Source organism: Somniosus microcephalus, chromosome 3, assembly GCF_052327205.1.
Source record: "Somniosus microcephalus isolate GS21.2 chromosome 3, FLI_Smic_1.0, whole genome shotgun sequence".
Taxonomy (NCBI): Eukaryota; Metazoa; Chordata; class Chondrichthyes; order Squaliformes; family Somniosidae; genus Somniosus; species Somniosus microcephalus.
Genome location: NC_140989.1, coordinates 121,860,000 through 122,139,656, shown reverse-complemented (window position 1 = coordinate 122,139,656; position 279,657 = coordinate 121,860,000). Strand labels below are relative to the sequence as shown.

Genomic DNA, 279,657 nt, shown 5'->3' with positions numbered 1-279,657 from the left:
AGAGAGACTAATCTCATGAATTTTCCTACCTTTCCCCGTCTTTCCAGGTAGGCCTAGAAGCCTTGGCGTCTCCTCCGCACCCACGCCCGAGCTAGGCACCTCCCGGCCCCACTCGAAGGCTGGAGGGCCGAGCCTCAGCCCAGCGCCGCTAGGGTGCGCGCGCAGCAGGAGCCGAGACGCGGCGTCTCTCTCTGGCTCGGCCGGGGGGCGGGGCTTGCTGAGCGTCCAGCGTTACCCTGGCAACCGGGCCCACCGGCCGTCTCGCACAGCCGCAATCGGCGGTCTTCACCTCGGGGTGGGGGGGGGGCGCGACCCTCGGGAGGGGCCGCGACCCTCGGCGGTGGGGGGGCCGCGCGTGCAGCAGGAGCAGCTGAGACACGGCGTCTCTCTCTCTGGCTCGGCCGGGGGGCGGGGCTTGGTCAGCGCCACGGTTACCCTGGCAACCGGGCCCGCCGGCCGAGCCAGAGAGAGACGCCACGTCTCAGCTCCTGCTGCGCGCGCAATCGCCGGTCTTCACCTCGGGGGGCGGGGGGGCCGCGACCCTCGGGGGGGGGGGCCCGCCCTCCCTTCCCCCCCGCCCTCTTTTCCCTCCCTTCCCGCCCTCCCTTCCCCCCCGCCCTTCCCCCCCTTCCCCTCCCCCGCCCGCCCTCCCTTCCCCCCCCGCCCTCCCTTCCCCCCCCGCCCTCCCTTCCCCCCCCCCCGCCCTCCCTTCCCCCCCCCCGCCCTCCCTTCCCCCCCCCCCGCCCTCCCTTCCCCCCCCCCGCCCTCCCTTCCCCCCCCCCGCCCTCCCTTCCCCCCCCGCCCTCCCTTCCCCCCCTCCCTTTTCCCCCCCCTTCCCCCCCCAGCTTCCTTTCCCCCCCCTCCCTTTCCCCCCCTCCCTTTCCCCCCCTCCCTTTCCCCCCCTCCCTTTCCCCCCCTCCCTTTCCCCCCTCCCTTTCCCCCCCTCCCTTTCCCCCCCTCCCTTTCCCCCCCCTCCCTTTCCCCCCTCCCTTTCCCCCCTCCCTTTCCCCCCTCCCTTTCCCCCCCTCCCTTTCCCCCCGCCTCCCTTTCCCCCCCGCCTCCCTTTCCCCCCCGCCTCCCTTTCCCCCCCGCCTCCCTTTCCCCCCCGCCTCCCTTTTCCCCCCCTCCCTTTTCCCCCCCCTCCCTTTTCCCCCCCCTCCTTTCCCCCCCTCCCTTTCCCCCCCTCCCTCCCTTTCCCCCCCTCCCTCCCTTTCCCCCCCTCCCTCCCTTTCCCCCCTCCCTCCCTTTCCCCCCCCCTCCCTTTCCCCCCCCCTCCCTTTCCCCCCCTCCCTTTCCCCCCCTCCCTTTCCCCCCCCTCCCTTTCCCCCCTCCCTTTCCCCCCCCTCCCTTTCCCCCCCTCCCTTTCCCCCCCTCCCTTTCCCCTCCCTCCCTTTCGCCCCCCTCCCTTCCCCCCCTCCCTTCCCCCCCCTCCCTTCCCCCCCTCCCTTCCCCCCCTCCCTTTCCCCCCCCTCCCTTTCCCCCCCCTCCCTTTCCCCCCCCTCCCTTTCCCCCCCCTCCCTTTCCCCCCCCTCCCTTTCCCCCCCCTCCCTTTCCCCCCCCTCCCTTTCCCCCCCCTCCCTTTCCCCCCCCTCCCTTTCCCCCCCCTCCCTTTCCCCCCCTCCCTTTCCCCCCCTCCCTTTCCCCCCCTCCCTTTCCCCCCCTCCCTTTCCCCCCCCTCCCTTTCCCCCCCCTCCCTTTCCCCCCCCTCCCTTTCCCCCCCCTCCCTTTCCCCCCCTCCCTTTCCCCCCCTCCCTTTCCCCCCCTCCCTTTCCCCCCCTTCCCTTCCCCCCCCTCCCTTTCCCCCCCCTCCCTTTCCCCCCCTCCCTTTCCCCCCCCTCCCTTTCCCCCCCCTCCCTTTCCCCCCCTCCCTTTCCCCCCCTCCCTTTCCCCCCCCTCCCTTTCCCCCCCTCCCTTTCCCCCCCCCTCCCTTTCCCCCCCCTCCCTTTCCCCCCCCTCCCTTTCCCCCCCCTCCCTTTCCCCCCTCCCTTTCCCCCCCTCCCTTTCCCCCCCCTCCCTTTCCCCCCCTCCCTTCCCCCCCTCCCTTTCCCCCCCTCCCTTTCCCCCCCTCCCTTCCCCCCTCCCTTCCTTCCTCCTTTCCACCCCCTTCCTTCCCCCCCTCCCTTCCCCCCCCCTCCCTTCCCCCCCCTCCCTTTCCCCCCCCTCCCTTTCCCCCCCTCCCTTCCCCCCCTCCCTTCCCCCCCCTCCCTTTCTCCCCCCCCTCCCTTTCTCCCCCCCTCCCTTTCTCCCCCCCTCCCTTTCTCCCCCCCTCCCTTTCTCCCCCCCTCCCTTTCTCACCCCCCTCCCTTTCTCACCCCCCTCCCTTTCTCACCCCCTCCCTTTCTCACCCCCTCCCTTTCTCACCCCCTCCCTTTCTCACCCCCTTCCCTTTCCCCCCCTCCCTTTCTCCCCCCCCCTCCCTTTCTCCCCCCCTCCCTTTCTCCCCCCCCTCCCTTTCTCCCCCCCTCCCTTTCTCCCCCCCCCTCCCTTTCTCCCCCCCCTCCCTTTCTCCCCCCCCCTCCCTTTCTCCCCCCCCTCCCTTTCTCCCCCCCTCCCTTTCTCCCCCCCCCCTTTCTCCCCCCCCCTCCCTTTCTCCCCCCCCCTCCCTTTCTCCCCCCCTCCCTTTCTCCCCCCCTCCCTTTCTCCCCCCCCTCCCTTTCTCCCCCCCCTCCCTTTCTCCCCCCCTCCCTTTCTCCCCCCCCTCCCTTTCTCCCCCCCTCCCTTTCTCCCCCCCCTCCCTTTCTCCCCCCCCACTTTCTCCCCCCCCCTCCCTTTCTCCCCCCCTCCCTTTCTCCCCCCCCTCCCTTTCTCCCCCCCCACTTTCTCCCCCCCCCTCCCTTTCCCCCCTCCCTTTCTCCCCCCTCCCTCCCTTTCTCCCCGCTCCCTCCCTTTCTCCCCCCCTTCCCCCTCCCCTTCCCTCTCCCCCTCCCTTTCCACCCTTCCCCCCCACCCCCCTTCCCCACACACCCCCTTCCACACACCCCCTCCCACCTCCCCCTTCTCTCCCCACACCCCATTCTCCCACCCCACCCACCCCACCCTTCTCCGCACCCACCCACCCCACCCTTCTCCCCCACCCACCCCACCATTTTTCCCCACCCACCCCTTGCTCCCCCACCCCTTGCTCCCCTTCCCCCTGGCGCTCTCTCCTTCCCCCTGGCGCTCTCTCCTTCCCCCTGGCGCTCTCTCCTTCCCCCTGGCGCTCTCTCCTTCCCCCTGGCGCTCTCTCCTTCCCCCTGGCGCTCTCTCCTTCCCCCTGGCGCTCTCTCCTTCCCCCTGGCGCTCTCTCCTTCCCCCTGGCGCGCTCTCCTTCCCCCTGGCGCTCTCTCCTTCCCCCTGGCGCTCTCTCCTTCCCCCTGGCGCTCTCTCCTTCCCCCTGGCGCTCTCTCCTTCCCCCTGGCGCTCTCTCCTTCCCCCTGGCGCTCTCTCCTTCCCCCTGGCGCTCTCTCCTTCCCCCTGGCGCTCTCTCCTTCCCCCTGGCGCGCTCTCCTTCCCCCTGGCGCGCTCTCCTTCCCCCTGGCGCGCTCTCCTTCCCCCTGGCGCGCTCTCCTTCCCCCTGGCGCGCTCTCCTTCCCCCTGGCGCGCTCTCCTTCCCCCTGGCGCGCTCTCCTTCCCCCTGGCGCGCTCTCCTTCCCCCTGGCGCGCTCTCCTTCCCCCTGGCGCGCTCTCCTTCCCCCTGGCGCGCTCTCCTTCCCCCTGGCGCGCTCTCCTTCCCCCTGGCGCTCTCTCCTTCCCCCTGGCGCTCTCTCCTTCCCCCTGGCGCTCTCTCCTTCCCCCTGGCGCTCTCTCCTTCCCCCTGGCGCTCTCTCCTTCCCCCTGGCGCTCTCTCCTTCCCCCTGGCGCTCTCTCCTTCCCCCTGGCGCTCTCTCCTTCCCCCTGGCGCTCTCTCCTTCCCCCTGGCGCTCTCTCCTTCCCCCTGGCGCTCTCTCCTTCCCCCTGGCGCTCTCTCCTTCCCCCTGGCGCTCTCTCCTTCCCCCTGGCGCTCTCTCCTTCCCCCTGGCGCTCTCTCCTTCCCCCTGGCGCGCTCTCCTTCCCCCTGGCGCGCTCTCCTTCCCCCTGGCGCGCTCTCCTTCCCCCTGGCGCGCTCTCCTTCCCCCTGGCGCGCTCTCCTTCCCCCTGGCGCGCTCTCCTTCCCCCTGGCGCGCTCTCCTTCCCCCTGGCGCGCTCTCCTTCCCCCTGGCGCGCTCTCCTTCCCCCTGGCGCGCTCTCCTTCCCCCTGGCGCGCTCTCCTTCCCCCTGGCGCGCTCTCCTTCCCCCTGGCGCGCTCTCCTTCCCCCTGGCGCGCTCTCCTTCCCCCTGGCGCGCTCTCCTTCCCCCTGGCGCGCTCTCCTTCCCCCTGGCGCGCTCTCCTTCCCCCTGGCGCGCTCTCCTTCCCCCTGGCGCGCTCTCCTTCCCCCTGGCGCGCTCTCCTTCCCCCTGGCGCGCTCTCCTTCCCCCTGGCGCGCTCTCCTTCCCCCCCCCTGGCGCGCTCTCCTTCCCCCCCCTGGCGCGCTCTCCTTCCCCCCCCCTGGCGCGCTCTCCTTCCCCCTGGCGCGCTCTCCTTCCCCCTGGCGCGCTCTCCTTCCCCCTGGCGCGCTCTCCTTCCCCCTGGCGCGCTCTCCTTCCCCCTGGCGCGCTCTCCTTCCCCCTGGCGCGCTCTCCTTCCCCCTGGCGCGCTCTCCTTCCCCCTGGCGCGCTCTCCTTCCCCCTGGCGCGCTCTCCTTCCCCCTGGCGCGCTCTCCTTCCCCCTGGCGCGCTCTCCTTCCCCCTGGCGCGCTCTCCTTCCCCCTGGCGCGCTCTCCTTACCCCTCGCTCTCTCCTTCCCCCTGGCGCACTCTCTCTTCTCCCCCCGTCTCTCTGTTCCCCCGCCCCCCGTCGCGCTCTCTCTTTCCCCCCCCCCCCCCCCCCCTGTCGCTCGCTCGCCCCCTTCCCCCCCCCGGTCGCTCGCCCTCTTCCAACAACAACATGCCCTCAAAAAACCCTCGGCACCGCCGGGCACTTCAGCTCGTACACAATAAATGGTAGGATACTGAGAAGTGTAGAGCAACAGAGGGACCTTGGAGTGCATGTCCACAGATCCCTGAAGGTAGCAGGACAGGTAGATAAGGTGGTTAAGGTGGCATACGGGATACTTTCCTTTATTAGCCGAGGGATAGAATATAAGAGCAGGGAGGTTATGCTTGAACTGTATAAAGCACTAATTAGGCTTCAGCTAGAGTGCTGCGTGCAGTTCTGGTCACCACACTACAGGAAAGATGTGATTGCACTGGAGAAGGTACAGAGGAGATTTACGAGGATGTTGCCAGGACTGGAGAATTTTAGCTATGAGGAAAGATTGGATTAGCTAGGGTCGTTTTCTTTGTAACAGAGGAGGCTGAAGGGAGACTTAATTAAGGTGTGTAAGATCATGAGGGATCTAGATAGTGGATAGGAAGGACCAGTTTCCCTTCGCAGAGAGGTCAATAACCAGGGGGCTTAGATTTAAAGTAATTAGTAGAAGGATTAGAGGGGAGTTGAGGAGAGCTTTGTTCACCCAGTGTGGTGGGGGTCTGGAACGCACTGCCTGAAAGTGTGGAAGAGGCAGAAACGCTCATCACATTTAAAAAGTACTTGCTTTGCACTTGAAGTGCCGGAACCTATAGGGCTATGGACCAAGAGCTTGCAAGTGGGATTAGGCGGGGTAGCTCTTTTTCGGCCGGCACAGACACAATGAACCGAATGGCCTCCTCCTGTGCCATAAGTTTCTATGTAGGTTGTGGAATGCCGTTTCACCTGTAGGTTGAGCAATGCCATTTCACCTGCAGGTTGGGGAATGCCGTTTCACCTGTAGGTTGGGGAATGCCGTTTCACCTGTAGGTTGGGGAATGCCGTTTCACCTGTAGGTTGGGGAATGCCGTTTCACCTGTAGGTTGGGGAATGCCGTTTCACCTGTAGGTTGGGGAATGCCGTTTCACCTGTCGGTTGGGGAATGCCGTTTCACCTGTCGGTTGGGGAATGCCGTTTCACCTGTCGGTTGGGGAATGCCGTTTCACCTGTAGGTTGGGGAATGCCGTTTCACCTGTAGGTTGGGGAATGCCGTTTCACCTGTAGGTTGGGGAATGCCGTTTCACCTGTAGGTTGGGGAATGCCGTTTCACCTGTAGGTTGGGGAATGCCGTTTCACCTGTCGGTTGGGGAATGCCGTTTCACCTGTCGGTTGGGGAATGCCGTTTCACCTGTCGGTTGGGGAATGCCGTTTCACCTGCAGGTTGGGGAATGCCGTTTCACCTGTAGGTTGGGGAATGCCGCTTCACTTGTAGGTTGGGGAATGCCGTTTCACCTGTAGGTTGGGGAATGCCGTTTCACCTGTCGGTTGGGGAATGCCGCTTCACTTGTAGGTTGGGGAATGCCGTTTCACCTGTCGGTTGGGGAATGCCGCTTCACTTGTAGGTTGGGGAATGCCGTTTCACTTGTAGGTTGGGGAATGCCGTTTCACCTGTAGGTTGGGGAATGCCGCTTCACTTGTAGGTTGGGGAATGCCGCTTCACCTGTCGGTTGGGGAATGCCGTTTCACCTGTCGGTTGGGGAATGCCGTTTCACCTGTAGGTTGGGGAATGCCATTTCACCTGTAGGTTGGGGAATGCCGCTTCACTTGTTGGTTGGGGAATGCCGTTTCACCTGTAGGTTGGGGAATGCCGTTTCACCTGTAGGTTGGGGAATGCCGTTTCACCTATAGGTTGGGGAATGCCGTTTCACCTATAGGTTGGGGAATGCCGTTTCACCTGTAGGTTGGGGAATGCCGTTTCACCTGTAGGTTGGGGAATGCCGTTTCACCTGTAGGTTGGGGAATGCCGCTTCACTTGTAGGTTGGGGAATGCCGTTTCACCTGTAGGTTGGGGAATGCCGTTTCACCTGTAGGTTGGGGAATGCCGTTTCACCTGTAGGTTGGGGAATGCCGTTTCACTTGTAGGTTGGGGAATGCCGCTTCACTTGTAGGTTGGGGAATGCCGTTTCACCTGTTGGTTGGGGAATGCCGTTTCACCTGTAGGTTGGGGAATGCCGTTTCACCTGTCGGTTGGGGAATGCCGCTTCACTTGTAGGTTGGGGAATGCCGTTTCACCTGTAGGTTGGGGAATGCCGTTTCACCTGTAGGTTGGGGAATGCCGTTTCACCTGTAGGTTGGGGAATGCCGCTTCACTTGTAGGTTGGGGAATGCCGTTTCACCTGTTGGTTGGGGAATGCCGTTTCACCTGTAGGTTGGGGAATGCCGTTTCACCTGTCGGTTGGGGAATGCCGCTTCACTTGTAGGTTGGGGAATGCCGTTTCACCTGTCGGTTGGGGAATGCCGCTTCACTTGTAGGTTGGGGAATGCCGTTTCACCTGTCGGTTGGGGAATGCCGTTTCACCTGTAGGTTGGGGAATGCCATTTCACCTGTAGGTTGGGGAATGCCGCTTCCCTTGTTGGTTGGGGAATGCCGTTTCACCTGTAGGTTGAGGAATGCCGTTTCACCTGTAGGTTGGGGAATGCCGTTTCACCTGTAGGTTGGGGAATGCCGTTTCACCTGTAGGTTGGGGAATGCCGTTTCACCTGTAGGTTGGGGAATGCCGTTTCACCTGTTGGTTGGGGAATGCCGTTTCACCTGTAGGTTGGGGAATGCCGTTTCACCTGTTGGTTGGGGAATGCCGTTTCACCTGTAGGTTGGGGAATGCCGTTTCACCTGCAGGTTGGGGAATGCCGCTTCACTTGTAGGTTGGGGAATGCCGTTTCACCTGTAGGTTGGGGAATGCCGTTTCACCTATAGGTTGGGGAATGCCGTTTCACCTGTCGGTTGGGGAATGCCGTTTCACCTGCAGGTTGGGGAATGCCGTTTCACCTGCAGGTTGGGGAATGCCGTTTCACCTGTAAGTTGGGGAATGCCGCTTCACCTGTAGGTTGGGGAATGCCGTTTCACCTGTCGGTTGGGGAATGCCGTTTCACCTGTAGGTTGGGGAATGCCGTTTCACCTGTAGGTTGGGGAATGCCGTTTCACCTGTAGGTTGGGGAATGCCGTTTCACCTGTCGGTTGGGGAATGCCGTTTCACCTGTCGGTTGGGGAATGCCGTTTCACCTGTAGGTTGGGGAATGCCGTTTCACCTGTAGGTTGGGGAATGCCGTTTCACCTGTAGGTTGGGGAATGCCGTTTCACCTGTAGGTTGGGGAATGCCGTTTCACCTGTCGGTTGGGGAATGCCGTTTCACCTGCAGGTTGGGGAATGCCGTTTCACCTGCAGGTTGGGGAATGCCGTTTCACCTGCAGGTTGGGGAATGCCGTTTCACCTGTAGGTTGGGGAATGCCGTTTCACCTGTAGGTTGGGGAATGCCGTTTCACCTGTCGGTTGGGGAATGCCGTTTCACCTGTCGGTTGGGGAATGCCGTTTCACCTGTCGGTTGGGGAATGCCGTTTCACCTGTAGGTTGGGGAATGCCGTTTCACCTGTAGGTTGGGGAATGCCGTTTCACCTGTAGGTTGGGGAATGCCGTTTCACCTGTAGGTTGGGGAATGCCGTTTCACCTGTAGGTTGGGGAATGCCGTTTCATCTGTTGGTTGGGGAATGCCGCTTCACCTGTAGGTTGGGGAATGCCGTTTCACCTGTCGGTTGGGGAATGCCGTTTCACCTGTCGGTTGGGGAATGCCGTTTCACCTGTAGGTTGGGGAATGCCGTTTCACCTGTAGTTTGGGGAATGCCGTTTCACCTGTCGGTTGGGGAATGCCGTTTCACCTGTCGGTTGGGGAATGCCGTTTCACCTGTAGGTTGGGGAATGCCGTTTCACCTGTAGGTTGGGGAATGCCGTTTCACCTGTAGGTTGGGGAATGCCGTTTCACCTGTAGGTTGGGGAATGCCGTTTCACCTGTCGGTTGGGGAATGCCGTTTCACCTGTCGGTTGGGGAATGCCGTTTCACCTGTCGGTTGGGGAATGCCGTTTCACCTGTCGGTTGGGGAATGCCGTTTCACCTGTCGGTTGGGGAATGCCGTTTCACCTGTAGGTTGGGGAATGCCGTTTCACCTGTAGGTTGGGGAATGCCGTTTCACCTGTAGGTTGGGGAATGCCGTTTCACCTGTAGGTTGGGGAATGCCGTTTCACCTGTAGGTTGGGGAATGCCGTTTCACCTGTAGGTTGGGGAATGCCGTTTCACCTGTAGGTTGGGGAATGCCGCTTCACCTGTAGGTTGGGGAATGCCATTTCACTTGTAGGTTGGGGAATGCCGTTTCACCTGTAGGTTGGGGAATGCCGTTTCGAGTTGCACATACAGGACAATGGGCCTGCAAGAAGAAAGATTTAAAGTGAGCAACCGCCACTGTTAAATTGATAAGAATATTTCGATTTGGTGATCCAAAATGTGCTGAAAGTCTCTTTCGCACATCATTTAAAATGAGCTTAGAATCAAACACTTCAGGAAAATCTGACATTTTTCACTGTCCATTTACTTTAGTTGTAGAAACTACAATGAAAATAAATTGGTGTTGAGTAGGAGATACAAAAATTCTAAAAGCCATTGTACAGTTTGGTTACCTGGTGCTTTAACTTAATGCTAAAAATGTTAATATTCGAGGATACTCAAAGATCACATATTTAGAGATTAAATGTTCTTGACCTTAATATAGCTTTCATTCCGAGGAATTTTCTATTTAATTTGACCAAATACCAGAAAAGTGAGCCATTTCATGCTGACATTCATCTGAAGCAAGTTGGAAACATTTAATGATCTTAAATATAGGAGATAAGGCAGAGAGATAGCAGTTCTGTTTAGTCAGATCAATGTTGATCTTCCTATATTCCACACCAATTAATAGCATTCTAATTTATAGATTGGATAAATGCTGAACCTTTTAGCAGAAACTAATGATTTTTCTGTAGGTTCTGTTTGATGCTGCCTTTGGAAGGAGAGATTGGGGGTGTGGGGGTATAATTGCCTTATCTGAAAAATGTTAGCTGTTCTATTTATTAGTGCTCTTTGCACTGTAGCTGCTAGCTTCCTTGGGTTGCAAATCTGCCGTTCCTGTATTGTAAAAGTGCTAATGGAACTGGATTTCAAATATTAACCCACAGGTTTGTTCACAGAAACAGCCATCTTTTGGGTGAGCAGATTTTGCCACATCTCAAATTGGACGGTGCAGGTGTCTGGGTCTGTGCCTCGTTAGGGAGGTGGGGTGGCGGTTCTCTCTCCTCAGATACTCTCCCCCTCTCCTTCAGATCTGCAGTCATCACCCCTCCCCTCAAAAAAAAAAAAAAAAAAAAAAAAAAAAACAACCCTTGACCCCCTCCGCTCTTGCAAGCTACCGGCCCATCTCCAACCTCCCTTTCCTCTCGAGTCCTTGAACGTGTTGTCGCCTCCCAAGTCCATGCCCATCTTTTCCGGAACTCCATGTTTGAATCCCTTCAGTCAGGGTTCCGCCCCTGCTACAGTACTGAAACGACTCTCATCAAAGTCACAAAATACATCATTTGTGACTGTGACAAAAGTAAACTATCCCTCTTCGTCCTTCTCGACCTGTCTGCAGCCTTTGACACAGTTGACCACCCCATCCTCCTCCACCATCGTCCAGCTGGGTGGGACTGCACTCGCCTGGTTCCATTCTTACCTATCTAATCATAGTAGTCAGGGAATCACTTACAATGGCCTCTCTTCCCGCTCCCACATCGTTACCTCTGGGGTTCCCCAAGGATCTATCCTTGGCGCCCTCCTATTTCTCATCTACATGCTCACTCTCGGTGACATCATCCAAAAACACAGTGCCAGTTTCCACATGTACGCTGACGACACCCAGCTCTACCTCAACACCACTTCTCTCAACCCCTCCACGGTCTCTAAATTGTCAGGCTGCTTGTCTGACATCCAGTACTGAATGAGCAGAAATTTTCTCTAATTAAATACTGGGAAGACCGAAACCATTGTCTTCAGTCCCCGCCACGAACTCCGTTCCCTAGCCACCAACTCCATTACACTCCCTAGCATCTGTCTGAGTTTGAACCAGACTGTTCGCAACCTTGGTGTCATATTTGACCCTGAAATGAGCTTCCGACCACATATCCGTGCCATAACTAAGACTGCCTATATCCACCTCCGTAACATTGCCCGTCTCCACTCCTGCCTCAGCTCATCTGCTGCTGAAACCCTCATCCATGCCTTTGTTACCTCTAGACTTGACTATTCCAACACACTCCTGGCTGGCCTCCCACGTTCTACACTCCGTAAAATTGAGGTGATCCAAAACTCTGCTGCCCGTGTCCTGACTCACACCAAGTCCCGTTCACCCATCATCCCTGTGCTCGCTGACCTACATTGGCTCCTGGTTAACCAACGCCTTTTAAAACTCATGCTTGTTTTCAAATCCCTCCATGGCCTCGCCCCTCCCTATCTCTGTAATCTCCTCCAGCCCGCACCCCCCCCCCCCCCGAGATATCTGCGCTCTCCTAATTCTGCCCTCTTGAGCATCCCTGATTTTAATCGCACAACCACTGGTGGCCGTGCCTTCAGCTGCCTAGGCCCTAAGCTCTGGAATTCCCTCTCTAAACCTCTCTTTCCTCCTTTAAGACGTTCCTTAAAACCTACTTCTGTGACAGAGCTTTTGGTCACCTGCCCTAATTTCTCCTTATGTGGCTCGGTGTCAAATTTTTTTGTCTTCTAACACTCCTGTGAAGCGACTTGGGAAGTTTTACTACGTTAAAGGTGCTATATAAATACAAGTTGTGGTGGTGGGGGGGGAGGGCTTGAATTGCTGCATGCAGTTGTCTTATTGATTTTGTAAAGGGAAGTGGCAGATTTCAGCTGAGCATTAACACTGAGCTCCACATCATTTGTAATGGTTTTAATTGGTTGCACAAAAATGAGATTGAAGTTAGTAATTCTGTTTTTGAAGCTTTGTGAATATTAATGTTACAAATACTGACAGCATAATGAATTTTTTTGCATATAAATCATTTACATATACCTTTTAATAATTAGCAACTTTAAGCAGTTATGGTACAACCATTTAGATATAGTCTGAGTGAGAAGGGTGTAGGCTGAAGCCGCACTCCAGGACTTGAGCGCATCTTAGACTGGGTATTATGAAATGAGAAAGGATTCATTAGCAATCTTGTTGTGCGAGGCCCCTTGGGGCGGAGCGATCATAATATGATAGAATTCTTCATTAAGATGGAGAGTGAAGTAGTTGATTCAGAGACTAGGGTCCTGAATTTAAATAAAGGAAACTACGATGGTATGAGGCGCGAGTTGGGTAGGATTGATTGGGGAATGTTACTTAAAGAGTTGATGGTGCATAGGCAATGGCAAACATTTAAAGATCGCATGGATGAACTACAGAATTTGTTCATCCCTGTTTGGCATAAAAAATAAAACAAAAAAGGTGACTCAACCATGGCTAACAAGGGAAATTAGGGATAGCATAAGATCCAAGGAGAGGACATATAAATTGGCCAGAAAAAGCAGTAAACCTGAGGATTGAGAGCAGTTTAGGATTCAGCAAAGGAGGACAAAGGGATTAATTAAGAGGGGGGAAATAGAGTATGAGAGTAAGCTTGCAGGGAACATAAAAACTGACTGTAAAAGCTTCTATAGATATGTGAAGAGAAAAAGATTGGTGAAGTCAAGCGTAGGTCTCTTGCGGTCAGAATCAGGGGAATTTATAATGGGGAACAAAGAAATGGCAGACCAATTAAATACATACTTTGGTTCTGTCTTCACAAAGGAGGACATAAATAACCTCCCAGAGATGTCGGGGAACATAGGGTCTAATGAGAGGGAGGAACTGAATGAAATCAGTATTTGTAGGGAAATGGTGTTAGGGAAATTGACGGGATTGAAGGCCGATAAATCCCCAGGGCCTGATAATCTACATCCTAGGGTACTTAAGGAAGTGGCCCTAGAAATAGTAGACGCATTGCTGGTCATCTTCCAAAATTCTATACATTCTGGAACAGTTCCCATGGATTGGAGGGTAGCTAATGTTACCCCACTATTCAAAAAAGGTGGTAGAGAGAAAACGGGGAATTATAGACCGGTAAGCCTGACATCGGTAGTGGGGAAAACTCTAGAGTGCATTATAAAAGATGTAATAGCAGAGCACTTGGAAAACAGTGACAGGATCGGACAAAGTCAACATGGATTTACAAAAGGTAAATCGTGCTTGACTAATCTACTGGAATTTTTTGAGGATGTAACTGGTAGAATAGATAAGGGAGAACTAGTGGATGTGGTGCATTTGGACTTTCAGAAGGTTTTCGATAAGTTCCCGCTAAGAGATTAGCGTGTAAAGTTAAGGCACATGGGATTGGGGGCAAGGTACTGACATGGATAGAGAACTGGTTGGCAGACAGGAAGCAAAGAGTTGGAATAAACTGGTCTTTTTCCGAGTGGCGGGCAGTGACTAGTGGGGTACCGCAGGGATCGGTTCTCGGACCCCAGCTATTCACAATATATATTAATGATCTAGACAAGGGAGCTAGATGTAATATCTCCAAGTTTGCAGATGACACAAAGCTGGGTGGGCGTGTGTGCTGTGAGGAGGATGCCAAGAAACTCCAGTAGGATTTGGACAGGTTGGGTGATTGGGCAGATGCAGTATAATGTAGATAAATGCGAGGTTATCCACTGTGGTGGCAAAAACAGGAAGACAGACTATTATCTGAATGGCAATAGATTGGGAGAAGGGGAAGTGCAACGAGACCTGGGTGTCCTTGTGCTCCAGTCGCTGAAGTTAAGCATGCAAGTGCAGCAGGCGGTTAAGAAGGCAAATGGTATGTTGGCCTTCGCAGCGAGAGGGTTCGAGTACAGGAACAAGGATGTCTTGCTGCAGTTGTACAGGGCCTTGGTGAGACCACACCTTGAGTATTGTGTGCAGTTTTGGTCGCCTTATCTGAGGAAAGATGTTCTTGCCATGGAGGGAGTGCAGCGAAGATTCACCAGACTGATACCTGGGATGGCAGGAATGATGTATGAGGAGAGATTGGGTCGATTGGGCTTATACTTGCTGGAGTTTAGAAGAATGAGAGGGGATCTCATTGAAACTTATAAAATTCTAACAGGACTAGACAGACTAGATGCAGGAAGGATGTTACCGATGGCCGGGGAGTCCAGAACCAGGAGTCACAGTCTAAGGATAAGGGGTAAGCCATTTAGGACAGAGATGAGGAGGAATTTCTTCACCCAGAGAGTGGTGAACCTGTGGAATTCTCTACCACAGAAGGCAGTTGAGGCCAATTCATTAAATAAATTCAAGAAGGAGTTAGATATATTTCTTGAGGCTAAAGGGATCAAGGGATATGGGGAGAAGGCAGGGACAGGGTACTGAGTTTGGATGATCAGCCATGATCTCATTGAATGGCGGAGAAGGCTCAAGGGGCCGAATGGCCTACTCCTCCTATTTTCTATGTTTCTATAATCTAGGCTGACACATCAGTGCGGCACTGAGGGAGTGCTGCACTGTCTGAGTTGGCGTCTTTGGGCTTAGATGTTAAACCAAAGCCCCTTCTACCTGCTCAGGTGGATTGCATGGCCAAGATTCGCCCCTCAACCACATCACTAAAAGCAGAATATCATTCATCTCATCTGTTTGTGGAACCTTGCTTGGTATAAATTGATAGCTGTGTTTAACCTACAAAACATCAGTGACTACACTTCAAAAGTAATTGATTAGCTATGGGCGCTTTGAGACCCACTCAGGACATAAAAGGAACTATATAAGTGCAAGTAAAACAAAAAGGATAGGCTGTAAATACAGTTTATTTTTCCTTACTGCTCCTGATTTAATTTACATGGACCTCGTGTTTCTTTTCACCGTCCCCTATTTGCACCTGTTTTTGTTCTTTCTACATGTCTGCATTGCCTTACTGATCTTTTATATCACCCAGTTGTTTGCTATGAAACAGATGGCAGGTAATTTAACTCGCCCTCCTCTGTGGTGCATGTGGTTTCTTCTACCGTCCTCTCTTTTGATTTGTTTTTTAACCTTACTAAAAGGCCAGTTCATCTTTCAGTCTTCATAGAGTTATACAGCACAGAAAGAGGCCTTTCGGCCCATCGTGTCCACGCTGGCCATCAAGCCGTATCTATTCTAATCCCATTTTCCAGCACTTGGTCGGTAGCCTTGTATGCTATGGTGTTTCAAGTGCTCATCTAAATGCTTCTTGAATGTTGTGAGGATTCCTGCTTCTACCACCCTTTCAGGCAGTGAGTTCCAGATTCCAACCACCCTCTGGATGAAAAAGTTTTTCCTCAAATCCCCTCAAACTTCCTGCCCCTTACCTTGAAACTATGCCCCCTGTTTATTGACCCCTCTACTAAGGGGAAAAGTTCCTTTCTGTCTACACCCCTCATAATTTTGTACACCTCAATCAGGTCTCCCCGCAGCCTTCTCTGCTCTAAGGAAAACAACACCAGCCTGTCCAGTCTTCATAGCTGAAGCGCTCCAGCCCAGGTAACATCCTGGTGAATCTCCTCTGCACCCTCTCCAATGCAATCACATCCTTCCTATAGTGTGGTGACCAGAACTGCACACATTATTCCAGCTGTGGCCTAACTAGCGTTTTGTACAGCTCCATCATAACCTCCCTGCTCTTATATTCTGTGGTGTGGAGATGCCGGAGTTGGACTGGGGTGGACAAATGTAAGAAATCACACAACACCAGGTTATAGTCCAACAGTTTTATTTGAAATCACAAGCTTTCGGAGCGCTGCTCCTTCGTCAGGTGAAGTGGAGAGATGCATAAAGACACAGCTTATATAGTCAGAGAATAATGCCAGATGATTACAGGTAATCTTTCTAACTGCCATTTGTCGCACCTCGGCAGAGAGATAATCACAGCAATCAAAGGTGTGAATGGTGTCCAAACAGGTTAGTCAGGAAAACATTACATCAAAGAACAATGAGGTGGGGTCACGAGGGGTCAAATGTTGCAGATGCTGGGGTCTGTATGAAAAACAAAAAACAGACCGAAAAACATTTTTTTTGCTGGAAATCACAGCAGGTCCAGCCGCATCTGTGTAGAGAGAACAAGCCAACGACGACTCGAGTCTGGGTGACCCTATGTCAGGTGGGGCTACATGTAGCGTGACATGAACCCAAGATCGCGGTTGAGGCCGTCCTCATGAATGTGGAACTTGGCTATCAGTTTCTGCTCGACGATTTTGCGTTGTCGTGTGTCTTGAAGGCCGCCTTGGAGAATGCTTACCCGAAGATCGGAGGCTGAATGTCCTTGACTGCTGAAGTGTTCCCTGACTGGGAGGGAACACTCCTGCCTGGCAATTGTTGCGCGGTGTCCGTTCATCCGTTGTCGCAGTGTCTGCATGGTCTCGCCGATGTACCATGCTCCGGGACATCCTTTCCTGCAACGTATGAGGTAGACAACGTTGGCCGAGTCACATGAGTATGTACCATGTACCTGGTGGGTGGTGTCCTCGCGTGTGATGATGGTATCTGTGTTGATGATCTGGCAGTTGAACCAGGAACACTCCTCGCCACGATGGACGTCTCGGCACTCTACACCAGTATCCCCCACGATGACGGCATCGCTGCGACAGCCTCAGTATTCAACACCAACAACAGCCAATCTCCAGACGCCATCCTACAACTCATCCGCTTCATCCTTGACCACAATGTCTTCACCTTCGACAACCAGTTCTTTACCCAAACACACGGAACAGCCATGGGGACCAAATTCGCACCCCAATACGCCAACATCTTCATGCACAAGTTCGAGCAAGACTTCTTCGCTGCACAGGACCTCCAACCAACGCTATACACCAGATACATCGACGACATTTTCTTCCTATGGACCCACGGCGAAGAATCACTGAAAAGACTACACGATAACATCAACAAGTTCCATCCCACCATCAAACTCTCCATGGACTACTCCTCAGAATCGGTTTCATTCTTGGACACACGAATCTCCATCAAAGATGGACACCTCAGCACTTCACTCTACCGCAAGCCCACGGACAACCTCAGGATGCTCCACTTCTCCAGCTTCCACCCTAATCACGTTAAAGAAGCCATCCCCTATGGACAAGCCCTGCAAATACACAGGATCTGCTCAGACGAGGAGGAACGCGATGGACACCTACAGACGCTGAAAGACGCCCTCGTAAGAACGGGATATGACGCGCGACTCGTCGATCGACAGTTCCGACGGGCCACAGCAAAAAATCGCATAGACCTCCTCAGAAGACAAACACAGGACACAACCAACAGAGTACCCTTCGTCGTCCAGTACTTCCCCGGAGCAGAGAAACTACGCCATGTTCTTCGCAGCCTTCAACATGTCATCAATGACGACGAACACCTCGCTAAGGCCATCCCCACGCCTCCACTACTCGCCTTCAAACAGCCGCCTAACCTCAAATAGACCATCGTTCGCAGCAAATTACCCAGCTTTCAGGAGAACAGCGACCACGACACCACACAACCCTGCCACGGCAACCTCTGCAAGACATGCCAGATCATCAACACAGATACCATCATCACACGTGAGGACAGCACCCACCAGGTACATGGTACATACTCATGTGACTCGGCCAACGTTGTCTACCTCATACGTTGCAGGTAAGGATGCCCCGGAGCATGGTACATCGGCGAGTCCATGCAGACACTGCGACAACGGATGAACGGACACCGCGCAACAATCACCAGGCAGGAGTGTTCCCTCCCAGTCGGGGAACACTTCAGCAGTCAAGGACATTCAGCCTCCGATCTTCGGGTAAGCATTCTCCAAGGCGGCCTTCGAGAGACACGACAACGCAAAATCGTCGAGCAGAAACTGATAGCCAAGTTCCGCACTCATGAGGACGGCCTCAACCGCGATCTTGGGTTCATGTCACGCTACATGTAACCCCACCTGACGTAGGGTCACCCAGACTCGAGTCGTCATTGGCTTGTTCTCTCTACACAGATGCGGCCAGACCTGCTGTGATTTCCAGCAAAAAAAATGTTTTTCGGTCTGTTTTTTGTTTTTCATACAGACCCCAGCATCTGCAACATTTGACCCCTTGTGACCCCACCTCATTGTTCTTTGATGTAATATTTTCCTGACTAACCTGTTTGGACACCATTCACACCTTTGATCGCTGTGATTATCTCTCTGCCGAGGTGCGACAAATGGCAGTTAGAGAGATTACCTGTAAACATCTGACATTATTCTCTGACTATATAAGCTGTGTCTTTATGCATCTCTCCACTTCACCTGACGAAGGAGCAGCGCTCCGAAAGCTTGTGATTTCAAATAAAACTGTTGGACTATAACCTGGTGTTGTGTGACTTCTTATACTTATATTCTATGCCTCGGCTCATGAAGGCAAGTATCCCATATGCCTTCTTAACTACCTTATCTACCTGTCCTGCTGCCTTCAGGGATCTATGTACATGCACACCAAGGTCCCTGTGATCCTCTGTCCTTCCTCGAGTCCTTCCATTCATTGCGTATTCCCTTGCCTTGTTAGTCCTCCCAAAATGCATCACCTCACACTATTCAGGGTTAAATTCCATTTGACACTGTTCTGCCCATCTGACAAACCCGTCTATATCGTCCTGTAGGCTGAGGCTCCCCTCCTCGCTCTTTACCACGCCATCAATTTTCGTGTCATCTGCGAACTTACTGATCATACCTCCTACATTCATAGCTAAATCATTTAATGTACACTGCAAACAGCAAGGGACTCCGCACCGATCCCTGCGGTACACCACTGAACACAGGCTTCCAGTCACAAAAACAACCTTCGACCATCACCCTCTGCCTCCTGCCTTACTTTGCAAACTGGCTGCCATGTTGGCCTATGTAATAGTGACAGCTTCAGAAGTAATTCATTAGTTTTGAAATGATTTTGGCAAGTCATGCCAGTAAGGTACTGTATAAATGCAAGTTCTTTTTCTGTTTCCTTCCTTCCTTTGCTTGGGCCATGGAAGATTGCTTCTCATCGATGTGGAATCTTCATCTCTTGCTTTGGTTATTGCAGTTTTACTAACTGCGATTTGGGAATATTTTGTGGTGTATTATGGGGCCTTTTTTATAGGTGCTCATCTTCGCACTAAAGGAAAAGCCAAAGATTGTGCAGTCTGTTGTATGGCCGTACTTTTACATAGAAACATAGAAGATAGGAGCAGGAGTAGGCCATTCGGCCCCTCAAGCCTGTTCCGCCATTTAATGAGATCATGGCTGATCATCCAAATTCAGTACCCTGTCCCTGCTTTCTCCCCATATCCATTGATCCCTTTAGCCTTAAGAAATATATCTAACTCCTTCTTGAATATATTTAATGAATTGGCCTCAACTGCATTGTGTGGTAGAGAATTCCACAGGTTCACCACTCTCTGGGTGAAGAAATTCCTCCTCATCTCAGTCCTAATTTGCTCACCCCTTATCCTTAGACTGTGACTCCTGGTTCTGGACTCCCCGCCATCGGGAACATCCTTCCTGCATCTAGTCTGTGTAGTCCTGTTAGAATTTTATAAGTTTCAATGAGATCCCCTCTCATTCTTCTAAACTCTAGCGAAAACAAGCCCAATCAACCCAATCTCTCTTCATATATCATTCCTGCCATCCCAGGTACCAGTCTGGTGAATCTTCGCTGCACTCCCTCCATGGCAAGAACATCCTTCCTCAGATAAGGCGACCAAAACTGCACACAATACTCAAGGTGTGGTCTCACCAAGGCCCTGTACAACTGCAGCAAGACATCCTTGCTCTTGTACTCGAATCCTCTCTCTATGAAGGCCAACATACCATTTGCCTTCTTAGCCGCTTGCTGCACCTGCATGCTTACCTTCAGCCACTGGTGCACAAGGACACCCAGATCTCATTGCACTTCCCCTTTTCCCAATCTGTTGCCGTTCAGATAATAATCTGCCTTCATGTTTTTGCCACCAAAGTGGATAACCTCGCATTTATCCAAATTGGGCAGATGCGTGGCAGATACAGTATAATCACCCAACCTGTCCAAATCACACTGGCGTTTCTCTGCATCCTCCTCACAGCACACACGCCCACCCAGCTTTGTGTCGTCTGCAAACTTGGAGATATTACATCTAGTTCCCTTGTCTAGATCATTAATATATATTGTGAATAGCTGGGGTCCGAGCACCGATCCCTGCGGTACCCCACTAGTCACTGCCTGCTACTCGGAAAAAGACCCATTTATTCCAACTCTTTGCTTCCTGTCTGCCAACCAGTTCTCTGTCCAAGTCAGTACCTTACCCCCAATCCCATGTGCTTTAACTTTGCACGCTAATCTCTTATGCGAGACCTTATCGAAAGCCTTCTGAAAGTTCAAATGCACCACATCCACTGGTCCTCCCTTATCTATTCTACCAGTTACATCCTCAAAAAATTCCAGCAGATTAGTCAAGCACGATTTACCTTTTGTAAATCCATGTTGACTTTGTCCGATCCTGTCACTGTTTTCCAAGTGCTCTGCTTTACATCTTTTAAAATGGACTCCAGCATCTTCCTCACTACCGATGTCAGGCTTACTGGTCCATAATGCCTCGTTTTCTCTCTACCACCTTTTTAAAATAGTGGGGTTACATTAGCTACCCTCCAATCCATGGGGACTGTTCCAGAGTCTATCGAATTTTGGAAGATGACCAGCAATGCATCTACTATTTCTAGGGCCACTTCCTTAAGTACACTAGGATGTAGATTATCAGGCCCTAGGGATTTATCGGCCATCAATCTTGTCAATTTCCCTAACACCATTTCCCTACAAATACTGATTTCATTCAGTTCCTCCCTCTCATTCGACCCTATGTTCCCCGACATCTCTGGGAGGTTATTTGTGTCCTCTTTTGTGAAGACAAACCAAAGTATGTATTTAATTGGTCTGCCATTTCTTTGTTCCCCATTATAAATTCTCCTGATTCTGACTGCAAGAGACCTACGCTTGACTTCACCAATCTTTTCCCCTTCACATATCTATAGAAGCTTTTTACAGTCAATATTCATGTTCCCTGCAAGCTTACTCTCATATTCTATTTTCCCCCTCTTAATTAATCCCTTTGTCCTCCTTTGCTGAATCCTAAACTGCTCCCAATCCTCAGATTTGCTGCATTTTCTGGCCAATTTATATGTCCTCTCCTTGGATCTTATGCTATCCCCAATTTCCCTTGTTAGCCATGGTTGAGTCACCTTTTTTGTTTTATTTTTATGCCAAACAGGGATGAACAAATTCTGTAGTACATCCATGCAATCTTTAAATGTTTGCCATTGCCTATCCACCGTCAACCCTTTAAGTACCGTTCCCCAATCCATGCTAGCCAACTCGCGCCTCATACCATTCCTTTATTTAAATTCAGGACCCTAGTCTCTGAGTCAACTACTTCACTCTCCATCTTAATGAAGAATTCTATCATATTATGATTGCTCCTCCCCAAGGGGCCTCGCACAACAAGATTGCTAATTAATCCTTTCTCATTACATAATACCCAGTCTAAGATGGCCTGATTTCTAGTTGGTTCCTCGACATATTGGTCCAGGAAACCATCCCATATACACTCTCGGAATTCCTCCTCCACAGTATTGTTACTAATTTGGTTAGCCCAATCTATATGTAGATTAAAGTCACCCATGATAACTGCTGTGCCCTTCTTGCATGCGTCTCTAATTTCCCATTTAATGCCATCCCCAACCTCAGCATTACTGTTTGGGGATCTGTATACAACTCCCACTAACGTTTTCTGCCCCTTGGTATTTCTCAGCCCTACCCATACAGATTCCACATCATCAGAGCTAATATCCTTCCTTTCTATTGTGTTAATCTTCTCTTTAACCAGCCATGCTACCCCACCTCCTTTTCCTTTTTGCCTGTCTTTCCTGAATATTGAATACCCTTGGATGTTGAATTCCCACCCTGGAGCCATGTCTCCGTAATCCCAATTATATGATATGCGTTCACATCTATTTGCGCAGCTAATTCATCCCCCTTATTACGAATGTTCCTCGCATTAAGACAGAAAGCTTTCAAGCTTGATTTTTTAACACTTAGACCTTTTAGATTTACACCATGTTTGATTTACACCCTTGATTTCTCTGACTGCCACTTTTGCTTTTCTCCTTCCTGCCTTTTGCTTCTATCCTTGCTTCCCTTTCCTCTGTCTCCCTGTACAGGTTCCCAACCCCCTGCCATTTTAGTTTAAACTCTCCCCAACAGCACTAGCAAACACTCCCCCTAGGACATCGGTCCCGGTCCCGCCCAGGTGCAAACCGTCCAGTTTGTACCTGTCCCACCTCCCCCAGAACCGGTTCCAATGTCCCAGGAATTTGAATCCCTCCCCCTTGCACCATTCCTCTAGCCACGTCTTCATCTGAAATATCCTTCTATTTGTACTCTGACTAGCACGTGGCACTGGTAGCAATCCTGAGATTACTACCTTTTTGAGGTCCTATTTTTTAATTTACCTCCTAACTCCGTATGTTCCGTTTTTAGGATCTCATCGCGGTTTTTACCTATATCGTTGGTACCTGTATGCACCACAACAACTGGATGTTCACCTTCCCCCTCCAGAATGCCCTGCAGCCGCACCAAGACATCCTTGACCCTTGCACCAGGGAGGCAACATACCATCCTGGAGTCTCGTTTGCGGCCGCAGAAACGCCTATCTATTCCCCTTACAATAGAATCCCCTATCACTATTCCTCTCCCGCTCTTTTTCCTCCTGTCCTGTGCAGCAGAACCACCCATGGTGCCAGGAAGTTGGCGGCTGCTGCTGCCTTCCCTCGATAAGCTATCTCCCCCAACAATATCCAAAGCGGTATATCTGTTTGAGAGGGGGATGGTCACAGGGGACCCCTGCACTACCTGCCTGCGCCTACTACTTGCCTGGCGGTCACCCATTCCCTTCCTGCCTGTGCAGCCTTTACCTGCGGTGTGATCAACTGATTAAACGTGATAGCCATGACGTCCTCAGCCTCGCGAATGCTCCAGTATGTATCCATTCGCAGCTCCAGTGCCGCAATGCGGATACACTTCCTGCACACATGGTCCCTGATTTCCCACATAGTGCAGGAGGAGCATGCCACGAGGCGGAGCTATGCTGCCATGACTTACCCTTTAATTAATTTAAATTAAAGTAATCAAATCAATGCCACTAACTACACTACAATTAAATGATATACTCAAAGGCCCTTGTTTACTAGCACTCCCCGCTACACAACAGAGACCTTAGAAAGTATAACCACAAAAATTAAGACCTTCTAAACTTAATAAACTATTCACCTTAACTGTCCAACTATAGCGCAGTATAAAAACTTACCTGGCCGTACTCACCCAATTAGCTGCTTCCTGTTGCCCGCGTCACTTTGAATCGTGACGTGGCTCTGGAACACTGCTGCCGGTCTGCAAGATTGGTAAGTTTCCAACTTGCAGCACTCTGTTGTAACCGCACTTACGGCCGCTCCGCCTTCTCTCAGGTCCCGTTGCCGCTCCCACACAGGTCCGCCTCCTCCGGTATCGGGCCTCGTCTGCCACTCCGCCTTCTCTCAGGTCCCGCTGCCGCTCCCACACAGGTCCGCCTCCTCCGGATTTGAAACTGATTCGGACCTGGAATCTACCGTGTGGTGCAGATCACTTTCAGATTTGGCACTGAGTTTAACTGAGTTAAAGAATTTTCACTAGGATGAGGAATACTAGGCAGACTGCATGGAAAGTATTAGAAGGGATGACTTTTCATTAGCAGTGTAATAAAGCAATGCATTTTTCTTATTAACCTCTCAAACACATTTACAGCAGTACTATTGGTTTAGAAAGGCAGTGTAAGATTTAATTGGTCATCTGAAGCTCTCGTGCCCTCTAATATTGAGTTTTCCACAAAGCCATTTGTACCATAATGATGTCTATTCTGTGGGCATTTAGTAATTTAACAATACATAAGGCTGTTACTTCATATCAGTGACGAGTTATATATAGCTCAGTCTTATTCCTACACTTAGCATAATGCATTTTAAAGTCATTATTTTCTGAATGAAGCCTGAGGCTGGTCATTTTATGTTGGTACTCTTTTTTTCAGAATTTGTTAATGAACGTTGGTAGTTGATGCCGAGCAGGAGTATTCAACCTGTGGTCCCCTGAACCCTAACAATCTGCCCCTCGAAGCCCAGACAGCTAGCTCATTCCTATCTCCACTTTCATTTCTTACTTGTTAGTTTCTTCTGGTTGAATTTCATGGGTCTGGAGATTTTGAAAGGACGGTATCCAGCGCTGTTATCTCATTGGTGTCAGCCTTGGCTCAGTGGGTAGCGCACTCAACTCTGTCAGAAGTTTCAAGCCCCACACCAGAGACTTGAGCACATAATCTATGCTGACACTTCAGTGCAGTGCTGCGGTGCCGACTAACGAATGAGACATTAAACTGAGGGCCCGTCTACTCTCTCAGATGGACATGAAAGATCCCATGGCACAAATTGAAGAAGAGCAGGGGAGTTCTCCCTGGTGTCCTGGCCAATATTTATCCCTCAACCAACCTCACTAAATCAGATTATTTGGTTATTATTCTCATTGCTATTTGTGGGACCTTGCTGTGCACAAATTGGCTGCTACATTACAACAGTGACTAAAGTTCCAAAAAAATGTACTTAATTGGCTGTAAAGCACTTTGGAATATCCTGAGTTCATGAAAGGCACTTTAGAAGTGCAAGTCCTTTCCTTTATTGATGGATAAATTGCAACACCAAGGTCTGTTAGTATCAGCAACTTGAGATATAAAGTTAATGGGAAACCCCCCCCCCCCCCCCCCCCCCGAGGCTCCGTGGTATTCGCCAATACTGCCCACAAAGACTAAAGCTTGGGCATTTCTGCTATAGTGTACCGTTTCTAGGGTAGGGTCTGTGCTACACTTGCATGTTACCTTAAAGTATAAGTTCTTCCCCCTCCTCCGCCCCCATTTGCTGCACCATCACATTTTGATCTTATTGCTTCTGATTCTTTTTCCCACCGTTAATTATGTGTACTTTAGACTTCTCTCTATTATGTCAAAATAACGGCAAATCCTTTATGTACAGCCCACCTGGAGTTTTCACTTGTCAGAAATAAAAGGAAGGTATGTGTTAATAAGGGCATTTTTCACAGTTGCTTTCACAGATTGCAAGCTGTTTAAATTAGTTTGGGTTCTCTGTGGCTGTTAAATTGACAATCTCTCTGACAACTTCAGAACCCAAATAGACAGTAATGTATTTGAATAGCTCCCAAAATAAAGCATTTGCAAACACTTCAGACATAACCGCTGTCCCACAGCAGAGATTAAAAAAAGTGAGTGCTGCAAATCTAAAAGTGTAAGTGGCGTTTAGCGGCTTTTCTGTGCAGGCCAAATCAGTTTTCCTTTTCTTTCCATCCCCAGTTCTGCTGAACCTGCTCTACATCATTTAAACAAATAAAACCAGACATGTGGGAAATCAAAAAGTGCTTCACAGCAATGAAAAGCAAGTGCCGGAGGGGCTTTGAATTGGTGATTTGAGTTTCGGAAATGTTTGGGAGCGGTTGGGATGTTTCTGCAATAATATGCAATAAGCAGTGGTGGGCCATCATGAAGCAATTGTACAACTGGTGACTTGATAGGCCACTTCAGTTTTAATTATCAGTTTTAGTGGCACGCAACCAGGGCGATTGTCCGGGACACCAGGCCATGGGGGCCCCTCCAGGCTAAAGTAGCAGCGGAAGTCATCCAACATGCAGGTGGGAGAAGGGAGGGGAGGGGCTCATGCCGTAGCTTATCCCTGGGGTGCCCACGAGTCTAATGCCGGCGCCAAAGGGAATTAAATCAACCATGTTGTGTGGGACTGAGTAGCTCTGTTAAAAATAAGATCAATATTAATAGTTTTTATGCCAGCCGTAGCTTAATAGTAGCACTCTGGCCTCTGAGCCAGAAAGTTGTAGGTTCAGGCCCCCGCTCCAGGACATAATCTCAGCTGACGTTTCAGTGCAGTACTGAGGGAGCGCAGCACTGTCAAAGGTGCTGTCTTTTGGATGAGACATTAAACTGAAGCCCCATCTGCCCTCTTGGGTGGATGTAAAAGATCCCTCGGCACTATTTGAAGAGGAGCAGGGGAGTTCATCCAGTGTGCTGGCCAACATTTATCCCTCAACCAACATCACTAAATCAATTTAATTGGTTATTTGTCTTATTGCTGTTTACTGGAGCTTGCTGTGCTCAAATTGGCTGCCGTGTTTCCCTACATTACAGCAGTGATTACACTTCAAAAGTAATTCATTGACTGTGAAGCACTTTGTACCTTCCAGGAATCTCAGTGATATCCTTAATTTTGTGTGGGGCTGCTCTTGGTTACTGCTTTTGAGGAGCAGGGAAGAGTGTTCTGAGCAAGACCCTGTGGGCTTATCCCCAGTAGCTGTGCTACGGTAAATGCAGGAGTTGGAATTTAAATATATTTGTATTATTATTGCAGGTATTAACCGGTCGACTGATAGTCAGGCAGGGTTACTGCACATTTCCTGACGAAGATGGTCTTACAGCGCTCTTACATTTGGTGGTTTTCTTGTGTGTTTTACATTAGTAAGGAATTACCAATTGAAAGGATTTCTTTGAGTGGTTTGTCATAAGCTGATTCATTGTATTTACTCTTGATGTTAGGTGGCTTCTCCTCATTTCCAAATTCAGCAGTGTCTAATTAACTAGCTCTTGGGCCCTGAATATAAGCAATTTTGACTTGCCTATCTCCAAATGATAGACTTAGTTGGACGTGATCTAGCGAATAGGATGACTTGCCCAGCCCCCCTGTAACCCAGTCCAACTCGGGCTCCACATCCCAAGCTCTGACCTAAAGATCACATGTTCAGTAGAACAGAGACATGAATATGTTGGTGGCTTCCAGGCTCTGGCTATTCTCTGCTCTCCCATTCCCTCCCATGGCTGTGTTCCTGGTCTTGGCTCCAGCTATTCTCTGCTCTCCCATTCCCTCCCATGGCTGTGTTCCTGGTCTTGGCTCCAGCTATTCTCTGCTCTCCCATTCCCTCCCATGGCTGTGTTCCTGGTCTTGGCTCCAGCTATTCTCTGCTCTCCCATTCCCTCCCATGGCTGTGTTCCTGGTCTTGGCTCCAGCCATTCTCTGCTCTCCTACTTACTCACTTAAAGTTCCCAATGGCTTTCTGATGATTGATGCAGCTCTCGAAAGAGAACTGCAAGACATCAGTGGGAAACCAAGCACGATAAGAATTCAATACAGGTGACACATACAGAGCAGCACACTCCGCACCCCACCCCATGCCACCTGTAGCAGCTGCCACGTCAGATCTGTCAGTCTGTGATACAACTTGGTTGCCAAGTTGTGAATTTTGCAAGCATCCTGCATTTGTATGAAACGTGGACCATTTATTAATGGGAAGATATTTGTGAAAGTGATTTTTGTGTTATAATTTAGGCAAAGTACAGCAACTTGTTGCAGCCACACTGAGACTGTTGTAAAATTATCTGCATAAATGTACAGGACTGGAAACATCTTGAATATCTTCCAAATTCCACATGCATAATTGGGATATCTGTGTGTTTATTAACACTTTACTCAGAAGACTATTCAGCGATTGTCAGAATCTAGTTGTCTCTGTTGCTTTATTGGTATTTTGATATTGATCAATATCTTGACTGATTCCTCTTGATGTCTTGTAACAGCTTTGCCTAGAGTTTCTTTAGATTCAAAATATATAACCTCATTATTTTAATAGTGATAATTTAGTAATTATTAGTACTGCAATCAGTTGTAAGGTTGAGAAAATAATCTGAATTTAGCTCAAAGCAAGTTTCCATGGTTTCTCTGAGTTAATAAAGCTGTGTGGCCGCGTGATGTGGTTGCCTGGCATTACAGACTTTCCCCGACTTGGCTTTAGCAAGAAGACATTAATAAACTTGCAGAATGGGCATATAATTGGCAAATTAATTTCAACAGAAGTGTGAGGTGTTACATTTTGGTAAGAAAAATAAGGAGGTCACATATTATTTGGAAAATAAGAATCTAAATGCGGTAGAGGAGCAAAGTGATCTAGGAGTACAAATACACAAATCACAAAGTTGCGACGCAAGTTGATAAGGCCGTAACAAAAGCAAACCAAGCACTAGGGTATGTTTCTAGAGGGATAGTATTGAAAACTGGTGAAGTTGTGCTAAACTTGTATTGATCCTTGGTTAGACCAAACTCGGAGTGTTATGTACAGTTCTGATCGCTATATTATAAAAAGGATATAGAGGCACTGCAAAAAAGATTTACAAGGATGGTACCAGAAATGCGAGGTTATACCCATCAGGAAATGATGAACAAACAGGCTGGGTCTCTTTTCTCTTGAAAAGAGAAGGCTGAGGGGTGACCTAATAGAGGTCTTTAAAATTATGAAAGGTTTTGACAGAGTGGACACACAGAGAGTGTTTCCACTTGTGGGGAAGAGCAAAACTAGAAGCCATCAATATAAGATAGTCACCAAGAAATCAAATAGGGAATTCAGAATAAACTTGTTTACTCAGAGGTGAGAATGTGGAACTTGCTACCACAGGGAGTGGTTGAGGCATCTATATATATAAAACGATATGGCTCTCTGTCTTTCTGTCTCTCTGTCCGGCTATACAATCAAAAGTTATAGAGCGTACCTACACGTGTGTTACATCAAAAGAAAGCTTACGATTCCAGAATGGTCGTAAGTGTATTTATGTTTCGGTGAGACAAAAATTGTGCCCGCGGTATCCAAAAAACGTTCAAAATTCCGCTCATTATCTGCTCGTTAGCATTGAGTGACGTCGAGGTCGACCAATCGTACGGTCGAGCGACCCGGCGGTCAACCAATCGCTGCGTGGCGGGGGCGGGCGGGCCCTCCTAGAGTCGAGTGACGGGACGATTGACCAATCCTACGCTTCGGTGACCTGCCGGTCAACCAATCGGTGCGTGTGTGGGCGGGCCTTATCGTTCTGAACCGAGGTGAGTCGCCGCCATCTTGATTCCAAGCTTTTCATTTCTTTTTCCCGCTTTCTGCGTCTTTTTAAAAAAAAAAAAAAGTTGCTTTTAAAACACACATTGTTTTTAAAAAAGTTAATTACTTTCTAAATCTTTTATCTAATCTCAGTAATTTTCCTACCTTTCCCCGTTTTTGCAGGTAGGCCTCGAAGCCTGGGCGCCTGTTGCCAGCCATGCTGGACCCTAGGCAATTGTTTTGTGGCAAGCTCCTCCCACCCCCCCCCCCCGCTGGGCCCGATTCCGAACCAGCGGCCAGCCATCTTGGTAAAGGCTGGCTGGGCTCACTTCAAGCTCCTTGCGCTGCACGGCGCACGCGCACCTCCACACACAGCGCGGCCAGAGGGAAGCGAGCAGGTTAGTGGGGGGGGGGGGTGCTCGGGAGCGGAGAGGGTTACCCCGGCAACCGGGCTCGCCAGCCTCAAGCCGCTCAGGCCCGGTCCCGGAGATCGGGAGGCGGAGAGGGGAGGAGGGTTACCAAGGCAACCGGGCCCGGCCAGCCGCAATCGCCTGTCTCCAGCCGCCTCAGGCCCGGCCTCGGGAGGGCGGGGCTCGGGCTGACCGGGGCGCTGCGCTCGGCATGTCAGTGTGTGGGGCGGCACGGAGCTCAGCGGCGCCATCGCCGGCAGAGCGGAGAGGGTCTGCTGGCTCCCCCCTCCCTTTCTCCCCCCCTCCTTCCCCACCCCTTCCTCCCCCTCCCCTTCCCTCCCCCCCTCCCCTTCCCTCCCCCCCTCCCCTTCCCTCCCCCTCCCCCCTTCCCTTCTCCCCCTCCCCCCTCCCCTCCCTCCCCCTCCCCTTTCTCCCCCCTTCCCCCCCTTCCCCCCAGTCGCACTCTCTCTCCCCCCCCCCAGTCGCTCTCTCTCTTTCTCCCCCCCCAGTCGCTCTCTCTCTTCCCCCCCCCCCCCAGTCGCTCGCTCTCTTCCCCCCCGCCAGTCGCGCGCTCTCTTCCCCCCCAGTCGCTCTCTCTCTTCCAACAACAACATGCCCTCAAAAATCCCTCGGCACCGCCGGGCACTTCAGCTAGTATAGTATAGATGCATTTAAGTGGAAGCTAGATAAACATATGAGGGAGAAATGAATGGAGGGTTATGCTGATAGTTAGTTGAGGAAGAATGGGAGGAGGCGCGAGTGGAGCATAAACGCCAGCATGGACTGGTTGGGCCGAAGAGCCTGTTTCTGTGCTGTATATTCTATGTAGTTTTGAGTGCGCAGGTTGGGAATACTGCAACTACCTACTGTACACTTAAAACTGAATTCCTGATTTGATATGAAGAGAACAGTGAAGCGGTTTGATTTGCAAATAGATAGTGGTTACTAAGCTGTTAATTTTTGCCCCTGTCCCCACTCCTGGCATATAACAAGAAATCACATATAAAGTCATTTAAAAAGAAAAATTGTATTTATCATTCCCTCATGACTTTCTAAAACACTTCAGAGCCAATTAATTATTTTTTCAAGTGTAGTCACTGTTATGCAGGCAAATGCCACAGCTAATTTGTGCACATCAAGATCCCACAAACAAAACATGAGATGAATTAATTAATTTGTTTCTGGTGGTGTTGACAGAGAAGGACCTTGGCCAGGAAGAGCTTGCAGCTTCTCTCTCAAACATGCCATGGTATCTTGCTTGCATCCATCCGAACTACCTAAACAGGCTGATGGGTTTTAGCTTAACGTCTCATTCAAAAGACAGCAGCACTCCCGCGGTGCGCCACTCTCCCATTGTTGGCTGGCATTTATTGCCCATCCCTAGTTGCCCTCAACTGAGTGGCTTTCTAGGCAACTTCACAGGGCAGTTAAGAGTTAACTACGTTGGTGTAGGACTCGAATCACACATCGGCCAGATCAGATAAGGACAACAGGTTTCCTTCTTTAAAGAAGATTAGTGAACCAGTTGGATTTTTACAATAATCTGACAGCTATATGGTCACTTTTACTGATATCAACTTTTTAAAACTGAATTCAAATTCTCAAACTAGCACGGTGGGATTTGTACTCGCATTCTCTGGCTTATTAGTCCAGGCATCTGGACTACTAATTCAGTAACATTACTACTACACTACTGTATGCAGTGTAGTGGTTATGACAGATGAAGCCAGAAGGGCACAATGGCCTTTATTTTGCCTGTGTTTTACTTTTTTATGTTGGTTGTAATTGAGTCACTAATTATATTATCCTTCAGATTGATTACAGTCCCCTTACTAGATCTGTGTCCCAGCTGCTCTCTTTTATGTACTGTAGCAGGTTTCTGGAAGTTACTACATTTGGTTTGCAGGCACTGAATTAAAATTTTAAAAATTGGTTGGCTAAGGGGAGAGCAGTAAGGCTAAAGAGCAAACTGTGATTTACAACTTAGAAACTTGAGTGTAAAATTTATAAATGTGCCAGGAAGCTAAATCAGGAAATTAACGTCAGTGCATGGGGAGCTCATCCATGATTTCCCGCTTACTACCTGCCCCGATCCCACATCTGAGATGGGAACTCACTCGCACAAATCTGCCTGTTACCGCACAGTGCTACTCTTGAGATTCACTGTTTACGGTCAGCTTAACCACTGTGCTTGAGAGACTCTCTAGAGCTGCACTGTGCGGTTAGTGGCCAGATTTGTGTGAACAAGTTCCGATCTCGGATGTGTATCGGGGGAGAGGAGGCAAGATGCTTTTCATGGGGTTATTTGAGCTGAGCTCGGAGAATGAGGAGATGGTAACTGAGCAACATTGTCAGAGGTCTGGGACCCTAGAGGGGGGAGGGAGACATGAAGCTAAAAGATGAATAATTTTTCATAAATAATAAGTGAGTTGAAGCTTAGAAAGTTTTTAATTCAATATGAATACAAAGACTTTGCTGCAGCCTTGAACTCCCTTCTAAGTGTATGCCACTTTGCAGTAGCAAATTGTGTAGCAATTGGAATATTTTTGGTTAAAGCTTTCCAAATCAGTGGCTTTCTATTCTTGGAGTTGTGCGAGTTTGCTGTCAGTTAGTGTGCATTCTGTGCCAGTCGGGTTATAAACCTTTGTGATGTTGTGGCGACACGCCACTACTGGACATAATCCGCTCACGGCGGCACGGACAGTTTAAGCAGACACCCCCAGCCGGGGGCCCTTTCCTCCAGCAACTTGTTTCCCGCAGGGACAGGCTGCCGGGAGCACTTCCTGTCTGGGGAGTATTTAAGTGGTTGCGCGGGCTTTTCCAGTTTCTCTTTGCCATGAGGTTGATTAAAGCAGTTGTGTTTCACTAACTCTGGTCTCGACTCCCACGTTTGCCGCGGTATCTCAACACTGGTGACCCCGACGCTCAGGATGAATCCTAAGCTAGCATGGCGGATACAAACGCAGTCACGGTTAAACTACCGGACTTTTGGGAGAACCTGGCCGAAGCCTGGTTTGTTCAAGCCGAGTCCAGATTCCGGCTGAAACACATTACAGTCGACACCACGAAGTACGACTACCTCGTTGCCTCTCCCACCTACGCCACAGTCCCCAAGGTTTGGGCAGCGCTGTAGGAGCCACCAGCGGAAGGCAAGTACGAACATCTGAAGGCTGCGCTCCTTAAAAAATTTCAAACATCCTCCTACCAGCGCAACTGCCAGCTCCTCGACCTCCCCCGGCCTTGGTGACGCTTCACCGTCAGATCTGCTTTCCCACATGCTGTGTCCCTCTTGGACGACAAAAACACCGGCGCCCTCTTTCGCACGCTTTTCATTCGGCAGCTCCCCGCCAGCATCCGCCCACTCATTGTGGAATCTGGCTCTACGGACCTGAATGAGATAGCCGAAAAGGCCGACCGGCTGCTCTCTGCGCAGTCCGCCCGCGACGTCGCGCCCGACCTCACAGCAACGACCACGCGGTCTTCCCGGCCCACCAGGCCCGACCGCCCTACCACTCCGGGTCACTGCTACTACCACACCCGTTTTGGCACTAGGGCCCAACGCTGCACGCCACCGTGCACTTTCAAACCCCACCCCCCCCCCCCCCCCCCCCCCGGCACCGGCCCCCACGATGGCCGCGGGGCAAAAGGGGCCTCTACTGTACGTCACCGACGACAACACCAACCGCCGATTTCTGTGCGACACGGGCCCAGCACAGCATCACCCCCGCCTCCGCCCTCGAAATCCAACGCGGCGCACGGGGTACCACGCTGGCCGCAGCCAATGGCTCTGACATCCGCACATATGGCACCCGCATGGTCACGCTCGACCTCGCAGGCCGCCGCTACCGCTGGGAGTTCCTCACAGCCAGGGTCCTCTGCCCACTCATCGGTGCCGACTTCCTACGCGCCCACGGCCTCCTTGTCGACATTCCGAGGCACCGCCTCGTCGACATCAACACTATGGCCCCCATCCCTGGCGCATTTACCCCGGCCCGTTCGGCCGGCCTGACGACCTACTGCCTCGCCAGAGCCACGGACGACTACTCGGCACTTCTAGCCGAGTTTCCCGCCCTCACTAACCCGACCTTTTCGGCCAAAGCCGCCAAACACGGTGTGGAGCACTATATCCCCACCACCGGCCCCCCGGTTTCTGCCCACGCCCGCAGACTCAACCCGGCCAAGCTGGAAATCGCGCGGGCCGAGTTTACCACCATGGAACAACTCGGCATCATCCGCCGCTCCAGCAGCCCTTGGGCCTCGCCCCTCCACATCGCCCCCAAGCCCGGCGGAGGCTGGCGCCCTTGCGGGGACTACCGCCGCCTCAACGACACCACCACCCCCGACCGATACCCGGTGCCGCACATCCAGGACTTCTCGGCCCGACTGGCCGGACGAACCGTCTTTTCCAAGGTCGACCTGGTGCGCGGTTACCACCAAGTCCCCGTACACCCCGCGGACATCCCCAAAACGGCCGTCATCACCCCATTCGGCCTGTTCGAGTTCCTGAGGATGCCCTTCGGCCTCAAGAATGCAGCCCAGGCTTTCCAGCGCCTTATGGACTCAGTCCTCCGGGACCTGAACTTCCTATTCGTCTATCTAGACGACATTCTCGTGGCCAGCTCCTCCCAACAGGAACACCTCGAACACATTCGCATCCTGTTCGGGCGCCTAGCCCAACACGGGCTCATCCTCAGCCCGGCGAAGTGCCAATTTGGCCTAACCGAGATCGATTTTCTCGGTCACCACATCACCCCTGCTGGGGCCGTCCCCCTGCCCAACAAGGTGCAGGCCGTCCAGCAATTCCCCCGCCCCAAAACCATCAAGGGCCTCCAAGAGTTCCTCGGGATGGTGAACTTCTACAACAGGTTCATCCCCAGCGCTGCAGCCCTCATGAAGCCCCTATACGACTCCCTCCGGGGTAAATCCGGCAAGATGGCCGTAGCCTGGACCACTGACATGTCAGCCGCCTTCGACGCCACCAAAAACGCGCTCGCCGACGCCACCCTGCTCGCGCACCCGAGGGCCGATGCCCGGGTCGCGCTCACCGCCGACGCCTCCGACCACGCGGTCGGAGCCGTGTTCGAGCAGTGAGTCAATGGCACGTGGCAGCCACTGGCCTTCTACAGCCGCCAACTGCGCCCCCCGGAGGTCAAATACTCTACTTTCGACCGCGAGCTTCTCGCGCTCCACCTGTCGGTCCGCCATTTCAGGTTCCTCCTGGAGGGCCGCCCCTTCACCGCGTACGTGGACCACAAGCCGCTCACATACGCGATGGCCAAGCACACCGAACCCTGGTCCGCTAGGCAGCAACGCCAGCTCGCGGCCGTGCCCGAGTTTACTACGGACATCCAGCACGTCTCCGGTAGAGACAACGTTGTCGCCGACTGCCTTTCCCGTCCCGCCATCTGTGCGAATCACCTCGCGGCCGACTACGCGCAACTAGCAGCGGCCCAGCTCACGGACCCAGACCTCCTCTCGGCGGCCACCAGCCTGCCAGGGCTACGCCTAGCCAAGGTCGCGCACGGGCCCGAAGCCACGGCAGTCACTTGCGACGTCTCACTCGGCCAACCCAGGCCGGTCGTCCCTGCAACCTGGCGCCGCCGCATCTTCGACGCGCTACACACGCTCTCCCATCCGGGTGCCCGCGCATCCGTCAAACTCCTCTCCCAGCGTTTCGTCTGGCGCGGCCTCAGCAAAGATGTTCGGACTTGGGCCACCTCCTGCCTCGCCTGCCAACGGGCTAAGGTACAGCTACACACCAAAGCACCCCTGGGAAACTTCGAGGTACCCAGCCGCCGCTTCGACCACGTACACGTCGACATCGTCGGTCCTCTGCCGCCATCGCAAGGCCAAACTTATCTCCTCACGATGGTTGACCGCTACACACACTGGCCTGAGGCAGTGCCGCTGCCCTCCACCACCACAGCCGACATCGCCAGGGCGTTCGTTAACACCTGGGTCGCAAGGTTCGGCGTACCAGCCGACATAACCTCCGACAGAGGTGCCCAGTTCACCTCCGAACTCTGGACAGCCACAGCACGCAACCTCGGGGTGACGCTCCACCGAACCACGGCGTACCACCCGCAGGCCAATGGGCTGTGTGAACGCTTCCACAGGTCACTCAAGGCCTCACTCTGCGCCGGCCTGCAGGACAGTACCTGGACTGACCGCCTACCGTGGGTGCTACTAGGCTTACGCACCGCGGTCAAGGAAGACCTCCAGTCCTCGGCAGCGGAGTTAGTCTACGGACAACCGCTGCGCGTCCCAGGCGAATTCCTTCCGGAGGCTACCACGCCTTGTTCGGCCGAACAGCAGCGGCTCAACTCTTTCTCTTCCGCTCAACAGTTCGCCCCACTTCCGGTCAACCGACACGGCAAACTCGTACCTCACGTCCCGCCAAACTTACAGCAGGCACGCTTCGTCTTCGTGCGACACGACGCGCACCACAGACCCCTGCGACCCCCGTACGAGGTACTACAAACCGGGGACAAGGTCTTCAAGCGGCGACAGGGTCGACACAGTCTCCATCGACCAGCTCAAACCAGCACACACAGAACCAGGGGAACAGGTCCCCGTGGCCCGACCTCCAACTAGAGGGCGTCCCGCCAGCAAGCCAGCACAGCCGGCGGCGAACCGCCCGGCCCCACCAACTAGACCGGCGACCACTCCGAGCCGCTCCGGCAGAACCATTTGACCACCGTCACGACTCGTCCACTCCTCTTAAGCGGATTCTGGGGGGAGCTCTGTGGCGACACGCCACTACTGGACATAATCCGCTCACGGCGGCACGGACAGCTTAAGCAGATGCCCCCAGCCGGGGGCCCTTTCCTCCAGCAACTTGTTTCCCGCAGGGACAGGCTGCCGGGAGCACTTCCTGTCTGGGGAGTATTTAAGTGGTTGCGCGGGCTTTTCCAGTTTCTCTTTGCCATGAGGTTGATTAAAGCAGTTGTGTTTCACTAACTCTGGTCTCGACTCCCACGTTTGCCGCGGTATCTCAACAATGTAAACAAAAGCAGTGTTGCATTGCATCATATCTGTGTTGTTTTGCCAGGAATGATCAAGTTGCCTTGCATTTAATACTTAAAGTGTGAGGAATATCTAGTTTCCCAAGGCTCTTGTGTCGGGGAGATTTGAGCGTTGATGAATTCCGATGTGTTGCTCTTGTAGCAATTTTGAAAACAACACACGACTTGCTGGAATATTATCGTAGAAACGGGACATTATAAGAACAGGGGAGACAAGAATCAGTAATAGTAAAAGCAGCTACATGGCATGAGCGTGAATTACCTCGCATTGCATTGTGACGTATTTGCTGAAGTGCCATACAGCTCCTCGGGCGATTAAACATATCAATTCACCATTATTCCCTGCTGCATATGAATTTATATCTAACCTTAATTCACAACACGTGCTGCTAGTCGATGACAATTTCAGTAAATTTAGGGACTCCTTAAAATCCTTTCTCTTTAGACTGGCCTCGACCTTTATTTCTTCAGAGGTTTAAAGTTCACTGACTTCAATTAAATGCCAGAGCTACTTTTGCGCAGCATGGAATTCTCTAATTTCGTCTGCATCTTAATTCCATAGGTTGAAATATATCCTCAGCTGCAATAAATGTAGTTACGAGCCCTGAGTGCCAATAAATGAATGTACATAGAAGAATATATCTCTGAAGGGACAAACTGCAAGAAAGTAGCTAGCAGAGTGGACTCATCATAAATAATTTATTATAAGAACAACTTCTCAACTCTGTTCCACCACAAAACATCATTGATGTATTGACTGAAAAATTAAGTAAACAAGACCTTTGATTACCTGAAAATTTATCTCTGCTTTTCATTTAAGCAGAGAGGGTTTGAGACTATAAGTCAGCAGCAGGGGTGTTTTGCAGTGTGCTTTTTGTGTGTGTTTTCTCATTATTAAATCAGGGTTTGGCCCTTTGCACATTTCTCTAGGACTGAAGTCCTGCCAAAAATGAGGCCTCAGGAAGTGGGAGTGTATCTGGCTCCAGCAAACGGGGAGGGTGCAGGATGCTGATTAAAATAATAAACAGCAGCTGGAAATAGAAGATAACTACAGACTGTTGGGGCAGTGGTTGAATAAAAGCCGAGGGTCCTGTACTAGAGTCAACAGTGAAGTGATCTGTAGTGAGAGGTTGGGCAAGCTGAGCGGGACTAATGGGCACAGTTCTCTGAACCCTCAGCCTCCCTCTTGCTAGCGAAGAAAAGAATAAATCTAAGGACCCTGGGAAAACCAAGCTGTTGATACATCAACATGCGCCTACTTGCAGATCAGTGGCTCTGGTCCAATATCTTGCTGTTGCCCTCCCCACCCTGTGGACTGAAGTCCCATTCGATGTAATCTCCTGGCTATATGTTTATGATGGACTCAGGACTGCTGTTGCCTTTGCACAGAAAGTCCTTTAGAAAATTCCCCGTGTGATTACTAGTAAATTATTTTTGACTCTCAAGCTGTCAACAGTTGAGATCAACTGTTTGATGGAGACTCGGCCCAGGAGCAAATGCTTTAAAGGAACAGCATCTGGGCTGTCACAAAATCTTAGACTAAACTTTAGGGTGAAAACTACCTGAGAGGATGAAAGCGCTATGGAAGCTGGCTAAAAACTGCAGAAGATTACTCAGCATCCTGGATCTAGGTATCTTTGGGCGAGTTCTTTTGAATTGATGGATGTGTGAAGCTGCTAATATGTAAACCACAATCTGATGGATTTAGTGTGTAAGAGAAGATTTAGGACAGGCTAAAGCAGGAGGTGAACCTTCTGTTTGCAGATGTAAAACTGCAGCACAAACAGCAGTAATGGGACAACCTTTTGCAGAAAGATGTAGGCTGTGTCAAGGTGAGACATAACGATGATTGGCCTGAACTTCAGCTTGCAGGAGTTGCTAAGAAAAATTGAACAGGTATAGTAAGAAAAAATGATTTTATCTTATGGCCTGATATTTAGTTCATAATTTCTTTTAAATGGTACTTGTCGAGTTTAATTTCTGTTAGTGCACTGGTCAATTCCATTGCATGAATTCCCTTTGTGCGCTGCTTAATGAGTTGTTGACCCCTTTATTTTTAAGTGGGTTAACGTCGCACACAGAGGAACTTTATGACGATGTCATGAGGAAAAAAGTCAAAGTGGTTTGTTAAGTTTGTAGAGAAGCACCAATTGTGTTATAATGTTGGAAAAGATTAAGAATGTTTTTATGGGAGTGGTTTATTAGCATTTTAATTCATTACCAGGGATGTCTGCCACCATTATAGAACACATGCCCCTGAAGTGGAGAGCTCTATGCTTCGTTCTTTATTTAAGCTGGGAAACTCTTAGCTTTTAATGGTTCTGCAGTGAATACCTGAAAGTGAATTTAAGTGGCACAAGTCATTCTTAAATCGACTCTGTGTTAAACCCCACAAACTTGTACAACTTTTATTGGCGGGGGGAGGCAGAGTTATTCACTAATCGTAAATGTACTAATTGAATACTTGTGTGGTATTTAATATAATTTCTTTACATTTGTCACTAACTAAGTGTTATAATTAAAAAAGGATGGAATTTGCCACTGAGAGGGTGGAGAACTGTAAGAGCAACACAGAGGAAACCTGTTCTGGTTATAACTGTTGATTGCCAGCTGGTAGCAGCAGGGGCCACCATTTATACGGGTTCTGTCAATATTCTGGGACTTATTAGCATTTCACCATTCACTGCATGAATTATTCACAGTGCCTGGATTTTACCCCTGAGAGCTTGTAATTACTTTTACTGACCTGCTACTGTGGTTTAATTGCCTCTGTCAATTTACTAAAAAAAAATCCAAAGAGTTTCGGTTAGCAAGAGTACCTTACTCGCAGCATGCTGTGATTGGACCAGAGAGTGGGTGGTGCTGAGGGGAGCATTCATTTCCTGTATCGTACCTGGAGTGATTAAGCTGACATTTTATTTCCTGAACTCATGACTCCCTCTCCATGAAAACAATTAAGGAATTACTGTACCTGAATAACCTCTTGTTATCTGGCTAAAAATGGGTATTGTTAAAGAGGGTGACGTAATAAAGACTCACTACGTACTTGGTTGTACATAAAGCAAGGCTTTAATCGACTTGTAACAAAACATGGAGGTCTAGTTAGTAGCCACTAGCTTCCTGTTTCCAGACTGTCTCTGGCCAAGCTGGGCCCACGCCCTAGTATTTATACTCCTCGGGTGGCGCCCTCAGCTGGCCGTTCAGTAGTACTTCCTGAGTTACTTCTTGTAGAAGTTGCAATTTATGACCGAGGGTTTATTTGATGGCTTTTATAACAGTTTCAGGATAGGAGAGATGGGTGTTGAATTAAACCTTTAGTAGAATCAATATTCTAAAGCAGAATGATGTTGAAGTGCATATCATTGCATTGACGTGGAATTGTATCTGAATGCAAGAACCAAGTACAGGTATGTTGTTTTTATATGTGACTGATAAATAGATGCTTCAACACCAGGCAACAGTAAACTCTTACACATTATGAACATCAGCTGACAGAACCAGAGTTCTTGTCCAGGGCTTGTTTTCCTAATGTACAAGTTGCAGGCTGTGGTAGGGAAGGGTTTTGATTACTTGAGGCAATGGCTACAGAGTTCAGCACGGTTGTGTAAAGCAGCTTGTGTTGCAGTTGCATTATGTTCCCTACAGTACAAACGCGCTGTGCCCCAATCGCGGCAAACGCGCTGTGCCCGATACTCGCAGAGCAAAGTAGTACAGGTATATCACATCTTCGTCTTAGGCAGTCCCTCGGGAACCGAGGATGATTTGCTTCCACATTAAAAATGAGTTCGCAGGTGACTGATGAGTCCAATGCGGGACCCACAGTCTCTGTCACAGGTGGGGCAGATGGTGGTTGAAGGGGCGGGTGGGTGGGGTGCTTGGGTTGAAGTGCGCTTCTTCCGCTGTTTGCGCTTGGCTTCCGCTTGCTCCCAGCGAAGAGACTCGAGGTGTTCGGCACCTTCCCGGATGCTTCTCCTCCACTTTGTGCGGTCTTGGGTCAGGGATTCCCAGGTGTCGGTGGGAATGTTACACTTTTTCAAGGAGGCTTTGAGGGTGTCCTTGAAGCGCTTCCTCTGCCCACCTGGGGCTCTCTTGCCGTGTCGGGGCTCTCTTGCCGTGTCGGAGCTCCAAGTAGAGCGCTTGTTTTGGGAGTCTCGTATCGGACATGCGGACGATGTGATCCGTCCATCGGAGCTGATCGAGCGTGGTCAAAGCTTCGATGCTGGGGATGTTGGCCTGAGCAACAACACCGACGTTGGTGCACCTATCCTGCCAATGGATTTGCAGGATCTTGCAGGGGCAGCGTCGGTGGTACCTCTCCAGTGCTTTGAGGTACCTGCTGTACATGGTCCATGTCTCTGAGGCATAAAACAGGGCGGGTATCACTGCTGCTCTGTAGACCATGAGCTTAGTGCCGGGTTTGAGGTCCTGGTCTTCAAACACACTCTTCCTCAGGCGATCACATCACATCACATGCATGACCGAGCACACTAATCCAGTCAGAGTCCAGTCCACTGCTGCATAATAGCAAACAGTGACGGGGCTAATTATATAAAGATTATTACATAGGATATACGGCACAAACAGGCCATTCGGCACAACCAGTCCATGCCAGCATTTATGCTCCACTTGAGCCTCCTCACATCTTTCCTCATCTAACTCCATCAGCATAACTCTCTATTCCCTTCTCCCTCATGCTTATCTAACCGCCCCTTAAATGCATCTATACTATTCGCTTCAGCCATTCCCTGTGGTAGCGATTTCCACATTCTCACCACTCTCTGGATAAAGAAGTTTCTTCTGAATTTCCTATTTGATTTCTTGGTGACTATCTTATATTGATGGCCTCTAGTTTTGCTCTTCCCCACAAGTGGAAACGCACTCTCTATTGATACCTAAAACTGATACAGCAGCTTTGTAACCCAGCAATGTTTTAGGCAGGAGCAGACCATTTCTTTAGCTAGCCAACCCTTCCAAACCTCCCATCAGTTTCCTTTCTCTGATCCTGGAACTAATAGCTTGCACCCCCTTCAACTCATGGGAATTTCTCCAGTCCAATTTTAATCCTTGCCATGGTTTTCTAGTCCAACATTCCCACTGATGATCTGTTTAACAATTCGATCACTCTTATTTTTTTTTAAATACCTCAATTTCCTTTTTTGACACCATTAAGTTTAAACTGTTAAAATGTTTAACTGCCTGACGGAAGAACTTTCCTGAATTCATATCTTCTATACCTGTGATGATCTTAAATACCTCCACCTAGGACCCCTCATCTTCCCCTTTCCCCAGAGAGTTAAGCCCCACAGTGAGAAATTGTTCCACCAAATCAACCCTGTAATTACAAGAATCAGCCTCCATTTCCTCCTTTGGGCTCCCTCCATTAATTCTACATCTTTCCTGTAAAACAGAGACCAAAACTGAATATGTTAATCCAGATACACTGGTGTTCCCCAGGGGTTGGTGTTGTGACCACTGCTCTTTTTGATGTATATTAATGACCTGGACTTGGGTATACAGGGCATAGAAATTTGCAGATGACATGAAACTTGGAAATGTAGTAAGCAGGGAGGCGGATAGTAACAGACTTCAGGAGGACATAGACAGACTGGTGAAATGGGCAGACACATGGCAGATGAAATTTAATGCACAGAAGTGTGAAGTGACGCATTTTGGAAGCAATATAAACTAAATGGTACAATTTTAAAGGCAGTGCAGGAACAGAGACACTTGGGGGTTCACATACAAAAATCTTTGAAGGTGGCAGGACAATTTGATAAAGCTGTTTTTTTAAAAAGCATACGGGATCCTTGGCTTTATAAATAGAGGCAGAGAGTACAAAAGTAAGGAAGTTATGCTAAATCTTTATAAATCACTGGTTAGACCTCAGCTGGAGTATTATCTCCAATTCTGGGCACCACACTTAAGAAAGGATGTCAAGGCCTTGGAGAGCATGCAGAGGAGATTTTTTTTTACTCAGTAAATTATGATGATCTGGAATGCGCTGACTGAAAGGGTGGTGGAAGCAGATTCAGTGGTAACACTCATAAGAGAATTAGATCTTTACTTTAAAATGAAAAAAAATTGCAGGGCTATGGGGAAAGGGCAGGGGAGTGGGACTAATTGGAGAGCTCTTTCAGAGAGCCGGCACAGGCACGATGGGCTGAATGGCCTCCTGTGCTGTAAGATTCTACGATACAGCCTCCAGATACCACTTCAGCATCACTTCCTTAGACGTATACGTCACATACTTATCTCTACATCTCAACATTTTATTTGCTTTCTTCACCTGCAAATATTGAACCAGTGTTTTTAATGATCTATCCACCAAAACCCCAGATCTATCTTCTGCCCTGTTACCTCAAACCCATGTCATTCATATTGTCGCTTCTTCCACCCAATCGCGTGATTTTACCATTATCCATGTTGAACTCCATCTACTGCCCTTTGGCCATTCACCTTGCCTGTCCAAGTCCCTTTGGATTATTGCATATTGCACAAACGTCTTAAAAAATTATTTAATAATTCTTCCACTTTCCTGTCCTCAGACACCTCTTTCCCAGCACCACTGGTAAACCGTCTAACATCCCTCTGTGCCCTTCTCTTGCTCCTGATATATATTTGAAGAAAGCTAGAAAGCTTTATATTGACTCTTATATTTTCCGACATATGCGTCTCGTGTTCCTTCTTTGCATCTGCTTGATTTTATAGTTCTGCCAATGGCAGTCTTTTCCTGTACCTTTCAGAGTTTATATGCATTTTCTTTCTCATGCTTCTGTTAGTTACCTTTTCATTCCTCTCTATTTTACTCTCTTGTTTGCTTGAACGCCGACGATACCCAGTTTTACCTCACCATCACCTCTCTCGACCCCTCCACTGCCTCTGATTTGTCATGCTGCTTGTCTGACATCCAGTAATGGTTGAGCAGAAATTTCCTCCAGCTAAGTAATGGAAAGACCAAAGCCATTGTCTTCAAACTCCATTCCCTAGCCACTGATTCCATCTCTATTCCTGGCCACTTACTGATGCTGAACCAGATGTGTCCTATTTGACCCTGAGCTGAGCTTCCGACCCCATATCCTCTCCATCACCAAGAATGCCTACTTCCACCTTTGAAACATCACCTGTCTCCACCCCTGCCTCAGCCCATCTGCTGCTGAAACCCTCATCCATGCCTTTTTTACCTCTAGACTTGACTATTCCAACTCACTCCTGGCTGGCCTCCCACCTTCCATAAACTTGAGCTCGTCAAAATCTGTACACTTTGAAACTTTACTCAGGAGTGTTGCCCGAGAGTCCGCCTAGTATGGATTAAATTACCACTCTTAAACCTTGCTAAATTCAGACAGGAACAGAAACTCTGCTTTCCATCTGTGGGCTTATGTCACTGTAACTTCAGAGCTGATGCTGTGTAAGACAGCTACTGTACACAAATATCGTGAATAATAAAGTATTGCCTTCCCATCCTGGAATCTTCATTGTTCAGCTTCTCAAAGGTCAAAAATTCCAAATATGATTCAATTAACAAAATGATGTGCCTATTCAAGATAGTTAATAGTTCTCCCTGAAAATGTTCCATTGTACTGCTAGGACATTGCCTAAAGACTAATCAGCTGGATTCCAGTGTGCGAGAGGCTAAGGGTAAGGAGACCTTGGCATATATTTTGATGATTTATTGTATTAAACTTTTTTTCCCCCAGGCCTCCAGCAGCATTTCCTTCTTTAGCTGAGTGCTCTTAATAAACCTCAAGGCTGCTGCTCCTTTATTAGGGAGGCTTTGCTGAGATTTTGTGGTCGTATGTAATGGTACTCTATATACTGCCGGAATTTGAAAATCTGGAGGTTGCTGTCCGAGATGCGCCGCTCCTCCGTAAACTGTGCGAAAATGTCATAGAAACATAGAAGATAGGAGCAGGAGTAGGCTATTCGGCCCTTCGAGCCTGCTCCGCCATTCAATGAGATCATGGCTGATCATCCAAATTTAGTACCCTGTCCCTGCCTTCTCCCCATATCCCTTGATCCCTTTTGCCTTAAGAAATATATCCAACTCTTTCTTGAATATATTTAATGAACTGACTCCACCGCCCTCTGTGGCAGAGAATTCCACAGGTTCACCACTCTCTGGGTGAAGAAATTCCTCCTCATTTCAGTCCTAAATGGCTTACCCCTTATCCTTAAACTATGACCCCTGGTTCTGGACTCCCCGGCCATCAGAAACATCCCCCCTGCATCTAGTCTGTCCAGGCCTGACAGAATTTTATAGGTTTCGATGAGATCCCCCCTCAATCTTCTAAACTCCAGTGAGTATAAGCCCAATCGAAACAATCTCTCCTCATACGTCATTCCTGCCATCCCAGGTATCAGCCTGGTGAATCTTCGCTGCACTCCTTCCATGGCAAGAACGTCCTTCCTCAGGTAAGGCGACCAAAACTGCACACAATACTCAAGGTGCGGTCTCACCAAGGCCCTGCACAACTGTAGCAAGACATCCTTGTTCCTGTACTCGAACCCTCTTGCTACGAAGGCCAACATACCATTTGCCTTCTTAACCACCTGCTGCACCTGCATGCTTACCTTCAGCGACTGGTGCACAAGAACACCCAGGTCTCTTTGCACTTCCCCTTCTCCCAATCTATTGCCATTCCAATAATCTGCCTTCCTGTTTTTGCCACCAAAGTGGATAACCTCACATTTATCCACATTATAGTGCATTTGCCATGTTCCTGCCCAATCACCCAACTTGTCCAAATCGTACTGGAGTTTCACGACATCCTCCTCACCGCATACCCTCCCACCCAGCTTTGTGTCATCTGCAAATTTGGAGATATTGCATCCAATTTCCTCATCCAGATCATTAATATATATTGTGAACAGCTGGGGTCCTAGGACCGATCCCTGCGGTACCCCACTAGTCACTGCCTGCCACTCGGAAAATGACCCGTTTATTCCAACTCTTTGCTTTCTGTCCGCCAACCAGTTCTCTATCCAAGTCAATACCTTGCCCCCAATCCCATGTGCCTTAATTTTGCACGCTAATCTCGCCATCTGACTCCCCATTCAATTGTGTTGAACAATATGAAGTTCCTGTACTTGCATGGTAGATATGGATTGAATTCGCTACAGAAAGTTAGGGCTTGTCCATTTCAGTCTTAAGTATCCTTTTTAATTACCTCTCTAGCACTGAAAATTAAGTTTAACAAGTCTGGAGTCTCAGTCCTTCAGATTTTAATTGTTGGAGATTTGGTAGAAAATAAACTTTTTCTGTCTTTTTTTCTCTCAATTCAATCTTTCTTTCCCCCTCTCTTGCTTTCTGTAACTGATTTGACATTGAATTCGCTATTCGAACTTGCACTTCCTGGTTAATGAATCAACAGTGCAAAAAGTCATAGAAATTAAATGGGCTAGGGCAAGTCTAATGAATGGCGGCTACAGTAAATTCTGGCCCATTATTTTTATTAATCCAAATTCTGGATACTGAGTAGAAATGTATATTTATTTGTTCTCGATGTGGGTGACAGTGGCAAGAATGGCATTTATTGCCCATCTGTACTTACCCTATGAGGGTAGTGGTGGGCAGCCTTCTTGAACCACTGTCGTCCTTGTGGTGATGGTGCTCCCACAATGCTGTTCGGTATGGAATTCCAGAACATTGATCCAGCGATGATAGGGGAACGACGAGTCAGGATGGTGTGTGACTTGGAGGCAATGGTGTTCCCATGATATTGCTGCTTTTATCCTTCTCTGAGTGGTAGCGTTCACAAGGGAGGGAGGTGCTATTAAAGTAACCTTGCTGAGTTGCAGTGTATCCTGTAGATTGTACATACTACAGCTACTGCGCACTGGTGGTGGAAGGAGTGGACATTGAGTCCAGTGGCAGAGGAATCAAATCAAGCGGACTGCGCTGTCCTGACTTTCTTCATTAATCTTGTCCTTGGCCTGTGTAAAATGACGCACACTCTGCCTGGTAACCACACACTGGCAATATTCTTATTTCAGAGCTTCTAATGAGTCGCTCTCTCCACTTATAGTCTTGCAAGTTACTCACTTAACCCAGCCGCTTCTAATATATCGTGGTATTTTGGGAGACGTTGTTGAAACTCATCATTTGATCATTCACAAGGTCTTCATTTATGTGCCGGGAAATTGCTTTTGCATAGTGATGCCCAAGAGGAGTGTAGGAATTGCTAGAGAATAAAAGACCAAGGTCCATCTAGTTTACCTTCCACCATCCTGGTAGTCGCTTTATAGAATGATGATGGAGTTGTTGACTAATCATAGCAATGAATCTCTATCAATTAGTCTACAACAGACCCACAAATGAGGCGAGAAAGCACCAGTGGTGAAGAGCTTTGGGAATCGTAGGTCCAAAGTCACCTGCTCCTCCCGAGCGTACCAAACTCACTACACATCATGTCTCAAATTATTCATATACCGTATCCCAAATGTTATTTTCTGAAATAAGTCTATCTGATTTGCAGTTGAATGAAACAATACTCACTGCTTCCACCATCTCCCTCGGGAGCCCGTTCCATAGATTGACCACTTGCTCACTGAAATATTGTTTCCGCAGATTCGTTTTGAATTTTCCCCACTTCAAGCGCAGGCCGCGTCCTCTGGTTCTACTGTTCTGGACAAGGTGAAACAGCCTGTCATGATTGACATTGTCTAGTCCATTTAGAATCCTAAAATCAGCAATCATATCACCTCTCAACCTGCTCTTTTCCATTGAGAACATGCCCAATTTATAGAATCGCTCCTCATAATCCAGTGATTTATAAAGTGACAGGACTACCTTGCGCTTTCGGCTCAATATTGACCTTTCAATACATCATAACATCTGATTTGCTTTACTCACTGCCACCATGCATTCCCTTTCATTTAAGAACTGATGCTCTGGAGAAGGACTATTTGTTAGAGCAGAGGCTATCTTTCATTCAATATTTATAAATCGAGAGGAGCTTTGGGACCAGGGGAGAAGATTACCACCTGGCCCAATTTTCAGGACCGATTTAGCTGGTGAAACAAATATGCATTTGGTGAGTTACTCACCTGTCAGGGGCTACTTTCCTAAACTGAAGTATATTTCACAGATTTTCAAGTATTTCATTTGTTATAATAAAGTACAGTCGCCGCCTGATAATTTAAAGTTGGCTTTTTGTGCTTGAATTATCCAATAATTGAAATAAGCAATGTAAATAACAACGCAAAGTAGAAATTTAGTGTTTAAAAAATCTGATTTATCACATTTTAATTAAGCAACTTTGATTAAAGAGGAAATGACTTGCATTTATTTAGCGCCTTTCACGACCACCGGATGTCTCGAAGCGCTTTACAGCCAATGTACAGGAAACTTTGTGCTATCCGGCACCGACGGGACCGAGCTGTTGCCGCTCCCTCAAAACTGCCGGACAAACCAGCGTTAATGTTGAAGCATACGGAGCTTTTCAGCGCCGTATCTGGCAACAAACACTGTTGCTTAGCAACAGCTTCTAAACAGTACCTTGGAAGCATCTCTGTCACTTAGCAACAGCTTCAGAGAGACTTTGCAGAGCCTGACTGTTGAAAAAGAAGCCACGAGAAGAAAAAAATAAACAAAACGGCTCCTGATTTTTGCCGGTGGCTCGAGCTTGCCGGACATTTAGCCTCCGGATAACACAAAGTTTCCTGTACTGTTGTAATGTGGGAAATGCGGCAGCCAATTTGCGCACAGCAAGGTCCCACAAACAGCAATGTGATAATGACCAGATAATCTGTTTTTGTTGTGTTGGTTGAAGGATAAATATTGGCCAGGACACTGGAGATAACTCCCATGCTGCTCTTTGAAATAGTGCCATGGGATCTTTTATGTCCACCTGAGAGAGCAGACGGGGCCTTGATTTAATGTCTCATCCGAAAGACGGCACCCCTGACAGTGCAGCACTCCCTCAGCACTGCACTGGAGTGTCAGCCTAGCTTTTTTATGTGCTCAAGTCCCTGGAGTGGGACTTGAACCCACAACCTTCTGATTCAGAGGCGAGTGTGCTACCAACTGAACCACAGCTGCTACAGGAGTAGGTGGTCTTGCTGGTGATTATTGCACTGTGAAATGAGAGATTTTAGTAGACTTTAGTTATTTCAGGTAAAGGCTTTTAAGTGGCGTAACATCTATTTTCCAATTGTTTGTTGTCGTTTTCTTACCTGATGTGAAAAAGAGACTACTTGGCTGTTGTGGATTTTACATAGAGCAGTGCGGGTGTGTGAATGTACCCTAACAGTTAAAGTACCAAGATATATGAGAGCTATAATAATGTATAAAGGGCAGTCGATATAGTGGGAGTTAGCAATATAGAACTTGCACATATTGAATAAGCCCATAATGTTCTAATTGCCGTACTTGCCTGCTGAGATACACACAGTTCCTTTAAATTCAAGGATTCTATTATGTAGAGAATCCTAATCACAAATGATTACAAGTGAAAAGTCTTGCTGTGGGGTTCAGAAGACAGGCAGTTAACATCCCCCTTAATGCTGACATCAGATCCGTTTCTTGTCATCACTTGGCACCCACATTTTTTGTAAAAGCAGTTTTTGCCAGAAACATTGGCCTAGAAATTCAGTGGGCTTCGCCACCCGTTAGCGCCTTAAGAGGGCGCTAAGTGGGTCGGAAGCCACTGGCCACGCCTCCCGCTAAATTCAGCGGGACGCTAATGGCGGCATTAGCGCTGCGCCGCCACCGATGACGTCATCGGTGTGCACAGCGCCCCGCTGACGCCCCGATCGCGATATTTAGATGTGCCCCCTGCTTTAACGCCGGGCGCTATGTGTGACCGGTTCAGGGGGGCCTACCTGCGGCGGTAGAGGCGCTAATTAAAGGAGAGGTGCGGGGCGGCCATTTTTGTTGCTGGCCGCCTGCCAGCACCCCTCTGCGCTGCCGTCCCCGGCCTCCTGAGCCCTCCCGCGGAGTGCCGACTGCATTCCAAGAGCCCGGCACTTCTCCTCGGTGCCGGGCTCTTTTGCCGGCACTCGCGATCCTCGGGGGCCCAGCTGGGCCCCAGATCGCGCTGCACAAGGCCCCTCCCCTTTAAGAAGGGGAGGAAGGCCTGCAGTACCGCAGCGTGACGTGCTGCAGCGTGTGATGCTGCGGCACGTTGCGCAGCGATATTCAGTTGCAGTGCCCCAAGAGGGATGCGGGGCGCCTCCAGTAGCGCCGCGCTTCCCTCTGGGGCGCGCCAACTGAATTTCCGGCAGGCGGCCACGACTGCTTCCGGGGCGCTACTTTTAGCGCCCTGGCGAGGCTGGCGCCCCAAACGGGGCTACAGTGAATTTCTAGGCCATTAAGTCTGACCCTGTTGCATGGAAAACAGTTTTGTGATGGGAGCCATGCCCAGAATTGGCCCTGAAAATCCATTGCAGGACACATACATTTGTATCAGCAATGAATAGATTACATTTATGAGGAGTAACTCCAAGGTAGATTAATCTGCAGTGGCCTTCCAATTTGTTAATTTCTCTAAAATTATACAGTATTAAAACAATCAGCCAGAGTAACACTGCTGCTGTAAGTGAGCTGGATGGGCTGAATAGATTGCAGCTGGTAGTTGCAGCCTCCTGCAGTTTGATGCTATTTCTGTGCAATAAGCTCATTCACTTGTTACTCCAGGTGACTGCGATGCAGGATAGAACTAGTCAGAGCCAGCTGGTTATGGGGTTCAGTTCCCAAACGTTGATTGATTCCCTAAACATGTCAAAACAAACACAATTTAAAAACAGCTTCACAAGGGCACATTAGATTAAAATATGCAAAAACTTGTGACCCCCATCACTTGCCTTTTTTTTAACCATGCAGTTAAATTCCACGCCAATGGCTTATTTGACTTTAATCACAGATCTTCACTGATTAGCTGCGTAGCCAGTTTGTTGAGGCTGCATTTAGAAACAAACTTTTTCCCATTGCTTGGGTGGTATCTTTGTTTACCTTAAATTCGTGCAACCCGACAACATCAACCTATTCTTACATCGGACCCAATGCTGTGGGTGAGCTCTCCAAAGTTTGGGGGCTGGGGAATTGCAGCTATGGCTCTTGCTAAGGATGCCAGCCTCCTGACAGTGTCCTGCTAATATATCAAACTTATTTGAAAGAAATTTCCTTCCCCAGAATAATTTTTTCTAACCAAGATGACTCAAGCCATTGCTGAGGAATTGAGCAGTTATTTATCATGGCCAGATCAGTCATGATCTAATTCAATGGCAGAACAGGCTCAAGGGGTTTACTGGCCTCCTCCTGTTCTTCTTATAGAAATGCTGTGTTGGCATAAGGCACTCCCAGGTCAGTACAACACAGTCAGGAACAGATCAAAACTCCTCTGTCCCAAAAATGAACCTTCAATCGCAGTCTTAAAATAACATCCACACTGTAAAAGTGTGATTTTCTTCTCCTGTATTTCTTATAACACGTGGCAGCCAATTTGCACACAGCAAGCTCCCACAAACAGCAATGTGATAATGACCAGATAATCTGTTTTTAGTAATGTTGATTGAGGGATAAATATTGGCCAGGACACTGAGGATAACTTCCCTGCTCCTCTTCGAAATAGTGCCATAGGATCTTTTATGTCCACCTGAGAGAGAACACGGGGCCTTGGTTTAACGTCTCATCCGAAAGATGGCACCTCCGATAGTGCAGCACTCCCTCAGTACGGCACTGGAGTGTCAGCCTAGATTTTGTGCTCAAGTCTCTGGAGTGGGACCTGAACTCACAAAAAGCCCAAATCTCCCATGTGTTTGCTCAGAACTCAGTCTCTTTAACACCAGCAACAATCTTGTGGCGCTTCTCTGAACTGCCCAGAGGGCTTGAGTGTCTTCCTTGTGCCTGGACGTAGTGTACCTGACGTGTGACCTGACCATATTGTTGTACAGATTGAGCTCCACTTCTCCTCTCTCACTTTTTGCCTTTTGTTACTTAAAGTATAATCAGAAAATTTGAAAAATATCATTTTGTTTCACATGAACAGATTTTTAAATTTCAACCTGATTTCATCCTCTACACTGCAAGGATGCAAAACATCACCTGCACTGGGAACCATGCAGGTCACGTCTGTCTGGGAGGTTGTGCCATCTCCCACACAGTGACCTCCTAGGACAAGTAATCTAACAATATATTTACTGCCATTCACTAAGTTTAGTGAAAAAATTGGTGCTTTATACTTGTGCAGATATCTCTGTGCTGATATTAGTGAACAGAGGATAATATACCTTTTTAGTATCGTGGATCACGTACCACCAGCTTTTGATTGATATTCCGGTTTCTCCCCATTTGTGGCTCCAGAACTTTGCCCATAGTATACAGAGGGTCGAAGAATATTAAAAAGAAAAGGGCTAAACTAACTTTAGTAAGTTATCATTTTGCTGTGTAGTTATTGTGGTGACATTGGTAAATTACCCCATTGCTATATTCTGCCATGGAGATAGTATTGTTGACATTTTGTGGAACAGAATGTGGTTTTGTAATTTGGAGAAATGCATGAAGCTATCTTTCATACAACAGTCATTTCATTGTGTTTTAAAATTATTTTTTAGAAATGCTGGATACAAATAGTAATTGGAAATTATTTTCAGACAAATTATCATGCATTATTGAGAGAATTGTACAGTACGCAATGTCTTTGAAAGATCTGGCTCAATAATAAAGTATTTTGTGTTCTTTGGTCACAAATCTTTTTACGACATGATGTCAACTTTTCTTTTCCAATAATCAAGCAGTGTGGTTTTGTTTACTTCAGTTATTTAAAATTTGTATAAAGGAACCTGAAGGATAATATATGGATAAAAAGAAACTGCAAATGCTGGAAATCCAAAATAAAAACTAAGGGTTGGGAATACACAGTCAGTCCTTTAGGCATTCGTAAAGAGCAGGTTAACATCATCAGTACAGCACATGGGTTTTTAAGATAACTTTGTTAAAAACTGACCACAATTTATTACTTTCAGTTTTTTTGCACATTAAATGCTCTATTAAGCCTCTAGAAAGGTGGCTTATAGTTCAACATTTGAACTATAAGCCACCTTTGCACGCTATCTGTCCCTACTCGGTGAATTTTGCGAAAATCCACCCGCTTCTTCCAACAGTTTAATATTTCTTTTAGCATTTCAGAATGTCCCATCTCTGGCTCTAAGCACAGTCGATCTCCTGTCCTTCATATATCAAAGTGTGAAAAGACTTGATTTTGTTTACATCTTTACAGACTACTTCAGAAACAAAAATCTCTCCCTTCAGGTACAGGTGATACCTGTCCTTTCACCTCGGACCTGGGTTGAAGTCCAACCCAGTGTGATGAGATGAAAGTCTCTTCTCTATCAGTTGTGAGGGTTGGTCTTGTGTGAAATGAGTTTGGCATGCACACTGCAGTTTTGACTGAACATGTGCCCTTAACATAGCTGCCCTTAATTTGGGCCTGTCTTAGCAGTCTTTGATAAGCCACTAAGTTAGGTGATGTAGGAAAGGGAAGTACGTTGATTGAATTTTTTGAGGACGTAATGATGAGGGTCGCTGACGGTAGCGCGTTTGATGTAGTCAACATGGATTCTAACAAGGCTTTTGACAAGGTCCCACATGGCAGACTGATCAGATAAGTAAAAGCCCAAGGGAAAGTGGCAAGTTGGATCCAAAATTGGCTGAGTGGCAGGAAGGGTAATGGTCGACAGGTGTTTTGCGACTGGAAGGCTGTTTCCAGTGGGGTTCCACAGGACTCAGTACTAGGTCCCTTGCTTTTTGTGGTATATATCAATGATTTTGACTTCAATGTAGGGGGCATGATTAAGAAGTTTGCAGATGATACAAAAATTGGCCATGTGGTTGGTAGTGACGAAGATAGCCGTAGACTGCAGGAAGATATCAATGGACAGGTCAGGTGGGCAGAAAAGTAGCAAATGGAATTCAATCCGGAGAAGTGTGAGGTAATGCATTTGGGGAGGGCTAACAAGGCAAGGGAATAGACAATAAATGGTAGGATACTGAAAAGTGTAGAGGAACAGAGGGACCTTGGAGTGCATGTATTTACGAGGATGTTGCCAGGACTGGAGAATTTTAGCTATGAGGAAAGATTGGATATGCTGGGGTTGTTTTCTTTGGAACAGAGGAGGCTGAGGGGGCACTTATTTGAAGTGTATAGAATTATGAGGAGCTTAGATAGAGTGGATAGGAAGCACCTATTTCCCTTAGAGAGATCAACAGAGGGGTTAAGTAATTTGTAGAAGGATCAGAGGGGAGTTGAGAACTTTTTTCAACCAGAGGGTGGTTGGGGTCTGGAACTCGCTACCGTAAAGGGTGGCAGAGGCAGAAACCCTCATTGCATTTAAAAAGTACTTGGATAGGCACAGTAACCTACAGGGCTACAAACCAAGAGCTGGAAAGTGGGATTAGGCTGGATAGCTCTCTTTCGGCTGAAACAGGCACGATGGGCCCAATGGCCGCCTTCTGTGCCATAAATTTCTACAAGAACATCAGTTCTGCATCTGGTTGTGCTGGCATGACTTGGGAATGCATAATCTCAACATTGCGCTCCATTTGGCATTGCAGCACTAAGAAGAATATAACCAGGTGTTCTGTCAAAAGTATAATCTAAGCATTGATGGATGGTGCTAAGGGTATAATATCTTTTGTAACACTTAAAATGGGGCCCACAGTCTTCTGTAAGGCTTCCATTGTATGCTGAACCACATGTATGGATCTTAAACAGATTGTTCAGGTGATGAGATGTGCAGCTAACAGGTCTAAAGAGGAGGTATCCCTGGGAAATCTGGATCTTGACTATTGACTTTGCTTTCCTCAGGATATCCAGGCTGAGATTGATGCTCACAATGACATCTTTAAGAGTATTGATGGCAACAGACACAAGATGGTGAAGGTTTTGGGAAATTCTGAGGAGGCTGCCTTGCTCCAACATCGACTTGATGATATGAACCAGCGATGGAGTGATCTGAAGTCAAAATCTGTCAATATCAGGTCAGTCGAGTACAGCAGGGTGTTTTAATGATTACTTTTCACTGAGAAACCTAGACAAAGGGCCTAGGTCCACAGTGCAGAACACCAATGTGGAAAATAATAAACAAGACAAAATGAAACAGGAAGTCATGATTAGGTGACGGCAACCTTCAACTTTAAAAGTCGGAAAATTTTGGGAGGAAGGCAAAATGTGGAGATTGGGGGAAGTTAAGGTATTCCAGTTTTGAGGTCTTTGGAAGGAATGAGTTGTAGCTAACAATACATAACTTCTACAGACATATCACTGGCAAATCGGTATATGCAATGAAGTCCTGATTTTTAAAAATTCATTCCTGAGATGTGAGTGTCACTGGCAAGGCCAGCATTTATTGCTCATCCCTAATTGCCCTCGAGAAGATGGTGGTGAGCCGCTGCCTTGAACCGTTGCAAACTGTGAGGTGAAGGTACTCCCACAGTGCTGTTAGAGGATTCCAGGATTTTGACCCAGCAACGATGAAGAAACGGCGATATACTTCCAAGTGTGTGATTTGGAGGGGAACTTGGAGGTGGTGGTGTTCCCATGCGCCTGCTGCCCTTATCCTTCTAGGTGGTCGAGGTCACGGGTTTGTGAGGTGCTGTCGAAGAAACCTTGGCGAGTTGCTGCAGTGCATCTTGTAGATGGTACACACTGCAGCCATGGTATACCGATGATGGAGGGAGTGAATGTTTAAGGTGGTGGATGGGATGCTAATCAAGCGGGCTGCTTTATCCTGGATGGTGTTGAGCTTCTTGAGTTTTGTTGGAGCTGCACTCATTCAGGCAAGTGGAGAGTATTCCATCACACTCCTGACTTGTGCCTTGTTAGATGATGGGCTTTGGGGAGTCATGAGTTGTGTCAGTCGCCACAGTATACCCAGCCTCTAACCTGCTTTTGTAGCCACAGTATTTATGTGGCTGGTCCAATTAAGTTTCTGATCAATGGTGACCCCCAGAATGTTGATGGTGGGATATTCAGCGATGGTAATGCCATTGAATGTTAAGGGGAGGTAGCTAGACTCTCTCTTGTTGAAGATGGCCCTTACCTGGCACTTGAGTGGCGCAAATGTTACTTGCCACTCATCAGCCCAAGCCTGAATGTCGTCCAGGTCTTGCTGCATGCGGGCACAAAGTGCTTCATTATCTGAGGAGTTGGGAAAGGAATTGAACACTGTGTAATCATCAGATAACATCCCCACTTGTGACCTTATGATGGAGGGAGGGTCATTGATGAATCAGCTAAAAATGGTTAGGCCTAGGACACTACCCTGAGGATGTGATTTTAACACAGAGGATTTCGGGAGGAGGAAAAACATGTAGGGCAGCATACTTGTAACTTCAAAGGAATAAGAAAGGAAAGTTGACTAGTAGGATCGATAAATAAAGATGAGGAAGGTTGACAAGGTAGGAGGAGGGTGAAGAGGATGGAGGCTAGAGCTGAGAGATCACGTGTCAGATGATTTTCTTGTAATTTGGTCAAGAGTGAGCGTTGCTTGTAGAGCTTTGCTTGATGTGGGAGTAGGAATATGTCATGGCTGGCAGAAATGTGAGGTCCATTTATAAGTTCCTACTGAACAAATGGGGTAAAGTTTCCACAAGCTAGGTGGATACACATTGCAGATTGTTCTCATTAGAATACAGACCCAATGCAACCCCTCCCGTTCAACGTCTCCCCCCGCCCCCCCCCCCCAAATAATTTTGTGTACGCATATAAAGCACATTTTTTCATTGCAGACGAGAAGATAACATTCTGTGCCCAAAATCATTGATGATATTATGTTGCATCAATAATGCACAGGCACCTGTTGATTCTAATAAAACATTTGATACAGGGTATTTGATGTATTATTAACATTAAGCTTTAAGTACAGTAAATTTATGAATTCATGAAATCAAATTAAATAGTAATTTGTGTATCCTAGTATCTCTGCATATTGAGTGTGTACGTGATTAAGTGCAAAATTTAAGAGTTGGATGCATGTAAAAATAGGTTTCAAGAGGCAAAAATAGGTTTTACAGGCAAAAGGCATTAGCGATGTAGGTAGCGGTTTAATGGGAGAAAAATGCAAAATGCTTAGAATGGGACTTTTGCCGGGTACTTGCTCATTCAAGCCTCTATTCCACAAGGTGTATGTTTTAGTGCAGTCATTTATTTTTAAAACATCAGAAATGGATCACAGGTTTTTTTTTAACAAAAGCATTGGTAACTGGTGGACAAAGGAGCTTGGAGAATGGGCTCCACTTCTACCGTATGAAATAAAGACTGGATTCCTTTTTTTGATGGTATTTACTTGATTGGCTGAATTGAGAAAGAACTTTTCATTGATTACATTGAGCACTGTTGGCAACATTCTTTCCCTGGTTTGTTGAAGGGTTCATTTGGAGGCCAATGCGGAACGATGGAACAGGTTATTGGCATCATTGGAAGAACTAAGCAAGTGGTTAAATCTCAAAGATGAGGCACTGACAGAACAGATGCCCATTGGAGGTGATGTTCAGACTCTACTGCAGCAACGTGACCACTGTCGGGTATGTCTACAAATTGGTTGATGGTAAGGTTTTTCTTCCCCTGCCTCTCCCCGCAGTTCTGTCCTCCTTTATCCATTCCTATCTTGAAGGTGCTGATTCATGGGGTACAAATCAGGCAAAAGGTAGTGTTTCCACTGCCTGATCGCCCTTACTGAAATCCCTTCTTCCTACTGCTGTGATTGTCTTTTATCAATATTGCAAGAACACTTAGCTGCCTGGTACGCACGGAGCTCGCAAGGACGGCAGCCATCTTCATCGGCGCCATCACAAAAAAACACATACCGACATATACACGCATACATACTTTAATGAATTAAATATAAATAAAGCAGACATAAAATAAATAAAAGACATAAAAAAAGAGCACATAAAATGAACAAGCAATAATGTAAAAAAAAGTAATTTCTACAGTAATTACATTGATATTTCTACCCAGGCTTCTAGAATAATCTCTGGCTACAGGGTGGCCGCCCTGGGAGAGCATCGTGAAGAACTCACAACTTATAATTAAATAAATTTAATTAATTAATTAAATTAAATAAATAAAGTGCTCCCTCAGTCTGTCTCGATGTTTCCTCTCTCTCGATGTTTCCTCTCAGTCTGTCTCGATGTTTCCTCTCAGTCTTTCTCGATGTTTCCTCTCAGTCTTTCTCGATGTTTCCCCTCGGTCTCCTCCACACACCTGGCCTGCACATTACCCCTGGCTGTCCCACTTGGCGTCCTGGTAACCGGGTTCCTCTCCAGCTCTCGCTCCTTCAAACTTTCCTCTCTCCAGCTCTCGCTCCTTCAAACTTTCCTCTCTCCGGCTCTCGCTCCTTCAAACTGTCCGCTCCAGCTCTCGCTCCTTCAAACTGCTCTCTCCAGCTCTCGCTCCTTCAAACTTTCCTCTCTCCAGCTCTCGCTCCTTCAAACTTTCCTCTCTCCGGCTCTCGCTCCTTCAAACTGTCCGCTCCAGCTCTCGCTCCTTCAAACTGCTCTCTCCAGCTCTCGCTCCTTCAAACTGTCCGCTCCAGCTCTCGCTCCTTCAAACTGTTCTCTCCAGCTCTCGCTCCTTCAAACTGCTCTCTCCAGCTCTCGCTCCTTCAAACTGCTCTCTCCAGCTCTCGCTCCTTCAAACTGCTCTCTCCAGCTCTCGCTCCTTCAAACTGTCCTCTCCAGCTCTCGCTCCTTCAAACTTTCCTCTCTCCGGCTCTCGCTCCTTCAAACTGTCCGCTCCAGCTCTCGCTCCTTCAAACTGCTCTCTCCAGCTCTCGCTCCTTCAAATTGCTCTCTCCAGCTCTCGCTCCTTCAAACTGCTCTCTCCAGCTCTCGCTCCTTCAAACTGTCCGCTCCAGCTCTCGCTCCTTCAAACTGTTCTCTCCAGCTCTCGCTCCTTCAAACTGTCCTCTCCAGCTCTCGCTCCTTCAAACTGCTCTCTCCAGCTCTCGCTCCTTCAAACTGCTCTCTCCAGCTCGCGCTCCTTCAAACTGTCCGCTCCAGCTCTCGCTCCTTCAAACTGCTCTCTCCAGCTCTCGCTCCTTCAAACTGCTCTCTCCAGCTCGCGCTCCTTCAAACTGTCCGCTCCAGCTCTCGCTCCTTCAAACTGTCCGCTCCAGCTCACGCTCCTTCAAACTGCTCTCTCCAGCTCTCGCTCCTTCAAACTGTCCGCTCCAGCTCTCGCTCCTTCAAACTGCTCTCTCCAGCTCTCGCTCCTTCAAACTGCCCTCTCTCCAGTTCTCGCTCCTTCAAACTGCTCTCTCCAGCTTTCGCTCCTTCAAACTGTCCGCTCCAGCTCTCGCTCCTTCAAACTGTCCGCTCCAGCTCTCGCTCCTTCAAACTGCTCTCTCCAGCTCTCGCTCCTTCAAACTGCTCTCTCCAGCTCTCGCTCCTTCAAACTGTCCGCTCCAGCTCTCGCTCCTTCAAACTGTCCGCTCCAGCTCTCGCTCCTTCAAACTGTCCGCTCCAGCTCTCGCTCCTTCAAACTTTCCTCTCTCCAGCTCTCGCTCCTTCAAACTGTCCGCTCCAGCTCTCGCTCCTTCAAACACGCCTGGAGACCACACTGCTGTAAGTGACTGGGATTGATTATACGTAAATGACTGAAGAAGGTAGCTCACTTACCTGCTATCCCTTCTAAGTAGCGGTGACATTGTACGCAAATATCTGGTCTATGATTCGCTGCGTATCACTGTATCCTAATTAGCAAATCCCAGTGTTAAGGAAAAATCCCAGCATTCATCTAATACACACAACAAGGGGTCTCGCTGCAGCTCTTGGATCACTGCATGACCGGATATTGGGCGAAAAGGTAAACCCTTGCTTACAGGGGATGCTTGCGGGAGTAGCTAGGCTGGTGAAACTGACCCCAAGAGAACATCTGGTGTGGACCTGAAATTTTTAATGAGGCCAATCATGTTTTGAAGAGTTACACAGCCAGAATTTTTTAAGTGATTTTTTTTTTTTAGAAAAGATCATCTCGAAGCCATCAGTACAATCTTATTCTGCACCATAGTGTTAGAAACAACTCTCAATAATACTGTCAGTTGTGGCTCAATTCATTGCACTCTTGCCTCTGAGTCAGAAGGTTGAGAGTTCAAGTCCCACTCCAGGGACTTGAGCACAAAATATAGGTTGATCCTGCAGATGAGACATTAAAACCAAGGCCCCATTTGCCCTGTCGGGTGAATATAAAAGATCCCATGCCATAATTTCGAAGAAGAGCAGTGGAGTTCTTCCTGGTGTCCTGGCCAATTTTTAATTCCTCGTCCAACACCTAAAAGCAGATTATCTGGTAATTATCACATTGCTGTTTGTGGGAGGTTGTTGTGTGCAAATTAGCTTCTGCGTCTCCTACATTACAATAGTGACTACACTTCAAAAGTACTTCATTGGTTGTAGAGCGCTTTGGGACCACCTGAGGTTGTGAATGGCGCTACGTAAATGCAAGTCTTCCTTTCTTAATGTGACCAAATTGGCTGTAAATCTCTGTGATTTTTTCACTCAATTTTTCTGTCACCATCATCTGACTTTAATCCAAATGTCTGCCTCTCTGTCTATAGCCATGAGCAGGTTTCCTCTTGAATTATTCAGCATCATCTCCATTTGTTGTGATTGTAGTTAGTTTATTCCCTAAATCACATCTTTAAGTCCAAAGTAATTTTAATCTGCTTATCTTTATGGTGTGCTGCAGGGATCAACTTTGGTTCATTGCTGTGATCATTTTTATAAATAATGCAAATTGGGGTCAGTGCTTGGCACCGAAGTAGGAGCAGTGAGAAATGAGAATTTGTGTCCACAAATACAAAAAGATTTAAAGATGCGGTGTTTATGGGCAGAAAAGTGGCAGTTACAGTTTATTGTAGGTAAATGTACAGCAGTGAGAAACAGAGTTAACGTTTCAGGTCGATGACCTGAAACGTTAACTCTGTTTCTCTCTTCACAGATGCTGCCTGACCTGCTGAGTATCTCCAGCATTTTCTGTTTTTATTTCAGATTTCCATCATCTGCAGTATTTTCTTTTTGTACAGTAGAGTACGAAGATGGTGGCGCAGGCAGAGATAGTCAGCCCACTATTCCTGTGCTGCAGAGAAAGCAAACAAAATGTTGGGCTACATAGAAAGAACATAACCTGGATCAAAAGTGGTTATTTGAAAATTGTATGTGGCCTTGGTGAGGAGCAGTTTCATGTTATTGGAGCAGGTTATTCAGGAATAAGTTTCAAGATTAATGCCAGGATTTAGAGGACTGAGTCACAATGATTGTGTACCCAAACTTTTTGTTTTATTCGTTCGTGAGATGTGGGCATTGCTGGCAAGGCCAGCATTTATTGCCCATCCCTAATTGCCCATGAGAAGGTGGTGGTGAGCCGCCTTCTTGAATCGCTGCAGTCCGTGTGGTGAAAGTACTCCCACAGTGCTGTTAGGTATGAATTTCCAGGATTTTGATCCAGCGACGATGAAGGATCGGCGATATACTTCCAAGTCAGGATGGTGTGTGACTTGGAGGTGGTGGTGTTCCCATGCGCCTGCTGCCTTGCCCTTCTAGGTGGAAGAGGTCGCGGGTTTGGGAGGTGCTGCTGAAGAAGCCTTGGTGAGTTGTTGCAGTACATCTTGTAGATGGTACTCATTGCAGCCACAGTGAGGTGGAGGGAGAGAATGTTTAAGTTGGTAGATGGGGTGCCAATCAAGCAGGCTGCTTTGACCTGGATGGTGTCGAGCTTCTTGAGTGTTGTTGGAGTTACACTCATCCAAGCAAGTGGAGAGTATTCCATTAAGGGGCAGTGGTTAGACTCTCGCTTGTTGGAGATAGTCATTGCTGGCACTTCTGTGGCGCGAATGTTACCTGCCACTTATCAGCCGAAGCCTCAACGTTGTCCAGGTCTTGTTGCATGCGGGCATGGACTGCTTCATTATCTGAGGAGTTGTGAATGGCACTGAACACTATGCAGTCATCAGCGAATATCCCCATTTCTGACCTTATGTTGGAGGGAAGGTCATTGATGAAGCAGCTGAAGATGGTTGGGCCTAGGACACTGCCCTGAGGTACTCCTGCAGCGATGTCCTGGAGCTGTGATGATTTACTTCCAACCACCACAACCATCTTCCTTTGTGCTAGGTATGACACCAACCAGTGGAGAGTTCCCCCCCCCCCCCCCCCCCCCCCCGATTCCCATTGACTTCAGTTTTACTAGGGCTCCTTGATGCCACACTCTGTTAAATGCTGCCTTGATGTCAAGGGCAGTCACTCTCACCACACCTCTGGAATTCAGCTCCTTTGTCCATGTCTGGGCCAAGGCTGTAATGAGGTCGGGAGCAGAGTGGTCTTGGCGGAACCCAAACTGGGCATCAGTGAGCAGGTTATTGGTGAGTAAGTGCTACTTGATATCACTGTTGATGACACCTTCCATCACTTTGCTGATGATTGAGAGTAGATTGGCCAGATTGGATTTGTCCTGCTTTTTGTGGACAGGGCATACCTAGGCAGTTTTCCACATTGTCGGGTAGATGCCAGTGTTGTCGCTGTACTGGAACAGCTTGGCTAGAGGCGCGGCTAGCTCTGCAGCACAAGTCTTCAGCACGATAGCCGGGATGTTGTCAGGGTCCATAGCCTTTGCTGTATCCAGTGTGCTCAGCCGTTTCTTTATATCTCGTGGAGTGAATCAAATTGGTTGAAGACTGGCTTCTGTGATGGTGGGGACCTCAGGAGGAGGCCAATATAGATCGTCCACTCGGCATTTCTGGCTGAAGATGGTTGCAAACGCTTCAGCCTTGTATTTTGCACTCGTGCTGGGCTCCACCATCATTGAGGATGGGGTTAATTATGGAGCCTCCTGCTTCCATTAGTTGTTTAATGGTTAATTTCTCTAAAGAGCAGATGATTAAGGGGAGACCTGATGGAATATTTCAAGTTTACATATTTGCTCCATCAACTGGAAGTATGCAGGTTTTTTTTGCCATACACAGAATTCTTTTAATGCAATTCTTCAGCAAAATGGTGATTAACATATGGAATAAACTTTAAATCCAGTTGGGGAAACAGGAAACTTTGAAAGGATTTCAAAACAAAACAGGCAAGCTCCTGCAGCTGAAAGGATTTATAATTATATTTTACAAATGATGATACAGAGATACCTTGCAGAAAGTAAAGATAATTGAATGGAAAGGCTAGATGGACCACTGTTTCCTCCTAAAACGCATAGCTACTTTCTGGTTTATTAACCTTATATATATATATAATTCTGTGCGCTAGCTGTTTTAGTCCTGTTGGCTCGCAGACAAATTTGATTTAAACCTTTTTCTGTTTCTTCAGAAATGTAAACCCTTGAATCCTGTCTCCATTCAAACTATTCTACTGAGAATAGGCTGAACTCTGACCCTCTCCTCATAGCTGGAAAATTGAAGCTTGCACTCCATTACATTCCCTGGTATTGAATACCATTTACCATTTGTTCCTATTTAGTTTCTCAAAATTATTTTGATGGATGCTGAACTCTGCAAGACATACTGCCTTCCCTTGTAATCTAGAATTTTCCAAAGATTTTGGAATTGCCCTTTATATTTCCCTCACGCACCATTGTGAGTGACTGCTGTGTGGGACTCCATTTACCCCTGCTCTCCCAACTTGAACAAATTTAATTTATAGTCACTTCCCCCCCCCCCCCCCCGTAATTTCTGTCTCTCTTTCCATCTGACTTCTGCCTATAGGACTTTGGTAAGAACCTGGTCAGATCCTTTGTCCAAGACAAAACATGTTATCTTCTGAATTTTCTTACTGCTAACTTGATGACCTCAGAATTTCAGTCACGAAGAGAACCAATAAGGCCACCAGCAACTTTTATAACAGACTCCTGCAGTCCTCCCCCATCCTTAAACATGCACACTCCCTCGCACAAATACACTCGCACCGACTGCACGCTCACTCGCACAAACACGCGCACTGACCTCATGTGCTCTGCCTCCCTCACTCCCCATTTGATAGAAGAGGCTTAGCTTCTGTTATAAATCAACAGCCCCCTTTTTAAAGTGATCCCTTTCTGTGCACTTTAATTCAGTACTTAAAGTCACCCATGTTCCTTGGCGCCTCCTTAATCTGCTCATATAATTCCATATTGATTTAATTACTTTGTTTGAGGTCTCCAGCAGCTCCCAGCTATTAGTTTTTTACCTTTAACTGTCACAATTTTCCATCTGAATTATCTTCTGGCAATTATTCCTCAGAGGGCGTGCCTGTCCTATTGTTAACTATCCAATCCTCTCTGACTCATGATGCTGTCCTCCATACTTTGCTCTATTGTTTCCATATGTTATAAAATTGCTGTATGAAATTTGTGTCTGGCCTCAGAATTTGAAGTTTCTCTGTTTTGTGTTCAAGCTTTCACCCCTGTATTACTTAACGTATACCATGGTTTTTTAAGCTTCTTCCTGTCATATTCCTCATGCATCATAGTTTTTCAAGCATTCATACATCTTATTTGCTACTCAACTTGATTTTTCAAGCTCTCATGCCTGTCTTATTCTTCATATACCTTGATTTTGTTTTGTGAAAACTCATGTCTTAAATGTTCTAATAACCATTCTTTTCAATTTCTCCTTTTGATTTAACCCATACTTCTATTTGGTTTTGATGATAACAGCTCCCCCACTGTGGTTATATTGTGGTCCTACTTAATCACTTCTGCCTCTTGCGCATCCCTGATCTTAATTGCTCCACCATTGGTGGTCGTGCCTTCAGCTGTTTAGGCCCTAAGCTCTGGAATTCCCTCCCTAAACCTCTACCTCTCCTCCTTTAAGACGCTCCTTAAAATCTACCTCTTTGACCAAGCTTTTGGTCATCTGTTCTAATATCTCCTTATGTAGCTTGGTGTCAAAATTTGTTTGATAAAATACTCCTGTGAAGTGCCTTGGAATGTTTTACTACGTTATAGGCGCTATATAAATACAAGCTGTTGTTGAAACCTCCTGCTGCAGACACTGTTAATACCATCCTCCCTATCTTATCTCTCAAATTATCCAGCAGCTTGAAAGCTCTGACCGCCTTGTAGCCAGTATGATTTTCAACATCACTATTCCACTTGTTGATAGGTTCTCTAGTCTGGAGTACTGCTTATTGAGTTTAATGAATCATCTGTACTTGCCTTCAACATCTCAATCTTTTGTGAGATACTATGTGCTTCTAAAGATTTTTGAATTCTTCAAAGACTCTTTCTTCCCATCTAACCAACAGTTATCAGCTCTTAGTTTTGGCACCATCCTCAGTTCTTTGTCATATTAATATTCTTGGGCTCATCTCTCCTCTGACCTGAAGTGTAACATCCACATCTCTTGCATTGCTAAGACTGTCCCCTCCCTATATCCTCATTGCTGAAATTGAAAGTCATCAGTCTCCTCCTCTAATTTTTTGGTCTTCCACCAGTGCTGTGTTTATGGCTGTCTAGTTTCCTCTCAAATAGTGCTCTTATCAGTGCTGTGGTAAATGGCTCTTTCATTAACTGAGGTGTTTCCCATAGATTTGGCCTCTATCCCACTCTCTTCTTCCTACCAGTGAGCCCTCCCACTCATCATCCAACCCTATCCGTTCATTTGCTAACAATTCCAAGTTGATTAATTTCCTTCAGCTCGCAAACCTTCAGACCTCACAGTTTCCAGTCCTTTCGCAGTGAAGTGACTGAATTACTGCATCATGATTTCCATCTTTATAAAGGGCAGTTAAAATTTTGTTTCTTTGACTTATTCGAAGATACAGCTTCTTCATGTCTCCTGCAAGGCTAACCAACAAAATCATCTTTGGTGGCTACACCCCTAGTCCTTCCTTAAATAGAGTCTCCTTTGTTGCTAAAGCTGCCTTCAGGAAGCTTGGTTTATTCTTTCATACCAAACCCTTTATTTGGATACGGTGAACATAGTTGGGTTTTACCACCTTTGTGTTCCTGTCAGCAACTCCTAAATCTCTACAAAGCTCAAATCTGTCCAAGACTTAGAAACTATTCCTGTATTTGTGGAGCCTGTTACAGGCACCACTCCTGTACTAGGAGGAAGATGAAGCTTGTTTAATTGGTAATTCTTCTCTCACCTCTAGCCCCATACATATGCGTGTGTGTATCAATCCTACTATGATCAATGTTCCACTAACTTTCCTGTCTTCCTTCTAAGCTCCAAAGATGCAATGCTACGCACTTCACTTCTCTCTACATCCTCCCTGTGTTGATTGTATAGTCCCCTACTCCCAGTACCTCAAAACTGGAACACATTACCTTCCTCAATCACTCTTCCAACAATTATAAGGCTTTTAAAACCCAATCTAATCACTACATCTGATTTAACTCTCCTCTTTTCACTTTTGGTGGTGTCCTGCACAAGTTAGTACCAGTTCTGCAGCTCAACATATCTTCATCACACCAAGTCCCATTTACCCATCACACCCCTGTGCTCGCTGACCTGCATTGGCTCCCGGTTAAGCAACGTCTCTCTTAAAATTCTCATCCTTGTTTTCAAATCCCTCCATGGCCCCGCCCCTCCCTATCTCTGATCTCCTCCAGCCCTATAACCCTCCGAGATATCTGCGCTCCTCCAATTCTGGCCTCTTGAACATCCCCAAATGAAGAATTACATTTATTAAGCTGTATCTGTCCAGTATTTTGTAAAACATTATTTACCTATTTGTTGAGTACAAGTTGTGCTGTATATTTTCAGCAAAATCCCCCCTCCCAAAAAGTTGGTTGGAATATGGTCATCTAGACAGGAAGACTTTGGTTTCCCTTGAATATTTCTCTTTCCTCCCACCCCTGCCCTCACTCGTTTTTAGGAATAATAAATTTCAATAACGTGGTCACAAAAGCAATCCTTGCCCAAGTTTTTCTGAACCCTATGGTGATGTAATTATGTACCATGGTCTGTTTTTCTCTGTATAGTGCACACAGCGTAGGATGACACCATTGTGGTCACTGCGTGCTCTGCAGCTCCTCAAACTTATTACTCACTGGCAAACATTCTAACATTTGGTGGGTACACGTTTTGTGGATGTATGCAGCATCTGAGTGCATGATTCAGAATCTTTACCAGAGTTTTGTTCATGATTAACTTGCATTGAGAAGGAGGCCATATGGCCTATCATTGTCTATGCCAGTGCTAGCTCTTCAACTGGAATAACTGTTGTAATCCCATTTCCCTGCCCATCCCCCTTTTTCTTCTTTGTTCTTATTTTGCAAATTCTTCACCGAATTCCCTTTTAAATAATGTTGTTTCTGTCTCAATGGCCATTTGTATTAAAGCATTCCCTATTCTATTAACCAGTTATGTCAAAATATTTCCTCTAACTTTCCCCATCATTCTTGAAGTAATATTCCCAGCCGATGCCCCAAGAAACCAATTAGCTAATTGTGGCCTCTTAAAAATGATTTTTTTCAGTTGACTATCTCAAGGAAAACAAAGGTAGAAAATCCCTCTTTTCAGAAGTTGAGGAAATAATACCATAAGCTGCAAGTTCTTCAGTATGGTAAAGTGGCAGTGTCTGGAGTTATTGCCTCAGGAACCAGGTGTGGAGGCTGACCCTCACTTGGTAAACAAAGCTAATTGCTGTTGATCAGAAGTGATAAAACTTTATTTGTGTGATGCATTTAATTGAGTAAATTCCTGGTCAGTACTAAAGCCAGTGCCAGTTACTAAGATCTGCTACTTAACCATGCTTTACTGAAGATGCTAATGAGGTGTTTCAGCTTGAGATTAACACTAAGAAATGAGATGGGATCATGGGGAGAATTAGTTTTCCTCTGCTCTGTTTTACCAAAGTTGTTGTTTCATTCCACTCTGTGCAGAAGTTCTTTTATATGTTCTCTGCCTGTCCTTCCATTACTGCCCAGGTCATCTTGGGACAAATCAATTACAGTACAGTTTGGAAATCCAAAATGTTTCTGCCTCAAATCTAACTTGGCTCCTGAATGATGGGCTGTCAAAAAGATAATTTTGGAGATTTGAGTTCAATAATGAAAGCTTGTCAAGTAAATCTACTGTTTTAAGGTTAACCAAACAAGGCAAATCTAATGGAAAGAATTGCTTCGTGATACACTTGTTTAGTGGTGCATTTTTAAAATTTGCAGCAAAGATAATCCTAAATGGGAATATAAAGGGAGTCCTAAACCAGGGGCTATAAATATAAGATAGTCACTTGCTGCCTGGTACTTGACTTATAACACGTAATGCCATGTTTTTTAATAAGGAAAAGTCTACTTTGTAATCAACCTGATATAGTCTATTTGCATAATGTTACTCTATTAGAGAAAAACATTTCTCCCCTCCAATTTACACTTTTTTTTATTATTGACCTAATTTGCACATGCAATCATATCCAATTACCCTAATTTGTTACCCATTTTAGCATAATAAATATACACTAATGATGGGACTTTTAATTACAGCCCCGTGCTGCAAGGAAGGTAGTTAAACATGCTGCGCTGTGACTTGCATTTCCCTTAGCTCAGGTACCCAGTGCAGGGAATCTCAGTTAATGGTGTTTCCTAGAGAGAGGTCAGATCTGATGGTGTGTCAGCCCTTTCAGTCCCTTTTGGTGATTGGTTGAAGAATCACCTTATTCTGTGCTGTGTCGCTGCTTAGAGCTCTGTATACTGGTGCTGTGGGGGTTATTCACTTGCTTTTTGTCAAGGGCCACAATCATCAGCAATGATTTGCTTGAGGCTGCACTTACCAAAAAGTAACTCTGAATTCAGGCTCATAGCAGGTCTGAGGGCTGTTACTCTTTTTTTTGTTGTTGAGCCAGGCAGGTAACTGACAGAAATCCACCACCATGTTTCCAAACCAAACTACTGAAAATCCACCCAGAGTTTTTGTTTTTCCGATATTGAGGGCACACACTCTCCTCGTAGGAACATAACTCACTTACCTAAGTCCAGAGATCTTAGGCAGCTTGGCAAGAACCAAGTTATAATATCTCAGTAAACTTTTCGAGCTATAACCCTCAGACAAATCTGCATTCCTCCAATTCTGGCCTCTTATCCTTCCCCACTCCCTTTGTTCCACAATTGGTAGCCAATTGGGCCTTGTGCTTTGGAATTTCCTCCTTAAACCTCTCCATTTCCCTCTCCTCCTTTAAGACCCTCCTTAAAAACCACCTCTTTGACCAAGCTTTTAGTCACCCGTCCTAATATCTTCTTTGGCTTGGTTGATTTTTGACTGATTACACTTCTATGAAGCGCTGTGGGACAATTTTCTGTGTTAAAAGTGCTATCTAAATGCAAGTTTTTGACCCTGCACAGGGGTATAGCTAAAACTGCTCAGCTCACCTTCGTAGTGTATTAGTAAACTTCTCACTACTTGTCCACCCGACCCGTTCAGCTTTGGCTTGCAGGGTTATCTGGAGTCAAGCGGGAAGAATCCTGGGCTCTTGTGACAGATCTACCCCTCCAAGACCCATTAATAAGCCAATTTGATTGGTCATTAATCGTGCCCTGGAGTACTGAGAAAGGACAATAGACTTTAACCAAAGCAGACATTATTTAAGATTATATTTCTGTCTTTGCACGCACTTGCCAGTGAATGTAATTCACTGCTGCAGCTTCATCCCCCTGGTGACGCTCTGGACTTCACAACACACTTCATCTATTTTTACAGTAGCTCTCTCTTACTCTGAAGAGGCTTCAAATACTACTTTAAGAAGCCCCCTGCTGTTACTCATCAGTTCTACTTCGCTTTGTAGTTACCTTAATAGGTGGATGAACAGCTAGCAGTATATAGCTTCAATTTGTGTCTTCAGCAAGAAAGTTATGAAAATTATTGGCTATATCATCCACTGTTGTGTCTGTCCCATCGGTAGTCACAGTCTGAGCCCCAGCCTCAGCAGTCCATGTCCTTGGGGCTGAGCAGCTTGCCTGATCTCTGATCACAGCGACATTAGCCACTCAGTCACCCTTTGTCATAAGGCCAGCATCTTAGCAATAAAAATAAGAGCTGCTTCAAAGGGCAGAATATACTGACACATCTTTGCAAAAAGGGAATGTAATGAAACAAGATAGATTAATTATTAAAACAACTCAGTTTCTCTGCTGCAGATATTCATTAAATGTGCTGTTGTAAAATGTAATAACTCTGCAGGGTGACCTTTGTGAGATGAGGCTCCCAACATGAGACTTGCTGGGCAGGAGCACAAGTCACAGAATCAGTCCTGTAGTGTTGCAGCCTTATTTCCTATCCGTGCTCCCATTTAGTGAGTCTTCATGCTGGGAGAGGCCCATTATGTTACATGGCCATTTGATTAATCGAAGAGCATTTGCTGTCATTCAAAGGGACTTGAACAGTGAAGTGGATGTACAAAAGGAGTGATAATTTTGACAATCTGGCCTGGATTTTCCAATTGCCATTATTGTAACCTATTTAAGATAAACTTGGAGTTTAAAAGGAAGAACAAATATTCATTTACTGTATATAGCTCCCTAGCATCCTCAAAATGTACCAAAGAGCTTCACAAGGAGTGAATTAGTTTTGAAGTGTAGCCTCTGTTGTCAGGTTCTCTGCTGCAGATGGGTTAAAATAATGCTGATCAGAAAATATAAGCTTTTATCCTCTAAAGTATATTGATGCATTGGGGAAGATGCAGATAAGTTCAACAATGATGATTGAGTATTAGGACCCCAAATTATAAGGAGATTTTCACAGAATTGCAGTTATACACTGAGTTTTGGGTAAGGTGTGGGACAAGTGTTCAAAACTGAGGAGGGTGGATAACCTGGTTGCAAGATAGTTAAATTTGTCAACTCTTTTTCATATTGACAAACCAAGATGAAGGACAAAGCTCTATAGTCAGGACACCATGAAGGTTGGAAAGAGGAGGCAGTAAATTGAGGAATTAAAAAAAAAAAAAATTCAGTCACGGGTATGGGCGTTGCTGGCAAGGCCGGTATTTATTGTCCATTCCTAATTGCCCTTGAGGAAGTGGTGGTGAGCCGCCGCCTTGAACCACTGCAGCCCGTGTGGTGAAATGTGACTCTGTCGTAGCGGTTTGGCACAACTGAGTGGCTTGCTAGGCCATTTCAGAGGGCAAGAGTCAACCACATTGCTGTGGGTCTGGAGTCACATGTAGGTCAGACCAGGTAAGGATGGCAGATTCGTGAACCAGATGGGTTTTTACGACAATCTGATAGTTTCATTGTCACCATTACTGATGCTAGCTTTTATATTCCAAATTTATTTAATTAACTGAATTTAAATTCCCCAGCTGCCGAGGTGGGATTTGAACTCATGTCTCCAGATCATTAGTCCAGGCCTCTGGATTACTAGTCTCATAACATAACCTCTATGCTACCATTCCTGGTAAAGGAACACTAAGCTAGGTCTTAAAAGTATATAGATCAGAAGAGAAGATTGAGGGAGCTAAGATATGTAAGGTTACATAGAAACATAGAAGATAGGAGCAGGAGTAGGCCATTCGGCCCCTCCAGCCTGCTCCGCCATTCAATGAGATCATGGCTGATCGTCCAAATTCAGTATCCTGTTCCTGCCTTCTCTCCATATCCCTTGATCCCCCTAGCCTTAAGAAATATATCCAACTCCTTCTTGAATATATTTAATGAATTGGCCTCCACTGCCTTCTGTGGTAGAGAATTCCACAGGTTCACCACTCTCTGGGTGAAGAAATTCCTCCTCATCTCTGTCCTAAATGGCTTACCCTTTATCCTTAGACTGTGACCCCTGGTTCTGGACTCCCCGACCATCGGGAACATCCTTCCAGCATCTAGTCTGTCTAGTCCTGTTAGAATTTTATAAGTTTCGTTGAGATTCCCCTCTCAATCTTCTAAACTCCAGCGAGTATAAGCCCAATCGACCCAATCTCTCCTCATACGTCATTCCTGCCGTCCCAGGTATCAGCCTGGTGAATCTTCGCTGCACTCCTTCCATGGCAAGAACATCCTTCCTCAGATAAGGCGACCAAAACTGCACACAATACTCCAGATGTGGTCTCACCAAGGTCCTGTACAACTGCAGCAAGACATCCTTGTTCCTGCACTCAAACCCTCTCGCTACGAAGGCCAACATACCATTTGCCGCCTTAACCGCCTGCTGCACCTGCATGCTTACTTTCAGCGACTGGTGCACAAGGACGCCCAGGTCTCGTTGCACTTCCCCTTCTCCCAATCAATTGCCATTCAGATAATAATCTGCCGCCTTGTTTTTGACACCAAAGTGGATAACCTCGCATTTATCCACGTTATATTGCATCTGCCATGCTTCTGCCCAATCACCCAACCTGTCCAGATCATACTGGAGTTTATCGGTATCCTCCTCACAACACACACACCCACCCAGCTTTGTGTCATCTGCAAACTTGGAGATATTACATCTAGTTCCCTCATCCAGATCATTAATATATATTGTGAATAGCTGAGGTCCAAGGACCGATCCCTGCGGTACCCCGCGAGTCACTGCCTGCCACTCGGAAAAAGAGCTGTTTATTCCAACTCTTTGCTTTCTGTCTGCCAACCAGTTCTCTATCCAAGTCAATACCTTGCCCCCAATCCCATGTGCCTTAATTTTACATGCTAATCTATTATGCGGGACCTTATCGAAAGCCTTTTGAAAATCCAAATACACCACATCCACTGGTTCTCCCTTATCTATTTTACCAGTTACATCCTCAAAAAATTCCAGTAGATTAGTCAAGCACGATTTACCTTTTGTAAATCCATGTTGAATTTGTCCGATCCGGTCACTTTTTTCCAAGTGCTCCTTACATCCTTTATAATGGACTCTAGCATTTTCCCCACTACCAATGTCAGGCTTACCGGTCTGTAATTCCCCGTTTTCTCTCTACCACCCTTTTTGAACAGTGGGGTAACATTAGCTACCCGCCAATCCATGGGTACTGTTCCAGAGTCTATCGAATTTTGGAATATGACCCGCAATGCATCTACTATTTCTAGGGCCACTTCCTTAAGTACCCTAGGATGTAGATTATCAGGCCCTGGGGATTTGTCGGCCCTCAATCCCATCAATTTCCCTAACACCATTTCCCTACAAATACTGATTTCTATCAGTTCCTCCCTGTCATTAGATCCTATGTTCCCCGACATCTTTGGGAGGTTATTTATGTCCTCCTTTGTGAAGACAGAACCAAAGTATGTATTTAATTGGTCTGCCATTTCTTTGTTACCCATTATAAATTCCCCTGATTCTGACTGCAAGGGACCTACGCTTGACTTCACCAATCTTTTTCTCTTCACATATCTATAAAAGCTTTTAGAGTCAGTTTTTATGTTCCCTGGAAGCTTACTCTCATATTCTATTTTCCCTTTCTTAATTAATCCCTTTGTCCTCTTTTGCTGCATCCAAAACTGCTCCCAATCCTCAGGTTTACTGCTTTTTCTGGCCAATTTATATGTCCTCTCCTTGGATCTTATGCTATCCCTAATTTCCCTTGTTAGCCACGGCTGAGTCACCTTTTTTGTTTTATTTTTATGCCAAATTGGGATGAACAAATTCTGTAGTTCATCCATGCGATCTTTGAAAGTTTGCCATTGCCCATCTACCATCAACCCTTTGAGTGTCATTCCCCAATCAATCCTACCCAACTCGCACCTCATACTATCGTAGTCCCCTTTATTTAAATTCAGGACCCTAGTCTCAGTCAACTATTTCACTCTCCATCTTAATGAAGAATTCTATCATATGATCGCTCTGACCCAAGGGGCCTCGCACAACAAGATTGTTAATTAACCTTTCTCATTACATAATACCCAGTCTAAGATGGCCTGATCTCTAGTTGGTTCCTCGACATATTGGTCCAGGAAACCATCCCGTATACACTCCAGGAATTCCTCCTCCACAGTATTGTTACTAATTTGGTTAGCCCAATCTATATGTAGATTAAAGTCACCCATGATAACTGCTGTGCCCTTATTGCACGCTTCTCTAATTTCCCATTTAATGCCAACCCCGACCTCCGCATTACTGTTTGGAGGTCTATATACCACTCCCACTAACGTTTTCTGCCCCTTGGTATTTCTCAGCCCTACCCATACAGATTCCCCATCATCAGAGCTAATATCCTTCCTTTCAATTGTGTTAATCCCCTCTTTAACCAGCAATACTACCCCACCTCCTTTTCCTTTTTGCCTATCTTTCCTGAATATTGAATACCCCGGGATATTGAGTTCCCAGCCTTGGCCACCCTGGAGCCATGTTTCTGTAATCCCAATCATATCATATTCGTTTACCTCTATTTGCGCAGCTAATTCATCCACCTTATTACGAATGCTCCTTGCATTAAGACACAAAGCCTTCAGGCTTGTTTTTTTAACTCTCTTACAATTATTATTTACTGTGGCCATGTATGATTTAAACCCTTGTTTTCTCTGTCTGCCACTTTTGTTTTTCTCCTTCCTGTCTTTTGCTTTTATCCTCGTTTCCCTTTCCTCTGTCTCTCCGCTCAGGTTCCCAACCCCCTGCCATTTTAGTTTAAACCCTCCTCCAGAGCATTAGCAAACACTCCCCCTAGGACATCGGTCCCGGCCCGGCCCAGGTGCAAACCGTCTGTTTTGTACTGGTCCCACCTCCCCCAGAACCGGTTCCAATGTCCCAGAAATTTGAATCCCTCCCCCTTGCACCATTCCTCTAGCCACGTATTCATCTGAAATATCTTTCTATTTCTACTCTGACTAGCACAGGGCACTGGTAGCAATCCTGAGATTACTACCTTTGACGTCCTATTTTTTAATTTACCTCCTAACTCCCTATATTCAGCTTTTAGGAACTCATCCCGGTTTTTACCTATATCGTTGGTACTTATATGCACCACGACAACTGGCTGTTCACCCTCCCCTTCCAAAAGGTTAGGTCGGTGTTTCACTTTGTTCTGCCATTTTGGGTTGGATAGAGTTCCAAATAGAATTAATTGGACATGGTATATGAAAGGATTGGGTTTCTTTGGCTGAATAATCATACTATGTTCTTGTAATCCTATCTTTCACATTTGACTTGTCTTCCTATTGTTTCTCTCCTGAGTGGGCGTTCTGTTGCAATTCCAGTACCCTTGACTCTCTCTGCCACTGTGCATTGTTCTGGAGGTGCATCAATAATCACCAGGACAGAAATTGAGAGTTGATTATGTTCAGAATTGTAATTACTTTCTTAGGATTTGCCATTTGCGTGTACCTCAGAAAAAACATCTAATTCTGAACCTCTGGAAGCGTATAGAAGCAATTAGTTTTTCATAATCACAGCAATGTAAGAGATACAAAAGTTTATTTATTGTAGACATCCTAATCATATTCCATTGGTGCTCTAAAACTGCTGGTGAAAGAACATTGGCTGAAAGTTTAAGGTAGGTTTTTTTCTGTTTTGGGTTCATGGTCCCCTTTTTTCTGGCTCATGGTCAGGAACCATCTCTTTTATATGTAATTTTAATTGGCTACCTTCTATTGTGTTTCCAAGTGTATTTTCAGGAGGCTGAAGGTTAATCTAAAGAAATACTTGCCTCTTCTAAGGCTTGACTCAAGCCTAGAACAAGCCAGTAGTTAAGGAAGTATTCTAAAACACTGCTTCCCAATAATTCAGTGATAATTATTACTGTTTCGTTCATCTGAACAAGAGGAGGACTGACTGAGCAGTTTTACGGAAGTGCTGAAAAATTCTTGTCCCTTGCTGTGGGCCTTCAAGCTGCTGGTGACATTTTACCGTATTAACTCATTATCCTTAAATCCAAAGTTCAGTCTGTGTGTACAGTACCATTGTTACCCACATATCGCATTACTTTGACTGACATTTTTACTATTCTCTCGAGCCTAATTGTATGATTACAAGTAGTAAAACTGCTGGCTTGTAACCATTCACTCCTTCCAGAACATTTCAGCCAAATCATAAGTTACTTGTCAATTCTCCTCGCTAATGCTACCTGTCCAGATTTAGCACAAACCCTTCTTTGCACCACAACTACCTGGCCAAAACTCAACAGAGGTCCTCCCTCTGCAATAAAAAGAGAAACTGCTGGAAACACTCAGCAGGTCAGGCAGCATCTGTGGAGAGAGAGAAACAGAGTGAACGTTTCAGGTCGCTGACCTTTCCTCTGCAATATTGACTGTTACACTGGACTGACCGTCCTCGCCATCACTGTTACACTGGACTGACCGTCCTCGCCATCACTGTTGCACTGGACTGACCGTCCTCGCCATCACTGTTGCACTGGACTGACCGTCCTCGCCATCACTGTTGCACTGGACTGACCGTCCTCGCCATCACTGTTGCACTGGACTGACCGTCCTCGCCATCACTGTTACACTGGACTGACTGTCCTCGCCATCACTGTTACACTGGACTGACCGTCCTCGCCATCACTGTTGCACTGGACTGACCGTCCTCGCCATCACTGTTACACTGGACTGACTGTCCTCGCCATCACTGTTACACTGGACTGACTGTCCTCGCCATCACTGTTACACTGGACTGACCGTCCTCGCCATCACTGTTACACTGGACTGACCGTCCTCGCCATCACTGTTGCACTGGACTGACCGTCCTCGCCATCACTGTTGCACTGGACTGACCGTCCTCGCCATCACTGTTACACTGGACTGACCGTCCTCGCCATCACTGTTACACTGGACTGACTGTCCTAGCCATCGCTGTTACACTGGACTGACTGTCCTCGCCATCACTGTTGCACTGGACTGACCGTCCTCGCCATCACTGTTGCACTGGACTGACCATCCTCGCCATCACTGTTGCACTGGACTGACCGTCCTCGCCATCACTGTTGCACTGGACTGACTGTCCTCGCCATCACTGTTGCACTGGACTGACCGTCCTCGCCATCACAGTTGCACTGGACTGACCGTCCTCGCCATCACTGTTGCACTGGACTGACCGTCCTCGCCATCACTGTTGCACTGGACTGACCGTCCTCGCCATCACTGTTGCACTGGACTGACCGTCCTCGCCATCACTGTTGCACTGGACTGACTGTCCTCGCCATCACTGTTGCACTGGACTGACTGTCCTCGCCATCACTGTTGCACTGGACTGACTGTCCTCGCCATCACTGTTGCACTGGACTGACCGTCCTCGCCATCACTGTTGCACTGGACTGACCGTCCTCGCCATCACAGTTGCACTGGACTGACCGTCCTCGCCATCACTGTTACACTGGACTGACCTTCCTCTTTATTGCCACTAACTAGCCCATCCTAATATCTCCTCCTTTGGCATGGCATCCATTGTTGTTTGATTGCGCCTCTGAAGCACCTTGGGATGTTTCTCTGCATTAAAGGTGCTGTATAAATGCAAATTGTAATTCAATAAATACATACCCATTGAATCCTTTATTTGGATCATCTATTGTGTTTTGCCTCTCCTAAACTGTTAGATAATTTGTGTTTCTGGGACTAATCGTTCAGTGATGGCTATCAACAAGTGAAGTGTGAAGCTGCTTTTATGATGGTGTCAGTGGAGTGTTGGTGTTGCTGGTTCCTAAAGCACTGGCCTCATACAGCCGCAACAACCCCAATGTACCCCTGGCAGATCCCAATACTGGTGCCCATTTTATTTTTACTGGGTCTCTGGGCACCAGTTTAGCAAACCTGGCTCTGGAACAAATAATGCAAATGTCCACCAACACCAGCATAAAAGCAGCTTGTGCAAAGAACTATCCTGTACTCTCCGACTTCAGTCTTTGGGGGAATCAATGAGTTTGTTGGAAACTGTGGTGCAAAGATGCTCAGTATTGTTGTTTCCGGGTAGCGAACAAATGGAGTAAACATTTAAAAGGCCAACTACCAGGCCAAGAAAAAGTTGGCTGCCAACACCACGATCAAAATAATGAACATAACCCATCTGATTTCTCTTTCTTTCCCCCCGCCCCCCCTCCCCCCCCCCCCACCCACACCCTGCCAAACTCCAAATCCACCAGCTCTACAAAACACTTCTTCCAGTTATAATCCCAGAGAAAGAACGGGGAATTCAGTCACATGAAGTTGTGCTGTGTCTGTCTTTCCCTTTCTCCACCAGTTCCAGAAGCACAGGTCTCACAGCTGCCTGCAAGCTAAATCTAAAACCCCTGGTATTTGCTCAGACCAGTGACTGAAAATGGGTTTTACCAGTAGCTGCTTTTAGTGAGTCCCAGTGGATTTGCAATAAGCTTGCAGCCTGCCACACAAAACCCTCACGTCAGGAACTGGCAGCATTAGTTCAGGTCTTGCACAATGTAAACCCAGCTACTATCTGACAATGCCACAGCCTTCCTGCATTCTATGACCCAATCATTTCAAGAATTGCTTCCATATCTACAACAATTAGAAGTGCTATTTGGCTGGGCTGTGTAACAGGGTCAAGTTTATTCCCTGATGGCCATGACTACTGATCAATCTGTGGGAACTGGAAATCAAATTGTTTAGCCAAGAGATGTCTTTTACAATAGCTATTCTCTTCAGTTTGAAGCAAAGCACACTATTTTTAAACCTGTACTTTCTTTTATTGGATGGTACTAATGCTATAACATTTGCAGCATTTTGGTCAATAGTCATTTGTTGGATGGTACTAATGCTGTAACATTTGCAGCATTTTGGTCAATTGTCATTTGCTGCTCAGTACTGCAAAAGATGAATGTGGATAAAAATGGGTGGCGCTTCATTTGTTGTTGATTAGAGTTATTTGTCTTGAGTAATGATAACACTGTCCACACTGGCACAGGGCACGGAATCAAACCAGCGCAGACTGTTTGACACGTAACCCTGCAGGGTTATTTTATGGAGGAAAATAGTTACAGGACTGTCTAACCTTCCAGCCAAACACATTTTCAAAGCCCACCGTGTGTTTGTTCCCTGCAATATTTATCCTGTGAAATTCGTAAATGGGTGCCTACAACAGGCTGGAGATGCATCTGATCTGGCGTCCTGTGGCTGTTGCACCATTTTCGAGGGGTTATCATTGGTGCAGTAACCAAGCGGTGATGCATTGTACAGATTAGTCAATTCTTTTGAGGTAAAGCCTCAGGACCATAGACATAAATTATGCTTTTTAAGGATTAAAATAAAACACTATTTACAGTCTTTTCAATCAACGTTTTTAACACCGGAGGAGCACAGATACTATTCTCTGTTTCAGTTTAACTTGCCATGTTCAGACCTGTAAAAGATGTATTCAAACTCACGATCAAGTAAGCATTAAAAAATTATATCAAAAGACCACTGTTTTACTGAATGGGTTTATACATTGTAACTAAAATAAAATATAACATGGTAATATATGTGGAAAACAAGTGGCAGTCCTTATTTTCTTGAGTGAGGGATTGTTTTATTCACACGGAAAGTTTGACCAGGTATCTTTTTTAAATACAATACCACCACAAAAAATTGGGATAGGTACAGAATGGGTGCTTTAAGGCCAGTGATTGGCAAGACAGCTTGTTGTCACTGCCACTCTGCGCTCTGTGTCTCAGTAGGAGATCTGTTGCAAAACAACACCAAATGTTATCTGGAGAGAGAAACTGAGTTAATATTTCAGGTCGATGATCTTTCGTCCGTGTTCTGACGAAATGTCATCGACCTGAAATGTTAACTCTGTTCCCTGCTCCATAGATTCTGCCTGACCTGCTGAGTATTTCCAGCATTTTTTGTTTTTATTCCAGATTTCCAGCATCCGCAGTATTTTGCTTTTGAACCCAAGTGTATCTGTTCCCCTCAACAAGAGGTCCTGCACTAATGAGATGGGCAGAGCCACCAGCTGTGCCGAATCTTGTAGCCTCTGGTGGCGTTCGTTTCTGGCCCATGTGTCAGTGTGCAGATGAAAACTTCCTTTGAAGTGAACCGCTTTGGCCAGAGATCTGAAGCCCATGTCATGTTACTTATTAACCATCACCGTTGAGGAGCATTCCTTGACATCTGGGTGTTCACACTGGGGAAAAGCTTTCAAAGTAAGGTTTATTCACATGATGCTGAAGGTGGGACCCTAACATGAGTGTGGAACTTGTTTGTTACTGATTTTCTTTTGCCTTGACTTCATTCTGGCAATATTTTTTTTAACCCAAGGGTTTTCTGGCAAATCCTTACCTTAGTAAAATACTAAAGCGTGAAACTGAATACTAACTACTGGTTTCATCCTTAAAGCATCCCTTCACAAGAGGGCTGTTTGGTGCAATCTGCTCAATATCCCAGAAACAATCTGAAACCTGGAATATCTCGAGGCAGCAGCCAGATTTTATCTGTTCTGTATTTATAGAAACAAGTAACAATTTAGGTGAACACATGAGGGAGAAAGGAATAGAAGGTTATGCTGATAGGCTTATATGAAGAGGGGTGGGAGGAGGTTCGTGTAGAGCATAAACACCAGCATAAACACCAGCATGAACCAGTTGGGCCGAATGGCCTGTTTTTGTGCTGTGAATTCTACCTAAGTGTAAAAGAAATAAATAATTTGCATTTATATAGCGCCTTTCACGACTGTAGGATGTCTCAAAGCGCTTCACAACCAATTAATTACTTTTGAAGTGTAGTCAATTTTTATAATGTAGGGAATGTGGCAGCCACAGCAAGCTCTTACAAAATAGTAATTACTTAAATGACCAATTAAACTGTGATTTTGGTTGGGGTATAAATATTGGCCAGGACACTGGATAACTCCCCTGCTCCTCTTCGAATAGTGCCATGGGATCTTTTACATCCATGTGTGCTTTTAAAATGTAATAATTTTTAAATGAAACTCTCTTTTGCAGGCTCTCAGGCGTGAGCTAATGGATAAGGAAGAGACGATCATAACTGCACTGGATTCGGCTCGATTATTCCTTGCAGATCAGCCTATAGAGGGCCCTGAGGAACCTCGGCGCCATCTCCATGTTAAAACAGGTCAGTGGATTCATACTTCTGTTGCGGAATGAACCACTTTGTTGAAAAGCACTTGGCCCTTCATTCTGTTATATTGACTGAAAATAAACAAATGCCAAGTTGTAGAGTGAAGAGTAATGCAGGGGCTCAGATCCACTGAGCATTGTTTAAAAACTCCTGTTGCAGTGGGTGACCCAACTGCTGAATGGAAGATTCTGTTGCATTAATGAGTTAGAATCGTCACATTCAGTGTCATGGAAAATTGTTCCGCTTACCCAGTCACCCCAGTAACTTTAGATTCCCCAGTAATCCATATAAGAGAATCTTGAAATCTGCTTTTGCATTTTGCCTTCGCACACAGCTTTACCTTCTGTAATGTGGTGGTCTTAATTTCCACATTTGGAGACTGATAAAGACACGCATTTATATAGTGTCCTACACTAAACATCCATGAGACAAAGGTCCTCTACCAACCTGCCCCCACCACACAGTACTGCCCCCGATTATCAAAATACATGACAAGGTCTTGGACAACGTGGACCACTTTCCATACCTCGGGAGCCTACTGTCAACAAGGGCAGAAGTCGATGATGAAGTCCAACACCGCCTTCAGCGTGCCAGTGCAGCCTTCGGTCGCCTGAGGAAGAGAGTGTTTGAAGACCAGGACCTCAAACCCAGCACCAAGCTCATGGTCTACAGAGCAGTAGTAATACCCGCCCTATTGTATGCCTCAGAGACATGGGCCATGTACAACAGGCACCTCAAAGCAGTGGAGAGGTACCACCAACGCTGCCTCCGCAAGATCCTGCAAATCCATTGGCAGGATAGGCACACCAACGTCAGTGTTCTCGCTCAGGCCAACATCCCCAGCATCGAAGCTTTGACCACACTCGATCAGCTCGGATGGATGGGTCACATCGTCCGCATGCCCGAAACGAGACTCCCAAAACAAGCGCTCTAATCAGAGCTCCGACGCAGCAAGAGAGCCCCAGGTGAGCAGAGGAAACGCTTCAAGGACACCCTCAAAGCCTCCTTGGAAAAAGTGCTACATCCCCACCGACATCTGGGAATCCCTGGCCCAAGACTGCACAAAGTGGAGGAGAAGCATCTGGGAAGGCGCCGAATACCTCGAGTCTCTTCGCCGAGAGCAAGCGCAAGGAGCACACATCAACCCAAACACCCCACCCACCCACCCCTTCAACCACCATCTGACCCGCATTGGACTCATCAGTCACCTGAGAACTCATTTTTAATGTGGAAGCAAGTCATCCTTGGTTCCGAGGGACTGCCTAAGAAGATCATCACATTTTTAAGATGTATTCATGCATTTTATTTGCAGGGGACAGTTTCTTGGGTACCACCAGATGTCCCTAAGCCCTCCCAAAGTGCCCACTTGATGTGAGTCTGGATAGTGAGTCTAGGCAGATTAACTGACTGTGGAGGGAGGGGGAGAGTCGCAACCGAATCCAATTCTGTCCTGATTTGACAGCGATACAGCACCATCCAGCAGCAGTCCCTGGATTAGGACTGGCAACCTCAATTGATATAGTTTGCCTGCCCCCCCCTATCCTAAACTAGAGTGCTGAGCTCCCATATTGCTGCCCTGGGTGAAATCAAAAAACTTAGTACAAAACATGGAATGTTTCTAAAGCAATCCCTTTCACTGGATAATTTTTCTGATCTTTGGGCCATCCTGGTTACCATTTGAATTTTATGTGAACATGTATTTTTAAAAAATAATCCTTTGCTCCTATATTGAGTGTTGGCTTGGCTCAGTTGGTAGCACTCTCCCATCTGAGTCAGAAGGTCACTGGTTCAAGCCCCATTTGATAGGCTGACACTTCAGTATTGAGAGAGTACTACATTGTTAGAGGTGCCATCTTTCAGGTGAGATGTTAAACTGAGGCCCTGTTGGTTCAGGTAGACATTGAAGATCCCATGGCACTATTTGAAGAAGAGCAGAGGAGTTCTTCCAATATCCTGTCAAATGATTCCTCAACCAATATCACTAAAAACGGATTAATTTGTCATTCATCTTCTTGTTTGTGGGACCTTGTGTGCAAATTGGTTGCTGTATTTGCATTCATAACGGTGACTACACTTTCAAAATATAATTGGTTAAATGTAAAACGTTTGGGACATCTTGTTGACATGATGGTGCTTTATAAATGCAGGTTCATCATCTTCTCTAGCAGTCTGATGTTTCTCAAGTGGAACTGTTCCATAAGAAACAGTACATGGTACATTTATTACAAGCTGTGCAGCAGGTGCGCAGTCATATTTCTTACAGACTAATTGATGGTTGCATTTTCACTTTAATGAGTCTCAATGTCAGTAGCTAAGACCTAGTTCAGGCTGTAGTTCCAGCACCAGCTTGAGCTCTGCACTGTAAAGAACTTTGTCATCTCTGTATGTTCATTTACCTATACTTGTCCTGGGTGGATGAGTTTACCGATCCAGGCATGATCTACAGTATGTTCCTGAAGTGTTTACTTGAACATCTGCAGGCCTTTCTGTTCTGTTGAGTTTTTACACATCACTGATGAATGTGCTCATACCAATTAAGTGACCACTTCAATCTTTGGTGCTTTGGCTATTAATTTCTCTGGGCAAAATAGTCCTTTGAGTTGGTTTTCAGCCATAGACTTTTTTTGGAAGTTGTTCCCTCGTTCAAAGTGGACAGTGGGAGCAAGAGGCAAGAGTTTAAAGTTTTAAAAAATTGTAGCTACAAAGACTAGTTAGAAAAAAAAGTCAAAGGGGAAAATAGGACCAAGGAAATGGAAAAGAGAGACAGAATGAGCAAAAGTGTGCAAATTTATTTGTATAATCTATTCAGTCTTTTATATGCACCCTACCTGACTGTCTCATGCTTTTCTGCCACAATTAAACTTAACTAGAAGCAAAGAACTTGCATTTATATACTCCTTTCACATCCTCAAGTCAGCCCAAAGTGCTTGACAGCCAATTAAGTGCTTGTGAAGTGTAGTCAGTATTGTAAGTTGGCAAACCAATTTGCACACAGCAATGAGATAATTATCAGGTAATCTGTTTGATTGAGACATAAATGTTGGTAGGACAGTGGGAGGATTTCCTGCTGTTCTTCGATCAGTGTCTTGGGATCTTTTCCATCCACCTGAGCAGGCAGAAAGGGCCTGTTTAACGTCTCATCCCAAAGGTACCAGCTCTGCCATTGCACTATCATCATCTTCTGCTTCTTTAGCTTTACAAAGATAAAATTAACCTTATAGTTTAACTAACTTTCAGTAGTAATCAAGGGCACTGATTTATAGTTTCCACACAAATATGCACGTAATTACAACATTCAAGCCTGATAATATCACTAAATTCCTAAAATAAATTGCAGTTTGACTCATTCAATTGTTGTACATCAATTACCTTGATAATCTATTGTAAGTTACAAAGCATAGAACAATGTATTCTTCAACTCACTGTTTTGTTCTAGTGCAAATCCATCATACAGATGCAAAACAATAGCAAGTCATTTAATGCAAGGTCATAGAGTCATAGAGTAATACAGCACGGATAGAGGCCCTTCGGCCCATCGTGTCTGCGCCGGCCATCAAGCCCTGTCTAATCTAATCCCATATTCCAGCATTTGGTCCGTAGCCTTGTATGCTATGGCATTTCAAGTGCTCATCCAAATGCTTCTTAAATGTTGTGAGGGTTCCTGCCTCCACAACCCTTTCAGGCAGTGAGTTCCAGACTCCAACCACCCTCTGGGTGAAAAAGTTCTTTCTCAAATCCCCTCTAAACCTCCCGCCCTTTACCTTGAATCTATGCCCCCTAGTTATTGACCCCTCTACTAAGGGAAAAAGCTCCTCAGCATCCATCCTATCTATGCCCCTCATAATTTTGTACACCTCAATCATGTCCCCCCTCAGCCTCCTCTGCTCCAAGGAAAACAAACCCAATCTGCCCAGTCTCTCTTCATAGCTGAAGCGCTCCAGCCCTGGTAACATCCTGGTGAACCTCCTCTGCACCCTCTCTAATGCGATCACATCCTTCCTGTAGTGTGGCGACCAGAACTGCACACAGTATTCCAGCTGTGGCCTAACCAGTGTTTTATACAGCTCCATCATAACCTCCTTGCTCTTATATTCAATGCCTCGGCTAATGAAGGCAAGTATCCCATATGCCTTTTTTACCACCTTATCCACCTGTTCCGCCGCCTTCAGGGATCTGTGTACTTGCATACCCAGATCCCTCTGACCCTCCGTCTTGCCTAGGGTCTTTCCATTCATTGTGTATTCCCTTGCCTTGTTAGTCCCCCCAAAGTGCATCACCTCGCACTTTTCCGGGTTAAATTCCATTTGCCACTGTTCCGCCCATCTGACCAACCCATCTATATCGTCCTGCAGACTGAGGCTACCCTCCTCGCTATTTACCACCCTACCAATTTTTGTATCATCCGCGAACTTACTGATCATACCTTTTACATTCATATCCAAGTCATTAATGTAGACCACAAACAGCAAGGGACCCAGCACCGATCCCTGTGGTACCCCACTGGCCACAGGCTTCCAGTCACAAAAACAACCTTCGACCATCACCCTCTGCCTTCTGCCACTAAGCCAGTTTTGTATCCAATGTGCCAAGGCACCCTGGATTCCATGGGCTCTTACCTTCTTGACCAGTCTCCTGTGCGGGACTTTATCGAAGGCCTTACTGAAATCCATGTATACCACATCCACTGCGTTACCCTCATCCACACACCTAGTCACCCCCTCAAAAAATTCAATCAAATTAGTCAGACATGATCTTCCCTTGACAAAGCCATGTTGACTATCCCCGATTAATCCTTGCCTCTCCAAGTGGAGACAAATTTTGTCCCCCAGAATTTTTTCCAATAATTTTCCTACCACTGATGTTAGGCTCACTGGCCTGTAGTTCCCCGGTTTTTCCCTACTACCCTTCTTGAATAATGGTACTACATTAGCGGTTCTCCAGTCCTCTGGCACATCCCCTGTGGCCAGAGAGGTCCTGAATATATGTGTTAGAGCCCCCGCAATCTCTTCCTTTGCCTCACACAGCCTGGGATACATTTCATCCGGGCCTGGGGATTTATCCATTTTTAGGCCAGCTAAAACCGCCAATACCTCCTCCCTCTCGATGTTAATATGTTCGAGCATATCACAGTCCCCCCGCCCTATTTCTATGTCTACATCGTCCTTCTCCATAGTGAAAACAGATGCAAAAAATTCATTTAGAACCCCTCCTACATCTTCCGGCTCCACACACAGATTGCCACTTTTGTCCCTAATGGGCCCTATTTTTTCCCTAGTTATCCTCTTACCCTTAATATACTTATAAAACCTCTTAGGATTTTCCTTTATTTTGCTCGCCAGTGTTATTTCATGGCCCCTCCTTGATCTCCTAATTTCTTTTTTAAGTATCCCCCTGCACTTTTTATACTCCTCTAGGGCTTCCTCCGTCTTTAGCCTTTTGTATCTACCAAAAGCCCTCCTTTTTTTCCTAATCCATTCTCGTATATCCCCTGACATCCAAGGTTCCCTGTGGTTTTTGGAACCACCCTTGACCTTTACGGGAACATGTTGCCGTTGTATGATCTCAATCTCCCTTCTGAAAGCCTCCCATTGCTCCGATGCGGATTTTCCTACAAGTAGCTGATCCTAGTCCATTTTGACCAGATCCTGCCTTATCCTATTAAAATCAGCCTTCCCCCAATTTAGAACCTTTATTTCCGGTCCTTCTGAAATTGAGCCAGAAATTTACATGCATCTACTGGTAATCTCAGTACGTGACCTTAAATTTAGAAGTAGCAAATGTTGCCTGCGTTTGCCTATTTAGACCACTTTTTCGACAGGGAATACTTTACCAGTAGCCTTAAATGACAGGGACCAGTCTAAAAACATAGCTCACTATTGTTCATGAACACAGACGACCTGTGAGCAATGTCACAGAAGCTCTACTAATATTTAGTTAAAATTGTATTTTGTTTGTTTTTAGTTTGTAGTGAGTTAATATTCCAGTAATACAGTGTTTCCTGATATTTGAACAGCTGTGACTTTGTAATTGACTTCTTTCCATGAACTGAAGTTACAAAACCAACTGGCTGCGAGAGACTGATTTTCCTGGACTTGCTGGCAGAAAACGGGGCCTTTTGTGCTCCAAGCTGAAGGTTGACCCCCGGGCAGTAGTTTTTCAAATTTAGCCGCAGGTCCATCTGTAAACTGGAGGCAAGCAACATTCCAAGAAATGTGCAGATGATGTATTGGCCACTGCGCGTGCTCCATGTTATTGCTTCATGCTTTCATTATGTAATAGGTGTGGGTGAGGCGGTGACCTGCTTAAAATTCACAAGGAGTGAACTGGCACCAATGCAACACTTTTACTGGCCACTGTTCGACGTGGCAGGTGTTCAGACTGAGGAAAAGACAGATTTTACTAGGCCACTAATCCAACAAAAAAGAGCAGTTTTACCTTCATCTGCCCACTGGCTGAGAGAAACCTGGGCTACAGGGGCCTCAAAAGTTTATAGCACAGAAATAAGCCATTCACCCTATTCTGTCAGTGCTACCTCTGCTAGAGCAATCCAAAGTGAATCCCTCTGCCCCGTTCTCTCCCATGGTCCCATATTGAACCATAAAAGTTTACAGTGCAGACGAAGACAACCCGGCCCATCTGAGTGGAGAACCGAAGGATAATGCAAGAGCAAACCCATGGGTTAAAATGCTTTTAGTTCCAAGGACTTCAGAACTGATGATGGGATTGTCGTTACAAGAGGTTTTTGATTGTAGATTTGATAAAATATTCATTAAATGTTGGAAATACTTTATAATTTTTGGGGTAACAGTTATTAAAATGAAAATATTAGAGATACCTGTAATATATGAATGCATAAAAAGAAAACCATTCGCTGGAAGTAATTTGGAATTGTCGTAGTTGATTGTAACCATTTTAGTATTCCAGCTGTCACCTATTATTTTTATTTTACTTTTATATAGCAGGCATTGCCCTGCTCCTTTGTTACGGTGCCAATTGTGCCAGGTATTGTATTTATTGGCATTACTGAAGGAATGGCCCCTTTCAGTTAATGAATCTCCAGTGCAATTTTCAAATCCTGAGCCCAATTCTGTAATTTCATCTTTCGTATTCAGTTCTATAGGAACACATAATCAACATACAGCATAAATGGCTTTTATTTTACATTTATTTAAGTCAAACAGTGCAGATTTTCCCTGTTTGCAAACCAGCATTCTGGAGGTGAGTGGTTCTATTTCTGACTGCAGCTTACTCAAGCACCCTTACAGTGCCATTGTTGGGTATTTGACTATGTTTCTGCACACAGTCCTCAGCCAGTCCCTTGGGTTCTAGGCTTGGCAGATGTCTCAGCATTGCCATGACAACCAGCCTAAAGAATGCAACTCCTGGTAGTGTCATAGACAAGTAATTAACCCAAACTGCTCTAGAATGTTAATGCCTCCGCTGAAGTCAGACAAAACACTCAGGTACTTCATGTTGATTTTTTTCTCTCGCAGTTTTCTCTTTCACTTTTCATAATTAGCAGAGGCAATTGGAGTATTTCAGGCACCACTTGGGAAATACCAATTGTGCTAACCATAGCATTCTTCCCCGAATTGTTTGTATAATGAAGTACAAAAAAAAGCTATAAATCCGAAATAAATAAAACAGGAAATATTGGAAAGACGGCAGCAGGTCAATTAGCATCTGACAGCTGAACCTTCGGATTCTGGTGAAAGATTCCATCTTTGTCTTCCAGATGCTCATTGACTTGTTTTCACTGCATATGTCATTATGTTTCTATGGAAACTGCCATAAATTATTATTGATTCTTTCCAAGAGTTTCCAATTTAAGACAACTTGAGGAGAACTTGGTGCGAGAATGTGTCAATACAATTGGCACTCACTTTATAATGATCTCCGATATGTGATCTCTCCTGTATTGACTATGCCTCCTCTAATAGAGAAGTCATATAATGTCTTTTTGGACGATGTGCTTCACACAAATGTCCCGTTGAGCAAATTATAGTTTTTTTTTACATAATGTTTGAAATTTATTGCTGTTTGTGACCCTTTAAGGTCGTAATATGTTTAGCAGCAGCAGAGGTTTGAATTTGACACATTTCACTATTCCTACATAGATAAGTTGTTTGAAATGTTAACGGTGCCATTTGCTCCCCTTATTGGTATTTGAATCATTACTGGAGCATTGAACATGGACATGCTAAATATAATTGGGTAAACACTATAAAACCAATCAGTCTCCTGGAACACTATCTCTGTGCAAACAACATTGTAAGATTAATTGACAATGAAGGATTATATACAATACGTTATTCAAATGAATAGATTTGAAACATAGATTTCATAAATTGTCTGAAACTGTCTGCCCCCTCAGCTTAATTCGGTGAGCAGCCTAGGGAAATCTTTACGGGGAAAATTAGGAGGATTTAATAACCTCATTTAATAATTTCACTTGCAACTCCTAAAAGATAAAAGTTGGTGTGTGCTGCATATTTGCTCTATAATCCTTGTGAAAAGAAGTTCTGAAAGGCTTTTTCAAATATTTATGTTATACCCCTTTATTCACTTTTTTAAACTTCCCTTCAGTAGCCAAAAATTGCAAATACCCAATGAATTTTGTTATCCTCTGTACTGATCCTCTCTGCCTCTCCAAATTTAGGAAAAACTGACACTGCCCGTCACACCACCTGCTGGCTAATCGGGGTTTGTCATTGATGTGTCTGTAACCAAACCTTCAGTCCCATACTGCCCTACCTTCATTCCAAGAGAGGATGGCAAGTGACCTTTGAAGGAGAGGGGTTTAGGAAGAAAATGGAGGTTTTAAAGAATCTGTGTGCAGTGGAAGGTTGATCAGTAATTGAGTCTGTACAATTCTAGAGCCTACCCCAGAAGAGAGAGCCCAGAAAATCGCCAAAGCCGTGCGCAAACAGTCGACAGAAGTGAAGGAAAATTGGGAGCAGCTGAACAACCACGCAAGCAGCTGGCAGAAACAGGTGGAAAAGGCCCTGGAGAAATTTAAAGAACTACAAACAGCTATGGATGACCTTGAGGCCCATTTGATAACAGCTGAGAGTGTCCGTACCGACTGGCAGCCTGTAGGTGACCTGCTTATTGACTCCTTGCAGGATCACATTGACAAAACCACAGTAAGTGCAATCACATTACTCTTCATTTATGAGCAGATCTAAACAGAAATCTGTCTCTGAACAGGAAACAGCATGAACACTGAAACATTGACATCATTTGTATGGTTGTTGACATATTTTGTAAAGTAAAACTACTTAATTGAGCATTACATCTGATTATAGCACTACATTAATATTAGTGTCACAGGGTTCCATTACTCAGTGACATTAGATGATTTATCTGCTGGTTGCATTATTTTTAGGATTAATACCATCTGAATAGAGTTTAGAATTGGGGTGAAACTTGCGCAATTGTATTGATTTTTTAATGAATGTTTCTCGCTGGGGCTGCCTCAATGGCTGACTTGTTAAAGCATTAACCAGCTCAACCACTCAAAGTCACAGGATCAATCCCTGGTCTCTGCTGAGGTAGTTGATGCCAGTTGGCACAACATTAGGAGTCCAATAATTGGCCTCAGCCCCCACTGGGTTAGTGAGAGTGAGATTATACCCGAACATGTCAATACCTTCAGGAGAAGATAAGGGAATCAAGGGATATAGGGATAGGGCGAGAAAGTGGAGTTGAGGTAGAAGATCAGCCATGATCTTATTGAATGTGGAGCAGGCTGTATGGCCTACTCCTGCTCCTAATTCTTATGTTCTTATGGAAAGGAGGGAAAACTGTCAGAAAAACTAAACTAAAATATTCAAGCCCATACATACATCATTCCACAACCTCATACAATCCAAACAAATCTCATTCAGTACATTCTTTATATTGGTACCTATCAATCCTGGCCTACCACCTCAGTAGTTCCAGTCTGCCTCGAGGGGATCTGATTTGTATATTTTCGAAGGGTCGTCTAACCTACGATAACTAGCTATCCCTAGTCTTACGATCATTGTCATTTTCATAGAAACATAGAATCATACAGCCATTGCGGCTCTTTGAAAGAGCTATTCAATTAGTCCCACTCTCCCTGCTCTTTTGCCATAGCCCTGCGATTTTCTTCCTAGTTTAACGGGTATTACTAGCTAGAAACAGAAACATGGGTCATTTCTTCCCTTTTCTTGTCGATATGTTGTGATTTTTCCACCATATTCTCCATGTATTATCGAAACACATGCAGGTGCTCTTTGACAGCTGCAGTTTTCTTTCAGTGCGGGATACTAATTGAGCCATTGAACCCTTCAGTAGAAGTGCTAAACTTGAAGAATTTCAGATTAAATTTGTTTTATTCAAAATCTAAGAGAAGGGGTAAGACCAAAGTGGATGGCAATACCTAAGGCTGAAAGGAATTGGAGGAACACCAGGTAAATCTAAGTAGTAGTGATTAGGTGATATTAAACTGGATGTTCTTGGGCAGGGTGGAGAGCAAGGGTCAACCTTTCCTTCATTCGAAGATTAATTGGGTGGGGGTAAGAGTCCACAATGGAGCAGATTTTGCATGGTCTAAGCAAAGTATTGTTTCATTCTATGCTTTCTACTGTAACTATAGTTTTAATCTGTTCTCTTATGTATGCTCAGGGTTAGAAATACTTAATTTAGTGTTCTGGTTTTGTAAATTTTAGACAAAAGACTACATTTGGCCTATTAAGTCATTTTAGGAATCTGTACCTCATTCCATAAATGTTTAGATCCAAGTCAGTCAAACAAGCATATGTCGAGCATTTGACTTGGGAAGAAAATTGAGGTTTAAGAGGTGATAGTGGGTGTGTCCTCTGTAGCCATATCACACCTGTTAACAGTCCTGATGTGTACTAACCTAATTTAACAAAATACTTAGATAAAACTTAAGAAAAGTTAGGGATGATGAAAGGCTTTTATACAGTCTATCGAAGCTAATCCCTCTGGTGCATTAACACACTCATCATGCAATTCAATGTAGTTTGGATAACTCTATTGTATGGCTTGGTAGTTTGTTCGAAGCATTTATCACTCTGACTAAAGAAGTTTTTCCTGGTATCTGTTTTACTTTTTATTAATTCCTCTCCTTTCTTGGCTTACTTATATTTACTAATTACCCAAGTTTGCCTTATTTATATCTTTTCATATACTTTGAAATCCCCGTCCCCCTCTTAACTGCCACCTTTTAGACTGTTTAGCTTAAGTTCCTATACTCTTTCCATGCAGCTCATCCCTTTCAGATCAGTATTGTTGCTCTTCTCTGTGCCCTTTCTATTGCAAGTATATATTTTTATGGAAATAACAACAGAAAATGCTGGAAAAACTCAGCAGGCCAGGCAACATCCGTGGAGAGAAATTAGAGTCGACTTTTCGGGTGAACCTTTTTCAAAACTGGAAAGGAAATGAAATAGATCGAAGGCAGGGCTGCGATAGAACAAAAGAAGTAAAGAGACATTAAGAGGTATTCAAAACCAGACGAGATGGTAATAGGACAGTGGAGACAAAAGACGGCTCAGATTAGGTGTGAAGCTGAGAGACAGCTGCCATGTGGGAGAGAGAAAAAAAAGGAAAGGGGGGGGGGGAAGGTAAAACCCAAAACAAAGGGGTGGAAAAAAATATATAAGTAAAAATGTAATGGGGCCGAGGTTATGATCTGAAATTGCTGAACTCGATATTGAGTCCAGAAGGCTGCAAAGTGCCTAATTGGAAGATGACGATTGTACCAAAGCTGTGTACACTATTCTAATTGTAGTCTGACCACAGCATTATAAAGACTTAACATAACTTTACAGGTTTATATTTTACTTCTGATTAACCTTGTCTTTTACTGTTTTCAGCATTGGTGGTGTCCTGCTCTGAGAGTTTTGGTCCCTCACCTTGGTTTCTCAATTTAAAAAGATTGATGCTAATTAGTCTTGTTCAATTAGTCCTCATTTTAATTGCTGCGTACCTTGTTTGGATATTGAAAGTGATGAGTATACTGTTACTTCAAAGTTCTCTTCTAATTCCCTATGCTAATGCAATTTATTTCATTATATACTTCTATCCCACATTGTTTAGCCTACATGTAATACTTTACATTCATCCGCGCTAAATTTAATTTGCCATGTCTCTCCCCAACTGTATAACTCGCTTCATTCCTTCTGTTAATATTTTGCAGCATCTTTGTGTCTCTGCTTCTCTGATTTTGTCATTAACAAATTTGACCAACTTATAGTTGGTTTTGGTACCTGTCATTTATATAGATTAGAAACAGTAGAGGCCCAAACACTGGCTTTTGTTGATCTTTACTCAAACCCCTCTCATGAGTACTCTTTCTAAACAGTTTCTTATTCAGTGCCATATGTAATCCACAAATCCTGTGGCTTTTAGTTTAATTGGATGTTTTTCATGTGGAACTTTGGCCAAAGCTTTCTTAGTCTAAATAAACCAGATCTTAGGGAGTGCTATTATCTACTTTATCTGTATCACTTTTTTCCAAAAGTCAGAGAAGTTTGTCAGGCCAGATTGCCGGTTGAAGGAAAGGGAATAAAGACCCTCCCCCACCTCACACTCACATGGCTTAAAGATTCTTTCCACTGGTTCATAAGACATGAACGAGATTTAATTTCAGATCAAATTTAAAATGATGATCACAGAGTTAAAGAGGAGGTTAGAAAAAAATGTCTTTACATAGTGAGTGGTTATAATGTGGAAGTCTCTTGCCACTGATTGTTGTTGAAGCAGGGCCTGTAAATTCTGTTAGGAATAGATGCTTGAAAATGAGTGATAAAGGGTGTGGAGTGCAATCAGGAGAGTGGGATTAGACATGACAGTCTTATGTTTCTGTCTCTGAATTTCGACTCTACGCTAGGAATACTGCAAGATTAGAGAGATGAGAGAAGAGTAATGAATGGACTATTTCTAAATCTCCTATAGGCTAATGTCCACTCCCAGTAGCCCTGTACAGCAAGCTGTGGTCAACTCTATTTGAATAGTTCATTTCTAAACATTTCCCCAGACCATATTGCCAATGTTCCTGGTCTCTGTGCTTTGATTAATCAGTATATTTGCAGAAAGCAAAAAAAAAACTGCAGATGTTTGAAATTTGAAATTAAAACACAAGATACTTGAAACACTCAATAGGTCAAAGTGCCTTGAAATCCTGTCATCACTCTAAAGAAATAGTAGGAGTCAACCTGGTGCTTAAAAGTGCCATCAGTAACACAGGATTTCTCCATTACACTAGTTATCATAACCTGCTGCATCTCACCGTCATACTGACAAGATGTCCACTATAACTTAGCAAAGTTAAGAGGTGTTATAGAAGTTTACAGCACAGAAGGAGGCCATTCGATCCATCATGTCTACCAGCTCTTTCCTAAAGCAATCCAAAACTAATCTCACTGCCTTGCTCGTTCCACATAGCCCTGTTTCAAAGTAGAACAAAATAAAACCCCACTCTCTGTAAGACATACCTTCCAGCTCTCGGTGACCAAGTGAAGTGCTAGAAATGCTCCCTTGTTCTTAAAATCTCTCTAATCTTGCAGCGCAGAAGGAGGCCATTCGACCCATCAGTAATAAGACGAATTCCGTGCAAACATGCTAAAAACAGGTTTATGGAAGGTGCAGGTGGTGCTCGTTACAATATAATGAGAGGGACCTGTTTAAACCGAACTCTACAGCTTTTTGTGTCAGGTTCTGGGGGAGTGGTGTCGGTGGGCTACCTCACTGAATTTACACTGCTAAGCCTGCCTCCATTTTCCCAGCAGCAGAATTGTAAACTCACAAATAAATGGGTGTCAGTCCTACACATTTGTTGTCTGCAGGTCTCTGTGTAAAGTTCGAGCATAGCTCGCTCACAGGCGACATGTTAATCTGCTTTTGCACTGAAAATGTTCTTCGTGCCAGTGATAAGTTCTTCATATCAATAACTTGTAAACATGTTGGGTGTTTTCCCGCTATAAGGTCCCATCTCCACAATCTGACATTGGTTGTCAAAAGACAACAACCTTTGTTTTGAACATTTGTTGAGCTGTGATTTTGGTTAAAAGTTGACTGAGTATTGCTGAAGCATTTGACAGCTGCCTGATCTGACAGAGGCAAGCTCTTTGGTTCCTTCAGGTAGCGTGACACTGCACTCTGCAACTTCACAGTTCTATTATTTAATGTTGGCCATTTTGAGGGCAGATGTGATAAATTATTTTTTTAAATGCTAAGAGTAATTTGTGTGTGGATTAAATTCAAATTCTACTCTGTTTTAAATGACTGTGGGGCTGCATTTTGGACAATTTCTACAACTTAAAAAAAAAAAGAAAATCAATGTTGCTTGTTTTCCCTGTTGCTACAAAAGATGATGTAAAGGTGAAGCACAATTTGCTGTTGTGATAATGAAACTGTGTCATTAAGTTTGATCTTCATGTTGCAGAAAATTTCTAAAATATTCTAAACGTATTTCTCTTTGCTGTATTTAGGCAGTTCTTCTGGTGCAAGTCTGTTTTACATTAGGATTAGACTGCTTACAGATATACTCCCCTTATGAGATTTAATCGTGACAAAATGAAGAGGATTTGTCTTTAAATATTTATTTATTTGTGCCTCAGTAATGTGCTGGAAAATGCTGGTATTAGGTCTGTCATGTGATGCTATTATTTATGCCAGCCTTTCTCAATAGCTGCTACATTGTATACCTGCACCATATTCACACCATGCTTATGTGATGGGCTAAGTTACCACACTTAAAAGAAGTGATTTTAAAGGTCAGAATATTTAAGTATCATTCAAAGTACTGATACCCCAGGGTGTCTGCAAATTATTTGTTCCAAATGGCAGAAATGTCAAAACAGATCTCTGTTTATGTCAGGAATGGGAGAATTGCAAAAGCAGCTCTTCAGTATTCTGTATAAATCCAAAACATCTGTGTGGCACATCAAGTATCAAGTGGAGAATGTTATCACATTCTCTGTGGGCTAAATCATTGCCCAGAACTGTTCTTCTGTTGTAGAAGTTCAAATGCAGAGTTAAGCATCACTTACATAGAATTACTTAGAGTTTACATGCTCCACATGAGCCTCCGCCCACCCTACTTTATCTCGCCCTATCAACATATCCTTCTATTCCTTTCTCTTTCATGTACTTATCTAGCTTCCCCTTAAATGCATCTATGCTATTCACCTTAACCACTCCTTGTGGTAGCGAGTTCCACATTCTCACCTCTCTGGCCCAGGGCCAGGATGCTGTTGGGAGGCATGGAGTTAACCTCCTTTATCCTGAAGGAGAGTTGCAGGAAATGTTGGGCCAGAGGTGGGCTTGTCTGCTATGACCTAGCACAGATTCTTTTGAGCTTTTCAAGCTCTTGGTAGCTACAGGGATCAATTTTGAGAACCTCAGTCCCTTGGGCAGTTGCTTCTGGCTGCCGATGTAACACTTCATACACAACATAGAGCTTTAAAGAAATACACAACATAGAGCTTTAAAGAAATACAACACTGGCTGCCCTTTACAGACAGGCACCACTGCCACTACTCAGTAAGAAACTTCAGAGTATTAATGCACATTGTACCAAGTAGGAAATACCAGTGAATTTCACCTCTGTGTTCAAGCAACTTTCACAAAGCAAGCGTTAGTGCTCATAGAGTCATAGAGTTTTACAGCGCAGAAAGAGGCCCTTCGGCCCATCGTGTCTGCGCCGTCCATCAATCCCTGTCCAGTCTAATCCCATTTTCCAGCATTTGGTCCATAGCCTTGTATGCAATGGCATTTCAAGTGCCCATCCAAATGCTTCTTGAATGTTGTGAGGGTTCCTGCCTCTACCACCCTTTCAGGCAGTGAGTTCCAGCTTCCAACCACCCTCTGGGTGAAAAAGTTCCTCCTCAAATCCCCTCTAAATCTCCTGCCCCTTACCCTGAATCTATGTCCCCTTGTTATTGACCCCCCTACTAAGGGGAAAAGTTCCTCTTTATCTACCCTATCTATGCCCCTCATCATTTTGTACACCTCAATCAGGTCCCCCCTCAGCCTCCTTTGCTCCAAGGAAAACAACCCCAGCCTGTTTAGTCTTTCTTCATAGCTGAGGCGCTCCATCCCAGGTAACATCCTGGTGAATCTTCTCTGCACCCTCTCCAAAGCAATCACATCCTTCCTATAGTGAGGCGACCAGAACTGCACACAGTACTCCAGCTGTGGCCTCACCCGCGTTTTGTACAGCTCCATCATAACCTCCCTGCTCTTATATTCTATGCCTCTGCTAATGAAGGCAAGTATCCCATATGCCTTTTTAACCACCTTATCTACCTGTTCCGCTGCCTTCAGGGACCTATGTACATGTACACCAAGGTCCCTCTGACCCTCTGTACTTCCTAGGGTCCTACCACTCATTGTGTATTCCCTTGCCTTATTTGTCCGTCCAAAATGCATCACCTCGCACTTTTCAGGGTTAAATTCCATTTGCCACTTTTCCGCCCATCTGACCAACCCGTTAATATCGTCCTGTAGCCTGAGGCTTTCCTCCTCGCAATTTACCACCCCACCAATTTTCGTGTCATCCGCGAACTTACTGATCATACCTTTTACATTCTCATCCAAATCATTAATGTAGATCACAAACAGCAAGGGACCCAGCACCGATCCCTGAGGTACCCCACTGGACACAGGCTTCCAGTCACAAAAGCAACCTTCGACCATCACCCTCTGCCTCCTGCCACTCAGCCAGTTTAGGATCCAACGCGCCAAGGCCCCCTGGATCCCATGGGCTCTTACCTTCTTGACCAGTCTCCTATGCGGGACTTTGTCAAAAGCTTTACTGAAGTCCATGTAAACCACATCCACAGCATTTCCCTCATCCACACACCTAGTCACCCCCTCGAAAAATTCAATCAGATTGGTCAGACATGATTTACCCTTGACAAAGCCATGCTGACTATCCCCGATTAATCCTTGCCTCTCCAAGTGGAGACTAATTTTGTCCCTCAGAATTTTTTCCAATAATTTCCCTACCACAGATGCTAGGCTCACTGGACTGTAATTCCCTGGTTTATCCCTGCTACCCTTCTTGAATAATGGTACTACGTTAGCTGTTCTCCAGTCCTCTGGTACATCCCCTGTGGCCAGAGAGGTTCTGAAAATTTGTGTCAGAGCCCCTGCAATCTCCTCCTTTGCCTCACACAACAGCCTGGGATACATCTCGTCCGGGCCTGGGGATTTATCCACTTTTTGGCCTGCTAAAACCGCTAGTACCTCCTCCCTCTCGATGCTAATATGTTCAAGTATGTCACAGTCCCCTTGCCCGACTTCTATGTCTACATCGTCTTTTTCCATAGTGAACACAGAGGCAAAAAATTCATTTAAAACCCCACCTACTTCATCTGGCTCTACACACAGCTTGCCACTTTGGTCCCTAATGGGCCCTACCCTTTCCCTGGTTATCCTCTTGCCCTTAATATACTTATAAAACATCTTAGGATTTTCCTTTATTTTGCTCGCCAGTGTTATTTCATGGCCCCTCCTCGCCCTCCTAATTTCCTTTTTAAGTATGCCCCTGCACCTTTTATACTCCTCTAGGGCTTCCTCCGTCTTTTGTAACTGCCAAAAGCCCCCCTTTTTTTCCTAATGCATTTTTGTATATTCCTTGTCATCCAAGGTTCCCTTTGCTTGTTGGTCCCACCCTTGACCTTTACAGGAACATGTTGGTGTTGTACTCTCTCTATTTCCCTTCTGAAAGCCTCCCACTGTTTTGATGTGGATTTTCCTATAAGTAGCTGCTCCCAGTCCACTTTGGCCAGATCCTGCCTTATCTTATTAAAATCGGCCTTCCCCCAATTTAGAACCCTTATTTCCGCGCCGTCTTTGTCTTTTTCCATGACCACCTTAAATCTCACCGAATTATGGTCACTATCGCCAAAATGCTCTCCTACAGACACTTCCACCACCTGCCCGGCTACATTCCCAAGAATTAGGTCCAGTACCGCCCCCTCTCTTGTAGGACTTTCTACATGTTGGCTCAAAAAGCTCTCCTGGATGCACTTTAAGAATTTTGCACCCTCTAAGCCTTTCACACTCTGACTATCCCAATTTATATTGGGGAAGTTGAAATCCCCCACTATTATTACCCTATTATTTTCACACTTTTCTGAGATTTGCCTACATATCTGTTCCTCTATCTCCCCCTGACTGTTTGGAGGCCTATAGTACACTCCCAGCAAAGTGCTTGCCCCCTTTTTGTTTTTAAGTTCTACCCATATGGCCTCATTAGAGGAACCCGCAAATATATCATCCCTCCTTACAGCAGTAATTGACTCCTTAATTAATATTGCAACACCCCCTCCCCTTTTACACCCCCCTCTATCTCGCCTGAAGATTCTATACCCCGGAATATTGAGCTGCCAGTCCTGACCCTCCCTCAACCATGTCTCCGTGATAGCAACAATATCGTACTCCCATGTGTTCAACAACAACTTCAGTTCATCCACCTTATTTGCAAGACTCCTTGCATTAAAATAAATGCCTTCCAGCCCTGCCATATTCCCTTTTGCCTTCACATATTTGCTCTGCCTTCCCTGCTGACTTGTTTTTTCCTCCGTATTTGGCTGTACATCACCCCCTACTATAGCTCCACTCTGCATCCCATCCCCCTGCCGAGTTAGTTTAAACCCCCCCCAGCAGTGCTAGCAAACCTCCCCGCAAGGATATTGGTTCCCCTCTGGTTCAGGCGTAAACCGTCCGACTTGTACAAGTCCCACCTTTCCCAGAAGCAGACCCAGTGATCCAGGAAACTAAAGCCCTCCCTCCTGCACCATCCCTTTAGCCACGCATTCATCTGTTCTATCCTCCTATTCCTATACTCACTAGCACGTGGCACCGGGAGTAATCCAGAGATTACAACCTTTGAGGTCCTGCTCCTTAATCTTGCCCCTAGCTCCCTAAATTCTTGCTGCAGGACCTCATCCCTCTTTTTACCTATGTCGTTGGTACCAATGTGGACCACGACCTCTGGCTGTTCACCCTCCCCCTCCAGAATGCCCTGCAGCCGCTCAGTGACATCCTTGACCCTGGCACCAGGGAGGCAACAAACCATCCTGGATTCACGTCTACGGCCACAGAAACGCCTATCTGTTCCCCTGACTATAGAATCCCCTACCACTATTGCTCTCCCACTCTTTTTCCTCCCTTCCTGGGCAGCAGGAGCACCCCCAGTGCCAGGAAGCTGGCTGCTGCTGCTGCCTTCCCCTGGTGAGTCATCCCCCTCAACAGTATCCAAATCGGTATACCTGTTTGAGAGGGGAATGGTCACAGGGGTTTTCTGCACTACCTGCCTACTTCTATTGCTCCGCCTGATGGTCACCCCTTTCCTTTCTTCCTGTGCAACCCTTCCCTGCGGTGTGACCAACTCACTAAACGTGCTATCCACGAACTTCTCAGCATCGTGAATGCTCCACAACCCATCCACCCGCATCTCCAGCACCTCAATGCGGTCTGCTAGTAGCTGCAGATGGCTGCATTTCCTGCACACGTCATCAGGGGCAGTGTCCCTGAATTCCCACATGGAGCAAGAGGAGCACATCACGGGGCTGGGCTCTCCTGGCATGACTTACCCTTTAATTAATTTAAATTAATTTACTATCACCAATTTAAGATATCTCTAAGGCGCTTGTATAGTCTACCACAGTCCCTGCTACACCAGAAAAGACCCTAGTAACTATAAACTACAGAGTTAAATGTCGGGCATCATTTAGAGCCTTCAGTGTGATTACTGGCTTTCAGAAACCTGATAGATTTGGGGAATTAAAATGGAAGTAAATATTAAATCTGCTTGTGACATGTGGTGAGAGGAAAGCAACAGTGCATCAAATCTCTATTTTTGTCATACATTCAACAGTCCATCTTGTTTGGACCACTTCTATGTTATCCAGCTGAATTATAAACTGTGCGGCAACCATTGAACACACAGTAAAATTGAATGCTTTCCTTATGTAGCCAGTTCATATGCACTTGTGTATGTGTAAGAAACACACAGCAAGTATAGCTGTACATAAGTATATCCCTTGGTTCAATGAGACTTATTCTGGCTAGACATCACCAGCTACATCTGAGCTGAGCTGTTTTCCTGAGTCCATTGTTTTCTTTATGTTCACTGATGTGCACACTGGCTTGTTTGTAGCTTCTCTCAATCCCCTCTTCAATTTGTTTGCAGATGTCTTAGTCGTCTCTATTGTTGCCAGGATTTATCTGTAGAAAAGTTGGGATTTGCCATATTTCTGAAGTGTCACACGCCACCACTCATCGATATCCCTCACTACACTTCTATTAATTCTTCACAGCTTATTGCATTTAAAACTTTTATAGCCATAAAAACAAATTGCTTGGCTCAGAGAAGGCCTTTCTCCGACACTTTTTATGTCTTGAGAAGTGCGAGTCAAATGTGGTCACATGGTTACCTAGTTATCAGACCCCAGTGATAACTTTGTACTTTTTTCAGATGACTTACCTCAATTTGGCTCATTCAGCTTTGTGAAATATTTAGAAATTAAGCTTTTCAGTACCTTGCTATCCAGGTGGATTTTAAGACCAGTCTGCCTTCAGGTACAGATTAACGCACAGACCTATGTGGCCCATACCCAGGGCCCAGAACGTATGGGGCTTTGGTAAAACTCATCATAATGCAGAAAAACTGAATACAGCCGCTTGATCAGTTTCATTAAGCGTAGTATGTTGTGATATGATTTGCTTTATTATTAATGCAGCGTGTAAACATTCTACAGACCTTCATGCATTTTACTATGTGTTTATGTTTTAATGGATTGGGTGTGTGGGGGGGTCCAAAGCCCAAGAATTCTGAATCCGGCTCTTGTCTGCTGTTATTGAAGAAAATCATCTTTAGCGCTCATTTTATTATTGGCTATGCCTATTAAAATATTGAATAAGGTGTCGAAATGAGTCCTGAGTGTTCTGGGCAATGGGACAGGTTGAACAGTTGGTATCGCTGCAAGCAGCTTGTGATGCAACAGATACCTGTGCTCATGTTGTGATATTTATTCCGCTTCCTCCTCTGCTTCAAAGGCTTTGGAAAATGTTACTACTTTTCCATTATTAACTCTTTTAAGGCTAGACTTCTCTTTGGCCCCTACTTTAATCAGTGCATTCATATCTAAAAGAGAAACAGTACTTCATTATTTTACGTGAAATAAAATCCTGAAATTCAGTTCCAGGGATCTACAGAGAAATGCACCAGCACCCATTTTACGAACAAACGAAAAAGGTCAGACAGGAAAAGACTTACTACTCCATCTAGCCTGTCCCATAGAGCTGTGATGTCCAGTGCTTCTCAATAAATACACTCCCCACACCACCGGGAGTCTTGTAATCTCCTGGGAGAGGCTAGTGGAAGGGGCCAGCCTTGCAAGTATTATTCTTATATCTGGCCACAAGAAAGAAGATGCTTCATTCCTCCTTCAAAACCAGTGGTCACCGTCCCTTTGGTGATACCTTAACTTAGACAATCCACAAACAGCTATGCTAGTTTGAACTTCAACATTATTGAAGTAATTAAGCTAGAAAGACTTGTAACGTCATTTACTGCTCAATGGCTGAAACTTGACCTCAAAGAGACACTTAACCTTCCTTTCTCATTTTTCTTCTCTTCCCCCAACGCCCGCCCTGGGGATAGTCACTATTTGGCCATTAGCTAATGAGCGTGTGTTTTAGCCCTCACTAGATGGGCGGTAGGTAGCGGAAGAACTCCCCATGGAATGTGAGTGTATTTCCACCATCCTCCTGACCAAAACATGGACACACACCACCATTCCACCAATTAGACATACAGAACTTCAGAAGTAACTGCTTTGCACTCTGTAATCCAATGAAGGTACCCAAGCACTAGAAGTACAATCATGTTTTCATCCATAACACTTTCCCAAACCTCAGTTTCTTCATTAGCTAATTTCTGATCCTCATGCAAGAGGTTTCGGGATAGAGATTTGCCCACAGCGGAGCTGATATCCCTAAGGTGTTAAGCAACAGACCAGTATAAACGGCACGCACTCTCCCTCCAATCATTTGCCTTTTTTGCCACCTACCCATCTCACAGCTAGATTTGAAGGAAGATCTTGCATTACATTGTCTAGGAACTCTGAACCATGAAGAATTGTCTGGATAGCTCTTGTATGCCACAAGTTTAACCTCCATCAGGACTTGGCTGTCACTGGAGAAAAACAATGCGCTGTATTTGGGAGGCACCCACAACCAAATCCTATTGCTGAGCCCATTGCTCTAGATGGTCAGTGGGGAGCTCACTAGATCCCCACCAATAACAGAAAAGAAACTCCCAGTTCTTTTGGAAATTCCTGGAACGGATGTACTGAGACAATCCCTTATGGTGCCATCTAACACATGGTTGACAAAGACCTTGAATAGGATGAGTGAGTGTGGACAATCTTGCATTGCTCACCTTTTGACAGATGTAGACTTAGTAAATCTTCCATCTACCCGTGCACAAATCTTAGAGCTGATATCCCAGGTAAAATCCATGAATCAACTGTGCTCTGCTCCATATATATTTAATGAGGACAGCATGTGGCATCTGGTCGATAGCCTTATGAAAACTGATGAAAGCAATATTGGTGGGCTTTCCCTGACCATATGATGCAATGACTTTCATTTTGCTGCTGAAAGAGCATGAGATTTGCTCACTACACATTAGCACCCAGTGAACTAGAGGAGTAGGATCATTTCAGATGAGCTTTTTAAAATATTGTCAACTGAAGCGAACAGACTATTTTTGCTGGAAAGTGGCATGACAGAGGCCCAATAGCCCTGTGTAAATAGCCATGTGCATGCGCGTATATATTGACAGTGCCTTTTGTGTTTTGAGGGCTCTGATCTGTGTGGCCTACACAGACCTGTTAGTGAGTACCCTGGAGGGGCAATCTGCTCTTTGGCAAAGCTCCTCACATAATAACCCGAATGAAACAGTTTATACTGGATTTAGCAGCATGTTTTACATGTCTATAACACAGTATGTAGATCATTCCACCAAGCTGAAAGCTGATGTCTGTTGTCAAGCTGATGAGGAAGCTCTGAAACCTGCAGGAAGCCCTTTTTTCATAGCAATTTGATACATCTGAGCGGTTTGCTAGGCTATTTCAGAGGGCAGGTAAGAGTCAACAATATTGCTGTGGGTCTGGAGTCATATATAGGCAAGGGTAAGGATGGCAGATTTCCTTCTCTAAAGGGCATTAGTGAACCAGACAAATCTGGTAGTTTCATGGTCATCATTACTGATACTAGCTTTTTATTTTATTAAATTTTAATTCCCCAGCTGCCATGCTGAGATTTGAACTCATGTCTCCAGATCATTAGTCCAGTAACATAACCACTATGCTACTGTGCCCTTACCTGGAGGCAAACTAGGAAAATGTGTCTCCATGTATTCAGAGCCGGGTGCCTACCATGGTTGGGCTGCAGAGATGCAAGCAGCTACTGCTGAAGCTTTGCACCACGGTTCAGTGGAGATTGGTGTGTATCAAAGCTGTGGTCCAGAACATGGTGGAAATGCACACTCACGTTTTATGGCGAGTTGTGCTGCTCACTAACCTGCTCCTGTGGGTTTCTGATACCTTGTGCCCAGCTAATGAGGGCTCAAACCCAAACTTGTTAGTTATTTGACAACCAACTGTTAGTCATCCTCCTTTGGGTGAGAGAGAGAGGTAAACTTGGCTGAGGTGTCTCCACAATGACACACCTGGTCATGGAAGAACCAAGTTAACCCACTGCAGCAGACTCGACACCTGGGGCAGGTAATTCACAGTACTACAAAGCACTGTTGATGATTGACCACCATACTGATGCATTAATGCACCTGAAGGGATAAAGCTGTCACTTATGAGGGATGGGATTCTTTCTTCTGATCTCCAGTTAATGCTGCAAACCAATGCCATATCAGGTAGTGTGGTCCTAGCTGGATTAGCATCAGGAAGCTTACCAATACTCTGCTCTGATAAGCAGTGAAATTTCACTGGTTCAACTCCAGCATTATCCCTGCATGCTCCTGGGAGTCCCTAACCCTTTGTAAACTGCACATAACTTGTCTGCTGTTGGCTAAGTAGGATGTGTCCCTAGGGGAGAGTATGTGCTGTATCAGCCAAACAGAGCCTACAGATGGATGTTGATTTTCCAGTAGCTTGAATTGGAGAGTGTTAAACATGGTGATGGGTTTCAGTATGTGTCAGGCTGCCATTGTATGGTTAGGTTATGTTGGGGAGTGATGTTTATCGGGCAGGGCTATACACATTTTCTTAAGCAAATCTGATACAAATGCAGTATTAAGAGAAAGTGAATGGTGACGCGAATTAAAAATTGCACAGCCCAAAGCCCTTTTGAGACTATTTGTTCCATTTTATTTCCCATTTCCTACATTTATTTACTTCACTGATCTGTACCTACTGCAGTTGTAATAATTTAGTGCTATGAAACAAATAAATTAAAATAACTTGGGGTTGGCACTTGCTCAATAAGACATCAGTTTTATAATGCTCCATATTACTCTCAACACTCGTTAGATTTTTGTATTCTGTATTTCATACCGAGATGTAGATTTTAAGTTAACTGAGTATTTTTTTAACTTTTAAGAACTAAGTTAATTTTGAGATACTTCTCAGACTTTTTTTTTGCATGCTCTCCGTTAGGCTTTTAAAGAGGAAATTGCCCCAGTGAAGCAAGAAGTCAAAATAGTAAATGACCTGGCTAATCAATTGTCTCCACTTGATGTCTCTTTATCTCCAAAGACCTCTCATCAGCTTGATGACCTAAATATGCGGTGGAAGCTTATACAGGTAAGAATGGAAAACGAGGATCATTTTCAGAGCCAACCAGCCGGCTCGTGAGAATATGTACAAGGAAATGAAAGCTGCACTGCCCTACAGTTATTGGAAAATCATTTGTTTCCAAATCTAGATACAAGCTAAAGAAATCTGCCTTTTTTAAAACAAGTAATTTATATTTTGCTACCATGCATTATGAAGGTATTCAGATTTTTGTAATAGCCCTTTTTTAGAAATACAGTTTATTTGCTCTACTATGCTGGCCTGTATTCTGCACCTCAGAGTTTAATCCAATCGCAGAGCCAGAGATAGATAAATGTCAGAGGTGAGTACATAAGAACATAAGAAATAGGAGCAGGAGTAGGCCAATCGGCCCCTCGAGCCTGCTCCGCCATTCAATAAGATCATGGCTGATCTGATCCTAACTGCCAATCTACTATCACAGAACCATCTCCTGAATCTAACAGAATTAGACACACGAAATAGGAGCAGGATCAGGCTACACGGCCCCTGGGCCCACTCCGCTACCCACAGGGCCATGACCGATCCGAACCTAGACTCATGTCCACATTCCTGCCCGCTCCCCATAACCCTTTATTCCCTTTACTTCCAGGAAACTGTCTATTTCTGTTTTAAATTTATGTAATGATGTAGCTTCTACAGCTTTTTGGGGCAGCATATTGCATGGACCTACCACCCTCTGAGTGAAGTAGTTCCTCCTCATCTCAGTTTTGAAAGAGCAGCCCCTTATTCTAAGACTATGCCCCCTAGTTCTAGTTTCACCCATCATCGGAAACATCCTCCCCGCATCCACCCGATCCAACCCCTTCACAATCTTATATGTTTCAATAAGATCGCCTCTCATTCTTCTGAACTCCAATGAGTAGAGTCGCAATCTACTCAACCTCTCCTCATATGTCCATCCCCTCATCCCCGGGATTAACCGAGTGAGCCTTCTTTGTACTGACTCGAGAGCAAGTATGTCTTTTCTTAAATACGGACACCAAAACTGTATGCAGTATTCCAGGTGCGGTCTCACCAATACCTTGTACAACTGAAGCAATACCTCCCTATTTTTATATTCTATCCCCCTAGCAATGAAAGCCAACATTCCATTGGCCTTCTTAATCACTTGCTGCACCTGCATACTAACCTTTTGCGTTTCGTGCACCAGGACCCCCAGATCCCTTTGTACTTCAGTACTTTCCAGTTTCTTGCCATTAAGATAATAACTTGCTCTATGATTTTTCCTGCCAAAGTGCATAACCTCACACTTTCCAGTATTGTATTCCATCTGCCAAATCTCTGCCCACTTACTTAGCCTGTCTATATCCCCTTGCAGGGGTACACAAACCATATTGCTGAAATTTTATATCTACTGGAAAAATTCAGGATGAAGCTAGAAGGAGCAGGCATTTTAATGGGCAGACTTCTTTTAGCGCCTATCTATAATGATTTGGAGGCGGACCATTGTGATAACTGCTGGGCGCTTCAGTGTTAAAGTCGTGTCTCATAGTTTTAAGTCCTTGACAAAGACATGCTTCAAAGAATTACCAAAAAAGTCTACTTGAATTTTAAAGAATGTTGTAAAATTGTACCAATTGCATGAATTTCTTTTGATTGGACAGGTTTTATTTAAACTCAACAGTGCAGCATTTGGAATTTTTCTTAATCCCAAAAACTTCATGAAAAGTTGTATTAGAAAAATAATTTCGGTCCTGGTCTGCGCGGGTAGTTGACTCGCCCAGTCTGGCATCTGCCGCTACAAGTCTCCTCGTTATTCCTGGACCATGGGTGGGTAAAATCAGTCAATAGTTTGCTTCCTGATCTCTCTCCAGAACTCCCTGCTGGAAAGGATGCATGTATGGGTGTTGGGCAAGGACAAGATTGGACTCCGCTGTGAAATAGCCTGCCAGTGGCCACCTGAAAAAAAGATTAGGAGGCTGCACTCACCCATCAAACTGTAGCCCAGCATGAATTGCCATCTTTGGAAGATCAGGGGGAGAAAGGAAATTTACAACATTTGTAATCTATATATAAACTAAATATTTTATTATTTTAAAAGACATTCAAAATCTGCCTTTTATATCATCTAGTTACTGGCTGGTTTATTTAGTTTCATAGCCAAAATCAATGGATCAGACAAGACTGCTTTTGTAACAGCAGATCAGTGTGTTCAGGAAGTCCTGCAGGCTTTCTGATTAATGCTGTCACTTTGTACAGTGATTATTTTACATGTAGATGCTCAGTTCTGCCACTCACTAATCCTATGTCAGCCATGCGAGCTCATACGCTAATGTCCCTTCAACCAGAGCTGGTGGTGTTGGTACTTTATAGCATAATGGACAGTGTAGGTGCTGAGGGATCAGCAGCAGACACGCCGATCATATATTAGCTATGTGTCAATGAAAGATTATTGTATCGGGCTATCAGCAAGCAGTTACTAATAGAAATGTGAGCTCAACAAAGTATTACAGGTAGACTATCCTTTATCCGAACTTCCGAAAACCTCTAAAAACCGAAAGTTTTTTCGTTCAGCGTAAGTCGTGCGCACGACATGACCAGAGTGGCGCATGACTTACGCTGAGCAGGGCAGAGGGTCACAGAGTTCCCTCCTGGGTAGGAGATTGCAGGCCGAGCCGGGCAGTGTGAAGGAGGTACCGGGAGTGTGAACCCAACAATACAGCGGCCTGTCCGATATTCTTTTCTCCCCACCGACCCGACCCGAACCGCGGCCCGTCCAATATTCTTTTCTCCCCCCCCCCCCCAATCCGACCTGACCCCCGACCCGAACCGCGGCCCGTCCGATATTCTTTTCTCCCCCCCCCCCCCCCCCCGACCTGAACCGCGGCCCGACCGATATTCTTTTCTCCCCCCCCACCCGACCCGAACCGCGGCCCGTCCGATATTCTTTTCTCCCCCCCCCCCCCCCACCCGACCCGATCCCTGACCTGATTTGCGGGCCAGCTTAGTAGGAGTCAGCCGATATCCGGCTTTCCAGAGAAGCAGGAAGGGGAATGAGACACGGAACAGTCGCAAGTGGTAGCCTGAACTTTTAAAATTTATATTAAATACAAATTTCCCAGTCTTATAATAATACCTTCTGAAATCCAAAAAATTCCGAAAACCGAAACTCAGCTGGTCCCAAGGCTTTCGGATAAGGGATAGTGTACCTGTACTGCCTTATATTACCCAACGTTGGCTCCACAAACTGTTACGGCTATGCAGGTGAATTACAATCTGCATGAAACAACTGGACAAGTCAAGTAAAAATACAGTCCTTCACTGTTCACGTTCATCTGTGCTGAAACCTTATTTATGATTTAGTTTTCAGATGCTGAAGGTACTTAGGTAGGGAATTCCAGGATATTAACATAACACTATTGTGCAGATCAAGGAGAAGGCAACTAGGGATGGACAATAACTGCAGCCTTGACAGCATCACCCACATTCTGAGAACAAATTAAAAAAACAACTAAGCTCTTTAATGCAATTTTAATCAAATGGACATGAAATTGTACTGGGATTTAAATCTGCGTTTCCCTGTGTGGGTTGTCATTGGAAAGTAAGATCTAAGCAATTACTCCACACGTTTGCAGTCAGTTTTACAGTAAATAGGTGAGAAAATGGTAGGAAAGTAATAAATGGAGCCACTAAAGTGAAAAGTGCTAAAAATACAACTGCGTTTTAATTGTTAGTGAAACACTTAAATCAGACTACGTGATATAATTCACCATTTAATGTATTGAGGGTAGTTCTTATTGGAGATTACTGTTTATTACAGAGCTTTAAGTAAGGCCAGGGTATAGTTTATGATGATTCATAATAACTATCAGCTTTCACAGGCCTTCGCCTGAAGGTTCAGACTTGTTTCGCGGGGACTTGAGGCATGAACCCACATCCCATCATTTTTTTGCTCCATTGGAATGTTTGCTCAGTCCTGCACTTATCTCCTTAAGGATTTATATCAACACACATCAGGTTATTCTTCCAATATCTTTTCATGACATTTTACTGCTCTTCACCTCCTACTCCATGCCATGTCTATTCATTTCTGTTTCTCCCATTATTTGTTTGTTGTATTTGTGTAAACTTTGTAATGTATTTTATTGTTTTCTACATAATTGGTGTGGAAAACGCTTTGGGTGCAGATTAAACTGGCAATTGGTGGGCACTTTGACAAGTTTGACTCGCTGGTCCCGAGAAGGTGTATGTTGAGTACTTGCTTCAAAATTGGTCACTGACCGGAACCAAGGTTTCCCAAATTATCTAAACATCTCTTGATGTGTCTCGATATATGCCTGCATTATGTGGTGCAAAGTTACATTCATTCATTAATGCTTTCCAGAGTGAGGCCAGAAAAAAGCAAACTTGGAGCTTTGGCAGACTTTCGACCCTCGTGGCAAACTTGAGCCGATGGATTCTTTAGTGTTCTCCATGTTGCCCAAAGATTGCACAAAATGAATGCCCAAAAAAGTACTCAATAAAGTGCAATAGAGGATATGGTACGAGTTCCTACGTGGGTTATAGATGTGGATGTTTGATGATACTGTAACTAGTTAATCTGATCTTTGTTGTTCACATCACCATGGTACTAAATGTGATCACGGAGGTGAGAGAGACTTGAGGATGAATGTCTCTCTATTTTCCAGGAGCCTGCCAGACAGGAATCCAATTCGGTTCCCAGTGCACTGGATCTTGGAAAGGAAATGGCATCCAAACTGCTAACTCATGCATCCAGGAGACTAACTGTGCAGGGTTGTCCAAAAAGATTGGAGGTGCTTTCTCCCTTCCTTGTTACTTTGCTGATGAGGGTGTTCCACACAGGTGGCTAAGGCACTTGCTGGCAGGCAAAATCCAAAATGGACTCCATACACACAAAATCTATAACAATTTTTATACACTATCCCTCTCTCTCCCTGTGAAAGACATATCACAAAGTATCCAATCCATAAGGAATTTCTCAAATCTCGTGCTTCAACTCTCTACCAGTGCTGTGAAACCATGGACATCTGTTTGAGTCACATCAACAGTTGTAATATGCTTTATTTGTGTTACTTCAGCTACCTGCCCTAATCCATGATGCCTATCTTAGGCTTTTGGACCCTGCAATGGATTAAAAAAAAAGATGTTTTTGGCACCAAGGTCAAAGTAGTTCAGCAAGCAAAGCAAGAGCCCTGTAAAGTGCTCAACCCCTCTTATTTAACTATCTCCCTTTCACTGAAGTCCTTAAATATGTTGTTCCTCAGCCCTCCCCCTCAAGTGCCTCTAATCTAGGTTCAACTCTGTCCAAAGCACAATCTTGGTATCTTGCTCGACCGTGACCCATGCTTCTTACACTTTCTTCAACCTCAGTAACATTGCCTGTTTACACCCTACCTCTCCTTCACTGCAGCGAAAACCCGAATTCACACATTGCTGGGCTCCCTGCTTCTACAAACTTTGCTAATTTGTAACTTAATGACTCTCACCTTCTCTCACATAAAGTCCCACACAAGCATTACCCCTGTCCTTGCTAAGCTGCACTGATTCCTTGTGCACAGCAAATTGACTTCAAGATTCTCATCCTTATCTTCAAAACCTTCCACAATTTTGCTGCACTCTATCTGGGCGACCTTCTGCTGTACATCGCTGAGTGCATCCTCTGCTCCTCTAACATCAAATTACTGCTCATTCACCACCAAGGGCTAATCTTTCAGTCACTACACCTTGACCTCTGGAATTCTCTTTGCTAGCTTATCTTCCTGTTTTCAAAAACCTCCTAAAGATTTTGTTCCCACACCCCCTTAAATCTTTCCCTTTTTTGCTTGCTTGGTGGCCATTTTCCCCTTAATAAGTACTCTGAAACCTTTTCTTTCATGTGAGGAGTGCTACATAAATCTACCTTGTTTAGAATGTGCAGGAGCTGCAGCCTAGCCTTTCCCAGTCAGAAGTACATGGCTGGTGGCTCCGGTGCCTAAACCGCTGGAGTGAAAGTTTCTGCTTGGCTTAGGAAGAAGTGAGTTATGCAGTAGGTTCTCACATTAAGCCTTGCAGATAGAACCTCTGTAGTTTCTGTTTCACTGTTCAAACTAGGACATTGTCATGTGCTATGCAGCTTTCAGGAATCATATGTGGAGAAAACCTTCATTTTGAGAAAAGCCGTGTCTCCACTCAAGGCAAACATCTACCTCACCAGTGGTGCAGTTAGATCGATATTGCCAGGTGGAAAGATTTTATCGAGTCCCATGTAATGACTGGTGTAGATCATAAATGACATGCCAATATTGAATATCATCAAACGGAGCCCTGGTTTAAAGGGAAAATCTACATTAACAATACTTTCTCCACTGAGAAGATCAGTGATATTTCTTCCTTTGTCACTGTAGCTCTAGAGGGATCAACACATAATCGTTGGCTCCTTTTATCATTGTAGGTTGCTGTTGAGGATCGGATCAAGCAGTTGCAAGAAGCATACCGGGATTTTGGTCCTTCATCACAACATTTCCTCTCCAGTAAGTCAGACTTACAGAAACCTACCACCTTCAATTTGTTGCATTTTAAATATATAAATTTTGCAGGTAGAGAGTATTTTACATGTGTGTATGTAGAAGGCATGCACTCTACAGTTCAAAAGTGAAGCGCTGTTATTTGTATGGCTGGATTATCAATAAATTTCACCAAAATACAAAGATTAATGTTTTAAATTTTTTTTAATGTTGTATGTAAGAGGAATGTCGTGTACTTAAGCTGCTACGATGTCCACCATAGTAACAGTCTTGTGGCCTGTGCATCTGTTTGCCATACTTTAGCTCTAATCCTTTACTTTACTTTCTGTAGCCTCCGTTCAGTTGCCTTGGCAGAGAGCTGTGTCACACAACAATAAAGTGCCATATTACATCAAGTAAGTTATTTTAAAGCTACCATACTTCATAATGTGCAATCACAATACTTTTACTTCCTCCTGAAATTAAGTTTTAAAGCACCAGAAAATTCAAACAGCTCTTCTCAAGTGCACCAGATTGACCCATTGAATGATGAGATCCCTTCAAAGCAGTGATTTGTGGCTCAACAAACAAGGGGCATTTATTGCATGCCTGAACTGGACAGACCTGCTTTCTGATGAGGTGCTAGCAATCTGTGGGGGTGCTGGAAGTCTGGGTTTGGGAGGAGAAACTGCAGGACAAAAAGTGCACTTTTTCATAATTATAAATGTAACCCGAATTTTCTTCTGTATGGAGATGAACTACAGTACTTACTTAGGTTCCAGGTTGTAGCTCTACATCATCAATAGATTTTTAAAAACTGTTTCGTGAGATAAAAGAACCTTCAATATAGTATATAAAATAAAAACAGAAAATGCTGGAAATACTCAGCAGGTCAGGCAGCATCTATGGAGAGAAACAGATTTAGCGTTTCAGGTCGATGACCTATCATCAGAACTATAAAAGTTTTCTGTTTTTATTTCAGATTTCCAGCATCTGCAGTATTGTATTTCAATATAGTATATGTTGCATAGACCTTGCTCAGTAATAGAGAAGCTTGTGCCAAAGACTGCATTATATCTAGGCCTTGATATTAACGGGGAGGCAGGCAGGGTACAGGAGTGCCTGGTAGCGGGTGAAGAATCCAGCAAAGCCACTGCCGACTTCCACCCAACAGCTGGCCCGAAACGTCGACTCTAATTTCTCTCCACGGATGTTGCCTGGCCTGCTGAGTTTTTCCAGCATTTTCTGTTGTTATTTAGGCCAGATTAACTGCCTGGCCAGCGGGCTGAAACAGAAATTAGCAGCAGATGGCCGCAGCCAGGGAACGGTCCCCAGTAGTCGATGGGGATGGGTTGAGGGGGAAGGCTGCAATCGGGAGGTTAGAGGGAGCCTGAAAGATTGGGGCTGGGGAGGCCGAGGGCTTCTTTATGAGGCCGGAGGAGCACAACTGCTCCTCCTGACCCACAAAGAGCTTAAAAACAGGAAAAGCTGTAAAACTTACCTGGGCCTCCTATGACCAGCTGGCTCCTCCTGCCCTGTTTCTGCTGCCGGACGAGAGAGAGCGTGGGGGGCCAGACAGACCGGGTTTGGGGGGGGGGGGGGGGGGGTATGCCAGACGGGCCAGACAGACCGAGCGCGGGGGTGGGCAGACAGACAAAGTGGTTACTGTTGTGGTTTTTTTCAATATATCTAATAATCTTTTCACAAAGAGAAAGTGACTGTCATAACAGACAGTTAGTTCTCTTGTAGCTATGTTTGCACACAAGATGGAGCATTCTCATTTTGGAGTATGTTAAATAAAATTTTGCTCCATAAACATTAAAAATAAGTCAGTGGAACCCACCAGCATATATTTAACTTTTGTTCATTTTAAACTATTAATATACTTGTGAATGCAAAAATAATAATGGCTGCAAAATTTCAAATGGAGCATCGGATAAAGTTTAAAACTCCAGGAAGAGCTGATACGAGGAGTTAAGTTTGATGTTTGTTGTCACAATGTGTTAAATTAACCTCTTCTCTGTTTCGTCTGCCCCTGCTTTCTCCAATATAATAATATCTTCGCATCTAACAGCAGTTTGAAAGTCAAAGTAAAAATATTATCTATCGTTACAATTTGTGTGAAAAGATTTCTTAATTCTCATATTTTACAGGAATATTATGGAACATAGAAACATAGAAGATAGGAGCAGGAGTAGGCCATTCAGCCCCTCGAGCCTGTTCCACCATTTAATGAGATCATGGATGATCATCCAAATTCAGTACCCTGTCCCTGCTTTCTCCCGATATCCCTTGATCCCTTTAGCCTTAAGAAATATATCTAACTCCTTCTTGAATATATTTAATGAATTGGCCTCAACTGCCTTCTGCGGTAGAGAATTCCACAGGTTCACCACTCTCTGGGTGGAGAAATTCCTCCTCATCTCTGTCCTAAATGGCTTACCCCTTATCCTTAGACTGTGACCCCTGGTTCTGGACTCCCCGGCCATCGGGAACATCCTTCCTGCATATAGTCTGTCTACTCCTGTTAGAATTTTATAAGTTTCAATGAGATCCCGTCTCATTCTTCTAAACTCTAGCGAATGTAAGCCTAATCGACCCAACCTCTCTTCATACGTCATTCCTGCCATCCCAGGTACCAGTCTGCTGAATCTTCACTGCACTCCCTCCATGGCAAGAACATCCTTCCTCAGATAAGGCGACCAAAACTGCACACAATACTCAAGGTGTGGTCTCACCAAGGCCCTGTACAACTGCAGCAAGACATCCTTGCTCCTGTACTCGAATCCTCTCGCTATGAAGGCCAACATACCATTTGCCTTCTTAACCGCCTGCTGCACCTGCATGCTTACCTTCAGCAACTGGTACACAAGGACACCCAGGTCTTGTTGCTCTTCCCCTTTTCCCAATCTATTGCCGTTCAGATAATAATCTGTCGTCTTTGACATGAATCTTGTCATTCATGTGGAAATGACTTATGAAATAATACTGGGCGGCCTTCTGGTGGCGCTGTCCAGGGAGAGTATAAATACTCGGGCATGGGCCCAGCTTGCTCAGGACATTCTTTTACAGGAACTAGTGAAGGACACAACTAGATCTCCATGTTGTAGAACAGTTGATTAAAGCTTTGTTTAACGCTTAGACCAAGTGCCTAGTAGTTTTCTTATGTCAGTCTTGTTTTTGCCACCGAAGTGGATAACCTCGCATTTATCCACATTATGCATCTGCCCAATCACCCAACCTGTCCAAATCATACTGGAGTTTCTCTGCATCTTCCTCACAGCACACACGCCCACCCAGCTTTGTGTCGTCTGCAAACTTGGAGATATTACATCTAGTTCCCTCGTCTAGATCATTAATATATATTGTGAATAGCTGGGGTCCTAGCACCGATCCCTGCGATACCCCACTAGTCACTGTCTGCCACTCGGAAAAAGACCCGTTTTTCCAACTCTTTGCTTCCTGTCTGCCAACCAGTTCTCTATCCAAGTCAGTACCTTACCCCCAATCCCATGTGCTTTAACTTTGCACGCTAATCTCTTATGCGGGACCTTATCGAAAGCCTTCTGAAAGTCCAAATACACCACATCCACTGGTTCTCCCTTATCTATTCTACCAGTTACATCCTCAAAAAATTCCAGTAGATTAGTCAAGCATGATTTACCTTTTGTAAATCCATGTTGACTTTGTCCGATCCTGTCACTGTTTTCCAAGTGCTCTGCTATTACATCTTTTATAATGGACTCTAGCATTTTCCCCACTACCGATGTCAGGCTTACCGGTCTATAATTCCCCATTTTCTCTCTACCACCTTTTTTAAATAGTGGGGTTACATTAGCTATCCTCCAATCCATTGGAACTGTTCCAGAGTCTATAGAATTTTGGAAGATGACCAGCAATGCATCTACTATTTCTAGGGCCACGTCCTTAAGTGCCCTAGGATGTAGATTATCAGGCCCTGGGAATTTATCGGCCTTCAATCCCGTCAATTTCCCTAACACCATTTCCCTACAAATACTGATTTCATTCAATTCCTCCCTCCCCAAGGGGCCTCGCACAACAAGATTGTTAATTAATCCTTTCTCATTACATAATACCCAGTCTAAGATGGCCTGATCTCTAGTTGGTTCAACTTCAACACAATAGGTATAAATGTTTTTTGCAAAGCAATCTAGCATGCATAATGCATGAAAAAGAAATCCGTGATTTTAGGGTATTAGTGAACTGTGGATCAGAGTACTTAGAACCTACGAAAGCATGCAAGGCATCTGCTAAAGAAAGAGGATTAGAATCTCCAAGTTGCAAATGTGCCAAAACACTTGTTCGCCCTGAAGAAAGATGCGTCTGCAAAATAAGAATGGTGTTGCATGCTCAGCTGATACTACTGTTTACCATCACTGTTCAAATATAAATTAGAAAGCTGTCATGATGATTAAAAACTTGGTTGTCTATTCTAAGCTTGCATTGCATGCCGAGACAGGAATGTCTCAAAAAGATGAGGCTGTGATTAAGGGAAGTGTCTTTTCTTGAAGTGTGTAGTTACTGATTTGATTCTGTCAGCATTTGAGTTAATGAAAGTGTCTTAAAGGATTTTCTTTTTGTTGGACTGCCATAAAATAAGCAAGAGACGGCTAAGAAGGTCTTGTGTCACCGTCACCGCCACGCAGAGTAATGGAGCAGAAAGCTTCTGCGTTAAAAAGTCATGATGTAGAGTTGTATTAGGCCCTTTGTGAGTGGCTTGAAGCAGTGATGCAGTGACCATTTGGAAGCCTGTTGTAGGTACTGTTCTGATGTTTTGTCAATTCTGACTTTTTAAAGCGGACATGTAGCTGCACCTTACCGGGTAGGTTGCAGTTTTTTTGCATATTTCTCTCTGCACTGTGCATATTTAGCACCATGTGTTTTGATCTTGCTGTAGTTGCTTTCTTAGTTTCCCAAATAGTCAGAGGGCTGTCATGGCATTTTTTAATGTCAGATATTTTGTTTTGTTTCCTTAATCTGCTGCATCAGATGTGTCCAAACTGAGCCTTTGGTCCACAGGCAGCCCTGGCATTCTGACACTTGAAGCCTGGGCATCTCGGTCCTGTTTGTGTTTGTTATTTAATAGTTTGTCCTGTTTGCATATCCTGGGACTGAAGGTTTGGAAAGGGCTGTTTTTCGGGCTGTTAACCCCATTGTTGGATAAATCCTAAATCAGAACAGAGATCTGTTGATACCAACAACTTGAGATATGAGAATTAGCAGGAGCATGAGTTAATGGGGTTCCTGAGGCTCTGTGGGACACACCACGAAGATAATAAGCTTGGGCATCCTTGTGCTACATTGTGTTTTGAGGAATGTCCTCATATATAAATATACTGGTTTTCATTGTAGGTTCATACCCCCTTGAGTACCTCATTTGGACTGCACTGTCGGAGGTGCCATCTTTTGGATGACCCGTTAAACCGAGGCCCTGTCTCACCTCTCAGGTGGATGTAAAGATCCCAAGGCACTATTCAAGGAAGAACAGGGACATTCTCTGCTGTACTGGCCAACATTTATCTCTTGAGCTACAACAACAATTTGTGTTTATATAGCGCCTTTAACATAGTAAAATGTCCCAAGATGCTTCACAGGAGTATTATAAGACGAAAAATTTGACACCGAGCCACATAAGGAGAAATGAGGGCAGGTGACCAAAAGCTTGGCCAAAGAGGTCAATTTTAAGCAACGTCTTAAAGGAGGAAAGAGAGGTGGAGAGGTTTAGGCAAGGAATTCCAGAGCTTAGGGCCGAGGCAACAGAAGGCATGGCTACCAATAGTTGAGCAATTATAATCAGGGATGCTCAAGAGGGCAGAATTAGAGGATCACAGATATCTCGGAGGTGAGGGGCGGGGGTGGCGGTGTTACAGAGATAGGGAGGGGTGAGGCCATGGAGGGATTTGAAAAGAAGGATGAGAATTTTGAAATCGAGGCGTTGCTTAACCGGAAGCCAATGTAGGTCAGCGAGCGGGAACGGGACTTGGTGCGAGTTCAGACACAGGCAGCCAAGGTACAGCAAGCAATTAGGAAAGCAAATGGGATGTTGGCCTTTATTACAAAGGGATTGGAGTATAAGAGTAAAGAAGTCTTACTGCAATTTATGTAAGGCCTTGGTGAGACCATACCTGGAATACCGTGTACAGTTTTGGCCTCCTTAAGATAGAGATCGATAGATTTTTGGATAGTAAGAGAATCGAGGGATAATGGGATAGTGTGGGAATGTGGAGTTGAGGTATAAGATCAACCATGATCTTATTGAATGGCGGAGCAGACTCAAAGGGACGAATCACCTACTCCTGCTCCTGTTTCTTATGTTTTTATGTAGAATATAAAGGGGAGGAAGTTTTGATACAGCTATACAAAGCCCTAGTTAGACCACATCTGGAGTATGACGTATGAGGAGAGATTGGGTCGATTGGGCTTACATTCGCTGGAGTTTAGAAGAATGAGAGGGGATCTCATTGAAACTTATAAAATTCTAACAGGACTAGACAGACTATATGCAGGAAGGATGTTCCCGATGGCCGGGGAGTCCAGAACCAGGGGTCACAGTCTAAGGATAAGGAGTAAGCCATTTAGGACAGAGATGAGGAATTTCTTCACCCAGAGAGTGGTGAACCTGTGGAATTCTCTACCACAGAAGGCAGTAGATGCCAATTCATTAAATATATTCAAGAAGGAGTTGGATATATTTCTTAAGGTTAAAGGGATCAAGGGATATGGAGAGAAGGCAGGGACAGGGTAATGAATTTGGATGATCAGCCATGATCTCATTGAATGGCGGAGCAGGCTCGAGGGGCCGAATGGCCTACTCCTGCTCCTATCTTCTATGTTTCTATGTACTGCATACAGTTCTGGGCATCGCACTTTAGAAAGAATATAGTCATAGTTATAGAGTCATAACGGCACAGAAGGAGGCCATTCGGCCCATCGAGTCTGTGCCAGCTCTCTGTAGAGCAATCCAGTCTACCCTTGAAAACATGGAGTGTCTCCGTTTCTACCACTTCCGTCGGCAGCGAATTCCAGGTCCTCACCACTCACTGCGTAAAAAAAGTTTTTCCTCACATCCCCCTATATCTCTTGCCCAAAACCTTAAATCTGTGTCCCCTAGTCCTTGTACCATCGACTAGTGGGAACAGCCTTTCCCCATCTAGCCTATCCAAACCCGTTATAATCTTGTACACCTCTATCAAATCACCCCGCAACCTCCTTTGCTCTAATGAAAATAAATCCAGCTTCTCCAACCTGTCCTTGTAGCTAAGATCCCCCATCCCCGGAACCCTTCTGGTAAATCTCCTCTGCACCCTCTCGAGGGCCTTCACATCCTTCCTAAAGTGTGGTGACCAGAACTGGATGCAATACTCCAGTTGTGGCCTAACCAGCGCTTTGTAAAGGTTCAGCATAACTTCTCTACTTTTATACTCAATACCTCTATTTATGCAAAGCATCCAGGACTTCCCACATGGCGCAGGATGTGCACTCCAAGGGACCGAGCTGCCCTGCCATGCTTCTAGTTATTAGATTAATTAACTAAAGTATTTAGTATAACCCTCTGCCCTTAGTTAAAGACTAAAAGGCTACAGACAAAAAAAAATAAACTTCTAAAACTTAAAAACACTCACCAGCTACTCACCAATTGGTTCCTTCTCTAGTGCCAACTTCACTTTTTTCACTCTGACATCAATCTTTTGAATTTTGCCTCTCTGGTCCCGCTGCCACTCCCACACAGGTCCACCTCCTCCAGTGTTGAGCTTCTTCTGCCGCGCTCCTTTATGACCGCTCCGGCTTCTCTCGGGTCCTGCTGCCGCTCCCACACAGGTTCGCCTCCTCTGGTGTCGGGCCTCCTCTGCCGGTGATATATTGGCATTGGAAGGAGTGCAGCGCAGATTCACTAGAATATTACCAGGGCCCCAAGGATTAAATTATGAGGCGAGATTATATAAACTAGGTGTGGAATTATAGAAGGTGAAGGGGTGATTTGATTGAGGCTTTTAGGATTTTGAAAATAATTGGTTTATAGAATCATAGAATGGTTACAGCACAGAAAGAGGCCATTTGGCCCATTGAGCCCGTGCTGGCTTTCTGCAAGAGCACTTTAGCTAGTCCCACTCCGCTGCCCTTTCCCTGCAGCCCTGCAAATTTTTTTCCTTCAGATACTTATCCAATTCGCTTTTGAAAGCCAGGATTGAATCTGCCTCCACCACCCTCTCAGGCAGTGCATTCCAGATCCTAACCACTCACTGCGTTAAAAAGGTTTTTTCTCATGTTGTCTTTGGTTATTCTGCAAATCACCTTAAATCTGTGTTGTTTGGTTCTCAACCCTTCCGCCAATGGGAATAGTTTCTCTCTCTACTTTGTCTAGACTCCATGATTTTAAACACCTCTATCAAATCTCCTCTTGACCTTCTCTGCTCTAAGGAGAACAACCCCAGCTCCTCCATTCTATCCACGTAACTGAAGTCCTTCATCCCTGAAACCATTCTTGTAAATCTTTTCTGCACCCTCTCTAAGGCCTTCACATCCTTCCTAAAGTGTGGTTCCCAGAATTGGACACAATACTCCAGTTGAAGCCGAACCAGTGTTTTATAAAGGTTCATCATAACTACCTTGCTTTTGTACTCTATGCCTCTTTTTATGAAGCCCAGGATCCCGTATGCTTTTTTAACCACTTTCTTAACCTGCCCTACCACCTTCAACAATTTGTGCACATATACCCCCAGGTCTCTCTGTTCATGCACCCCCTTTAGAATTGTACCCTTTAGTTTATATTGCCTCTCCTCGTTCTTCCTACCAAAATGTATCTTTTCTGCGTTAAATTTCATCTGCCACGTGTCCACCCATTCCACCAACCTGTCGATGTCCTCCTGAAGTTTATCACTATCCTCCTCACTGTTCATTGTACTTCCAAGTTTTGTGTCATCTGCAAATTTTGAGCTAGTGCCCTGTACACCTAAGTCCAAGTCATCATTAATATATATCAAGAAAAGCAGTGGTCCTAGTACCGACCCCTGGAGAACATCACTGTGTACCTTACTCCAGTCCGAAAAACAACTGTTCCCCACTACTCTCTGTTTCCTGTCACTTAGTCAATGTTGTATCCATGCTGCCACAGTCCCTTTTATTCCATGGGCTTCAACTTTGCTGGCAAACCTATTATGTGGCACTTTATCAAACGCCTTTTGGAAGTCCAAGCAGACGGGGCCTCAGTTTAACATCTCATCTGAAAGATGGCAGTGACAGTGCAGCTCTCCCTCAGTATTGCACTGGAGTGTCAGCCTAGATTTTTGTGCTCAAGCCTCTGGGGTGGGACTTGAACCCACACCTTCTGACTCAGGCGAGAGTGCTACCCACTGAGCCACGGCTGACATGACGTAGAGGGTAGATTGAAACTTTTTCCACTGGTGTGAAGTTTAGGACAAGGGGACGTAACCTTAAAATCAGTGCCAGGAGCGAAGTTAGGAAACACTTCTTCACGCAAAGGGTGGTATAGAAGTGTGGAACACTGCTACAAAAAGCAGTAGATGCTAGCTCAATTGATAATTTTAAATCCGAGATCGCTAGATTTTTGCTAGCCAAGGGTATGAATGGATATGGAGCTAAGGCAGGTGGATGGAATTAGGATACAGATCAGACATGATCTAATTGAATGGCGGAATAGGTTTGAGGGACTGAATGGGCAACTCCTGTTCCTATAAGAACATAAAAACATAAGAAATAGGAGCTGGAGTAGGCAATTTGAACCTTTGAGCCTGCTCTGTCATTCATCAAGATCATGGCTGATCTTCTGCCTCTACTCCACCTTCCCGCACTATCCCCATATCCCTTAATACCTTTTGTTCCCAAAAATTTATAGACCTCTGTCTTGAATATACTCAACTGAGCATCCACAGCCCTCTGGGGTAGAGAATTCCGAAGATTCACAACCCTTTGAGTGAAGAAATTTCTCCTCATCTCAGTCCTAAAAGGCCTACCCTTTATTCTGTGTCTGTGACCCAGTGTTCTAGATTCCCCAGCCATGGGAAACATATTTTCCCAGCATTAACCCTGTCAAGCCCTTTAAGAATTTTTATGTGTGTCAATTAGATCACTGCTCATTCTTCTAAACTCTAAGAAATATAGGCCTAGTCTACTCAATCTCTCCTCATAGGGCATTTCCCTTATCCCAGGAACCAGTCTAGTGAACCTTCGCTGCACTCCCTCTAAGGCAAGTATATATTTCCTTCGGTAAGGAGACCAGAACTGTACACAGTTCTCCAGGTGTGGCCTCATCAATGCCCTGTATAATTGTAGTAAAACTTCTTTACTCTTATACTCTGATCCCTTTGTAACAAAAGCTAACATGCCATTCGCTTTCCTAATTGCTTGCTGTATCTGCACGTTAACTTTCTGTGATTCATGTACAAGGACACCCAGGTCCCTCTGAGTGCAAACATTTCCCAGTGTCTCACCATTCAAAAAATAATCTGCTTTTTTGTTTTTCCTACCAAAGTGGATAACTTTACACTTCCCCACATTGTAATCCATTTACCATGTTCTTGTCCACTCAGTCAACCTGCCTATATCTCTCTGCAGCCTCTGCGTCCTCACAGCTTACTTTCCCACCTAACTTTGTATCATCAGCAAACTTTGATACGTTACACTCAGTCCCTTCATCCATGTCATTAATATAGATTGTAAATAGCTGAGGCCCAAGCACTGATCCTTGCGGTACCCTGCTAGTTACAGCCTGCCAACCTGAAAAAGTCCCGTTTATTCCTACGCTCTGTTTTCTGTCCATTAACCAATCCTCAATCCATGCTAATATATTACCCCCAATACCATGTGTCCTAATTTTGTGTAATAGCCTCTTGTGTGGCACCTTCTCGAATGCTTTTTGAAAATCCAAATACATTACATCCACTGGTTCCCCCTTATCCATCCTACTAGTTACATCTTTGACAGGGTAATCGTGTTTGACAAATCTTTCATAAAACCATGTTGACTCTATGATTTTCTAAGTGCCCTGCTACCACGTCCCTAATAATAGATTCTAGCACTTTGCCTACTACTGATGTCAGGCTAACTGGCGTATATTTCCCCGTTTTTTTCTCTTTCTCCTTTCTTAAATAGCGGGGTTATGTTTGTTACCTTCCAATTTTGGGGACTGTTCTAGAATCTAGAGAATTCTAGAAGATTAATACCAGTGCATCCACTATTTCTGCAGCTACCTCTTTTAAAACCCTAGGATGCCAGGCAATTCTTGACAGATCGCAAGTGCTGGGTTTCAGCGCATGCGCTTCACATGCCTAAACCCGGAACTTGCACAGCCCCTACGGGTGTGTGCACACCTCATACGCGCCCGTGGGGGGTCGCAAAATACGGCCCATTTTTTGCAAATTTGTTGCCATGAATATTATAATATCTCAACATCTCCATTAAAATCTATTGAGAGTTGGTCTTTTAATATGGGTTGTTAATTTTTAAGTTACTGTTGGAACCAATGTAAGAATGCAGAGGAAGTTACAGGGTGATGGCGAGAGCGTGAGGCAGTGGGATTCGTCTAGTATTGCTTTGGCAAAGAGTAGGCACAAACTCAATTCACAGCACTCGGTAAATACACAAATAAGCAGTCATGCATTTGAGATTTTTGGAATTTAAAAAATTGTAATCTTGTGTTGAAATGGAAAATTGGGCCATGATTCTCAATGGATTACATGAGTGTATCTACACTGCTCAGTGTTATTATAAAGTTAATAGACCTCTAATTTAGCAATTCTTCACAAATGATCAGCTAGCTTGTTATTGTGTAGTTACCTGCAGGAGCTGGGTTAGCGTTAGGAATCTTTATTTGTTTTGACAGAGGATAAATGTGGATTGCAGTACTTCCAGATTAGTTTGTGGAAAAGAGGAATCTTTTTTTTTTACCACATAACAATTCAGTCTTGAGCTGTTTTTCACACTGACGTGAGCATTTTTATAAACTGAGCGATGACCGATTGAAATCACACATTCTTTCACCAGTGCAGGATGTGTGTGCCAAATAGTTGTGAGCTTACAATGTAGTAAACTATCCCTCCTTGTCCTCCTTGACTTGTCTGCAGCCTTTGACATGGTTGACCACTCCACCCTTCTCCAACACCTCCATACCATTGTCCAGCTGGGTGGAACTGCACTCGCCTGGTTCCATTCTTATCTATCTAATCATAGCCAGGGAATCACCTGCAATGGCTTCTCTTCCCGCTCCCACATCATTACCTCTGGTGTCCCCCGAGGATCTATCCTTGGCACCCTCCTATTTCTCATATACTTGCTGCCCCTTGGTGATACGACGTCAGTTTTCACATGTATGCTGACGGCACCCAGCTCTACCTCACCCACCACTTCTCTCGACCCCTCCACAGTCTCTAAATTGTCAGACTGCTTGTCCGACATCCAGTTCTGGATGAGCAGAAATTTTCTCCAATAAAATATTGGGAAGACCGAAGCCATTGTTTTCGGTCACCGCTACAAACTCTGTTCCCTAGCCACTGACTCCATCCCTCTCCCTAACATCTGTCTGAGGCTGAACCGCACTGTTCGCAACCTTGGTGTCAAATTTGACCCAGAACTGAGCTTCCAACCACATATCTGCAGCATAACTGAGACTGCCTATTTCCACCTCTGTAACATCACCCGTCTCTGCCCTTGCCTCCGCTCATCCGCTGCTGAAACCCTCATCCATGCCTTTGTTACCTCTAGACTTGACTATTCCAATGCACTCCTGGCTGGCCTCCCACATTCTACCCCACGTACACTTGAGGTCATCCAAAACTCGGCTGCCCGTGTTCTAACTTGCACCAAGAACCGTTCGCCCATCACCCCTGTGCTCACTGACCTACGTTGGCTCCCGGTTAAGCAGTGCCTTGATTTCAAAATTCTCATCCTTGTTTTCAAATCCTTCCATGGCCTCGCCCCTCCCGTTGTCTGTAATCTCCTCCAGCCCCACAAACCAACACCCCCCCCCCCGAGATATCTGCACTCCTCTAATTCTGCCCTCTTGAGCATCCCTGATTATAATTGCTCAACCATTGGTGGCCATGCCTCTGTTGCCTCGGCCCTAAGCTCTGGAATTCCCTGCCTAAACCTCTCCACCTCTCTTTCCTCCTTTAAGATGCTCTTTAAAACCTACCTCTTTGACCAAGCTTTTGGTCACCTGCCCTAATTTGTCCTTATGTGGCTCGGTGTCAAATTTATTGCCTTATAAAACTCCTGTGAAGCATCTTGGGATGTTTTACTGCATTAAAGGTGCCACATAAATGCAAGTTGTTGTTGTTGGGACTGACCTTAATTTTATCTGCTGATGCTGGTAGAACCAAGCATTGGGAGAACTGAACTCAAACCAGTCAATGATTCCCACAGTGTTTATTAACATAACTATTAGACCTCAGCTAGAAATGCTTATCCTGAAAAATTGCTGTAAAAAGTCTGACTCGTCTTATTCAAAGGGTTTAAAAACTTCAATTCTGCAATACTTATTTACATCAAAGCCCATTGTTACTGTTGACCCTTGTTCTGTAACTTAGCTCAAAGCGTTATTTCTACTGTGGTCTTTCCTGAGCATCTAACATCTCAATGTTTTTGAAATGTAGAGTAAATAATGCTCTTTCCATGGTACTTTTAAAAAATAAACTTAATTAGGGAGGGAGAGAGAGATTTTAACATTGCGGCACAGTCTCTAGGGTTTGTAATCTCACTGATCTGTTCTTCTTTAAAAGTTCTTTCATTGTTGCTGTGACCTGCAGTGTAATGATACCAAGTTGTGTTGCGATTGTGGGTTGGGGACAGAGCCCATGCTGCAAGCTGAAAATTAAACTCTATTCATTTTATTAAAATGTATCTTTGTAAATGTTTTTTTTTTAAATCATGATCTTTGCTCTGCATACAGTCAGGAAATAACAATTTAGATGGTAAATGAATGGCACCATGATGTTTTTAGAAAGACTTACAGATTGCAAAATGTATTTAAATTACAAGTTAAAAGCACCTTTATTTACAGCATATTTGTTGTTGCATTGTGATGGCACTGAGCAGAGTCTAGACCTACCAAGGTTAGGGTAGTTTCAGCAAATTAATGTCTAGTTTGTATAACGAGATTAATCTTAAGAGGGTCCAATATGCAGCACATCCAAATGCCAAATTTAAAATAGGTTAGCTTGTCGATGGCACTCCTTATCTAGTCTATGGTGTGCCACCATTTTAGTAGACGGGGCCTCAGTTTAACGTCTCATCTGAAAGATGGCACCTCCCAAAATCCTACACTCCCTCAGTACTGCACTGAAGTGTCAGTCTAGATAATATGCTTTACTCTGGAGTAGGGCTTGAACCCACAGCCTTCTAACTCAGAGGCAAGAGTGCTACTAGTTTGTGACAGGACTATATTAGTCACTCTCAAAAAGGTGAAGTTTAAAGAGTACAGAGATGGGGCCTTAATCATAAATGTTTGGATTAACCTCCCTTAATGTGCATGTACAGACAGGTGTGCACCGTTCCATTTCAGTTTTCAATGAATATAACTTTAGGACATGATAAATTCACACACACACTATTTTTACATTCAGCAGCAGAGAATACTTGATATTCTAATGGAAGTGGCCCTCGTCTAGAGTTTTAAAACATATTTACCCCAGTTAGAACAGGAATCATGGCTAATCTGTGCCTCAACTCCATTTACCTGCCTTTGCTCCATATCCCTTGATACCCTCACCTGCCAAAAATCTATCAATCTCATTCTTAAAAGCTTCAATTGACCCAGCATCCACAGCCTTTTAGGGAAGAGAATTCCAGATTTCTTCTACTCTCTGTGGAAAAAGTGCTTCCTGATTTCACTCCTGAATGGACTGGCTCTAATTATGGCACACCGATAAATACTTTTAGGGTTAAGAAGAGTTTCCAAAGTTTTGTGGAGTATGCTTCTGGATTTAGTGTTGATTTTTGTGCATTCTCTATCCAGCCACCAGACTCAGAGTACCTGTTGGGACCATCCGAAAATGACCGAACTTTTTCACTCATTGAGTAAGTAAACTGGCAGCAGGACTCTGTGTAAGGGTTCTGTATCACGATTAGATTAATGTGACACAATGAGTAACAAAAATAAATTCTGGTTCATTTGCAAATATATTTAAAAGTTTAAATCTATTTAGAAATATGTACATAGGCATAAAACCAATATTTGAATAATATATAAAAGGGAAACTCGAGCGGCAGCAGCGGGGCTATAAAAGGCTCCAGAGACCAGGTAAGGCATACTAATCTCCGAACTCGGAACTCAAAGGGAAGGAGGGAGGTAAAAAGAAATCGAAATGTGACGTCACCAGAAAGCAGGTAAGTGATTGGTTGGTGAGTATTTCTCTCTTTTTAAACTTAAACTCTGTGGTTTATAGTTTCTAAGGTGTGATATTCATCATCTAGTTTGTAAACCAGAGCCCTTAAATATATCATTTAGCTGTAACGTAACTTCAATTCTGCGGTTTATATTTTCTAGGGTCTCTCTGGTGTAGCGGGGACTTCTGCCATACAAGCGCCCTAGAGTATATCTTTAATTGGTGGTATTGAATTAATTTAAATTAATTAAAGGGTAAGTCATGTCAGGACAGCCCAGCCCCGTGTTATGCTCCACCTGCGCTATGTGGGAATTCAGGGACACTGCCGGTGTCCCTGACGACCATGTGTGCCAGAAATGTATCCAGCTGCAGCTACTAGCAGACCGCATTGAGGCGCTGGAGCTGTGGATGGATGAGTTTTGGAGCATTTGCGATGCTGAGAGGGTCGTGGATAACATGTTTAGTGAGTTGGTCACACCGCAGGTAAGGGCTGCACAGGCAGAAGGGAATGGGTGACCATCAGGCGGAGCAGTAGAAGCAGGCAGGTAGTGCAGGGGACCCCTTTGGCCATCCCCCTCTCAAATAGGTATACCAATTTGGATACTGTTGAGGGGGATGACTTACCAGGGGAAGGCAGCAGCAGCCAACTTCCTGGCACCGGGGGTGCTTCTGCTGCTCAGGAAGGGAGGAAAAAGAGTGGGAGAGCAATAGTGGTAGGGGATTCTATCGTAAGGGGAACAGATAGGCGTTTCTGTGGCCGTAGACGTGACTCCAGGATGGTTTGTTGCCTCCCTGGTGCCAGGGTCAAGGATGTCACTGAACGGCTGCAGGGCATTCTGAAGGGGGAGGGTGAACAGTCAGAGGTCGTGGTTCACATTGGGACCAACGACATGGGTAGGAAGAGGGATGAGGTCCTGCAGCAAGAATTTAAGGAGCTAGGTAGCAGATTAAAGAGCAGGACCTCAAAGGTTGTAATCTCTGGATTACTCCCGGTGCCACGTGCTAGTGAGTATAGGAATAGGAGGATAGAGCAGATGAATGCGTGGCTAAAGAGTTGGTGCAGGAGGGAGGGCTTTAGTTTCCTGGATCACTGGGTCTGCTTCTGGGGAAGGTGGGACTTGTACAAGTCGGACGGGTTGCACCTGAACTAGAATGAGACAAATATCCTTGCGGGGAGGTTTGCTAGCACTGTTGGGGGGGGTTTAAACTAACTTGGCAGGGGGATGGGATACAGAGTGGAGCTATAATAGGGGGTGATGTACAGCCAAATATAGAGGAAAAAACGAGTCAGCTTGGAAGGCAGAGCAAATATGTAACGGCACAAGGGAGTAGGGCAAGGCTGGATGCCATTTATATTTTAATGCAAGGAGTCTTGCGAATAAGGTGGATGAACTGAAGGTGTTGATGAACACATGGGAGTATGATATTGTTGCTATTACGGAGACATGGTTGAGAGAGGGGCAAGACTGGCAGCTCAATATTCCGGGGTATAGAATTTTCAGGCGAGACAGAGGGGGGGGGGGGGGGGGGGGTGGTGGGTAAAAGAGGAGGGGGTGTCGCAATATTAATTAAGGAGTCAATTACTGCTGTAAGGAGGGATGATATATTAACAGGTTCATCTAATGAGGCCATATGGGTAGAACTTAAAAACAAAAAGGGGGCAAGCACTTTGCTGGGAGTGTACTATAGGCCCCCAAACAGTCAGGGGGAGATAGAGGAACAGATATGTAGGCAAATTGCAGAGAAATGTGCAAATAATAGGGTAATAATAGTGGGGGATTTTAACTTCCCCAATATTAACTGGGATAGTCAGAGTGTGAAAGGCTTAGAGGGTGCAGAATTCTTAAAGTGCATCCAGGAGAGCTTTTTGAGCCAGCATGTAGAAAGTCCTACAAGAGAGGGGGCGGTACTGGACCTAATTCTAGGGAATGTGGCGGCAAGTGGTAGAAGTGTTAGTAGGTGAGCACTTTGGTGACAGTGACCATAATTCGGTGAGATTTAAGGTAGTCATGGAAAAGGACAGAGATGGACCGGAAATAAAGGTTCTAAATTGGGGGAAGGCCGATTTTAATATTATAAGGCAGGATCTGGCCAAAGTGGACTGGGATCAGCTACTTGTAGGAAAATCCACATCGGAGCAATGGTAGTCTTTCAGAAAGGAAATTGAGAGAGTACAATGGCAACATGTTCCCGTAAAGGTCAAGGGTGGGACCAACAAGCCCAGGGAACCTTGGATGTCAAGGGATATATGAGAATGGATTAGGAAAAAAAGGGGGGCTTTTGGCAGATACAAAGGACTAAAGACAGAGGAAACCCTAGAGGAGTATAAAAAGTGCAGGGGGATAATTAAAAAAAGAAATTAGGAGAGCGAGGAGGGGCCATGAAATAACACTGGCGAGCAAAATAAAGGAAAATCCTAAAAGTATATTAAGGGCAAGAGGATAACTAGGGAAAGAGTAGGGCCCATTAGGGACCAAAGTGGCAATCTGTGTGTGGAGCCAGAAGATGTAGGTTTTAAATGAATTTTTTGCATCTGTGTTCACTATGGAGAAGGACGATGTAGACATAGAAATTGGGCAGGAGGACTGTGATATACTTGAACATATTAGCATCGAGAGGGTGGAGGTACTAGCGGTTTTAGCAGGCTTAAAAGTGGATAAATCCCCAGGCCCGGATGAGATGTATCCCAGGCTGCTGTGTGAGGCAAAGGAGGAGATTGCAGGGGCTCTGACACAAATTTTCAAAACCCCTCTGGCCACAGGGGATGTGCCAGAGGACTGGAGAACAGCTAATGTAGTACCATTATTCAAGAAGGGTAGTAGGGATAAACCAGGGAATTACAGGCCAGTGAGCCTAACATCAGTGGTAGGGAAATTATTGGAAAAAATTCTGAGGGACAGAATTAGTCTCCACTTGGAGAGGCAAGGATTAATCAGGGATAGTCAGCATGGCTTTGTCAAGGGAAGATCATGTCTGACCAATTTGATTGAATTTTTCAAGGGGGTGACTAGGTGTGTGGATGAGGGTAGTGCAGTGGATGTGGTATACATGGATTTCAGTAAGGCTTTCGATAAAGTCCCGCACAGGAGACTGGTCAAGAAGGTAAGAGCCCATGGGATCCAGGGTGCCTTGGCACATTGGATACAAAACTGGCTTAGTGGCAGAAGGCAGAGGGTGATGGTCGAAGGTTGTTTTTGTGACTGGAAGCCTGTGTCCAGTGGGGTACCGCAGGGATCGGTGCTGGGTCCCTTGCTGTTTGTGATCTACATTAATGATTTGGATGTGAAGGTAAAAGGTATGATCAGTAAGTTCGCAGATGACACGAAAATTGGTGGGGTGGTAAATAGCGAGGAGGGTAGCCTCAGTCTGCAGGACGATATAGATGGGTTGGTCAGATGGGCGGAACAGTGGCTAATGGAATTTAACCCTGAAAAGTGTGAGGCGATGCATTTTGGAGGGACTAACAAGGCAAGGGAATACACAATGAATGGTAAGACCCTAGGAAAGACAGAGGATCAGAGGGACCTTGGTGTGCATGTACATAGATCCCTGAAGGCAGCAGAACAGGTGGATAAGGTGGTTAAAAAGGCATATGGGATACTTGCCTTCATTAGCCGAGGCATAGAATATAAGAGCAGGGAGGTTATGATGGAGCTGTACAAAACGCTGGTTAGGCCACAGCTGGAATACTGTGTGCAGTTCTGGTCGCCACACTATAGGAAGGATGTGATTGCTTTGGCGAGGGTGCAGAGGAGATTCACCAGGATGTTACCTGGGCTGGAGCGCTTCAGCTATGAAGAAAGACTAGATAGGCTGGGGTTGTTTTCCTTGGAGCAGAGAAGGCTGAGGGGGGACCTGATTGAGGTGTACAAAATTATGAGGGGCATAGATAGGGTAGATAGAAAGGAACTTTTTCCCTTAGTAGAGGGGTCAATAACAAGGGGGCATAGATTCAAGGTAAGGGGCAGGAGGTTTAGAGGGGATTTGAGGAAGAACTTTTTCACCCAGAGGGTGGATGGAATCTGGAACTCACTGCCTGAAAGGGTGGTAGAGGCAGGAACCCTCACAACATTCAAGAAGCATTTGGATGAGCACTTGAAATGCCATAGCATACAAGGCTACGGACCAAATGCTGGAAAATGGGATTAGATTAGACAGGGCTTGATGGCTGGCGTGGACGCGATGGGCCGAAGGGCCTCTTTCTGTGCTGTATAACTCTGACTCTGAGTTATGGGCTACATCGCTGACATAACTGAAAACAATTGATAGTGAATTCTGGCTATATATAGCGGCAAAATAATCAATGCTGCTAATGTTTTGAAATGCAGGTTCATAATGATCCCCTACTTTGTTAAAAGTGGTGGTAGGAACACTTCGGGCTCGACTTTGCCAGGTGGGATTGGAGGCGTGTGAGATGGTAAAGTCACAAAAAATGGCGGGTGGGCCCGATTCCGCCTCCGAACAATTTTCCCAAATGCATATTTTCTGACCCCGTTTCCATCCTGCCTCCAAGAGGCGGGATAGGCCCTTAACAACCACTTAATTGCCTCTATAATCCCATTTTGAGAGGCCTTTCTGATTTTACCACTTTTCCCACATCCTGCACGTCTCCTCTGGAACATGCCAGTGAATCCTGGCGGCCTCACAAGTGGACTGCTTACTAACAGCTGCAGCTCCACCATTAAAAAGGAGTTTTCAGCAATCATCATTTGCAGGTGGCAGAACTTTATTGTCTCAGGTCTGGGGGAACTTTTAGCAGGCATACCCATTGTTGTGGAAGTTTGGAGCCTGACACCCATCTCCAGTGTGACCTCCTGGGAAACCCCTCTCGCCACCTTGATTGAGCGCTTCCTCAACTGAGGCACATACCAGAAGCATGGAAACCATTTATTTCCTTTCCTCCTGGACATCAGATTCGGACGAAGACCAGCCGTGGCAGCAGCAGAACCATGAACAACAGCAGCAGCAACAACAGGAGCACCAAGCTGCTGTTCAGCCACTTGAAGCTGCACAGGCCAGAAGGCGCCAGCGCACGACCACATTGCTGCCCGGGATGCAAGGGACGCACTCATCTTGGCCAGACTTGCTTAACCTGCACAATCAAACACTTTAGCCTCGCACCTTCTTATCAGACCATCGACAATGGCCAAGAACCTGCGGATTCCTATCACTCTGACCACCATACTGACAATTGCAAGTCGCCCTAAACCCTCAATGTGGAAGTCCCATTAATGAAATGACACACGCCACAACTGCTACAGTTTGACATCAGAATTTTTTATGACAATAAGCAACTGATGGCTTTTCAAAATTAAACACATTACACCCAAGTGACTACCCTTGTGACTACTTGTGCATTATCTTCCTCTTACGTGGTGCTTCCCCTGTGGCTTCAGCAGATGTGGAGGCCCCTTGCTCACTTTCTTGCTGCTCCTGTCTCGACACCTTTGGCGGGCGTCCTCTGGGGTTGCGAACCTGTGAGGGCCCGGCAACAGTCTGCTGCTCCTGCAGCTGTGCAGGGGTTGAGACGCCGATCTCAGTTGGGTGGAGCTCTGACCGAGGGCTCTGCAGTGGCATGGTCATGTGAGCGCTTGGAGAGGAGCCCCCACTTCCTTGTTGTATGCCACCAACATCCCTCTCATGGGTCAGCCCCACTTCAGAGCTAGCAAGTGGCTGGACAGCACCTTGCTGCACTGCAGGGGGGCCATGAGGACCTGTTTCTGCACTGGAAGTCCGACTCCAGAGGACTTGCATGAATGTCTGGTTTGTTAGCTCAATAGCTGACCATCGCTCCTCAAGAGATGTCAGTCTATTCTGAACAGTTACCGTGTTTTCCATACCCTGGTGATTAAGCTCCTCCATGGACGTAGCCATCCTCTCCTCTACTGTAGCCATCCTCTCCTCTACGGTAGCCAGCCTTACCATGGAGGTAGCCATCCTTTCCAAGGAGGTTGCCATCCTTTCCGTGGTGATACGTTCATGCGCCAACACCTCCACAAAGGCTCTGCTCATGTTAGCGATGGACTTCTCCATTCGCTCCACACTCGCAGCGACCCTGGAGACAAAACCTGCCAGACTCCTGCACCTGTTCCTGGAGTTCCAGCACCGCTGTCCTTCTGGATGGACCCGGAGGCACAGGGTCGACATGCAGTGGAGCCGAGCTGGGAGCGTCCTCTCCACTGCCACGAGGACTCTCCACTGCTGTCCCTGTCTCCACCATCTGCTGATGCTCAGTTGTGAGCTGTGATGCACCAGGTGACAACTCTACTCTATGTCCCGAAGGTCCCACCGAGGTGTGAGTGTCTGCGCTGGTGCAGGGTGCGCTTAATTCTGCTGACTGAGCGCCCTCGGAGATTGCAGCTTCCTCTGAGGAGTCTGGAAGCTCAGGCTCTTCCTCCTGGACAGTGGAGATGGGGGCTCTCGATGGTCCTGTGGGGGAGTAAAGGAAAGAGTTAGAGATGTGAGGTAAAGGTTGCATGCACATTGAATTGTGCAGATGATCATAATGATTCTGATGCTCTAACAGATTGACTTATCAGTCACTCATGCAATGTCAATGAGAGAGATGCCAAACTAATCTGTCACCAGCTTGCTGTGATGCGCCCGCCTGTCTGTCCCCCACTTGGGAATCCTCATCGATCCCGGCAATTTCCAGGGCCACCTCCTCCGAGGTGGTGAGCTGAGCTGCTGAGGGTGGCCCTCCTCCTGTCCTCGGTCTTTCCATCTTATTGTGGGCTCTCTTTTCCTGCAATGAGGGACACAAGCGGAGTTTGAGTGAGAATGAAGGAATGAGTGTAGAGAATCCATAGCATAGATGCTTAGAAGGAGACAAAGGGCCCTCCCTGTGTGTTGTAAGTTGTCATTGCATCACAGTGATAGAGAGTGTGAGGGCTGCATGGTCGAATAGTTAAGTGAATGTGACCATAGAGAGAGAGGGAATGGGTAAGGGTGCAGGGATGTAAGTGTCAAGTGGGATGTGGAGGAAGAGGTTGGCAAAGCAGAGTGCTGGTGAGGAGAGGTGGTAGAGATGAGATTGAGGGTGATGAGAAAGTCATACTCACTTTTCCTGTGCGGAGAAGGTCATGAAATCTCTTCCTGCACTGCAGCCAGGTTCTGCGGCACATAGAGATGGCATTGACCTCCTGGGCCAATTGCAGCCACACAGCTTTAGTCTGTTGTGGTGGCTTTTTTCTCCCGGAGGAAGGGAAGAGCACCTCCTTATTAGATCTTGCTCCTTGCACCATAGCTTGGAGGGAGGGCTCATCAAATCGAGGTGCACACTTTTGCTTGCTGGTGGACATGGTCAGTAAATGAAGTCCTTCATACAATGTCCAAAGCGTTTCCAGTCTCCAGAAGAAGCAAGGCTGCTTGCAGGCCTTAAACCCAGCAGCACTGATGACATCATCAGAGGCGACTTTCAGGATGGAAAGACTAATTGGGCCAGGGATTCCCACATGCTGGAAATCAAGTGCCCAATTAGGGGAAAATCACACTCTTTTTCCTACTTCACATCAGAGTTGGGGTCCTGACACGAAAACCACCTGACACGCCCCAGCCCGACCCCAATGGCAAAATCGAGCCCTTAGTGGCATAGTCTGTATAAGTTAACTTGTCACCTTGAAAATGTTTTGCTAGATTTCAAACTTTATAGATAATTTTCCGTGCTTGCAGTGAGTGCAGGTTGAAGAATTGGGGCTGCGCTGTTGTAGTCCGAGCTCTGACCTGGGCTCCCTATGAGTGCAGGATGGATAAATTGACCCCTAATTGTACAGTATTTAGAACCTGAGCTCCTTTCAGGAATAAACATACTTAAAATAGACACCTCTCTGCACATCTGTAAGAGCCAATTTGTCACTTCAATAACCTAAGTGTGTCAGGTGAGTGCTGATACTTGCTTTTCTGCGTGACAAAAATGTTAACACTCGGCTCGAGTGCAAAGCATTTAAAAATTGTAAGTTAATTCCAAAATAACACACTGCGTCAGAAAGGAGTACTAGGACATCAAATCAAATCAAATCAACTTGTCATTGTTAGTGCACAAGTGCAGTACAACGAAATGTAGGCTTGCGGCAAAAATGCCCCCTTTTATTAACCGTAACATTTAAAGAACACTGATCCACGCTATTGCTATACCACCATCATCTCTATATGCTTTAATAGAGAAACTTGGTAAAACTATAATGTGTGTGCAGCTTCCTCTATAGTTTAATAGATCACGGCCATACCTGATGGGTACTGAGCCATACAGATAAGGAAAGACTCGGGTCGATCACAAGTCTGTGAACAGATGCCTGATGTTTACTGGGAAACAGTGGTGATGGTACAGGTGTCTGTGGGCTACGGGAGGAGGACACCAGCAGGGTGGCAATCAGGAATATTTGAGCATGTTAATGTCAGGTGATGCCTGAATTAAGCTGAGCTGTGATACTGCTCCTGATTAAAGAGCCTTTTCACTGCCCAGACACACACACAGAGAATGACCATTTAAATGAAGGAACAGAGAGAAGCTTCTGCCCATGAAACTATCCCTGCATGAAACCGTGCTTTCAGGGGACGAGGGGAGGGGAAAAAATACAAAACTGGAATGGACATCATGTCTGTGTCCAAAAGATGGCTTTTTAGAGAATATACTGTGTACATCTGACTCTAAAGTTGGACTTGAGTGTGAGGTAAGGATACTGTACAGCCAGGACTTGAGTGTGAGGTAAGGATACTGTACAGCCATAATTCAAAATTAGTAAGTGCTGGGTCTCTTGTAGAGTGTTCACCATTTACATGCAAGTTAGATTATAACTCTTTACTTAGTCTGACCGAATGTGGTCCAAATTTGAGCTGATTCAAATGGCTAAAGTCCGCATTACTTTGCACAAGTAGAAAGTGTACCAAGTTAGTACATGGGCAGAGAAGAACTCTGTCTCGTTTGGGGAAACCTGGTTCTGATGCATTATGCACCAGCGACAAATCCCACCTGTAATAATATTGGGGATCAGTTATCCAAACAGAATTCAGATCCTTTGCTAAAATGTAATGCACTGAATTCTGTTTTCATTTTAAAGCACTGAGGCTGTTGAATGCTGCTAATGTGCAGTGTTTTGTTCATGATCACTGAAAAAGTTAATTTTCTTTGTTTCTCTCTGTCTCTCTCTTTTTCTCTCTCTTTTTCTCTCTCACTCTGTATGTCTGTCTCTCTCTTTCACTCTGTGTCTGGCGCACGGGCGCTGTCTCTGTATCTGGCGCGCGCGCGCTGTCTCTGTGTCTGGCGCGCGCGCGCTCTCTGTCTGGCGTGCGCGCGCTCTCTGTGTCTGGCGTGCGCGCGCTCTCTCTCTGTCTGGCGCGCGCGCGCTCTCTGTGTCTGGCGCGCGCTCTCTCTGTGTCTGGCGCGCGCGCGCTCTCTCTGTGTCTGGCGCGCGCGCGCCCTCTCTGTGTCTGACGCGCGCGCGCTTTCGGTGTCTGGCGCGCGCGCGCTCTCTCTGTCTGGCGCGCGCGCGCTCTCTGTGTCTGGCGCGCGCGCGCTCTCTCTGTGTCTGGCGCGCGCGCGCTCTCTCTGTGCCTGGCGCGCGCACGCGCGCTCTCTGTGTCTGGCGCGCGCGCTCTCTCTGTCTGGCGCGTGCGCGCGCGTTCTCTCTGTGCCTGGCGTGCGCGCGCTCTCTCTGTGCCTGGCGTGCGCGCACTCTCTCTGTCTGGCGCGCGCGCGCGCTCTCTGTGTCTGGCGCGCGCGCGCTCTCTCTGTGTCTGGCGCGCGCGCGCTCTCTCTGTGTCTGGCGCGCGCGCGCTCTCTCTGTGTCTGGCGCGCGCGCGCTCTCTCTGTGTCTGGCGCGCGCGCGCTCTCTCTGTGTCTGGCGCGCGCGCGCGCTCTCTCTGTGTCTGGCGCGCGCGCTCTCTCTGTGTCTGGCGCGCGCGCGTTCTCTCTGTGCCTGGCGCGCGCGCGCTCTCTCTGTGCCGCGCGCGCGCTCTCTGTGTGTCTGGCGCGCGCGCGCGCTCTCTCTGTGTCTGGCGCGCGCGCGCGCTCTCTCTGTGTCTGGCGCGCGCGCGCTCTCTCTGTGTCTGGCGCGCGCGCGCTCTCTCTGTGTCTGGCGCGCGCTCGCTCTGTGTCTGGCGCGCGCGCGCTCTCTCTGTCTGGCGCGCGCCCGCGCGCTCTCTTTGTCTGGCGCGCGCACTGCGCGCGCTCTCTCTGTGTCTGGCGCGCACGCGCGCTCTCTCTGTGTCTGGCGCGCGCGCGCTCTCTCTGTGTCTGGCGCGCGCTCGCTCTGTGTCTGGCGCGCGCGCGCTCTCTCTGTCTGGCGCGCGCCCGCGCGCTCTCTCTGTCTGGCGCGCACGCGCGCGCTCTCTCTGTCTGGCGCGCGCAGCGCGCGCTCTCTCTGTCTGGCGCGCGCGCACGCGCGCTCTCTCTGTCTGGCGCGCGCGCACGCGCGCTCTCTCTGTCTGGCGCGCGCACTCTCTCCCTGTGTCTGGCGCGCGCAGCGCTCTCTCTGTGTCTGGCGTGCGCGCGCTCTCTCTGTGCCGCGCGCACGCGCGCTCTCTCTGTGTCTGGCGCGTGCGCGCTCTCTCTGTGCCTGGCGCGCGCACGCGCGCTCTCTGTGTCTGGCGCGCGTGCTCTCTCTGTCTGGCGCGTGCGCGCGCGTTCTCTCTGTGCCTGGCGTGCGCGCGCTCTCTCTGTGCCTGGCGTGCGCGCACTCTCTCTGTCTGGCGCGCGCGCTCTCTGTGTCTGGCGCGCGCGCGCTCTCTCTGTGTCTGGCAGCGCGCGCGCGCTCTCTCTGTGTCTGGCGCGCGCGCGCTCTCTCTGTGTCTGGCGTGCGCGCTCTCTCTGTGTCTGGCGCGCGCGCTCTCTCTGTGTCTGGCGTGCGCGCTCTCTCTGTGTCTGGCGCGCGCGCTCTCTCTGTGTCTGGCGCGCGCGCGCTCTCTCTGTCTGGCGCGCGCAGCGCTCGCTCTGTGTCTGGCGCGCGCTCGCTCTGTGTCTGGCGCGCGCGCTCTCTGTCTGGCGCGCGCGCGCTCTCTGTCTGGCGCGCGCGCGCTCTCTCTGTCTGGCGCGCGCGCACGCGCGCTCTCTCTGTCTGGCGCGCGCGCGCTCTCTGTGTCTGGCGCGCGCGCGCTCTCTGTGTCTGGCGCGCGCGCGCTCTGTGTCTGGCGCGCGCGCGCGCTCTGTGTCTGGCGCGCGCGCTCTCTCTGTCTGGCGCGCGCTCTGTGTGGCGCGCGCGCTCTCTGTGTCTGGCGCGCGCGTGCGCTCTGTGTCTGGCGCGCGCGCGCTCTCTGTGTCTGGCGCGCGCGCTCTCTCTGTGTCTGGCGCGCGCGCGCGCGCTCTCTCTGTCTGTGGCGCGCGCGCGCGCGCGCTCTCTGTCTGGCGCGCGCGCGCTAGCTCTGTCTGGCGCGCGCGCGCTAGCTCTGTCTGGCGCGCGCGCTCTCTCTCTCTGTCTGGCGCGCGCGCTCTCTCCCTGTGTCTGGCGCGCGCGCACTCTCTCTCTGGCACGCTCTCTGTGTCTGGCGCGCGCGCGCGCTCTCTTTGTCTGGCGCGCGCGCGTGCTGTCTTTCTGGCGCGCGCGTGCTCTCTGTCTGGCGTGCGCGCGCTCTCTGTGTCGTGCGCGTGCTCTCTGTGTCTGTCGCGCACGCGCTCTCTCTGTGTCTGGCGCACGCGCGCTCTCTCTGTCTGGCGCGCGCGCTCTCTCTGTGTCTGGCGCACGCGCGCGCTCTCTCTGTCTGGCGCGCGCGCTCTCTGTCTGGCGCGCGCGCTCTCTATGGCGCGCGCGCTCTCTCTGTCTGGCGCGCGCACTCTCTCCCTGTGTCTGGCGCGCGCGCGCGCGCTCTCTCTGTGTCTGGCGTGCGCGCGCTCTCTCTGTGCCGCCGCTGAGCGCGCGCTCTCTCTGTGTCTGGCGCGCGCGCGCTCTCTCTGTCTGGCGCGCGCACTCTCTCCCTGTGTCTGGCGCGCGCGCGCTCTCTCTGTGTCTGGCGTGCGCGCGCTCCTCTCTGTGCCGCGCGCACGCGCGCTCTCTCTGTGTCTGGCGCGCGCGCGCTCTCTCTGTGTCTGGCGCGCGCGCGCCCTCTCTGTGTCTGACGCGCGCGCGCTTTCGGTGTCTGGCGCGCGCGCGCTCTCTCTGTCTGGCGCGCGCTGCGCTCTCTGTGTCTGGCGCGCGCGCGCTCTCTCTGTGCCTGGCGCGCGCACGCGCGCTCTCTGTGTCTGGCGCGCGCGCTCTCTCTGTCTGGCGCGTGCGCGCGCGTTCTCTCTGTGCCTGGCGTGCGCGCGCTCTCTCTGTGCCTGGCGTGCGCGCACTCTCTCTGTCTGGCGCGCGCGCGCGCTCTCTGTGTCTGGCGCGCGCGCGCTCTCTCTGTGTCTGGCGCGCGCGCGCTCTCTCTGTGTCTGGCGCGCGCGCGCTCTCTCTGTGTCTGGCGCGCGCGCGCTCTCTCTGTGTCTGGCGCGCGCGCGCTCTCTCTGTGTCTGGCGCGCGCGCGCTCTCTCTGTGTCTGGCGCGCGCGGCGCGCTCTCTCTGTGTCTGGCGCGCGCGCTCTCTCTGTGTCTGGCGCGCGCGCGTTCTCTCTGTGCCTGGCGCGCGCGCGCTCTCTCTGTGCCGCGCGCGCGCTCTCTGTGTGTCTGGCGCGCGCAGCGCGCTCTCTCTGTGTCTGGCGCGCGCGCGCGCTCTCTCTGTGTCTGGCGCGCGCGCGCGCTCTCTCTGTGTCTGGCGCGCGCGCGCTCTCTCTGTGTCTGGCGCGCGCTCGCTCTGTGTCTGGCGCGCGCGCGCTCTCTCTGTCTGGCGCGCGCCCGCGCGCTCTCTTTGTCTGGCGCGCGCACGCGCGCGCTCTCTCTGTGTCTGGCGCGCACGCGCGCTCTCTCTGTGTCTGGCGCGCGCGCGCTCTCTCTGTGTCTGGCGCGCGCTCGCTCTGTGTCTGGCGCGCGCGCGCTCTCTCTGTCTGGCGCGCGCCCTCGCGCGCTCTCTCTGTCTGGCGCGCACGCGCGCGCTCTCTCTGTCTGGCGCGCGCGCGCGCGCTCTCTCTGTCTGGCGCGCGCGCACGCGCGCTCTCTCTGTCTGGCGCGCGCGCACGCGCGCTCTCTCTGTCTGGCGCGCGCACTCTCTCCCTGTGTCTGGCGCGCGCGCGCTCTCTCTGTGTCTGGCGTGCGCGCGCTCTCTCTGTGCCGCGCGCACGCGCGCTCTCTCTGTGTCTGGCGCGTGCGCGCTCTCTCTGTGCCTGGCGCGCGCACGCGCGCTCTCTGTGTCTGGCGCGCGCGCTCTCTCTGTCTGGCGCGTGCGCGCGCGTTCTCTCTGTGCCTGGCGTGCGCGCGCTCTCTCTGTGCCTGGCGTGCGCGCACTCTCTCTGTCTGGCGCGCGCGCTCTCTGTGTCTGGCGCGCGCGCGCGCTCTCTCTGTGTCTGGCGCGCGCGCGCGCGCTCTCTCTGTGTCTGGCGCGGCGCCGCGCTCTCTCTGTGTCTGGCGTGCGCGCTCTCTCTGTGTCTGGCGCGCGCGCTCTCTCTGTGTCTGGCGTGCGCGCTCTCTCTGTGTCTGGCGCGCGCGCTCTCTCTGTGTCTGGCGCGCGCGCGCTCTCTCTGTCTGGCGCGCGCGCGCTCGCTCTGTGTCTGGCGCGCGCTCGCTCTGTGTCTGGCGCGCGCGCTCTCTGTCTGGCGCGCGCGCGCTCTCTGTCTGGCGCGCGCGCGCTCTCTCTGTCTGGCGCGCGCGCTCACGCGCGCTCTCTGTGTCTGGCGCGCGCGCGCTCTCTGTGTCTGGCGCGCGACGCGCTCTGTGTCTGGCGCGCGCGCGCGCTCTGTGTCTGGCGCGCGCGCTCTCTCTGTCTGGCGCGCGCTCTGTGTGGCGCGCAGCGCTCTCTGTGTCTGGCGCGCGCGCGCTCTCTCTGTCTGGCGCGCGCGCACTGCGCGCTCTCTCTGTCTGGCGCGCGCGCGCTCTCTGTGTCTGGCGCGCGCGCGCTCTCTGTGTCTGGCGCGCGCGCGCTCTGTGTCTGGCGCGCGCGCGCGCTCTGTGTCTGGCGCGCGCGCTCTCTCTGTCTGGCGCGCGCTCTGTGTGGCGCGCGCGCTCTCTGTGTCTGGCGCGCGCGTGCGCTCTGTGTCTGGCGCGCGCGCGCTCTCTGTGTCTGGCGCGCGCGCTCTCTCTGTGTCTGGCGCGCGCAGCTGCGCGCTCTCTCTGTCTGTGGCGCGCGCGCGCGCGCTCTCTGTCTGCGCGCGCTGCGCTAGCTCTGTCTGGCGCGCGCGCGCTAGCTCTGTCTGGCGCGCGCGCTCTCTCTCTCTGTCTGGCGCGCGCGGCTCTCTCCCTGTGTCTGGCGCGCGCGCACTCTCTCTCTGGCACGCTCTCTGTGTCTGGCGCGCGCGCGCGCTCTCTTTGTCTGGCGCGCGCGCGTGCTGTCTTTCTGGCGCGCGCGTGCTCTCTGTCTGGCGTGCGCGCGCTCTCTGTGTCGTGCGCGTGCTCTCTGTGTCTGTCGCGCACGCGCTCTCTCTGTGTCTGGCGCACGCGCGCTCTCTCTGTCTGGCGCGCGCGCTCTCTCTGTGTCTGCGCACGCGCGCGCTCTCTCTGTCTGGCGCGCGCGCTCTCTGTCTGGCGCGCGCGCTCTCTATGGCGCGCGCGCTCTCTGTCTGGCGCGCGCACTCTCTCCCTGTGTCTGGCGCGCGCGCGCGCGCTCTCTCTGTGTCTGGCGTGCGCGCGCTCTCTCTGTGCCGCGCGCAGCGCGCGCTCTCTCTGTGTCTGGCGCGCGCGCGCTCTCTCTGTGCCTGGCGCGCGCACGCGCGCTCTCTGTGTCTGGCGCGCGCGCTCTCTCTGTCTGGCGCGTGCGCGCGCGTTCTCTCTGTGCCTGGCGTGCGCGCGCTCTCTCTGTGCCTGGCGTGCGCGCACTCTCTCTGTCTGGCGCGCGCGCGCGCTCTCTGTGTCTGGCGCGCGCGCGCTCTCTCTGTGTCTGGCGCGCGCGCGCGCTCTCTCTGTGTCTGGCGCGCGCGCGCTCTCTCTGTGTCTGGCGTGCGCGCTCTCTCTGTGTCTGGCGCGCGCGCGCTCTCTCTGTGTCTGGCGCGCGCGCGCTCTCTCTGTGTCTGGCGCGCGCGCGCTCTCTCTGTGTCTGGCGCGCGCGCGCTCTCTCTGTGTCTGGCGCGCGCGCGCTCTCTCTGTCTGGCGCGCGCGCGCTCTCTCTGTGTCTGGCGCGCGCGCGCTCTCTCTGTGTCTGGCGCGCGCTCGCTCTGTGTCTGGCGCGCGCGCGCTCTCTCTGTCTGGCGCGCGCGCGCTCTCTCTGTCTGGCGCGCGCGCGCTCTCTCTGTCTGGCGCGCGCGCGCTCTCTCTGTCTGGCGCGCGCCCGCGCGCTCTCTCTGTCTGGCGCGCGCGCTCTCTCTCTGGCGCTCTCTCTCTGTCTGGCGCGCGCGCTCTCTCCCTGTGTCTGGCGCGCGCGCGCGCTCTCTCTGTGTCTGGCGCGCGCACGCTCTCTCTCTGTCTGGCGCGCGCGCACTCTCTCTCTGGCACGCTCTCTGTGTCTGGCGCGCGCGCGCTCTCTTTGTCTGGCGCGCGCGCGTGCTGTCTTTCTGGCGCGCGCGTGCTGTCTTTCTGGCGCGCGCGCGCTCTCTCTGTCTGGCGCGCGCGCGTGCTCTCTCTGTGTCTGGCGCGTGCGCGTGCTCTCTCTGTGTCTGTCGCGCACGCGCTCTCTCTGTGTCTGGCGCGCACGCGCTCTCTCTGTGTCTGGCGCACCGCGCGCTCTCTCTGTCTGGCGCGCGCACGCGCTCTCTCTCGCGCGCGCGCTCTCTCTGTGTCTGGCGCGCGCGCTCTCTCTGTGTCTGGCGCGCGTGCGCTCTCTCTGTCTGGCGCGCTCTCTCTGTCTGGCGCGCTCTCTGTGTCTGGTGCGCGCGCTCTCTGTGTCTGGCGCGCGCGCTCTCTCTGTCTGGCGCGCGCGCTCTCTCTGTCTGGCGCGCGCTCTCTCTGTCTGGCGCGCGCGCTCTCTGTCTGGCGCGCGCGCTCTCTCTGTCTGGTGAGCGCGCACTCTCTCTGTGTCTGGCGCGTGCGCTCTCTCTCTGTCTGGCGCGCGCGCACGCTCTCTCTGGCGCGCGTGCTCTCTGTCTGGCGCGCGCTCTCTGTGTCTGGCGCGCGCGCGTTCTCTGTGTCTGGCGCGCGCGCTCTCTGGCGCGCGCGCTCTCCCTCTGTGTCTGGCGCGCGCGCGCTCTCTGTGTCTGGCGCGCGCGCGCTCTCTGTGTCTGGCGCGCGCGCGCTCTCTGTCTGGCGCGCACGCGCTCTCTGTGTCTGGCGCGCGCGCGCTCTCTGTGTCTGGCGCGCGCGCGCTCTGTGTCTGGCGCGCGCGCTCTCTCTGTCTGGCGCGCGCGCGCGCGCTCTCTCTGTCTGGCGCGCGCTGCGCTCTGTGTGGCGCGCGCGCTCTCTGTGTCTGGCGCGCGCGTGCGCTCTGTGTCTGGCGCGCGCGCGCTCTCTGTGTCTGGCGCGCGCGCTCTCTCTGTGTCTGGCGCGCGCGCGCGCGCTCTCTCTGTCTGTGGCGCGCGCGCTCTCTGTCTGGCGCGCGCGCGCTAGCTCTGTCTGGCGCGCGCGCGCTAGCTCTGTCTGGCGCGCGCGCTCTCTCTCTCTGTCTGGCGCGCGCGCTCTCTCCCTGTGTCTGGCGCGCACGCGCGCTCTCTCTGTGTCTGGCGCGCGCGCACTCTCTCTCTGGCACGCTCTCTGTGTCTGGCGCGCGCGCGCGCTCTCTTTGTCTGGCACGCGCGCGTGCTGTCTTTCTGGCGCGCGCGTGCTCTCTGTCTGGCGTGCGCGCGCTCTCTGTGTCTGGCGCGTGCGCGTGCTCTCTGTGTCTGTCGCGCACGCGCTCTCTCTGTGTCTGGCGCACGCGCGCTCTCTCTGTCTGGCGCGCGCGCGCGCTCTCTCTGTGTCTGGCGCGCGCGCTCTCTCTGTGTCTGGCGCACGCGCGCGCTCTCTCTGTCTGGCGCGCTCTCTGTGTCTGGTGCGCGCGCTCTCTGTGTCTGGCGCGTGCGCTCTCTCTGTCTGGCGCGCGCGCTCTCTGTCTGGCGCGCGCGCTCTCTGTCTGGCGCGCGCGCTCTCTATGGCGCGCGCGCTCTCTCTGTCTGGCGCGCGCGCTCTCTGTCTGGCGCGCGCTCTCTCTCTGTCTGGCGCGCGCGCTCTCTGTCTGGCGCGCGCGCACGCTCTCTCTGGCGCGCGCGCGTGCTCTCTGTCTGGCGCACGCGCGCTCTCTCTGTCGCGCACGCGCGCTCTCTGTGTCTGGCGCGCGCGCGCTCTCTCTGTGTCTGGCGCGCGCGCGCTCTCTGTCGCACGCGCGCTCGCTCTGTGTCTGGCGCGCGCTCTGTGTCTGGCGCGCGTGCGCTCTCTCTGTCTGGCGCGCGCGCGCTCTGTGTGGCGCGCGCGCTCTCTGTGTCTGGCGCGCGCGTGCGCTCTGTGTCTGGCGCGCGCGCGCTCTCTGTGTCTGGCGTGCGCGCTCTCTCTGTGTCTGGCGCGCGCGCGCTCTCTCTGTCTGGCGCGCGCGCGCTCTCTGTGTCTGGCGCGCGCGCGCTCTCTGTGTCTGGCGCGCGCGCGCTCTCTGTGTCTGGCGCGCGCGCGCTCTCTGTGTCTGGCGCGCACGCGCTCTCTGTGTCGCGCGCGCGCTCGCTCTGTGTCTGGCGCGCGCTCTGTGTCTGGCGCGCGTGCGCTCTCTCTGTCTGGCGCGCGCGCGCTCTGTGTGGCGCGCGCGCTCTCTGTGTCTGGCGCGCGCGTGCGCTCTGTGTCTGGCGCGCGCGCGCTCTCTGTGTCTGGCGCGCGCGCTCTCTCTCTCTGTCTGGCGCGCGCGCGCTCTCTCTGTGTCTGGCGCGCGCGCGCTCTCTCTGTCTGGCGCGCGCTCTCTCTGTGTCTGGCGCGCGCGCGCTCTCTCTGTCTGGCGCGCGCGCTCGCTCTGTGTCTGGCGCGCGCGCTGTCTCTGTGTCTGGCGCTGTCTCTGTTTCTGGCGCGCGCGCTGTGTCTGTGTCTGGCGCGCGCTCTCTCTGTGTCTGGCGCTCGCGCGCGCTCTCTGTGTTTATCTCTCTCTCTCTTTCTGTTCCTTCTTCTCGGGCACAGTCCCCCTCCCCTTCAAATCTGCCATCTATAACCCCTCTCCTCAAAAAATGCACCCTGACCCCTCTGTTCTTTCAAACTACCACCACATTTCCAACCTCCCTTTCCTCTCCAAAGTCCTTGACCGTGTTGTCGCCTCCCAAATTTGTGCCCATCTTTCCCGCAATTCAGTGTTTGATTACCTCCAATCCGGTTTCCAACCCTGCCACAGTACTGAAACAGCCCTTATCAAAGTCACAAATGACATTCTATGTGACTGGTAAGCTATCCCTCCTCATCATTTTTGACCCATCACCTTCGACACGGTTGACCATACCAACCTCCTCCAACGCCTCTCCTCCGGCGTCCAGCTGAGTAGGACTGCCCTCGCCTGGTTCCATTCTTACCTAACAAATCGTAGCCAGAGCATCACCGGCAATGGCTTATCTTCCTGTACCGTTACCTCTGCAGGCCCCCAAGAATCTATCCTTGGCTCCCTACTATTTCTCATCTACATGCTGCCCCTTGACGACATCATCTGAAAACACGTCAGGCTCCACATGTACGCTGGTGACATTCAGCTCTATCTTACCTCTCTTGACCCCTGCACTGTCCCTGATTTGTCACACTGCTTGTTCGACATCCAGTATTGAGCAGAAATTTCCTCCAACTAAATATTGGGAAGACCGAGGCAATGTCTTCGGTCCCCGCCACAAATTCCATTCCGTTGCCACCAATTCCATCCCTCTCCCTGGCAACTGTCTAAAGCTGAACCAGACTGTTCGCAACCTTGGTGTCATATTTGACCCCGAGATGAGCTTCCGACCATATCCGCTCCATCACCAAGACTGCTACTTCCACCTCTGTAACACCACCTGACTCCGACACTGCCTCAGTTCATCTGCTGCTATACCCTCATCCATGCCTTTATTGCCTCTAGACTTGACTATTCCAATGCTCTCCTGGCCAGCCTCCCATCTTCCACCCTACATAAATTTGTGGTCATCCCGATCTCTGCTGCCTGTATCTGAACTTGTACCAAGTCCCATTCACCCATCACCCTTGTGCTCGCTGACTTACATTGGCTCCTGGTCTGACAACGCCTCAATAAAAAAACTCATCCTTGTTTTCAAATCCCTCCATGGCCTTGCCTGCTCTCTATCTCTGTAACCCCCTCCAGCCCCACAAGTCTCTGAGATCCTTGCACTCCTCCAATTCTGACATCTTGTGCATCCCCGATTTTAATTGCTCTATCATTAGCGGCCGTGCCTTCAGCTCTCTTAGCCCTAAGCTCTGGAATTCCCTCCCTAAACCTCTCCGCCTCTCGACCTCTCTCCTCCTTTAAGATGCTCCTTAAAACCTACCTCTTTGACGCTTTTGGTCATCTCCTTCTGCGGCTAGGTGTCAAATTTTGATTGATGATGCTCTTGTGAAGCGCCTTGAGACGTTTTACTACGTTAAAGGTGTTATATAAATGCAAGTTGTTGTTATTGTCTGTGTATCTCTCTCTCTCTGTCTGTCTATCCTCCACTTTACTCCTGTATATGCATCCCCCGCACAAAGGTACCTCTCTCTCACTCTCTTTCTCTACCCCATTCTTAAATATAAGTATATGTCTGTCTCTTTCCCCCAAATTCCATAACAGGGTCTCTGAGTCACTCCCTCTATCCCTCACCTATTTACCAACAGCCTGTTCACAGGTCTCTTATCTGTCCTTACAACAGTAGATTCATTTCAGAACTGAGGGTTTATAAAGGCTAATTTAAAAGCATTTGTGGTGAATTTCATGTTTAATCGATAAGAATTAAACTAATTACTTTTCATTTCCTTTCATTCTGCCTTGTATTCCTCAGCATCTCCTCACCTCCTATTCATTAGTTAAGTGGTTGAGAGTGTGTTCTACAGTAGTTGAAATGGTTGTACTCATCTTTGAACATTTTTCTAAATTTCTTTTTTGTATGCAGGTGATTTAAACAATGTGCGTTTTTCAGCCTACCGGACCGCTATGAAGATCCGCCGACTACAGAAAGCGCTCTGTTGTGAGTGGCTCCACATATTCTATAGTCTGTAATCTCAGCTTTATTTTATTGTGGGATTCCTTGCATGTCTGCTGTCCAGTGTAACTGATTATAATGGGCCAGATTTTGCAGTAGCAGGGCCATTAGTTAGACTTGCCCCTGCACCCTTCAGCTCAAAAAATCTTTGCCTACAAAGTTGTTGAAAGTGCAAGCTGGTAACGGTGCTGCGAGGGAAACAGGGCATCTGGAACCTGAGTGAACAGGGCAACCAAAAGGGTATCTCTTTAACCAATGAGATTTAAGGATTGGGAAATAACCACAGGAAGGACTGAAAAGGAGGGTGAATTAAAGGGCGAATAAGTCAATGTCAATTCAGGTACAGAAAGAGAAATAAAGCGAGGAAAAGAAAGATTTAATTGAGAGGGAGAAAAAAGAGAGAAAGGAAAAGTAAGAGAGGTTGATTGGCAGCCATTAACACTTACCACATCATTAAAAGGTTGCTTAGGCTTGTAATGATAAGATTTAACTTTCTGTGGGGAGTTTAATGCGCAAATACAGCAAGTTCCTAAAAGAAACCGGGGAGGCTAAAGGCGAGATGCCATTTTTGCAAAGCTAAAGGCGGAGCGGCGCAACGCAGTCAGCAACTTTTGAATATTCACATTTAATTGCACATCTGCCTCTTGCCTGAAGTTGCTGTACCATTTATGCATAATTAACAGCAAACGCCATTAGTCTCACTGTTATTTTGACAGCAAATTCTAGCCCATTATATAACCACATAGACAACTCATTACTTGCACTGTAACTCTTAGTGAGTATGAAATGAACATTGCTGTAGAGAATATGCAAATGTAAATTATTTTAGACACTGAAGGAGACTATGTTTAGCTCTTTCATAGATGCTACCCCAGTATGATGATTACATTAACCCAGATCAATCCATTTTAATTCACCGTAATCATTTTAGAATTGCGCTTGAAATTGATTTACAAATTAATTGGTCCAACACCTGCCAATTTGAGAGTTGTACCTTGGATAAAACACACTTGGATACAAGACGAAGATGATATTGTGCTGATTTGGGGGCAGAATATTGGGACGATAGCACACTGTGGAAAGCAGTGTAGGATGTGTGTTGGCACCATTTGAGTCCCCTGCTCAATGATTCCTCAAACTCAGTCATACTGTCCAGCAGGGTAAAGTTACATGTCCGGCCCTCCCTCATGGTGGAATTGCCCCATGTCCCTCACGTAACTAAATGCAGTTGGTCCCAGAGCAGCACTGGAGACCTGGGAATATATTACCCACAATCCTCTTGGCCTAGTTTGGGATACAAGAGGGGACAGGGTCATATTAAGATATCTGAAAGAAAATCCAATAGATTAGTTAGATTTTTATTTTCCATAGGAATACATCTTGTCATTTGTGATTAATATAATTTACTAGGACAGTTTTTCAAGCGGTTTATTCCTCTATGCGTCTTGATTTTCATGATAGAAATCATAGTTCAGTTACATCTGAAGACTCTTGCAACTATCTTCTATGATCTCATTGAGTCGATTGCATTTTACTGGATTTTGCTGATTTGTGCAGTCCTAGCTGATTTACACCCACAGTCATCATGTTGCCTAAGATTTCAGAAAGGTGTGCAAACTAGAAAAACTGAGCTTGGTTGTCTCCAGTGAATATGCACTATTTCAGACTTTACTTCATCTCATAGGTGGGCCTCCTTGAAACCACTTGTCAATTGATTTAAGTGACTGAAAAGTTCAAGCATGATTTTGTGGTGTGGAATTCAAATCTTGAACTGAAATTGTCCAGTTTCCATATCAAGATCTGGCAAAGGAATTAACTTTTTAAAAGAATGTTGTGATACAGCAATAGACTAATAGCTTCCGAGAAATCATGGGGGACAGGCCAGGAAGTTAAACAAGAGTGGGAAAAAAACAAGCTTGACATGAATCCTATGTTATGTGGTTAATGCATTTATCTCAAAGTTAGACTGTAGAGGTAATTTGGAGAGACCAGAACCTTGCAGAATTACTCCTTTATATATGAATTTGAAATTAAGTTGAAACTGTTGGGGGGGGTGGGGGATGAAAATGCAATTTTGATCATAAATTTGTTTCACAGCAAAATGCATTTGTGTGTGCCTACATAGCGGTTGCTGCACTTCAGTAAGAAGGAATCAACCTCGAGCTTTCTTCTGTGCAACATACCATTAATGTTCTATTTCTTGCCATTGTTACAGTCGAATTGTTGGTTACAGGGCATTTGTACAGCCATTTTATTGGAATTTGAATCTAGAGATCAATCATCCTGTTCTAGCACATTCACCCATTTCCTCTTTGAGGTCTATTAAAAGTAGCAATGCATATTTTGGGTCGTTGTGCTGGAATGTGTACCTTCTTCCCAGTTGCTTTCTTGCTGTTGCAGCAGGGGAGCTCTGGATAGACTACAAAATGAGAAATGTGCTCCCTGAAACACTGGGTGGCAACAGATACAGGATCTCATTGAATTTATTCAACCAGGTTCTCCAGAAGTCATAGATTTTGCATAGTTTTTTCTAAATTTGAACTGCCTCCGGTGTTTAACATTCATATAAGACACTTCTTGTGTGGCATTCATTTCACTGTTGGTCCTGGTGTCCATTATATCACGTGAGTGCAACTATAATGCTGAATGACTTCCCTTCTTTCCTATGCAGTGCATGACTGTTGCTTATAGAAGTCTCACTAGGTCATTCAAACTGATGCACAACTCTGGGGGCCACATTCCTTACATCGCCACAGGATTTTATTTATGGTGGAAGGCACTGTACAATGTCCTATAAATATGACAAAACAGCAACTTTTTTTTAAATTGAGAAATCTAGGTGAAGGGCCAAAGCCCAAACTGCAGAACACCTCTAAGATTAACAATAACGTAATCAATAATTAATGGTTGTGAGATCAAGCTTGGGTTAAAAGGCTGTAGATTGCCAGAAGGAAAGACTGAGGGAGATCAGGAGAACCACAGTTTGAGGCCCTGGGAAGCAACTAATTAGAGTGAGAGATAAGATAAGTGTTGGATTTGAACCTGGTGAGAATGCATGTAGGTTGAAGAATGTAGACATTTTGCTTTAAATCATTCTGAATCCTGCACCACGAATGTTAGTGGGCTCCGCGATGTACAGTGCTATCCCTCCTCCACCTTCATTCTACAGAAGTGACTAAATAGAATGACAGAACAACACCAACATACAGTATTGCTGACAGCTCCCTGGTTATATTTGACTTGGTGTATTTTAGGATGAGGCAGCCTGTTTCTGTCATTCCCAAATACTCTTCTGAATCACTATTTATTTCTAGAATAGAAATAAAAGTGTGTAAATTTTGTTTGGATAGCTCCAGCAACAACAACAACTTTTATTGAGATAGCGCCTCTAACGTAGAAAAACATCCCAAGGCACTTCATAGGAGTTTGACACCAAGCCACACAAGGAGAAATTAGGGCAGATTGCCAAAAGCTTGGTTAAAGAGGTAGGTTTTAAAGGAGGAAAGAGAGGTAGCGAGGCGGAGAGGTTTAGAGAGGGAATTCCAGAGCCTAGGGCCTAGGCAGCTGAAGGCACGGCCACCAGTGGTTGAGTGATTATAATCAGGGATGCTCACGAAGCCAGAATTAGAGGAACTCATAACTTGTGTGTTTGTGGGACTGGAGGAGATTACAGAGATATGGAGGAGCGAGGCCATGGAGGGATTTGAGAATTTAAAATCAAGGTGTTGCTTAACCAGGAGCCAGTGTAGGTCAGCGAGCACAGGTGATGGGTGAACAGGACTTGGTGCGAGTTAGGACACGGGCAGCCAAGTTTTGTATGACCTCAAGTTTACGTAGGGTAGAATGTGGGAGGCCAGCCAGGAGTGCATTGGGATAGTCAAGTCTAGAGGTAGCAAAGGCATAGATGAGAGTTTCAGTAGTGGATAAGCTGAGGCAAGGGCGGGGACGGGCCGTGTTAGAGGTGAAAATAGGCGATCTTAGTTATGCCGCAGATATGTGGTCGGAAGGTCATTTCGCGGTCAAATATGACACCAAGATTGCGAATAGTCTGGTTCAGCCTCAGACAGATGCTAGGGAGAAGGATGGAGTCAATGGCTAGGGAATGGAGTTTGTGGCAGGGACCGAAGTCAATGATGGTGGGGACCGTCGACAATGGTGGCAGGGACCAAAGACAATGGCTTTGGTCTTCCCAATATTTAATTGGAGGAAATTCCTGCTCATCCAGAATTGGGTGTCAGCAGTCTGACACTTTAGAGACAGTGCAGGGGTCAAGAGAAGTGGTGGTGGTGAGTAAGAGCTGGGTGTCGTCAGCGTGCATGTGCAAACTGATGCTGTGTTTTCTGATAAATGCTGCAGAGAGGCATCATGTAGATGAGAAATAGGAGGGGGCCAAGGATAGATCCTTGTGGGACACCAGAGGTAACCATGCGGGAGTGGGAAGAGAAACCATTGCAGGTGATTCTCTGGCTACGATTAGATAGATAAGAATGGAACCAGGTGAGTGCAGTCCCACCCAGCTGGATGACGGTGAGGAGGATGGAGTGGTCAACCGTGTCAAAGGCTGCAGACAGGACGAGGAGGGATAATGTACCTTTCTCACAGTCACATAGGATGTAATTTTTGACTTTGATTAGAGCCATTTCGGTACTGTGGCAGTAAGTTAAAGCCTTTACTGAATTCAATTTTCTTCATCCTTTGTAGTGGATCTATTGGAGCTGCACACAGCACATCGCATCTTTGAACAGCACAAGCTGATACAAAATGAGCAACTTCTAAATGTGACTGAGGTGATCAACTGTTTAACGACCATTTATGATGGCTTGGAACAAAACCACAAGGACTTGGTCAATGTGCCACTCTGTGTCGACATGTGTTTGAACTGGCTGCTGAATGTCTTTGATACGTACGTACTGCTTACACCTCAGTATGGTTTTTGTGATTTAGATTGACTTTAAGCTCATGAAATTGGTTACTTATATATTGGAAATAACAACAGAAAATGCTGGAAAAACTCAGCAGGCAACATCCGTGGAGAGAGAAATAGAGTCAACGTTTCAGGTCGAAACCCTGTGTCAGGACTGAAAAAGCACAGGAAATGAAACACATTAAAAGGCCAGTTTGGGGGCTGGGAAATGGGGATGAGAGATATATTGGATTTTGATATATGCTTAGTCAGCTAAGTAAATGTGGGGACTGTCAATCGACGGAAATTGGTGCTAATACATTTGCGTAAGATTTCACTTTGTTCTAGTTTCATTTGAGTTAACACATAAAATAGTTGAATGGTTTTGTGAGCTTTGTTTTAAACTGGAAAATTAAAATTAAAATTCTGATGTTACAGCTCTGTTTCCATGCAGTCAAAACTGTGCGGGGTTAGATCTTAGACATATAGACAGCCTTCGATTCTTGTACTCGTCAAGGTGACAGACTGTGAGCAGTTCTGGGCATCACACCTTAGGAAGGATATATTGGCCTTGGAGGGAGTCCAGCGTAGGTTTACCAGATTGATACCCGGGCTTCAAGGATTAAGTTATGAGGAGAGATTACACAAATTAGGGTTGTATTCCCTAGAATTTAGAAGGTTAAGGGGTGATATAATCGAAGTTTTCAAGATATTAAGGGGAACAGATAGGGTAGATAGAGCAAAACTATTTCTGCTGGTTGGGCAGTCTAGGACTAGGGGGCATAGTTTAAAAATTAGAGCCAGACCTTTCAGGAGTGAAATTAGGAAGCACTTCTACACACAAGTTTGGAACGCTCTTCCGCAAATGGCAATTGATGCTAGATCATTTGTTAATCTTAAATTGGAGATTGATAGCTTTCAGTTAACCAGAGGTATTAAGGGATATGGGCCAAAGGTGGGTATATAGAGTTAGGTCACAGATCAGCCATGATCTCATTGAATGGCGGAGCAGGCGTGAGGGGCTGAATGGCCTACTGCTGTTCCTATGTTCCTAGAAGTTAGTGGTGCAGAAATTCCGATCCCTACGGGTGTGTACACGCTGTGTACTCACCCGTAGGGACATCGGAAATGCCAGTTTCAGGCATGCACTGCACATGTGCTGGAAACCGGCATTTCCAATCTGTCAAGAAAACTCTCGACGGATCCTCCGGGAGAAGGGCCTCTGCGGGTGGAGAGTTCCGCTTTTTGGAGACCCTCCGCCCGCAGAAAACGCTTACAATTCTTGCGCCTGATAAAAGCAGGCGTAAGCCCTGCTTTTACCAGGATAAGAGTTGAAAAAAGTTTTTTAAAAATTTCCACTGATTTAGCATTTAAAAATACTTTAAAGAAAGGTAAGTTTATTTTAGAAAGGGTTCGACTCGAAACGTTGACTCTATTTCACTCTCCACGGATGTTGCGTGGCCTGCTGAGTTTTTCCAGCATTTTCTGTTGTTATTTAAGTTTATTTCTAGCCCCGTTAAAAACTTTAATTATTTTTTTCAAAAAATAAAATTTTTGTTTAAAATACTTAATTTATTGTAATTTAAAGTCATTTTAAAAATGTGGTGTTTTTAAAAAAAAATGATTTAAAGTTTAACTATATTTTGGGGGTGATCTCTATTCATATATTTGACAGGTCTTCCTGTCAAATGTATGAAGGGAGATTCCCTTCTCTGATTGGCTCCCCATGGCCCACGTGATCCCAGGGACGCTGCGAACCGCCTGCGCCTCTGGGATACGTGGGCCCTGCACACCGGCAGTTTGGAGAGGCCCAGCAGCGGAACTCTGCACTTCCCAGGAGCCCTCCGGTCTTGGTGCAGATCGCAGCCCTCCACCTGCGGGAGGCCTGCGATCGGAATTTCTGGGAGTGTTGCAGAATGGAACACATTTCAGGCACCCGGTGTGAACATCAACCAGTTCCATGTCCAATAAATGTACAGCCAGATATAGGATAAAGCTTCCTGTGCTCTGCCCTCAGCCCCAACCTCAGAAAAGCACCAACTGTGGCATTTTCCAGACCAGTCATCCTTAGGCTTGTCTCAGTTAGGTTGTCAAGTAGAGCTCATTTAAGGGCAGTTTTATGCATTCAACTTGTATTAAGACTGTCCAAATCACATTGGAGAATCCTTGCATACAGAGGGAATTTTATCCCATCAGTTTGGACTGGATATGATCCCAGGCTCGCAGATGAAAGTCCAGTGTCAAACTTGCCGTGCCCTAACACCACCCAGCCCGCCCCCCCCCCAATTTCCCATACGTATAATGAAATTTCTTGTGCATTTCATGTGTTTCAATATTAAATCTACACTGTGACTGTCAGTTTTCTTCTTCCTCAATAGTTTAGTGACTTCTTATTGATTACAGCTCTGGGGTAAGCCATTTGGGACAGAGATCAGGAGGAATTTCTTCACCCAGAGAGTGGTGAACCTGTGGAATTCTCTACCACAGAAGGCAGTTGAGGCCAATTCATTAAATATATTCAAGAAGGAGTTAGATATCTTAGTTAGCTTTTTATTCCAGATTTATTTAATTAACTGAATTTAAATTCCCCAGCTGCCGTGGTGGGATTTGAACTCGCGTCTCTGCATCATTAGTTTAGGCCTCTAGATTACTAGCCCAGTAACATTGCCACTATGCTACCATTCCCATCTCTGGCTGATACCCGGTAAGGTGCCTTTTGGGGTATCGTTCAGTTTCAGCCTTTGAAGTAAAAACAGAAAATGCTGGAAATACTCAGCAGGTTAGGCAGCATTTGTGGAGAGAGAAACGGAGTTAACATTTCAGGTCGATGATCTTTCGTCAGAACTGGAACAAGTTAGAGATGTATCAGCCTTTGAAGGATTGTTTGGTGTTGGTAGTCAGGCTTTCTTGCGCATGGCCAGAAATTGATTAGGAAATATGTTTTTCCTGAGCAGTGATTTCACCTTTGATTACTGCTTAAGAAACAAGTTATTTTCAGCTGCTTGGTTAGGTGATTGTTAAATAAAGCTTGCCTAGTCCAGTAATTCATTTTATATCTTGCTCATGAGCAAAGTGTGCCATAAATTGTTCTTGCAATATCCTGATTTTTACAAGTGAAAGGATTTCATTAATATTTATATGTTTTATTTCAAGAAACAGCTTTCTTTCATTTTAAGATACAGTAATATTTATGTAAATGTGAACAATCTTTTTTATTTCCAGCAGTTAATTTTTACTAATTTCTTCTACAATTATTGTAACATTGATTTTCTTCAATGGTGTATATATTCATATATTTAAAAGATGCGTTGAGTAATTTTGTTAGCTGTGTGAAACTCATTTTAGAAATTTGCACATTATTAACTTTCTACTCAATTTTAATTCATTATGAAAAAAAGTTTAGTTAACCTTTGCCATACTTACTGAAGAGCTATTGCAGTATTGTGATATTTACTGAGTCCCTACAGCAGTGTAAACGCAAAAGCTGTTTGTCCCTCACTGTCACTGTCAACTTTACATGATTGATAGGGGATAAACACAAATACTGATGCTGAAGTATACAAGCCTTGAAGATATAATACCTGTACCATTTACCAACTGCTTTACAAACCTTAAGATTGCTTTGTTCTTCCCTTCCCATAACATTTTTTTTCAGTTATTTACAACAACATAACAACTTGCATTTATATAGCACCTTTAACATAGGCAAACATCCCAATTCACTTCACAGGAGCACGATAAGGCAACATTTGACACCAAGCCGAAGAAGGAAATACTAGGACAGCTGACTTAAAATCTACCTCTTTGACTAAGTTTTAAGGTGGGTGTTAGAGGAGAGGGAGGTAGAGACTGAGAGGTTTAGGGAGAGAATTCCAGAGCTTGGGCACTAGACAGCTGAAAACCTGTCCGCCAATGGTGGGACAAAAGGAGTGGGGGATGCATAAGAGTTCAGAGTTGGAGGAACGCAGAGTTATTGAGGGTTGTAGGGCAGGAGGCAGTTACAGAGAGAGGGAGGGGTGAGACCATTGAGGAATTTGAACACGAGGATGAGAATTTTAAAATTGCAGTGATAGTGGACTGGGAGTCGATGTAGGTCAGGTAGCACAGGGGTGATTGGTGAACGGTAGTTGGTGAGAGTTAGAATATGGGCAGAACGGTTTTGGATAAGCTCAAGTTTATGGAGGGTAAAAGATGGGAGGCCGGCCAGGAGAGTGTTGGAATATAATTCACATTATACACAATATATATTTTTGCTCTAATACAAAAGCAAGATACCACAGATACTGGAAATCTGAAATAAAAGCAGAAAATGCTAGAAATACTCAGGTCAGGCACCATCTGTGGAGAGAGAAACAGAGTTAACGTTTCAGGTCTGACGAAAGGTCATCAACCTGTAAAGCTAACACACTCTCTCCACAGATGCTGCCTGACCTGAGTATTTCCCACATTTTCTGTTTTTATATTATATATTTTTGCTCTACCTCCTTCAGTGAATTTACAGTGTTTGCTTAAGATATAAATACTTTTATTTATTCTCTCTTCCCTCCTCAAAACCTTTATTCTTCATCAGTTGCGTAATTGTAACATGTTTCTTTTCTCCCAATAACTTTCCATGGTACCATTTGCTTGCTTTACTCAGAGAGGTTAGAATGTAGAATTTGCTACCACAAGGAGTAGTTGAGGCAAATATCATAGATGCATTTAAGGGGAAGCTAGATAAGTACATGAGAAAGAAAGGAATAGAAGGTTATGCTGATAGGGTGGGAGGTGGCTCATGTGGAGCATAAACACCAGCATGGGGGTAATAAACACCAGCATTGGGGGTAATATTCTGGCATGGATAGAGGATTGGCTATCTAACAGAAGGCAGAGAGTTGGGATAAATGGTTCATTCTCAGACTGGCAATCAGTAACTAGTGGTGTTCCGCAGGGGTCAGTGCTGGGTCCCCAACTCTTTACAATCTATATTAACGATTTGGAGGAGGGGACCGAGTGTAACATATCAAAGTTTGCAGATGATACTAAGATGGGAGGGAAAGTAGTGAGTGAGGAGGACATAAAAAACCTTCAAGGGGACATAGACAGGCTAAGTAAGTGGGCAGAGATTTAGCAGATGGAATACAATACTGGAAAGTGTGAGGTTATGCACTTTGGCAGGAAAAATCGTAGAGCAAGTTATTATCTTAATGGCAAGAAACTGGAAAGTACTGAAGTACAAAGGGATCTGGGGGTCCTGGTGCACGAAACTCAAAAGGTTAGTATGCAGGTGCAGCAAGTGATTAAGAAGGCCAATGGAATGTTGGCTTTCATTGCTAGGGGGATAGAATATAAAAATAGGGAGGTATTGCTTCAGTTGTACAAGGTATTGGTGAGACCGCACCTGGAATACTGCGTACAGTTTTGGTGTCCATACTTAAGAAAGGACATACTTGCTCTCGAGTCAGTACAAAGAAGGTTCACCCGGTTAATCCCGGGGATGAGGGGATGGACATATGAGGAGAGGTTGAGTAGATTGGGACTCTACTCATTGGAGTTCAGAAGAATGAGAGGCGATCTTATTAAAACATATAAGATTGTGAAGGGGTTGGATTGGGTGGATGCAGGGAAGATGTTCCCGATGATGGGTGAAACTAGAACTAGGGGGCATAGTCTTAGAATAAGGGGCTGCTCTTTCAAAACTGAGATGAGGAGGAACTACTTCACTCAGAGGGTGGTAGGTCCATGGAATATGCTGCCCCAAAAAACTGTAGAAGCTACATCATTACATAAATTTAAAACAGAAATAGACAGTTTCCTAGAAGTAAAGGGAATTAAGGGTTACGGGGAGCGGGCAGGAATTTGGACATGAGTCTAGGTTCGGATCGGTCATGGCCCTGTGGTTAGCGGAGCGGGCCCAGGGGCCGTGTAGCCTGATCCTGCTCCTATTTCGTGTGTCTAATTCTGTTAGATGCAGGAGATGGTTCTGTGATAGTGGATTAACAGTTAGGATCAGATCAGCCATGATCTTATTGAATGGCGGAGCAGGCTCGAGGGGCCGATTGGCCTACTCCTGCTCCTATTTCTTATGTTCTTATGGACCTGTTGGGCCGAATGGCCTGTTTCTGTGCTGTACATTCTATGTAATTCTATGTCATTGGTCTCAAACTGCAGCAGGGAGGTTTTTCCCACTGTGAGTATCCCATGAACTCGACCTTGACCAGGGTGGTTATTCATCTTGTTTACGTCTCACTATTGTTGTTTGTAAATCTTCTGCCCAGTTGTCATGTGAGACATCGTGCACTCTGCATATTGTAGTTCCATGGGGAGCGGTGAAAAGTTCAATCCCACAAAGTATCTCAGAAATGCACTGACTTTATCAACAAGAGCTATAATGCCCTGCGCCAGTGAAGGAATTGAGCTCTGGAAACGATACAAAACTTTCCTGGCAGTGCAAAGAGGGGAAGCCCTGTGTGAGGGAACTTCTTGGAAGTATTTCTACCATACATTAGGGATCTTTATACGTAAATTTAGTGAAATGTTTCAGAATTATGTTATTTTTAATGTATTATGGTAGATATTTTAATCTTTATAGCTACAAAATGGTGTGTGGGAATACAACATTGATTATTAGAGAAATTGGGACAATTTGATTGGTACATGATGGTTTATGAATGGAAGCTTTTGTGGTAGTTACTGATGGTTGATGGTAGATTTTCCTACCTGCCTAGTGTATAGAACAGTGCGTTTGGCTCAAGTATCCCATCAGCTGATCATGGTTAATTTAAGTAATTATTTGAGGCAGATGCAAATTTTGTCCTATAGCCTTGTGACACCTTTGATGTGTTATTAATGTTACTGATTTTTTTTTAAATTATCACACTGATGTAAATTAAGTTAGTTTGTAAATGGGTTCGTTTTTTCTTTAAAGTCAGCTTGAATATAAATTGTAGGAATATATTGAAACTACTTCAAGTGACTTATTGAAAAAGTAATGAATATAGAGTGCAGTTTCATTGGTTGGGGCAATCATTTCTACATTCTTTCCTTTAAAATAAATGTGTGGCCTGTTTACCGCTACTTTATATTGCTTTTTGCCCACTTACTCAATTTACTGATGCAGTTGCATTGCTTGTACTCCATGGTTGTTTAGAATGGTCACATGCTGCTTCTAGCTAAATGTATCTATTCCTGGTTAGAAAATGATAGAGACAACCTAAAGAGGAGTGAGGAATTAGGTTGGGATAAAAAATTGGGAATATAAAATGAATGAATAGATATCCCAGAGTGACTTAGAAGGTAATTTAATTATTTGACTCTGTCGTGGAACAAGATTAATTGGTTTCAGGTTACAGGAATTAATTAGATCTATATGAATTTGAATCCAGCTGCTGGGATTTTGAAAAATTAAAACCATGGCTGCAGTGCTGCTTAAGGGTTCATTTCTCTTAAGCTTGAGAGCTGGCAGGCAAAGCACTTCAGTCTGGGTAAAATATATATTAATTGCATTGTTACAGTCGGGAAGGAGTGGCCCTGGGAGTCCTCCGCATTGACTCCGGACCTCATGAAGTCTCATGGCTTCAGGTCAAACATGGGCAAGGAAACCTCCTGCTGATTACCACCTACCGCCCTCCCTCTTCTGATGAATCAGTACTCCTCCATGTTGAACACCACTTGGAAGAAGCACTGAGTAGCAAGGGCACAGAATGTACTCTGGGTGGGGGACTTCAATGTCCATCACCAAGAGTGGCTCGGTAGCACCACTACTGACCGAGCTGGCCAAGTCCTGAAGGATATAGCTGCCAGTCTGGACCTGCGACAGGTGGTGAGAGAACCAACACATGCTCCAGAACTAGCTGTGCCTCTCTTCCTCACCAATCTACCTGCCGCAGATGTATCTGTCCATGATCGTATTGGCAGCAGTGACCAACGCACAGTCATTGTGGAGACGAAGTCCCGTCTTCACATTGAGGACACCATCCATCATGCTAAATGGGACAGATTTAGAACAGATCTAGCAGCTCAAAACTGGGCACCCATGAGGCACTGTGGGCCATCAGCCACAGCAGAATTGTATTCCACCACAATCTGTAACCTCATGGCCCGGTATATCCCTCACTCTAACATTACCATCAAGCCAGGGGACCAACCCTGGTTGAATAAGGAGTATAGAAGAGCATGCCAGGAGCAGTACCAGGCGTACCTAAAAATGAGGTGCCAACCTGCAGAAGCTGCAACACAGGACTACATGCATGCTAAAAAACGGAAGCAGCATTCTATAGACAGGTCTAAGCGATCCCACAATCAATGGATCAGTTCAAAGCTCTGTAGTCCTGCCACATCCAGTCGTGAATGGTAGTGGACCATTAATCAACTAACGAGAGGAGGAGGCTCCATGAATATCCCCATCCTCAATGATGGTGGAGCCCAGCACGTCAGTGCAAAAGACAAGGCTGAAACGTTTGCAACCATCTTCAGCCAGAAGTGCCGAGTGGATGATCCATATCTGCCTCCTCCTAAAGTCCCCACCATTACAGAAGCCAATTGAATTCACTCCACGTGATATCAAGAAACGGCTGAGCGCGCTGGATACAGCAAAGGCTATGGACCCCGACAGCATCCTGGCTATCGTGCTGTAGACTTGTGCTCCAGAACTAGCCGTGCCTCTAGCCAAGCTGTTCCAGTACAGCTACAATGTGGAAAAATGCCCATGTATGTCCGGTCCACAAAAAGCAGGACAAATCCAACCCAGCCAATTACCACTCCATCAGTCTACTCTCAATTATCAGCAAAGTGATGGAAGGTGTCATTGAAAGTGATATCAAGCGGCACTTAATTACCACTAACCTGCTCACTGCCCAGTTTGTGTTCCGCCAGGACCACTCGGCTCCTGACCTCATTACAGCCTTGGTCCAACCATGGACAAAGGAACTGAATTCCAGAGGTGAGGTGAGAGTGACTGCCCTTGATATCAAGGCGTCATTTGACCGAGTATGGCATCAAGGAGCCCTAGTAAAACTGAAGTCAATGGAAATTGAGGGGGAAAACTCTCCACTGGCTGGAGTCATACCTAGCACAAAGGAAGATGGTTGTGGTGGTTGAACGTCAGTCATCACAGCCCCAGGACATCGCTGCAGGAGTTCCTCAGGGCAGTGTCGTAGGCCCAACCATCTTCAGCTGCTTCATCACAGCTGCTTCATCAATGACCTTCCCTCCAACATAAGGTCAGAAATGTGGGTGTTCGCTGATGACTGAATAGTGTTCAGTGTCATTCACAACTCCTCAGATAATGAAGCAGTCCATGCCCGCATGCAACAAGACCTGGATGACTTTCAGGCTTGGGCTGATAAGTGGCAAATAACATTCGCGCCACAGAAGTGCCAGGCAATGACTATCTCCAACAAACGAGAGTATAACCACCGCCCCTTGACATTCAGCAGCAACACCATCACCGAATCCTCCACCATCAACATCCTGGGGGTCACCATTGACCAGAAACTTAACTGGACCAGCCACATAAATACTGTGGCAACAAGAGCAGGTCAGAGGCTAGGTATTCTGCAGCAAGTGTCTCACTTCCTGACTCCCCAAAGCCTTTCCACCGTCTACAAGGCACAAGTAAGGAGTGTGATGGAATACTCTCCACTTGCCTGGATGAGTGCAGCTCCAACAACACTCGAGAAGCTCGACACCATCCAAGACAAAGCAGCCCGTTTGATTGGCACCCCATCCACCACCTTAAACATTCACTCCCTCCACCACCGGCGTACCGTGGCTGCAGTGTGTACCATCTACAAGATGCACTGCAGCAACTCGCCAAGGCTTCTTCAGCAGCACCTCCCAAACCCACGACCTCGTCCACCTAGAAGGACAAGGGCAGCAGACGCATGGGAACACCACCTACTCCAAGTCACACACCATCCTGACTTGGAAGTATATCGCTGATCCTTCATTATCAAAATCCTGGAACTCCCTCCCTCCCTAACAGCACTGTGGGAGTACCTTCACCACACGGACTGCAGCAATTCAAGAAGGCAGCTCACCACCACCTTCTCGAGGGCAATTAAGGATGGCCAATAAATGCTGGCCTTGCCAGCAATGCATACATCCCATGCACAAATATTTTTTTTAAATGGTCTGCTTTCAGAGTTGGAATAGCCAAATAATCAAACTACTTATCCAAATCAAGAATCTGAATCTATTTAAGTCAAACTGTGATCAAGTAAATTTACATCTGCACTTTCTTTTCTCTCTGCTCTGCCCCTGCAGGAAGCATTTTAAAATGGCAGTGTTTTTGTTTGGGATTATACCTTTTTATTTTCTACTGTACCAGTTTGGACATCAAAGAAAACAGCTATAATCAGGCTAGTTCTCTGCTGCTTAATTCAGTTTTTCTGTGTTTTTGTATCATAATGTCATTTAGGAGCTAATAGGACCTCTACAAAGTTTATCTCTCTGATCAAGTTTTTTGCCATGGACTCATATTCAGCGTGGTAACAATAGTACCAGATATTCACAGACGAGAACATTAATCGATGGTTATAATCAAATAAACAGAAACATTTACTGGAGATTGATTCCAAACACAACAATCTGGTTTAATGTTACTCCACGAAGTACAAACAAAATTTTTGATTTAAATTTGGCATTTGAAACTTTCAGCTTGCGTGTATTGTAAAAAAGTCACCTAATGTCCTGTAATGCCATCATATTGGAAGAAAGTGATTTCAGTGTCCAAGTGCTAATATGTCTCATTAGTCTCCGGCGCACTGGGGTGGTAACCAGAGTTTGTGGTTTACTATTTAATTCTAAGTTTATTGTGAGTATCTAATTAAAAGTCAATCTATCGAATTAACTATGCTGATTGATTTACACTCGGTCAGTAGGGCTAATGAGATACTTGAGTAACATAGAAACATAGAAGATAGGAGCAGAAGTAGGCCATTCGGCCCCTTGAGCCCGCTCTGCCATTTAATGAGATCATGGCTGATTATCCAAATTCAGTACCCTGTCCCTGCTTTCTCCCCATATCCCTTGATCCCTTTAGCCTCAAGAAATGTATCCAACTCCTTCTTGAATATATTTAATGAATAGGCCTCAACTGCCCTGTGTGGCAGAGAATTCCACAGGTTCACCACTCTCTGGGTGAAGAAATTCCTCCTCATCTCAGTCCTAAATGGCTTACCCCTTATCCTTAGACTGTGACCCCTGGTTCTGGACTTCCCCGCCATCGGGAACATCCTTCCTGCATCTAGTCTGTCTAGTCCTGTTAGAATTTTATACGTTTCAATGAGATCCCCTCTCATTCTTCTAAACTCTAGCGAATATAAGCCTAATTGACCCAATCTCTCCTCATACGTCATTCCTGCCATCCCAGGTATCAGTCTGGTGAATCTTCGCTGCACTCTCTCCATGGCAAGAACGTCCTTCCTCAGATAAGGCCACCAAAACTGCACACAATACTCACGGTGTGGTCTCACCAAGGCCCTGTACAACTGCAGCAAGACATCCTTGCTCCTGTACTCAAATCCTCTCGCTATGAAGGCCAGCATACCATTTGCCTTCTTAACCGCCTGCTGCACCTGCATGCTTACCTTCAGCGACTGGTGCACAAGGACACCCAGGTCTTGTTGCACTTCCCCTTTTCCCAATCTATTGCCGTAAATCAAAAAACAGTTCTATTTGCTGATACGTAGTGATAGTGAAAACGAACAGTAAAGTCGCTGACCTTTTCTCAAAGATGCCATTCAACGAACCACAAAACCAATGGATCAATTCACACACAAAAAAATCCCCCAACATTCCTTTGGTGGCCATGACCAGTTGGGCCTAATGGCCTGTTTCTGTGCTGTACATTCTATGTAATGTTGTTTTCAAGCTACTAATTATTTAAGCCTAAAAATTACATTTATAGCACAAATTGATTCTCAAATCATTAAGCCTTATTTTATGTTGGGAATCTCTATGACAATTTTCTTCCACGAAATCCTGCCCCCTGTGCGAGGTGAGACTGGCATTTTGTTCAGCTGCCAGGTTTTTGCAGTGTTTAACTGGGCTTTCCTTCTGATGTTTTTCAGGCTCAACCTCAGTTTCAACCTGTGACAAAAACCAAAAACTGCTTTTGTGCCTAGCAATTTATTTCACTCTGTGCTGCTGAAATAAATAGACAACACTGTCCTGTACCAAGCAGTGTCCCAAAAGCCAGCAAAATAAATGCCTGACTAAACTGTTGGGGATTATTTGGTGGTATTGGTTGAGGGAAACATGTTGGGCAAGACATGACTACACTCCCTGTTCATCATCAAATCGTACCGTGGTAGTTTTAGTGTAATTTGATCTGTAGTAACAGATGGGCCTTCGGTTAACGTCTCTTCTGAAGGATGGAAAGAAAGACTTGCATTTATATAGCGCCTTTCATGACCACCGGACATCTCAAGGCACTTTACAGCCAATGAAGTACTTTTGGAGTGGAGTCACTGTTGTAATGTGGGAAACGCGGCAGCCAATTTGCGCACAGCAATGTCCCACGAGCAGCAATGTGATAATGACCAGATAATCTCTTTTTTTGATAGCACCTATGACAATGCAGCATTTTTTCAGTACTGCACTGAAATATCAACCTAGATTAGAGCAGTTTTTTTGTCTGAGCAGTGCCACAGAATATTATTATAATAAAACATGTGTTGCATGATATAGCATTCCTATAATTATAAAACAGTGCATTATCGAACTCTCTATGAGCATTGCCAGAGGAGGAGCATAGTTTTCATCTGTATTCTCTCAGCGTCTGGAGTATTTTTAGTTGACGACACAAATTAATTCTGGTGCTTTGCTGACTATGTGAGATTTTCCCACCTACTGTGTTCGGTTGAAAGCAGCCAACCTTTCACTCTTTTAATTCTATTCCACTCTTATCACTCTATGATTCGATGATCCATTACTTGTGGTAATAACTTTGGCTAGGAATTTTGTCATGGGAAACATATGCCACAGGACTGTCATATAGCCATGGAATTACATTACACACTTTGCTCAGGTTACCCTGCATAATTGCAGCCAATCCTGTATTGTCAATGAAGCACACAACCAAGTACCACTCCCTCCTCGACCTCGCCCAGTGACGGCAGGAAACACAAGCCCCACTGAGGTTCTGAGGCCTGATGTGTGTCTTTGCCCAGTTGTGCTGGTTGGACATGTTAGTTGAGTCTCAAGAATAACTGGGACCACCCTCGGGGGGGGTGGGGGGGGGGGAAAGCAAATATATTAAATGTTACTTAACCACTCTAGACGGCTTTGATCAAATTATTCATCACTCAAATTGCAACACAGATCTGATCACACAAATGGAAGTGGTATAACCCCAAATGTAGACATATAAGGCCTAAAGGCATTTGGTTCAAAACTGAGTTTGTAAAGTGAAAGATGAAGTACAATCTTTACAGACCCGGTTAAGATACTGTAGAAAATTGAGGACAAAATTTCTACTTTTAATTGATCTACGGAAGTGAAATAATATTTACCTTTTAAAGCAATGCCGTTCTAACACAGGGCAATACAAAATGGACCTGCACTGTATTCAAATAAGTGTAACCAATCTATGTACTTGTGTAATGCTCTTCTCTTCCAGGGGTAGGAGTGGAAGAATCAGAGTGCTGTCTTTGAAAATTGGATTGATGTGTCTGTCCAAGGGTCTTCTGGAGGAAAAATACAAGTGTAAGTATCGCCTCGGTCACTACAGATACAAGTGTAAGTATCGCCTCGGCCACTACAGATACAAGTGTAAGTATCGCCTCGGTCACTGCAGATACATGTGTAAGTATCGCCTCCCTCACTACAGATACAAGTGTAAGTATCGCCTCCCTCACTACAGATACAAGTGTAAGTATCGCCTCCCTCACTACAGATACAAGTGTAAGTATCGCCTCCCTCACTACAGATACAAGTGTAAGTATCGCCTCCCTCACTACAGATACAAGTGTAAGTATCGCCTCCCACACTGCAGATACAAATGCAAGTATCGCCTCGGTCACTGCAGATACATGTGTAAGTATCGCCTCGGTCACTGCAGATACATGTGTAAGTATCGCCTCCCTCACTACAGATACAAGTGCAAGTATCGTCTCCCACACTGCAGATACAAATGCAAGTATCGCCTCGGTCACTGCAGATACATGTGTAAGTATCGCCTCGGTCACTGCAGATACATGTGTAAGTATCGCCTCGGTCACTGCAGATACATGTGTAAGTATCGCCTCCCTCACTACAGATACAAGTATAAGTATCGCCTCCCTCACTACAGATACAAGTGCAAGTATCGCCTCCCACACTGCAGATACAAATGCAAGTATCGCCTCGATCACTGCAGATACATGTGTAAGTATCGCCTCCCTCACTACAGATACATGTGTAAGAATCGCCTCCCTCACTACAGATACAAGTATAAGTATCGCCTCCCTCACTACAGATACAAGTGCAAGTATCGCCTCCCACACTGCAGATACAAATGCAAGTATCGCCTCGATCACTGCAGATACATGTGTAAGTATCGCCTCCCTCACTACAGATACATGTGTAAGAATCGCCTCGGTCACTGCAGATACATGTGTAAGTATCGCCTCGGTCACTGCAGATACAAGTGTAAGTATCGCCTCCCACACTACAGTTACAAGTGCAAGTATCGACTTGGTCACTGCAGATTACTTTTTGGTATTTTAAACATGTAGGATGTTGCTACTTCCCAAGGGCACTGAACATCACTGGGCCCCTTAGTAACTGGTTTTATTAGTGATAGCTTTTTATCACTTCAATCTTGAGAAGCATATTAAAAGTCTAAATATATAGCAGTATTTTAGGGAGCCTTGTCCTCACTAATTTCTGTGTGCCACTCGAGCTGCATAAAGCACTGTGTGATCTTGCAATGCAAGGAGAATTGTCAAAGCTGATGCTGCCGAGACCATCTCGGGAAATAATAACACTGTCTATCAATTATTCTTAAAGCAGAAGGGCGATGCCAACAATGCCTCAATGCAACGCAACTTAAAATTAATGTGTGTATTTTTCCCTAATTTTTATGAGGTATGTCACGCTGAGTGTAATAAAGCTCTTCCATCCCTGGCCATTCAGATATAGTCTGTGTTGATCATTCTTAATGGAACAGGGAGATGTACACACCTCCAGCAATAAATCTCTGCCCCAGCCACAGAAGAGCAGCAACTTGCATTTATGACACAGTTAACCACACTATCGTCCACCAATGACTCTTTCCTGTTGTCCCGCTGAGTCTCCTGCAATGGCTTCTCTTCCCATCCCAGCACCGTTATCTCTGGAGACCCCCCAAGGACCCTCAGCGGCATCATCTGAAGACATGATGTCAGGTTCCACATGTATGATGACGACGCCCAGCTCTACCTCATCATCACCTCTCGTAACCCCTCCACTGCTTCCGTGTTATTGGACTAATTGTCCAACATCCAGTCCTGGTTGAGCCGCAATTTTCTCCAATTAAACGTTGTCTTCAGTCCCTGCCACAAACTTTGTACCCTTGCCACCGACTCCATCCCCCTCCCCAGCCACTGTCTGAGGATGAACCAGACTTTCTCAACCTCGACGTGCTATTTGACCCTGAGTTGAGCTTCCAACCCCATATCCTCTCCACTACCATGTCCGCTGACTTCCACCTCCAACATCTCCTGTCTCCATCCCATTTCAGCTCATCTGCTGCTGAACCCCTCATCCTTGCTTTTGTTTATCCAGACTCGACTATTCCAGTGTGTTCCTGGCCAGCCTCCTACCTTCCACCCTCCCTAAACTTGAGCGCTTCTGCTGCCCGTATTCTAACCCGTGCCAAGTCCCGTTCACCCATCACCTCTGTGCTCCCTGACCTACTTTAGTTCCCAGTCCACCAACACCTTGATTTAAAAATTCTCATTCCCGTGTTTAAATTTTTACATGGTCTTGCCCCTCCGTATTTCTGTAACCTCCTGCAACCCTCTGAGATCTCTGCATTCCTCAAACACTGGTCTCTTGTTCATGACCCAGTCCGTTTGCTTCACCATTGGCGACCGTGCTTTCAGCTGCGTGGGGTCCTGGGCCCTAAGCTCTAGAATTCCCTCCCTAAACCTCGCCACCTCTCCTCCTTTATAGCCCTCCTTAAAATCTCTCTCTTTGACCAAGCTTTTAGTCACCTGTCCTCATGTCCCCTTCTTTGTCTTGGTGCCAGTTCTTGTCTGATTACATTCCTATGAAGTGTCTTGGGATGTTTTAGTATGTTAAAGGAGCTATATAAATGCAAGTTGTTCTCATTTTGGAAAGACATCTCAGAGTTCTTTACAGGGCAGAGAAGAAACAATATGAGCACAGAGTGGGCGGGACAAGCAGGCAGCTTGGAATTAGGGGAGTTGGTCAAAAGAGCAGATGAAGAGAGATGTTTTGAAAAGAGGGCGGAGGTGAGGTGTAAAGATTTGCAAAGGGCAGGGGCATAGTGGCCGACAGAGCAGCCAGAAAGGTGAGACGAGGGCAGGGAGCAGGACAGCAGCAAAGGCTACGGGCAGGGATGTGGGGGGCTGCGGGCAGGGGGGAAGCAGGGCAAGCATTTTTGAAATTGAATACCACCCGCTATTTCACCAGGGTGGCATCACCACTCCCCACATCAACCATACTTGTCACCCAACTGCATGAGATTGACAGTTTTGTGCTGAATTGTGGGAAGGTTTCTGTTATGAGGTTTCATCAGTGCTGAAGCATCTCCTGAAACACATTCGCAGGTGGAGCTATTGCCTGAACCTGCTCCTTGTATGGAGAAGTGAAGATGGAGATGGTGCTATTGGGATCAAATTGTTGAACTGCCTCTATCTTCCAGATGCCTCTACCTGTGCCCTATTATTACGACAGCTAATATGTCAATGTATTCAACAAAATAATTGCGGGCAAAGCGGAGGATTTAAAGAATGGAACACTGCACCTTAAAACTCCAATTATTCTGTGCATTGTAACAAGTTTTTATTTTAAATGAAAGCCAAGTCTAACAATAAATGTGTATATCCAAGATAATTTGCGTAACCTGTGTATCTAGCAAACTAACAGGTTTGTGTAGTTAGCAAATTAATTCATCTTGCTGTCAAGAAATTCTGCCTGTATGTTGCTGTAAATGAGGTGTCAATTTATGCGTCATTAAGTGATGAGAATTAACTTTCTCATTCAGTGCGTGAATAATTGTTATAGAAGAGACATGAAAACCCAGGAGAGTGCCATTTGTACTATTACGTTCAATCAAGGCATGTCTTTTTAAATGTTATATTCACCTTTAGTTTTAATTTAAGTACAAAGTGTGTTAAGTTATAATTCAGAGCATGTGGTCTGCTGTTGAGTAACCTTAGGAAAGTACCTATTGGTTTAAAAAATATAGTTAAGGACGTGCTTCTTAAGATTCTTCTGTAATGTTTTATATCTAATTGCTGTTTATATTCTAACACTAGTTGACAGTTCCATGATATTTGCTTGTGTAACCAGCTTTTGTGGTGTTTGTTATGGATGAATGTATTTCATAATCTGATCAATGTTTATCAATTCAGTCCAATTGGCACACTTTGTGAATATGTTTTTCTTTGTTGCTTTGCTTGTGATGGCCTGAATTCTGGGGCTAACCATGTGGGGGAATCACTGGGGGCAAGCCACCATCCAATTTTACAGCACATTAATAAGCTACTCAGCTCACTATATTTGTTATAAATTCGCTCATGGGAATAGATAGATGAGGAAGGTGAATTGAAAACAATTGTAGTATATTTGCAATCTAAATTCATGACCTAAGGTTCCATTTAGATGGCGAGCTCCTCATCATAACAGAATTTTGCACACAAGGCAACACCACAAAAAAAATCCTTGCGTTAGAAAGGGTGCACATAAGAGCAACAAATGTACAGTAATAGGGAAGAGAACAAGAAAAGATTAGAGCAGTTTAAGCTTTACAGTCAAGAAAGAAAGTGGTGAAAGGACTTCCTCAGAGAAGCATACAATATTAAATGGTATCGAAGCAAACGCACATTATTATTTCAACGTAGACCAAGAATGTAGAACCGGAGATCATAAAATAGTGAAAAGTAAATTTATGCCAGCTATCTGGTAAAGCTTCTTTACTGAGAGAGAAATGTTTGACAATTTACCAAGCAAGGTAATCAAGGGAAATACATTGGTTTTTCTGAGCTCTCACTTGCCTCCTGAAGATTAGCAAAAACATAATTTTCCTTACTGATAATTTTTGCAGATCTTTTCAAACAAGTAGCTGCACCCACTGATCTGTGTGACCAACGAAGCCTGAGCCTTTTGCTTCATGATGCAGTCCAGATCCCCCGCCAGCTGGGGGAAGTCGCTTCATTTGGAGGCAGCAACATTGAACCGAGTGTCCGCAGTTGCTTCCAACACGTAAGTGTGCTCTACTCCAGTCCCAGTTCCTAATGGACAAAGGCCTACAGCAAAAAAACTCTATAAAATCCAACACTAATTGTCAATCAGACAGGCCTAAGGATGGTTCATGGGGAAATGCCACTTCCTCTGGTTGGGGTTGAAGCATGTTATTGGAACAGAGTGGAGTAAGTTTTGTTCTGTATCTGGCTGTGCTATACCTGGCCTGGGAGTATGATGCTGACACTGACGACCTTAAATGGAACGTGTCCCATTCCCCAGAACTGACATCTGTCACTTTGATGGGTGTAAAAAATGCTTCACAAGATCTAGCAGAGACTGCGAGTAAGCTATAGACATTTACCAATTGTAAAAAGGGGTAAGAGTTCTTTAAAGAACCTATATTTTTTAAGAAGTGGAGCAGCTTATAACTTTTTGTATAACCTTTCCACATTCATCTTGTTTCCTTATTTTTCACATTTCATTTTTATTGATGGAGATGACATTCAATCAATCCACAACTCTATTCAAACATTGTTGTTCCACTAATTTTGGAGCATTTATTGAATGGAATTTTCTCATACTGCAGTTTTCAGCAACAAATGTCTGCAAGAGGTTTCTAATTGATCTGTTGTTTGCACCACATTGTTAGTCGACTCCTCTTCCTCCATCCCACCAATCGGCTGTCTTTGTGTCTCCAGCAGCCACACTGAGAATTTCCAATTCATGCCCAGCAGTGTGTTTAAGTGCAGCCTATCTCTACATTGTCATACCACTATGAGATATATTCAGCTCTACTTTTTTGGAAAAGCGTGAGTTGTAGCTGAGACTAACATTTATATAAGCACCTTATGACATCTCTGAGATACATCTTGAAGCCCATCACATAAATTACTTTTCGAAGTACAGTGACTTGAGTAGGCAAATGCAGCAGCCAATATGTGCACAGCATGATCTCACAAACAGCAATGAAATAAATGACTAATAAATCTGTTTTTTCTGGATGGTGTTGGTTGAGGGAAGAATGTTGGGCTGAACACTGGTAGATTGCTCTGTGCCATTTTTTCAGAAACTATAGGATCTTTAATGTCCACCTGAAAAGGGAGTCTGTTCTTGGTTTAAAGTCTGAGGTGGCACCTCCGACATTGCAGCATTCCTTTAGTACTGACCGTGCTGCCCTCCCTCAGTACAGACCTTCCGACAGTGCAGGACTCGCTCAGTGCTGGCCCTCCGACAGTGCAGCACTCGCTCAGTGCTGATCCTCCGACAGTGCAGCACTCGCTCAGTGCTGACCCTCCGACAGTGCAGCACTCGCTCAGTGCTGACCCTCCGACAGTGCAGCACTCGCTCAGTGCTGACCCTCCGACCGTGCAGCACTCGCTCAGTGCTGACCCTCCGACAGTGCAGCACTCGCTCAGTGCTGATCCTCCGACAGTGCAGCACTCGCTCAGTGCTGACCCTCCCACTTGCTCAGTGCTGACCCTCCGACAGTGCAGCACTCGCTCAGTGCTGCTCTAAAGTGCCAGCCTAGGTTATGTGCTCACATCTTGTTGGAGTGGTGCAATAGATTGGGAAAAGGGGAAGTGCAACAAGACCTGGTGCACCTAATCCTTGTGCACCAGTCGCTGAAGGTAAGCATGCAGGTGCAGCAAGCAGTTAAGAAGGCAAATGGTATGTTGGCCTTCATAGCAAGAGGATTCGAGTGCAGGAGCAAGGATGTCTTGCTGCAGTTGTACAGGGCCTTGGTGAGACCACACCTTGAGTATTGTGTGCATTTTTGGTTGCCTTATCTGAGGAAGGATGTTCTTGCCATGGAGGGAGAGCAGCGAAGATTCACCAGACTGATGCCTGGGATGGCAGGAATGACGTATGAAGAGAGATTGGGTCGATTAGGCTTATATTTGCTGGAGTTTAGAAGAATGAGAGGGGATCTCGTTGAAACTTATAAAATTCTAACAGGACTAGACAGACTAGATGCAGGAAGGCTGTTCCCGATGGCGGGGGGAGTCCAGAACCAGGGGTCACAGTCTAAGGATAAGGGGTAAGCCATTTAGGACTGAAATGAGGAGGAATTTCTTCACCCAGAGAGTGGTGAACCTGTGGAATTCTCTACCACAGAAGGCAGTAGAGGCCAACTTATTAAATATATTCAAGAAGGAGTTAGATATATTTCTTAAGGCTAAAGGGATCAAGGGATATGGGGAGAAAGCAGGGACAGGGTACTGAATTTGGATGATCAGCCATGATCGCATTAAATGGCAGAACAGGCTCGAGGGGCCGAATGGCCTACTCCTGCTCCTATCTTCTATGTTTCTATGAACCCACAACCTTCTGATTCGGAGGCAAGCGTGCTCCCACTAATCCAAGGCTAACATCTGCATAAAATACTTCATATTTAAGACATTTTAATTTTACTAATCCAGTAATAAAAATGGCAGAAGGCCCAATATTAATGTATTAGACAGCAAATCATTGAGGATCGCAGACAATAAACTTCAACTAAATGTTGATGCAGCTCTTATTTCACTTTCCTCTAGGGTCAGAACAAACCAGAAATTGATGCTAAACTGTTTGTAGAGTGGATGAGACTGGAGCCTCAGTCCATGGTCTGGCTTCCTGTTCTGCACCGAGTGGCAGCTGCTGAAACTGCAAAACATCAGGCAAAGTGCAACATCTGCAAAGAGTGCCCGATCGTAGGCTTTAGGTGAGTCGTGCAACATAATAGGGAATCATGTGATATTGGGAAAGAATTTTACCTTTAAACATTAGTTTGGAAACTTCCAAACTCAGCAAATAATCTAGCAGAAGTAATTCAAAATCCCAACAAATTCATGGATCTAAACAGTAATTCAATCTCCACCAATGGTGATGCATAATTTGAGTCTTTTTCATCTAAGCTGCGCATCCAGAACAACTGCTGCATAGTGCACTGGTGCGCAAGAGAATCTCCCTTTAGAGCTTCAGGACGATGGGGGATATTAGCACAAATTAAGTTTAAAGATGCTTTATCTTAATTTTAGGAGCGGTGAGTGCTGCAGGTTTTTGGTATTTTGGTCCCAGCCCCTTTTTTAAAAATTAGTTCCTGGGATCTGGGCATCGCTGGCAAGGCCAGCATTTATTGCCCATCCCTAATTGCCCTTGAGACGGTGGTGGTGAGCCGCCTTCTTGAACCGCTGCAGTCCATGCGGTGAAGGTACTCCCACAGTGCTGTTAGGGAGGAAGTTCCAGGATTTTGACCCAGTGATGATGAAGGAACGGTGATATACTTCCAAGTCCAGATGGTGTGTGACTTGGAGGGGAACTTGGAGGTGGTGGTGTTCCCAAGCGCCTGCTGCCTATGTCCTTCTAGGTGGTCGAGGTCGCAGGCTTGGGAGGTGCTGCCGAAGAAACCTTGGCGAATTGCTGCAGTGCATCTTGTAGATGTACACACTGCAGCCACGGTGCGCCGGTGGTGGAGGGAGTGAATGTTTAAGGTGGTGGATAGGGTGCCAGTCGTGGCTATTCAGTTTCCCTTCATATGGCTGTTTGTGTTTTAACTAATGACTCATTCTCCGAATCTGCTTTGACCTTCGGGGTTCCCAGGGCTCTGCCTTCTCTCCTGCTCTGTTTCTTCATATCAGTGACCTCCATTCTTTATCCAGTTCTAGCCACTTATTTGTTGATCATTCCACTCTACATTGACCATGTACCTTCAACTTGTGCACCCTCGGTTAACATAACCTCCATTCTGCAGAAAATTGGTTCAACTGTGGGTAACAAGAGAAGTTAAAGATAGTATTAGATTAAAGGAAGACGCTTATAATGTTGCCAAAAAGAGTAGTAAGCCTGAGGATTGGAAGGATTTTAGAATTCAGCAAAGGAATTGATTGAGAGAAAAGAGAATATGAAAGTAAACTAGCAAGGGACATAAAAACAGATTGTAAAAGCTTCTATAGGTATGTAAAAAGGAAGACATTAGCAAAAGTAAACATGGGTCCCTTACAGGCAGAGACGGGAGAAATTATAATGGCGAATAAAGAAATGGCGGAGGCATTAAACAAATACTTTGTATCTGTCTTCACGGAAGAAGACACAGAAAACATTCCGGAAGTACTGGGGAACCAAAGGCCTGGTGAGAATGAGGAGCTTAAAGAAATTAGTGAAGAAATAGTAATGGAGAAATTAATGGGACTAAAAGCTGACAAATCCCCTGGACCTGATGGCCCACATCCTAGGGTTTTAAAAAGGTGCCTACAGAGATAGTGGATGTATTGGTTTTGATCTTCCAGAAGATTCGAGAATGGACCCGTGGATTGGAAGGTAACAAATGTAACCCCGCTATTCAAGAAAGGAGGGAGAGAGGAAACGGGGAACTATAGACCAGTTAGCCTGACATCAGTAGTAGGGAAAATGCTAGAATCTATTCTTAGGGACGTGGTAATGGGGTACTTAGAAAATCATAATATGATTGGGCAGAGTCAACATGGATTTATGAAAGGGAAATCATGTTTGACAAATCTGTTGAGTTTTTTGAGGTTGTAACTAGCAGGGTATATAAGGGGAACTAGTTGAAGTAGTGTATTTAGAGTTTCAAAAAGCATTCGATAAGGTGCTACACAAGAGGTTATTACACAAAATTAGGGCTCATGGGATTGGGGTAATATATTAGCATGGACTGAGGATTGGTTAATGGACAGAAAACAGAGAGTAGGAATAAACGGGTCATTTTCAGGTTGGCAGATTGTAACTAGTGGGGTACCGCAAGAATCAGTGCTTGGGCTGCAGCTATTTACAATCTAGATCAATGATTTAGATGAGGGGAGTGAGTGTAATGTATCCAAGTTTGCTGCTGATACAAAGTTAGGTGGGAAAGTAAGTTTTGAGGAGAACACAAAGAGGCTGCAAAGGGATGTAGACAGTTTAAGTGAGTGGGCAAGGACGGTGCAGATGGAATATAATGTGAAGAAATGTGACGTTATCCACTTTGGTAGCAAAAATAGAAAAGCAGAATTTTTTTAAATAGTGAGAGACTGGGAAATGTTGGTATTCAGAGGGACCTGGGTGTCCTTGTACACCAATCACAGAAAGTTAACATCCAGGTACAGCAAGCAATTAGGAAACCAAATGATATGTTAGCCCTTATTACAAAAAGATTGGAGTATAAGAGTAACCAAGTCTTACTGCAATTATATAGGGCCTTGGTGAGACCCACACCTGGAGTACTGTTTACAGTTTTGGTCTCCTTCCCTAAGGAAGGATATATTTGCCTTACAGGGAGTACAACGAAGGTTCACTAAACTGATTCAAGGGATGGGAGGGATTGTTTTATGAGGAGAGAATGAGTAGACTAGGCCTATATTCCCTAGAGTTTAGAAGAATGAAAGGTGATCTCATTGAAACATATAAAACTTTTGAGGGACTTGACAGGGTAGACACTGGGAGGACATTTCCCTTGGCTGGGAAGTCCAGAACTAGGTGTCACAGTCTCAGAATAAAGGGCCGGCTGTTTAGGACTGAGATGAGGAGAAATTTCTTCACTCAAAGGGTTGTAAATCTTTGGAATTCTCTACCTTGGGGCTGTGGATGCTCAGTCGTTGAGTATATTCAAGGCAGAGATCGATAGATTTTTGGATACTAAGGGAACCAAGGGATATGAGGATAATGCAGGAAGTTGGAGTTGAGGTAGAAGATCAGCCATAATCTTAAGGAATGGTAGAGCAGGCTCCAGAGGCCAAATGGCCTACTCCTGCTCCTATTTCTTATGTTCTTTCTCTCCCCTCTTCTCTCTTTCTCTTCCTGTAGAACTTTCCCTTCTTCCTCCTCCTGAGCTGAAAATACACCATCCCGCACCTTTGTTGGCCTCTTTACAGCCTCACGTGTGTTACAATCAAGCCTCACTGCAGTCCACTACTCAAATTTAACTTTACCAGGACATCAAAACTCTGGCCCTCCTTGCATCTCTGTGTCTCCTCCCTGCAATTTTCAGTTTCTCAAAATACAAACTTGCGTAATTTAATCATTTAACTTTTTTCCCCTCAATGGAAAGAAAAATCTAAACAAACATAGGAGATGGAGGAGAAAGTTTAAAAAATCAAAAGGCTTTAGTGATCTGTTTGTGGGGAAGAATGACACTTCATACAAAACATGTTTGACATTTATTTTTCTGCTTGTTCTTCCTCCCCAGGTACCGGAGCCTCAAACACTTCAACTATGACATCTGCCAGAGCTGTTTCTTTTCAGGACGTACAGCAAAGGGACACAAGTTACACTACCCAATGGTGGAGTACTGTACTCCGGTGAGTAATATGTTCCACTTTGTAGTATTGTATGTAATTTGTGTGGATAAATCACTGCGAGACACTTGGGGGTTCAGATACAGCAAACTTTAAAAGTAAAACATATGGATAAAAGTGTTTCTATACAATGCACCGTTATGCAACTGCCACCAGGCATGTATGATACAGGGCATCTGGCAGTGCTTATTGAGTGCCAGAAGTAGGTGAAGTTGGTGTCATTCTCACCCAAGTTCACAGCACAAGATTCAGAAGCAACAGCTTTTCTTAATCCCTTCAGTTTTCTGACTCGTGCTGGTATACATTCCCAGAGGCATAGGCCAATCTCCAATATTTCACCCAAGTGCCCATTCTTCATGTCTGACCTACACAGTAGATTTCAGTTGGCTATTCAATTATGAGAGTGAGGGGCATCACAACCAAGCACTTCAGCAAGACGTAAACTAATTACTGGAATGGGCAGATAGGTGGCAGATTCAATTTAATTTGGCTAATGAAGTAATGCATTTTGGAAGGAAAAATATAGGACTATACACTCAATGTAAAGATGCTAAAAGGTGTGCATGAACAGAGAGACCTTGGGATTTAAATACACAATTCCCTGAAATGTGAGGCAGTTTGATTTTAAAAAATAAAAGGAGGCCAACAGCCTTTTGGGTTTTATAAATAGGGCACAAGTACAAGAAGTAATACATTTCTACAAAATATGGTTAGATCACAAATGAGTTTGTGCAGTTTTGGGCATCCCTTTATAGTAAGGACATTAAAGCCAGAGCACGTGCAGAATGATGCCAGGGATGAAAAACTAGATTTAAGAGGAGATACAATGTACTGGGACTATTTCCACTGGAGCAGAGATGAGTAAGAGGAGATTTAATAGAAGTTTTCAAAAGTATAAAAGGTTTTGGCAAACTAAATAGGGAAAGACTATTTCCTCTGATTGGAAAGCAGTGGCATAGGCAGGTAGATATTCAAACACCCCGCCGCCCCCTGAAATGTGTTTGATTTTTTTTTATTGGACTAGTCCTTCTTTAGAAAGGATGTGCCTTAGATCACTTTATAAAACACAAAAACAATGGACGTCCCTTCAGAGCTGGCCAGTTCGACCAGTGAAAACCAATTAATCGGGCATGTGCTACTAAATTTACAGCAGGATATTGCAGTGTATAATAGCAAAGTTAGATTAACGGCACATAACTGGCACTTGGACTTCATGCTTCAGAGTTTTTGTCCGACAAGACTTTTTTTCTATTTATTTGCTTTATTTGAATCGTTAGCTTAATGGAAGTAATAATGTTTCTGTTTGAACCTTATTGTGCAATTCCAATTTGACAAATAGATTTTTTTAAGTAGTTTTGTCTGGTCTTGCAAGTTCATCCAAACTCCCCCCCCCCCCCCCCACCGGCCCCCCCCCCCCACCCCCGAAAAGAAAACCCTGCCTACACCACTACTGGGGAGTAATGATGAGGGGTCGTCAATTTAAAGTCATCAGTAAGAGAGTGAAGAGAGAGGTTAGGGGAAATTTGTTTTAGACAAAGAGATATTGGAGCAGGGAATGCTTCACCACAGGGAGTGGTTGAGGCAGAGACCATCGCATCTTTCAAAGGAAAATTGGATAAATATTTAAAGCAGAGAAAGACACAGGGCAATGGGGAAAACAGGCCAGCTCTAGCAACTGGCCTCCTTCCGTGCTACAATCTCTGTTTCTAATCCTGTCATCATCTGACATCCACATGCATGTACCTTACAGCAGGAATGCTGACCGATTCCTCCATACGCCCTCCCCCAGCAGGAGTGCTGACCGAGTCTTCCATATGCCCTCCCCCAGCAGGTGTGCTGGCGCCAGTTATAAGAAAGGACAAACTTAGATTTGTATAGCACCGCTCACAGCATTTCACAGCCACTATTGAAGTGCAGTCACTGTTGTTAGGTAGGCAAACACAGCAGTTAAGATGCATACAGATGAGTACCATAAACAGCAAATTAGATGAATGTTTTTTGGTGGTGGTGCTTGTAGTGCCCTAGCTAAGTAAGTGCATAATGGGAATCAAACTTGGGACTTTCCTGACCCATGCTAGGCAATGGGGATGACTGAGCGTTCTATTGAAGCTGGGAGTTTTCCAAGCCTTTATCACAGATTGGAGATTACTGGCCTAGATTATAGAATCATAGAATGTTACAGCACAGAAGGAGGCCATTCGGCCCATCGTGCCTGTGCCCGATGGATAATTAGACCTGGTCTGATTGGGCAAAAATGCATTGTGGTTAAAATAATCAGCTCTTCAACCAGAAAGGCCACTGATTTGAATCCTGGAGCTGCCTTCTACTTGAAATGTTTTTTAATTTTTTTAAAAAATTCATTGATGGGATGTGGGCGTCGCTGGCTAGGCCTGCATTTAGTGCCCATCCCTAATTGCCCTTGAGAAGATGGTGGTGAGCCGCCTTCTTGAACCGCTGCAGTCCATATGGTGTAGGTACACCCACAATGCTGTTAGGAAGGGAGTTCCAGGATTTTGGCCCAGCGACAGTGAAGGAACAGCGATACAGGTCCAAGTCAGGATGGTGTGTGGCTTGGAGGGGAACTTGTAGGTGGTGATGTTCCCATGCGTCTGCTGCCCTTGTCCTTCTAAGTGGTAGAGGTCGCGGGTTTGGAAGGTGCTGTTGAAGGAGCTTTGGCGAGTTGCTGCAGTGCATCTTGTAGATGGTACACACTGCAGCCACAGTGCGCCGGTGGTGGAGGGAGTGAATGTTGAAGGTGGTGGATGGAGTGCCAATCAAGCGGGCTGCTTTATCCTGAATGGTGTCGAGCTTCTTGAGTGTTGTTAGAGCTGCACTCATCCAGGCAAGTGGAGAGTATTCCATCACACTCCTGACTTGTGCCTTGTAGATGGTGGAAAGGCTTTGGGGAGTCAGGAGGTGAGACACTCGCCGCAGAATTCCCAGCCTCTGGCCTGCTCTTGTAGCCACAGTATTTATATGGCTGGTCCAGTTAAGTTCCTGATCAATGGTAACCCCCAGGATGTTGATAGTGGGGGATTCAGCGATGGTAATGCCATTGAATGTCAAGGGGAGATGGTTAGAGTCTCGCTTGTTGGAGGTGGTCATTGCCTGGCACTTGTGTGGTGCAAATGTTACTTGCCACTTGTCAGCCCAAGTCTGAATGTTGTCCAGGTCTTGCTGCATATGGACACGGACTGCGTCAGTATCTGACGAGTCTCGAATGGTGCTGAACAGTGTGCAATCATCAGCAAACATCCCCACTTCTGACCTTATGATGGAGGGAAGGTCATTGATGAAACAGCTGAAGATGGTTGGGCCTAGGACACTGCCCTGAGGAACTCCTGCAGTGATGTCATGTGATTGAGATGAATGACCTCCAACAACCACAGCCAACTTCCTTTGTGCTAGGTATGATTCCAACCAATGGAGAGTTTTCCCCTTGATTCCCATTGACTTCAGTTTTGCTAGGGCTCCTTGATGCCACACTCGATCAAATGCTGCCTTGATGTCAAGGGCAGTCACTCTCACCTCGCCTCTTGAGTTCAGCTCTTTTGTCCATGTTTGGACCAAGGCTGTAATGAGGCCAGGAGCTGAGTGGCCCTGGCGGAACCCAAACTGGGCGTCAGTTAGCAGGTTATTGCTGAGTAAGTGCCGCTTGATAGCACTGTCGACGACACTTTCCATCACTTTGCTGATGATTGAGAGTAGACTGATGGGACGGTAATTGGCCGGGTCGGATTTGTCCTGCTTTTTGTAGACAGGACATACTTGGGCAATTTTCCACATTGCCGGGTAGATGCCAGTGTTGTAGCTGTACTGGAACAGCTTGGCTAGGGGCGCAGCTAGTTCTGGAGCACAAGTCTTCAGTACTATTGCCGGATTGTTGTCAGGGCCCATAGCCTTTGCAGTATCCAGTGTCTTCAGCCGTTTCTTGACATCACGTGGAGTGAATTGAATGGGCTGAAGACTGGCATCTGTGATGCTGGGGACCTCAGGAGGAGGCCGAGATGGATCATCCACTCGGCACTTCTGGCTGAAGATAGTTGCAAATGCTTCAGCCTTGTCTTTTGCACTCACGTGCTGGGCTCCACCATCATTGAGGATGGGGATATTTTTGGAGCCTCCTCCTCCTGTTAACTGTTTAATTGTCCACCACCACTCACGACTGGATGTGGCAGGACTGCAGAGCTTTGATTTGATCCGATGGTTGTGAGATCGCTTAGCTCTGTCTATCGCATGTTGCGTCCGTTATTTGGCATGCAAGTAGTCCTGTGTTGTAGCCTCACCAGGTTGACACCTCATTTTTCGGTATGCCTGGTGCTGTTCCCGGCATCCTCTCCTGCACTCTTCGTTAAACCAGGGTTGATCTCCCGGCTTGATGGTAATGGTAGAGTGAGGGATATGCCGGGCCATGAGGTTACAGATTGTGGTTGAATACAATTCTGCTGCTGCTGATGGCCCACAGCGCCTCATGGATGCCCAGTTTTGAGTTGCCACTTAAATGGCTGACTTCAGGGCTTGGCCATGAGATGGAGCATTCTGTGGAGGCAAAGCCTTGCATCTTAAGGGGAGCAAAGAACTAGTGTTGCTTGAAGGGGAATGCCAGAAGTTCCCAACTTCATCTTTGTGGAATGTGGTTCTTTTGGTTCTCCTGTCACTGTGGTTCCAGGAGAAAGGACAGAGACCACAGTCTGATTTTAAAAGTGCCTGATATCAATGGCGGTGATGCGTGGAAAGGTAGGGTCAAGTTCGTTTTGTGTCCTGTGAGAACCGCGTAATGGCAATCCAGCTGTTAATAAAATGTATAATACGTTGCTGCGGCTGTGGGGAAGGTTAACCATTTAATCTCTTAAAGAAGATATTCATGGGATAGTGCGTTGGTGTTACTGACGTTATTGTACGGCTAGGAGATAGGTGAAGTGTGTTCTAGCTTGGATTTTTTTCCCCCCAACACTTATGCCTTGTGGTTATAGCTAGACAATTTTCTCTAAACACGTCATCTCCTACGAGCCAAAATCTGCGTCTTTGAATGTACCATTTACGGGCTAGTGTTCCCTAGTTCAGCAATTGTTGTATGTTGCTCATGAGCGAATATATGGGATGCCCACCATATTCTCATGTCCTTGCCGATGGGCAGAATAACTACCCCAACAGATCACTGTATGGACTAAAACTGCTCAGTCAGATTTATTTACGTTCAATAATACACATAAGCAAAAAAAAAAAAGATAGAGCAACAGTGCAGTGCAGCCAGTCACTTGTTATGTAGGCAAATACATCAGCTAATATGTACACATCAACAGTACAACATTTAAAAATCAGCAAAATTGAATCAGACCACCAGACAATAATTACGCTTCTACAGATTATGTTTGGTGAATAACAGGACCTTTGAATGAAAGTCAGGTTCACCTTGAGCATACCTACAGGATGCCATGTCATATCCGGATGATGGGAAATCCAATTCACCCATGGAGTTCAGATCTTTTGACGGAATTAAAGTAACCAGAGCTGTGACTTATGCCAGAGACATTATTCATATTAACACCCACCTTTTTGAAGTGAACAAACAGAGAGTTTAATGTAATTTAATGGATCTTACACCCATGAGATGCAGTGTTAATGTCTGGATGTTGCTGTTTCCTACATACACTTTCCCATGACATGATTCCAATTAAACATATTGAATATGATGACTATGTCTAATTACATGAAGCCAGTTACATATATTGGCCCCTAATGCTAACTTTGTTACAGAACAATACAATCCCCTCACAGAACCCCCAGCCACGGCTGGCTGAAGCCATTTTTCCAAACACTGATTTACCCAAACTATCTGAAATAACAAAATAAAGCCAGACATTTCTCTCTCATCAAGTGCTCAGCTAAAGTTTCTCATCGTGAATTTCTAGTCTCAGAATTGGTCTTCAGGTGGAGAGACAAATTGCAAACAAGGTGTTGCTTTAGTGGGAAAAATCAAGTTTGGATGGTAAGCGAAGCAGCTCAGTGCAGGATGGCATTGACTGTGGCCTCAGATCAGATTGGATATCCTGTGCTGAGATGGGAAATGGTGCATGAACTGTGAAGGGAAAACCTGACAATTAATCAGTGGTATTTGTGTAAGAATCATGTTGCACACTGCTGGTTTAAAATAATTCCCAAACTTGAATAAAAACAGTATCTGTTTCTAAGCTAAAACATCTGCTCATCCCTACCTTGTACTGTTTCTGTGGTTTATTAAAACTGAATGAAAACTCCCGACTAGTAGCAGTTTAATTCTCCATAACTGATCATTCTGGCATATCTAATCCTGTGTCATACTCTTACAGGTTTTATTGAGAAGTTAGGCTTGATCCTCAGAGCTGCTCACTATCATTTCCCATCACTAAAGTCCAGGAAATGCAACTGTGCAGTTCGTATATGGTGAATGGGCGAGTTGAATGGATTGCTTCGTGACAATTCTTAATTAAGTTTTATTTCTTTTACACTTTCAGACAACATCAGGTGAAGATGTACGTGATTTCACCAAGGTGCTGAAAAATAAGTTCAGATCAAAGAAGTACTTTGCCAAACATCCTCGACTGGGTTACTTGCCAGTGCAGACAGTCCTAGAAGGCGAGAACCTCGAGATGTAAGTTTGACTATGTAAGATTTGCTAATGTATGAGTTCCCATTGATGGAATGACCAGTGTTGCTGTGTAGTTCATCTTGCAGTTTAGAGGGAGAAGGAAGTTTATCATCTGTGTTTTTTACAAATTGCACAATGTAGCAACAAGCAGGCCATTAGATGGAAGCACTGGTCCACTTTATACTCGCCTCCAAAACGACAGTCATTCAGAGAGTACATCTACTAAGGGCAGGTTAATACTGTCATTGACAGCGACATGCAACCTTGCTAGTTATTTTTATACCATAGCCTCCAGCTCTATGAGACTGACATCTATCGGTTATAACATTTTCATTTCTGCTGGTGTAGTGCTGTATGCAGCCACGAAGCAGCAAGACTAAGTGAACGGACAGTTGTGCTGATGTCCCCAGCGAGCCACCGGACTCATGTGCTGATGCTACTTGTCTGACCACTTCCATCTCTACAATCACAACAAATGGCACAATATTGCCAGAGCACTGTCCTTCACCAAGTGTAGCCCCAGTAACAAATTCTAAATCACCATCATATTTTTTTCTTAATTTAAAATTTTAAATGTTTAACTTAATATTTGGTTTCACCGATGATTGAGTTCAAGAGTGTAGCTGAGCCTTACAGAGCAGAAGTCCCAGACTTGATTCCCAGCCTCTGCTCCGTTGTCAGGGGCCCTATATCCCTGGGTTGTAGAGAGGGAACTCAACTAGCGTGAAAATTGTTTAGTGATCTCCGAAGGAAAGCACATGTAAACCGAGTGGCCAAATTCGGTTGTGATTCCCCTGTCAATGAATAGCTGGATGGCACTCATTATCCAGGTTCAAACATGAACAAATGGAAATTAGAGAAGCGTGCAATAAGGGCACAGCAGCCATCATGGGTGACTTTAATCTACATATAGATTGGGCTAACCAAATTAGTAACAATACTGTGGAGGAGGGATTCCTGGAGTGTTTACGGGATGGTTTCCTGCACTAATATGTCGAGGAACCAACTAGAGATCAGGCCATCTTAGACTGGGTATTATGTAATGAGAAAGGATTAATTAGCAATCTTGTTGTACGAGGCCCCTTGGGTCAGAGCGATCATAATATGATAGAATTCTTTATTAAGATGGAGAGTGAAGTAGTTGACTCAGAGACTAGGGTCCTGAATTTAAATAAAGGAAACTACGATGGTATGAGGCGCAAGTTGGGTAGGATTGATTGGGGAATGTCACTCAAAGGGTTGACGGTGGATAGACAATGGCAAACATTCAAAGACCGCATGGATGAACTACAGAATTTGTTCATCCCAGTTTGGCATAAAAATAAAACAAAAAAGGTGACTCAACCGTGGCTAACAAGGGAAATTAGTGATAGCATAAGATCCAAGGAGAGGACATATAAATTGGCCAGAAAAAGCAGTAAACCTGAGGATTGGGAGCAGTTTAGGATTCAACAAAGGAGGACAAAGGGATTAATTAAGAAGGGGAAAATAGAGTATGAGTGTAAGCTTTCAGGGAACATAAAAACTGACTGTAAAAGCTTTTATAGATATGTGAAGAGAAAAAGATTGGTGAAGTCAAGCGTAGGACCCTTGCAGTCAGAATCAGGGGAATTTATAATGGGGAACAAAGAAATGGCAGACCAATTAAATACATATTTTGGCTCTGTCTTCACAAAGGAGGACACAAATAACCTCCCAGAGATGTCGGGGAACATAGGGTCTGATGAAAGGGAGGAACTGAAAGAAATCAGTATTTGTAGGGAAATGGTGTTAGGGAAATTGACGGGATTGAAGGCCGATAAATCCCCAGGGCCTGATAATCTACATCCTAGGGTACTTAAGGAAGTGGCCCTAGAAATAGTAGATGCATTGCTGATCATCTTCCAACATTCGATGGAATCTGGAACAGTACCCATGGATTGGAGGGTAGTTAATGTTACCCCACTATTCAAAAAAGGTGGTAGAGAGAAAACGGGGAATTATAGACCGGTAAGCCTGACATCGGTAGTGGGGAAAATGCTAGAGTCCATTATAAAAGATGTAATAGCAGAGCACTTGGAAAACAGTGACGGGATCGGACAAAGTCAACATGGATTTACAAAAGGTAAATCGTGCTTGACTAATCTACTGGAATTTTTTGAGGATGTAACTGGTAAAATAGATAAGGGAGAACCAGTGGATGTGGTGTATTTTGACTTTCAAAAGGCTTTCGATAAGGTCCCGCATAAGAGATTAGCATGTAAAGTTAAGGTACATGGGATTGGGGGCAAGGTATTGACTTGGATAGAGAACTGGTTGGCAGACAGAAAGCAAAGAGTTGGAATAAACGGGTCTTTTTCGAGTGGCAGGCAGTGACTAGTGGGGTACCGCAGGGATCGGTCCTTGGACCCTAGCTATTCACAATATATATTAATGATCTAGACAAGGGAACTAGATGTAATATCTTCAAGTTTGCAGACGACACAAAGCTGGGTGGGCGTGTGTGCTGTGAGGAGGATGCCGAGAAACTCCAGGATGATTTGGACAGGTTGGGTGATTGGGCAGAAGCATGGCAGATGCAATATAACGTGGATAAATGCGAGGTTATCCACTTTGGTGTCAAAAACAGGAAGGCAGACTATTATCTGAATGGCAGTAGATTGGGAGAAGGGGAAGTGCAACGAGACCTGGGTGTCCTTGTGCACCAGTCGCTGAAGGTAAGCATGCAGGTACAGCAGGCAGTTAAGAAGGCAAATGGTATGTTGGCCTTCGTAGCGAGAGGGTTTGAGTACAGGAACAAGGATGTCTTGCTGCAGTTGTACAGGGCCTTGGTGAGACCACATCTGGACTATTGTGTGCAGTTTTGGTCGCCTTATCTGAAGAAGGATGTTCTTGCCATGGAGGGAGTTCAGTGAAGATTCACCAGGCTGATATCTGGGATGGCAGGAATGACGTATGAGGAGAGATTGGGTCGATTGGGCTTATACTCGCTGGAGTTTAGAAGAATGAGAGGGGATCTCATTGAAACTTATAAAATTCTGATAGGACTGGACAGACTAGATGCAGGAAGAATGTTTTCGATGGTCGGGGAGTCCAGAACCAGGGGTCACAGTCTAAGGATAAGGGGTAAGCCATTTAGGACTGAGATGAGGAGGAATTTCTTCACCCAGAGAGTGGTGAACCTGTGGAATTCTCTACCACAGAAGGCAGTAGAGGCCAATTCATTAAGTATAATCAAGAAGGAGTTGGATATATTGCTTAGGCTAATGAGATCAAGGGATATGGGGAGAAAGCAGGGACAGGGTACTGAATTTGGATGATCAGCCATGATCGCATTGAATGGCGGAGCAGGCTCGAGGGGCCGAATGGCCTACTCCTGCTCCTATCTTCTATGTTTCTTCTATGTTTCTATTGGTGAGCGAATGGAGAGCACCCATGGGAGAGCTGCCCGGCAACAAGTTAACACCTTCAGGAAAGGGAAGGTGGGGGGACGTTTGGCAAAACAAATCTGTGCTGATCAACACACACAATGTGTCAGGGTCTTGGTGTGTTGGATTTATTTGTTCATAATTTTTGTGCCTCATGTGCTACTCAGGTTTGCTCATTGGATAGGTATCCCTTCCTATCTGTATATGTACTGAAGGGATGTTTTTGACGTTGTTCCCTAATAGGTGGATAAATCCTGAATCAGAATAGCAAGGTCTGTTAGTTTCAGTGACTTGAGAGAAATGGGAAATAATGAGCACATGGAGTTAAACTTTATATCTGGACCCCAAGACTCCACAGCATGCGACCACAAAGACATAAGCTTGGACACCCCTGTGATGCAGTAACAGGCTTAGCGATATTAGTGGTTCGGGTGGGTAGTGTATGAGGTTGCGTTATCTGAAGGATAGAGTGAGCATCGATGGATCAGGTGGTGCTTTTGGATGTCCAGATGTAAAATTTAGAACTAAAAAAACAAGCTGTATTTATTGGGTGGGCAGTCGAGGTGTTACAGAGGGCTACAGACTCCAAGGTATTCAGGTTGCTGTGTGGGGCACTGAGGGAGGAACATGTTGTGTCTGTGTATAATAAGACACAGACTGCAGGAGAACGGTACAACAGGTGTTTACTCAACGTGGCTCACACTGGAACTGATCTGTACAGATTACTACTCAGTGCTATATACAGGTGTGGTTACTGCCGGTGCTGCAGTATACATGAGCTGTAAAAGATAGTTCCCCCTTAAAGGTATATACATTACAATTCCTCCCCTTTTAGATTAACAGTACCATAACACTCATTTAACAATTAAATATCAAACTAATTACAATTAACACTTTTAACATGCAACATTAGCTGAAAATAGTCTATTTATAAATTCAGTCTTTGGGGAGGCTTCCTGATCCTTTCTGGATAGCGCCTTTCCCGAGTGTCTTGCTCTTGGTGCGGTGGCGATTCTGGCCCCCTGTCGTCGGTTGGTTCATCAGCTTCCGATGCTACTGTTTCTGGGGTAGATGCGACCTGTACGTCGGGTTCATCACCAGGTACGTATGGGCGAGGCATGGGGTTGACTTGTTCCTGTGACTCTAGGATCTGGTCAGCATGGCGTCTCATGATGCTCCCTCCAACGTCCACTGTGTACATTAGTGGGCCCTGCCGTGTGCATATCGTTCCTGGCTGCCATTTTTCTGTTCGGTAGTCGCGGGCCAAGACTGGTTGCCCTACATTGAAGCTCCTTGTTGGCTTCTCATGGATGTGCTGGAATTGCTTACTCTCAACATCTCTTCGTACGTTTGGTCTGAGCAAATCCAGGCGAGATTTTAACCTTCGGTTAAAGAACATCATGGCTGGGGCCTGGTTGGTGACTGCATGTGTCGCATTCCGGTAGGCGAACAGGAAATTGTCCACCTTGTGCTGCAGCGGAATGTTGTCATTGCACATTGCCTTTATTGCCTTCTTAAAGGTTTGTACGAACCTCTCAGCCAATCCATTTGTGGCTGGATGATACGGGGCGGATGTGTAATGCCTTACCCCATTCTTTTTCAAGAACCTCCGGAATTCTTCGGACACAGACTGTGGTCCGTTGTCAGAGCAAATCTGTTCTGGCAAGCCATTCCTGGCAAAAATGGCCTGTAGGACTGCAATAGTTTTCTCCGTGGTGGTGGAGGACATTTTGATGACCTCAGGCCATTTCGAGTGCGCATCCAAGGCCATTTCGAGTGCGCATCCACGGCTATTAAAAACATTGAGTCCATGAATGGACCAGCAAAATCAATATGCACCCGTTGCCATGGAGATGAGGGCCACTCCCATGGGTGTAGAGGGGCCTGTGGTGGTGCATTTTGGACTTTCTGGCATCCTGAGCAGCTCTTGGTCAGGTCCTCGATTTGCTTATCGATTCCCGGCCACCACACATAAGCCCTGGCTAGGCTTTTCATTTTTACGCCTCCCAGATGACCCTCATGAAGCTCATTGAGCACTCTATCCCTTAACTTGGGTGGAATTACCACTCGGGATCCACACATCAAGGTCCCCCGGCACACTGACAGCTGTTCTCTCCTTGTCGAGAATGCTGGCAACAGTGAGTCGCCATGTGCTGGCCATCCCTTCACCGTCAACTCATATACCCGAGACAGTGTCGGGTCATTTCGGGTTTCCTTTTCGATACAAGCGTTAGTTACCGGTAGGTATTCAACTATAGTCGAATGGAATATTTCGACAGGATCCACTGCTGGTGCTTCCTCCGCAGTAGGCAGTGGCAGGCGTGATAGCCCATCAGCATTTCCATGCTGTTTCGTGCCCTTATATTCAATCTCATAGTGGTGCGCCCCTAGAAAAAGTGACCATCTTTGTAGTCGTTGCACAGTCATCACTGGAACGCCCTTCTTCGGATTAAAAATGGAGACAAGAGTCTGGTGATCAGTCAGCAAGGTGAATTTCTGCCCGTGTGGATAGTGATTGAACTTTTTCACTCCCCACACTAGGCTGAGGGCCTCCCTGTCAATCTGGGCGTAGTTACACTCGGCTGAGGTTAGTGATCGTGACGCAAAGGCTATTGGCCTCTCTGAGCCATCCGAGAATTTGTGCGACAGCACCACTCCAATGCCGTAGGGTGACGCATCACATGCCAACCGAATTGGTAATGCCGGGTTGTAATGGGCCAATACCTCTTTCGATGTGATTAGTGTTTTGCTCTTCTGGAAAGCTCGTCTACATTCGTCACTCCACTTCCATGGCACCCAAGTTTGCAGTAGGGTGTTCAGTGGGTGTAGTATTGTAGACAAATTTGGCAAGAACTTATGGTAGTAGTTTACCAGCCCGAGGAACGACCTCAGTTGTGACACATTTTCCGGTGCTGGAGCCTTGACTACTGCCTCAATCTTCTCTGGGGACTTATGTAACCCCTCTTTATCGATAACGTGGCCACAATACGAGATCTGTTTTCTAAAAAACTCGCATTTGGGGCGGTTAGCTCGGAGCCCATATTCCTGCAATCTAGTGAGCACCTGCTCCAGGTTGGCAAGGTGATCACTGTCATTTTCGCCCGTGACCAGGATGTCGTCCAAATAACACTGGGTCCCTGGGATCCCTTGCAGGACTTGGATCCCTTGCAGGACTTGTTCCATTGCCCTCTGCCAAATAGCCGGAGCTGATGCTACCCCGAATACCAGCTGGTTGTATTGGTAGAGACCTTTATGGGTGTTGATTGTGAGGTATTTTTTTGATGCTTCTACCTCCATTTGCAGATACGCCTGGGCCAGATCAATCTTAGTGAAGCGCTTCCCTCCAGATAGCGAGGCGAAAATATCTTCAATCCGCGGAAGTGGATATTGTACGGTGTGAAGGACCGGGTTCACTGTTACCTTAAAGTCCCCACAGATGCGAACCTTCCTTGGTTCCCCAGGCGTGCTGCTCAACGACTTTTTCATCACAGGGACGATGGGTGTAGCCCACTCGCTCCAGTCTACCTTGGACAGTACACCTGAATGTTCCAGACTCTCCAGCTCTGCTTCGACGGCTGGGCGGATCGCATAAGGCCTTAAAAAAATGTTGGGCTTGCGTTTTCTTCAATTTTAATTGTCGCTGTCATGCCTTTTAGTGTTCCGAGTCCTTGCTGGAACACTTCTTTTGCGTCAGTTAGGATCTTTGACAGTCGCCCAGGTGTGACGTCGTCATCCTTTTTGTCAGCCACAGTCAGTGCCTGTATGGAATGCCAATCCAGTTGTATTTTCCGGATCCATTCACGTCCCAGTAATGGTGGTCCTCCATCTTGCAATACATACAGGTCTAGTTTTGGTGTTTCCTTACCGTTATATATAACGGTCACCCTTATTTTTCCTTTGGGGTAGACTTTTTGCCCCGTGTACGTCTTCAAAATAATTTTTGTGTCTTTCAAGGGTATGTGTGAGAATAGCCACTCGTAGTCCCGTCGGTTTATGACTGTTGGGGCTGATCCTGTGTCCAATTCCATCTTTACCTGGACTCCTGCTATCTTGAGAGTGACCCAAATGGTTCGGTGATCCTCCTTTGTGATAACATTATGTAGTTTCAGAGAACTCAGTTTCCTGCTTTCGGAGTCGTTATCACTCTTTTGTTCGTCTGAACTATTCTCCGTCATCTTATGTACCTTCTTGTACTTTTCTTTGGTAGGTTTCTTATTGCTGGTTTTCTTTCCCGACCTGCAGACTCGTGCTATGTGTCCTACTTTTCCACACTGCCTGCACACTTTGTCTTTGAACCAGCAATCATTCTGGTCGTGTGTTGTTCTGCCGCAGCGATAGCACTTCTCTGTTCTATATGACATTTCGTTTGTGCCATATTCTTGCGGTCTCTGTTGTATCTCTGCAGTGCCCCGTGCTGCTGCTTCATATGATACCGCAATGAAGAAAGCCTTTTCCAGCGTAAGGTCCTTTTCAGATAAAAGCCGTTTCTGGGTTCCTTCACTTTGAAGCCCACACGCAAACTTGTCCCTTAAGGTATCTGCCAGTCCCGCTCCAAACTGGCAGTGTTTCGATAGTTTGCGCAGTTCTGTTAAATAATCAGCATTGTTTTCATCCTTATGCTGGTGCCGTTTGTGAAACTTGAATCTTTCTGCTATCAGCAGCGGTGTGGGGTTTAAATGTTCCTGTAGTATCGTTACTATTTCTTCAAAACTCTTTTCCATTGGCTTCGTTGGGGTTACTAGATTTCGTAATAAACCATACGTCTTTGCACCCATTAAATTTAACAATACCGACGCTTTCTTGTCATCTGACACCTCATTTGCCTTGCAGTATACCTCTGTTCATTCGAGAAATGCGGTGATACTGCCACTCTTCGGCATTTTGGGTGTGGTTTAAAATGGCATCTCCCAATGGCTTAAAATGGCGTCTCCCGCGCTTTCCTTCCTCCCCTGCTGCTGCCAACGCCGCTCCCGGCGGTTCTCGTGGCAATGGCGGCGACCTGTAGGTTTTGCGCGCTTCTCCTGCGCTGCTGTCGACGCCGCTCTCGGCAGTCCTCGTGGCAATGACGGCGCCTCGCGGGTTTCTGCGCGTCTCTCTCTCCCTCTCTTCGACGCTGCTCGGCCCCTGAACACCGGCTGCGCCCTGTGCGCTCTGCCCTCTCTCTCCCCCGTCGACGCTGCTCGGCCCTTTGCTGTGCCGCTCTGTCGGGCTCTAGCCCGCCGCTGTCCAGGAAGGGTCTGCGCACTACCTGTTGCCAGCCCGTTTCGCTGGACCACCTCGACTGGAAAGCCAAGCCCGGCTCTCGACAGCCTCCCCCGCAATTCTCGAGTCTCTGCTGTATGACTGGGCGGTTGCCCATGGTCGACGCCCGAGTCTCTGGCCTTGACCTCCAATCCACTGATCTCCAGGAACGAATCCCCGGGAGGTGATGCAGAGTTGCAGGTAGGTTCGAACTTGCCTTGTTGCCAATGTTGTGTCTGTGTATAATAAGACACAGACTGCAGGAGAACGGTACCACAGGTGTTTACTCAACGTGGCTCACACTGGAACTGATCTGTACAGATTACTACTCAGTGCTATATACAGGTGTGGGTCATTGCCGGAACTGCAGTATACATGAGCTGTAAAAGATAGTTCCCCCCTTAAAGGTATATACATTACAGAACAAGTGTCCATGTTCTGCACCATCTGGGAGAAGTGCCTGCTCACAGCCACATGTTTCATTACAGGAAGGAAATTTCCATACCTATGGCAGACAGAGACCTCACATCGAAGCTGATCAGAAAGCTCTGATGTGGTTACTCCTGCCCTGCTGTTTGAAGGAACAAGTGTGTTAATGGACCTGAGCTGGAAATGTAAGAGTATTTAATTTAGTTAGTAGCAGTTTAGAAGAGGAAGGCATGTAGAGTCTGGTTTGGTACTTGGCTGTTCAAACTAGGAAGATCTGAAGTTCAGTGCCTGGTCTGTGCTGGAGAGGAGAAAGTGAAAGGAAGAAGCACAATAAACCCAAAAATGCAGAGTCGAGGAAGAAAGATCATTAGAAGGATGATTAGTGTTATGGAAATAAATGGAAAAATAGCAGAACAGAAAGTATATCAATACTTTTCAAAATTATATTAAATTAAGATTATCAATTTTCCCAAAGGCTCAAAAAGTCAGAGTTGTCCAATAAGGCTTGGTGATTATAGATGTTGTGTCGCCATTGACAGTTATTTGTTCTGCAGCTGCTTTCTTAGTCTGGGTCCATGCTGACACACAACACATGGGCTGAGGATGTGGTCCTGCTTTATTGAGGTTAAGCCTTTTGCTATTTTTTGAGTTGCATTAACGATGTTATGTGGTTTCCTCATTTTCTCTTGCAGTCCTGTCACGCTCATCAGTATGTGGCCCGAGCAGTATGAGTGAGTATGCACATTTACTATCCTGCGTGCCAAGTAGGTGGTCTCACCCGAACAATAGTTTGTTGCTGTGTTAACCGTGCTTACCATGTAACTGCATCTAGTCGGGTTGTTCAGAACTCAGTCAGGCTGTTTGATTGTCCACAGTGGGGAACATAGGAATACCTACTTTGTTTCCTGAGACAGACAGACCTCCTAATTTGGATGTGATGTAGTTCTTCCTCGTGGGTAGAATAAACTGGAGAATTTATCATCTCCCTGTTGTGCTTTCTGTTCATACAATCAACACGATTATTTTGAGAATTATCTCATTTATATTTAATTAATGGAAAATTATCATAAAGCACAGATGGTGCTTTAATATTCCGTTTTGTATTATGTGAACTGCCTCCCTCCTTTCCCAAACCCCTATTCCCCAAAACCAAAATTGGACGCCATTTTAAACAAGAATTATTGCTACTATAAATGATGGGGATGTGGAACTCACTGCCTGAAAGAGTGGTAGAGGCAGAAACCCTCATCACATTTAAACAGTACATGGATATGTGCGTTTGATGTAAGTGTATATGGACTTTAGCAAGGCTTTTGATAAGGTTCCACATGGTAAACTGGTCACGAAGCTAAAAGCCCATGGGATCCAGGGCAAAGTGTCAAGTTGGATTCAAAACTGGCTTGGAGGCAGGAAGCAGAGGGTAATGGTTGATGGGTGTTTTTGTGACTGGAAGGCTGTTTCCAGTGGGGTTCCACAGGGCTCAGTACTAGGTCCCTTGCTTTTTGTGGCATATATCAATGATCTAGACTTGAATATAGGGGGTATGATTAAGAAGTTTGCACATGATACTAAAATTGGCTGTGTGGTTGATACTGAAGAAGGAAGCTGTAAACTGCAGGAAGATATCAATAAATTGGTCAGGTGGGCAGAAGTGGCAAATGGAATTCAATCCGTAGAAGTGTGAGGTAATGCATTTGGGGAGGGCTAACAAGGAAAGGGAGTACACATTAAATGGTAGGATACTGAGTAGTGTAGAGGAACAAAGGGACCTTGGAGTACATGTCCACAGATCCCTGAAGGTAGCAGGCCAAGTAGATAAGGTGGTTAAGAAGGCATACGGAATGCTTGCCTTTATTAGCCGTGGCATAGAATACAAGAACAGGGGGGGTTATGCTTCAATTGTATAAAACACGAGTTAGGCCTAGAGTACTGCGTGCAGTTCTGGTCACCACATTACAGGAAAGATGTGATTGCACTAGAGAGGGTACAAAAGAGATTTACAAGGATGTTGCCGGGAGTAGAGAATCTTAGCTATGAGGAAAGACTGGGTTTGTTTTCCTTGGAACAGAGGAGGCTGAGGGGGAGACCTTATTGAGGTGTATAAAATTATGAGGGGCCTCGATAAAGTGGATAGGAAGGACCTATTTCCCTTAGCAGAGGGGTCAAAAACCAGGGGGCACAGATTTAAAGTAATTGGTGGAAGGTTTAGAGGAGATTTGTGGGGAAATTTCTTCACCCAGAGGGTTGTGGGGTCTGGAACTCACTGCCTGAAAGGGTGGTAGAGGCAGAAACCCTAACCACATTTAAAAAGTACTTGGATGTGCACTTGGGATGCTGTAACCTACAAGACTACGGACCAAGAGCTGGAAAGTGGGATTAGGCTGGATAGCTCTTTTTCAGCCGGCACAGACAGCATGGGCCAAATGGCCTCCTGTGCTGTAAATTTCTATGATTCTATGAAATTTGCAGCGATATTTCAACCACTAATGTTGCATCCTTCAGAGTGCAAGATGTGATCAGCATTGTAACTTTTTTTTTATTTGTTTATGGGATCAGGGCATCGCTGGCAATGTCGGCATTTATTGCCCATCCCTAGTTGCCCTTGAGAAGGTGGTGGTGGTGAGCCGCCTTCTTGAACCACTGTAGTCCGTGTGGTGATGGTACTCCCACAGTGCTGTTAGGTAGGGAGTTCCAGGATTTTGACCCAGCAACGATGAAGGATAGGCAATATACTTCTAAGTCAGGATGGTGTGCGACTTGGAGGGGAACTTGGAGTAGGTGATGTTCCCATGCGCCTGCTGCCCTTGATCTTCTAGGTGGAAGAGGTCGCGGGTTTGGGAGTTGCTGCCAAAGATGCCTTGGTGAGTTGCTGCAGTGCATCTTGTAGATGGTACGCAGTGCATCTTGTAGATGGTACACACTGCAGCCACGGTACGCCGGTGGTGGAGGGAGTGAATGTTTAAGGTGGTGGATGGGGTGCCAATCAAGCGGGCTGATTTGTCCTGGATGGTGTCGAGCTTCTCGAGTGTTGTTGGAGCTGCCCTCATCCAGGCAAGTGGAGAGTATTTCATCACACTCCTTACTTGTGCCTTGTAGATGGTGGAAAGGCTTTGGGAAGTCAGGAGGTGAGACACTCGCCACAGAATACCTAGCCTCTGACCTGCTCTTGTTGCCACAGTATTTATGTGGCTGGTCCAGTTTAGTTTCTGGTTAATGGTGACCCCAGGATGTTGATAGTGGGGGATTCGGCGATGGTAATGCCATTGAATGTCAAGGGGAGGTGGTTAGACTCTCGCTTGTTGGAGATAGCCATTGCCTGGCACTTCTGTGGCGCGAATGTTACCTGCCGCTTATCAGCCCAAGCCTGAACGAGGTTTTATTGCATGCGGGCATGGACTGCTTCATTATCTGTGGAGTTGCAAATGGCGCTGAACACTGTGCAGTCATCAGCGAACTCCTGAATATGCTCCAAAGATTTGCCATAAACCATTATACAGAAAGAAAATGCCACTCTTTTCCACTTCAGTCCTGTACTACAAGTCATGAAAAGTATGGCACTGCTGCTTAAAACACTTGATTATAGGCAGTTTACACTGGTAATGAGATTGAGAGTTAGTTCCAGCCAAATTGTACTACAATTTGATATTTCTGGGATAACCTCACTTCTCTAATTTATCTCAACGCCACTTACATAATAAAGCATCATTGCTGTTTTGATATTTTTAATGGAAATGTTAGCTATCTTATATTTTACTATTTGTCTACAGCCCCACACAGTCTCCACAACTGTCCCAAGATGACACACATTCCAGGATAGAACATTATGCCAACAGGTAAGAAAAAATTAACAACTGCTTCATTGAAACTCTAATGTTTCTCCAGGATGTGAAGTGATGAAACTGTTTGTCATGATCCAAATGCTAATTCACTTATGTTTTCATAAATCCTAGTGTTGGCCAAAAGTGAGCTTTGGTCTCAAATCAAGTGTAAAGCAGTCAAGAAACGCATGACAGCAAACTCGCCATTACCTAGTTATTGACCTCTGTTTTAATTTGGCCTGAAATTTGATCAAATACTATCCATCATGTATTTCTAAATAGAGTATTCCATTGCCTCCAGCTTTTTGACAAAACATTACCAGAGTAATAATGTCAGAAAGGTTTTCACCTGAACAGAATATGCATTGTAGAATCATACAACAACAACTTGTATTTATATAGCGCCTTTAACGTAGTAAAACGTCCCAAGGTGCTTCGCAGGAGTATTATAAGACACAAAATTTGACACCAAGCCACATAAGGAGAAATTAGGGCAGGTGACCAAAAACTTGGTCAAAGAGGTAGGTTTTAAGGAGCGTCTTAAAGGAGGACAGAGAGGTTTAGGGAGGGAATTCCAGAGCTTAGGGCCTAGGCAACAGAAGGCACGGCCACCAATGGTTGAACGATTATAATCAGGGATGCTCAAGAGGGCAGAATTAGAGGAGCGCAAATATCTCGGGGTGGGGGGGAGGGGGTACACAGAAGGAGGCCATTCGGCCCGTCGTGCCTGTGCCAGCTCTTTGAAAGAGCTGTCCAATTTAATCCCACTCTTCTTTCCCCATAACCCTGCAAATTAGTCCTCTTCAAGTACATGCCCAATTGCCTTTTGAAAGTTCCTATGGAATCTGATGACACCACCCTTTCAGGTAGTGCGTTCCAGATCGTAACAACCCTCTGTGTGAAAACATTTCTCCTCATTTCCCCTCTAGATCTTTTGCCCATTATTTTAAATCTATATCCTCTGGTTACTGACCTACTTGCCAGAGGAAACAGTTTCTCCCTACTTGCTTTATCAAAACCCCTCATAATTTTAAATACCTCTATTAGGTCTCACCTCCTGTGCTCTAAGGAGAACAATCCCAGCTTCTCCAATCTCTCCTCATAACTGAAGTCCCTCATCCCTAGTTTCATCCTGGTAAACCTTCTCCAGGGCCTTGATATCCTTCCTAAAATGTGGTGCCCAGAATTGTACACAATACTCCAGCTGGGGCCTAACCAGTGATTTGTGAAGGTTTAGCATGACTTCCTTGTTTCTGTATTCAGTGCCCCTATTTACAAAGTCAAGTATCCCATACGCTTTCTTAACCACCTTATCAACCTACCTTGCTGACGTAATAAAACTCACTACGCACTTAGTTTGAGTATAAAGCAAGGCTTTAATCAACTTGTTTCAAAACATGGTCTAGTTATCTTTCACTAGTTCCTGTTTACAAAATGTCCCTGGGCAAGCTGTGCCCATGCCCGAGTATTTATACTCCCTGGACGGCGCCACCAGCTGGCCGTCCAGTGTTATTTCATGAGTCTTTCTTCATGGATCATAAGGTCCATAACACTTGCCACCGTCAAAGATTTGTGAATATGTACCCCCAAGTCCCTCTGCTCTTGCACCCCCCCCCCTCAAAATGGTACCATTTAGATTATACTGGCTCTCCATGTTTGTCCTCCCAAAGTGCATCAAGTACCAAGAGAAAAGACACAAGCTTTTCTCAAGATAACTGAGGCCACGACTTCTTCTGGCATCGTGTATGTAAAAGAATTAGGAACTTGTTCATACATTTTCTGGTTTGAGTCTTGCGCAAAATCCCAATATGATAGAAAATCCAACTTCACCTGAGTGCAGCAGGATAACTTGGTGGCAAACCTCTCATTGGCTGCAAGAGGATACATGAAAAGTGGTTCAGGTTACAGGGTAGCTGATGTTGGCACAAAGACTTGGTACTTGAATAGGCTACCTGGTCTTCAGTAAACAAGCACAAACTCCACCGCCAGTGATTGCAGAATGGGCACCAGAAGCAAAGCCTGTTTTTAGTGATTCCAGCCATACAAATGTTCCTATTGAAAAGAAGAGTTGATGAGTAATACTGACAGTAGGTTTTTGAGTGAAGCAGTGGCCTTGGTTGTAATGAACTGAATTAAATTAACACAATGTGCTTGCACATCTTTCAATGGTGGTGCTAAAGAATTGGATATCTGTCCCTATTAAATGTTTAAAGCTCTGATGTCTTTTGCTTTGTGCACACCCCAGTCTTGCTGCTGTCAAAAACCTGCAGTCGTCATTTTCGATTTCTTATTAGAGGCTGAATTGATGAAACTGACTTTTTTTTGGCTGGAAGCATTGTGTTTGGCCATTCATAGGGATGGTGAAAAATGAATCTTTGTGACTTAGTCTTTAGTGTGCTAGCTGTAAATGTCAACTATGTTTAAATGTTTTATATATTGCAGTAGATGTGAACTTTTTCTGTCCTCGGCAGGATTTTTAGCTAATTCATTTTAATGATTTATAGTGTGTGACATAGTTTTGATAATTTTTCATTTTAGAACTCCCAAAAGCAAAACAAAAGAAACTTTTGAACATAACAGAAAAAAATGGAAAAGCTGAATTGAAAGATTTCAAAAGGGTTAGGCATCTGGGCCTGGGTTAGAATCCAGCCCAGAGTGATGGGATTGAAATCTTTTCTATCTGTTGTCTATACAGGTCTGATGTGAAATGAGATTGGGCTGTCAGAATCCAGTTCAGAGTAAGCATGGGCCCACAACACCAAACTGACTGTCATCTGCCCACAGCCTGGAGCTCAGTTTGCAGTGTTACTCAAGGAGAAATGTCATGTTGCTACAGTGGAGGGGTGGAGATGAGGGAGAAAGTGTTCTTCTGAAGTCGGGACAGAGCAAGGAAGCTTCAATCTTTATCTAACTTGTGTTATACTTGACCCTGGGTATACTGATGCTGACACTAGTGGGGGAATTTTAACATAGGTGAGTGGGTGGGAGTGGTGCGGGTGGGGGGTTTAAATGGGGGAAAATTGGAAGTGTATCGGGAAGCTGGCTCCAACCCACCAACTTCGCGTTTTACCTGAGGCGGGACAAGGGGCGGGCAGCCAACCCGCTTCCATCTGGTCTACAGGTAAAAATTCCAGCCGTGGTGTCTAAAATGGATAGTGTTCCATTCCTCACTACTTACCCCACCTTTAATGAACATAAAGTTCATACACAAGTACCAAAAGGTTCCAGCTTAGTATTAAAGAGGAAAATTTCTCTTGAAAGGATGATTGGCAAATGTTCCTTGTGCCACCCTGACCGAAAAAGAAATGCATCAGCTGCGCAAGATGACCAAAAGCCTTGCCCCTCTTCTCCTGGGTAGGGTGGGGGGCAGTTTGCCGAATGTAAAGACTGTACCCCTTTAAGCAGATCAGGTATTCTATGACTTCAGTTGGAACTGCTCTCTAAAGCTTGAACAACAATGGAAGCTAAGTATATTTTTTATTATAATTGGTATAATTATGATTGTTTACTGGAATCTAATGATGTAATGTGACACCTTTTATTCAGATTGGCACAGATGGAGAGAACGAATGGCTCCCTGCTTACAGACAGCAGTTCAACCACAGGAAGTGTGTAAGTAATTTGAACAATTAGAAGTGGAAAAAGTGACAAAATATGATTTACAGTATATTGATTACCACTTAAAATGCTCTGCCGTTCAATCCATTGATTTTCAGGTAATAGATAAAGGAACACGACATATTACTGAATAAGGTTTATGCTTTTAAATTGTAATTGAATCAATAAGCTGAATTTATTCATAGTTTACTTTGGCAGGTAGTACAAGGACAGATGACATCTATTAACAGTTATACAGACATAAAATAAATCGTTTATGCATGACAAGAGAGCTGTAAAATAAGACTGCATAATTTGTTCCTGGTGCAGTGATGACGAGCACACACTGATCCAACACTACTGTCAGACACTGGGGAGAGAGTCACCCATAAGTCAGCCCCAGAGTCCTGTGCAGATCCTCAAGTCGGTGGAGAAAGAGGAGAGGAGCGAGCTAGAATGCATCATTGCCGATCTCGAAGAGGAGCAAAGGTGAACACACATTTTATTGTTTACTCTTGCAGTGTTTTTTAGTTTTATTGATTTTTCCTCCATCATCTGAAGGTGCTCATTCTGTGGTACAGTTCCCATGACCCTCCAAGTGACCAATATTCAGACACAAGCCTGGACCGGTGGTGTCCAAAATGTGCCCTCATCACCCTGAGCCCTACCAATCTGACCCACAAAGCCTAGGTAACTCAGCTCTGTTTGCAATTATTTGCACTTGCCCCTCTCTATCTCTGCAACTCCTCCAGCTCTACAACTCCCTCCTACTCCCCGCTCTCTGGAATTTCCTACCTTAGCCCCTCCCCTCCACCTCCCTCTCCTCCTTTAAGCCACTCTTTAAAATCCATCTGGTCAAACGAGCTATTGGTCACCGCTCTTAATATCTCCTTTTTTAGTTCAGCATTCATTTTTACTTGCGCCAGGGGATGTTGTTTCTACTTTAAAGGAATTATCTAAATGCAGGATGTTGTTATTTCTTATTCGCTGTTTTATCCTGTTTGAATTTTGTGGCCCTGAAGATTTGGAAAGGGTAATCGGAATACCAAGATCTGTTAGAATCAGCAATTTGAGATATATGCAAATTAACAGGAACATGGATTTAAATTTTATATGGGGGTCACTGAAGCTCCATGGTACACAGCAATGCAAACCATGACGACAAAATGCTTGAACGCACCTGGCCAAGACAGTGAGTGTCGCAGGCTATTTGACTCTGGAGGCATCAAGAGTCTGAGCCTGATATTGTCTTCTCCATCCCCAACAGGATAGCAATCATGAAAAGCAACGCAGGCTAATTTACTCGGCTAAGAACAGTGACCACATAATAGATTGGAGATTGATCTTAGAACGTTATGTTAGGTGTGGCTCAATTCCCCCCTAAAGAAAGAAAGGATTACATAGGATATACAGCACAGAAACACGCCATTCGGCCCAACCAGTCCATGCCAGCGTCTATGCTGCACTTGAGCCTCCTCCCGTCTTTCCTCATCTAACTCTATCAGCATAACCCTCTATTCCCTTCTCCCTCATATGCTTATCTAGCCACCCCTTATCTAGCCTCCCCTTAAATGCATCTATACTATTCGCTTCAACCACTCCCTGTGGTAGCAAGTTCCACATTTTCACCACTCTCTGGGTAAAGAAGTTCTTTCTGAATTCCATATTTGATTTCTTGGTGACTGTCATATATTGATGGCCTCTAGTTTTGCTCTTCCCCACAAGTGGAAATACTCTCTCTCTATCTACTCTATCAAAACCTTTCATAATTTTAAAGACCTCTATTAGGTAACCCTTCAAGAGAAAAGAGACCCAGCCTGTTCATCCTTTCCTTGCATTTATATAGTGCCTTTCACAACCACCAGACGTCCCAAAGTGCTTTACAACCAATGAAGTACTTATTTGAAGTGCAGTCACTGTTGTAATGTAGGAAACACGGCAGCCAATTTGCACATAGCAAGCTCCCACAAACAGCAATGTGATAATGACCAGATAATCTGTTTTAGTGATGTTGATTGAGGGATAAATATTGGCCAAGACACCGGGGACAACCCCCCTGCTCTTCTTCAAAATAATGCCATGGAATCTTTTATGTCCACCCGAGAGAGCAGATGGGGCCTCGGTTTAACGTCTCATCCGAAAGACTGCACTTCTGACCGTGCAGCACTCCCTCAGTACTGCACTGGAGTGTCAGCCTAGTTTTTTGTGCTCAAGTCTCTGGAGTGGGACTTGAACCCATATTCTTCTGACTCAGAGGCTAGATACACACTTAAGCTACTGAACCATCAGAGAAGCTTTCTAATCAATGATCTAATGTGAGATGGATCCTTGTTTGATATGAGGTATGCTGAAAATAATTCAGAGAGAAAAATGTAGCATTTCAGTAGAAACTCTTCTGCCAAGTAAAACCATCATTTTACAGTGTGCATTTTAACCAGAGGGCACTCCTACTCCCCTGCGGTGGTCACTATTTTGCAAGTAGGTCGGCTGGAACTCTGATTCCATTTCCCAAGCAGCATTTACTCATAAGAAATGAGGGTAGGTCAGTGTACCTTTTTAAAAAAAGGTTCCTTCTTGGAAAGCATTCACACTGTAACTGCAGTGTGAGTCTGAATCAGTTTCTCTTTGCGCAAATGCTACAGTTCTCCTGTAATTGTGGATTGAATCCAATGTCAGGGCTGACCTGACACTAACGCGATTGCTGGAGGAGGCAGCGTCACTTCAGAATCAGTTTGGGCCTTCACATTTGATGTACACTCCAAATTTAGCGTCTGTGCAAAGGAGCTTTGGCGCTACACTGATACAAAACCGAGGGAATGTGATTGCACCGTAAGTCTCAACTTGTGTTTAGTTGGCCCAACTACATATCAGTTTGATTTTGTCCCATCAAAGAGAATTTTTTTTGACTTGCATTAAGTTAGCTAAAGTCAATCACAAGCTGAATGCATCAAAGTTTCTCTACGTTACCCTAATTTCCTACATTACAACAGTAACTTCAAAAGTACTTCATTGGCTGTAAAGCGCTTTGGGAAGTCCTGTGGTCGTGAAAGGCACTATATAAATGCAAGACTTACTTTCTTTAATGTAACTCAATGTCTACCTTTTGTAGAGCACTCCTACTGCATCTATGTGACTTTTCCACTTTCCACAGTCCACACAGTGTGATTGCCTAATTAATGGGAGTAGCACTCCACACTCCGGATGGTGTCAAAATGCACAAACTCCCCAGGTTAAACATAGAAACATAGAAGATAGGAGCAGGAGTAGGCCATTCGGCCCTTCGAGCCTGCTCCGCCATTCAGTGAGATCATGGCTGATCATCCAAATTCAGTACCCTGTCCCTGCCTTCTCCCCAGATCCCTTTAGCCTTAAGAAATATATCCAACTCCTTCTTGAATATATTTAATGAACTGGCCTCCACTGCCCTCTGGCAGGGAATTCCACAGGTTCACCACTCTCTGGGTGAAGAAATTCCTCCTCATTTCAGTCCTAAATGGCTTACCCCTTGTCCTTAGACTATGACCCCTGGTTCTGGTCTCCCCGGCCATCATAAACATCCTTCCTGCATCTAGTCTGTCCAGGCCTGACAGAATTTTATAGGTTTCGATGAGATCCCCTCTCAATCTTCTAAACTCCAGTGAGTATAAGCCCAATCGACACAATCCCTCCTCATACGTCATTCCTGCCATCCCAGGTATCAGCCTGGTGAATCTTCGCTGCACTCCTTCCATGGCAAGAACGTCCTTCCTCAGGTAAGGCGACCAAAACTGCACACAATACTCAAGGTGTGGTTCTCACCAAGGCCCTGTACAACTGTAGCAAGACATCCTTGTTCCTGTACTCGAACCCTCTTGCTACGAAGGCCAACATACCATTTGCCGCCTTAACCGCCTGCTGCACCTGCATGCTTACCTTCAGCGACTGGTGCACAAGCACACCCAGGTCTCTTTGCACTTCCCCTTCTCCCAATCTATTGCCATTCAAATAATAATCTGCCTTCCTGTTTTTGCCACCAAAGTGGATAACCTCACATTTATCCACATCATAGTGCATTTGCCATGTTTCTGCCCAATCACCCAACCTGTCCAAATCGTACTGGAGTTTCACGACATCCTCCTCACAGCTTACCCTCCCGCCCAACTTTGTGTCGTCTGCAAATTTGGAGATATTACATCCAATTCCCTCGTCCAGATCATTAATGTATATTGTGAACAGCTGGGGTCCTAGGACCGATCCTTGCGGTACCCCACTAGTCACTGCCTGCCACTCGGAAAACGACCCGTTTATTCCAACTCTTTGCTTTCTGTCCGCCAGCCAGTTCTCTATCCAAGTCAATACCTTGCCCCCAATCCCATGTGCCTTAATTTTGCAGGCTAATCTCTTATGTGGGACCTTATCAAAAGCCTTCTGAAAGTCCAAATACACCACATCCACTGGTTCTCCCTTATCTATTTTACCAGTTACATCCTCAAAAATTTCCAGTAGATTAGTCAAGCATGATTTACCTTTTGTAAATCCATGTTGACTTTGTCCAATCCTGTCACTGCTTTCCAAGTGCTCTGCTATTACATCTTTTATAATGGACTCTAGCATTTTCCCCACTACCGATGTCAGGCTTACCGGTCTATAATTCCCCGCTTTTTCTCTACCACCTTTTATGAATAGTGGGGTAACATTAGCTACCCTCCAATCCATGGGTACTGTTCCAGAGTCTATCGAGTTCTGGAAAATGACCAGCAATGCATCTGCTATTTCTAGGGCCACTTCTTTAAGTACCCTGGGATGTAGATTATCAGGCCCTGGGGATTTATCGGCCTTCAGTCCCATCAATTTTCCTAACACCATTTCCCTACAAATACTGATTTCTTTCAGTTCCACCCTTTCATCAGACCCTATGTTCCCCGGCATCTCGGGGAGGTTATTTGTGTCCTCCTTTGTGAAGACAAAACCAAAGTATGTATTTAGTTGGTCTGCCATTTCTTTGTTTCCCATTATAAATTCCCCTGATTCTGACTGCAAGGGACCTACGCTTGACTTCACCAATCTTTTTCTCTTCACATATCTATAAAAGCTTTTACAGTCAGTTTTTATGTTCCCTGCTAGCTTACTCTCATATTCTATTTTCCCTTTCTTAATTAATCCCTTTGTCCTCCTTTGTTGAATCCTAAACTGCTCCCAATCGTCAGGATTATTGCTTTTTCTGGCCAATTTATATGTCCTCTCCTTGGATCTTATGCTATCCCTAATTTCCCTTGTTAGCCACGGTTGAGTCACCTTTTTTGTTTTATTTTTATGCCAAACTGGGATGAACAAATTCTGTAGCTCATCCATTCGGTCTTTGAATATTTGCCATTGCCTATCCACCGTCAACCCTTTGAGTGCCATTCCCCAATCAATCCTACCCAACTCGCTCCTGAGACCATCGTAGTTTCCTTTATTTAAATTGAGGACCCTAGTCTCTGAGTCAACTACTTCATTCTCCATCTTAATGAAGAATTCGATCATATTATGATCGCTCCGACCCAAGGGGGGCCTCGTACAACAAGATTGCTAATTAATCCTTTCTCGTTACATAATACCCAGTCTAAGATGGCCTGATCTCTGGTTGGTTCCTCGACATATTGGTCCAGGAAACCATCCCGTAAACACTCCAGGAATTCCTCCTCCACAGTATTGTTACTAATTTGGTTGGCCCAATCTATATGTAGATTAAAGTCACCCATGATGACTGCTGTGCCCTTATTGCACGCTTCTTTAATTTCCCTTTTAATGCCATCCCCAACCTCCGCCTTACTGTTTGGAGGTCTATATACCACTCCCACTAATGTTTTTTTCCCCTTAGTATTTCTCAATTCTACCCATACAGATTCCACATCATCAGAGCTAATATCCTTCATTACAATTGTATTAATCCCTTCTTTAACCAGTAATGCTACCCCACCTCCCTTTCCTTTTTGCGTTTCTTTCCTGAATATCGAATACCCCTGGATGTTGAGTTCCCAGTCTTGGCCATCCTTGAGCCACGTTTCCGTAATCCCAACCAAATCATATTCGTTTACCTCTATTTGCGCAGCCAATTCGTCCACCTTATTACAAATGCTCCTCGCATTAAGACACAAAGCCTCCAGGCTTTTTTTTTAATGCTCTTAGACCTATTAGAATTATTATTTACTGTGGCCACGTTTGATTTAAACCATTGATTTCTCTGACTGCCACTTTTGTTTTTCTCCTTCCTATCTTTTGCTTTTTTCCCTGTTTCCCTTTCCTCTGTCTCCCTGCTCAGGTTCCCAACCCCCTGCCATTTTAGTTTAAACCCCCCCGAACAGTGCTAGCAAACCTCCCCGCAAGGATATTTGTCCCGTTCTGGTTCAGGTGCAACCCGTCCGACTTGTACAAGTCCCACCTTCCCCAGAAGCAGGCCCAGTGATCCAGGAAACTAAAGCCCTCCCTCCTGCACCAACGCTTTAGCCACGCATTCATCTGCTCTATCCTCCTATTCCTATACTCACTAGCACGTGGCACCGGGAGTAATCCAGAGATTACAACCTTTGACGTCCTGCTCTTCAGTCTGCTACCTCGCTCCCTAAATTCTTGCTGCAGGACGTCACCCCTCTTCCTACCCATGTCATTGGTCCCAATGTGAACCACGACCTCTGACTGTTCACCCTCCCCTTTCAGAATGCCCTGCAGCCGTTCAGTGACATCCTTGACCCTGGCACCAGGGAGGCAACAAACCATCCTGGAGTCACGTCTACGGCCACAGAAACGCCTGTCGGTTCCCCTTACGATAGAATCCCCTACCACTATTGCTCTCCCACTCTTTTTCCTCCCTTCCTGAGCAACAGAAGCACCCCTGGTGCCAGGAAGTTGGCTGCTGCTGCCTTCCCCTGGTAAGTCATCCCCCTCAACAGTATCCAAATCGGTATACCTGTTTGAGAGGGGGATGGCCACAGGGGTCCCCTGCACTACCTGCCTGCCTCTACTGCTCTGCCTGATGGTCACCCATTTCCCTTCTGCCTGTGCAGCCCTTACCTGCGGTGTGACCAACTCACTAAACGTGTTATCTACGACCCTCTCGGCATCGTGAATGCTCCAAAGCCCATCCATCCGCAGCTCCAGCGCCGCAATGCGGTCTGCTAGTAGCTGCAGCTGGATGCATTTCTGGCACACATGGTCGTCAGGGACACAGGCAGCATCCCTGAATTCTCACATAGAGCAAGAGGAGCATAACACGGGGCTGGGCTGTCCTGACATGACTTACCCTTTAATTAATTAAATTAATTCACTACCACCAATTAAAGATAAACTCTAGGGCACTTGTATGGTTTACCAACAGTCCCCGCTACACCAGAAAGACGTAAGCAACTATAAACCGGAGTTAAAGTTTAAAAAATAGAGAAATACTCACCAACCAATCACTTACCTGCCCCCTGGTGACGTCACACTCTGATTACTTTTTACCTCTCTCCCCGCTGCTGAGTTAGTAAGCCTCGCCTCGCTCCTTTTATACTCGGCCCCAGTGCTCTCCTGGTCCGATCTGGTCAGGCCTCGCCTCGCTCCTTTTATCCTCGGCCCCAGTGCTCTCCTGGTCCGATCTGGTCGGGCCTCGCCTCGCTCCTTTTATACTCGGCCCCGGTGCTCTCCTGGTCCGATCTGGTCGGGCCTCGCCTCGCTCCTTTTATACTCGGCCCCAGTGCTCTCCTGGTCCGATCTGGTCGGGCCTCGCCTCGCTCCTCCTTTTATACTCGGCCCCGGTGCTCTCCTGGTCGGGCCTCACCTCGCTCCTCCTTTTATCCTCGGCCCCGGTGCTCTCCTGGTCCGATCTGGTCGGGCCTCGCCTCGCTCCTCCCTTTATACTCGGCCCCGGTGCTCACCTGGTCCGATCTGGTCGGGCCTCGCCTCGCTCCTCCTTTTATACTCGGCCCCGGTGCTCACCTGGTCCGATCTGGTCGGGCCTCGCCTCGCTCCTCCTTTTATACTCGGCCTCGGTGCTCACCTGGTCCGATCTGGTCGGGCCTCGCCTCGCTCCTCCTTTTATACTCGGCCCCGGTGCTCTCCTGGTCCGATCTGGTCGGGCCTCGCCTCGCCTCGCTCCTCCTTTTATACTCGGCCTCGGTGCTCACCTGGTCCGATCTGGTCGGGCCTCGCCTCGCTCCTCCTTTTATACTCGGCCTCGGTGCTTTCTTGGTCCGATCTGGTCGGGCCTCGCCTCGCTCCTCCTTTTATACTCGGCCCCAGTGCTCTCCTGGTCCGATCTGGTCAGGCCTCGCCTCGCTCCTCCTTTTATCCTCGGCCCCGGTGCTCTCCTGGTCCGATCTGGTCGGGCCTCGCCTCGCCTCGCTCCTCCTTTTATACTCGGCCCCGGTGCTCTCCTGGTCCGATCTGGTCGGGCCTCGCCTCGCTCCTCCTTTTATACTCGGCCCCGGTGCTCTCCTGGTCCGATGCCTCTTGCCATTACCTTGCTGTTGGTGGGTGAAAATTAGCACACTATAGTACTAAATTGAAGGGTAGTTTGTGTTCTCAGCTGGCATCCACTAAGGCCTTGTCCATGAGACAACTGAAACTCTTGTCACTTAGGACCCTTAACAAATGTGAAAGAAGACTTTCATCTTATCTGTGTGGGATGGAATGAAACCCAAGTTCCAGAAGTGATGGAAAGCTGTTTTGAAACTATTGCACCAACTCAGTCCTCCAACGTGTTTGTTTTTCATTCAAAGTAATTGGGAGGGTTAAGGGAACTTTTTGTCAAACTCATAAAAAAAAATTAATTCACCTGCACGAAGTGCAGATGAGGCTGACATTGGTTATTCAATACGTTGCTGTCAGCTGTGAAACAGCTCTATCATTAAATGTAGCACCTACAGAGAACAGGATCAGAGTCGGTTAACTGGGTTTATTACAGCAATGCAAGTCAAAATGCCCACTCAGTGTATCTGTTAACATCTTCCATATTTGTAATTGAACAAGTTTCCCTTTGTTTTTATAATGTTCTAGTCAGCACAGTTGCATGGATTTAATCCCTTCCTGGCTAAGCTGTGTGTTGATTTGTACAGACTTTTGCACCTGCATGTCAATTTTTATTTGAGTTGTTGAAAAGCAGATTGTAGTTCAGATAGAATGAACTTCAAATAATTGACGAGATAAACTTCAAAGACATCTACAATTGAGTGTTGCTGCAAAGAGCTTCCAGAATATTGCAATTCATTAGTGAAAAGGGATGAGATGAGTTTTTAAAAATGTGCAGTTTATTACGCTGCAACAGAAACTGCTGCTGATAGAATTGCGTTTTTATTTTGTAAGTATTTGGCTGTGTAAAATCAGCACCCTTAGACAATCCAAGCAGCACATTTTAAGGCTTATTTGCAATAATTAACTGGAATCAATAATAAACTAAAAATAATATAATTAAATGCTGTGTTGCAATCTGGAAACAAAAATACTTATATAATGTTTTTGAAGTGATACAAGATGTGTCACAGCAGCTGTCATGTGCGCTGCTGGCCACACTTATCCTCATTTTAATTGTGTCCAGTGTGCTGTCCTTTACAATTACACTCAATACATCGGATTCGCACTACAGTTTTAATGGGATTTTATGTCTTTACAACAGATGCTGCTTTCTCCATGGCAGCTACACCATCTATGTCGGTGCTGTTTTCATATTCGGCATGTTTCCACTTTGTCTTCAGTTAAATATTGCGCAACTATGATACTTTATTAAAGGGGACATATTCTGCACTGCATTACATACACTTTTTACAGCCTTTAACTGCTGACTGTTTCCATAGTTACTTACTCCTCTGGCCAACACACTTTATTGATGTTTTTTAAGCCAAACTGGTTGTTATGGCATGTTTTACACCCTGTCTCTTTCCCTCCCCAACTCTCCCACTCCCCAATTAAGAACACTGGTTCACTGGTGGACTTGTGTCATAGTTCCTTTATCAAGTGCACTCCCATGACATCAGCTGCATTCTAATTGTGTGATTCATTGTTGCTGGGAGCACTTCGGACCACTGACAAGTTACCATCTTCCCCAAGACAGCTGCCCTCATGTCAAGCTGGTGGTCTCAGTGCTATGAGTGATTGTACCAAGGCATTTAGCCATAGGAAGGATGTTGCTGAGCACAAAGCCTGGGACTGGGTCTTTTTTAAAATTCATTCCTGGGATGTGGGCGTTGCTGGCAAGGCCAGCTTTTATTGCCCATCCTTAATTACCCTTGAGAAGGTGGTGGTGAGCCGCCGCCTTGAACCGCTGCAGTCTGTGTGGTGAAGGAACTCCCACAGTGCTGTTAGGGAGGGAGTTCCAGGATTTTGACCCAGAATGGTGTGTAACTTGGAGGGAAACTTGCAGGTAATGGTGGTCCCATGCGCCTGCTGTCCTTGTCCTTCTAGGTGGTAGAGGTCACGGGTTTGGGATGTGCTGTTGAAGAAGCCTTGGTGAGTTGCTGCAGTGCATCTTGTAGATGGTACACGCTGCAGCCACAATGTGCTGGTGGTGGAGGGAGTGAATGCTTAAGGTGGTGGATGGGGTGCCAACCAAGTGGGCTGCTTTGTCTTGGATGGTGTTGAGATTCTTGAGTGTTGGGGCTACACTCATCCAGGCAATTTGAGTGTAATTTATCACAGTCCTGACTTGTGCCTTTTTAGAAGGTGGAAAGGCTTTGGGAAGTCAGGACGTGAGACACCCGCCACAGAATACCCAGTCTCTGACCTGTTTTTGTTGCCACAGTATTTATGTGGCTGGTCCAGTTAAGTTGCTGGCCAATGGTGACTCCCCGCCCCCCAGGATGTTGATGGTGAGGGATTCGGCGATGGTAATGCCGTTGAATGTCAAGTGGTAGTGGTTAGACTCTCGCTTGTTGGAGGTAGTCATTGCCTGGCACTTGCACGGCACGAATGTTACCTGCCACTTATCAGCCCAAGCCTGAATGGCATCCAGGTCTTGCTGCATTCAGGCATGGACTGCTTCATTATCTGAGGAGTTACGAATAGAACCGAACACTGTGCAATCATCAGCGAACATCCCCACTTCTGACCTTATGATGGAGGGAAGGTCATTGATGAAGCAGCTGAAGATGGTTGGGCCTAGGACACTGCCCTGAGGAACTCTTGCAACGATGTCCTGGGGCTGAGATGATTGACCTCCAACAACCACAACCGTCTTCTTTTGTGCTAGGTATGACCCCAGCCAGTGGAGAGTTTTCCCCCTGATTCCCATTTAATTCCATTTTACTAGGGCTCCTTGATCTGCCTTGATGTCACGGGCAGTCACTCTCACCTCACCTCTGGAATTCAGCTCTTTTGTCCATGTTTGGACCAAGCCTGTAATGAGGGTTGGAGCCGAGTGGTCCTGGCGGAACCCAAACGGAGCATCTGTGAGCAGGTTATTGATGAAACAGTGCCAGCATTCCCAACAGAAGCCACCGAGCCTAATCCCACTTCAGGATGAGCAGGGAGGTGTTGTGCGGTGAAGTATTCAACAGGCATGTTGTTGAATCTGTAGGGTTACCTTTCAGCTGAAGGGAAGATTAAAGTTTTCACAGCACCAATCACATCAGTGTTCCCTTTATCGGACAGCTCCAACAAAAATTTGTGCAAGTCCCTTTAACAGAACATTGATGAGCTTTACATTCAGAAATGCAAATGTGCAAGGAGTTTATAGTATCATTTAGATGGGGGTGGGGTCCATGATTATAATCCATTTGAAAAGGGGTTCTTCAACCAAAGAAAATTGAGTACCACTGGTTTAAAGTATCCAGGCAGCTCGCTTGTCGTAAGCATAACTGTATAGTTGCTTTGGCCCTGCTGAAAATATGTCCATCGAACAGCTGAGGAAACTGAGGCTGGGTTGACAGCTGCTGGAAGGCATTGCCTGGAGGCTGCATTTGTGACCACAAACTCAAGTCTAAGGTTGAGTGCCTAAATTGGATTGCAGAAAGGCAAACAATTGCTGTTGAAGCTCTGAATCTGAAATTGGTGAACTGCCATTCAAAGTGGTATAATGTATGTCTATGGTCTGGTCAGCAGGATGCTGGCAATGCACATCCATGTTTTATGGTGAATTATTCTGCTCACCATGCTGGAGTGGCTCCTAGTGTGTGCTTTAGCTCAAACCCATGCTTGTCAGTTCGTCAATAATCAACAGTGCCCCTCGGAGTGATGCAGACCTATTTAGAGATGGTATTGATTTACCCAGTCTGCTGCAAAGGATTGATTTAGTTCCAATCTCCCAGTTCCAGGCATGTCGTAAACTTAACTTCACATACAATCCCCCCTTCCTGCCCATGAAGGAGGATAGTTATTAGTTGGACATTAGTTCCTGTTTAATCTTGCATCACTCTCTTAGCCACTAGATTTTCTATCCATTAACTATAGTGGGAGAAAAACTAGCCCATGTCAAAACAGTCTTGAAATCAAATTAGCTTCCAGTGTTGGTACTCTTGTTTTTCAATCTTCAGTTTAAACACCACTCAATTACTATATCATTTTGGTTGGGTACTTTGGTGTCCATGTAATTTTTATGCAGTTAATGCAGTGCAATCAATACAACAAAACAAAGTTCATAGTGAACGCACAGCATTAGTAGAATCCACGATTAGAAAATGAAGTAGATACAATTAAGTAGAATCTAAAATGCATTTACACTATTGATGCTATCAAGATTAACAGAATGATCCCATTAAAAAAAACTCTAGGAATTTAATTATAACCGAGCTAAAAAATGTATGGTGTCACTATAGAAAGTCATGTAAGGGGGCTTGAAAATAAATCGTGGAACAAGAAAATGTCACTCAACCCTTCCACAGACCAGGTGCAACCTACCCCATTATTGATTATACCCGACCCATTTACTCTCGAGGGAAAATTCTGCAGAAATATTTCCTCATTCCAAAAGATAATCAGATGAAACTTGAAGATATTTAACTCTTCCCACCTCCACCCTGTCCTGCCATGGCTGATAACTCACCATGGACAGCAGTTTATGTATAACCTTATGTGTATCTGCATTAAAAGCTACCTGCCATTCTATATGCACCTATTTGTTCAGATCACTCTGCTGCTTTTCTCTCATACTTTTCAAGTTATACCATGTAGCTTGGTAATAATACAGGAAATACTCTTTTCCAAATCATTTCTGAATTTGTGTGTGAATAGTAGGGCCTGTTTGGAACCCCACTAGTTAATGCCTTCAGACAGAGATATTTTCCATTTCTCATCACCTGCTGCTTCTTATTACCAAGCTAATTTTAAATTCAGTTAACTAATTTACAGTTGACTTCATAAGCCTTAACTTTCTGTGATAAGCCTCACATGTCAAACTAATCAAATGTCTTCTGAAAATCCAAGTAAATTGTATCTGCTGGATAGCTTTCAAGTAGTTTAGTAAAAGATTCCAGTAGATTAGTAAAGCATAGCCATTTGTTTTCAAATCAATACTGACTGCTCCTTATGAATCCTTTAGATGAGAATTAATATATCCTTTATAATCTCAAACATTTTCTCACCACTGATATTAAGCTACCTGTTCCTTAATTCCAACTCCATGCCTCACATTTGTTTTGAAGATATTAGTGTAAAGTTTGCTCTCTTGCAGCTCTGTGGTACAACTCAAGTGTTGATCTAGTTCCTAAAAATATTAACCAGTGTTTTACCTATTTTTCTCACTAATTTTATTGATGATTCAGACATGTATCCCATCTCACCCAGGCACCTTGTAGGAGGCATTTACTTATTTGAGTCCCTTTTTTAATAACAAGTGCTTAGCTCTGTTGTAGATTGGCTAGATCCAATTGCTGCTGTCTGTACATTCAGTGACATTACATACAATTCGCAACATGCATGAATAAACGGAATCTCTGATCAATGGATGCAGATAATAAATACAAATTAAAGCAATACAAAGAACACAGATATTTTTGATCTGTTAAGTCTGAAAATGTACACTTTTCTGCCCCAGTGAAGAGGTAAGATTTTTTCCAACTTGCAATTATTTGGAACAAAATTATACTCAATATAATTCTCTGATTATTTAGCTGAGCAGTTCTTGTTGCTTCTGCAGTGTCACACATAACTGATTCTTGAAGTGGCTCAGAAGCATTCAGTAATTTTGTGATTGTAAGTGATGCTGAAATATAGTACCGTTTTCATAGCCTGAAATTGATAGATTTTTGATCAGCAAAGGTATTAAGGGATATGGAGCAAAGGCGGGTATATGAAGTTAAGTCACAGATCAGCCATGATCTCATTGAATGGTGGAATAAGCTTGTGGGGCTAAATGGCCTACTCCTGCTCCTATGGTTGATCAGCAACCAATGCAGGTTTTCGAAATGGAGCATGGTGAGATTTTAAGCTGTCTTTTAAAAATTATTTATTAATTTGGGTGATGTTGGCAAGGTTGCAATTATTGCCCATCTCTAGTTATTCTGGACCTTCTCCTTGAGCCACGGCAGTTGTCATTTTTAGTTAATTTGCATATCTATAAAGTTGCTGATACTTGCTGTTATAATTTGGGGATAATCCACCAATGAGCAACAGCACTAAGAACAGCCCTTTCCAAACCTCCAGGCCCACAAAATTCAAATGGAACAAACCATCAAGTAAGAAATGTAAGCACAAATGAGATTTCGATGGCTGGATTGCCAGGACATGGGGCTTTTTTTCAATCACTTTCCTCATGTGCACACCAAACCAGATTAACGGCAAGCCTAATTCTAGTGATCACAAATAAAAAGGAAAAAACCTTGCAAATGCTGGAAATACACAAGTCAGCATCTGGAGGGAGGAAACAATGTAACGTTTCAGTTTTGACATAGGTTCAACACGCAAATTGCAAATCTGTCTCTTTCTCTTTTGGGATGCTATCGGACCTGCTGTGTATCTTCAGAATTTTCTCTCTGATTCTAGTGGTCGCGTTGGTTTGTTCAGTGCTGTGCATCAGAGGTCCTTGCATGCCCCTCCCAACCCTCATTATATTCAGTCAAGGTCCACTTACCCCAGTCAACAACCTTACTGAGTCCTGGGGCAAGCTCTGCATCTTTAGTGAGCCATTACTGTTAAACACATTTCTATTTCTATGTTCCTTTCATCGGATGGGACGATAAACCAAGACCCCTACTTGTTATGGGAAAATAAAAGACCCCATGGCTCTATTGAAAGAAGAGCAAATCCTGGCCAAAATTTATCCCTAAATCAACGTCACCAAAAACGGATTAACGAGTCATTCATCTCGCATCCTGTTTGTAGGATCTTGCATTTGCCTACAAAACAACAGTGACTGCACTTTAAAAGCAACTAATTGCCTCTGAAGTAGTTTGGGACATCCTGAGGATGTGAAAGGTGCTATATGAATGCAAGTTCTTTATTTCTTCTTTAATAACTTTGTACACATAAAAATCCAGTCAAAATTACACTTGTTTCTTCCTTTCCGATTTCCAAGGAAACTAACCAAGCTTCTTTTTTCCTTCAATCCATACTGATTCAACTAACCTTGTTATCATAGAATCATAGAAATTTACGGCACAGAAGGAGGCCATTCAGCTCAACGTGTCTGTGCCGGCCGAAAAAGAGCCATCCAACCTAATCTCATGTTCCAGCTCTTGGTCCATAGCCTTGTAGGTTACAGCACTTCAAGTGCATACCCAAGTACTTATTAAATGAGGGGAGGGTTTCTGCCTCTACCACCCTTTCAGGCAGTGAGTTCCAGACCCCCACCATCCTCTGGATGAAAAAAGTTCTCCTCAACTCCCCTCTAATCCTTCTGCCAATTGCTTTCAATCTGCCCCCAGTTATTGACCTCATAGCTTAAAATTTTCCAGTTCTGGCAACTGTAAAGTCTGTGGGTTGTTTAGTTAATTAATACACAGACTACCAGAGTAACTTAAAACAGGACTTTACTATTCGAAGGTCAGGGCGAATCTGCCAAATAAATCCTGACACAGCACTTATATACCGGTGTGGTCACCGTCGGTATTACAGTATACAGAAGCCAACAAAGTAGTGCCACACCTAAAATAGTTCTCTTAAAGGTGAACGGTTACATACAATGGTTTTCTTAAAGGTAGACGGATACATACACTACAATCCTCCCTTTTTAGCTTACAACATACTTCGTCCCCCATTAAACATAACATATATTCAACTTCATGTAAAACAATTCACAGGTATAAACTATGCGGGAAACAGTTTACAGATTCAGTCTCTGCGGGAACAGTTCACAGATTCAGTCTCTGGTCTTGACTCGGTCCGAACAACATCTCTGTGGTGTAGCCGGTTCACATTGCTAGCGTGACTCATCCAATAGTCTTTCCCTTGACTTAACAGCTTGAACTTCCGTCCTGCTGAACCAGCAGTGCTGACTTTTACAAACAGCTGGACTGCCTTGGTAATTTTTCCTACTTGCCAACTGATTTGGCTCCCTTCGTAGGGCCCACGTACATGATCTGGTAGAAGTGATAATGATTTAGATGGTTATCACCTTCTGCTTCGTCTTTTTCTTTTCTGCTTCTTGGAGACTCTCGGGGCTCCCTTATCAGCTGCCAGCTGTAGCGCCACCATCTCCCTATGTTCCTTAGACTTTAAGTGCTTCATCCTGATTTCTGCACTTTGGGAGTTTTCATCACAAGCTGGGCAGACCAAGTCCTCGTAATATTCCGTGTCACTCAACAGGTCATGGTAATATTCGGTGTCGTCCTGAACTAGTCTAGCGGGAGGGCCTGCTACTTCTTCCTTACCCAACTGGACGTTAGCCGACTGTTGTTCCCTCCCTAGACATCTTTCCTGAAGAGACTTCTTCATGCGTTCATATTCATCCCGCTCTTCCTGGGTTTCCTGCAAATCCTTCACTAATGACCTCATTTGTGATTTCAACACTTCCCCTTCCATCGGGGATTGATTGATCGGGCTATTCAATCCTTCTACTGGAGCAGCTGTTTCAACATTCTGTTGTTCACATAGACGTGATTCAGCGTACTTTTGGCATCCCAGTAAAATCTGTGTTGCAACCTCAGCTATTTCCATAACTTTTGAGAGCTCCGAACTCCTTCCCTTTGAAGATTGAAGCTCGTGTTCAGATTGTTCCCATTGCAGAGTCTTGTCCCTCAGCATATGAAGGAGTTGGCTGACTGTTAACTCTTCCACGGGAACACTGTGGATCAGAGTCTTCTCCATTTCATCCACCTTTTCCTCCAATGCTTTCACCTTCTTTTCCTCTTGTACTTTGGCTTTCAGCGCTCGGAGAAGTTGCGCCTTAATGCTCTCTAGCTTATGTTCAGGGGCCATTCTTACAGTCTCTGTGTTTCTTACAGTTTCCTTTTCTTCCACTGAAAGGATTCCCAGTTGAATCTGTTCTTCAAGTTGTTGAACCTCGGTCATTGCCGCCTCATATTTGTCTTGGGTTTCCTTCAATATTTTTATGAGTTCTTGGACATCTTGTCTTTCATGTTCTGCCATGTCTTTCACCTCTAATTTCTCATCTATGGATGGAACTTCTACCGATGAGTCTGTCTTGGCCTTGAGCTCATCAAGAATTTCCTGCAGCCTTTGGACTTCTTGCTCATGTTCAACCTTTAGTTGCTCATATGCTTCTACTGAAACTAGCTTTTCGGAGGTTGCCGAGTTAATCCCCTCCAGGATTGTAGTCTGGGCCTGTTCATACTGTTCTTCAACTTCTCAAACTCTGCTTGTAAGGAGTCGTAGAGAAGAACGGGAATAAAATCCTGGCTTCCTGAAGATTCCTCTTCATTTGCTCCTTCCTGCAAATATTCTAACTCCTGAACAGCATAAGGGAGATGTGATCGGTAATTGGTCACAATGGCTCTATGGTCGCTCTCTGCTTGAGCTAGCTGCTTCTGTTGTCTTTCCAGATTCTCCCATTCGGTGTCATAGAACTTTTTCATTGTTTTCATCTCTTGTTTGAGACGGTAACTCACTTGTTCTACTTGCTGTCGTAATTTGAAATAAAGTTGAGTCCGAGCTCGGTGTTCGTCAGTCATGGATATGTCCGTAAACTGAACAGACTCAGAATTCTCTGTCAAACTATGTTGTCATTGTTCGGTGGAGTTCTGTTCTGAAACTTTGTTCTTCTCTGGAGCATAAGCCTTTATGCATGCCTTCGTTCTTCCAACCTTAGTCGGCAAGTCCATTTTAGCCTTGTCTTTCATATTTGGGTTGGTCTTATCGTCATCCGTTTCAGAATCTGAGCTGATTGTCTGCACCGAGTCCTCACTCGTTATGGCTTTTAGATAGTGCCATTCCATGTCTATTTTCTTGATCCACTCCCGTCCCAGAAGTGGTGGTCCTCCCTCAGGTAGTACGTATAAGTTCATTCTTGGGTGTTCTTTACCCCCATCTCTCACCTTGACTCTTATCTTCCCCATGGGGTATACTTTATGCCCCGTGTATGTCTGCAATACGAACTTGGTATCTCTTAAGGGTATATGTGAGAATAGCCGGTGGTAATCCCTTCGATTTATGACTGATAGAGCTGATCCAGTGTCCAACTCCATTTTCACTTGGACTCCAGCTATTTTTAGCATGACCCAGATAGTTTGTAGGTCAGCTTCCTTACTCACATTGTGAATTCTCAGACTGCCCAGCTCCTGGCCGTTTGGGTCTGAGTCCGAATTCTGTTCATCTGAACTCTTCTCAGCCACCTTGTGTACCTTGTTGTACTTTTCCTGTGATGGCTTCCTTTGGTTGTTGGTCTTCTTCCCTGACCGGCATACCTTAGCTATGTGACCCAGTTTGCCACATTTCCTACATTCCTGGTTCTTAAACCAGCATTGGTTCTGGTCGTGTGTTGTCTTCCCACAACGATAGCATTTTGTTGTACTCGCGGTAATTTGATCCACACTGAGTGCCGCTGCATTTCCGCAGCTCCCTTCGCTGCGGCTTCGTGCGATGCTGCAATAAGGACAGCCCTGTCAAGTGTAAGGTCGTTCTCTTCGAGTAGTCGCTTTTGCGTCCCTTCCTTTGACAACCCGCACACGAACTTGTCTCGCAATGCCTCTGTCAGATTCCCTCCAAACTGGCAGTGTTTTGCTAGTCTACGCAGTTCGACCAAGTATTCTGCGTTGCTTTCGTCTTTCCTTTGCGTTCTCGCATAGAATTTGAATCGTTCCGCCAACATCAACGGTGTGGGGTTCAAGTGATCCTTCAGAACAGTCACAATATCATCGAAAGTCTGATCCGCCGGTTTAGCTGGTGCTAGTAGATGCTTCAAGAGCCCGTATGTCTTCGCGCCCATCGAGTTTAGCAAGGTTATAGCTTTGTCATCTTCTATTTTATTGGCCTCACAATAGATCTCAATGCGTTCCACATACGTGGCCCAGTCTTCTACCTCGGAATTAAAATCGTTGATGTTACCACGCTTAGGCATCTTCCTCTCTTCCTGATAACACCACGAATTATTTCTTTAAATTTTCTTTTATTATTATTTTTTTTCCAAGATGGCGGTTCCCGCGAAAATGGCGGTTTCCCGCGCTTATCTTCTCTCCCCGCCCACTTCAATGGCGGTTTCCCGCTTCTGTCTTCTTCCCCGCCTAATGGCGGCTTCCCGCGTTTCTTCCCTAGCGGGAGGGGTACACTTTCCCCACGGGCGACGGCCGCTGGCTTTCAGGTTCACAGCCTGCGCGTCGGCTTCAGTGCTTTCCCTTTTCTCGGCAGGGCAACCGGCGCTGGGTACACCCCGTTGACGGCGAACAGTTTCAGCCGCTGGGCTAGCTCTCGCTCAGTTCCCCTTGCTCGGGCTCTGTCTCTCTCCCGCTCGCTCGGCTCTACCGGCGCTGGGTACACCCCGTTGACGGCGAACAGTTTCAGCCGCTGGACTGGCTCTCGCTCAGTCTCCCTTGGTCGGCTCTGCCTCTCCCGCTCGCTCGGCTCCCAATTGCGCCTCCCAGCCCTCTCGCAGTCCGGTGCTTCCCTCCCCGGCTGCGGCTGAGTTTTTATATCTTCCCGCGCCTACGCTCCCGGTCGCAGCGCTTCGTGGCTTCGGTCGCTGCCCGGCTTTTTTCGCCGGTCGCAGTCTAGCTGCCTCACGACGCCGTTGCGTCCCCAGCCTGTCTGTACCGCGGCTTCCTTGCTCCACGCTGCCCCAGTCTCAGCGCCTCTGGGCCCGACTTCTGTCCGGCTCCTTTCCCCCTCGACCGTGGTCGAGTGCACCGCCCTTATCCTCCGGTTATTCTTTTTACTTTTCCCTTACTCACAGTCACCGTGGCCGGCTTGCTTCTCGTGCTGATCGGCTCACTCCTCACCGTGGCAGAAGGGACAGTCAGTGCCTGTTGCTGATGGAAGTCTTTGTCTCTGAATTCTTCCTCCTTTCCAGCTCTGCAGACTCGAGTTTTCTCCCAGCAGAATAACGAGGGCGGTTGCCTCTTCTCGACGCTCGTTAACTGCTTCGGAAGTATTGTTGCCGCAGGGTACGATCGGACTCGTCGCCACTGTAAAGTCTGTGGGTTGTTTAGTTAATTAATACACAGACTACCAGAATAACTTAAAACAGGACTTTACTATTCGAAGGTCAGGGCGAATCTGCCAAATAAATCCTGACACAGCACTTATATACCGGTGTGGTCACCGTCGGTATTACAGTATACAGAAGCCAACAAAGTAGTGCCACACCTAAAATAGTTCTCTTAAAGGTGAACGGTTACATACAATGGTTTTCTTAAAGGTAGACGGATACATACACTACAGCAACATCATTGTAAATCTCCTCTGTACCCTCTCTAGTGCAATCACATCTTTCCTGTAATGTGGTGACCAGAATTGTACGCAATACTCAAGCTGTGACCTAACTGGTGTTTCATACAGTTCAAGCATAACCTCCCTGCTCTTATATTCTATGCCTCGGCTAATAAAGGAAAGTATCCCATATGTCTTCTTAACCACCTTATCTACCTGTCCTGCTACCTTCAGGGATCTGTGGACATGCACTCCAAGGTCCCTCTGTTGCTCTACACTTTTCAGTATCCTACCATTTATTGTGTATTCCCTTGCCTTGTTAGCCCTCCCCAAATGCATTACCTCACACTTCTCCGGATTGAATTTCATTTGCCACTTTTCTGCCTACCTGACCAGCCAATTGATATCTTCCTGCAGTCTACAGCTTTCTTCCTCACTGTCAACCACCCGGCCAACTTTTGTATCATCTGCAAACTTCTTAATCATGCCCCCTACATTGAAGTCTAAATCATTGATATATACCACAAAAAGCAAGGGATCTAGTACTGAGTTATACATTTCTCATTTATATGATGCATCAGTCTCTTGTTTGGATGTATGTGATCAGTCAGTGTTTTGCCAATTACATTGTTCATCTGATGGAGGTATTTGTAATTCCATCTTCAAGTTACACACTTCCTGCTTTTCGGAGCATAAACACCAGCACAGACCAGTTGGGCCGAATGGCCTGTTTCTGTGCTGTATATTCTATGTTCTGACGCCGAACGATCAGTCCTCAGCAAAGGTCTGAACTTCGTCCCCTTGCGTCCCCACCTCAATGAATTTCAAGCTCGGCACAACGCTGAGCTCTTTTTCCATCGCATTCATCTCCATGCCCACTTCTTTGGCCAGAAGTCTTTTCCCCCACCCCTGCACAGCAGCCCCTTTCTCCCATTTTCAGAATTCTCGTTCTATCTGGACCCCTCCCTCAGGCTGTTACTAGATCTTTTCATTGCAAACTGCCGGCCTGATGTTGGCTGTCTTAATTTCTCTGCTCCCCTCACTCACTCCAACCTACCTCCCTCTGAACATGCAGCACTCCGTTCTCTCAGACCCAACCCTAACATTGTCATTAAACCTGCTGACAAGAATGGCGCTGTTGTTGTTTGATGATCAACCACTACTTTGTGGAGGCTGAACGCCAACTCTGACACCTCCTCCTACCTCCCCCTCGACCATGACCCCACTACCGAGCATCAAACCATCGTTTCCAAGACCACATCTCCTCTGGAGATCTTCCCTCTGCAGCCGCCAACCTCATAGAGCCCCAACCCCGCACAGCCCGCTTCTACCTCCTTCCCAAGCTCCACATACAGTATTGCCCTGGTAGACCCATCGTTTCAGCCTGTTCTTACATAGGATTACATAGGATATACAGCACAGAAACGGGCCATTCAGCCCAACCAGTCTATACCGGTGTTTATGCACCACTTGAGCCTCCTTCTGTCTTTTCTCACCTAACCCTATCAGCATAACCCTCTATTCCCTTCTCCCTCATATGCTTATCTAACTGCCCCTTAAATGTATCTATACTATTCGCTTCAACTACTCCCTGTGGTAGCGAGTTCCACATTCTCACCACTCTCTGGGTAAAGAAGTTTCTTCTGAATTCCCTATTTGATTTTTTGGTAACTATCTTATATTGATGGCCTCTAGTTTTGCTCTTCCCCACAAGTGGAAACACTCTCTCTCTATCTACTCTATCAAAACCTTTCATGATTTTAAAGACCTCTATTAGGTCACCCCTCAGCCTTCTCTTTTCAAGAGAAAAGAGACCCAGCCTGTTCATCCTTTCCTGATAGTGTACTCTCGCATTTCTGGTATCATCCTTGTAAATCTTCTCTGCGTCCTCTCCAGTGCCTCTATATTCTTTTTATAATATGGCGACCAGAATTGCACACATTACTCCAAGTGTGGTTTAACCAAGGTTCGATACAAGTTTAGCGTAACTTCACTACTTTTCAATTCTATCCCTCCAGAAATAAACTCTAGTGCTTGGTTTGCTTTTATGGCCTTGTTAACCTATGTTGATACTTTTAGTGATATGTGTACAGTATTTGTATTCCTAGATCCCTTTGTTGCTCAACCCCATTTAGATTCTTATTTTCCTAGTAATATGTGACCTCCCTATTTTTTTTACCAAACTATAATACCTCACATTTATTTGTGTTGAATTTCATTTGCTAATTATATGCCCATTCTTCAAGTTTATTAATGTCATCTTGTAATTTGTTGCAGTCCACCTCAGTGTTGGCTATCCCCCCCAATTTGGTGTCGTTCACAAATTTAGAAATTGTGTTTTTGATTCCAAGGTCTAAATCGTTAATGTAAATTGTGAACAATGGTCCCAGCACTGATCCTTGTGGAACACCACTTCCCACCTTCTGCCACTCTGAATAGCTACCCTTTACCCCTACTCTCTGCTTTCTGTCTTGAAGCCAGCTAGCTATCCATTCTGCTACTTGTCCCCTGACTCTGCATTCCCATACCTTATTCATTAGTCTATTAAGTGGTACCTTATCGAAGGACTTTTGAAAATCTAGGTAAATTACATCTTCTGTATTACCCTTGTCTACTCTCTTTGTTATCTCTTCAAAAAATTCAATTAGGTTGGTCAAGCAAGACTTTCCCTTTTGAAAACCATGCTGACTATTATTATTTTTTGTTTCTAGATGTTCTATTTTCTCCTTTAGTAGGGATTCCATTATTTTTCCTACCACCGATGTTAAGCTGACTGGCCTATGGTTCCCTGGACATGTTCTGTCTCCCTTCTTAAATATAGGTATTACGTTAGCTATCCACCAGTCCTCTGGCACTACACCTTTTTCTAACGAATTATTAAATAATGTGTAGTAATGCCTTTGCTATTTCTTCCCTAGATTCTTTTAAAATACGCGGATGTAATCCGTCAGGGCCGGGGGTTTTATCCTCTTTGAGTTTATTTAGTATATCTCCTCGTTTTATTTTGAATGCAGTTAACTCATTACTATTCTCATCATCCAATGTCATCCAATGGCAGCACGGTGGCATAGTGGTTAGCACTGTTGCCTCACAGCGCCAGGGACCCGGGTTCAAATCTGGCCTCGGGTGACTGTCTGTGTGGAGTTTGCACATTCTCCCCGTGTTTGCGTGGGTTTCCTCCGGGTGCTCCGGTTTCCTCCCACAGTCCAAAGATGTGCGGGTTAGGTTGATTGGCCATGATAAAAATTGGCCCTTAGTGTTAGGGGGGATTACGGGGATAGGGCTTGGGTGGGATGGCTGTCGGTGTAGGGACCGGGTGCTAGGGTTTGGATGATCAGCCATGATCTCGTTGAATGGCGGAGCAGGCTCGAAGGGCCGAATGGCCTACTCCTGCTCCTATCTTCTATGTTTCTATCTCCATCTGTTCTATCTCCCTGGTAAATACTGAAGCAAAGTAATTATTTAATATCTCTGCCATCTCTCTATTGCTGCCTGTGGTATTATCCTCTCCATCCTGTAGTAGCACTATTCCCATCCTGACCTTTTTTTAAATTTATGTGCCTGTAAAATATTTTACTATTTTGTTTTATGTTCCTTGATAATCTAATTTCATAGTTTCTGTTTGCCACCCTAATTGTTTTTTTGACTTCTCTCCTTATCCCTTCATATTCTCCCTTATCATGCTCTCCCCTGCTGTCCATGTACTTAATGTATGCCTCTTTCCTTACCCTCAGTTGTTCCCTTATGGCTTTATTCATCCATGATGTCTCATTATTGTTTAGCTTGTTCTTGTTTATTAGCGGAATATATTTTTCCTGGACTCTTGAACACCGTTTTAAATGTTTCTACATCATTTTTTTTACCAATACTGTTGTCCATTTTATTTTCCCAAGTTCTATTCTCAGCCCCTCAAAATCAGTTTTTCTCCAATCTATTACCCTGTCATACCTATGTCCTTCTCAATTATTATCTTAAAGCGTATTATATTATGGTCACTATTGCCTAGATGTTCCCCGACTTTTCCTTCTCTTACCTGCCCTGATTCATTCCCCATTACTAGATCCAATAGCGAATCTTCCCTTGTTAGGCTTTTTACATATTGGGTTAGAAAGGAGTCCTGTACACATTGTAGGAACTCTATTCCCTTATCCCCTTTACCTACCTCTTCTGTCCAATTAATATCAGGGTAGTTGAAATCCCCCATGATTATTCTATGTTTTTTACTCATTTCCCTAATTTGTCTGCATATTTCTTCCTCCACCTTCCATCCACTATTAGGTGGTCTGTAGACTATCCCTATTAGTGTGATTAATCCTTTATTGGCCCAGAAATTCGGGTTGGGGGCTTCCCGCAGGTGCAAGCCCCCGACCTGCACTTACCTTGCGCGCTGGCAGTTGAGCTCCGGGCTCCCGTGGAATTCCGCTTCGGGGCCTGGCCCAGTTGCCGGCGCGCTGTGCTTGCGTGTCCCAGGGGCGTAGTTAGTGCGATGCGTCCCCTGGAATCACGTGAGCCATGGGCAGCCAATCGGAGGAGGGAAAAGCTCATTCATAAGGTTGACAGGAAGACCTGTCTAAACTTATGAATACTCCGGCCCCAAAATAGTAGTAAACCTTCAAATAAATTTTAAAAAATCATCACACTTTTTAAATAAACTATAAATTACATTAAATAACTATTTTAAACAATAATTTAAATTTTTGAAAAAAATAATTTTATAAAAAACGGGGCTAAAAATAAACTTACCTTGCTTTAAAGTATTTAAAAATAATAAACCTGTGGAAAAAATGTTTTAATTTTAATTAATTGACCACTTACCTTTTAAAATGCAGGCCTTACACCTGGTTTTTACATTTCTAAAATCTAAAGACTTACCCTCACGGAAAAACCTGTTTTAAAAAAAAAGTAAGTTCAAAGCGCACGCGCAGACTCCCGTGCGCACGCGTTCGACCTCTGAACCCCTTCGTTCAGAGGAACAGAAGTGCTGGTTTCCCGCACATGCGCAGTGCATCCAAGAAACCAGCACTTCCATTGGGTCCACGCGTGAGTACCCCGTGCGTAACGCGTTGGGACCCGAATTTTTGGGCCATTATCTTTTATCTCTATCCACATGGATTCTATTTCTGTCTTGCTGATCGCTGCGTTAATTTTTTCTCCTGCCATTATGTTATCCCTAATGAGTACAGCTACTCCACCTCCCCCTTTCCCCTCTCTATCTTTTCTAAATGTTATACTCTGCAGTGTTTAATTCCCAGACCTGATTTTTCTATACCCATGTCTCAGTAATCACTACTATGTCTGGTTCCTCGCAACGCTTGATTGCCTCCAGCTCCCCTGTTTTATTACAGACACTCTGTGCATTGCTGTACAGACAAATTAACTCATTTTTAAAAGCAGTTCCTCTCACTTTATTTTCAACCATCTTTTTAAACTCCTGTTCTATAACTCTATTTATTTCCTGGCCATCAATGTCCTGCCTTACTTTACTCTTTTCTGTGCTCTATTCCTGTTTTGTTTATATTTAGGCTGGTTTCATTTCTTGTAGATCCCTCCCCCGTCTTACTAGTTTAAAGCCTTTGCCACCTCCCTATTTACCCTTTCCGCTAGGACACAGGTCACATCCCAGTTCAGGTGGAGCCCGTCCCATCGGTACAGCTCCTTCCTGTTCCAGTACTGGTGCCAGTGTCCCATGAAAAGGAACCCCTCCTTCCCACACCAGCCCTTTTGTCACGTGTTAATTCTCCTGATCCGATTTTCTATGCCAATTTGCACGTGGCTCGGGCAATATCCAGAGATTATTACCCTCGAGGTCTTGCTTTTTAATTTTGCTCCTAACTCCTGATACTCCTTCAGCAGGACCTCTTCCCTGTTCCTACCTAAGTCATTTGTTCCGACATGGACCACGTCAACTGGATTTTCCCCCTCCCTTTCCAAATTCCTCTACAGCCGCCTGGAGATATCCCTTACCCTGGCACCTTCGGGTTCTTGCCACACAGAACTGATTTCTTCCTATCGCGACTCTTTTCCTTCCCTTGTCCAGTCTCTTCCCGACCTACATCCGCGATTCTTCCGATGCCCTCTGCCACTTTAACAGTTTCCAGTTTCCTGGCCCTAACCGTCTCCTTTTCACCATAGACGTCCAATCCCTGTACACCACCATCCCCCGCCAGGACAGCCTAAGGGCACTCCGCTTCTTCCTTGAACAGAGGCCCAATCAGTACCCATCCACCACTACCCTCTTCCATCTGGCTGAACTTGTTCTCACATTGAACAACAACTCCACTCACTTCCTCCAAATAAAAGGTGTTGCTATGGCAACCCACATGGGATATATGGAACATTCTTTGTTCCAGACCTACTCGGGTCCCCTCACTCACCTCTTCTTTCGGTACATTGATGGCTGTATCAGTGCCGTTTCCTCCTCTTGCCCTGAACTGGAAAATTTCATTCACTTTGCTTCCAATTTTCACCCTTCCCTCACCTTCACATGGTCCATCTCCGACTCTTCCATTCCTCGACTTCTCTGTCCCCATTTCTGGGGATAGGCTATCAACCAACATCCACTATAAGCCCACACCTACCTGGACTACATTTCCTCTCACCCTGCTTCCTGTAAGGGTACTATTCAATTCCCCCATTTTCTCCAACTCCATCACATCTGTTCTGACGATGCCACCTTCCATATTAGTGAAACCAGTATGTCTTCCTTTTTCCTCAACCGAGGATTCCCCTCTACTGTGGTTGACGGGGCCCACTTCTGCTCTCCCCCCCGCCCCCCCCCCCCCACCCCCGAACCACGATAGGGTTCCCCTTGTCCTCACCTTTCACCCCACCAGCCTCCACATTCAATGGATCATACTCTGTAATTTTGCCACCTCCAACGTGATCCTACCACCAAACGCATCTTCCCCTCCCTTCCCCTTTCAGCATTCCAAAGGGACCGTTCCCTCTGCAACACCCTGGTCCACTCCTCAATCACACCCAACACACCCTCCCCTTCCCGTGGCACCTTCCCGTGCAAGCGCAGGAGAGACAGCACCTGCCCTTTTACCTTCCCACTGTCCAGGGGCCCAAACACTCCTTCCAGGTGAAACAGCGATTTGTTTGTACTTCTTGCAATTTAGTATACTGTATTTGCTGCTCACGATGTGGTCTCCTCTACATTGGGGAGACCAAACGCTGATTGAGTGGCCGCTTTGCGGAACACCTCCGATCAGTCTGTAAGTGTGACCCTGCGCTCCCGGTGTCTGCCACTTCAATTCTCCACTCCACTCCCACTCTGACCTCTCCGTTCTCAGCCTCTTACACTGTTCCAACGAAGCTCAAGGAACAGCACCTCATAAGAAGCTAGAAGCAGGAGTAGGCCAATACGGCCCCTCGAATCTCATGGCTGATCATCAACCTCAGCTCCACTTTCCCGCCCGATCTCCGTATCCCTTGATTCCACTAGAGTCCAAAAATCTATCTCAGCCTTGATTATACTCAAAGACCCAGCATCCACAGCCCCCTGGGACAGAGAATTCCAAAGATTCTCAACGCTCTGAGTGAAGAAATTCCTCCTCATCTCAGTCTTAAATGGCCTACCCCTTATCCTGAGACTATGCCCCCTAGTTCTAGACACTCCAGCCAGGGGAAACAACCTCTCAGCATCTACCCTGTCAATCCCCCTCAGAATCTTGTATGTTTCAATGAGATCACCTCTCATCCTTCTAAACTCCAGAGAGTATAGGCCCATTCTACACAATCTCTCATCATAGGACAGCCTCTCATCCCAGGAAGCAATCTAGTGAACCTTCGTTGCACTGCCTCCAAGGCAAGTAGATCCTTCCTTAGATAAGGAGACTAAAACTGTGCACAGTACTCCAGGTGTGGTCTCACCAAGGCCCTGTACAATTGTAGTAAGACTTTCTTACTCTTGTACTCCAACCTCCTTGCAATAAAGGCCAACATGCCATTTGCCTTCCTTATTGCTTGCTGTACCTGCATGCTAGCTTTCTGCGTTTCTTGCACAAGGACACCCAAATTTCTCTGAACACCAACATTTGAAAGTTTCTCACCATTTAAAAAATATTCTGTTTTTCTATTCTTCCTACCAAGGTGAATAACCTCACATTTCCCTACATTATACTCCATCTGCCACTTTACTGCCCACTCACTTAGTCTATCTATATCCCTTTGCAGACTCTTTGTGTTCTCCTCACAGCTTGCTGTCCCACCTAGCTTTCTATTGTCAGCAAACTTGGATACATTACACTCGGTCCCTTCACCTAGGTCATTAATATAAATTGTAAATAGCTGAGGCCCCAGCACTGATCCTTGCGGCACCCCACTAGTTACAGCCTGCCAACCTGAAAAAGATCCGTTTATCCCTACTCTCTGTTTTCTGTCTGTTAACCAATCCTCTATCCATGCTACTATATTACCCCCAATCCCATGAGCCCTTATCTTGTGTAATAACCTTTTATGTGGTACCTTATTGAATGCCTTTTGGAAACCCAAATATACTACATCCACTGGTTCTCCTTTATCTACCCTGCTAGTTACATCTTCAAAAAACTCTAATAAATTTGTCCAACACTATTTCCCTTTCATAAAACCATGTTGACTCGGTCTAATCATGTTATGATTTTCTAAGTGTCCTGATACCACTTCTTTAACAATGGAATCCAGCATTTTCCCTACTACTGATGTCAAGCTAACTGGCCTGTAGCTCCCTGTTTTCCCATTTACATCTCTTCTAGATCCATCTTTTGTTTCTTTACTTGTCCCAGTACCACCTTCTCTTGATTTGTACAATCATACTTTTTGTCATTTAATCTCTCCTGCCTTTTACCCTATATCAGACCTTCCCTTTTGTTCTTTCCTCCCCTCCCCCATTTCCCTGTCTCTGCAATTGCTTAAAACCTGTTACATCTCTAACTTTTTCCAGTTCTGACGAAGGGTCGTCGACCTGAAATGTTAACTCTGTTTCTCTCTCCACAGATGCTGCCTGACCAGAGTATTTCCAGCATTTTCTGTTTTTATTTTGGATATACCTGTATTATGTTTGGTCCCCTCATCTATGTCATTGATATAGATTGTAAATAGCTGAGGCCCAAGCACTGATCCTTGTGGCACGCCATCCCGAAAATGACCCGTTTATTCCTACTCTCTGTTTTCTGTCCGTTAACCAATCCTCAGTCCATATTACCCTAATCCCGAGCCCTAATCTTGTATAACAACTTCTTGTATGGCACCTTATTGAATGCCTTCTGAAAATCCAAATATACTACATCCACTGGTTTCCCCTTATCTACCCTGCTAGTTACACCCTCAAAAAACTCTAAAGGATTTGTCAAACACGATTTTCCTTTCCTAAAACCGTGTTGACTCTGTCGAATCACATTGTGATTTTCCAAGTGCCCTGTTACCACGTCCTTAATAATAGATTCTAGTATTTTCCTTACTACTGATGTCAGGCTAACTGGCCTATAGTTCCCTGTTTTCTCTCTCCCTTCTTTCCTGTTTTGTTAGGACCCTGCCAGATTGTTCAGTAGTCTCTTTAAAGTGCTAACTGACCTATGTGTTTCCATCATCATGTTTTTATTCCAGATTTCTAGTGTTCATGAGCTCTTTTTATTTCTGCTTTTAGTCTTGCTGCCTCCTGTTGTTATTCAGCATTTGTACACTGCAATATGTTGTGCTGATAACACAACTGTTTTCTTTGATCCCAAAAGCTCTGCTTTAATAACAAAATCAGGTGCCAATTGCTTGGAGTAACTAATGCACTGATGAAAGACAATGTTTCTGAAAACTCTTCCTGGCTACAAGCTAAAGATTTTGTTTCAAAAAAGAAAACCTTCTGAAGCCTTTCTCTGTTTTGTACACTAACTCATATCTATATTTTATGAATTTAGCACTGATTAATTTGTCCATTGCTTCTAAAAAAAAAAAATGTTGTGTGAGATGATGATGATTTTGAAGGCCTGTCAAAAATTAAATATTTGTGATATAAATCAAAAATGAAGCTATGGTTTTGGCCCAATGATATTAAATTTTGTAACTAATTGAGATTTTTCTCTTCAAAGCATTCTTTTACATTTGACAAGTTTGTGGTTCACCATCCACAATGACTGTGCTTCTCTTCTACTGATCTGGATGCCCCCTTGCTATCCTAATGATCTTGAGCATCTTGTTTAATCAGCCTACACATATTTCTGATAATTCCAGTAATTCTGCTAGTTTTCAAGGCATCTTGCTCACCTGGATATTGTTAGTCTACAGCTACCGGTCCCAGATGAGAGGCTTTTACGGTGTGATACTCAGCTAGCAGACCTGAGTTCTTTGTCGGTTTGGACACCTGAATGGAGCTCCTCTTCCCCAAATTACTAACTTGCAGTGTTAAAAGCGAGTGGATGGGACCATCTCCTTTCTCATAGCATTAAAAAAAATGGAAAAAGTAAGTTTAAGAAGATCCCAGCAGCTTCATTGTACGACCTAGGTACTTTTAAAAGCTGTTTCCGCATTCCAAAGAGTGTGCGAGTACTCGCTGGAGAGGTGGTTTCACACCACTTGCTTTCATGTACTCAGAAGCCACATCACCAACCTCTCTCAGCTGTACTGCCACTTTTGAGTCAATGCATACGTGAAACTGCTTCACATCGATGCAGAAGTGTCAGTATAACTGCTGTCTTGCACTTTTCTCTCATTTGCCAGTTGCAGTATTCGCTGTAACTAATCACACTGTGAATTGGTCCCATCCAGCATCGTTATTCAGCTCACTGGGATGGACATTGAGAACTATTTGCTACTTTTACCCTTCTGATCTTTTTATCTGTGCCGGTAAAATAACCAGTGCTCCAGGTGGGATAAAGCGTTTCATTACCTCAAACTTTACCTTCTCATTAAAAGTTCTTCCTAGCACACCTGGTGTCTTGATCAGTCTGAAGTGTCTGAGCCAAATTGAACTCTTGTAACTTCTGTCAGTCCACTATTGGAGCTTCTGACTACAGCTTTATTAAAAAGTGTTAACTACTATCTTCCTGCTCCTCCAACAGCTGCTCTTTGAACGACTCTGAATCCTCCATTGTTGCCAGTTCTTTCTAAGGAAAATGCTAACCTTTTCGGTTAATTTCTTTCCTCCAGCTCTGTTCTCGGTGGTCTTAATAAATAATCTCCCTCCATCACCCTGTACCGTTCAACTATTATGACTAGCATCAAATTTTATTACCTGTCTTGCTTGTCCGATCGTCCAATCCCTGAACGCCAAGAATTGTCTTGGTCAAGGTTTGTACCTCTTAACTTCTGACATCCAAGTCCTGAATGGGCCAGAACATTGTCCAATTGAACATTTGAAATGCCGAAGCTGTGTTTTTTCCGTCTCCCTGAAAAGCTCTGTATTTTTACATGTAATTTCTTCCTTTCCCTGGCTGCTTGCTCAGGCTGAATTAGACAGTTGCCCATCCTCTGTGTCCTGTTTGAACCTTGAGCTCAGGTTCAAACCTCATATTCTATCCATCATCAAAACAGCTTAATTCCCCTTGCTCACTATCACCACCCATACTTATCTTAGTTCCACTGCTGATGAAACCCTTAGCCACACTTCTGTTACTTCCAAATGTAACTTTTTTTTCCAACAGAACCCTTGCTGGCTCAAGCTATACCTACACAAACTTCACCTTGTCCAAAGCTCATTTCAACCCGACCCCCATAAGCTGTCCCGCATTATGTTCCACTCACTCAACACACTTGTCCTTGCTGAACTCCATTTGCTGCCTGTCCCCCAACCGATTGAATTTCAAAATCCTTGTCCTTCCTTAACAAATCCCTCCATAGCCTCACTTTGTCGTACCTGTGCAACCTGCTATAGCTTTGTCTTCAGTCCTCAGGCATCTGTGCTTCCCTCTCCCTTTACACCATTTGTAGCAAAATATACAGGCATTCAGCCTTAAATCTCTGGAACTCCCTTCCTAAAACACACCCCCTTGCCACTTTGCTCTCCTCTTTCAAAATTCTCCTCAAAACCTGTCTCTTCGACCATGTTTTCATTCATTTTTTTTTCTATTGCTCAGTTTCTGCTTCTCTGTAAAGCACCTTAAGATGTTTTCTCCATTAAAGTTGTTAGTTCCCACTCATGCTGGTTTTTCACATGGTGATGTGTAATACAGTATGAGGAAATCGGCTGCTGCCTGTAACACTAATGGATAGTACTGGGGAAATTGATGCAAGATGTGAATGGCTTCATTGCAAAGGCTGAGATCAAAACCGTTCTTATCCTCTCGGCAAAGGGCATAGTATACAGCCTTGATGGTGGCTTTCTGTGTGACCTTTCCAACCACTTCAATGACCTATTTGATCAATCTGCCTTGCTCCCATTCCAATTTTTTTCTCCGTGAAAGTTTTGCCTGTGTTCCTTATATCTCTAAGCAAGGTGACCCATTTCAACCTTTTTATGTGCGCCCAAGGCCAAATGCAGCTCACAAACACACACGGCTTAGACCTTGCGCTCTACATTCTGAAGTGACTTTTTTCACTCCATGTTTTTGCTCTTGTCTGTTTGGAGAACAGACTGCGTTAATGATTTCAGGCAATCTCTTCAGGGTAAGATTGTCTCAATTGAACCTCTTTAGAATGTATCTGACCTGCGATCTTAAGTTGCAGGAGCTCCAGAACTTAAACACAAATGATTTCATAGGAACATAACTTTATGCAGTTTCTGGGGATATCTGATATTCACAATTAGCAGCAAAATAATGTGTGAGCACAGAATACTAGAAGAATGAAAAATGTAGCAATCAGATGAAGGAAATATTGAGCTATGAGCCGATTGATTTTACCACTTCGGGTTAGTTGCCTTTTAATCAGATGCTGTCTTTGGTTGGTGAAGAGGGGGAAATGCTGAGCATCATTATCATCAGAATAACATTTCCGTAATATGTCTCAATCTAATTTGCATCACTAAATCAAAGTTTTGGCAAACCACTTTAGTTTTGTGCTTGCTAATGATTACTCTGTTATGGTTGTGCCACTTTCAGGAGTCCAGTTGTCTGCAGCACTGGTGACCTCCGTCACTCCTGTTAAAAGTGCACCTTTGCCCCTGGTGACCCCCTAGAGGGAGGAATAGAGATGTGATGGTTGATACGCCCTTCTACAGATCAGCACAATGACTTGGGAATATATGATAACCTTGCATTGACCTGAGAGGGGAGGAGTGTACAAATGACTAAATATGTTTAAGTGGCTTTGGCAAAACAAATATGATCATTCTTTCATTAGTATAACACAGGCACACTTCAGCGTGAATTTTTGTTTTAATGAAAGCTAGCCCGAGTAATAGATTTTAAAGCCAAATGGTATTGGTTTTAATAGCCAGCTCATCTAGAATAGATAGTTGTGTTTGTTTTCCATCCTCGGACTCTCAAAGGCGTGTGTGTCTGTGGTCATTCGGAACCTCAGCAAGGGACCATTGTAGATCTCTGCAACAATGTTTGCACAGGTGATTAAAGTAATGCATTTCTTCAAACCAACCAATAAGCATTACATTGACAGATTTGTAAGTGGAAACAGACACTCTATCCATCTATGTCCAAGGATTTGTTTAAATAACCTGATAACTTTAATTAGAGATGGTCTCTCTCCAGCCTGCAAAAGCCTATTTTTCAAAAGTGATAAGTATTCATTACATCTAATTCTCATTAAGAACCTGTTGTCCTTCTGTTGTAATATTTCATTAGAATGATTGGCAGCCTTGGAAAAGAATCTGCACGTGGCCATTCAGTTTACCCAGTGAGTAGCCGAGCCACACACACCAGGAAGGCAGGTTTGAGTCAGATGATCTCTACTGGACAGTTTCAGACATGGTTCATTTCTGTGCTCATCAATGTAAGGGATGATTTCAGGTACCCAGTGCCCAAACTCATCCCTCACCTTGATGAGAACAGAATGTTAACCTATGTCAGGCACAGCATAGCCAGATGCAGAGTGAAGCTCCCTCTACACTGGCCTGACTGCGTGCTTCAACCTCAACCTTGGAACAGCACCTGCTACTGCATCAGTGTGGTATTTTTTTTATTTCCAACACCATCCACCCCTGCACCTGTCTGAGTAACATTGCCAGTTAGTGCAGTTTTGTGCTGTTTATGACTGAGAACCCTTACAGACAGTAGACATTTTCATCCCATCAATCTGAGCTGGATTTGAACTTGGATCAGATGTCAGCGTCAAGCCTTCTACACCTCCCAGTTCCCTGCAGTTTTAGACTTAATTCATATGATTTAGATGCATCATATAATGCTGCCTTTTATAGTGTACTGGAACTGATGCTAACCTAGAATGAGATTAATTGGCACAGTCACTGTAGCATTTTCTTATACACACAAGCAATGGTGGAGTGGGAAAGTCCATCTATCCTACACTCACTCAGCTGTGGCAAAAGTCAACTCTCACTTTGGCTACCTGGTGAAAGTTGCAGTGTAAGAGTTCAACCGTTGTTCTATGTGTCTCTTGATCACTATCCAGTAATCACCGTCGGAAGGTGGATGCGTATGGACATCGAGTGAGGACAGGATTGGGTTTGGCTGCCCTGCCCCAGTCTCCACCCCCCCCCCCCCCCCCCACCAACCGCAGTCCAGTAACCTGCTGACGCTCCCTGTCGAGGCTCATGTGTGAATAATGGTCACTTGAGCGAGGTACTGGAGAGCCACCAGCACTCATGAAAGTGTGACCAAGCACAAAGTCAATACCTGGGAAAAGGGGAAACTGCACTTGTGTAAGGAGTTGCTGTGTAGGCATTTTTTGGATGAATTATTCAAAGCTTGCTTGTGTGACACTATAAAAGAAATTAGAGATACTGGATGATGAAAGAGGCAGCCATAAAGTGAACTGATAAATTCTAATTGCTTCTGTCATCACAGGAATCTACAAGCTGAGTATGAACAGTTAAAGCAGCAGCAGGTTCTGAGGGGCATAAAACCCCTGCCATCACCACCTTTCTCACCAACTCAACAGAACTGTCAAGATGCCGAGCTCCTGGCCGAGGCTAAGCTCCTACGACAACACAAGGGGCGACTGGAGGCCAGAATGCAGATTTTGGAGGACCACAACAAACAACTGGAATCACAGCTGTGCCGACTGCGAAAGCTCCTGGAAGAGGTACGGCCTAATCAGGCATTCAATCTGATGGGAACTAATGGGTGAAGCTGCACACATGACATTTTCCCAGTTATTTAAAGAGTATTGCATTAATTGAGGTTCAGGTCTCTCTTCCAAACTGTGTTCAGGCATCGCTGCATTGACTTTGAATGTATGAAATTATGCTGAAATAAATAATGAGATCATTTGCAACAGGAAACTGCAGCCTGGTGGCAACAGTTGATTTGAAATCAAGGTCATTGCCCATACCATTCAAGATACTGCAGTAAAACTTTATATATTTTGCAGAAGTCCCGAAGCCATTGCCCAAAACCAGTTGAAACTGAGAACCTGATTATTTGGTTATGTTGCATAAGCTGAGATTCTGGAGGATATTTTTCCTGATTTTCTCCCCTTTACTCAAGAAGTTGGCCCGTGCCTGGGTACCTTTATTCACTGAACTCGCCATTCCTGTGAGTGTGCAGTGAATGTCACCTGACTTTTTCCACCATCGGATTGGGGGGCCGATCCGATCCTGTCCCTACCTAACATTTACCACCAGCCACGGAAATTGAGGCTGCGTAATTTGGGATGGGCTATTAATTTTCAAAACAAAAATAGCCTTCCATGCAGTATAATTCACATTTAATTTTTAAACAGATGTTAATATAAACTACATTTCTACATCATTTGTGGGTCAGTTGAATTGGTTATTGCGATGTGGCCTTGGTAGGGTGGTTTGTTTGGTTGATTTTATTTAAGTGGCATTTGTTTAAGTTTAGGTGATGCATGCTGCTATAGATGTGAATATATGAAATTTTCTTCATGTAAGTCTGGCACAGCCTGAGCAGAACTACATTTCTGTGAGTCATTGATGGTGTAGAAGAGAAATCGGCTATTGTCTAGCTCTAAACCTCATCAGGGACCAGCTATAACTACCTCCCTCACTATAACTAGGTTACATCCCTCACCATAACTATCTCAATATAAATACCTTGAGCATCCCAAAGTGTCCGCAGTACAGATAAAACATTGCAACCAACTTGCTTAAAACTTACACAACCACAACAAATCTAAACAAGTGGCATCTAAATAAAATGGACCAAACAAAACACCTCACATGTCGCAGCAACCAACACATGTTATGTTTTTCTATTCTTCCTACCAAAGTGAAGAACCTCACTTTTCCTCACATTATACTCCATCTGCCACCTTATTGCTCACTCACTTAACCTGTCTATATCCCTTTGCAGTCTCTTTGTGTCCTCCTTATAGCTTATTTCCCACCTAGCTTTGTATCATCAGCAATCTTGGATACATTACACTCTGTCCCTTCATCTAAGTCATTAATATAGATTGTAAATAGCTGAGGCCCAAGCACTGATCCTTGTGGCACCCCACTCGTTACAGCCTGCCAACCGGAAAATGACCCGTTTATCCCTACTCCCTGTTTTCTGCCCGTTAACCAATCCTCTATCCATGCTAATATATTACCCCCCAACCCCATGAGCCCTTATCTTGTGTAACAACCTTTTATGTGGCACCTTATCAAATGCCTTTTGGAAATCCAAATAAAATACGTTCAATGGTTCCCCTTTATCTACCCTGCTAGTTACATCCTCAAAAACACTATTTCCCTTTCATAAAACCATGTTGACTCTGCCTAATCATATTATGATTTTCTAAGTGCCCTGTTACCACTTCCTTAATAATGGATTCCAGCATTTCCCGACGACTAATGACAGGCTAACTGGCCTGTAGTTCCCCGTTTTCTCTCTGCCTCCTTTCTTGAATAGTGGGGTGAATCCTTTAACTCCTCTTTCCTCACTGTTCAGTGCCGAGTTTTGCCTCTGTGAAGCGCTGGGTCATTTTATTAAATTTAGGTGAAAGTTGTTGAACACAGCTATGTAACACATTATACAGTACAACAAATGGTTATGTTAGTGACAGAATTCCAGCCATTCTACTAAAAATTGTTTTTAAACTCTACCACACAAAAATGATGCTTACCCTTAGTAACACTGCATAAATATCATACTGCATACTTGACTGATGAAGGAGATCTGAATAAACTCATGAGCAATGGTAGCTTCCTGTGATTAACTCATGGAATAAACAAGACAACATTAAGCAGGTTTATATTATTTCTTTTAAGCAATACAGCCATTCCAATGATTTATCCGTGCCAATATACACACCTCAAAGGAAAGTGTAAATGTTAGGTGCTGACAGAGCACTTCAAAACCTATGAATATTTTTAATTTATTTCAAGATTGCTCTAAACTAAGACACATTCTGTGCACTAAGCAGTAGTCAGTCATTTTTAGCAGCTGTTTAACAGACTATGTGCCTATATTGCAGCGAGTGCTCAGTACTCAGAGTGGCAATGTTTTGCTCACACAAGATAAATGTGACACTCTACCATACAGCTCTGTCATGCTCTCCATGTAAGTGAAAGTGCTGTGAACAAATGGTTTGGAAAATGCGGCTTGCCCCAATTTAAATTGGTTGAGACAAAGTTTAGATACCAAGAGCAGAACTCCTGTGAGCTGAGATAACTGGTTGTTGCTGTTTAAATCTCATTTCTAATGAGACTTTGAGATTCGATCTCCCTTTGAAGACTGCGGCAGTATTTGTGCATCATCAGAAAGTTCTTTTCGGCATTCCTGTGCATAAATGTGCAGACTATAACTGCAAATGTAATGAACAAGCCCAGAGAGACCGTGGGATCAAGGGGAGTAGAGAAAGATAAAATAAGGAACCATATAGCAGCCCTGAATACCCTATTACACTTTCAAACTGTGCAAATGATTTCATAATCTCTGCTAAAAATATAATTATCTGTCTATTTAAATTGGTAACTTTCTGGTCAGCATCTTGTCATATCCATTGGGAATGAGGAACTCACAGAAACCAACCAATTCAGTCAGTGTTTTTTCAAAAGTACCAGTCTAGTAACAGCAATTAGCACACATCACTCAATTTATTTTTTTCAAACTATGTGTGTATAAAAAAAAATGACGGTACTGATTCTATAAACTTCAGAGAATGTCTCTTCAGGCAAATGCTATTTCAATTTTCAAAAAGTATAGTTGAATTTTGACCTAACTTTTTGACCTGTTGATGGATTCGAAAGGATAATTGCTTACATCTGTGCGATAGAATTGCCAATACCTGATGCTGAGGGAGAAGCAAACAGAATGCCTTTGCTTATTCTATTTTTTTAAATGTTTTCTTAATTTTTTTTTTAAAGAAACAATTTAGAGGAAACTCTTTTTTATCCGGCACCTAAATAACCGGAAAACTCTGTTAACCGGCAAAATTCAGGAGTAGGTTCAGGTAAGTTTTACTTCATATTAGTGGCCTGTTCCTGGATCTGTGGCCGGGTTCCTGCACCTGTTGCTGAGCAACAGGGACGCTTGGATCTTGTGGTCGGGTTCCTGCACCTGTTGCTAAGCAACAGGGACACTTGGATCTTGTGGTCGGAGTTCCTGCACCTGTTGCTAAGCAACAGGGAAGCCTGGATTTGTTGCTGTGTACGGAGCTCTCGTACCTTTTACTACACCTCTCTGTAATCCGGACTTTTTGATAAACCGGCACCACGCCGGTCCCGTTGGTGCCGGATAAAAAAGAGTTTCCTGTAGTTTAATTGTGGAAGCAAGAAAAGCATCTTTGAGGAAAATAGATAAGACGAGGATGGGGTAGGAAAGGATGGAAATAGGTTATGGGGGGGCCTCTGGCCACCTCGGCCTTGGGGGAGCCAGGAATACATAGCGGATTGATGGTGGGGTGATGACAAAGCAAGAGGGAGGGCAGCACTTATGGGTTCAGTAGGTAATACAAAGGGAAATGGTAGGTATGGTGATGAGTGTGGGTGTAGTGGGCGTGTAAGGGGTGGGGGGAGCTCCTGAGAGCTACATTTTTTCCACAACCCCCATCCCAAATATAGCATCCAGGTGACACCTTTACCCATCAGACACCCGCCACCCATCACTTTTACCCACCCTGCCATGCTACCGCAGCCATGCAAAGGGGAATGGTCTGCTTTGCATTAGCTGTAAATAAGAGCTCATTAAGCAGTAAGTAGATTGACTACAGGGTACAAATAACTTGCTCTAAAATGAACGCAGCCTATGATGGGAAAATTGATTTATTTTAAAATTAGCTGTATCGTTTTGTTTTTTAAAAAAAAATGCTGTGCATTAATGGTAAAACTGAGCTGTCCTTGCATGCCTGCAACCCTTTACTGAGCAGTTCCTAGCATAAGTTTCAAAGGGAATACCTTCAAATACAACAGAGTCCTGTTGCATACAAATGTACAGGCTCTAATCAAAATTTGTTCAAGTTGTAAAGACTAATTATGTCTAATTTTATACACAGCCAAAACAGCCTAATCCTGTTTAAACAGCAACTGATGACATGTGTTGGTGAGATTATTCCGGGTATCTTGGCATTCAGGATGTTTTCTGATCAAATGCATTGCTGCAGGCTTTGCTGTATTTATGGTAACTCTTTGAGAGGGCTGGAACTGAAGCCAGCAAAGCTTTCAAGGTTCAAACCTCTTATACACATGGTGATTATTAAAACACTTGCATATAATATATTTTTTTTTAAACACCACTTTTTCTGAGCTTTGCTTCCCAGGCAAGGTTTACCCAATGTCGTTTTTAGGCTCCACGACTGAACAATGACTTGAATGCAGAGTGCTTTGGATTTGAACACTATATTATCTCGGTCACTTCTGTAGATGTTTGGCAACAGTTTGCCCCTTGTTGTGTCCAGTGACTGGTGAAATACTGGCTTTGTTCCTCTGCAAGAGAATAGGTCAGCTTGTATCCACCATTAGATGTAATTACTCGAATTAAATGGAATGGCCTTTTGGCAATGAAGTAGCAGGAAGGAGATGATTGAAGGCCTTGTGTTGTTCCCTGTGACCATGGAAGGTGTTTGTTGTGAAAGCAGCCCTCTGAGAGAAAGTTAATGTGGTTCAGAAAAGCAAAGTCATTTGGTGTGAGGGAGAGTTATATGGCTCCATGGAGAAATGGTTCTGCTCAGGGATTGGATGATTTTTTCCCCCGCTCATTACCTCTAATATTCTCCCTTCCTCTCCTGATGCACTGACTCTTACCAGAATATGGTTCCATAGGCATCGGCAGCCCTCTGCTACCTTGCTCCACTGGCCGTTATTCATGTGCAAGACCAAACAATGAGTGCCAGGGGGTTATTCATCCATTGAGGGGACATAGACCAGCCACACCCAGCTTCCACGCATGCATGTTTCCAGCAAGCATGAGTAAATAATGATCAGGAGTCTTGGTTGAATTTTTCCCCGTCTGTCTCTGAGGGCCAATTGTAGCGCTCTCCACCTCAGCTGAGATCAACTGATTCAACACTGCCTGAAGATTGAATTTCATGCATTCCTCATTTTTACAGCTCAGTACCACACTGAGCACTTAATTTACCAGCTGGACCATTTAGGAAACATTGAGGAATGTTGCACTGTTCACACATTATAAATCACAAATACAAACGTTCTGTTCACAGTGGTATTTGTTCTAAGTGTCATGTTTTTGAACTATTCTGAGATTGCTGGCTTGTTTTCTTTGTGAACCCTACAATGCATTCTTACACCATCTTCAGCATCGCAGTGTTTGGGTTTCTACCAAACTGGGACACTGAAATTGATTTGGATGCAGAGATTGAGACCAGCAGTCTCAAAGCAGATGGCACTGGAGTTGCAGAAGTAAATCCCCCAGAAGCTGGTGGTTTCACACCAGATCAACAGATCCCAAGTGCAGTATCAAGAGAGTAGAGTAGAGTACAGTGAATGCAGGGCTGGAAATATGCCAGCAAAGCAGGTAAAATTGCAAATTTAAGGGGAAGTATTTCAACAACTGGTTATCCCTCCTGGGGATAATCTAGAAAATCCTTTGCTGATAAACGTAACTAGTTGTTTTGCACGTGTGTGTCGTGATATCATCACAAGTGTGATGTCCCCAATGGAACAGTTTTTTCACAGCAATTCAAATTCAGGAAGGAAAATTGGGTTTTGGAAAAGTCAATATAAATTGGCTTGCCACATCTGAAGCAACCTCAGTATAAATAAACCCTTCATTTTACAGTATAATGCTTTTTTTTTATATTAAAGGGATACACTGTATTTAGGATTTTTCACACAAGCTAATGTTTTAGAAAGCTCAGAACAGACTGCTGATAGTCTGGCATGATGTCATGACCACCCCCAATCACTTTGAAGTTGATCAATTTTGTATGTCAGGACCCAGCCAAAACTGCCTGCAAATAACTTGCTCACTTAACTTTTAAATTCCCGATTGCGATCGTGTTGCAGTTTTGAATCCGACGCAAACAGTGACACGGCATTGAAGGATGTTGCCGTGGTTGTGCTGTGCCAAATTGTTCAAAATCACACACACAGGATCTTACCCTCCCCCCCTGTTCAGGATCCCAGCCCCCCCTCCCCCCCTCCCCCCCCCCCCCCCCCCCAAACAGGATCTTAGCCCTGCTCCTGGTCCCAGGCTACAGCATAAGCTTCTGCACTGCAGTTGTTCATGTTTTGGCAGAGTCAGTAGTCAGGACATTGTACCAACCTCTGGTTACAATCCTGCTCAAGCACCATGTAAAATGTTTTACCAAACATTGCAGCCCCTTCTAAAATTAAATCAGTTTTCTAGTTTAACCATATTTGGTGGCACTTCCTTTAGATCATGTCCATTGTCCCTCCCCCATCGCCTGCACTATCTGCCACCAAGTAGGTAGATGGGCAACAATCTAACAATCTCCTAGAACTCTGCCAAAGCCCATCTGAGCTGCTTGCTTTGAGGTGTGAGTGCCCCGTGAGTGATTTTTGAATCTTTTTAAACCCTCTACCTAGGGAAAAGCTGCTGGTGCCCTCACTCACATGGCAGAGATTCCAGGCGCTGTCTTATTTCCTATCACTTTCCTAGTTTAATTAGTGGGATAGGGTCGAAACAGCAAATCCTCTGACAAACATTCTGTTTTAATTGGTGTTTTGCTTCAACTTTCTTCAAACAGCTAATTGGGAATGCTACTCCCAGTCTACCAGCTAATTGGGAATGCTGCTCCCAGTCTACCAGCTAATTGGGAATGCTGCTCCCAGTCTACCAGCTAATTGGGAATGCTGCTCCCAGTCTACCAGCTAATTGGGAATGCTGCTCCCAGTCTACCAACTATTGGGAATGCTTCTACCAGCTAATTGGGAATGCTGCCCCCAGTCTACCAGCTAATTGGGAATGCTGCTGCCAGTCTACCAGCTAATTGGGAATACTGCTCCCAGTCTGCCAGCTAACAACAGCAACTTGTATTTATATAGCGCCTTTAACGTAGTAAAACATCGCAAGGCGCTTAACAGGAGCGTTATAAACAAAATTTGACACCGAGTCACATGAAATATTAGGACAGAAAGAGGTAGGTTTTAAGGCGCTTCTTAAAGGCTGGAGGAGATTAGAGATGGGACGGGGCTAGGCCATGGAGGGATTAGAGATGGGGAGGGGCTAGGCCATGGAGGGATTAGAGAGGGGGAAGGGCTAGGCCATGGAGGGATTAGAGATGGGGCGGGGCTAGGCCATGGAGGGATTAGAGATGGGACGGGGCTAGGCCATGGAGGGATTTGGAAACAAGAATGAGAATTTTAAAAATGAGGCGTTGCTTAATCGGGAGTCAATGTATGTCAGCAAGTGCAGGGGTGATGGATGAACGGGACTTGGCATGAGTTAGGATATGAGCAGCAGACTTTTGGATGACCTCAAGTTTATGGAGGGTAGAACATGCGAGGCCGGCCAGGAATGCGTTGGAATAGTCAAGTCTAGAGGTAACAAAGGCATGGATGAGGGTTTAAGCAGCAGATGAGCTGAGGCGGGGCAAAGTTCCAGAGGTGGAAATAGGCAATCTTAGTGATGGTGTGGATATATGCTAATTGGGAAACTGCTCCCAGTCTATCACATGTTGTATTCCAAGTGAGATTTGCGGAGCTGGGACAATATAGGCCACCCTGCTTCAGAATGTAAACCAAACCAAACAGGAGTTAATAACCTTAAATGATATTCGTGTACCTGCCCTATTTCCATGGAGAGGCTGGCCTTTCTCTAACTTTAATACATTCACTCATTCATTACTAAGTACTTCATTTGGCTTCATTCCCACTGTAATCACTGACTACTGGAAAATACTACATGACATGTACTTTATCTGAGTGAAGAATAAACCAGTGGTGTCCCAATGACGACCAATAACCTACCCATACTCTTTAATAACTATCTTATCATATACATTTACCAATCCGTGTGCGTCTTGTTAAAAATCATAGTAGCAGTATATTATTACTGTGTGACTTCTACTGTTGCAATTTTTTTACAGCCATTAACAGAATCGAAACTGAACGGAGTTACTGCTGTTTCTCCATCGGCATCCTTTCAGCTTGCTGAAAATGGTCCAACCTTTAACGAGGACTTCAGCTCACAGACAGGTGAGTGATGAATGAAAAGATTCACGTAAAAATAAATGCAAGGGTAGAGAAAGTACCCCTTACCCCTCAGACAGGTAAAAATCTCTTGAGGAAAAGGTCTGCATAGTTTCTTCCTTCTCCCCAAAGGCTAATGAAGAGAATCTCCAGAGTTTATTGTTCAGCCTTACATCCCACATTATTCATCCTTAAAGACCTTGTTCAAAAAAGGAGAGAAGGATAAACCTGGAAATTACAGGTTAATCAGTTTTAACGTCAGTGGTGGGAAGCTTTTAGTATCAATAATCGGGGAGAAAATCTGAGTTTTCTATGGCATGACATGTCCCTGGAGCTCTGGAACAACAGTATTCAATCAGCTGCATCTACTTCTTGTAGCCTTCTGCCCCATTCATAACCAGATATTTAAATGTGTGTGAACTTATTCCACCTTGCAGTGTATTAAAGACTCTTACATTGGAATGCATGGTGCTGCGATTTGCGAGGATCCCAGAACGTGAAACACATTCGATTTTTGTTCCTTGCTCAAAGGTTTCTCTGTTTTTGAATAATGCCATGCCACAGTTCACTTGCACTGCAACAGAGTGCTGGACATGGCTCACACGCACTGTTCTCTACAGTGGGTCTTACCACTCTCAGTTGCACCGTCATGGGGAAGGGTTGAGCATAGGGAAAGAAAATTGGAGGTCAGGTGACCAACACTACTCTTGCAAACTTTCTAGTAGCTGGCTAATGACCAGCTGATGCCTGGTAGCAGGCCTCCACTAGTTTAAAAAGCTGCTTTATTTATGTTAACATTTTTTTAAAGTATCTTCAAGAGTACTTTTTATATTTTTATGCTTTCAGTGTTTTATGCGCAGGTTTTGCATATGTGTAGCATTTAGGTATCTTAGTTCTTTCCTGGACTGGGTTCTGAATGGAGGTTAACTAAAAAGCTTATTTGGATCAGATTGAAAACCAAGTCAGAGTTTCCAGTCTAGAAGCCGACAGAGAGCACTGACTCTACATTCACATTCAAACCACAAGATCATTAGTTGGACTCTTCAACATTCTCTCTTTTGATTAGCTGGAAATTGGCAGGCATGGAAACTACTGAGAATCCACTGCACAGAAGGAGGCTATTCGGCCCATCGAGTCTGCAGCGGCAGAAATCCAGTTAGTCCCACTCCCCCGCTCTTTCCCTATATCCCTGCAATTTTTTCTCCTTCAAATATTTATCCAATTTCCTTTTGAAGGCTACCATTGAATCTGTATCCACCACCCTATCAGGCAGTGCATTCCTAAGCCTAACCACTCGTTGTGTAAAAGTTTTTCCTCCTGTCGCCTCTGGTTCTTTTGCCAATCACCTTAAATCTGTGCCCTCTGGTTATTGACCCTTCAGCCACTGGAAACAGTTTCTCTTTATTTACTGTATCTAAACCCTTCCTGATTTTAAACACATCGATCAAATCTCCTCTGCTCTAAGGCGAACAACCCCAGCTTCTCCAGTCTATCCACACAACTGTAATCCCTTATCCCCAGAATCGTTCTAGTAACTCGCTTCTGTACCTCCTCCAAAGCCTTCATGTCCTTCCTAAAGTATGGTGCCCAGAATTGGACACAATACTCCAGCTGGGGCCGAACTATTGTTTTATATATGTTTAGCATAGCTTCCTAACTTTTGTGCCTCTATTTATAAAGCCCAGGATCCCATATGCTTTATTAACTGCTTTTTAACTTGTCCTGCCACCTTGACAGATTTGTGCACAAGCAGCCCTAAGTGTCTCTCTTCTTGCACCCCCTATAAAATTGTACCATTTGGCATGTATTGTCTCATTCTGCCCACCAAAATGCATCACCTCACACTTTTCTGCATTTAATTTCATCTGTTATATGTCCGCCCATTCCACTAGCCTGTCTATATCCTCTTGAAGTCTATTACTATCTTCCTCAGTGTTTACTACACTTCGAAGTTTCGTGTCATCTGCAAATTTTGAAATTGTGTCCTGTACCCCTAAGTCCAAGAACATCAATGGTCCTAGTACTGAACCTTGGAGAACTTTTATACCTCCCTCCAGTCTGAAAAACAGCCATTCACCACAACTCTGTTTTCTATCCCTTAGCCAATGTTATATCCATGCTGCAACTGCCCCTTTATCCCATGGGCTTCACTTTTGCTAACGAGCCTAATAAGTGGTACTTTATCAAACACCTTTTGAAAGTCCATATACTGTACACAACATCAACTGCACTGCCCTTATCCACCCTCTCCCTCACCTCATCAAAAAGCTCAATCAAGTTAGTCAAACCCGATTGGTCCTTAAGAAATCCGTGCTGGCCTTCCTTTAATAGTCCATGTTGTGGTGTATGTGCCTTTAAGAGCCCCCTGTGTACTGTAATGCCGGTAATGGCCACTCGGGGTATATAAGCCTGTATAGTGTCTTGTATCTGTTAGTTCACCTCCAGACTTTGTTCAGTAAACACCTGTGAAACCAACTCCTGCATTCCGTGTCTCCATTAACACACGGATACAACAGTGGCGACGAATTGGAAACGGACTTACCTGCAATTCGGCAGCACCTCAAGGAAATCGATTCCTCAGACGAAAGTCAAAGAAAAACAAGAAAGAAAAAAAAACCTGTGGTTTCACCAGCTAGCCGAGCTGGTGGCAGATACTGCAATAATCCTTCCTGGGCGGCGGGCTGGGGCTCCATCGGCTGGCTCTGCAGCGGGGCCGAGCAGCGAAGGCGGAGGCAAACAGAGACAGAGGGTGGAGCACTCGGGAGACGGCCGGCGCTGCAAAGCAGGTCGGCGTTCGGACCAAGCAGAGGGAGGGAAAAGTCCCAGAGTGTCCGGCGGGAACGAGTCTCCACCTATTAAAAATACCTATGTAAATAAAAACCACGGAGAACAGCGTTGTCAGCAGCGGCGGGAAAGCGCGGGAGGCGCCATTTTTTTTCTGCGGGGAAGAAAGGAAAGCGCGGGAGGCGCCATTTTTTTTTCAAGATGCCTAAGACTGGCAATATTACTGCTTTCGATAGCGATATAGAGGATTGGACCACATATGTGGAAAGAGTGGAGGTATATTGCACAGCATCGGTACTTCTAAATCTAATGGGCGCAAGGACATACGGGCTGTTACGAAACTTAATCACTCCAGCCAAACCGATGGACAAGAATTTTAAGGAGATTGTTGATACCCTACAGGAGCACTTAAACCCAACACCGCTGCTGATAGTGGAACGATTCAAATTCTTCAGGAGGAATCAGCACAAGAATGAAAGTAACGCTGATTACCTCACCGAATTAAGGAAGCTGTCAAAGCACTGCCAATTCGGGGCAGGACTGGCAGATTCTCTTTGAGACAAATTCGTCTGCGGTCTCCTAAGTGAAGGAACACAGAAAAGGCTACTTTCTGAGGAAGATTTGACACTGGACAAGGCTTTCAGTGTGGCTGTATCATACGAAGCAGCCGCAAGAGGAGCTGCAGAGATACAGCAAAAGCCACAGGACTTCGGCACCCATGAAATGACACCGGGTTTCGAGAGATGTTATCGCTGCGGCAGATCCACCCATGACCAGAGGGACTGCTGGTTCAAGGACAAAGCATGCAGGCAATGCGGAAAGATTGGACACATTGCACGTGTATGCCGATCTGGAAACAAAAAATCCACGGACAGGAAAAAAATCAATAAGGAAAAGTACAGAAAGGTACAAATGATGACGGACAGTAGCTCCGAAGACCAGAAGAGCGATAGCGACTCCGGAAACAAGAGACTAAGCTGTCTCAAATTACATAATGTAATTGCCAAAGAAGATTACCAGACCATTTGGGTTACCCTCACGATAGCGGGGTCCCCAGTTAAAATGGAGCTAGATACAGGATCAGCTCTGACCGTCATAAGTCGACGGGGTTACGAGCGGCTATTTCCGCATATACCTTTGAAAGACACATCCATTATCTTGAAAACATATACGGGGCAGAAAGTATACCCCAAAGGGAAAATAAGGGTGCCTGTTGTATACAACGGCAAGGAAATACAGAAGTTGTATTTATACGTTCTGCAAGATGGTGGTCCACCGCTGTTGGGACGTGAATGGATCAGGAAGATACGTTTAGACTGGCACTCCATTCAGGCACTGACGGTGACCAGTAAGAAAAAAAATGATGATGACGTCATACCTGAACGATTAAAAGACATCTTGGCCAACGCCAAGGAAGTGTTTCAACAGGAACTAGGAACCTTGAAAGGCGTCACCGCCTCAATAAAAGTGGAAGATGCGGCAATTCCCAAGTTTTTTAAGGCAAGGCCGGTGCCATACGCAATTCGTCCAGCAGTCGAGGCAGAGCTAGAGAATTTGGAAAAGGCAGGTGTATTATCCAAGATAGATTGGAGCGAGTGGGCAACACCCATCGTCCCGGCCATGAAGAAAACGTTGAATAATGATAAATCTGAAGAACAGAGAAAAATTCGCATCTGTGGGGACTTCAAGGTGACTGTAAACCCGGTCCTTCACACGGTACAGTATCCTCTTCCGAGGTTAGAAGATATTTTCGCCTCACTATCCGGAGGGAAACGTTTCACCAAAATTGACTTGGCACAGGCATATCTACAGATGGAGGTTGAAGAGGCCTCTAAAAAGTATCTCGCGATAAATACACACAAAGGCCTGTACCAGTACAATCGACTGGTTTTCGGAGTAGCATCAGCTCCAGCTATCTGGCAAAGAGCTATGGCGCAAGTCCTCCAAGGGATTCCGGGGACTCAATGCTACCTAGGCGACATCCTTGTAACAGGAGAAAACGACAACGAGCACCTTGCCAATTTGGACCAGGTGCTCACTAGGCTGAGAGAATGGGGCCTACGAGCAAATCGCCCCAAGTGCGAATTTTTCCAGAAACAAATATATTGTGGCCACATAATTAACGAGGAAGGGTTGCATAAGTCACCTGAAAAAATTGAAGCGGTCATAAAAGCCCCAGCACCTGAAAATGTCTCACAATTAAGGTCGTTCCTGGGATTGATAAATTACTATCATAAATTTTTACCGAACTTGTCAACTCTTCTGCACCCTCTTAACGAACTGCTACAAACTGGAGTAATTTGGAAATGGAGCGAAGACTGTAAACGTGCCTTCCATAAATGCAAAGGCTTGATCACGTCCAAGGAAGTTTTGGCTCATTACAACCCATCACTGCCAATCAGACTGGCGTGCGATGCATCCCCTTACGGCGTAGGAGCGGTATTATCGCATAGATTCCCTGATGGCTCGGAGCAGCCGATAGCTTTTGCATCACGCTCATTGAACTCAGCTGAGCGTAACTATGCCCAGATCGTCAGGGAAGCACTCAGCCTGGTATGGGGAGTGAAGAAATTCAACCATTACCTACACGGACAAAAATTTACCTTGTTGACTGACCATCAACCCCTCGTCTCCATATTCAACCCTAAAAAGGGTGTTCCCATTATGACAGCGCAAAGGCTACAGAGGTGGTCCCTTTTCCTAGGGGCACACCAATATGACATAGAATACAAAGGATCAAAACAGCATGGGAATGCTGACGGTTTATCGCGCCTACCGTTGCCAACGGTAGAAGAGGCACCTACAGTGGACCCAGTGGAGATGTTCCACTCAACCATAGTGGAATGTCTACCAGTAACAAATTCTGCCATTGAAAAGGAAACGAGAAATGACCCGACTCTCTCACGAGTCTACGATTTAACGGTGAAGGGATGGCCAGCACATGGCGAACCACTGTTGCCAGCATTCTCGCAAAGAAGAGAACAGCTGTCAGTGTGCCGAGGAACCTTGATGTGTGGATCCAGAGTGGTGATTCCACCCAAACTCCAGGATAAAGTGCTAAAGGAGCTTCACGAGGGGCATCTGGGTGGAGTGAAAATGAAGAACCTAGCCAGAGCGTTTGTGTGGTGGCCAGGTATCGATGGAGACATCGAAGAAATGACCAAGAGCTGCCTAGGATGCCAGAAGGTCCAAAACGCCCCACCACAAGCCTCTCTACATCCATGGGAGTGGCCCTCATCTCCATGGCAAAGGGTACACATTGACTTTGCTGGTCCATTTATGGACTCAATGTTCTTAATCGCGGTTGATGCACACTCCAAGTGGCCGGAGGTAATAAAGATGTCCTCCACCACCACGGAAAAAACCATCACAGTATTAAGGACCATATTTGCCAGGAATGGGCTGCCTGAACAGATCTGTTCTGATAATGGACTGCAATTTGTGTCCGAAGAATTCAGGAAGTTCTTAAAAAACAATGGGGTTAAGCACTACACGTCTGCCCCATACCATCCCGCCACCAATGGATTGGCTGAAAGGTTTGTCCAGACCTTCAAGAAGGCCATAAATATGGGCCATGGGTAATGAAGACATAAATCTACAGCATAAGGTAGATGCATTCCTGTATGCAAACAAGAAGTTAACACATGTGGTTACAAACCAAACTCCCGCCATGATGTTCTTCAATAGAAGCCTAAGATGCCGGCTGGATTTGATCAAGCCAAACATCAGAAGGGACGTGGAGAACCGGCAATTTCAAGGCATGAATGAAAGGCCAACTAGAACCTTCCAGATAGGTCAGCAAGTTTTGGCCCGGGACTACCGTACCGAGAAATGGCAGCCTGGAACTATTTGCACGCGACTAGGACCGCTGATGTATACCGTGGACATTGGAGAAAGCATAATAAGGTGCCATGCTGACCAGATCATAGAGTCATCCGAAAAGGGACAACCTACACCACAACTCTATACGCCTAATGAGGAAGCAGAGATACCCATAGTATCTACCTCCGATCCGGTGATACTGGAACCAGATGAACCCGACACTGGCATTCAAGCCGAATCGACCTTGCCAAAAGAACCTACTACACCACCAAAAACTACTACACCACCGAGGCGTTATCCGGACCGAGTCAGGAAGCCTCCAGAGAGACTGACTTATAATTGATTAACTGCAGCAAATGTGTAGATTATTGTTCTTGTAACATGTTAATTAATGATTACTTAAAATGTTATGTACTGGTTGTCTAAAAGGGGAGGAATTGTGGTGTATGTGCCTTTAAGAGCCCCCTGTGTACTGTAATGCCGGTAATGGCCACTCGGGCTATATAAGCCTGTATAGTGTCTTGTATCTGTTAGTTCACCTCCAGACTTTGTTCAGTAAACACCTGTGAAACCAACTCCTGCATTCCGTGTCTCCATTAACACACGGATACAACACATGTTTGTCTAAGTGGCTGTTGATTTTCTCCCCGATTATTGATACTAAAAGCTTCCCACCACCGACGTTAAAATGACTGACCTGTAATTGCCAGGTTTATCCTTCTCTCCTTTTTTGAACAAGGGTGCGACATTTGCAATCCTCCACTCCTTTAACACCACCCCTTTTTCTAAGGAGGATCGGAAGACTGTGGCCCGCACCTCCACAATTTCTTCCCTTGCTTCCCTCACCAACCTAGGATGCATCCAATCCGGACCAGGTGACTCATGCACTTTAAGTACTGCCAGCCTTTCTAGCACCTCATCTTTATCTATTTTTATCTCATCCATTATCCCAGCAACCTTTTTGTTTACCATAGCCTTGGCAAAGTCGTCTTCCTTGGTAAACATCGATGCAAAGTACTCAATTAATACCTCAGCCATGCCTTCTGCTTCCACCAATATATCTCCATTTTGGTCCGTGATCGGCCCCATCGCTTCTGACAACCCTTTTACTCTTAATATGCTTATAGAAGACCTTTGGATTCCCTTTTATGTTCGCCGCATAAGTAGTGTTTTTTTCCTGATGTGAAGGACACATTCTTTCCTTGTAGGAACCCATTCCACCAACCTAATCCTAGAGAGTTTAGTGCAGATTCGCAAGCGTTGAGGCTTAAGAGACCCAAAAGTGTGTATATGGGCGCTACTGTGGTTTAAGCATCTGAAATTGTGCAGCTTATCAGCACTGTGCACTAGTTAGCTTTCCACTATTTGTTGAATGCATTGATTTTCAGGGTTATTTGCAAGCAATTGGGAAGAATCCTAGGTACCAATGACCATTCTTTCACCAATAAATCGGCTGGCTGGTCAATCATCAGCAGTGCCCAAAGTGCTATGGACCTGCCTAGATGAAGTATTGAATCTATTTGATTCTCCCATCATCAAATGCGTCATCTTTGAATTAACTCAATCAAAGACACCATGTTTAACTCCCACCCTTAGGAACAGGAGTAAGCCATTGAGCCCCTCGAGCCTGTTCCACCATTCAATGAGATCATGGCTGATATGCGACCTAACTCCATATGCCCGCCTTTGGCCCATATCCCTTAATACCTTTGGTTAACAAAAAGCTATCAATCTCCGATTTAAAATTAACAATTGATCTAGCTTCAGTTGCCATTTGCGGAAGAGTTTTCCAAACTTCTACCACCCTTTATGTGTAGAAGTGTTTCCTAATTTCACTCCTGAAAGGTCTCGCTCTAATTTTTAGACAATGCCCTTAGTCCTAGAATCCCCAACCAGTGGAAATAGTTTCTCTCTAACTACTCTATCTGTTCCCTTTAATATCTTGAAAACTTCGATCAGATCACCCCTTAACCTTCTAAATTCTAGGGAATGCAACCCTAATTTGTGTAATCTCTCCTTGTAACTTAACCCTTGAAGTCTGGGTATCAATCTGGTAAACCTATGCTGCTCCCTCCAATGCCAATATATCCTTCCTAAGGTGTGGTGCCCAGAACTGCTCTCAGTACTCCAGGTGTGGTCTAACCAGGGTTTTGTATAGCTGCAGCATAACTTCTGCCCCCTTGTACTCTAGCCCTCTGGATATAAAGGCCAGCATTCCATTAGCCTTTTTAATTATTTTCTGTACCGGTTCAAGACATTTTAATTATCTATGTACTTGGACCTCCAAGTCTCTTTGGACCACCACTGTTTTTAGATTTTCACCATTTAGACAGTACCCTGTTCTATCCTTTTTAGGTCCAAAGTGGATGACCTCACATTTGCCTACATTGAAATCCATTTGCTGCAGTCTTGCCCATTCAAAAAAAACAGTTTTGCCCCCTCAAAGAAGAAAGTTGTTAATTGGTCATTAGATAATTGACAGGTGCAGACAGCAGATACCAGGAACTCATATGTGACGTGGTGAGCAGCACTGCTCATCCCAAATGTGTGGTATGTAGCTGCCATTATACTGCCCACAGCATGGATACACACCTACTCAAACAAATGGTAATGCCAGTTGGAAGTGCAGAGCTTCATCTGAAACTGCTTTCCTCTTTGCAGTTCAGTCAAGTTAGACACCAAACTCTCAATCTTTGCCGATGTGTCTACATGCCTGGTCTCCAGGTAACGCATTCCAGTAGCTTACATCCCAAGCTTCAAGGTTTCCTCATCAGCTTTATGATGGACATCTGTCTTTGTGCGGTGGAAGGACATATGTCGGCATAGGTGGCGATGTGCCAGCACCTTTATGTTGTAGATATTAATGCTACTTGCCAGGCTTGCGCAACACCAACTATCTAAGGCAGGTCCCCGTGAAGAACATTGACAAAGAAATGTCTCCAAGGTGTTGTCGGGTCAGAGGGGAGCCCTGCATTCCTACCACTTTCTCCTTTTCGAACTTGGATGTCGCCTGTGGACAGAAGTAAACCCTTCTATTGCATACCTAGAAGCTCCGTGCCAATGGAAAAAATAGCAGCAATTCTTTTCAGACATGTATGGAACAAACACTCGGAGACCTTCCCTTATGATGCCATCTAATACACCATTGATGAAAATATGAACTAGGATGGGTGTCTGTGGGCAGCTTTGACACTCCTGTTCCAAGAGAGATCGACTCAGTGAGTTTCCCATCTACCCTTACATGGATCTTGGAGCTGGGGTACGAGCCTCAGATAAAAAAACAAGATTTAGCTTTCATAATTCTCACGAACAAATGGTTTATTAAGACCTATCTGTGCATCACACTCCAGCCTGTGTGCAGCTGTGACCCTACTATGGCTCATTAGTTTGGACAGCAATTCAGTATAATGCTTTCTGCAAACCTTGAGGATGCTTTCATGGCTTTGTTGAAAACACCGGACTTGTCAGTCATTGGCAGTAGCCCAGAGGAAATTTTTTGACTATGATTGAGGACATTATCTAACAGAAAAATGATTTGGGATCATTCTTGTGTGATTTCACACCATTGCGGATGAGCATAGCCTACTGATCTCTGTAATTACCCCCTTATCCTTACATGCGCTCCATCATAACTGTTTTATCAGGTCTACCTATGAGAGTTAATGTCCTGGGGATTGATTCAATGGGCACCTCTGCTGATAGATGTAAAGAAAATGAAATAAAACTGTCTGGGATAAACATTATTGCAGTCACTGCTCTGAGCTAGAAATACTGATGTGACCTGTGACACCGGGATTATAGACTTGACCCTGTTGTCAGTAATATGGGATTCAGTCTTCACTGACAGTACTGTGGGATATCATTAATGTACAGTGGCAGGCCAGGATGTGCACATACACTTCTTAATAGATGCAGTGAGCTGAGTTTCAGACTTCAGTGGTTTTTTTATTAAAAAAAAGTTAAAACTTTTGAGAGCGATTGTTTTGCAAACGTTGCCAAATATAACAGCAATGTTTCTTTTATATTTTATCCCCTGGTGATTCAACACAATTGCTTCTCCAGTGTCAGCTTGCTCACATTTTTAGTGAGGCTCATTACTGTCAGGCTGCCCAAGTTTATGTGTGTGTGACTAATGGTTACAAATCGTTTGACAGGTAACTAATGAACTTGAAAAGTAATGCAAAATTTAATGTTTGTATTGTATTTATTTGGGATATCCGGCATTTCTAATGTAATAAAGAAAAAAAGCATGGAGTTTGAAATTACTGTAATTTAATAATCATAGAATCATGGAATGGTTATAGCATAGAAGATGGCTATATTGGCCTGTGGAGCCCGTGCCGGCTCTCTGCAAGAGCACTTCAGCAAGTCCCACTCCCCCCGCCCTTTCCCCGTAGTCCTGCAAAAAAAATTTCCTTCAGATACTTATCCAATTCCCTTTTGAAAGCCACGATTGAATCTGGCACCGCCACCCTTTCAGACGGTGAATTCCAGATCCTAAGCACTCGCTGCGTAAAAATGGTTTTCCTCATGTCGCCTTTGGTTCTTCTGCCAATTACCTTAAATCTGTGTCCTCTGGTTCTCGACCCTTCCGCCAATGGGAACAGTTTCTTTCTATCTACTCTGTCTAGACCTCTCATGACTTTGATAACCTCTATCAAATCTCCTCTCAACCTTCTCTGCTCTAAGGAGAACAACCTCAGCTTCTCCAGTCTATCCACTTAGCTAAGTCCCTCATCCCTGGAACCATTCTCTTCTGCACCCTCTCTAAGGCCTTCACATCCTTCCTAAAGTGCAGTGCCAATACTCCAGTTGAGGCCGAACTAGTATTTTACAAAGGTTCATTATAACTTCCTTGCTTTTGCATTCTGTGCCTCTATTTATGAAGCCCAGGATCCTGTATACTTTTTAACCGCTTTCTTAACCTGCCATGCCACCTTCAATGATTTGTGCACATATACCCCCAGGTCTCTCTATTCATGCACCCCCTTTAGAATTGTACCCTTTAGTTTATATTGCCTCTCCTCATTCTTCCTACCAAAATGTATCACTTCATACTTTTCTGCATTAAACTTAATCTGCCACATATCTGCCCATTCCACCAGTCTGTCTATGTCCTCCTGAAGTCTTTCACTATACTTCCAAGTATTGTGTCATCTGCAAATTTTGAAAGTGTCCTGTACACCTAAGTTCAAGTCATTAATATATATCAAGAAAAGCAGTGGTTCTAGTACCGGCCCCGGGAAACACCACTGTATACTTTCCTCCAGTCCGAAAAACAACTGTTCACCACTACTCTCTGTTTGCTGTCACTTAACCAATTCCATATCCATGCTGCCACTGTCCATTTTATTCCATGAACTTTGCTGGCAAGCCTATTATGTGGCACTTTATCAAATGCCTTTTGGAAGTCCATGTACACAACATCAACCGCATTGCCCTCATCAACCCTCTCTCTCATCTTATCAAAAAACTCAATCAATTAAGTTAAACACGATTTGCCTTTAACAAATTAGTGCTGGATTTCCTTAATTAGTCCACACTTGTCCAAGTGACTGTTAATTTTGTCCCTGATTATGTTTCTAAAAGCTTCCCTACTACAAAGGTTAAACTGACTGGCCTGTAGTTGCTGGGTTTATCCTTGCACTCTTTTTTGAAAACGGGTGTAACATTTGCAATTCTCCAGTCCTTTGGCACTGGCACCACCCACCCCCCCCCCCCGTATCTAAGGAGGATTGGAAGATTATGGCCAGTACCTCCGCAATATGCATCTTAACTTCCCTCAGGATCCTCGGATGCATCCTATCTGGTCCTGCTGACTTATCTGCTTTGAGTACAGCCAGCCTTTCTAGTACCTCCTTTTTAACAATTATTATCCCATCCAGTATCTCAACTACCTCCTCTTTCACTATGACTTTGGCAGCATCTTTTTCCTTGGTAAAGACAGATGCAAAGTACTTATTTAGTACCTCGGCCATACACTCTGCCTCCATGCTTAGGACTCCTTTTTGACCCCTAATCGGCCCCACCCCTCCTCCTCTTACGACCAGTTTACTATTTATATGCCTATAGAAGACTTTTGGATTCCTTTTTATGTTAGCTGCCAATCTATTCTCATACTCTCTCTTTGCCCCTATTATTTCCTTTTTCACTTTCCCTCTGAACTTTCTATATTCAGCCTGGCTCTCACTTGTATTCTCAATCTGTCATACGCCCCCTTTTTCTGCTTCATCTTACTCTCTATCTCTTGCGTCATCCAGGGAGCTCTGACTTTGGTTGCCCTACCTTTCCCCCTTGTGGGAATGTACCTCGACTGTACACGAACCATCTCCACTTTAAAAGGCAGCCCATTGTTCAATTACAGTTTTGCCTGCCAATCTTTGATTACAATTTACCTGGGCCAGATATGTTTTCAACCCACTGAAATTTGCCTTCCTCCAATTAAGTATTTTTACTCTAGATTGCTCCCTGTACTTTTCCATAGCTAATCTAAACCTTATGATATTATGATCACTGTTCCCTAAATGTTCCCCTACTGACACTTGCTCCACTTGAACCCACCTCATTCCCCAGAACCAGATCCAGCAATGCCTCCTTCCTCATTGGGCCGGAAATGTACTGATCAAGAAAGTTCTCTTGAACACACTCCAGAAATTCTTCCCCCTCTCAGCCCTTTACACTATTACTACCCCATTATTACTACTCTATAGTTCTTGCCCCTCTCTGTAATTTCCCTGCAGATTTGCTCCTCTATATCCTTCCCACTAGTTGGCAACCTATAGAATACACCTAATCGTGTAATGGCACCTCTATTGTTTCTTAACTCTAACCAAATAGATTCTGTCCTTGACCCCTCCAGGGTATCCTCTCTCTCCAGCACTGTCACATTTAACCAATACTGCCACCCCACCTCCTTTCTTTCCTTCCCTATCTTTCCTGAACACTTTATATCCAGGAATATTTAGTACCCAATCCTTCCCTTTTTTGAGCCAGGTCCCCGTTATTGCCATGACATCATATTCCCATGTAGCTATTTGTGCTTGCAGATCACCAACTTTATTTACCACGCTTCGTGCATTTACACACATGCACTGTAAACCTATCTTAGACCTACTTGTATTCTCGCTTGGTCTGACCCCACCTAATACCGTACTTAATATTTCTTACTCTAGTGCTATCTGTCTCTCCCAATCCTTTATGCTTTCTAATGCTACATCCTGGTGCCCATCCCCCTGCCAAATTAGTCTAAACCCTCCCCAACAGCACTAGCAAACCTCCCCGTGAGTATATTGGTCCTGGTTCTGTTGAGGTGCAACCCGTCCGGCTTGTACAGGACCCACCTCCCTCAGACCCGGTCCCAATGTCCCAGGAATCTAAAGCCCTCCCTCTTGCACCATCTCTGCAACCACGCATTCGTCTGCTCTATCCTCCTATTTCTATACTCACTAGATCGTGGCACAGGGAGTAATCCAAAGCTTATTATCTTTGAGGTCCTGCTTTATAATCTCTTTCCTAGCTCCCTAAAATCTGCCTGCTGGACCTCATCCCTCTTTCTACCTATGTTGTTGATATCAATATAGACCACGACCTCTGGCGTCCTTGACCCTGGCACCAGGGAGGCAACATACCATGCTGGAGTCACGTCTGGAGCCGCAGAAGCGCCTGTCTGTTTCCCTAACTATTGAATCCCTTATCACTATTGCTTTCCCAATCTTCTTCCTCCCTTCTCTGTACAGCTGAGCAACCCCTGGTGCCGTGGACTTGGCTCTGGCTGTACTCTCCAGAGCAACCATTGCCCTCACCAGTATTGAACACCGGTTCGAGAGTGCGATGCACTCAGGGGACTCCTGCACTACCTGCCTGGTCCTCCTCGTCTGTTGGATGGTCACCCATTCCATCTCTGCCTGCACACACTTCCGCTGCGGGGTGACCACCTCCTGAAACGTGCTATCCACGTAGCTCTCAGCCTCACGGATGCACCTCAGTGATAACAAAGAGTCTGCAACGCGATATAGATAGACTAGTGAGTGGGCAGTAAGGTGGCAGATGGAGTATAATGTAGTGAAATGTGAGGTTATTCACTTTGGTAGGAAGAATAGAAAATCAGAATATTTTTTAAATGGTGAGAAACTTTTAAATGTTGGTGTTCAGAGAGATTTGCGTGTCCTCGTGCAAGAAACACAGAAAGCTAGCATGCAGGTACAGCAAGAAATAAGGAAGGCAAATGGCATGTTGCCCTTTATTGCAAGGGGGTTGGAGTATAAGAGTAAGGAAGTCTTGCTACAATTGTACAGGGCCTTGGTGAGACCACACCTGGAGTACTGTGCACTGTTTTGGTCTCCTTATCTAAGGAAGGATATATTTGCCTTGGAGGCGATGCAACAAAGGTTCACTAGATTGATTCCTGGGATGAGAGGGTTGTCCTATGATGAGAGATTGTGTAGAATGGGCCTATACTCTCTGGAGTTTAGAAGAATGAGAGGTGATCTCATTCAAACATACAAAGTTCTGAAGGGGATTGACAGGGTAGATGCTGAGAGGCTGTTTCCCTGGCTGGAATGTCTAGAACTAGGGGGCATAGTCTCAAGATGAGTAGGCCATTTAAGGCTGAGATGAGGAGGAATTTCTTCACTCAGAAGGTTGGGAATCTTTGGAAATCTCTGCCCAAGAGGGCTGTGGCTGCTGAGTCTTTGAGTATATTCAAGGCTGAGATAGAATTTTGGACTCTAGGGGAATCAAGGGATACGGAGATCGGGCGGGAAAGTGGAGTTGAGGTCGATGATCAGCCATGATCTTATTGAATGGCGGAGCAGGCTCGAGGAGCCGTATGGCCTACTCCTGCTCCTATTTCTTATGTGACGCCATTGCTGCTCAAGCTCTGAAACCCAGAGCTTGAGCTCCTCCATCTGATGACACTTCCTGCACACGTCTAACCACCACCCCTTGACATTCAACGGCATTACCATCGCTGAATCCCCCACCATAAACATCCTGGGGGGTGGGGAGGGTCACCATTGACCTGAAACTTAACTGGACCAGCCACATAAGTACTGCAGCTATAAGAGCAGGTCAGAGGCTGGGTATTCTGTGGCGAGTGGTTCACCTCCTGACTCCCCAAAGCCTTTCCACCACTACAAGGCACAAGTAAGGAGTGTGATGGAATACTCTCCACTTACCTGGATGAGTGCAGCTCCAATAACACTCAAGAAGTTCAACACCATCCAGGACAAAACAGCCCACTTGATTGGCACCCCATCCACCACCTTAAACATTCACCCCCTCCACCAATGGTGCACCGTGGCTGCAGTGTGTGCCATCTATAAGATGCACTGCAACAACTCACCAAGGCTTCTTCAAAAGCACCTCCCAAACCCACGACCTCTACCACCTAGAAAGGACATGGACAGCAGGTGCATGGGAACACCACCACCTCCAAGTTCCCCTCCAAGTCGCACACCATCCTGACTTGGAAATATAGCGCCGTACCTTCATAGTTGCTGGGTCAAAATCCTGGAGCTCCCTACCTAATAGTACTGTGGGAGTACCTTCACCACACAGACTGCAGCGGTTCAAGAAGGCAGCTCACCACCACCTTCTCACGGGAATTAGGGATGGGAAATAAATGTTGGCCTTGCCAGCGACTGCCATTTTCCATGAAAGAATTTTAAAAATGTATATGTGGACTTTCAAAACACATTTAATAAAGTGTCACATAACAGACTTATTCGGAAAATAGAAGCATATGGGATTGAAGGGACTGTTGTAACTTGGGTACGTAATTGGCAAAGGGATAGGAGGCAGAGAATAGTGGTGAACGGATGTTTTTCTGACTGGAGAGAAGTGTGCAGTGGGGCCCCCCCAGGGGTCGTTATTAGGACCATTGCTTTTCTTGTTGTATATAAATGACCTGGACTTGGGTATAGGGAGTACGATTTCGAAGTTTGCAGATGATACAAAACTCAGCAATGTAGTAAATAGTAGGAGGATAGTATCAAACTTCAGGAGGACTTAAACAGGCTGGTGAAATGGGCAGATACAATTTAATGCAGTTAAATGTGAAATGATGCACTTTGGTAGGAACATGGAGGGCCAGTATAATCAAATGGTACTATTTTGAGGGAAGGGTACAAGAGCAGAGGGACCCAAGGGTGCAAGTTCACAAATCTTTGAAGGTGGCAGGGGAAAGTTGATGGTAGTTAAGAAAGCGTATGGGATACTTGGCTTTGTAAATAGTCATTGAATACAAAAAAAGGGAAGTCATGCTAAACCTTTACAAATCTCTGGTTAGGCCTCAGCTGGAATATTGTGTTCACCCCCTCCAAGTCACACACCATCCTGACTTAGAAGTATATCACCGATCCTTCATCGTCACTGGGTCAAAATCCTGGAACTCCCTCCCTAACAGCACTGTGGGAATACCTTCACCACACGGATTGCAGCGGTTCAAGAAATGGCTCACCACCACCTTCTCAAGGTCAATTTGGGATGGGCAATAAATGCTGGCTTTGCCAGCGATGCCCACATCCCATAAAAAACAAATTTAAAATTTTTTTTGGCACCATACTTTAGGAAGGATGTCAAGGCCCTGGAGAGGGTGCAGAGGAGGTTTACCAGAATGATTCCAGAGCTGAGGGACTTCACTTATGTGGAGAGACTAAAGAAGCTGGGCTTGTTCTCCATAGAGCAGGAAAGGTTAAGGGGAGATTTAATAGAGGTATTCAAAATTATGAGGGGTTTTGATAGAGCAAGTAGGAAGAAACTGTTTCCTCTGGCAAGTGGATCGCTAACAAGAGGTAATGGATTTAAAATCATTGGCAAAAGAACTAGAGGGGAAATGAGAAATTTCTTCACACAGAGGGTTGTTAAGGTCTGGAACGCGCTACCTGAAATAATGGAAGCAGATTCCATAGGAACTTTCAAAAGGCAATTGGTCATGTACTTGAAAAGGACTCATTTGCAGGGCTATGGGAAAAAAGCTGGAGTGTGGAACTAAAGTAAAAAGCTCTTTCAAAGAGTCAGCACAAGCACAACAGGCCGAATGGCATCCTCCTGCGCTGTAATATTCTGTGATTCTTGTTGAACAGTTGCATAGCACAGCTCATTAATGTGCTCTGCCACAGATCATTAGACCCAGATTTAAATGTTAGCCTCTATTCACATTAGCATACATTGCCCCTTTTTGGTGAGTTTCCAGAAAAGAGTTTCCCAGAAAAGAAGCGGGAGCGAGTTTCAACTACACCTTCTTAGTAGCAAAATCAAGACCAGCATATAGTCATGGGTTAGACCATGGAGGGATTGTTTGAGTGTGAGACTAGTCAAAGACAGTACAGGCTAGGTGTAATCCACAACCCTTCCACATTACCCTTGCAATGTCTTTCTCCCATAGCCTCAGTAGAGGCATTCTGCTGCACTAGTACAAACTCGCATGTCCTTCACTGCCTATCTGAGTGGTATTTCTAAGATAACTATAAATACCTGTATGGTTGCACTCACCTCAGTCAGAAGGTTGTGGGTTCAAGTCCCACTCCAGAGACTTGAGCACAAAAATCCAGGCTTGCACTTCAGTGCAGTGCTGAGGGAGAGCTGCACTGTCGGAGGTGCTATCTTTCGGATGAGACGCTAAACCGAGGCCCATCTGCTCCCTCAGGTGGATGTAAAAGATCCCATGATACTATTTCGAAGAAGAGCAGGGGCATTATCCCCGATGTCCTGGCCAATATTTATCCCTCAACCAACATAACAAAAAACATATTATCTGGTCATTATCACATTGCTGTTTTTGGCTACCGCGTTTTCTACATTACAACAGTGACTACGCTTCAAAAGTACTTCATTGACTGTAAAGCGCTTTGGGATGTCCGGTGGTCGTGAAAGGCGTTATATAAATGCAAGTTTTTTTTCTTTCTTTTAATAGTATATCTTAATTCAAGTTTGCCTTGTCTGGACTGAATTGAGCACGCCCAAACTTAAGAGACCTCTAATAAATTTCCACAGATTGATGCATTGACAAGTAAGAGAAGGGTTGTTGTTCTGCAGTGTTAATAGAGGAACCTCTGGGGTGAGGAGGAATTAATTTATGTTAATCCCAGAGGTGAAGAATTTTCAGATCACCATAGGTTTTGGAAAGCTGAACAATATCCTTAAATGACAAATTTTTGTGACCTTTATAATTGAGCCTCAGAATGAACAATCTTCTGGTCAATAGACTCAAAAATGTCTTTCATTTATAACCACAACTTGAATTTATATAGCACCTTTAACATCGTAAAACATCCCAAGGCATTTAGCTAGCAGTTAGCAGAGTGTTAGTTTGGCTCAGTGGTTGAACTCCCACTTCTGAGTCAGAAGGTTGTAGGTTCAAACCCCACTCCAGGATTTGAGCACATACTCTAGCCTGACACTTCAGTACAGAAGGTGAGTGCTGCATGGTTGCCTTCTTTCAGATGAAGTGTTAAATTATCTGCCTGCTCAGGCAGATGTGCAAGATACATGGCACTATTTGAAGAAGAATAAGGTAGTTATTCTCGTCAATATTTATCCCTCGATCATTTATCTAATTGCTTTTTGCGGGAACTTGCTATAGGCAAATTGGCTGCTTTGTTTGCCTACAAAAAATTGCAGGGATATGGGGAAAGAGTGGAGGAGTGGGACTAACTGGATTGCCCTTCGAAAGAAGAGGCACAGACTCGATGGGCTGAATGGCCGCCTTCTGTGCTAGAACAACAACGTAAAACGTCCCAAGGCGCTTCACTGGAGCATTGTAAAACAAAATTTGACACCAAGCCATATAAGGAGATATTAGGGTAGATGGAGGTAGGTTTTAAGGAGTGTCTTAAAGGAGGAAAGAGAGGCAGAGAGCTTTCAATAGGGAATTCCAGAGCTTAGGGCCTTGGCAGCTGAAGCCATGGCCACCAATGGTGGACTATGCTATAATTCTATGATAACAGTGACTGCACTTCAAAAATAGTTTATTGCCTATAAAGCACTTTGGGACATCATGAGGACATGAAAGGCACATTGGCCCAAAATCTGCGATCGGAGACTTCCCGCAGGCGGATGCCTCTGACCAGCAAAAAAATCTACGAATTTACCTGGTGGCCCGGGAGGTAAGGAGACTTGTGCACGGGCAGAGGCCCACGTATCCCAGGAGCACACGCGGTTCGCAGGCGCCCCTGGGATCACGAGGGTTGGCCCAACCAATAAAAGAAGGGAATCCCCATTCATACTTATGGGAGTTCCATACGTACGGAATCCGCATAAGTATGAATGGGGATCAATTAAAAAATACACGAACACATGAAATTTTTTTAATTACATATTTAAAATTAATTAAAATGCCATTTAATAAAATGAAAAAATAATTTGTTTTAACAGCTAAAAATAAACACCTTATTGGACAGGGTTTTTAATTAATGTATAAATGAGTGACACAATTTTATTTTATTTTTAAAAACTTTTATGCTGGTAAAAGCAGACCTTATGCCTGCTTTTACCAGGCGTAAGAATTTCATGGGCATTCAGTGGGCAGACGTGGGCAAATAGCGCAACTCTCTGCCCGCGGATGCCCTTTTCCTGGGGATGCGGATCATCTGTCAAGAGAATTCTTGACAGATCACAAGTTCCACGTTTTCGCGCATGCGTTTCGCATGCCTAAACCCGGAACTTGCACAGCCCTTACGGACGCGTACGCACCCGTAGGGGTCACAAAATACGGCCCTACCTATATCTGTTCGTTCTTTATCTGAGTGCTACAGATATTATATAATGTTACATGTGATTGCAATAATGTGAGCTGGCTGCACAATAGATACAAGTGCTTTTCTAAAAGAAAAAAGAAAGACTTGCATTTATATAACTCCTTTCACGACCACCGGACGTCCCAAAGCGCTTTACAGCCAATGAAGTACTTTTGAAGTGTAGTCACTGTTGTAATGTAGGAAATGTGGCAGCCATTTGCGCACAGCCAGCTCCCACAAACAGCAATATGATAGTGACCAAATAATCTGTTCTTAGTGATGTTGATTGAGATATAAATATTAGCTAGGACACTGGGGAGAACTCCCCTGCTCTTCTTCGAAATAGTGCCATAGGATCTTTACATCCATCTGAGAGAGCAGACGGGGCATAGTTTTAACGTCTCATCCGAAAGACGGCACCTCCGACAGTGCAGCATTTTCAGCACTCCCTCAGTACTGCACTGGAGTGTCAGCCTAGATTTTCATACTCATGTCTCTGGAGTGGGAAATGAACCCACAACCTACTGACTCTCAGCGAGGGTGCTACCAACTGAGCCACGGCTGACACTACAAATTAGTAAAAGTTCCTTCAAATTAAAGGTAATCAGATTCATTTTTGTGTGGTGGTCTTCTGACTTTCCTGATTTCTGATTGTCCTGATTTCAGATGAATTATTGATCCCACCCCAGGACACAAGTACAGACCTCACGGATGTCATGGAGCAAATCAATAGTTCTTTTCCGGTTTGCAGCCGTAAGTACGCTAATGGCTGTGTTCTATTTATTGCACATGGTTTGTAGTTCTATTACTATTTTTCATGTATATGTTAGAAATTGCTTCAAGTGCTAAAATCCTCATAACCATGACATGTTCCATATTGATAATTGACTGCATTTGCCCTCATTAGATGCAGAAACTGTCATTTCAGAAGGAAAGTGTAGGCAGTTGCTTGTTGTCATTATTAAGCCAGGGTTTAGTGCAGCCTTCAAACCACAGCACATTTTAAGAGTTCTCAACTGTGTGGTTTCTTCCAGGTGCATTACACCTGAACATAACTAAGGGGAAACAATTGGAGGCATAACTCTCCATCAGATGGATAGAAGGCTGAATGCTAAAGTATCCAATTAAAGCTTGCAAAATTGCACCACTGGTGCTGAATTGTTTACTGTACATCTAAAGTAATCTGAACCGAGTTAACGAGGCCTTCAAATGAATCATGTCAGGTCAGCTGAGTTATTATGAATGAAAAGTTCACAAGCACAGGTTGTATGTGTCATGGGAGAATTTATTAGTGAGCAGCACAGTGGCAACTGCCACTCGGATCCCAAATCTACCATAATTAGCGCACAGTCCTCGATCATCTGCCACGGGTGTGAGTTGGAAGCTGTTCAGCAAAGCCATGTGTTGCTGATTAATTAGGTAGGAGCACTTCACATATTTGGCAGATGTAAACAGACGTTCTTCTATTTAGAATTTACACAGCAGCCAAAGATCCTGAAGCATAGACAGATAGTCGCCCACTTCACTGAAGTTTGTTTTGCTTTTAGTTTCTTCCCTTCAAATTTAATTTGATTGTTTGAAAATTGTAGTTATTCTTTTTGCTATTGCACTCGGTTTTTGTTCCCGAAAGCTAAATTTTCACTTTGGCTTTCTCAATCCCCTGCAGGCAGACGCCAGTAAAAGGGGTCTCTTTGTTAGCTGCTGCATTGTCAGTTTAAACATTTTAACTAGAAATAGAACATGCTGGAACTACTCAGCAGGTCAGGCAGCATTCATGGAGAGAGAAACAGAGTTAACGTTTCAGATTGATGACCTTTTGTCAGAATTTTGATTTTGTATTAGTCATTTTAACAATGGTTTTGACAGCTTTTAAGCGAACTTCAGAAATAATCTGTGTTCAGTGCTGGGTTCTATTTGAAGATAACACACTGGGAACTAGAGATGTGTGATAGTCAAGAAAGTGTTTTAAATGTCTTTTCCTTGTTTTTAATCTGCCTTTTTGTTTCCTCTCCCTGGTTTGTCACTGTTAGTGATCTGAAACTTAAATTCAGCAATATTTCTCTCTGCTGCCCAGAGATGAACTTTTTTTGGTGGACATAAAATTTAAACAAAAATTAGAACAATGTTTTGATGGAGGTTTTATTTTCATGAGCAAGGTGTAGACTTAACTGTCTTCAAAAACCTTACAAAAATACTTCTGTTCTGAACAAAAGTGCCTCCATCTACTATCAGTAGCAGGACCTTCAGCAGCCTCAGTTCTACTCTTTGGAACACCCTCCCTAAATCCTTCTAGCTCTCTTCCTCCCCTCACCACCTTCTGAAAGTGTATCTCTTATATTAAGCTTGCAGATGCCTCTCCTAACCATTCAGCAAAGGCTTCTTGCCCACTTGGAATATTCTTCTTCGTTGAAGCTGCTATAGAAATGCAAGTTGTTTTTATGCATTTTCACTCCTAATCTACCTGCAGTTTTGTTCCTTACACCCTTTTGGTGCCAATTTTCCCCAATCCCAATGCAGTTTCTCTGTAATGTGCGTTCTTACCTGCAATAAATTGTTCGTACAAATTATTTTAAAACTGAACATCAGAAAATGTGACCTTTTTGTAATAATCCTTACCTCAATTAGAAAATACCCGACAGATTATTTCAAGGAAACACTGTAAATAAAGATATTCTTTTGTGTAGCGAGATATCACTATTGCGTTCTATCTGCTGCTTCCAGTGGATCTTACTGCAACCAGCCTGTGGGTAACAACACTCTGATGTGATTTAGTCATAGGAACAGGAGTAGGCCATTGTGTCCTTTAGTAACTTGCTCCCATCTACACAACTTACTGTGCTTCCTAACTTAGTGTCATCTGCAAACGTGGATATACAACTCTCTATTCCTTCATCTAAGGCAGTACTATATATGGTAAAAAGCTGAGGCCCTAGTACAGATCCCTGGGGAATACCACTGGTCATATCCTGCCAATTAGAGAACTTTCCCTTTATCCCTACTCTCTGTCTTCTACTTCCCAACCAATTGCCAACCCATGTCACAAGCCAGTTCTAGTGGTATCTTTCTGGAAACCATACCCATTTTACTCTCCCTCTGGCTGATTATCGCTGCATAATCAAGCCTCTCTTGATTCTCCCTGGAATGGCTGCTACTACTGGCAGGAAGGTATAATTTCAGCGTGACAAGTTTATATAGACAGTCCACATAAATGTGGACATAGGAATTTATAATGAAAATACAATAATGACAAAGTGTATGACTTCAAACTAGGGATTGAATTACATCTGTGTGCCCTAGGTCAATTGCTCACCAATTAGAAATGTAAATGTGAAGGCAAGACAAGTAAAGTTTTAGCCAGGTAATGTTAAATTGGGACTTGGGAAGGGAAGAGAGAACAAATTGGAGAATTTTGTACTAGAGAATAGGTTATTCAAAGTGTGAAAATGCCATTGAAGTTAGGAGTTCCCATCTGTGAAAAGCTGTTCAGTTAATGGAAGTTGCATGGTGTAAAGAGTCTCTTTTATGTTGTTCAAGGAACATCCAAAGATGTGCGGGTTAGGTTGATTGGCCATGATAAAAATTGGCCCTTAGTGTTAGGGGGGATTAAATACGTGGGGTTACGGGGATAGGGCTTGGGTGGGATGGCTGTCGGTGTAGGGACCGGGTGCTAGGGTTTGGATGATCAGCCATGATCTCGTTGAATGGCGGAGCAGGCTCGAAGGGCCGAATGGCCTACTCCTGCTCCTATCTTCTATGTTTCTATCCTGCCTGATTTTGTACGTCTGTTACTCATAAGTTGGCATTATATCACAAACCAAAGTATCACAGTTGAGCTAGACTTTAGAGTAAGTAGAATTAGACTTCAAAAAGAATTATTCCTGAATCAGTTTCCTGTAGACTGTGGTGAGCTATATAACGTGTGCTTGAAACCAGCGGTGAAGTTTAGAACCCGATCGAGCATGACTGTACCGTTATGATGCCATCAATGCTCCCCATTCATTCAGAATCAGAAAGAGGATGTCAAAATGAACTACAGTTCTTTGTAATTGGGTTTTTAAAAGGGACACTGATGGTGAGACACCCTCACTTTCACTTTACAAGAGTTATTTAAACCACTATTTCTAATGTCTCTGTTTTTCATTCCTCCTACCCAATCACAGCAAGTTTTGCTACAAGGCAACAGGTAAGAGTCTTTGAATGTGTTACATATAAGAAGTTAGATTTTTTATGTGGGGTTGGGAAGAGAGGGGGAGGAATCGGTAAGATGCTGTTGTTTGCCCAATCTCATCCAGGCCACTGAGGTAAGGTTCCCTCACAGTAGGAAGGAGCAACTGGAGGGCAAATCAACATGGGTCATTCGGAAACGCACCACTTTCTGGATACTGCATGGCGTTACTAGAGGCCGGAGATGGACTATTTTCTCTCTCCCGACCTGCAAGCTATGATATTGGGGAAATTATTTGGGGGCAGAGGGGGAGTTTTGTAGTTACTGACTACTGAAACAAAAAATAAATTATTCTGAAAAATTGTAAACCATGTCCTGAAGTTTGGTGGTTACAATTTTTAATTTATTCTTAGGATGTGGGCGATGCTGCCAAGGCATTGTTTATTGCCCATCCCTACTTGCCCTGAGGGCATTAAGCGTCAGTCACATAATGTGGGACTGGGGTTACGTGTAGTCCAGACCAACTGGCACATTCCCTTACCTGCAGGACCTTGGTGAACTATTGGGTTTTTACAAATTGCCAGATTTCCACAACTTGCCCTGGTGGGATTTGAATTCACCTCTGAGTTGCTACTCCAGCACCATAACCACTACACTACGTAACCCTCTTAAATGATTGCTAACAGTCATCTTTGTTCAGAAAAATGCATGGATTCCTAACCATGCTAAATTCCCTCTATTTAAGCAAATACTGTCACATACTTCAGGGTACACTTGCTAAAGATAGGTTTAGTGCTGAATGTACCTTCATGTTTGGTTGTAGCGTCTGATTAGGAGCTGAAATAATTGTGTGTTCTTTTACATCTCACAGGTAATGATGTAACAATATGTTCCATACAGCAAACACTTGCATTGAGACAACCACTTCCTGTAATGAACAACAGCAGTTGTGAATAATAAGGAAACTGAATGGGACCTTCAAAGAATGATCAATTCCACCAATCTGTCTCACTAAAGGAGCTCACCTCTGGAGACCCAAAGACTAGCAGTTTTAACTATTGTCTGTTCCTCTTTGCTTCTTTTACTATGCAATTGTAAAATAATGAAGTGTAAAATGTTGGAGTCTGAAAAAACATGCCATTATTTGTATAAATGCAGCATTTGGGGAGGGGGGGCCTCTTTCACTTTTTACTACTGATGTGAGAGAATATTGATGGGACATTCTCAAATTGTATGTGCATTTTACAATGTTTTAAAGAAAATGTCACTCTCTAATGCCACCCTCTTAGAAAACAGAGCCTTACTGATGTGTCTCTGAATGTTGGCCGTGTGCCTAAGAAAGTAGCTTATTTTTGGAGTTCTGCCAAAGTCTTGCAAATATGGGAGGGCAAGTTTTCTCCTTCAGTGTGAATTTTAATGATCTGTGCCCAAGCAAATTTTATGAATAGGATAATTATTTTAATGTATTGTACCAATGTAAAGCCATGACCACCTTTCTACCTCAGACCCTCCTTCCTTCAGTAATGGATCTTACACAATTCATTCCCTTGCATACAAAGCTTTCATTTCCATCAGACCAAATGGCAGAAGGGCCCAAGTATTTGGTCAGTAGTGACTTGGTGGTATCTCCATTATTTTTGTGCATCTTGTAAAAATGTAATGAGGATCAGCCCAAATTCATACACATATGTTAACCCCCCTCCTTAATGATATAATTACTGACCATTAGGCAGGCTGCACCACTACACTGTAAACTTTCTCATCCTTCTTAGTTCAATAATTGACATATTTTAACATGTAAAGGCATTGTGTTGTCTTCTAAGTATACAGGCTATATCTTAAATCCTGATCACACCTGACATCACTACATATTTCATTCAAAATAAAGTTCATTTATATACCAAAAAACACAAAATGCCTGTTGATTTTCCTCTGTGCAGCTCCTGTGTTAATGTGAGTTGCTTTGTGGTTCGGTGTCAAATTTTGTTTGACCACACTCCTGTGACGCACCTTGGGACATTTTACTACGTTAAAGGTGCTATATAAATGCAAGTTGTTGTTGCTTTGTAATGTTTACTATGTTCTCTTGCAGGTAAGGCAAGGCTTATAGCTATTTTCAAACTAAAATCTGCACTGGTATTAACATTAAACTTCAAGTAATTATTGTCTTTAACAAGATGATGCCCTCAGACTTTGTGATAGCCATACCAGATACCAAGGAAACTCTCCATTGTCACTTGCTTGTCAACCAGCTTTGAATTCTGGTAACAGTGGAGGATCTCAATCAGCTCAATCTCTCAGTATTTACTCGCACTCCTACTTCATTTGTCAAAGGGCACGAAGCTACCATTTCACTCCATCAGCTATGGTTTTCCACAAATCAGGAGGTGATGTAAACTGTCTTCATAAGAGTAGCTTTAATAAAATGTGATCTAGCAGCGGGGGAAGGGCTACTCCACACTGAGACTGCAGCAAGTGTCTCCGCACTTTTACGCTGTGGAACAGTTTTTTTTATTCGTTCCTGGGATTTGGGCGTCGCTGGCAAGGCCAGCATTTATTGCCAATCCTTAATTGCCCTTGAGAAGATGGTGCTGAGCCGCTGCCTCGAACTGCTGCAGTCCGTGGGGCGAAGGTACTCCCACAGTGCTGTTCCAGGATCTTGACCCAGCAACAATGAAGGATCGGCGATATATTTCCAAGTCAGGATGGTGTGTGACTTGGTTATCAATTTACAAGTGAGAATTCGCTACAGCAGTACAAAGAGGTATTCGTTATAATCTGTCGTCCTGCTGTGCCAAACTGATACTCTGAAGTGTGGCTCCTGGGTGCTTACTAAATAGATTTAAGTACAAAACTCATTTAGTTGAACTGAACTGGGAAACAATTTTATAGGACAAAATTACATTGAATTGTAGAATTGTTAAATTCTCTCTCTCATGTGTGACTGAGATTTAAATTGTATTTGTAAAGCTCTGGAACATACCAGAGCCTTTTCAGGTTACAATGTGCGATCCAAGGTGGCAACTCACCAAGGTTTCTTTGACCGCACCTCCCAAGCCCGCGACCTCCACCACCACAAGGGCAGTGGGTGCATGGAAATACCATCACCTCCAAGTCACACACCATCCTCATTTGGAAATATATCAACGTTCCTTCACCGTCGCTGGGTCAAAATTCTGGAACTCGCTGTGGGAGTACCTTCACCACAGGGACTGCAGCGGCTCACCACCACCACCACCTCAAGAGCAATTAGGGATGGACAATAAATACTGGCTTTGCCAGCGACACCCACATCCCATGAATGAATAAATAAAAAATCTCATGCTTTCTATCCTTGTTATGACACATGTAAGAAGTCACACAACACCAGGTTATAGTCCAACAGTTTTATTTGAAATCACAAGCTTTCGGCATCTCCACACCATTGTTATGACACGGTCTGGAAGGTAAACAATTTGTACTTTAATATGGCATGTAAGGTGAGGATTAATCTGAGAGAAAATGTCACCAAAACTGAAAACCTAATAGGTGTGGTACTCGGGTGATGTAAGCGTACATCAAAACAAGCAGCATTTAAAGGCTGTTATAAATTGCTCTATTTAAATATAACTGGGGAATAGGACATGTAATGTGTGCATATATTAGTTTCAAGGTGCAGTATTGGAGCATTGTAGGATAACAGTCCTTAAACTCCCTGACAACTGCAGGAACTGGTTGTGAAGGCAAGTGTGACTGAATAATGGTTCAACATGCCATAGAAAGGGCACCAAGGTTCTCGGATGCAACGCTAGAGGCCTTAGTTCAGGGGTGGAAAGGAGGAGACAGGTCCTCTATCTGGAGGAGGCCCTCCAGCCACATACTGGAAAGACAGAGCAGATAGCTGACGTGGTCAATGCCAGCAGTGTTGGCTTGAGGACCTGGATGCAGTGCTGAAAGAAGTTCAGTGACCTCACACGAGGGGTCAAGGTCAGTGATTGCAGTTTCAAATGCCGTTTCCCACCAACTGCACCACTAGCCTCTCACTGCTCAATGCACCACACCCCCATCATTCACCTACCAATAATCTATCAATCATGACTCATACCTCACATTCATAGCTTCACTTCACCTCACACACTTACCACTGCTGCAAGCCTCACACCCACATCTCACACCTTGCACCTATTGCCAGCTATTCAACCATGACAGGCACATCACCCAAACACATTGGGTGAAGTGTGTCAGTGAGAGTGGTTCAAACACTGCACCACACTCACTGACACACACATCACCCAAACACATTGCACGGCACTCATTGACACACTTCACCCAAACACATTGCACCACACTCACACTTCACCCAAACACATTGCACCACACTCACTCACATACACATCACCCAAACACATTGCACTACACTGACACACTTCACCCAAACACATTGCACCACACTCACTCACATACACATCACCCAAACACATTGCACTACACTGACACACTTCACCCAAACACATTGCACCACACTCACTCACACTTCACCCAAACACATTGCACCACACTCACTCACATACACATCACCCAAACACATTGCACCCAAACACATTGCACCACACTCACTCACATACACATCACTCAAACACATTGCACCATTCTCACTGACACACTACCCTCTCCCTTGCACGGCAAGGTGGCTCATAACCGCAGGCAGAAGTAGATAATGGGGGGGGGGGGGGGCCACAGGAAAGCCTTCATATTCTTACCCAGCTGGAGAAGACGGTGCTCACCATTATTGGAGGGGCCATCACTGAGGCCGCGGCGAGGCTGAATCCATTGAAGATGACTGTATGCTCATACCTAATTCTCCTCACATCCTAATTCCCCCTCATCCCACAATCTCTTCTCACTTACAAGCTGCTGATGGTGTAAGCATACACAACTTGCTACCACCCCAACCCTAGCATTGTGCCTTTCTCCTTTCAGATACCCAAGAACTCCAACCTCACCAGCCAGTGCAGGAAGAGCAAGAGGAGAGTGATAAAGAGGACATGCCATCACTCGATCTCACACTCACAGGCACCAGCTCAGATACTGGCACTGCACATACTTTAGAGGGTGAGTGAGTGGTACCTCTTGCAGTTACGGTACATCTCACCATTGAGATGCGATGCCCGCAAAGCCACGTGTGTGCAGTCGATGGCACCCTGCACCGTGATGGGGAAGCCCACTATATCCTGATAAAGGCACATGCGTGCTCCTCCTACTTAACTATTTAGAGAGAAGACAATGAAGTCCCCTCTCCTAGTGTACAGAGCCTCTGTGACTTCCTGGATGCAGCGATGGACAGCAAACTGTGAAATGTTTGCTATGTCATCTGTTCCAGCCTGGAAGGATCCGCTGGCGAAAAGATTCAGGGCCATAGTCACCTTGAGGGCCGCGGGCAGTGCTGTCATTGCCCGGCTGGTTCCAAGAGTGGCACAGTTCTGTGACCACCTCCTTGGTGAAGCGGAGCCACCGAACACACTGCTCCTGGTGCAAGTAGGAGAAGTGCTCCCTGAAGACTTTAGGTAGATAAGGCCTCCTGCTGAGAGCCGCCCTCTTCCATCGGCAAGCAGCTTGTCTTCTTTGCTGCCTCTGCTCATCTCCCTGTCATGCTGTAGCCCAGCACTAGAGTCCCCATGACTGGGAGCAAATGGTGTACTCATTGACCTTCCAGTAGCAGCAGTGCCCAGGAACACTCCCTGCACACTTAACCAACTTTGGACTCCTACAAACTCTGCAAGAGCCAGTACATAGCAATAACCAACTAACCTGCAAGTTGGATGTATCCCCTTAAATAGCGCTGGGGTGGTGTGGGGGCAGTGGGCAGATGTCCCTCGTGCAGCTGAACACACATCAGCTGTGCGTGTTTAGGAGAGGGTGTTGAATAGAGCGGCGAGGTTGAAAATGGCAGGTCGGACTGACGTCCGGATCTGCCTACTCTGCATACTGCCGGCGCATGCAAGTACCGCCCCGCGCTATTGCCTTCATCAAGATGGTGTTCAGTGCGTGCCACAGTGGAAGCCATTTTTTTCTTCAAAACCAGTCAAAACTACCAGGACTTCGGAGCCGAATTGCGCGGCCCATGTGTTTAGCACTTGCCCATGTGAAGAATACTGCACAGCAGGGATATTTTAATGGAGCGGAGCTGCTTTACATGTCCAAAATATATGAAGTGAGTTATTATGTATAAGGTTGTCTGGAAGTGCTCATAAATATATGTTAAACAGTACCATTGAGGATATCTCAGTAAAATGTTGATGGAACTGTTTATTAAAAACAATTGTAAAAATTGAATTCAAAAGTGATGAACTCTGACTGTAAAAAAATATAAACTCTTGCCCTAAAAAAGACTAAAGATGACAAAATATAGAAATTAAAATGAAACAGAAAAAGGAGGCTTATGATAAATGTCAGGTTCATAATTCAGTAGAGAACCAAGCTGAATACAAAAGTACAGAGAACTGAAAAAGGGAAATGAGGGGCCAAGAGAGTGTATGAGAATAGATTAATGGGTAACATAAAAGGCAACCCAAAAGTCTTTTATAAACACATAAGTAGTAAAAGGGTAGCCAAGGGAAGGATGGGGTTGATTAAGGACCAAAAAGGAGATCATGTGGAGGCAGAGGGCATAGCTGAGGTACTAAGTGAGAACTTTGCATCTGTCTTCACTAAAGAAGAAGATGCTGCCAATGTCACAGTAAAGGAGGAGGTGGTAGAGAAATTGGATAGGATGAAAATAGATAAAGAGTAGGTAGTTAAAAGGTTGGCAGTACTCAAAGCAGGCAAGTCACCCGGTTGGGATGGGATGCATCCTAGGTTGCTGAGGGAAGTAAAGGTGGAAATTGCAGAGGCTCTGGCTACAATCTTGCAATCATCCTTGGACATGGGAGTGGTGCCAGAGGACTGGAGGATTGCAAATGTTCGAAAAGGGGGAGTGGAATGAACCCGGCAACTACAGGCCTGTCAGCCTAACTAACGTTGGTGGTGGAGAAACTTTTAAAAACAATAATCCAAGACAAAATTAATTGGCACTTTGAAAAATGTGGGTTAATAAATGAAAGTCAGCAAAGATTTGTTGAGGGCAAATTGTGTTTGACTAACTTGATTGAGTTCTTTGATGAAGTAACGGAGAGGATTGATGAGGGTAGTACAGTTGATAGGTATATGGACTTTCAAAAGGCATTTGATAAAGTACCACATGTTAGCAAAATTGGAGCCCATGGGATTAATGGAGCAGTGGCTGCGTGGATACAAAATTGGCTAAGGGACAGAAAGCAGAGAGTAGTGGTGAGTAGTTGTTTTTCAGACTGGAAGGAAATGTGTAGTGGTGTCCCCCAGGGATCAATATTAGGACCACTGCTCTTTTTGATATATATTAATGACCTGGGATTATTAATACAGGGCAAAATATTAAAAGGGGTGCAGGAACAGAGTGGTTAGGGGGAAGTATGTACACAAATCTTTGAAGGTAGCAGAACAAGTTGAGAAGGCTGTTAAAGAGGTACACGGGATCCTTGGCTTTATAAATTGAGGCACAGAGTACAAAGGTAAGGAAGTTATGCTAAACCTTTATAAAACACGGGTTAGGCCCCAGCTGGAGTATAGTGCCCAATTCTGGGCATCACACTTTAGGAAGGATGTCAAGAGGGTGTAGAGGAGATTTACTAGAATGGTACTAGGGATGAAAGATTTCAGTAACGTGGAGAGACTAGAGAAACGGGTTGTTTTCCTTAGAGCAGAGAAGGTTCAGGGGCAATTTGATAGAGGTGTTCAAAATCATGAAAGGTTTAGATAGAGTAAATAAGGAGAAACTGTTTCCAGTGACAGAAGGGTCGGGAACCAGAGGACACAGATTTAAGGTGATTGGTAAAAGAACCAGACACGACATGAGGAAACATTTTTTACACAGTGAATTGTTATGATCTGGAACGCACTGCCTGAAAGAGTGGTGGAAGCAGATTCAATAGTATCATTCAAAAGGGAATGGGATAAATACTTGAAGGGGGGGTGGAATTTGCAGAGCAGGTGAATAGGATTAATTGGATAACTCTTTCAAAGAGTCATCACAGGCACGATGGGCCGAATAGCCCCCTTCTGTGCTGTATCATTCTATGATTCTAAAAGTCTGCCTTTAAAAGAATTGAGGATGTAAAACACAAGAAACGTAGTGTAATGATCAATAACATGTCATTCTAGAGTGGACACTAGGTGGAGCCGTAGAGCTGTGTAGAGCTGTATTTAGCTGTATGTATAAGACTACACTACCCAGCTGTATGTGTTTAAGACTACATTACCCATGAGGCACTAGGCTACCCACAAGGCAACAGTCAAGATGGAAGCCTCTACAGATACTGTACCTAGTCCACATGTGCTCAATAAAGTAACTAGCAAAAGCTAGCTGTGTTCATAATAAGAATGTCTAGTTATTAATGAACATAAGATGGTACCAGGATGGTGAAGATCTGCTGAAAATTGTGAAAAGCGACATGGAGAATTTGAAGCCACCAGAGCGTTTGAAACTCACAGGAAAAATCGACTACAATTGGCAGACTTTTAAACAACAATTCAAACTCTACATTGCAGCCATCGGATTCGGTACGAAGCCAGACGCAAGGAAGATAGCGTTGCTGCTTACGGTTGCAGGCCCACAGGCGATAGAGGTATTTAATACATTTGTATTTAATCCAGAGGAGAACAGAGAAAAATTAGAAGATGTGCTAAAAAAAAATTGATGCACATTGCTCTCCCAAAAAGAATGAGACGTATGAAAGATACATCTTCTGTTCTCGGACACAGCAGCAAAATGAGACTTTTGATAGCTTTATAACTGATCTGAAACTGAAAGCACAGACATGTAATTTCTCTGAGCTCAAAGCATCCATGATTCGTGACCAGATTGTGTTTGGTATTCATGATAAAAAAAGTCAGGGAACGTCTGTTGAGAGAAACCGAACTAAATTTGGAAAATGCGGTGAAAATATGCCAAGCCAGCGAGCTAGCTCGAAAGCACGCGAAGACTTTCAGTGAAATCAATAATGATGCGATTGTAATGAGTGATAATGCTGCTGTCGGTGCTGTGTCCTACAAGGGGAAGAAACGTGGGCAGAACAGAAATGAAAAGCAATCGGAGGATGAAATTTTTAATTGTAAACGCTGTGGTTACAAACACCAGTTAAGACAATGCCCAGCGTTTGGAAAAATGTGCACAAAGTGTAATGGAAAGAATCACTTTGCCAAACAATGCTTTTCAAAAGTAAAAACAACAAAAGGGCAACAAGTTAATGTGATTGAGGACACTGATTTAAGTGAGACATTTTTTGTAGGAATGGTGTCGTGACGATATCAAAAAAGATACAGAAAATGTGCAGCCCTCAGAAATGGACAATGCTGAACATAAAGTCAATGCAGTAAAAGTGGACAAATGGATGATCCCACTGCAGATAAATGGAGCATTAGTTACATTGACACTGGACACTGGGGCAAAAGCAAACTTAATCAGTATGAGTGACATAAAAAATATGAAAGAAAAGCCCAAAATACAGAAAAAGTCAGTACTACTGAAGAGCTATAATGGACAGAAAATAGATAGCTTAGGTGCATGCAGATTTAAAGTGACAGTCAAAGACAAAGTGCATCATCTCATGTTTTCTGTTGTGGCTGAAAGACTTGATTCGATACTAGGTGACAAAGCTTATGAAGACTTAGAACTGGTCAAGAGAGTCTACCGTATAAACTGTGCCATAAGCAGACCAGATGACTCAGGTGATGAAGCAGAGAGCCCATCAAGGATGAAAAGGCCAAAGGGTATCCATGTCTTCAAAAAGCCTAGTTTCTCCAAGAAGAAATAAAAAGACTTTAAGGTCAAAGAGAAGCCAAAGGAAGAAAAGCACAAAGAGGAAAAACACAAGGAGAAAAAGTCCAAAGATATAACTGCAGCAGATGTTGTTAAGCAGTGGAAAGAGAAAAAGAAAAAGAAGAAGCCTGCACCAGAGCAGGAAGCAGTTCCGGTGGATACTCCTTCCCTCAGGCCAATCTTTGGTGTTCCATTAGCCGAGGCTGCTAAGAGGACTATGCTATATGATGGGATCCAGCTGCCAGCAGTTTTTCGAGAGTGCATTGACTACATTGAGAGTTATGGCATGAAGAGTGAAGGAAACACTGAAACTCTCTCCAAGCAAAGATCGCAAGGAGACCTCGATCTATACAAGAGCAGATTGATGACAATGCCGCAACTGCATCTTGTCATTCACCGCCAGAACAATCTCATGAAGACACATCAGACTTACCCATGTTGAGAAGATCCACACGTGAAGTAAAAGAGCCTGATAGACTTAATCTTTGAGTACAATGTAAAGCTTTGAAAATGTGTTGACTGTTTTGAAAATGTTTATGTTTATAGAGCACTAACAAAAGTGTTACTGATATTATCTTTATTGTTTTCTTGAAAGTTGATTGATATTGATTTTGTTAAACCTCAAAGAAAGGGGGATGTAATGATCAATAACATGTCATTCTAGAGTGGACACTAGGTGGAGCCGTAGAGCTGTGTAGAGCTGTATTTAGCTGTATGTATAAGACTACACTACCCAGCTGTATGTGTTTAAGACTACATTACCCATGAGGCACTAGGCTACCCACAAGGCAGCAGTCAAGATGGAAGCCTCTACAGATACTGTACCTGTAGTGTCCGTGTGTTGATAGAGACACTGAAGACAGGAGTTGGTTCATAGGTGTTTACTAAGCAAAGTCTGGAGGGGTACTAACGGATATAACACAATATACAGGCTTATATAGCCCGAGTGGCCATTACCGGCATTACAGCACATATGGGGCTCTTAAAGGCACATACACTACAATTCCTCCCCTTTTAGCTAACCAGTACATAATATTTTAAGTAATTGTTAATTACATGTTATAAGAAAAATAATATACACATTGCTGTAGTTAATTAATTATAAGTCAGTCTCTCTGGAGGCTTCCTGACTCGGTCCGGATAACGCCTCGGTGGTGTAGTAGTTTCTGGTGGTGTAGTAGGTTCTTTTGGCAAGGCTGATTCGGCTTGAATGCCAGTGTCGGGTTCATCGGGTTCCAGTATCACCGGATCGGAGGTAGATATGGGTATCTCTACTTCATCGTTCGGCGTATAGAGTTGTGGTGTAGGTTGTCCCTTTTCGGATGACTCTATGATTTGGTCAGCATGGCGCCTTATTATGCTTTCTCCGATGTCCACAGTATACATCAGTGGTCCTAGTCATGTGCAGATAGTTCCAGGCTGCCATTTCTCGGTACGGTAGTCCCGGGCCAAAACTTGTTGACCTATCTGGAAGGTTCTAGTTGGCCTTTCATTCATGCC

General features: G+C 45.7%; 1 protein-coding gene across 2 annotated transcripts; it reads left to right on the top strand.

The window, feature by feature from the left end:
* The first annotated feature begins 38,145 nt into the window (after positions 1–38,145).
* LOC147121352 (utrophin-like) lies at positions 38,146–270,462 on the top strand. Of its 2 annotated transcripts, XM_085981550.1 has the most exons (25): positions 38,146–38,211; positions 54,120–54,292; positions 56,680–56,836; positions 80,012–80,141; positions 89,025–89,293; positions 104,837–104,983; positions 111,387–111,465; positions 111,791–111,854; positions 126,428–126,489; positions 146,736–146,810; positions 151,527–151,728; positions 165,332–165,417; positions 169,967–170,124; positions 172,641–172,807; positions 176,267–176,378; positions 182,870–183,006; positions 192,773–192,811; positions 195,848–195,913; positions 199,445–199,510; positions 199,826–199,984; positions 235,066–235,303; positions 243,677–243,785; positions 264,788–264,874; positions 268,282–268,304; positions 269,158–270,462. In XM_085981550.1, exons 1-25 carry the CDS (start codon positions 38,161–38,163, stop codon positions 269,167–269,169), a joined length of 2,868 nt encoding a protein of 955 aa, XP_085837676.1. In that variant the 5' UTR covers positions 38,146–38,160; the 3' UTR covers positions 269,170–270,462. The 2 variants fall into 2 exon arrangements, with proteins under 2 accessions (XP_085837676.1, XP_085837677.1); XM_085981551.1 differs by lacking the exon at positions 104,837–104,983.
* The last annotated feature ends 9,195 nt before the right edge of the window (positions 270,463–279,657 follow it).

What these genes read in the sequence shown, in the direction of transcription:
- LOC147121352 (XM_085981550.1), top strand. Translation starts at nt 38,161, where the DNA reads ATGATTGGCCTGAACTTCAGCTTGCAGGAGTTGCTAAGAAAAATTGAA. An exon ending in CGAACTTTTTCACTCATTGA is followed by an intron (nt 126,490 to 146,735) that starts GTAAGTAAACTG and finishes TTTTGTATGCAG; the next exon opens with GTGATTTAAACAATGTGCGT. An exon ending in TGCGAAAGCTCCTGGAAGAG is followed by an intron (nt 235,304 to 243,676) that starts GTACGGCCTAAT and finishes ATTTTTTTACAG; the next exon opens with CCATTAACAGAATCGAAACT.